Here is a 287539-nt window from a genome sequence, read left to right on the forward strand (position 1 = left end):
TGATGTAGCCATATGAATCTGTCATGTGCTGTAATAGTGATAGTGGTCGACCGGATCCGGAGTGATCCCATGTTGTCCCCTGTGTCTGATAACGGTTCCAGTCTTGTAATGGTGCTTGGTGCTGCATGGAAAAAGCCTGGCAGAAGATGATTCTCCTGATTGCAGTGTTGGCTGATGGTGTTGTTGCGTTGGGCTTCCATTAGTCGTGGCATGTTTTTGCTGTTCACTCTGATAGCATGCAAATGAAAACCCAATGTTTTTATAGCCCAACAAGTGATGTTGTGTTGGTGTGTGATGGCGACAGGCTCTCACATGGTTCTGTTTTGGGGATTTTCCATCTTTTCTCCAAATTTCTTTCTACACAAATCAGTACCAATCCATGCAGAAATGACCAATTCCTTTTTAGTATTATTGTTGTATGGGTGTTGGCGATACTGTCAGATATTTACAATTTTACCTCTTTTGTGTTTCCATTTTTGCAGAGTGTATTAATTTATACATCATAATGAGATTCTCTCTCTCCTGATTACATGGCTGTAATTCCTTTAAACTTTGGCAATAGCTTCAAGTATGCTATGCCATTTTAATGTAAAATATATTCAAGCACTGCTGCATGCTCTATTGAAAGATCACCATTTGATCATGTTGAGAACATTTCTATCCTCATAAACATACATAGACCCTATATTGTGTGCTACATGTGTAGTTTATGTAAAACAGGATATACAGCTGTGGTTAAGTACACAGAACTTGTGACAGTACCTTGGACTGCACAGGGTCTGCTGCTCACGAAAACAAGCTTAGCGTCATCGTCACTACTCCACTGTGTTCCCACATCACCTGTGAATACTTATGGGTGCTTTGCAGTGTTGTGGTGAGAGTATGTGTGTATGCTGCTTTTAGCAATATTCCAGCAATATCAGGTGGGAGACACCAGAAATAGGCTTCATACATTGTACCCATGATGGGAATCTGACCCGGGTCTTCGGCGTGACGAACGAATGCTTTAACCAATAGGTTACCCCACTGTTCCTGCAGTGTTGTACTGATGCAGGCCTATGGCATTCAGGTAATGAAGGAGGCTGTGTATAACTGCCGGAAGTCAAATGTGCCCGACTCCGTGCATGAACTTTATACAAATCCTAATGTTGCTCGATATTGAACCAGTGTTTGGAGTAGATAGCTGGAGTACAGCACACGTTCCACCAGAAACATTGCCATGTAGTCGGAGTCTCACCGATCTGGCGAGGGGGGTACAGCAGTGGGATATGGTGGTGGTGCTCATACTACCCAAGTCACGAGGACGCAGTTAACATGTAATCATGAACAAAATGAGGGGTCCTCTTCATCTGCCAGTGGTCCCAGCACTGGGGAGGCCATATGTATTCACAGGTGATGAAGGAATGGCGATGGCTCGGCGTTGTTTCACATTGTTTTGTGGCAGTTTCTGTTTGCCCCAGCAATGTACTCTCACTTATCCTCTATCTATTGTGTTGTGTTACCTGTTTTTCTTCATGCTTCATCATGGGATGGATATGTATCGTGGAGTGACTGACCAATCAAAAGTGTTGTTGTGTTTTGCGTTATTTGGAAGGGCAGTGATGGGCCTACTTCAGTTGTTCTAGTTTAGCAAACCCTACCTGTTTGTGTGCTGGTTAGATGGGATAGGCTTATGGTAAGAATGGTGAAGTCATGAGACGTAATCTATGGCCCCTCACAAAAAGTATTATGGTTCTGGTTATTTAGTTTGGCCTGAAATGAAGATTTTTTCTTTCTTTTTTTTCTAGAAAAGCTCAATTGCATGACATTAACAATCTTCATGTTTTGTAGGAAATATGTACTTGCCCTTTTCGCTGCAATTCATAAAAGTTCAGTAAAGTGATGTCCGAACTGCACTCGACAAGCCTAAGAGGACTTACAATCTTTCACACACACAACCTGCACAGAAACAACACACATCGTGCTTCAAGTACTGTGTGCAAGTTCCTTTTTGGGAAAGCAGGTTAGAGTTACCTGCCCTTGGTTAAAAATCCGGACACGGGCAGAGACCAGAAACATAATACTCTTTGGTGGTGTGTGTGTAGTGTGTGTGTGTGTGTGTGTGTGTGTTATGACTATGGTACTATTAAGTCCAACATATCTGGATGTAATTCTTGTTGTGTAATAGAGAGAAGATTCTGTGTTTCAACAACTATTTGAATGTTTACATGTATTATCATTTTTTTTAATAAAGTATTTCTGTGATATTGCAATGTGACGTCTTGTGTGTTAATATTCATTTATTACAAGATTTTTTAAATAAGGTTAATTCTACAAAGTCTTGAGGAATGTAGTTCTAAGGGTTCTACAGTCACTGTTAATTGTTATTAGTTGTGAGGACATTAGCTTACTGATGTTTCCTTCAACTTTTGAAATCTATAGAAGTGGGCGTTTGTCTAGTAAAGTCACTCTTATCAACTGATCAAAGTGTTTGCTCATGCACTTATCCACTGGGTACCTTCAGCTTGACTGGTTCTGGGAGAATCTGTGTCATGTACATTTTGTACCTTCCCATAGTATACCAGTGGAAAAAAGTAACAATGCTTCATATAAAGTGGTATAAATATTATGATTTGGTCCTTTGTTGTCAAATTCATTAACAAAACCCATACCTGCTATTACAGGAGACAGAGCCACATGCCCTAAACGAGGGGTTGTTTTACAGATTAATTGACAATGTCAGTTTTGGGTGTGACCACCATATGCGTTGATACAGGTGACGCAGTGGCGGCCCATTGAAGACACAGAACTTGTTGTTTAAAAACAGTCCCAGGGGATGTTCCAAATGTCAACCAAAGATTGGCCCAACTGAGCTTGTGTTACTGCTGGTTCTGGTCCTGTCGTAGGCATTGTTCCATCACATCCCAGACATGTTCTGTGATGGAGAGATCAAGAGAAACAGACGGCTATGGCAGTACAGCAATGTTATGCTGCCATTAAAAGTCTGTTGCAACACGTGCAACATGTGGATGGACATTATCCTGTTGCGTTCTCCCATGACATCACACATGGATGACCAGCCCGTGGCAAGTCATGAGTGAGTGAGTGAGTTCGGTTTAACCCCGCTTTTAACAGTATTCCAGTTATATCACAGCGTGTCAGCTTAATGTGGGAGGAAAGCCCGAAGTGATGCAGGTCTCAGACGTTTACCACTTCGGTGAAACCCACGAGCACAGGTATGGTGCTGACAAACGTAGAAACATAATCGGGGCGAACCGGGATTCGAACCCACAATCATAGGTTTCTGGTGTGCCCAAGGGACGCAACTCTGCATAGCAAATTGCGGCGCCTTAGACGATTGGGCCACCCTTGCCCCCGTGGCAAGTCATGAGAGTTGCCCTGCTGTAGATAATGTCTTCAAAAATATGATACATGAATTACATTTGAACATTAAAATGTCTGGCACTCTTGTTTAGGGCCATTCCTGTTTACACAATACCCATGTGCAAGTTGTGAATCAAGACCTCAAAGACAAGATGTCTTGATGTATATGTATTGAAAGATGCATCACATAATTTCAGAATAAATTAATATTTATTGAACTTTAGATGAAGCAAATTTACTTTTTTCTGTTTTATACATGTTTAGAAATCATCTAATTTCCCACTTATGGTAACAGGTGATCAGATGGACACAATGGCTGTCTAGTGTGGATGGCAGTGTTTTACTATGTAGCTCACAAGCAGTTTTTACCTGCAGGAAAGACTGCCAAACCAAATGATTAGGAATTCTGGCCGGAGTGGTTGAGGACCTAGACGAGTCCACATGAAAATGTGAAATACATTTATTTTGAACTCTGATGTTGGAACGCATTCTGGTGATCAAGCGAGTGAGTGGATCTTGTTTTGTGCCCCAGGCCTACAACACAGCAGTCTATGGTAAAGTGAGCTTATGTTGTTTTCTGACACAGGTGTCAATATTACAGTGTCATCATATCATACTGTGGCCCCTGTTAAAATAGGTCTTCAGCAACCCATGCTTGCCGTAAGAGGCGACTAGGCTTGCCGTACGAGGCGACTAATGGGATCAGGTTGTCAGACTCGCCGAGTTGGTTGATGCATGTCATCATATCCCAATTGCGTGGATTGATGCTCATGATGGTTTGGTCCAGACTTGATTTTTTAAAGACCGCCATCATAAAGCTGAAATCATGCAGCGTTCAAACAACAAACAAACAAACAAACAAACAAACACATGCTCACAGGTTTCTGCTCTGGCCAAACCTAGCAGCTGTGATGTTGCAAAGATATTGCCAACTACAACATTGTTACACACTGTACTCTTGACAATCACAGAGTGACCTGTGTCCTCCCTGTTTAAGAACCCAGTCAACATGTGTTGCCCATGTCAATGAATTGTCCCTTCAGACATGAAATAAATATGATAAACAGAATCTAAAAATGATCACAGTTTAATTATCTTTTGGAAACATGGTAAAAGGCAGGAGATAAATACATGAAAAGAATGTTCTCTCACTTGGGGCAATCTCATTAAAATCAGAGACGCCTGGGGCGACCATTATCTTGTACAACGAAACCTTGTCCCCAAACCTTGTTAGTCCAGAAACCTTGTTAATCTGGAACCCTTGCCTTCATGGTTACTGTCCAAACATCTGTTCATTATCTAAAGGATAAAACTGTTTTCAGGATTTGTCAATATGGAAATTTGGGAATTTCTCAAAAAGGGAATTCCATTGTAACTTATGATGTCATATGTTACTTGATGGCTTCCAGTCTTTAGGAATCCATTGATGGCTTCCTTTAATCCAGGCAATTCGAAAAGGAACAGGACCTTGAGGATTAACAGGGTTTTGTCGCATACAATACTGATAGAAGGGACTGTAAAATCTCAATAAATGACTCAACAAATCACAGCAGTATAGGCCATGTCTTGTGTATGAATAGATATTAAATATCATTTTGATGATAAAAAGAGGAAACAGACTTTGACTGGAATGCCATATATGTTTAGCTTACCTTGTAATTTTGCTTTGTTTTACCACTAATCAATTGTCAGTCACTGAGAACTCTATACTGAGGTAGGGATACATAGCTACACGACTATTGACATACCGTATAGGTGGCAGCACCTCTAACAAACATGCAAGTACGGTTGTCAGAAATATTTGGTAACAGACAAGGAAATTCATCCACCATGGCAGCCATATTGGAAATGTTTTTTCTGCCACTACTCAACCATTTCTGAAAATATGTATCATGACACAGACACACAGTGTTTGGTACGGATAACGACTAATGGTTCTTTCTTGCATACTTACAGCTATGACCTTTAACCAGTTTGCCCACACGTTTATCAATTTTGTCTACAGAAGACATAATCTAATTTTGTTTTATCACAAGTCAACCATTGCCATATTCATCCCTGTGAAACCTGACGTGCAGGAAGTATTGGGTCTACTCAGTAGCATTTCTGTTGAGGTATGAAACTTGACAAAACATTGGCCTTTTACCCTGTTGTATCACTGAGGCTGTTGGACCCAAGCCTCTTATTCAGACCTGTTATAATACATATACATGTATACTCAGCATCATTATTGAAGGGTATGTAGGCGGTCAAACATGAGTGAGTGTGAGTGAGTTTTGGTTTGACACTGCTTTTAACAGTATTCCAGTTATATCACAGCCTATAATGTGGAAGGAAAGCCCAAAGTGATGCAGGTGTCAGACGTTTCCCACTTTGGTGGAACTCACGGGCACGGGTATGGTGCTGACAAACCTAGAAACATAATCGGGGCAAACCAGGATTTGAATCCACACTCATAGATTTCTGGCATGCCCAAGGGATACATCTCTGCACAGTGAATAGACTCTGCACAAATGGCCTTAGACGACTGGGCCAGACAAACATGAACATATACCAACAAGCCTCAATACATCTGAGTATGTTGACAATGTGATTAACATGTTGTTCATAAGGATGCTTTCATGAAACTGGAAATATGGACAATGACCTTTGAAAACAATGAAAAGTACATGATTGAAGGTGATGGAAAAAGCTACCCAAAACACAGGCCAGAACACAATCAGTGATTTAGCCCGTGCAGTGCTGTGCAATGCATGACAAATAACAGTCAATGTGGGTATAAAATGGTTCATTCAAGAACTGAACTGCTCTCTTGGAAGTTGAAAATGTGATCAATGATGAGGCCAAGTATACAATGTATTAATGCTGCCACCTCAGAACCTAGTTTTTTTCTGAAATCAAAACCATTATTCATTAAATTCTGGATAACATATTCTTGGTTGTCCTTCCCCGCCCGATTCTTCAACCAATGACAGTACACCTAATGTCTCCCTGGTCACTGTCAGTTGGCCAGGATGCCGCCATCGATAGGAAGCAGACTCCCGTTTATCATGGCAGCCTTGTCACTGAGCAGGAACAGCACGGCGTTGACGACATCCTCAATTTCTGCAACAACAAGACCGAGGAACATTGTGACCATTGCTGGAAGAAGGGAAGCAACTGATCGTATAACTATTGTTGAGGCGAAACAAATTGTATGAATATCATGTATTGGGAAAGTAGGCATTTTGCATACAATTTAAAAATCCATTTCCACTGATGCAGAGTGTGTGAACAAACTGGCGGAGAGCCAGAGGAGCGGAGTGCAGATCTCATGAAGTAGATCTCGCACAGTAGATTTCCCTGTGGATTTATTTGTCACACTAAACTGCAGTTGTTTAAATGAGGGTCTGAAGAGTTTAGTCAGGGCCTGCAGATTCTAAACTCTGATGGCACTTTGGCGATAGATTTTATTTCAAACACAGTGTGGTGGTGGAGCAGGGTGCACACGCCTCTAATGGACACCTTACATGTTAATTGCGTATTTGGCCAAGTCACTTTGTAACGTCAGTATAATGTGGACATACACTTTGTCAAATCCGTCTCTGGAATCATCAATGTACAGGTACAAAACCCTCCACCCTGCTTTTGTTGTTGACTGCCCAGTTAATGCAGGTCCACAAGTTCATTTGTCAGGTCGTGACTTTTCTTAACTCTCTTTAGACCCATGAAGATCCGGGGTAGAATAGGTCTTCAGCAACCCATGCTTGCCGTAAAAGGCGACTATGCTTGTCGTAAAAGGCGACTAACGGGATCGGGTGGTCAGGCTCGCTGACTTGGTTTATGCATGTCATCGTATCCCAATTGCGTGGATCGATGCTCATGATGTCAATCACTGGATTGTCTGGTCTAGACTCGATTATTTACAGACCGCCGTCATATAGCTGGAATATTGCTGAGTGCGGCGTTAAACAACAAACAAACAAACAAACAAATTATCTCTTTAGCTGAGAAAACACTAACAGTTCAGGGCCCAGTCATGTATCATGAGTAAGTCTAGGAGAATCAAGGAACGGAACCAAAATACAGACTGAGGGTGAAGGTCGTGTGAAAAGAGCTCACTCAAATCTAGACATTCCCTGGTTAATGTTTGTGTTTCTCTCATGATAACATGAGTAGCATGTTTCTGTAGCACGGGGTAAAGGAATTAATGGGCTGAATGGGTGAGTACACCACACGAACCAAGGTGGAAGGTGTACAAGAAAACTAATCACATACGGAACACATTAAATAAGGAGTTCACAAGCTGCACATTCATTATTTCAGAGAAACTTTTGTGCGTGTGACAATTAGATCTTGTAATTACCATAGTATGGTTACTCCTTCTAAGTGTGATTAGGTGAGGTGAAAAGTGGTGTAATGTTGTGTTCACATTCATTGCACTTCTATATATAGTGTGTGTACGTGTGCATGTGGGTGTGGGTGTGCATGTGGTTGTGAGTGTGGGTGGAGCTGCTTGTACTAGTCCGGACTAAAGCTGGTTTTATAGTGGAAGCCGACGGAGATACCATGTCACAGTTTAACATTGATACCCCACGCAGACACGTATACGGATTCCTAGCTCACCAGTCCTTTCATCCCTTTAATACCCAATGACAGGACAACAAGTACTGTAACGTCTTTTGGCAGGATGTGGCCGGGGATTGAACCACCAACCTTCTGCTCTCCGGGCAGCAACCCTATCCACTCAACCACAGGGGCCGTCCAAAGTATGAACCACCAACCACCAACCTTCTGCTCACCGGGCAGCAACCCTATCCACTCAACCACAGAGGCCGGCCAGAGTATGAACCACCAACCACCAACCTTCTGCTCTCCGGGCAGCAACCCTATCCACTCAACCACAGAGACCGTTCAAAGTATGACCCACCAACCACCAACCTTCTGCTCACCGGGCAGCAACCCTATCCACTCAACCACAGAGATCGTCCAAAGTATGGACCACCAACCACCAACCTTCTGCTCTCCGGGGGGCAACCCTATCCACTCAACCACAGAGGCCGTCCAAAGTATGAACCACCAACCACCAACCTTCTGCTCTCCGGGCAGCAACCCTATCCACTCAACCACAGAGGCGGTCCAAAGTACGAACCACCAACCACCAACCTTCTGCTCTCCGGGGGGCAACCCTATCCACTCAACCACAGAGGCCGTCCAAAGTATGGACCACCAACCACCAACCTTCTGCTGTCCGGGCAGCAACCCTATCCACTCAACCACAGATGCCGTCCAAAGTATGGACAGGGTCAAATGTCATAAGGAAGTCATGTAACATTCAGCACGTTGATGTCATGACTTCACTCCATGTCTGAGAGCTGATTTGATAATACAGGATGGCAACTAGTTTATCACATGATTATCTCAAATATGATGACTCAGGTAAATTCTGCATGAGAAAGAATCAAAATACCTTACAAAAGATCCATAACATGTAAAGATTAAAAAGCCATCCCCATTTTCAATCACATCAGTTTCAAAGAGTCCATGAAAAAGACACATGAAGACACACATCAGTTTGATTTTTGTTTGTGTGTGTGTTGTTTAACACCGTACTCAGCAATATTTCAGCTATATGACGGTGGTCTGTAAATAATCTAGTCTGGACAAGACAATCCAGTGATTGACATAATGAGCATCGATCCATGCAATTGGGATACTATGACACGCATAAACCAAGTCAGCGAGCCTGACCACCCAATCCTATTAGTCGCCTCTTACGGCAAGCATTCAGGTAGTCATCTTTTACAGCAAGCATGGGTTGCTGAAGACCTATTCTAACCCGGATCTTCACAGGTCCACATCACTCTGACCTTGACCATTTCAGATTTAATTCCCAAGATCCAATAGCTGATATCATCAAGATATTTCCCTCACAAGGTTCATAGGAGGACATTTCTACATGGCTTTTCGGTAAAAGAGTAAAATCTGTACCCTTCAAAATCTATACTTCCAAATACTAGGGTTTTACCTTGGCAATGTGGTATGTTTGTACTTACAGCATTACAACCATTGATGACCTAAACAAGGCTTCTACAAACTACAGCACTATAGTGAATAATTCTCATAGTACTAGTAAACTATACATCAAATCATTATATTGTCGTGATCTTTGGATCTCTCCTGTGCTGCCTGACTTAAGGTGGGAATCCATTTGTCTTCTTTCAGCCACACTTTTTTTTACCTTCTTTTCAGAGTTTTTCCAGTAAAATAACTTTTGGTAGGTGAAAAAAAAGAACGCCTCATGTGTCTACCCATCACCTGTGTTTGTTCACTTTGTGACTTGGACGTGAACACTCACCTTTCTCAGACACCTCATGTGTCTACCCATCACCTGTGTTTGTTCACTTTGTGACTTGGATGTGCACACTGACCTTTCTCAGACACCTCATGTGTCTACCCATCACCTGTATTTTCTTCAGCCTATGTGCGTGCTTGCGTGCGTGCGTGCGTGCGTGCGTGCGTGCGTGCATGTTATCCCTGTTCACCCCCCATTATGTTTCTAGGTCTGTCAGCACCATACCCATACTCATGGGTTGCACCAAAGTGAAACGTCTCAGACCTGCATCTCTTCTGGCTTTCCTCCCACATAAAGTTGACACACTGATGTAACATGAGGACTGCTTGTTGTTAAACCCACCTCACTCACTCTACCTATCACATGTTAGTGTTCTCGTTGTTACATGTATATAGTGTGTCTCCTGGCTCCGCCTTCACTCGTTCACATCACAACCATGAGTCCGTGTCAAGCAGCCACTCAAGGAGAAAATGCCATGTTCCACACAACCACTGACAGTGAATCTTATGACACTGAAGATTAGCCTGAGGCGTTCTGTCAGATTACAAAACAGGGACAAGTTTTGCCATGTTGTGGAAGCAAGAGAGGATCACAGCTTGCGGAGGCTAGACGCTGGGAATCAATAGGGAACAACGATGTCACAACACTGATGTCACAAAACCGATGTTCAACACCGATATTAACCCCAAATAAGGAAATGAGGGGCACGCAGATGATCCTGTCTAACAGTGATGGCATGCAAAATTGCTGTCACTACTTTCTATTGATGTTTGTAACTCTTCACGCTCTGCTGCTCTGGGCAATCAGGTCCCAGCGAAACATGCTTATTACAGACAGACTGACTGCTGGACAAGGTGATCACATTACCAGGCTCTAGAGAAGCACTTTCTACTGACTGACGATTTTCATACATTCAGTGTCTTCACATTTCTGTTTTGTGTAAACATAGATCATTTATTAAAAAATCGGATGGAATACATGTATAGGAAAACCCCTGAGGACGAAATAAAATGTATGAAGTAGGTTTGTTTGAATTATGAAACTTGACAATTTACTCAAACAATTTTATTTGTTAATCCCAGTTATGAAATACGATGAAATAGTGTATAACCTAGGGAGGAAATATGACAAGGACAGAACCCATTGTTTTCCTGTTTAGTCAAGCCACCCAAAATAAACCAAAACAGAAATCCTTTTTTGTTTCGTTAAAGCAATTACGTCAATAATTCAAGAGTTTTTTTTGCTCTATATTTCTTATTTTACATGATACCACTTGACATTTTGATCAAGAAAACCCACAAAACAAGAAATTAATTTGACCTTATTCGTAAAAAAATACCTGTCAAAATAAATAAATATATATATATAAACCTGCTACAGCAACCAACAGTTGAATCAGTACTACATGTACATAGTGGGTACAATGTGTGAAGCCCATTTCTGGTGTTCCCTGCGTTAATATTGCAGGAATATTGCTAAAAACAGTGTTACAAACATACTCACTCACTCACTAAAATATGCATTGTACATTCATAACTTCATAAACATATTATGCTGTATGTTCAGAGCAACAGTAAATAACAACAGCATGTACAAAATGTAATTGACAGATATAGAACATAAACATTACACAAAATACACTCTCCCTTTGTTGGAAACAGATTAACAGTACACATTGTAGCCAGTGTTGTTTGTTAAGATTCAGTTTGCAAAAAAATCCCGGAATGCAGATAACAAGCATCCGCAGTCATGAGTCACGAGACCAGACTGTTGTGACGTTGTCAGTGTGGCGCCATCCACTACAGAATACCTATCTGCCATGTTTGTTTGATGCTGTGAACACAGCAGCATACGACAGCGTGACTATTTTTACCATAAGGCGATGAAGCTCAAAATAAGCAGAACAAATGACTCCGCTTCAATTTGTACGATGTAATATTATTAAACCTCAAAATTAAATATCAAAGCGATTCATGAACATGAAAAACTGGACATCAACGTGGAACTATTCCTCGAAAATAGAAGTTCCATAACTGCGTGCGGCAACCTCATCAGTGACATCCTTCAGAGCCACATGTTGTATTTTGTATTACATTTGGAGACAACTAGAAATACTTATGATAGCGTCTGTTTCATGTCGTTGTGTGTGGGGCAAGCCCCTATACCCCTTTTCTTTTACAAGGCAGCTAAAAATGGCGGCAAAACAAAATTAGAAACCGTTACCAAGGAACTCATAGCTAAATAATAAATATATTATACTACTTTATCATACAAATATGATGGAAAATATCCAGTATTGCTGTATTCTAGTTGAAACGTATATGGTTCAAACCAGCTATTCTTTTTCATTTTAAAAATGGAAAACCCATCTTTGTTGAAAAACTGAAACCCCATAACGCTCAAAGACACGGAGATCATTGACGAACATTGGGTGTACATTGTTTGAGACAGCATGATGTTGAAGTCAGTAGTGGCGATGAGGATGCTTCTGGTACAATCAGCTACTACGGTTACTAGTTAGACAGTACAGTCTGACCTTGCTACACATGATGGATCACATTCCTCAAATAGTTAGATGAATTTATTTCTGACTTAAAAATCACCAAGTTACATAGTGCGAAGTTAAGTGTCTGTAAACAGCTTTCCAGGATGTGAGGTCAGGGCATGGAGCTCTGGACTGAAAGGGCCCCGCAATATTTACAACAAGATCAAACTACTTTATCTGTGAGTGGGTGGATGTACTGTCAACACATGAAAACAGTTTTGTACCATGATATGCATGAAACTCCACACAGACCAACTGGGACTAATGACTTGGGGGATCACTGGCTTAATGCGATAAGGAAATGGTGCTGAATTACTCCCAAGTTAGCTATAGACAAGCACAAATATTTCCGAAAGTGTTCATCAGTCGCTTACACCAGTAAAGACTTTAGAACCATTCCCATACAGGACAGACATGTGAAAGACGACGTGTTTGTTACGATGGTAAATGTTCTCTAGGCATGAAGGTGACCCAGTGAAATTACTGGCGTGTTGTGATTCCTAGGAGGGAGAGGAATGCAGTGTTAGGTATACAGTAACAATCAAGTAGCCCCTATTGGCAGATGACAAGAGCTGATGTGGAATCTGGGTACAGAGACACCAGTAGATGGCAAGAGCAGATGTGTATCATGGTAGACACATCAGTAGACAGAAAGGGGAATCTTGGACCAAAGACACCATCAAACAGAAAAAACAGACATGAAAGCTGGGTAAAGAGACACCAGCAGATGGAACAGAGACACCAGCAGATAGAAGAGACACCAGCAGATAGAAGAGACACCAGCAGATGTCACAGAGACTCCAGCAGATGGAACAGAGACACCAGCAGGTGGAAAGAATAGATGTAGACACCAGCAGATGGAAAGAGCAGACATAGACACCAGCAGATGAAAGAGCAGACATAGACACCAGCAGATGGAAAGAATAGATGTAGACACCAGCAGATGGAAAGAATAGATGTAGACACCAGCAGATGAAAGAGCAGACATAGACACCAGCAGATGGAAAGAGCAGACATAGACACCAGCAGATGGAAAGAGCAGACATAGACACCAGCAGATGGAAAGAATAGATGTAGACACCAGCAGATGGAACAGAGACACCAGCAGGTGGAAAGAATAGATGTAGACACCAGCAGATGGAAAGAGCAGACATAGACACCAGCAGATGAAAGAGCAGACATAGACACCAGCAGATGGAAAGAATAGATGTAGACACCAGCAGATGGAAAGAATAGATGTAGACACCAGCAGATGAAAGAGCAGACAGAGACACCAGCAGATGGAAAGAGCAGACATAGACACCAGCAGATGGAAAGAGCAGACATAGACACCAGCAGATGGAAAGAATAGATGTAGACACCAGCAGATGGAACAGAGACACCAGCAGATGGAAAGAATAGATGTAGACACCAGCAGATGAAAGAGCAGACATAGACACCAGCAGATGGAAAGAGCAGACATAGACACCAGCAGATGGAAAGAGCAGACATAGACACCAGCAGATGGAAAGAATAGATGTAGACACCAGCAGATGGAAAGAATAGATGTAGACACCAGCAGATGAAAGAGCAGACATAGACACCAGCAGATGGAAAGAATAGATGTAGACACCAGCAGATGGAAAGAATAGATGTAGACACCAGCAGATGGAAAGAATAGATGTAGACACCAGCAGATGGAAAGAATAGATGTAGACACCAGCAGATGAAAAAGCAGACATAGACACCAGCAGATGGAAAGAATAGACATAGACACCAGCAGATGGAAAGAATAGATGTAGACACCAGCAGATGAAAAGAGCAGACAGAGACACCAGCAGATGAAAGAGCAGACATAGACACCAGCAGATGAAAAGAGCAGACATAGACACCACCAGATGGAAAGAATAGATGTAGACACCAGCAGATGGAAAGAATAGATGTAGACACCAGCAGATGGAAAGAATAGATGTAGACACCAGCAGATGGAAAGAGCAGACATAGACACCAGCAGATGAAAGAGCAGACAGAGACACCAGCAGATGAAAGAGCAGACAGAGACACCAGCAGATGGAAAGAATAGATGTAGACACCAGCAGATGGAAAGAATAGATGTAGACACCAGCAGATGAAAGAGCAGACATAGACACCAGCAGATGGAAAGATTAGATGTAGACACCAGCAGATGAAAAGAATAGATGTAGACACCAGCAGATGAAAGAGCAGACATAGACACCAGCAGATGGAAAGAATAGATATAGACACCAGCAGATGAAAGAGCAGACATAGACACCAGCAGATGGAAAGAATAGATGTAGACACCAGCAGATGGAAAGAATAGATGTAGACACCAGCAGATGAAAGAGCAGACATAGACACCAGCAGATGGAAAGAATAGATGTAGACACCAGCAGATGGAAAGAATAGATGTAGACACCAGCAGATGAAAGAGCAGACAGAGACACCAGCAGATGGAAAGAGCAGACATAGACACCAGCAGATGGAAAGAATAGATGTAACACCAGCAGATGGAAAGAATAGATGTAGACACCAGCAGATGAAAGAACAGACAGAGACACCAGCAGATGGTACAGAGACACCAGCAGATGGTACAGAGATACCAGCAGATGGTACAGAGACACCAGCAGATGGTACAGAGACACCAGCAGATGTCACAGAGACACCAGCAGCTGGTACAGAGACACCAGCAGATGGTACAGAGACACCAGCAGATGGTACAGAGACACCAGCAGATGGTACAGAGACACCAGCAGATGGAAAGAGCAGACAGAGACACCAGCAGCTGGTACAGAGACACCAGCAGATGGTACAGAGACAGTATTTTGTTAACTTACTCTTTTACTTTTCTTTACAGAACAGCCCTCAATGTAAGTTCTGTTTATCTGTACTGACAGAACATTATGTTATCCATAACAAGGCTACATCTCTTCTTTCAGAGAATGTTTCTCGTTATCTTAGGTTTGACATAATCTACTGTGAAAGGCTGTTTTTTCTCTAAAGTGTTGCAGCTAAATGCAGCAATATTGCATGTATGGCACATCTGGAAAGTGCCATGTGTCCCAGGGGCCTGTTCCACAAAATGCTTTCAGCGCTGTCATAACGTCCATTAGAAAACGTACAACTCTGCTTTATTGCATATAGCGATGTTTTGATGTAGATTCTTCCACCGTTATCAAGCTGGAGTGACAACAACCAAGTGAACGTCCTTACTTCAACACAGACTTATGACACTTCTAGCACTTGTGAAACATGGCCCTGGTCTAACATGCACCACTGCAACAGTTGGACAAAAATAGATTTGCCCTAGTCATATTTCCACATTAAACTGACGGAATGTGACGGAAAGCCACCAGAGCCTGACTCTCCCAATCATTTGTTCTTCATTGTTTGATGGATAATAACTTCTTTATTGTTTGGAACAACCCTTCAGGGCCCACTTGCACAAATCGATCTTAGCGCTAAGACTATTGTAAGCCTATGTTAAAGTATGGGAGTTACGATCATCTTAGCGCTAAGATCGCTTTGTGCAAGTGGGCCCAGGGCTATTTCTAGTCCCTTCATATCAAACAAAAAAGAAGTTGTTGTCCATAGAATTGTCTTGTCTTAATGATCTTCCAACTTCTAATTGCCTATATAAGATATCAATGTGATAAATCGCAAAGAGCAATGAAGCATGGTTTATTTCACAATAAAACGTTGTTCTATCATGACATCATTTCTGGAGAATAAAATATATGCTCAAAACTTGATGACATCGTATATTTTACGGCATTATTTTAGTGAGGGAAGTGTCTAGTGAGTTGCTCCCCATGGATGCAGCTGGACAGCATGGTATTGGGAGAAAAGGTACAGATAATCAACTTGAGGATTGTGAGAATATGTGGGAAATACCAAGCTTAAACCACCTGTGGACTTGTCCGACATTGCTGAGAATTCTATTCAGGGAGTCATCATTATTTAAATTAAGGTAACTATTTTTAAAGCTTGCTCATTTTACTAACAACCTTAAAGAGGCTTATCATAATGTTGATCTCTCATATAAGAAATAAACAACTTGTGGTCATTGTTTATCGCACAATAAATCACTACAGGGAGAATAAATACAAGGGGCAGTATATTCTCCCTGCAGTGTTTTATAGTACGATAAACAAAATCCATAAGTCGTTTATTTCTTAAATTAAAGACTATTCATTGTAATTGTCTCTGTGTTCAGCCATAGCTAAAAATTACTGAATATGTAAACGCTGAAAGATAATTATTTGCCATTTGAAGTCATTATCATGTCAGCACTATAGTTTTTACTGTTACATACACATGTAAAATTGTTCGAAAAATATTCTAATCCTGATAAACAAACTGCATCAAAACTGCATCACACTTGTTTGCTCCTTCACAACAAATCATAACTTTGCATCAATCTCACATAAATCTAATCAATGTAGATTTCTTAAAAGTAAAAAAATACTTGTTTTTTATTCTCAATGTGTTAAATCTACTTTCAGGGCATCTACAACCCCAGTTTTATCAGATGTCATAAGATGTTTGTTTGTTTGTTGTTTAATGCCACACTCAGCAATATTCCAGCTATATGAAAGCAGTCTGTAAATAATCAAGTCTGGACCAGACAATGCAGTGATTGACATCATAAGCATCGATCTACAGGTTTTCGGATACAATGACATGCATCAACCAAGTGAGCGAGCCTGACCACCCGATCCCGTTAGTCAGCTCTTACGAGCATAGTTGCCTGTTATGGCAAGCTGAAGACCTATTCTATGCCGGATCTTCACGGGTGTCCCATAATGCATCCTTTAGGCACACAAATCGTGAAAGGACACAAATAATTTAAACTGTGAGACACAAGAAAGTATGACTATTTGAATCATTAAACTTATCAAAGTTGTATGTCACATATAACTGACATTTGTTTTTTCTGGTAAAAAATATACTCTGACTTACTTCAAGTTAATATTAGAATCCCCATCTATAACAGGCTTAAGGTTCCCTGAGCATGAGCAATGACACCACACAAACAGACCCTTGGAAATTAGGGGTCACGTCAGAACGACCTTTCATCCGACCAATCAGTACGTCGCTTACCAGATTATGAAAGTGACAGTCGGAATGTGATTTCTAGTCATGCAATCTCGAAAACTTTAACATGGTGAATTCCGAACGATAGTTACGGGTTTAAAGAGTGAATCCTTATAATCTAGACCATCTATTGGCCATTCCAGAATGTTTTTTTGTTCAGGTTTCAAATTTGTAATCGAGAATTTGTCAAAATATGTTTCGAAGCGTAGTTACCAATTTGAAATTTATGCCGTAAAGCACGAGAAAGCTGCCTTCTGATTGGTCATTCCATTGGTCGGTCAAAGTTTGCGCATGGTCGGCCTGACATGACCCGTAATGGGATGTCCTCAGATCTTTGTTTAGCGGAAGCGAGAACAAAGACCTGATTTTAATGAGATTGGGAAATTAAGGGAAGAACTATCAGTGCCGCACATCGCAGCCTTGGACCCTCATATTCAGGCCTGGCACCCCCAAATATATTTTTGAATGTCCTTTACACTTGAAACTAGACAGACCCAGGTTAACCCCTGGGGTTCATTATATCTGGTGTAGTACACGGTTACACAGACAAGGGCAGGTAACTCTGAAATGCACAGAATTACGTCTTTAAAGATAATCTAAATGACTGCTGGTATAAAGCAGTAAAAGAAATGGGCTGAACACACACCTATACAAGACACGTCAAGCTCATTAAAGACACTGACTTCCAGTTTCCTGTACTCTGTTTACCTTAATTAACAAGTTGAGGGGTGCGCCAGCTCCACTCCTTCGTCTTACCTGCCCATCCGGTTACCAACCCAACTTGGCATGTTCTCAGTGTTATTTTGAGAGCTTTAATATCTGCTTCTAGCATCAATTCAACATGAATAAAGCATTAGAAGGACAGGATTAATTTTCCCATTTTCTGATTAAAGGTATGAACTTCATGGCAGTAGTGCCAAAGACAGAGCTAATCTTTAGATGTGGATAAAATGTTAATTGCATGTGTGTCAGCCATTGGAGATTGTGTTTTGGGTTGTATATGTTTGTGAAGGAAATGGGTTTAAGAGGGATGGGGTTTTAATGGGGTTGGGTGAGAGGGGTTGTAGAGGACATGGAATACAGGAGAATGTCAGAGCTATAGATAAGCTTTTGGTTATTTGGGTATTTTACCCTGGGGTTTAATTTTGATTGGGTATCCACAAGTTTAAGAGGGTATTCAGATTGTATTTACACACATGTTACTTTACACCTGTTTCGTTTCGTAACAATCTGTGTACATTATTTAAAACTATGTGCATAGTAGTATACCCGTCTGTGTCTGCATGCGTCTCCCTCTCTGGGAAGCCATTTTTGTTTACCAAACCTAGCATTGTAAGAAAGACCCTATTGTTTTAATTACCAATCAGCGACTAATTAAGATACAACACGTACATTGACTCGGCACAACGTGTTTTTCAGTTGGCATCTATCAGTATGTTTGTTGCAGAAGCTTTTCCGAATGTAACTGTGGGTAAGTGAATTTGGCGATCAGCTGATACACAATCATTTTATCTAATAGTTTTCATATACTCATTAATTTTATTTCAATAATGTATTTATAGTTTTTTGTTGCGTGATTGATACACTAGGATTTGACTTGTCTGCACATTTCAGTTTATTTAATGCATATATTACACAAATACGCAGCTTATCTCGAGCTCTGGAATGTTAAACAGTACTGAAGGCATTTCCCCTCTCTTAAGGTTCGTCTTTGATTTAAAGCTGTCATTTTCACCAGGAAATGAAAGTATTACCTTTGTTCCAGCTGAAATATAATTCCTATGATCCATTTAATAATTAGTTTGGGGGGGGGGGGGGGGGAGGTAGGGTGTGTGTGTGTTTTTTATAGGGACAAATGATTTGTTTAGTCAGGCCCTCAGGACATTATGTATATTTCTGAAAGGAAGAGGAAAATAAGTTTTTTTAACTACAATACATTTTCTCAGGACATTTAGGGAACAAATTATTTGATTTCCTAAAAAACTGAGACCATTATTTTATGGAACAAATTATTTTTTGGAAACATTAAGGATGAAGAGGTTCACAACCAATAATAAAGTGTTGGTTGGCTTACATAAGACCTGAGGTGGGAGGGGGGGATAGGTGAAAAAGTACGACGGAGGACTGATAGGCCTGAGAAGTTACTTTTCTACCTATCCCCGAAGGATTTACTGCTTTCACAAGAACTCCTTCCAGGTTGTAAACCGACTAATAAACTGACATCTTCTTACACTGATGCTTACACTGAGGCTCACATTGAAGCACTTGTACTTGATACCTATACCCTTGTTGAAAATGGGATCATCGAACACTTATCAATACACCAGCACTTGCAGCAGAGGCACTGCACATGTACCAAATGGTGGGCATCACCCGCTGTCAGGAACCATGTGCTCAGCAACTGCAACCTCATCACCTGCCCCGCTGGCTCAGTTGGAAAACACTGGTTGCAGGTTTGATTTACAACATGGAATGTCTATGTGAAAAAATCGTGACTATTAACAAGTCCAAAATTAATTCACAAAGCACTGGTCTTATTCATGATTCAAGGTATAACCATAGGTCCTCCTTGAAAGAAGTAAAACTGCAGGGGTAGTCACTGTAGCTATTTTGTAGCTATATCACTGCAGGGGTTGTCACTGTAGCTACACTGTAGCTATATCACTGCGGGGATTGTCACTGTAGCTACACTGTAGCTATATCACTGCAGGGGTTGTCACTGTAGCTACATTGTAGCTATATCATTGCAAGGGTTGTCACTGTAGCTACATTGTAGCTATAGCATTGCAGGGATTGTCAATGTTGCGACATTGTAGCTATATCACAGCAGGAGTTGTCACTGTAGCTACACCTTAGCTATATCACTGCAGGGATTGTCACTGTAGCTACATTGTAGATATATCACTGCAGGGGTTGTCACTGTAGCTACATTGTAGCTATATCACTGCAGGGATTGTTACTGTAGCTACACTGTAGCTATATCACTGCAGGGATTGTCACTGTAGCTACACTGTAACTATATCACTGCAGGGATTGTTACTGTAGCTACATTGTAGCTATATCACTGCAGGGATTGTTACTGTAGCTACACTGTAGCTATAGCACTGCAGGGCTTGTCACTGTAGCTACACTGTAGCTATATCACTGCAGGGATTGTTACTGTAGCTACATTGTAGCTATATCACTGCAGGGATTGTCACTGTAGCTACATTGTAGCTATATCACTGCAGGGGTTGTTACTGTAGCTACACCTTAGCTATATCACTGCAGGGATTGTCACTGTAGCTACATTGTAGATATATCACTGCAGGGGTTGTCACTGTTGCTACATTGTAGCTATATCACTGCAGGGATTGTTACTGTAGCTACACTGTAGCTATATGACTGCAGGGATTGTCACTGTAGCTACACTGTAGCTATATGACTGCAGGGATTGTTACTGTAGCTACATTGTAGCTATATCACTGCAGTGATTGTTACTGTAGCTACACTGTAGCTATATCACTGCAGGGGTTGTCACTGTAGCTACATTGTAGCTATATCACTGCAGGGATTGTTACTGTAGCTACACTGTAGCTATATCACTGCAGGGGTTGTAACTGTAGCTACACTGTAGCTATATCACTGCAGGGATTGTTACTGTAGCTACATTGTAGCTATATCACTGCAGGGATTGTTACTGTAGCTACACTGTAGCTATATCACTGCAGGGATTGTTACTGTAGCTACATTGTAGCTATAGCATTGCAGGGGTTGTCATTGTAGCTAATTGTAGCTATAGCATTGCAGGGTTGTCACTGTAGCTTCACTGTAGCTATATCACTGCAGGGATTGTAACTGTTACTACCGCCTTGCTGGCATGACTGTTGTTAAATTGACTCACTGAACAGGTACTGAACATGTGCTAGCATGGATAGTGTTTTTGAATTCTGAAAAATGACCGTTTCTTACCTACGAATTTGCCAAGTGGTATCCTTGCCAACATAGGCCCAGACTTTTTTGGGTCACTCCAGGCATACTTGCCCATGTCTGTCATGACGACAGTTGGGTTCACTGCGTTCACACGGACCTGAAATATCAGGAGAAGAAGAAAAGATTTCATGAACAATTCAGCAATTATTTTCTTTCACTAATTCCAGATCAGACTTGTGCTCAAAACTTTACAGCTGAAATTCATAATGCCATAGCGAAGGATTAAGCTTCCATTCTATGGCAGTTCACAGACTAATACCTTCAGTGCAGCAGGTTTTTCACTTTCATATAATATGACAGAAACTCAATACGTTGATGCTCAAAACATGTGAAGGTGTAATTAAAAAACATGAGTATTTTCTTTCCCCAACCATGTAATTTGTGTCTTGGTGCTGTGACATCATGTTTCATGGTGTCTATCGGCTGAGAGGACAAAATCAATATAAAATTTCCCTGTAACCTCTGTCATCCCATTTTCCATAGAGATTGCGTTTAAAAAAGATAGCTGTGGTTTTAGCTTCATAAATATTCTTGCGTATTAAATTACTTCAACGCAGAATTTTGTGTGACTATTTCTTCACTACAAGATTAATATCACGTTGATTCAGTGCATGGATACACACAATGCTAAGGATAAAACACGACTCCAAGGTTTTTCTTAAACATGTAAAATGGCATTGATCGGAAAACCCCAAGGGATGTAGGCCTGAGCACTTTTCCCGAGCCCAAGGTTTTACATTTTCAACCCTAAGTGTGCAAGAGAAAAGACCATGTGCAGCACACACACAACTGAAGTCACTATGTGAGGTTGCAGGTTTGATTCACGTCATCGAATTTCCACGTAAAAAAATAATTGCGACTCTTAACCAATCAAAATTCAACATTATATTTCTATCAAAAGTCCAGTTTATAAAACTTCCATTGTAAAATCGAATCAAATGTAAAATGTAAAACCTCTTGAAAGTGGTACCTCTCACAAGGTTACAATGAGCTACAAGAGGCAATAGTGGCAGTAGGTTTATAACAACACACCTCAGTGAGTGGCTACACACATATTGGTGGCTCATGGTTAAATACATACTTTTACACATAATGCCTGATCACTTTCAGTCCTAATTTATGAAATTCCTAGGGCATCGGGCCCAGATTTATGGCAAATGTCAGTTACTAACCCCAAATTGGAGGATGAATTTCATAATTCATGGCCATGTTTTAGTTTTCTAAATGTGACATAATACTTAGTGTTTCACTTATTGCACTGAATGCAATGCTAAAATACCTATGAAATTTAGAACAAAGTTTAAAACAAATATTTTATCCTGGATGTGCCTGCCATGGGAACTTAACTGAAAATACTAGACACATCGTGGCATTCTGTCTGGCCATATGCCACAATGCTTGAGCCCCGAATACAGTCATTAGAATTGTCTCCTGTGACAAGGCAAAGTAACCTACGATTACATGATTGTGACTTTTTTGTTAATCACATGGCTACTTGTTTCATCTTCCTAGAGCCATCTCCCGGACATGATGTTAAAACAAACGGCTAACGTTTAGGAATTTGAAATAAGCACACATTTAGTCGAACACAGTATTTATTCTTTCTGTTATGACATTAAGTGACCCCTAATATGTGCATCTCTCTGAAATAAATTTCATACAATTTCCGAATTATCAATCATCTCTGTGATGGACTCAACTGCTAATTCAATTCAATTTGGAAGACTTCTTGGACCGACTTATTGGTCCTACCAGATCCATACCTAAACTCACATCTTCACGACCAAACAACAAAGATCACAGCAAACGTAAAAATCCTTTATCAAATTTATCTAATTACTAATATTGTAACATCCCACTAAAAGTTTCTCTTATGTTGACCCGGTTCTCTGCTAACCATCAATACAGCCGCGATCTATGATTGAAAATATCATCCAAACCTACTTCCATGTACTGCAGCCTAACAAAACATGGCTGCGACGCTCGCGATAGCACGCAACCACGAGCTTCCACTCTCAAAGATAATAGCCATAATCACAAGTTCTTACACACAGACTTTGTCTACATCACAGAGTTGCCTCCAACACATACCCAGGCCTGTCTGTAGATGGGTTTCAAATATTACCAGGGTTTTTTAATATATCTTGCAATGTTATGTGGACTGTTCTTCATAAGTCTCATTTAGTGAGCTTGATCTTTTATGGTGAAATGTGATGAAATATTGACCACTGGCTTGTTCATAGACGATGACTAGGAAGAAGAAAAAATACACCCAATTAATCAACTCCAGAATTGGAATCAATATATGTTCCACTCAAACAATTCGCAGAGATAACATCAAAGTTTTCATTTGTTAGCGAATCACTTCGTTTGCTCTTGTCTAATGCAAGAAATTAATAAAAATGTTACATCTTAGCTTACTTTTTTGGTATGCTCTTCAACTTTCATTAACTATCTCTATAATTTCATAAATGCGTTGAAGCAAACAAATATATTTATTGAGTTGTAAATCCAACCGAAACAGTAATATTGACTGCCAAAATCATTTACAACACAGCAAGACTGACAGCCACAATCATTTCCAACACATCAAGATTGACAGCCACAATCAAGTCCAAAACAGCAAGACTGACAGCCACAATCATTTCCAACACAGCAAGATTGACAGCCACAATCATTTTCAACACATCAAGATTGACAGCCACAATCAAGTCCAAAACAGCAAGACTGACAGCCACAATCATTTCCAACACAGCAAGATTGACAGCCACGATCATTTACAACAGAGCAAGATTGACAGCCACAATCATTTCCAACACAGCAAGATTGACAGGCACAATCATTTCCAAAACAGCAAGATTGACAGGCACAATCATTTTGAAAACAGCATGATTGACAGCCACAATCATTTTGAAAAAAGCAAGATTGACGACCACAATCATTTCGAAAAAGGGAGATTGATGACCACAATCATTTCGAAAACAGCAAGATTGACAACGACAATCATTTCGAAAACAGCAAGATTGACAACCACAATCAAGTCCAGCACAGCAAGATTGACAGCCTCACAAAATTAAACACAATGATGAAGTCCAGTTAGCTTGCAATACGTCCAAACAGCAATGATCAAAATAAAAGTGAAGAATGAGTCATAACAGCCAGATGGAGAACAGTAAATATATTTCTAGCAGCAACAGAAAACAGCAATACTCAAGTTATGTTGGCAGTAAGATCAAAGTTCCAGTTTGACAGTGACCAATCCGAATGAACAAAGAAGCTTTGAATGAGTGATACAAACAAGAAGATTGAGAGCATCATCCAGTCTAAACAATGAGTGAGTGGGTTCTGTTAATGTCAGTCACACCATGCCATGTCAAATTACAGTGGGAGAAGGCTAATGAAGCATGACATCAAGATGTCCATACTCACAAGTCACCATACTTGTGTGGGTTTTTAGTAACTTTTTACAAGACTGTAACTGGTCAGCAACAATGCTAGAACAACAACAACAATGGGTTTGACTAGGCAGCGCTTCCTGGGAGAAGTCCCATTCGCTGTCTGGGCTGCGTGTAGAGGGGGCAAAAGGCCCTGAGGTGATGATGAGCCTAAGCAGCCTGACTGCGACAGGATCACAATAAAACCTCTTCGCTGCATTTTTTACATTAATCTAAATAATAATAATAATAATAATAATAATAATATGATAATAATAATAATAATTAAAGCTGCAAGCAGCAATGGCGGGCTCCAAGTAACACTGTGCCCAAACGTCCATGTTCGAATCCTCAAAGGGTTTCCTTGAACCAACTCCGTCAAATGTAGGCACCACTTGCAGGGTATTGTCGCAAGGAAATTGGTGTGTGCCAGAGCGTCCAGGTCTGTTCTAAAACCATTCCCGATCTCGAACATGTTCGAATCCATAAAGGGTTTGCATGTACCAACTCTGTCAAAAGATGTCACCGGAAATCGCCGCTACGAAATTGCCGTGTTCCAGGGGTGTCCAAAGTATTGATCAAATATTACCACCAAGCGGTGTTACTTTTAGCATACAACCAATAACAATAAATGAGATGCATATGGCACACTAACTTCATGTAAACTTGCAATAGTTTCTGTGGAGAACCTTACAAGATATGATCTTCAAAGCAAAATTTCGTTGAAAAATATGATCAAAATCAAAATTCGATACGACCGTAACTAAAAAAGATATCCAAAATCGGCTATTAAAATTTGATGCGTTATGTATGGAGACAATTATCAGAAAGTTTGAAAGCATTTCATGCAGTGGACTCAAAGTTGTTTGCATTTGAAGACAGGTACCCTAAAAACTCTGTAAAAACCTTGAATCCAATATGGCTGCCAAACCATGTGACCAATGACCAAAGTCAAAGAACAAAAAATGTCAAGCAGCTTAAGCAGCAGATACATGCTAGGTTTCAACGTAATCGGATAAGCGGTTGTGGAGCAATAGGGCGAAATACATCTTCAAAATATTCTCTTCTTTTAGTTATCTGCCCTTGGCCTTTGGGCCTACGGCCTTGGGATTTGGGCGGGCACCAGTACCCACCGGTCCACATACACACACAAAATGTGAACATAATCGAGCCAGTGGTTATTTTTGTAGCTCTGGTACAAAAATCGGCGGAATAATAATAATATTAAATCAAACGCTAACACTGGGACTCTTCAGCCTTTCGGCTTGGTGACTCTTTAACAGGCCGTAACTTCTTTGTCAGTTGGGCTCAAGTCAAATGGATTATCGTTCTGCGTTCCTCCGGGCCCCGGGTTCCTGTCGCATTGTTGAGATAAAGTGCTAAAACCTGTTTCCCACCTCGTTCATATATTCGAATCCTCAAAGGGTTTACCTGTACCAGCGCCGTCAAATGTAAAGAACCTCTTGTGAGACATCACCACTACTACATTGACCTGGGTGTCCCAGGATGTTTAAACCAATTTCCAACTTCGACCATGTTCGAATCCTCAAATGGTTTGGTTGTACCAATGCCATCAAATGTAATGAACCACTTGCATGACATCCACATGTGTCCCAGTGTGTTCTTAACCCATGTTTGACTTCGACCATGTTCGAATCCCAAAATGGTTTGGTTGTACCAACGCCATCAAATGTAATAAACCGCTTGTGAGACATCACCATACGTGTCCCAGTGTGTTCTTAACCCATGTTTGACTTCGACCATGTTCGAATCCGCATATGGTTTGGTTGTACCAATGCCATCAAATGTAATGAACCGCTTGTGAGACATCACCACACGAGTCCTAGTGTGTTCTTAACCCATGTTTGACCTCGACCATGTTCGAATCCCCAAATGGTTTGGTTGTACCAACGCCATCAAATGTAATGAACCGCTTGTGAGACATCACCACATGTGTCCCAGTGTGTTCTTAACCCATGTTTGACTTCGACCATGTTCGAATCCGCATATAGTTTGCTTGTACCAACTCCGTCAAAAGATAGTCACGGTTTGCAGGACATTGCCGCTACCAAATTTACGAGTGCCACAGTTTCCCAGAGTGCACTAAACCAATTTCCGACCTCGACCATATCCTAATCCGCAAATGGTTTGCTTTAAACAACGCTGTCAAAAATAAGGTACCGTAGCAATTGGCAATTGAGAAATGAAGAATCAAGTCTGAAGCGAGTCGGACCACCCGATTCGATTAGTCGCCTCCTGTGACAAGCATAGTTGCCTCTTGAGACAAGCATAGGTTGAAAAAGGCCAATTCTAACTCTGGTCGTCAAGGGTAGTACACATAATATTGAACAAGGCTGTGGAGAACGCGAGGGTATCTGCAAAGCCAGTGAATGGGGGTTTATAGTAGATTTATGAGGCGCTTCCTTCAGTATTTGTACTCAAGTCTGATTTTTTTACTTAAATCGAATAATACCACACCAAGCAGTGGTGCTTTCAGTATGCAACCCAGGACCAAATGAGCTGCATATAGTCTCAAAGTTTCATGCAAACTTTCAATAGTTTCTGTCAAGAACCTTACAAGCTATGATCTTAAAAGTAAAATTTCGGTGAAAAAAATGATCAAAATCAAAATCAAATATGGCCGCAACTACAAAAGATATCGAAAAATGGCTATGCTAATTTGTTGTGTTCTGTATGGAGACAATTCTCAGAAAGTTTGAAATCATTTCATGCAGTGGATTCAGAGGAGATAGTATTTGAAGACAGGTGCCCAAAAAACCCTGGCAAAACCTTGAATCCAATATGGCTGCCAAACCACGTGATCAATGACCAAAGTCAAAGAACAAAAATTATCAAGCAACTGAAGCAGTAGATACATGCAAGGTTTGAAAGTAAACGGACAAACGGTTGTGGAGCAACAGGGCAAAATATATCGTCAAAAAATACTTGTTTTTCAGTTATCTGCCCTTGGCCTTTGGGCCTACGGCCTTGGCTTTCTGGCGGGCACTAGTACCCAATGGTCTACAAACACACACAAAATTTGAACAAAATCGAGCTAGTGGTTATTTTGCTAGGGCAGGTACAAAAATCGGCGGAATAATAAATAATAATAATAATAAATAATAATAATAATAATAATAATAATAATAATAAATCGAACGATTACAATAGGGCTCTACAGCCTTTCGGCTTGGAGCCCTAATAATAATCCAGGTAAGCTTCAGGTGAGGTCCAGGTAAGCTACAGGTATGGTCCAGGTAAGCTACAGGTGTGGTCCAGGTAAGCTGCTGGTGAGGTATAGGTAAGCTACAGGCGTCGTCCCAGTGGGCTACAGGTGAGGTATGTGTAAGCTACAGGTGTGGTCCAGGTAAGCTGCAGGTGTGCTACAGGTAAGCTACAGGTGTCGTCCCAGTAAGCTACAGGTGAGGTATGTGTAAGCTACAGGTGTGGTCTATGTAAGCTACAGTAGTGGTACAGGTAAGCTACAGATGTGGTACAGGTAAGCTACAGATGAGGTACAGGTAAGCTACAGGTGTGGTCCATGTAAGCTACATGTGTGGTCCAGGTGTGGTACAGGTAAGCTACAGGTGTGGTCCTGCCAGGTAAGCTACAGGAATGGTAAGGTAAGCTACAGGTGTGGTACAGGTAAGCTACAGGTGTGGTCCTGCCAGGTAAGCTATAGGAATGGTAAGGTAAGCTACAGGTGTGGTACAGGTAAGCTACAGGTGTGGTCCTGCCAGGTGAGCTCCAGGTGTGGTACAGGTAAGCTCCAGGTGTGGTACAGGTAAGCTACAGGTGTGGTACAGGTAAGCTACAGGTGTGGTCTAGGTAATCCAGAGGTGTGGTACAGGTAAGCTACAGATGAGCTACAGGTGTGTTCCAGCCAGGTAAGCTATAGGTGAGCTATAGGTGTGGTACAGGTAGGCTACAGGTGTGGTACAGGTAAGCTACAGGTGTGGTCTAGCCAGGTAAGCTGCAGGTGAGCTACAGGTGTGGTCCAGGTAAGCTACAGGTGTGGTACAGGTAAGCTACAGGCATGGTCCCGCTGAGATATGAATGGAATCCATCACAGCAGTATGTTCTAGCTGTACCAGCTTTCACCATAAGCTACTGACACTCAGTGCAGATGAGGGAACTCTCTGGGTATACTGACCCAACAACATTCCGACAGAGCTCCCGCTCTCCATCAATTAACATCTGAGCATTTCTAATCCAATAAATTCTTTTTCATTGATAAACCATGAACTGTATAGAGAGCGCTGAATGAGATGTAATCATGGCGAGGAGCTGTGATCGCATCCACTTGGAGTCTGACAGAAGAGAGGTCACAATCACGGATCAAATCACAGCCCAGATTCAGATGAATTTGACAAGGGGCTGATTGAAATCATTAATAAACTCTATCCCTAAATCAGCCCCCTATAGCAACTGCAGCTCAAATTTCGCAACATTGGCCAAAATTAGTTAAATAATTTGTGGCATTCAAATTGCACTTCGGTCCACAGGCAAATGTAGTTCCAATGAAAAATGATTTAACCATTTGATGTTTTTGAAAGTGTTATCTAATTTCCCAGTTGATCTGGCCTTCTGTTGATCAATAGTTCAAATGGACGACACAGACATTCTTCAGACATGATGGTCATCTCAAGTAAGGGTCATCTTTGTAACTCCAGCCATGACAAACAGCCTAGGGTTGGGTTTATTTATAGAGAATTAAACCAAAAATTCTTTTTAGGGTGAGCCAGTACAAGAAATACAAACCAAGTAAAAAGTAATTACCAAGATATTGTTAATCTGTTTGCACTAAAAACTTTCAATTTTAAAATACAAACATTTCAGAAGTTCATCTCACAGCCTCTTTACATTGGTACAATGTTGAGAGCCCGACTGACAGAGTGTGATGGGTTTAATGCTGCTTTAAACAGAATTTCAGTTATATTCAGCGTGTCAGCTTAATGTGGAGGGAAGCACACAGTGATGCAGACCTCTGCCATCTTAAACAAACTAATGAGCACATGATGTTTTGTTTGTTTGTTTGTTTGTTGTTTAACGCCGCACTCAGCAATATTCCAGCTATATATGACCTCTGTAAATAAACAAGTCTGGACCAGATAATCCAGTGATTGACATCGTGAGCATTAGTCTACAGAATTGGGATACAATGCCATGCATCAAGCAAGTCAGCGAGCCTGACCACCTGATCCCATTAGTCGCCTCTGACGCCAAATGTAGTCGCCTTTTATGGCAAGCATGGGTTTGTGAAGACCTAGTTTACCCCGGATCTTCACGGGTATGTAAGGTAATGCGTAAAGTAATGTGTAAGGTGAAGGTAACCAGAACTTCATGGGTAATGAGCGCATGTAATATGGTGATAGACCAAGGTTCATATGGGAGCCAAATCTGGGATTAAAACCTATGATATACAGAGATATGCAGATCCTACCATTGCCAAGGGATGCAACTCTTCAACTCTCTTGTATAATTATCTCACAGAGTGAGTGAGGGCATTGGTTTTTACTCAGCTTGTAGCAATACTCCAGGGATGGCATGGTGGAAATGGGCTTGTATATATGTGGGGAATCAAATTCGGGCCTTCAGTGCTATGAGCGAACACTTTAACCACTTGGCTATCCTCCCACTACCTCACACAGACATCTCACAACTCTTGGCAAACTTTGCATGATCCCAGAAGTAAAGAGAAACTGTAAACAGCCCCCATAAAAATATTTTCAAAATACATCTTCATGAATACCTTGAAAACTACAAAACAACACCCTGAATCTATCAAACCAATGTCTATTTGATCATTTGGAAAAATTCAAAATGGGCAAATGAGCCAAATGGACAGGGACATCCTCAAACACACAATTTAATTATCCTCATGTGGTATTGACAGTTTATCCTTCGCACTGACATTTACACACAGCGTGACACGTTACAGCTGATGACAGGTGTCCATCAATGAATATTCCACTGAGATTTACGCAACGGCTGCCATGCTTATAGGCATGCTGCCAAGGGTTTACCTAATTAGATTAGGTACGCATCTCTCAAGGCAATGAAATGGACAGCCTACGACAAAAATATATATTTTTAACGTTACTCATAATTAAATATTTTGGTTGAGTGAGATTCCCCATTGGCAGACTGCACTTCATCTTGATGAGTGTGTGAGGTCAGTGATGCGTTGTACAGAAGACAGGACCTTTGAAACTCAAATACAAAAAACTTGAGGCTGTTCTGATAAGACCTCAGACAAGAAGAACATGTGCCATTTCCCCCCTATTCGTGGCACTGCCTATATATATATAATGCTGGCTGTACAAACAGGGATCATGGCCGGCACTAGCATAAGTGCTTACATCACACTATTTATCTCTGAGCCCTGTAACCGATCTCTATTTTTTCTTGACGTACCTGTTAGTTTGGTGAAGCAATAATAAATTGTCTACATGTATGATATATAAGATACATAAGGGATAAAGCATGTCAGCAACATGTATGGAGTTGATTGAGTTCTAAGTGTACACAAGTGAAATCTTATGTGGACATCACATGCAGGCAGGATTACTTTTGGTATCCGATGGTCATTCAGCTGGGGCGTCGGTAACACTCTGCATCTGTACTCTACTCCTGACAGACACAGCTACTTTTCTTAAAACACTAGCAATGCCTCTTAAAACTGTATTATCAACACGTTTTACGTGATTATGTGAAGGCAGTGTGTTGTTGCAGTTGCCTGTGATCTAGCACATAACTGGTGAACAAATCCGTTTGATAAAGAGGGTACAGGCTCTCACTGTTGTATTGTATCTGTGCCAGCATCGTTGCATTATAAAGGTTCAGAGCATCACTAAGAAACAAAGTATTTGGTCCAAATCATCATAGCATTCATCACTATGTCTACTTATAACCTTGCGAACAATTGAGACAGGACCAGACGATCCAGTGATTGATATTAAGATGCCATTGGGGTATGATGACGCACAATCATCCAAGTCGCCCAATCACCAGACCACCCAATGCATTAAATCGCCTCTTACGGCCGGCGCAGGTTACTGGGGAACTGTGACGAATATTGGGATGAATATTGAAGTGAAAGCACAACCACATTACCCCAATACACTTTAGAAAACAAAAATTATCAGGTAGTATTCAGTGCTATCTATCAACCCTTCTAGGTGTTCAGGTGGTGGGTTAGCCTAGTGGTAAAACTGGGGTGAAGACCAATCAACCAAATCACTGAGCCTTACAACCCACAGGTAGCTGGGGATTGATTCTAACTCGGAGTGTCGACATCAAGCTGGAACAATGAGTCACTTCACGAACTTAAATAACAGTTAATTAGCATCTTGCTAAAATCCGTCAAGTAAGTAAGGGGAATCTATGAAAACAGTAAAAGTCAAAAAGTCAGTTTAAAAAAACATTTTCATTAGACCGCAATCAGAATAGAAAGCAGGAACCTTTTGCCATCTGCTATTCTTCATTGAGCAAAGCGGACGGGTTTGAGATAAATCATATGAAATCTTTCATGTCATAATATGGATTTCTGAAGTCTTGAATGTTGAACAGATAAAAGCCATCGGATGCCACTATGAAAAAAGTCTGTGATCACATGACACAATCTCTTCCCATGATGCATGTGGCACTCATTCTGATTACATCGTAACATCCACATTGGAAATCAATAAGACGGAAGCTACATCACCTAGCGTGTTCCCATGTCTAAATCACTGCTACCTTCACTCTTTATGGCTCAACTCCGCAATAACATGTCAATATACTCCTTTATCACACACTGGATTAAAATCTTTCTTCTTATTTACATTTTTCTTGAGTAATTACATATTAGCTGTAAAATGGAATAAATCTTCCATTTAAATTCCCCTGAATTCCACCTTTCATTTGACCACATCTCTTATATTCCACCTTCATTGGACCACATCTCCTATATAACACTCCTTATTTGACCACATCTCCAATATTCAACCTTTCATTGGACCACATCTCTTATATTCCACCTTTCAAGACACCACATCTCCTATACCCCATCTTTCATTACACCACATCTTCCATATTCCACCTCTCATTACATCACATATCCTATACTCCATCTTTCATTACACCACATCTCCTAAATGCCACCTTTCATTGGACCACATCTATAGTCCATCCACCTTTCATTTGACCACATCTCCTATATTCAACCTCTCATTACATCACATCTCCTACACTCCACCTTTCATTAGACCATATCTACACTCAACCTTTCATTAGACCATATCTATACTCCACCTTTCATTGGACCACATCTCCAATATTCCACCTTTTGTTGGACCACATCTCCTATACTTCCCCCTTTATTAGACCATATCTACACTCAACCTTTCATTGGACCACATCTATATTTCCCTTTTCATTAGACAACATATCCTATATTCCACCTTTCATTGGACCTCATCTCCTATATTCCACCTTTCATTGGACCTCATCTCCTATACTCCATCTTTCATTGGACCACATCTCCAATATTCCACCTTTCATTACAACACATCTCCTATATTCCACCTTTCATCAAACCACATCTCCTATAAGCCACCTTTCATTGGACCTCATCTCCTATACTCCACCTTTCATGACACCACATCTCCTATATTCCACCTTTCATTACAACACATCTCCTATATTCCACCTTTCATGACACCACATCTCCTGTACTCCACCTTTCATTGGACCTCATCTCCTATACTGCACCTTTCATGACACCACATCTCCTATATTCCACCTTTCATCAAACCACATCTCCTATAAGCCACCTTTCATTGGACCTCATCTCCTATACTCCACCTTTCATGACACCACATCTCCTATATTCCACCTTTCATGACACCACATCTCCTATATTCCATCTTTCATTACCACACATCTCCTATATTCCATCTTTCATTACCACACATCTCCTATACTCCACCTTTCATTACAACACATCTCCTATATTCCACCTTTCATTACCACACATCTCCTATATTCCACCTTTCATGACACCACATCTCCTGTACTCCACCTTTCATTGGACCTCATCTCCTATACTGCACCTTTCATGACACCACATCTCCTATATTCCACCTTTCATTACAACACATCTCCTATAAGCCATCTTTCATTGGACCTCATCTCCTAAACTTCACCTTTCATGACACCACATCTCCTATACTCCACCTTTCATGACACCACATCTCCTATATTCCACTTTTCATGACACCACATCTCCTATACTCCACCTTTCATGACACCACATCTCCTATACTCCACCTTTCATGACACCACATCTCCTCTACTCCACCTTTCATCAAACCACATCTCCTATACTCCACCTTTCATGACACTACATCTCCTATATTCCACCTTTCATGACACCACATCTCCTATATTCCACTTTTCATGACACCACATCTCCTATACTCCACCTTTCATGACACCACATCTCCTAAACTTCACCTTTCATGACACCACATCTCCTATACTCCACCTTTCATGACACCACATCTCCTATATTCCACCTTTCATGACACCACATCTCCTATACTCCACCTTTCATTGGACTACACCTGTACTCCATATTTCATTACACCACATCTCCTATATTCTGCCTGTCAATGGACCACATCTCCTATATTTCACCTTTTATTGGACCTCATCTCCTATATTCCACCTTTCATTGGACCTCATCTCCTGTACTCCTGCTTTCATTGGACCATATCTATACTCCACCTTTCATTGGACCACATCTCCAATATTCCACCTTTCATTGGACCACATCTCATATACTCCACCTTCCATTGGACCACATCTATACTCCACCTTTCATGACACCACATCTACTCTCCACCTTTCATTGGACCACATCTATACTCCCTCTTTCATGAAACCACATCTACACTCCACCTTTCATTGGACCACATCTATACTCCACCTTTCATTGGACCACATCTCCAATATTCCACCTTTCGTTGGACCACATCTCATATACTCCACCTTTCATTGGACCACATCTATACTCCACCTTTCATGACACCACATCTATACTCCACCTTTCATTGGACCACATCTATACTTCACCTTTCATGACACCACATCTACACTCCACCTTTCATGACACCACATCTATACTCCACCTTTCATGACACCACATCTATACTCCACCTTTCATGACACCACATCTACACTCCACCTTTCATGACACCACATCTATACTTCACCTTTCATGACACCACAGCTATACTCCACCTTTCATTGGACCACATCTATACTTCACCTTTCATGACACCACATCTACACTCCACCTTTCATGACACCACATCTATACTCCACCTTTCATTGGACCACATCTATACTTCACCTTTCATGACACCACATCTACACTCCACCTTTCATGACACCACATCTATACTCCACCTTTCATTGGACCACATCTATACTTCACCTTTCATGACACCACATCTACACTCCACCTTTCATGACACCACATCTACACTCCACCTTTCATTGGACCACATCTATACTTCACCTTTCATTGGACCACATCTATACTTCACCTTTCATGACACCACATCTACACTCCACCTTTCATGACACCACATCTACACTCCACCTTTCATTGGACCACATCTATACTTCACCTTTCATGACACCACATCTACACTCCACCTTTCATGACACCACATCTATACTCCACCTTTCATGACACCACATCTATACTCCACCTTTCATGACACCACATCTACACTCCACCTTTCATGACACCACATCTATACTTCACCTTTCATGACACCACAGCTATACTCCACCTTTCATTGGACCACATCTATACTTCACCTTTCATGACACCACATCTACACTCCACCTTTCATGACACCACATCTATACTCCACCTTTCATTGGACCACATCTATACTTCACCTTTCATGACACCACATCTACACTCCACCTTTCATGACACCACATCTATACTCCACCTTTCATTGGACCACATCTATACTTCACCTTTCATGACACCACATCTACACTCCACCTTTCATGACACCACATCTACACTCCACCTTTCATTGGACCACATCTATACTTCACCTTTCATTGGACCACATCTATACTTCACCTTTCATGACACCACATCTACACTCCACCTTTCATGACACCACATCTACACTCCACCTTTCATTGGACCACATCTATACTTCACCTTTCATGACACCACATCTTTACTCCACCTTTCATGACACCACATCTATACTCCACCTTTCATTGGACCACATCTATACTTCACCTTTCATGACACCACATCTATACTCCACCTTTCATTGGACCACATCTACACTCCACCTTTCATTGGACCACATCTACACTCCACCTTTCATGACACCACATCTATACTCCACCTTTCATTGGACCACATCTATACTTCACCTTTCATGACACCACATCTATACTCCACCTTTCATGACACCACATCTATACTTCACCTTTCATGACACCACATCTATACTCCACCTTTCATGACACCACATCTACACTCCACCTTTCATTGGACCACATCTATACTTCAACTTTCATGACACCACATCTATACTCCACCTTTCATGACACAACATCTATACTTCACCTTTCATGACACCACATCTATACTTCACCTTTCATGACACCACATCTACACTCCACCTTTCATTGGACCACATCTATACTTCACCTTTCATGACACCAAATCTATACTCCACCTTTCATGACACCACATCTATACTCCACCTTTCATTGGACCACATCTATACTTCACCTTTCATGACACCACATCTATACTCCACCTTTCATTGGACCACATCTACACTCCACCTTTCATGACACCACATCTATACTCCACTTTTCATGACACCACATCTATACTCTACCTTTCATGATACCTCATCTCCTATAAGCCACCTTTCATTGGATCACATCTATACTCCATCTTTTATTGGACCACATCCCCTATACACTGCCTTTCACTGGACCAGATTTCCCTTATTCCACCTATCATTGGTTACTCCGCCTTTCATTAGACCATATCTATACCACTACTTTAATGTGTACATTCCATCTCGTCAAAGTCTGGCTGTCCCAACATCACTAGACAGAGCCCAGTGTTGGCAATCAATGTCACTGAATTGTCTAGATGTGGCTATTTCAGTGAACGTTTTTCACACATATTGAAAAATGACAGGCAACCTTTGACCCAACCCCTATTGGTTTTAAGAAATATTGCCTTGTTCAAATACTAGATATAAACAATTCCTCTTTGAACTGGCTGTATTGGGTTTGTTTTCCAACACTGCCTCGAGCAATACAAACACAACAGCTGGTGTTACACACCCCTACAGCATTTCATGGAGGGAATCAGCAGACTCAAATCACAGGGAGGCCTGGCAATCGTAGGTAATCTACTGATAATTTTAACTTTGTAAAGCTAACAAAAAAATCTTTACAGCATCAAGCGTTTACACCTATGTAAAAATTCTCAGTCCAATCATAGCGGCGAGGGTAATGGAGAGACTTTGATGTTAGAACTCTATTACGGGATTATTTCGAAAATGAGTTTTTCCGGGTCCCAATGTTGCTGATGGCAACTGCAGCTGCCGTAACACGAGGATGATGTGTGTAATCTCCGACTTCAACACGCAGGGGACATCGTCAACTGTATAGTTGTCAAGATGTGCTGTGCGACTCTGGTATGGATTACCTGATTTGTACAGCAGGGATATAAGACATTGGCTCGACTCCCCATAACCTAACCAGCAGTTGCTTAATATCAATGGAATTGATCATACAAGTTTTTAACATTAACTTTTTACCATCTTGAGGTGAATGAACAGACGCAATTTCGAACTATTCATCTGCACCAACCTATTCCCCCCACCACAGATAATCGGCTGTTCCATGTAGTAAGGGTGAGTCTATGTTCGAGGAGAAGAAGGGGTGTTGTTGTGTGTCTCAGTCAGGCAGTAGTGTGCGGACCGGCAGTATGGTGGAATGCCATGCTGTTGCATAGGCCCTCACTGTATCTGCGTGCAGGTAAGATAATCCTTATTGGTCAGTTTAACACTAACAACATAGAGTCTAAAGATTATATAATGGGACTGGGAAGGCATTATATTGCTATACACCAAAACTGACCAGTTGACGTTTACACAATGTTTACTGTGAGATTGTGAGTTCATATTTCTGTGCATATTGGGAACTCTGAGGTATTATTTTTATCACAACTGCCTTTGTGATTTCATGTATGGCATCTCCAGCTGTGTGGTCATATCAGTACATTCTTACAAACTTTGATCCATATAGGTAAATGGAAGTTTTATTTTCATCAAATCTCTTACAGAACAACATTTTCCTTATCAATTTTGAAACTATAACATTTGTGATTTCTTTCATCATTTGAGAAACTTAAGAACTTGCTTATCACCAGAATTATTGGACCACAGTGAATTGTTTGTACATCAACTGGTTGGGTACACTCAGTATCAGGTGACTTGAGTAGGGCTCAGAGAATTTCACCTTTAATTTGCGATCACAGATTTCCTTTACAGGCAATGTGGGTGTGGCAAACTATTGACTAGGAAGTCGTCAGCATCTAGACATGGTGCTTTCCCTTTCTCTTAGCGATCCCAACATTAATGATCAAAATAATTTACCCGTCATCATTTTCACGGACACAATGCTAAAGGATGTGGATTACTAATGGAAACTCTTTAAATCAATTTGGTAATTTTTAACAAAATAGTGATTGAGTGAGTGAGTGAGTGAGTGAGTGGGTGAGTCAAAGATAATTTTTTTTTCTAAAATATCACTTTGACGTTTTTTTATTTAATTCCCAAAAATTAGATTTTAAGATTTGAAAGATTCAACAGTTCAAATGTTTGAACACGCTTTTATCATTTCTATCCTATTCAATAGCGGCATGGAGGAGAGTCGCTCTGTTATCCTAGTACAGGTTATGTAACAAATATATTGATAGATTCTAGCAGGTAGGCAGCCTGAAGGTCTCAGCTTGACAACAAGCAGATTCAATATATACCACCACCAAGCAGACAAAGACTGTCAGTTAATATAAAACTTTCAAATCCTTTAGTCAATAATTCAATGCACTTGGTGTGGTTTATGCATTGTGTGCTTATGAAATAATCTTTCAAGCCATTAGCATTTCATCGGTGTCAGTTCAGACTGCCTTTATGTTGTCCACCTGGATCAATTCTTAAGACGTGTCATTTTATTTTCCTTAAACCATAAGGTTTAATTACAAAAAAGATTGTGGCATAAGTTTCAATTTGAGATCATCTATGTCGTGTCCCTGGATCAATTCGTAAATGTGCCATCTTATTTCCCCCAAATCGTAAGGGTTTAATTACTGAAATATTTGCGGCATGTATTACAGTTTGGACCACCAACAAAAACTGTTTCTATCAAGGGAATGCATCTCCTACAGTTCCATACAGGTCTGCATAGCTGGCATGTGTTTTGACAGACACTAATTCCTCCCTATTATTCAATATAGTTACGTTCCCTACCCCAACTCTCACATCCTGCCATGCAGTGCATGTTTAACAGGGGAGAATGTTTACCAGATATCTGGGAGCACTTGTCTGTGCCAATAGGAAACTAGGCCCACAAACACTCCTGTTACACGCAGCAGGCTCTCACTGATGATGGGTGCTTCGAAACTAAGAAGGTAGATAGAAATAAATTTAAAAAAATAGATTTAAAAAAATCAACAAAATGAAGGCATTATCAGGTTACTGGAATCAAATATATATAACAAATACATAATATATACATCTATATATATATATATATATATATAGATGTATTATTTGATTGTTTGTCAAGAATAATCAGTTCCACATGGAACAAATATTGCCTGTGTTAATTTATCATGGAAATATTTTCACAGCAAAAATTGTTCCATGGGAATAATTCCCCAAGACAAAAATACTACAAAGCAACAATTTGACAACAGGAACAGATACTCTTTGACTACAGGAATAGATACTCTTTGACAACAGGAACAGATACTCTTTGACAACAGGAACAGATACTCTTTGACCACAGGAACAGATACTCTTTGACAACAGGAACAGATACTCTTTGACAACAGGAACAGATACTCTTTGACTACAGGAACAGATACTCTTTGACAACAGGAACAGATACTCTTTGACCACAGGAACAGATACTCTTTGACAACAGGAACAGATACTCTTTGACAACAGGAACAGATACTCTTTGACAACAGGAACAGATACTCTTTGCAACAGGAACAGATACTCTTTGACAACAGGAACAGATACTCTTTGACAACAGGAACAGATACTCTTTGACTACAGGAACAGATACTCTTTGACAACAAAAACAGATACTCTTTGACCACAGGAACAGATACTCTTTGACCACAGGAACAGATACTCTTTGACATCAGGAACAGATACTCTTTGACAACAGGAACAGATACTCTTTGACAACAGGAACAGATACTCTTTGACAAAAGGAACAGATACTCTTTGACAACAGGAACAGATACTCTTTGACAACAGGAACAGATACTCTTTGACAACAGGAACAGATACTCTTTGACCACAGGAACAGATACTCTTTGACAACAGGAACAGATACTCTTTGCAAAAGGAACAGATACTCTTTGACTACAGGAACAGATACTCTTTAGCTACAGGAACAGATACTCTTTGACCACAGGAACAGATACTCTTTGACTACAGGAACAGATACTCTTTGACTACAGGAACAGATACTCTTTGACTACAGGAACAGATACTCTTTAGCTGTATCATGCAAACCATTCTGACTCCCATGACATACGTATAGAACATCGTGTATGGTGGACATGGTGTACAGGCAAGAATCATACAGTTGTGGATGTGACCCCAGTACTCCTAGAAGTCTGCCCTGTGGGGATTCTGGGTTGGAATCGGTCCCCAGCAACCTATGCTGAGGCAACTTAATGGATCAGATGGTCAGGCTTGGTGACTTGATTGTGTGTTATTGTACCCTGATGGCTTGGATCGTTGTTCATAATAACAATCACTGGATTATATGGTCCAGATTTGATTACAGTAAACTATGGTTCTAACAAACTCAAAGGGTCTACTAATTCTAGATCGTTATAACCATAGTTCGTTCAAGCATTTCGACTGTCAGATTATCAGAATTGTTTGCCCCGTACATTGTTTTATTATTGTTAATTGAGGGTGCAATTGAAGACAAGGTGTTAGTACTTAATCAAGTTAATCACTTTCCTTCAATTGTTATTGCCACTTTGAACAGCTGTCATGTGACCGTGGATGTTTTAATAGGCTGGTTGGTGATATGTGAGCAGCTCAGAGACTAACGGTTAATCATAAACATTGTCCTTGACAGGGTACACGCTGGACCAAAGAGTGACTTCGCTAGAGCCATTATTTTGTTATAAACATGTTCGTTATATCCATATCCATCTACATGATAAAAATAAGGTAAATGGCCGAGATAAAAACATCAGTTTGTTGTAACCAACAGTTCGTTGTAAGCGTGTTCATTATAAGTGTAGTTTACGGTATTCACAAGCCAAAGTAATAATCTTACAATATTGCTGTGTTATTTATTTAACCAACAACCAAAACATGATAGCCGTGTCTGACTTCAGGAACAGGTAAGGCTTAAAGCTCAGTTTAAAATCATCCATGTATTAAGTTAACACTAAAACCTACTGAAAATTATGCCAAAAGTTTTGTGCGTAGTCATAGGCAAGTGGGATGAGAAGCTGACTACTGACACAAGGTGCCATGTGTACCCAAATGTCTGCTGGGAGTGGAAATGTCTACCCATACACACAGGAAACCAGGATAGTGCATGTGACCCACTGCTTCAGGGTTAGTCCAAGACATTTTTCAGTTTTACAATGACACATAAAATATTACCTACAGAACCAGCTTCATTTCAGACATATAGTTGCAGAAAATGTTTTCACTGGAATATATTGGGAAATGGACGCGAAATGCCCAGGGTATTGTTGTGATACAGGAATGATTTGCCAAGATCCATACAAGAGGACGAGACTTATTTTTGCATCTCTAATGGATTTTCATATCAAGTCTATAGCTTTGCTTCAAATGAAGCTGACATTAATGGAATACAAAGAAATCAAATTGTCGGTATTTGGAAAGTCTGGAATATCAGATGACAATGTTATTGTCTTGAAGAATTACTGGACAATCTTGTTCCATTGTAAGGCTAACAGATGTGATAATGCTTGGCATACACCCATACAGCAAGTCTGTCAAACAAATACACATATATACAATACAGCCCACACAATTCTATAAAATACTCTGCAAAAAAAAAATGCATATGTATATTTTACATATTTTACATATCGATTGTTCAAAATTGGCACACATCATTGTCATTGACCCAGGTTCCATATGGCACACATGAAAGAGTAGATTTTCAAGGTGAAGGTCATCTATTCTCCATATCTTGTAGAGCCACCATTAGAGCCTAAAATTGACTAGCATTGTTGTCCCATGGAAGCAATCATATCCCGAATTGTGGCCTAGGGAATGTTCACCCATTCTGCTTGTCGGAGGTTCTGTGGTTGTTGCTGACTTGCTCGCAGTCATTGTTTCAGTGCATCCTATAAATGTTTGACTGTGTATAAATCTGGAGACCTAGAGGGCCATGGCAGGACCTGGATGTTGTTATTCCTGAAAAAGGCTGTTGTTAGTTCTACCATTTGAAATCGGGTGTTGTCTGGTTGGAAAATGACATTCGCTTGTTGTATAATGGGAAGAACATGTGGCCGAAGAATCTTATCAGTTAAATTCCCCAGAACTTGCACCAAGTCTGTTCTACCAGCGTAGGAGATTGCCGCCCACATCATCACACTACCACCACAAATCACTCCACTTCCTGTATGCTGTTTCACGCATAATGTTCCCCCGTGACGCCTGTAAACACAATGTCTACCATCCACACGGTGAAGCATAAAACGTGAGTCGTCACTAGACCAAACTTGTCTCCATTGCAGTTGTGACCATACTCTGTGACCTTGATTCTGCCAAAATGACACCTAGAACTGGTCGTCTCGCACAATACCCACAGCGTGTAATAGGTTCCTCATTCTCTGGGCTGATATCCTACGCAATCCTGATATTGCTGTTGTTGTAAAGATGGCTGTCGAGGTACTTTTATGTAAGTGAGGTAGCCATGACTCTGTGCTGTGCTCTGGTAGTGATATGTGGTCGACCGTATGTGGGAAGGTCATGTGTTGTACCATGTGCCATAATGGTTTCAGTTTTGTATTTTCGGTGCTTGGTGCTACGTGGAAAAACCCAGTGTTGGGCTTCTGTCAGTAATGACATGTTTTCGCTGTTCACTTGCTTTAAGCTTGTGGTGGCATGCATATGCAAACACAACGCTTATATAGCCCAAAAACTGATGTTGCACATGCATGTCATGTTGTTGTGTTTTGGCGCCAGGCTCTCACCATGGCTTATATAGAATTTTTCTCTTAAGGCCAGATGCGCATGTCCGCTCGTTGGTAATTTTGTAAAATTATCATTTCAACTGAACTTGCTGGAATGGTAAAAGAAAACCACTTCATATTAAACATGTACCTAACATTATACCAAAGTTAGTTAATTTTCATCTAAATTACCTCCGGTCAACATTAATCACTTTTTCTCCCTCCTGTGTCTTCTGTATTGATCTCAAATGCAAAAGTTAAAAGATAATTGATCAGTCCTTGGAGAAAACAAAAATATTATTAAACAAAAAGCTTCTTAACAAAACCAACATCCCTGTATGTCATGTAACCAGAAACAATATCCACCAAAGTCTTTGTTAGGCATTTAGAAGTTGGGAGAACATGAATACATGCAACTTTTTATGAGCCTCGTACTTCTTGCTCCTTCATCAGGTGAATGCTTAGTGAGTTTATAAAGTTAATATACATATAAATCATGATCTGTTTACACAAGGTGAGATGAATGTTCAAACATGACAATATGACAAAGGCCAATGATGAAAATTATATGTTTTTCTATTTCCACTTAACAATCAGAAAAAAAACATAAATGAAAATAATCCGATAATATTGTGTCTTTAAGCAATATGACTGTGTGTGACTACTACACACTCCTGTAGCTGAGCTACATGCCAATATGACTGTGTGTGACTACTACACACTCCTGTAGCTGAGCTACATGCCAATATGACTGTGTGTGACTACTACACACTCCTGTAGCTGAGCTACATGCCAATATGACTGTGTGTGACTACTACACACCCCTGTAGCCGAGCTACATGCCAATATGACTGTGTGTGACTACTACACATCCCTGTAGTCAAGCTACATGCCAATATGACTGTGTGTGACTACTACACACCCCTGTAGTCGAGCTACATGCCAATATGACTGTGTGTGACTACTACACACCCCTGTAGCCGAGCTACATGCCAATATGACTGTGTGTGACTACTACACACCCCTGTAGCCAAGCTACATGCCAATATGACTGTGTGTGACTACTACACACCCCTGTAGTCGAGCTACATGCCAATATGACTGTGTGTGACTACTACACACCCCTGTAGCCAAGCTACATGCCAATATGACTGTATGTGACTGCGACACACCCCTGTAGCCGAGCTACATGCCAATATGACTGAGTGTGACTACTACACACTCCTGTAGCTGAGCTACATGCCAATATGACTGTGTGACTGCTACACACCCCTGTAGTCAAGCTACATGCCAATATGACTGTGTGTGACTACTACACACCCCTGTAGCCGAGCTACATGCCAATATGACTGTGTGTGACTACTACACACCCCTGTCAAGCTACATGCCAATATGACTGTGTGTGACTACTACACACCCCTGTAGCCGAGCTACATGCCAATATGACTGTGTGTGACTACTACACACCCCTGTAGCCGAGCTACATGCCAATATGACTGTGTGTGACTACTATACACCCCTGTAGCCGAGCTACATGCTTGTTAAGCGACCACCTGATTCCCACACGGAGGTTCATTACAGAAGGCGATGCTGCCAATCTTGGGGAGATCTAAGCCTCCAGACACGCAGTGATTATTCTCCCTCCACTCAGATAGTCAATTGTCGTACAATACTAGCAGGGATTTCTGGGTGTCAGCTGGCCTTCAACAACTACACAAGGAACCTGGTGAATGTTCGTAGTTTAGATCCTAGATTCAAAGATACCAGATATAATATACTTTCAGTACAGCAGATTCATAAGGTGCCTCCAAGAACAACTTCAGTACTAGGAATGGTTCTTGTTTATTGGATTCTGTGGTTAGGGAGAAGTCCCATCCAATTCTTTTAAATGATATATAATGTATATATTTATTTTTCTAATGAGAATACAAACAGTTCTTTTGTATTCTTAAGGCAAACAGTGTAAAGGATTGAATATTTAAAACACAAAGTCTACATCGAAGTGAATACTATTTCTGTGTGTTTGCAGTTCTGTTCCAGTAAAACAAACACAGGAATTAATTCAACTACAGCTTTTGGATTGGTTATTTTATATCTTCCAACTGCAAAGTTCCAAGTTATTAACAGTAGTTGAGTTGAAATGTCTAGTGAGTGAGTGAGTAGTTTTATGCCGCTTTTAGCAATATTCCAGCAATATCACTGCAGGGGACACCAGAAATGGGCTTCACACATTGTGCACATGTCAGGAATCAACCCGGGTTTTCTGCGTGACAAGCGAACACTTTAACCACTAGGCTACCCGACCGCCCCTGAAAAGTCTAATTCACTGGTGCAACACAATAATATAATATAATAATATAATGTAATATTTTGAAAACTTAATATCAAACAAGTGAACATAAACCATATACCAATCAAACTGACAAAGACGAATCTCGGTCATCTCTAAATACAGTACAAATCTCAGTAATGAAACTAAATCAATGACAATATATTTCCGAGCATTATTGAAAACATACTTGAAACTTAAGTTACTAATTATGCCATGACAGGCACAGTGCTTCAAATTGATTTGAATGTATGTGGGTCAGGTGATCTATTGTCTGTGGACCAGGGCTCCCATACTGGATCCAAGTGTTGAATTTAGACCACATGATGATCATAGTGCTGATGTAAGACCATAGTGCCGATATAAGTCCATAGTGCCAACATAAGACCGTAGTGCCAACATAAGACCATAGTGCCAACATAAGACCGTAGTGCCAACATAAGACCATAGTGCCAATATAAGACCGTAGTACCAACATAAGACCATAGTGCCGATATAAGAGTATAATGCCGAAACATAGGACCATAGTGCAAAATATAAGATCATAGTGCTAATATTAGACCATAGTGCCAACATAAGACCATAGTGCCAACATAAGACCGTAGTACCAACATAAGACCATAGTGCCAACATAAGACCGTAGTACCAACATAAGACCATAGTGCCGATATAAGAGTATAATGCTGAAACATAGGACCATTGTGCCAATATAAGATCAGAGTGCTAATATTAGACCATAGTGCTAATATAAGACCATAGTGCTAATATTAGACAATAGTACTAGTATTAGACCATAGTGCTAATATTAGACCATAGTGCCAATACAAGACCATAGTGCTAATATAAGACCACAGTGTTAATATAAGACCATAGTGCCAATATAAGACCATAGAGCTAATATAAGACCATAGAGCTAATATAAGACCATAGTGCCGATATACTACCATAGAGCCAATATAAGACCATAGTGCCAATATACGACCATAGTGTTAATATAAGACCATAGTGCCGATATACGACCATAGTGTTAATATAAGACCATAGTGCCGATATAAGACCATAATGCTAATATTAGACCATAGTGCTAATATTAGACCATAGTACTAGTATTAGACCATAGTGCGGACATAAGACCACAGTGCCAATATAAGACCACAGTGAGTGAGTTAAAGTTTAACGTCACATCGGCAACATTTATATAAGACCATAGAGCTAATATAAGACCATAGTGCTGATATTAGACCATAGTGTTAATATAAGACCATAGTGCGGACATAAGACCACAGTGCCAATATAAGACCATAGTGCTAATATAAGACCATAGTGCTGCTATTAGACCATAGTGCTAATATAAGACCATAGTGCCAATATAAGACCATAGTGCTAATATAAGACCATAGTGCCGATATACGACCATAGTGTTAATATAAGACCATAGTGCCGGTATAAGACCATAATGCTAATATCAGACCATAGTGCTTATATTAGACCATAGTACTAGTATTAGACCATAGTGCGGACATAAGACCACAGTGCCAATATAAGACCATAGTGAGTGAGTTAAAGTTTAACGTCACATCGGCAATATTTATATAAGACCATAGAGCTAATATAAGACCATAGTGCTGCTATTAGACCATAGAGCTAATATAAGACCATAGTGCCAATATAAGACCATAGTGCTAATATAAGACCATAGTGCCGATATACGACCATAGTGTTAATATAAGACCATAGTGCCGATATAAGACCATAATGCTAATATTAGACCATAGTGCTTATATTAGACCATAGTACTAGTATTAGACCATAGTGCGGACATAAGACCACAGTGCCAATATAAGACCATAGTGAGTGAGTTAAAGTTTAACGTCACATCGGCAATATTTATATAAGACCATAGAGCTAATATAAGACCATAGTGCTGATATTAGACCATAGTGTTAATATAAGACCTTAGTGCGGACATAAGACCACAGTGCCAATATACGACCATAGTGCTAATATAAGACCATAGTGCTAATATTAGACAATAGTACTAGTATTAGACCATAGTGCCAATATTAGACCATTGTGCTAATATTAGACCATAGTGCCAATATAAGACCATAGTGCTAATATAAGACCACAGTGTTAATATAAGACCGTAGTGCCGATATAAGACCATAGAGCTGATATAAGACCATAGAGCCAATATAAGACCATAGTGCCAATATATGACCATATTGTTAATATAAGACCATAGTGCCGATATACGACCATAGTGTTAATATAAGACCATAGTGCCGATATACGACCATAATGCTAATATTAGACCATAGTGCTAATATTAGACAATAGTACTAGTATTAGACCATAGTGCGGACATAAGACCACAGTGCCAATATAAGACCATAGTGAGTGAGTTAAAGTTTAACGTCACATCGGCAATATTTATATAAGACCATAGAGCTAATATAAGACCATAGTGCTGATATTAGACCATAGTGTTAATATAAGACCATAGTGCGGACATAAGACCACAGTGCCAATATAAGACCATAGTGCTAATATAAGACCATAGTGCTGCTATTAGACCATAGTGCTAATATAAGACCATAGTGCTAATATAAGACCATAGTGCCGATATAAGACCATAGTGCTAATATTGTACAATTGCGCTGATATTAGACCATATATTTCTGATCAGGATTCTACTGGGTTGATAAAGCTGCATAAAAATCAATCAAGTTTTGAAGAGTTCTAAAGAGGAAAGTGTAACTCAAAACCGGCCTCCACAATATTTCCTCTCCCTGCATTTCACTGCACCGGGTAGCCGACCTCACCCTTCCAGGAATGTGAGGAACCAGCTCCCTCCTACCTCTCATCAGTAACAGGAATACAGGACGTTTTTATATCTCCCTTTATTTAGCTGCCCTGCATCCTGGGATGCTGACTAGTGTGTCTGGGAGAAAGCTGCAGCCAACTGCTGTTGCCAACAGAGAACCAGGATTCATTACAATACTTGCTGTGCTGGTGATGACTGGCGGTATTCTAGGGCAGAATTATAGGGTCCTTAACAATACTTGGTCTGTTGGTGATCACTTGGGGTATTTGGGGGCAGAATTATAGGGTCCCTAACAATACTTGGTCTGTTGGTGATCACTTGGGGTATTTGGGGCAGAATTATAGGGCCTTAACAATACTTGGTCTGTTGGTGATCACTTGGGGTATTCTTGGGCAGAATTATAGGGTCCTTAACAATACTTGGTCTGTTGGTGATCATTTTGGGTATTTGGGGGCAGAATTATAGGGTCCCTAACAATACTAGTTACTGATCACTGGGGATATTCTAGGGCACAATATGTCCCCAATACTGATGACAGACCAAAACAGCTCATGCTAAACTTGATTCTGAGATTCAAACCCAGATTCAAAGCAGATCCTGTCAATTAAGGGAGGCAACTAAAGAAGATATATATATATTTATGTATGAATATGATCCTAAACTTTTCTGCTCAGTATTGTTCACTTCTCACAGTTTAAGCTCATGTCAACATTTAGCACAGATTGCCCAAGAGTGCTTTTATAGGTGACATTATTGCAATTGACAAGTCCTGTTTATAATTTCACTACCTTAGCCCCTTCTGAATGCTCATTCTGAGTTAAGTCAAATCACAAAATATTTTCACCCAAATGTTGACAGACTCAAAGGAAGTGATCAATCATGCATTGATATTATTTTAATCCCAGTTAGAACTACAGAAAAAATATAGGTTTCAGTCAGGTTGGCGAGAATGTCCATAATAAAGTTTATCACTGGGAAGAGATTCTTGTATGTCACCGGTCATGAGACAGGATTTACAGCCAGAGGGTATGTGTGTTGCTTCCTCTTCCACACAAATGCTCCCGAAATCTCATGGCACAAAACAGGAGAAGGGAGAGGGCCCCGAGGCTCATTCCGACTGTGACAGTGAATGTTTCAACCCGGTCTCCCACATGCTTTAGGCTAGTCGGTAATCATAGTGATTGCGTGAAACCCTGCATTTATACTGCCACCACTGCCGTCACGATTAGAGTACAAGGTTATTTCCATGCCATTTAATGCTGCAGCCTGTCAGGGTTGTCGGTGTGTTTGGGTCCTGATGTGGCAAACTCCAGGCTCTGAAACACTGCCTAGTGTCACTAAGAGCGTCAGCAGGTGACGTGGAGGAATGGGATGATGATGGTGTAACTGCAGGAGGCTGTTACAGGGACGCTAAACTTCATACAAACATCCTTTCAAGTAACACAAACTCAAAACAGGCATGGCATATTTCCTGGAAATCTAGTATTATGTTTGACAGAACCATTTTAAAACTATTTAATGAAAGTTGAAACTAAATAATATTGACGGCTGCAAAGTAACTGTAAATTATGACATCAGGGTCACTGTCAAGGTCATCCAGAAGACGCAGAAACTTGTCAAAAATTGAATTAAGTATTTGATAAACAACTCATTATTTTCCAGCATTCAGTCTCCTACTATACCAAATTTGGCCTATACATAATGTCTATCAGATTTGACCTTGACTTTCCTGACAGATAATCTACAAACCAAATTTGATGCAATGCATTATATTTGACCAGAGTAACAGGATTTCATTGCCTGTCTGCAAAGAAGAACTTAAACAGCTTATGAACAAATGGCTAAGGTGACTTAGAAAATTAGGGATGAAAAATTCTTTCATTTCCTGCATGGGAACCTTCAAATATTCAGCCATTAGACCTGGGACCTTTACATAGTCAGCCATCAGGCCTGGAACCTTCACACAGTCAGCCATCAGGCCCAGAACCTTCACATAGTCAGCAATCAGGCCCAGAACCTTCACATAGTCAGCCATCAGGCCTGGAACCTTCAAATATTCAGCCATTAGGCCTGGGACCTTTACATAGTCAGCCATCAGGCCCAGAACCTTCACATAGTCAGCCATCAGGCCCAGAACCTTCACATAGTCAGCCATCAGGCCCAGAACCTTCACATAGTCAGCCATCAGGCCTGGAACCTTCAAATATTCAGCAATTAGACCTGGGACCTTTACATAATCAGCCATCAGGCCTGGAACCTTTACATAGTCAGCCATCAGGCCCAGAACCTTCACATAGTCAGCCATCAGGCCTGGAAGCTTCAAATATTCATCCATCAGGCCTGGAACCTTTACATAGTCAGCCATCAGGCCCAGAACCTTCTCACAGTCAGCCATCAGGCCTGGAAGCTTCAAATATTCAGCCATCAGGCCTGGAACCTTTACATAGTCAGCCATCAGGCCCAGAACCTTCACACAGTCAGCCATCAGGCCTGGAACCTTCACACAGTCAGCCATCAGGCCTAGAACGTTCACATAGTCAGCCATCAGGCCCAGAACCTTCACATAGTCAGCAATCAGGCCTGGAACCTTCACATAGTCAGCCATCAGGCCTAGAACGTTCACATAGTCAGCCATCAGGCCCAGAACGTTCACATAGTCAGCCATCAGGCCCAGAACCTTCACATAGTCAGCCATCAGGCCCAGAACCTTCACACAGTCAGCAATCAGGCCTGGAACCTTCAAATAGTCAGCCAACAGGCCTGGTATCCACAAATAGTCAACCAACAGGCCTGGTATCCACAAAAAGTCAACCAACAGGCTTGATATCTACAAATAGTCAACCAACAGGCCAAGAACCATCAAATAGTCAGCATCAGCTCTGGTATCTTTAAATAGTCAACCAACAGGCCTGGTATCTTTAAATAGTCAACCAACAGGTCTGGTATCTACAAATAGTCAACAACCAGACCTGGAACCTTCACACAGTCAGCCATCAGGCAATCTGCCCATATTCATTGTCTTTGATGGGATGAGATGAAAAACATTTGCATTTTGGAATTGAGACTTTAATCAGTTTCAAACTTGATTGAAAATGAGAGCCAGTAATATACCTAAAACAGACATAGTATAGATTGCAAAAACAATCACTCTTATTAAAATAGGCTGTCATCATTTTCTTGCTGATGTCCGATTGCATAACAATTTAACGCCTGCAATTGAAATGAAGGGTTGTTTGAACATAATGGTATTGTTTGAGCTAATAATGCTGCATTCATATCATAAAGAGTAGTACTGCACCAACTTTGGAGGTATAATTGACACATAGATCAACTTTTACTTCGCGGAATAAAAATTTGCTTAGTATGGAGTCTAACCTCGCTGGTTTCACCTGTGTTCAGCGCTCATTCTCAATGCTCTGCGTGAAGCAGGGCCTAGCGGAGGATCGAAGAATGAGAAGCTGTATATCATAACAAAGGATATACAATGAAGAGTTAAAGCCAAACTGATGTGTGTTAGTTGCTGGTTTATGCATCCACAACTTGAAAGGGTGAAGCTATGGGCCAAGATGATATTATGCACAGTCAAAACCTACATAGTAGCCTTCAGAGAATTCAGGTAAATGAACAAGTGATAACAAAATTGGTCAATAAAAATGTGAAATTTGCAATAAATTATAACTGGACATGATGATTTACCGTTCTGTAATTGAAAAGCAGGAGTTGTTTTATATGCAGAAAAAAAGATGACCAGGTGTATTTTCTCAAAAACTAAGCCGGAATAGCAATCGGCATTGTCTACCAATCTAGACACTCAGTAACATAACTTCAAAGAATTTTTATGCAGTGATTGGATCAATTGTATCTGAAGCTATTATTTTATCAGAAATAATATATTCCAGCATTATTTTAGTTGCAGCTTTTACTATATATATATATGTATAATAATAACCATAGGCGTAGCACTTTGGAACAACTGATTGCTATTTCCGGATAGCTTTTACACATGGAACAATTTGATCTGTCATCGTTGAGGCCTCAAATGAATGATATCATAATTACAACCGTTATATGTATAAGTCATATGTATAACATCAGGTAGTTACCTTGTTCGTGGAGTGTATCTGCAGATATCCACGTAAAGGAACTGTATCCCATACATCTGAAGCTGTGCACAGAAACTTGTCAGATGTCACATGTCTTTGTAGCAATCTAATATTGTAAGATATATAGAGCGTTTCAGGATATTATAACCTGTGTTTGTCTCTCAGCTGATCACGTATGTTTGTTTAGGTGTTTCACATGGATTTCAAGTCTCACTGGTCCATGGTTCTTTAAAAATATTCATAGAGTTAGAAAACAATGAGTAACCAATGAATGTATTATTGGTTATTCCTTTGAAGTAAGTATGTTGTTTTCACATCAGCACTCCAAGCCTAGATATGGGTGTATTCCATCTGCTTTAGTAAACCTATATACATGTATATATAAATATATACTTTTGACAAATCCACTGTGCAAGATAATAGTGATTAATCAATCAACATATTATCAGTTTATCCTTTGATTGATGTTTTTTGCAACTCTTTATATGCCTAGGGGATAAAAATTGATAAATGTGACCCTGACAGATCAGGATTATTGTATACTTGTTGAAAACTTCAAATGTATAAGACAAATCACATACCAATAGGCATGCTTCAATTTACAAACATTTTCAAACTGAGACTATCCAGTAACAGTCTGAAGACAAGAACTGTTGCTGCAATGCAACCTGACTGAGCTGTTTGCGATGAGCCCGCGAAGATGCTCTCAGGCATAGAGTCTGGTGAAATGGGCAGAAGAAACCCCAGTTAACATTAGGGAAAAGGCAATTATTAAACATCTCTCCAAAACCTTCTTCACCAGGTCACCGTGACATAGAGACAGAGAGATGTATAGAACTACCGCACTGACAAATGGGTAGCAGACACGAATAGTCCCTTTGCAGTTTTCTTCATGACTTAAACATTTTATACTCTGCTGCTCCCAATAAACTCTGGCGATGAACTCACACACAAGTCTGTCATTATTGACTGTGACCAATGTGACTGTCCCCAGCATCTGCAGCACATCCAATATCACCTGAATATCTTTTCAGTAACATTTTAAGAGGATAGGTTCCTCATTGATTATTATTCATAAGGTTTTGAGTTCACTAAATATCGGGAATTGAAAATAAAAGTTAGACACTCCTGATTAGTTGGAAAGGAGAGAAGAAATTGTGTCCCAAGTTGGTTATTAACACATTTACGTCATATTGAAATCTTGAAGAAGCTGGTAGCAATGAATAAATATCTGGGCAGAGAAACATAAAGATTCACAGTATTATCATACACACAATTTAAGTATGGTAAGGCCCCTGCAAGCAATGCATATATATGTGATCTGATGAGCTACAACAATATATTTAGTGCTCAAGATCAAAGGTCAATTATTAGTTGTAGGGAAGGTAGATTTAAAAAAAATTACACTTACAAAGATAAATGACTTTCATTCACAAAAATATAACGCAATTTTCTTGAAAATCTAGTGCATGCAGGGATTGTAAGATTTCACCAAAATCACAAGATTACAAAAAATAATAAATTATTTATTATTGCAAACATAAGATACATGTTTCTTGAAAACTTACCATTATGTGATTTTCTGATTCAATGACTTTAAATCCTTTGAATTAGTTGTAAGGGTATAGCATTACAAACAAATTTCCTGCTTACATTAAGAAAGGTGAGATATAACCAACACTGCCTTAAGGTCTTGAACTCAATCTTCCCACCTAAACATGCATAGTGTTAGATAAGAAGGAACAGCAGAAGTCGGCTGGTCATTGATTTGGGGGAAACTGCAGTCGCAGGGAGGGCTACAGGGAATGTTCCATTACATTTAAATAATGCATTTCATGGTAATCTCTTGATGCTGTGATGGCCTAGTGCTTGACAGAACAGGATTGAAGTCACTGCCAGACTTTAGATACACAGCCTTGTTGAGAAGGTTGAGTGTTGATGGCCTAGTGCTTGACAGAACAGGATTGAAGTCACCACGAGACTTTAGATACACAGCCTTGTTGAGAAGGTTGATTGTTGATGGCCTAGTGCTTGACAGAACAGGATTGAAGTCACTGCCAGACTTTAGATACACAGCCTTGTTGAGAAGGTTGAGTGTTGATGGCCTAGTGCTTGACAGAACAGGATTGAAGTCACCACAAGACTTTAGATACACAGCCTTATTGAGAAGGTTGAGTGTTGATGGCCTAGTGCTTGACAGATAGGATTGAAGTCACCACGAGACTTTAGATACACAGCCTTATTGAGAAGGTTGAGTGTTGATGGCCTAGTGCTTGACAGAACAGGATTGAAGTCACCGCGAGACATTAGATACATAGCCTTATTGAGAAGGTTGAGTGTTGATGGCCTAGTGCTTGACAGAACAGGATTGAAGTCACCACGAGACTTTAGATACACAGCCTTGTTGAGAAGGTTGAGTGTTGATGGCCTAGTGCTTGACAGAACAGGACTGAAGTCACCACGAGACTTTAGATACACAGCCTTGTTGAGAAGGTTGAGTGTTGATGGCCTAGTGCTTGACAGAACAGGATTGAAGTCGTCGCGAGACTTTAGATACACAGCCTTATTGAGAAAGTTGAGTGTTGATGGCCTAGTGCTTGACAGAACAGGATTGAAGTCACCACGAGACTTTAGATACACAGCCTTGTTGAGAAGGTTGAGTGTTGATGGCCTAGTGCTTGACAGAACAGGATTGAAGTCGTCGCGAGACTTTAGATACACAGCCTTGTTGAGAAAGTTGAGTGTTGATGGCCTAGTGCTTGACAGAACACAATTGAAGTCACTGCCAGACTTAAGATACACAGCCTTGTTGAGAAGGTTGACTGTTAAATATGAAAATAATACTTTTTTTATCAATGCCACTATTATGAGTATTTTAGTCATATCACGGCACATCCCCTTAATGTGGGAAGGATACATGCTTCTTGTTACCGGTATATTGTGTCCCTGGTTGGTGAGAGACAAGACCACCAACTAGCATCATTATCAGGCTAAAATCTTGGATTTGAACCAACAGAACCTGGCGTTGCAAAGGGGCCAAACTGTTAACAACTTCTTTTGTCACTGGACCACCTCATGTTGACTTTTGAGACATGAAGGTGGAGAGAGTGAGTGAGTGAGTGTGAAAGGTTTGAACCTGTGTTGATCAACACTGCAGCATTTACAGCATCAGGCTCAAACAACTGGCATCATCAATTGCACTTGTAGCAGGTCCTGGAGTCATTCCACAATTGACATCCTTACCTTGTCAGCTTGCTGATGAGTTTATTGTATACTGAACCAAATTAAAAACTTCACAATCCTAAAATTTTAACATTTTGACCAGTTATCATTGTGGGCCCTTATTGTGTATTTAAACAGTAATGGCCACGTATTATCTTCAGATAACACCCGTTTTTGTGCAGGTGAATCGATCAAAATCATGTGCACAGCACTATAGTGGCAAAAGTGTTTTTTCACGTGCAACTGGTCACGTGGCCATAATACTGGACATGTTTTCAGCCATACTTGTTAGCAGTCATTAACAAAAAAAGAAAAACACAAGAAAACAAAAGTCTTTACGGCCATTTGTCATGCCATGCCTTTCAAATGTGCAACGTGAACATGCCATTGGCATGTTTAAGACGGGAACGTCTGAAGCTGAAGTCGCAAGGACGATGGGTTGTAGTCGACGGACTGTTTATGATTTACAGACACGTCTACAGCTAATGGGTACCACCGCTGATTGCCCTCGGCCAGGTCGACCACATGTGATGTCACATGCAGAGGATCGTCAGATTGCCTTGTGTCACCTCCGTAACTGATTTTTGACGGCTACATCAACCCGAAATGAACTGTTTAGGGGTAGACTGAGTGCGCAAACTGCCATACACGACGGCCATACTGCGGGCCGATTCTGACTCAATTACTCAGACGTCAATGTCAATTGTGGGCACAGCGACACTTACAACGGACTCAAGTCGTCTTCAGTGATGAATCCCGATTTAATCTTCGATTTGCTGATGGTAGGGCGAGGGTGTGGAGGCGCCGTCATGAACGTTACGCCCAGTGTTGTGCACAGGAAGTTGACAGATTTCGAGGTGGAAGTGTCATGGTGTGGGGTGCTTTCTGTGGCAATGCATGTTCCAGGCTTCTTGTCATCTGTGGCAACCTCAACCCTGCTGCTTACTGCGACCAGGTACTGGCACCAGCACTTCTGCCTTTTATGGCAGCACATGGACCCGGTTTGATCTTCCAACATGACAATGCCAGACCCCACACAACAATTTTGACAAGGAATTTCCTTCAGAATGCGGGAATAAACGTCATGGACTTGCCGTCAAGGTCTCCCGACCTCAATCCCATTGAACATGTCTGGGATGCTCTTGGCAGAAGTCTGCACACTCTCCAGAACCAACCACAGAATTTGCAAGATCTTGGCACCCATTTGCAGCAACAATGGCGTCAAATTCCCAATCATGTGTTCACAAGCATCACAAGGTCCATGCGGAGGCGCACGCACATGGTGGCCATACAACGCTACTGAACTTGTGTGCCATCAGATTCTCATGCTTTGGACTTTTGATTTAAACTGTTGATGTTATTACCGAATACCGTAGGTGCTTGGAACAAATTATGGTTACCACCGTTAATTAAAATCCTTCTTTGGACATTAATGATTAAAGATGACCTTCTCTGATACATTTGTCCGTTGTATATCATATATGGGATTACTTTTAAATATGTGAAGTATTTAATTTGACTCAGTATATTTTGTCATATGAACAAGGTGTCCGACCTCGGATCTGAAGGTCCATGGTCCGAATCCATCATGGGATATTTCTGTTGTATTTTTCTGTTAGAACAGTATTTCTTAGTGTTTACTTCAGACACTGTGACATATCATAACTTATCCATGCTACTGCTCTCAAGTACAAGGAACTTCAAACCGTCCATTTTTTCACTTATTTTAAGCAAACTGCAGGGACTAAAATAGTATTTGAAATTGCCACATCAATGCCATGTCCCATCATTTGCACATCAACTGTTGTGAGATACTGACATAATGCGTGTAATATCCCCTATGATACCTAGATCAAATACATCACCATCAAATAACCATTTCTGGTGCCTTTCATTTGTAGCCACCACCATCCATGAGTGTATACTTTCTTTTGCCTGTCAGTATATATTCGATGAGTTATTAGATCTTTGATTACAAGGCAAAATTCATCTCAAAGGGTGAAGAAAAATATTATTCATATGAATTTTCTCTAATCCAATCTTTTTTAAAATCTGTCTGCAGCCAGTATGTTCTCAAATTAAAACATTACTTAAAATAGCATGCTAAGGGCGCTACTCTTTACTTGTTGAAAAAATCAGAAGTATTTTAAATAACGTATGAACCAATTCCTACATTGGTGAAATCTCCACATGCAGTCGAGATATTAACTGATGCCCGAAGGATGTTACCTTGACCTTGGCCCACAGAGCCTCATTTCCATATCATGCAGTGGTTCACCATAAAAATCTCATAACATACTGCCAACGTTTTAGTATTTCTATTTCTGGTCAACATTTTCCTTCATGTTCTCTTTGTTGTGCTTGTCAAAAATCCATTTGTGCACTTAATTAATGTCTCAGAAAAACCATTCATCATAAAGCAGTCCAATAATTCAATACTAAACGTACTTCATACGTCACACAGGGCATTAATGGCAGAGCAGTAGATCAGAGGTTTCCAAAACAATTCTGTCAGATATCAACTATTAATTTATCATATTTACTTTGCTTGTCAGATCCTTGCAACTGCTGTCATAAGTAATGAATTATTTCCTTATTCTTATTTCTTCAGAGAGTTTTATTTTGAATCTGCATTTAACTAAAAACAAGATATATTTCTGTTACAAAATGACAAGACAACTAACCAAGATTGACAATGTATTGATTGTATTTTCTTTGAGTAGATCTAAGCATCTCATCAATTGACATGAGGAAGTAAACTGTTGAAATGTGGTAAACATGGATCAGAAGCTAAAAGAAATATTACAAGGGAAGAGGTAACGATGAACATATGACTGCAGTGATTCAATATTTGTGTTTAAACTACTGTAACTGCAGTAAACTACGGGACTACAGAGTTTAGTTTGTTATAACCGTAGTTCATTACAAGCATATATACAGGATATTTGCAGCAAATGCCCAGGACCAATATCAGTATGTATATCCATCTATCAATCAGTTATAAGCGTGTTCGATATAAACATAGTTGACTGTACCTTCAAATACTTATGATAGGTAATACAATAAGCCGAGCACTTTAATATAAATCTATAATCTATTCCCTTAAACAACACAGTTGGTTTTCAGGCCCCCATTTATTTGGAACTATTTGGCCATGTTAGCATCCATGTCCTGCACCATGACTGTGGAATATATTTAATTCATGAGAAAAATAATAATCTATAAACGTATACAAAAGCAAGTCTAGCCAGCTCTAACTAGCTCTATTCCACAAATCAGCATAGGGGAGATTATTTTTTTTATTTTTTGAGTCAAGAAAGGTATTGTGTAATATAAGATTTCCTAGTCTAGATGTTAGTCTAGCAACCATAGCACACCCAGTTATACAGACTAGGCAACAACTGTAACACTGAAGTAACAGTGGACATACTGACCCCTTTAACATGGACGGTATGATAGAGATATGGGAGTTGATGAACTACAGTCTATTGTGTGCCCCTGAACAAACTTGGACAGCTTTTTAATCAGTATTGAGATGCTTTACTGTGAAACTCAGTAACAGCTTTTTCCCCACACATTTCAGGCAAGGCTGGCAACGAATGCAGGTGAATAAGTTTGAGGGTGTTGCAAAACTGAATTTCCCCAGAACCAACCTGCTTGGGGATTAATGCCAGTTAATTACAAACAAACACATACAAAGTCCAGGAAATTAGGAAACTTCAGTGCATACATACTCCAAACAAACTGCACGAGAAGATCCTGCATAACAAGCTTTTCATGGTTATATGTTTATATTTTCACCAAGAACCTATGTTTTTTTTGTAACAAAAATGGCATATGTTTGGGTACTTAGTTTAAAAAAATATAATATAATCTATTTAAACACGTTAAATAGTGCCGAGTTGCAGGTAGGCTCAGCTCATGGGTGCTATTGCCTTTTCATTGCCCCCATCAATGGATCAGTACATGTGTACTCTAGTTTCATTATCACCTGGGGATCATACAACCAAGGTGAGGTGAAATTGGGTTTTATTGTCGCGTCCAAGATTATTGCACTTATATAGCATCGTGCATGCATGTGTGTGTGTGTGTTTGTGTGGCTGCTTGTACTATTCCAGACTGATGCCGATTTAGAGTGCTAGCTCACTGAGAAACCATGCCGCAGTTTAACATGAATACCCCACTCAGACATAGCATACTGACTCCGAGCCAACCAGTCCTTGTTTTCGTCCCTTAAATGCCGAGCACCAGACAAGGTAACAACAAGTAGCATCTTTTAACATCTTTTGGTATGAAGCAACCATACTCTTGTTTCATTATCAGCTGGGGACAACACAACCAAAGCTGCCTGTTGGGTGCTAAAGGTTACCAGCCACATTACCAGCTCATCCTACCGGGTACCCATTCACTGCTAGGTGAACAGACACACATTCTCAATGAAGTCACTTGCCTAAGTAGACATGTGCTACATGTGCTTCAGTGTTGGGTAGGACCGAAGCCCTAGAAACTCTCAGGAGCCAAGCTGCGGAACACAGTCACCCATCCAACAACTCTCCGCTATCAATGTTGCTAAATTTGCCTAATTTGTGACCTGTTCGAACATGCTTGATTTTACAAATATGACAAACATATTTACATTGTTTGACACAATGCTAACTACTAAGAATATCCAGGAGCTTATTCTTTTTGTTTGTTTGTTGTTTAACGTCCCACTAAGCAATAGGGGCGGTCGGGTAGCCTAGTGGTTAAAGCGTTCGCTTGTCCCGCCGAAGACCCGGGTTCGATTCCCGACATGGGTACAATGTGTGAAGCCCATTTCTGGTGTCCCCCGCCGTGATATTGATGGAATATTGCTAAAAGCGGCGTAAAACCATACTCACTCACTCACTAAGCAATATTCCAGCTACATGATGGCGGACTGTAAATAATCGAGTCTGTACCAGACATCCAGTGATTGACCTCATGAGCATTGATCTACACAATTGGGATACGATGACATGTATCATTAACCAAGTCAGCTAGCCTGATCACCTGATCCCGTGAGTCACCTCTTAGGACAAGCATAGTCGCCTTTTATGGCAAGCTTGGGTTGCTGAAGACCCGGATCTTCACTGGTGGAGCCGATTCTACTAATATGTAGCCTCAATTGCTCTACTGGCAATGACCGTCGAGGAGGTGGCCAATCTCAAGTGTCTATGATGTATACAAAGTAGTCGGTTTACATACACATGCATCGCTATTCCCCCACCTTGATTCCCACGGGTACAAATGACATGGTCGGTGTGGAAGGAGAGAGATTTAGTGACTACTATGTAGTTATCACCTGTTATTATCTTAACTTAATTGGTGGCCTCTGTAGGCCTCCAAGGTAGATATAATTTGGTTTTGTTTGTTTGTTGTTTAACGCCGCACTCAGCAATATTCCAGCTATATGACGGCAGTCTGTAAATAGCTGAGTCTGGACCAGACAACCAAGGATCCATCCACGCAATTGGGATCAATGACATGCATAAACCAAGTCAGCGAGCCTGACCACCCAATCATGTTAGTCGCCTCTTACGACAAGCATAGTCACCTTTCACGGCAAGTACGGGTTGCTGAAGACCTATTCTACCTATTCTACCTATTCTACCCCGGATCTTCAGGATCTATAAAAACGATCATGTTTCGATTTCACCAATAATATGACTGACATACTACCAAAAAAAAGTAAGAGAACGCCCCAATTCTTTCACATTACTATAGTTAATATGAAAGAATCTGCTGTTCTTTAACTTCTTTTGAGTGGTGTGTCTTACATTACTCAGATCATGGACCTTTAGCGGGCACTTTAAGTGTCATCAAAGAAGAAATTAATATGCCTTACTTATCAGTTAGCACTGACACAGATCTCATGTAATAGCACTATGGAATCCTAGGATGTAGAGTATCAGTGTTGTCGGTATTAGCATTGACACAGATCTTATGTAATATCTCTATGGAATCCTAGGACATAGAGTATCAGTGTTGTCAGTATTAGCACTGACACAGATCTTATGTAATAACTCTATGGAATCATGGGATATAGAGTATCAGTGTTGTGGGTATTAGCACTGACATAGATCTTATGTAATAACTGTATGGAATCCTAGGATATAGAGTATCAGTGTTGTCGGTATTAGCACTGTAATAACTGTATGGAATCCTAGGACATAGAGTATCAGTGTTGTCAGTATTAGCATTGACACAGATCTTATGTAATAACTCTGTGGAATCCTAGGATATAGAGTATCAGTGTTGTCAGTATTAGCACTGACACAGATCTTATGTAATAGCTCTATGGAATCCTAAGATATAGAGTATCAGTGTTGTCAGTATTAGTACTGACACAGATCTTATGTAATAACTCTGTGGAATCCTAGGAGAAAGAGTATCAGTGTTGTCGGTATTAGCACTGACACAGATCTTATGTAATAGCTCTATGGAATCCTAGGATATAGAGTATCAGTGTTGTCAGTATTAGCACTGACACAGATCTTATGTAATAACTCTATGGAATCCTAGGAGAAAGAGTATCAGTGTTGTTGGTATTAGCACTGACACAGATCTTATGTAATAGCTCTATGGAATTCTAGGACATAGAGTATCAGTGTTGTTGGTATAGTCACTCCCACAGGTATAGATATAAATACTCACAGACCAAAGAAATGCATATACCATGCATGTTGGTTAATATATGAAGAATTACTCATATTCAAGAGATTTTAGATTGGTCAAGCACCAATGAACATACAGGTATGTTGTGTGAACCAACGCTTATGAACGCATCACATGTGACGTGAGAGATCCATGACTTGAGATGCACCATTTGTCTCAAGCAGGATTAGTGTGTAAAGTTTGGAAATCACGTGCATCATATCGTGAGAATAGAGATACTCTGTAGCAACAATTTACAGTTAGTTTTGGCACTAAGTGCTACACATCCGAAACATCTCTTCTTAACGTACATACTTCTCTATATGAATCAATGGTTCGTGTTTCTTTTGATGGTGAGTATATATCTTTCAAGTGTGCAACATGATGCCAAACAGATGTGTCGGAGTGTCCATTGGAATTTGAGTGTGCCAATCAGACAAAAATACCTTTTATCCACCTCCGTACCTCATGAATGTTATTTCACAGTGAGCTATACAGTAAACGGCTGCAATTGAGAAAATTTGACCTTTTTCTTTTAATTTCAGTTGATAATACCCTTTTCATTTCTGAATCCTCAGATTTTCATATTGATCATATTTTGCCTGAAGTGTGTTTGTGTGCCAAGTTCCATGGGTTTGGCAATGATATCTGGACGGATGCATATTTATCACTGGCTTCATATAATAAACATCATCAGGCGGTATATTTGTAAAAAGAAATATGATTCCTAAGAGTGCTCTTCAGGCACTGGGACTTATTGTAACAATGCCATTATGGTTTTAAATGGGCCATTATGTTTTCATCTGTGTCATTATGGTTTTAACTGTATCGTTCGCACTCCATTATGAGGAATTTTCCTGTTTTGTATCTGAGTCCTGAGGTGAGGATAACAGTCATAGAAAACATGCTTCATTTTTGTTTGGTAACTGAGGGTTCTCAGTTGGACAGACAGTAACTTTTGCATTTACATCTCATTTGAACATGCTAACTAACTTCATCAACAGTATCCCATTAGCGCAGTTCTCAGTCAGTGATGTGAGTTCTCTGAACGAGCTTGCAATCTTTCCTTTCACTAAATATATTTTCAAACTTCATAGTATGGACATAGAAAGACACCAAATGTCTTAAGATAAAATATCATAGTGTACATAACATTCAAAAGTTTTCCGCATTATTAATCATGAAAATCCAAAAACATCATTGAAAATGGTAAAAAACGTCTTAACAAAATAATATGTTGATGAAAGTGTTCAGCTGACAAAACAAGGGATTATGATGTCAGAAAAAAGATATGCAAAACAAATATGACAACATGTAAAGAAAATGTTCAATCTGCTCATCCCATCACAGACAGCCATGTCCAGAAAACACGGTGTGTTACGTCCATGGCGATATGGCCGGTACATTCACACAGCTTAGTGCATAACTTGTTTTGAAACCTTCTAAGCTCATAAAATGATCATAAATCAAGCAGTAATGCCACTGGAGAAAGGGTGAGACTCGGTCGGGGTCTTAGACATCAAAGAATCTGGGTCAGTGTGTCTATGTACACTCTGAGAGAAAACAACACCATTTAATATTTTTCTAGTGGCACCTACCTTCCTGAAAGTCTGGCATTACCATCAGATCAGGGTTTGTCTCAACAGTTTTTATGTGGCGGAGGAAGTGTAAGATCCTGTTTGTTTTCCTGAATTATTTATTTTATGAGAGATGTTTTTTTCGTTATCCTCTAGAGTTCTTTCAATGTGATTTGATAAGTAGAAACAAAACAGAGTGTGTGAGCAAGTCCATGATTTTGTTGCTGAACATTTTGTTAGCCAATAATTATGTATCAGCCACTGAATAGCTTACAGGTACTTTGTGAGGTTTATGCTGCATTGAACAGAACAGAGTTTTGTACTAGTTGTGTTCTACACTGCATTGAACAGAACAGAGTTTTGTACTAGTTGTGTTCTACACTGCATTGAACAGAACAGAGTTTTGTACTATTTTAAAATAGTTACATTCTGTTTATGGCTAGGCTCCTTTTTTGTGTAAAATAATGTAATCCATATAACCAAATATCAAGATAACTATCAAGGGCTTGAGTTAGTGAGGGAGTTGTGTCTTATACTGCTTTGGCTTAATGTGGGAGGAAAGCCGATGAGGTACATGCACAGTCATCGAGTGCAAGGATAACCGTAACTACCAACCTCTAGCATAGAATTACAATAGACGCAGGGCTAAGATAGTTTTATGCAAGTGGCCCTGGTCTTAGACGTTTAGTGAAGACAAAAAGCATGACAAACCAATGACCATTATTGGGGAATATCAGGGATTTGAACACACAACCATAGGATCATGCCCGAGGATGGACCTTGGCACAGCTAACTGCATGTCTTAAACGGCTGTTTCCATCTGCTATCACTCAAGTGTGAACTTAATGTCATTGCATTAATTACATTTTCAATTAACTTTAATCTTTTTTCAATTTAGTCAGTCAGAGCAAATCTAACTTCTTGTTAAATCACTAATAAGATCTCGTCAAATGACATTGTAGAAGCTGGTGTGTCAATCTGACATCTGGGCAATGTTTGGTCAAGAAATAGTCTTTGAGTCTTGCTCCAGGAATAAAATGTGACAGACAGTACCCATGCCTATATATCCCCCTCCCACTTAGTGGCGCTGGGGGATAACAAAGACTGTCTTGTTTTCTTGTTTGCTGTTAACGTCACACTCAGCAATATTCTTGCTATATGACGGCCATGTACACGATGACATAATCAACCAAGTGACTGAGTCTGCCTACTTCTAACCTCTAACTACCAGCACTTTCTGGACAAAGGTACTAGCGCCTGTACTAAAGCTGCATTGAAAGAATAACGAAGCTGTATTCCATGCCCACCCTGTTTTCACTGATAACATCACTGAGTACCTGTTGGATACAGAGTCATAATGCCTATGATGTAACAGTGAGTGACAATAGAGGGAGATGGAAACTGTAGTCACAGGCGATGACGATGCCTATGATTATGCCTGTCACTACGTTTTACATCTCCCACTATTGTCACTCACTGTTATGTCATAGGCATAATGATGTCACAAATGCTGCTGTTGTGTGTCGCCTATGACGACATTAGAGTTTTCATTATACCTGAAGAACCGTTGAGAAACATGATATTTCACCACCCCTTGAACTTGCAACTTAAAAAGTAGTTTCATGTTTGCAAATCTTGAGAAAAGTATCAAAAAATATTTAGGGTCATGAAAATTCTTTATCATACCTTTAGATATGGTTACATACAAAATTAACTTTATCAAAAAATATTCTTGAAAACTACTAGATAGCTGTTGGAAGCGAAAGAATACACGATCGTCAAGTAACAAAAATGACTCTTTGCGAAATGAACAGACTCGATTAACGAGTTAAATGAGAAATTTACAGTTCATAACGAAACATTTTTGACAGCATAACAAACGGCAAGAAGTGATTGTAACTCCATAAATGACCATCTGTGATTATTTTGCCTTGTCAATGTGGAACTAATGTAAAAGACACTTCAACAGTTTGTGTATGGGTTAGACACTTATGATAAAGAGAGACAGTTTGAAGGGAGGTATGACAATAGCCCGTGCAGTTCCATCAAAGAGTTATGTTCACTGCAGTGAAATCTCAAGTGTTATTTTCACTGCAGTGAAATCTCAAGTGTTATTTTCACTGTAGTGAAATATCAAGTGTTATGTTCACTGCAGTGAAATATCAAGTGTTATGTTCGCTGCAGTGAAATATCAAGTGTTATGTTCGCTGCAGTGATTATCAAGTGTTATGTTCGCTGCAGTGAAATATCAAGTGTTATGTTCACTGCAGTGAAATATCAAGTGTTATGTTCACTGCAGTGAAATATCAAGTGTTATGTTCACTGCAGTGAAATATCAAGTGTTATGTTCACTGTAGTGAAATCTCAAGTGTTATGTTCACAGCAGTGAAATATCAAGTGTTATGTTCACTGCAGTGAAATATCAAGTGTTATGTTCACTGCAGTGAAATATCAAGCGTTATGTTCACTGCAGTGAAATATCAAGTGTTATGTTTATTGCAATGAAAATATAACTTCAGAAAACTCAGTCTTTTTTTACGCTGATGTATATATTCGTTTATGACTGATATGACTTCTCCCTGAAGATAGAGCTGAAACATATCACATAGCCTTCCAAGTCATCAAACCAGACTTCCAGGTAATAAACAATATCAGTAACAGCAAGGTTTCTAGATATCTGAAGTCTGGATATGTAGGTTCTGTGATAGGAACTCTAAGAGAAACACGCCACCACACATTGCACAATGTAATCCGGAACACTTCCCCTGACAACTACTGCTGTCTATGAGGAGGTTTGAGCTGTCTCTGAAGACAGATGGAGCAAGCGCTCACGCCATCTGTTGAACCAGGAACTACAAACTCCTCACAGCACACTTCCTGTAAGCTCCATTCACTCAACACCACTTCAAGACAGCGCTCGACATACCAAAGAACTGTTTGGTTTGCTCAACATTTCTGATTGTTTGTGTGTTTGTTGTTTAACGCCGCACTCAGCATTATTCCAGCTTTATGACGGCGGTCTGTAAATAATTGAGTCTCAACCAGACAATCCAGTGATTGATATCAGGAGCATTGATCCACACAACTGGGATACGATGATGTGCATCCACCAAGTCAGCTAGCCTGACCACCCGATCCCATTAGTCGCCTCTTACGACAACCACGTATTCAGCAACCCATGCTTGCCGTAAAAGGCTCTTGCCTTTTACGGCAAGCATGGGTTGCTGAATACGTATTCTACCCCAAATCTTCACAGGTCTCAACATTTCTGAACTGGATTAGTATCATACTACATAGATATCATAAAGATATTTCCACACCAATACATCTGTAATCTGTTTATAGTTGAAGTTTTTACAAACCTATGTTCCATCAATATCTTGAGGAAATAGGATGCATCTTGTTAAGTCAAATACAGTTTCACATGTTGTGTCTACCAGGTTTGTTCAATTCTGAATTTTAAGATGTCAAGGGTGATAGTGCTTTTATACTCCATATACCCTTGACTTCAGAAATACCAAAGGTCGTGTGGAGTAAATGAGTTGGATAACGTCGGAATCAGTATATTGGTAAAAAGGGGCACCAGTGACTCAGGTGGATGGGTTCTGTCGTAAATTGTAAATTACTGAATTTGGAATGGCCCCCTAAAAGTGGAGAAAAAAAATAATTAGGCTTAAGAGAAACCCGATGAAAACATGTGCTTAGACAAAATAAAAGAAATGTAAGACAACCCTTTGGTGGCGAGGGGGAATGATGGAGAGAAAACATCAAAGAAACATTTGCCGATTTCCTGCCATTTTGAGACTATTTCAGGAATGGCTTGTGGCATTCTTTGTAAATTGGTACTCAAGTCCTTAACCAATGACAAGGGTCCTAGGAGTCACATGACAACACTGTAACACTTTACAACCAATAGGGGTGATGTGTGTTACCACTCGTTGTTTGTAATAAGGAATGACTAACAAAGTCTAGCACTCTGTATAAAAGGTTTGCATATGCCATAAAGTTGCATGTCTGGTTCGGCAACAACCACAAAAAAAAATTAAATAAGTTTATCTACTTAATACTGCTTTGTAAGTAGATTATTAAAACCTGCAGCTAGTATATGCTCATGTCCTGTCTGTGACTTCATAAAGACCAGATAGCCTGAATCTTTGACTTCACCAAGATCACATTATCAAAAACTCCTAGTAGTAACCATGTCATTTCTAAGATTTCACCAAGATCATATTATCAAAAACTCCAAGTAGTAACCATGTCCTTTCTAAGATTTCACCAAGATCATATTATCAAAAACTCCAAGTAGTAACCATGTCCTTTCTATGACTTCACCAAGATCATATTATCAAAAACTCCAAGTAGTAACCATGTCCTTTCTAAGACTTCACCAAGATCATATGATCAAAAACTCCCAGTAGTAACCATGTCCTTTCTAAGACTTCACCAAGATCATATTATCAAAAACTCCAAGTAGTAACCATGTCCTTTCTAAGACTTCACCAAGATCATATTATCAAAAACTCCTAGTAGTAACCATGTCCTTTCTAAGATTTCACCAAGATCATATTATCAAAAACTCCAACTAGTAACCATGTCCTTTCTAAGATTTCACCAAGATCATATTATCAAAAACTCCAACTAGTAACCATGTCCTTTCTAAGACTTCACCAAGATCATATTATCAAAAACTCCAACTAGTAACCATGTCCTTTCTAAGATTTCACCAAGATCATATTATCAAAAACTCCCAGTAGTAACCATGTCCTTTCTAAGATTTCACCAAGATCATATTATCAAAAACTCCAAGTAGTAACCATGTCCTTTCTAAGATTTCACCAAGATCATATTATCAAAAACTCCAAGTAGTAACCATGTCCTTTCTAAGATTTCACCAAGATCATATTATCAAAAACTCCAAGTAGTAACCATGTCCTTTCTATGACTTCACCAAGATCATATTATCAAAAACTCCAAGTAGTAACCATCTCCTTTCTAAGATTTCACCAAGATCACATTATCAAAAACTCCTAGTAGTAACCATGTCCTTTCTATGACTTCACCAAGATCATATTATCAAAAACTCCAAGTAGTAACCATGCCATTTCTATGACTTCACCAAGATCACATTATCAAAAACTCCAAGTAGTAACCATGTCCTTTCTATGACTTCACCAAGATCATATTATCAAAAACTCCAAGTAGTAACCATGTCCTTTCTAAGATTTCACCAAGATCATATTATCAAAAACTTCAAGTAGTAACCATGTCCTTTCTATGACTTCATCAAGATCATATTATCAAAAACTTCAAGTAGTAACCATGTCCTTTCTATGACTTCATCAAGATCATATTATCAAAAACTTCAAGTAGTAACCATGTCCTTTCTATGACTTCACCAAGATCATATTATCAAAAACTCCAACTAGTAACCATGTCCTTTCTATGACTTCACCAAGATCATATTATCAAAAACTCCCAACTAGTAAGATTGTAGGCAAACTTTTGATAATATCATCATGGTGAAATCTAAGAAAAGATTTCACCATGATAATATTTTCAAAACTTTCAACTAGTAACCATGTCCTTACTAAGATTTCACCATGACCACATTGCCCGTATCTCAAACCATGTCCCCCAAGATTGGTCCAGCAGGATGAACCCTGATTATTTCATCTCGTCACATCAATGTCTTTATCAAGCTGATGAGATTCAGTTTAGGAGTACTGCCACTGGCTCCTCGATCGGTGCAGGGGATCCTTCAGCCAGGCTAAACCAATGGATCAATGATAATTACAGGAATTAAATACGTGTTTCGGGTGATCATTTCATTACAGGGTCGGGGAAGAATCTGTCTATTACCCTCTCCCAGCTTGTCTTCACAGTCTCTATACGCACGTATTTACCACATTTACCGGTCAATATAAGCACGTATTTACCAAGAACATATTCCTGTGATTGCTTAGGGAGAATCAATTACGGGATGGAACTGCCGGGAATACAACAATCACCTATGGTGCCGATCGACCAGGGATTGTTTATGTGGACTTGAACTGCAAGAACCTTTTGAACTCTGGTGTCTTTATCCATAACATCGGTAACAAGCTACGGTTCCTGAATTAAATGGGCTAAGCATTTACACTCAGCTGAGAGAAAACTTAGTTAAATACAAATCCTGACACCTTTGGACATCCTCAGAGTGAAGAGAAGGACAGGCCTCACATCACCTCACACTGATTCTACAATTAGGCTTAATGCTGCGTAGCCACCCGGCTCTGTTCCACAAAGTGATCTTCCACAGTATTAAGTCATATGTCAATTGTTTTAGCACTAAAATCATGTTGTGGAAAGAGGGCCTGTTTTGGACTTGGGTGTTTATGATATAGTTAGAATCATTATGTGACAATGGAGTCAGCTTTTAGCAGAGATTTGTTTTCATTATGGAAAGTTTTTTGCCGCTATTATTTACAGGAGGTATTGCAATGCTCATCAAATTTAGATGCTTGGGTTATAGTCACCTGGCTACTGGATAGGTCAACCCCAAGTTTAACAAAAATAGGACCAATAATAGCAATTAAAAAAAAAAAAAAGAAACAAAAAAAAAAAAACAAAAAAAATTCTACTACTACTACTACTACTACTACTACTACTACTACTACATTCATGTATTTATACCGAACAATTCATCAAATAAATATGCTCTGTGCGCTCTAGCAACTGTAAGATTGTTGAAACGGAAATGTCTTAAGCTGGGGTTTGAGAGAAGGAATAGTGAGACCAGATCTCACATTTTTCAGCAGATAGTTCCACAGCCTCTGCAGCATATGAGGGTCCTTGTGTCAGTGAAAAGCTAGTACAATGGTTTGATAAAAAAACATGATCATGGGTTCGAATCTCGGTTTTCCCCCGATTAGATTTCCAGGGTTGTCAGCACCATACACACGCTCGTGGGTTTCACCAAACAGGAAACAATCTAAGATTTGCATCACTTATTATTTCTAAGGAACAATATGAAGAGAACTATATACTAAACATGCCACAGCTATTGGAAGAATTGATCCACTTACGTGTCCCATGTCGGAGACATTAAGAACATCAGGTATCAGCAGACCTTGTCAATATGACCTCGCATTCAGAGACATTGTGAAGCTATTATTTCCAAGTCTTTCAAGTCAACTTGCTGGGTAGGTCATGACTGACCAGAATATATATTGTCATTTCATATCAAACTAACCATTTTCATTAACAACACAGCCACTTGCAGAGAAGGATGCTGCGTCCCTACTTCTTGTCCAAACAAGATTACTGACACAAGAACTACTTAAATTGACAAAATCACCAATAAAGTCTCAGCTCTATAGACCTTGAATTATTTTTTTTTCTAAATCAAATGGCGGTCTTCTAGCACCAGTCTTCTATCTACAATTTTTGATGGCTTGAACAAACTTGAAGCATGTGATGGCTAGGAACACTCAGGACAAGTTTCAGATGAATTCATCAAGCGGTTCTGACACTGACAGATGACCTCACACGCCAAAAACTCCAGTGGGTCTTCGTAAAGTACTAACAAATTTATCTCGACCCTTAATGAGTTCTAATTTCTGATAGCTATGATCTGAACCAATGCTTACTCTACATAAGTAGTTAAGGGGAAATGTGGTTAAACTGTGCAAACGTTCCCGTTCAAGCTTAATTTTCTGTCCAGTGAGTTATAATTTATAAACATTCCTCCTCCATATAAAACAGAAAATGTCAACATAAAATATAAGACAAATTTCGCAACACAATAATATCTCTGTTCTCCAGCTGTAACAGAAACCTGTTTGATATTGTTCATGCAGATTGTAGTTCGAACTTTGTTGAAACTTGAAATAATATTTCCTCTCTGCTACCAAACTTTTCTTTGTATTTGGTTGGTAGGGTAATAAAACTGGCTTCTTAAAAAACTGATATTGGCTAATAAAAAAAGATCTCAGTAGCTCAGCTAACTCAACACAATCAAGTACGACTGCTCGCCACGACACTCCTAGCGTAACTTAATACCCACGAGGCAGGTGCTGCGTCCGTCTCTATTCCAGCATCTACAGCAATGTCAAAACAAACAAGTTGGCTAAATAGAACATATGGTCTTAAAACCAACTTTTCTCACAAATGTTTGTTGCAAGTTTCAAATACAAACATAATACAATGAGTAGTGCATTTTTTACAATACAGTAAACTATGATTATAACGAACAAACTTATAACAACTGTCGGATTAACAAAGTGTTTTTTTTTGTCCAGGCCATTTACTGTGTATATGCTCTGTTTATGTTTATAACAAACTAAAATTAGTGGTCCCTTTGAGTTCGTTATAACCGTAGTTTACTGTATTGTTTTCAACCAAAATGTTTTTTCTTGCTTAAAAGAAAAAAGTTTGATTAACAATAGAATCATTATCTGGTACGTAGATCTCATCATCCCGAGGCAGATTGACTCCAAGTAATTGTATAAAATTAATCTTATTCACATCTAGTCTCTGAAATGAAATCTCTGCACTTGTACACAGCAGACGTAATTCAAAATTATCATATCGTTTTTTTGGTTGATCAAAATCAGTAAATGCTCTATCACGTGACTGGATGTCTGTCCATCATTTGATTGGCTGGTTCGTTTGTATGCCCCTGTTACATGGCAGGAGTACTGCTTTGATCTACTGTGGTGTCAGGCAACAAATGTACACCATATATTTTGAGGACCAGAAAAAGAGATTCTGTAGAAAGGGGTCTGCTTATGTATGGCTTACACTTTCAGAAAACTCTTTTTCTGTTGGTTAAAAAAACTACATCTCATTGCTTCATTTGAATGAACAACCCAATAACAAACTGTGACAATGAAAATTTAAAATTTGCAATGAAACATCACTTAATACACGATGATTTACCATTTCAATTGTATTTCTTGTTATGCTAGGCATTGTTTTATATGCAGGGATAAAGATTACCTGTGTATTGTCTCGTGAACTAAGCTGGAAACAACAATCAGATGTACTTGTTTAGGCAAATTGTGTGCGTGGCAGGTGCTATTGCAAACACCTGGTGTCATCACTTATTTTCAGTGAACCATTTATACAATTTTCTATGCTATTTTACCTATAACACCCAATGGAATCTGTTTTGGTGTTGACAGTGTAAATTTCATGAGTTGTAAGGAACGTTTTATCGTTGTGTTTACCAATTCCACCTATATCACAGATGTGCCAGTAAATAATCAAGTCTTGGCCAGATAAACAAATATCAACCATTATTGTGATATGATATGCAATCAACAAGTCACATCCAGTCATGTAGCCTCTTATGGACATGCAAAAGAGTGCCAGGGATATATTTATAGCTGGGTCGACAAGGCGATGACAATTTGTTCCAGCATGGGAATCAAACTGGGGTCTTCAATAAGATCAGCAAACACTGGACCACAGGGCTAAAATATTTCCTGAAGTGACTTTATGAAGGTCCTACGATTATATTTGCCAGTTGTACATAAATTTATGAATCATGGGAGTGTAACAGTTGAGATAAAACACGCAAACAATATTCTGCAAATGAATCATCACAATCCAGTTGTTTATCCCCCGTGCATCGTCTACATGTTTTGCTGCGTGTTACGTCTGCGTCTCCTCAATCACAGGACCCCCTGCGGACTCCTGCATTCCGAACATAAACACCAAACTTCACTCACACTTTGACAAATATCACACCTTTTTTCAACCATTTGTAATCAGAAGCAGCATGTGCTCAATCATCGCTGTCTCATACATTACTTACTTTTTACCTCAAAAATTCAAGAAACCAAAAAACAGAACTATCCGCCAGACAGCATAAATGAATCACGAGATTGACTAATGTAGCATCGGGGCGCACAATCTGATGGAGATGTGGAGCTGGATGAGGAAGTGGCTTCATCTGCCACTTGCTCGAAGCAGCGTCTGCACTTCCGCCAGATGCAGAGGACTACACGTCAGGGTCCCACAAACACTGGCTGTTTACTGTAAACAAGCAGACGCACTGCAGGTGCATAATATGTCAGAAAGCACAACACAGACGTGGTTGAATATAGCTGGGACAAGAAGTCTCACTGTAAGCATCAGTGACTGCCATTCCATTGAAACTGGCCAGACAGAGGAAGGATTAGCCATGGAATCACTGAATATCGGTATAATTATACAGATTTATTCATGTCATTATATAGAAAAGACAGTTGATTGGCTCAATAAATGTCAGGATTTGCATGATTTGTTTGTGAAGTCTTTTAGGCTGTCTGGTAGACTGACATTTATCCTGACCGACTTTTCAAATGTTGAGCCCTGTTCCACACACAGCTGTTTGTTTATTTGTTGTTTAACGCATCACTCAGCAATATTCCAGCTATATGACTGTATTCTGTAAATAATCGAGTCTGGACCAGACAATCCAGTGATTGATATGATGAGCATCAATCCGAGCAACTGGGATAAGATGACATGCATCAACCAAGTCAGCGAGCCTGACCACCGAATCCAATTAGTCGCCTTACGACAAGCATAGTCGCCTTTTGCGACAAGCATGGGTTCCTGAAGACCTATTCTACCCCGGATCTTCACGGGTCCTACACACAACTGTAACATAGGGGTATGACAGTAGTTGCACTGAGCTGTTTTTGTGGGGCAGGGGCCTGAAGTATCCATACATTGCTGATGCCATCATCGGTTATTACTCTTGGGCCTATGGTCATCAGAACATGAAGTAGAGTAAATCCTGGTTACTTATCTTGACTCAAGCTACACCAGAAACACAGCATGAGCTTGTTTCACCACCTCATCTTATCCTTTCCTAAGAATCCTTTTAAAAACATGTTAATCCGGACAGACCAGTTTCAGTTGAAAACATCCGCATACACAGGTTCTTTCTTAGATGTTTGTAGATTATTTGTATATGTTAGTTGTCCAGAAAGTAGTGTTTCTCAGACAAGCAAGGCTAATGGGAGTTCAGTGTATTGTGTCTCCAACTGGTGACTGTCCACGAGATGGACCAGACATTATGGCTAATATTGAATCAATGATCTATGGGTAATATCACTCAATATACTGGTAAGCACCAAATGTTTCACGCAACTGACATTGATCTATAGAAAGAACGACAGGGCTCTATTACCACAAAACAAACATGGTCTCACTTCAAATGGGATGTCTGTGCAGTTTGAGGACCTAGTTCATTATGTTCTCTAACGCCGCTCTGTTCATCCCTTCTCATACTCGGCAAGGTTTCATTTCTGTGGACGAAATCAAAGTGTCGTGAAATTACCGTGGCACTCCCCAGATAGTATCACATCTGTGCTGGCAGCACGAGGGTCAGTTTAGACATCACGCCAGACAAAGGGCAGTGAAAGTGATAATGCTTTGGCAAGTATCTAACGTTGCTTCAGACTGAGTTGTCGAGATACTCGTTCCATTTAAAGGTTTTCTTCAATTACTACCAGGACAACTTCTGTAGGTTATTTATTTTTGGAACCCTCCTATTAAATATTAGGATTGATGGCTCAGAAACAGTTGGAAATGAGTCAGAAGTAAAAATGTTGTTATATTTCGGTTCACATTGCTGTGCAACTGATTTTTTCACTCCATACACAGCAAGCTTTAACATACAGCTTTCTTCTTTGGCACAACTTCATTAAATGTTGTGTCAAGTTTAGGTAAACTAAAGTCAAGCTGTCTCGGTACAATCTTCAATGAAGACTTGTTCACAACAATTTTATCCAAAGCCAATATATGACATTTTGGAGCAGCCCAAAGATACGTACTGATTTGCCAGTTTACTTCTTCATTTATAGTGGCAGCTGTGTGCAGGAGCAGACGTCATCATTCAAAGGGCTGTAACTCTTAGTTCCTTGTTTTTGTCTTTATCTGTACTTTTCGAATATTTCCAGTATAATTTCTTTTAGGAAGATAAGAATACACAAATTATATATACAAAGGTATTTTCATAGGCTCAGATAATAAGATCATGTCGTCTCTCAAATCTGACATGACAAGAAACATGGCACTATTTTTCAACATTATTAAATTGTATCATGATATATCAGTCTTGATAAAATCACATCTTTTAACTGATACATTACCTTCCTGTGTGAAAACCTGATGTCTCCATAGACGTAACACCATGTGAACCCTAATCAAGCTTGGAGTCAGTTTTGTAAAATGATTTGGCTGAATGTCTTTACAACCATGATTATGAAATTTGATTATAACAAAACTAACAAAACACACAGAACACACCTTCTGGATGTAGATGCCATGACAGGATCTATCATATCCCCACAACAATATAAAGGTGCCACCTTTATCATTTCCACCCGGAACAGGCCGATAAACTTTGTTTTTGAGATACAGAAATTAGATATTCTGGTCTGTATGTTTCACTCCATGTATCGAGAATTAGAAGCCGTGAGACTGATTTGTGAGTTCCTCTGACACAACCTCCTATTGAGGTGTTGTCAGAACTTCATGCAGAAAGGTAAAGTCTGTTAGTATATAGTTGTGATTTTTGAAAGCAAAATGATAAATTTTCATTGGTTACTGTAAATCTTGAAATTAACGTGCGCATGAATTAAATGTGAAAAATGTGAGTGGTCTTTGTTCGCATTAATGAAATATCGCATTTGTCTCCAAAATGACTACATGTATATCAATAAATTCTCTTCCATATGTGTATCACTTCTAAATACCATATCGATATCTAGATTTATATCGATAACAAGCACATAGCAATGTCATTTAAAGAATAGGAATTACACGATAGGCATCTTGTGAGTTATCACTGCTGGGGTCAAGACTTCTACCCACTCGTGTCAAACTAGGCATTATTGACCACTCCAATCAGTGAACAGTTGTTGGTTAATTATTTTATTGCCTTTGAACTTCCTTAATGCCAGTCAGCAGAATAAACGTATTGTTTTTAGGAAAACGCTGTTTATTGTTATTACACAAGTGTTTTACTCTGTGCTAATAAGCGGTTCTATTTGTTTGTTTGATTGGATTAAGGTAAAGATATGTATCATTCCACTGGGGATGGGGTGGGAGGAGTAGCATTGATTTTGAGTCGCATTTTTGGCTAGGGGCAGCAGTCGTATTAATTTGGAAACACATTTATTTCAAGATTTACGGTATTGGTTTGATGGCTTGGTAACAAGATCCATAAAGAATGCTTTAACACTTTCTTAAAAAGACACTCTCATTTGTAAGAAGCATGACATGATCCAAGTAACAGGAAAAACCGTCTTTTGTGCGCTTTTATTTAAAAATAACATGGCCAATTAAACTTGGCATACTAATTAAATCAGGAGAGCTGAATTAGTTTGTCTACTTGAAAGTGCCTATCAGACACTTGTCACTGAGTCATGTGACTGAACCTTCAAAATTAATAGAGAACACCAGGCTACTCATATGGTCCAAAGGCCAGAACAACTTCATTGTGAGGCCAGTCATCCAGAAACCTTTCACATTTCCTGCATTTTCTTTGAAACCACGAGCCCAATCAAGCTGGAAGTCTTCACTGGTGGGAACAAGTTTGTTCACTTCCTCTCCAACTTTAGAAAATTTGGATCTCTATGGCAACCACATTGATAAGGCTAATTGGGACTATTGGTTCTCCATTTGTGCAGATAATTTCATGAAATTTGACATGTTCCTCATATGTGGCAGGTTTCAAAAAGAAAGTTTTTCCCCTGAATGATTGTACCAGATTGTATTTATTGTGAACAAAAGTCCAAGGGACTATTTCTTTAAATCACAGCGCTGAGGTTATGAATAATTCACAGCAAAATATTTAATACTTTGTTGAAATGAAAACTACACAATAAAGATAAAAAAACAATCCTAGCATTTCATAATCTACATATCTGAGTTCCCAACAATGAGAATAAGGTTGACTAATAGGCATAGGACTAAGATGAACAATTGTGGTTTGAAAGTACAACATTGTCGTGAAGGCATCAGGCCATGACTTACCCATACTTATGATACTGAATGAAAATGAATATGGAATCACTTAGCAACATCCAGGATTCTTGTTGTTGACATGTGTCACAGAGTTACCTCTCTTGTCTTCCAGCCATGACTTTCTCTTTCTGAGTTATCCCCCTTATCTTACTGCACTCCGTTTAGCTACATGCAACTATGAGAGCTATCGTCCCTTGTTTTTCCACCCTTATGTTGGATAGATGCCATTTTCAAGTCTTTCTGCCCTCCTGTTGCCTGTCAGAGTTATTCCCAAATCTTCCAGCCCTCCTGTCAGTCATATGTCTCTTTCAGAGTTATCCATCTTGCCATGCAGCCCTCTTGTTGGTCATATGTGTCTATCAGTGTTATTCCCCTTGTCTTCTAGCCGTCCTGTTGGCAATGTCTCTATCAGAGTTATCCCCTTTGCCTTGCATCTCTCATTTTTGACATGTCTTTATCAGAGTTATTCCCCTTATATTCCAGGCTTGATATTTCTATCAGAGTTATCACCCTTGTCTTCCAGCCTTCCTGTTGACCATATTTCTATCAGAGTTATCCCCCTTGTCTTCCAGCCGTTCTGTTGGCCATGTCTCTCTCAGAGTAATCCCCTTTCTGTTCCTGCTGCAGTGATAGCCATGTCTTTATAAGAATTATCCCCCTTGTGTTCCAGCCGTCCTGTTGGTCATGTCTCTATTAGAGTTATCCTCCATGTGTCCAGCCGTCCTGTTGGCCATATGTCTCTCTCAGAGTTATCCCCCTTGTGTTCCAGCCGTCCTGTTGGCCATATGTCTCTCTCAGAGTTATCCCCCTTGTGTTCCAGCCGTCCTGTTGGCCATATGTGTGGTGGTGCTGTTCAACTTCCACATCCTCAGCTCATCCAGCAATGCCACCTCAGAATCCAATGACCCTCTGAACTCTGGCCTGGTCCCGATCATCAACCAGCTGAACGGCGTCCCGCTCCAGCGCCGCCTGACAAATGTGCAGGAGAACCTCGCCTTCATTCCCAGGAACATCCACCTCCTGGACCTGAAGCAGAGCCTGGTGGTGCCAGACTTCAAATGTGTGTTGTCTCAGACTGATCCCAGCTTCCCAATCTGTGTGTATCCCCCTGAGCAGGACAAGTTCATCTCCGGGGCGCTGCTGCACAGTGGTGTGTGGGAGCCCTACATCACCAAGGTCTTCAAGAAGGCTCTGCAGAAACACCCCAATGCTGTGGTACTGGATGTGGGGGCAAACATAGGTGAGTGAGTGAGTGAGTGAGTGAGTGAGTGAGAGTGAATCCGGGATTCATACCCATACTATCACTACTTAATATAGTACTATCACTACTTAATATAGTAAGTTTATTAAAAGACACCTACATATATATATTCTCAAAAACATATTACTATTATTACATCCTCCATGGGAGAAAGGTTTCATTACAATAATTCTGTAAATCAAACTATTTGTCATAATACAATTTCATGGTAAGGTGAATTGAAATCCTTCTAGGGCCTAAACGGCGGCTTGGGTTGTATATTCCTCAGGAGCTGATAGTGTAATTCCAGTTCAGATTGCTGTAAGCCGTGAGCTGCGGTGGGGTCCTACAGTCAAGAGATGACCCTACAGTGCGGCTCTCGGCTCGACTGATCTGTGAATCCCAGGATCCACTGATACATAGTAAATACCATGTTGTGTGCTTTTATTAATATTTATCATATAAATCAGTAATGCTTTGTTCCTCCCAGGTTACTACAGTTTCCTGGCTGCGAAGATGGGCCACATGGTGGTTGCGATTGAACCAGCTGAGGAGAACGTGTGGCGGTTTCACAAAGGCGCCCAACTTGGTCGCCTCACTGATGTCATCTACCTGCTTCAAAACGCCATGTCTGACAAACATCAAAACATCACACTGATCACCAACAAGGACAATCAGGGTGGAATCCGAGTCACTGAGGGCGCTGATCAAGGGGAGACAATTGGCACAGTTACCATGGACGACCTCCTGTATTTAATGAGACCGGCAGAAGTTATCATAAAAATTGACATCGGTAATCTCTCTGAATTATGCTCGCTTTGCCTTGTTTTAATTATATTGATGTTGGTCTTTTTGATTTACAAAATCATAAACCATTTTTTACATGCCAAGTAATCATCTAGCTCTCACCTAGTGTAACAACTAATCTCCTGATTCATTACTCAGTCACCTATCCTCAAGTTCATAAACTTTCTGACCTAAACCTAAGTGGTGACATAGAGGGGTTGGAGTACGTCCCCAGCAACCTATGCTAGGCGGAATAAGGTGACCAAATAGATCGGGTGCTCAGACTCGGTGGCTTGATTGACCAGTGTCATCCTACCCCGAAGGTGTACAAAATTACCCTACTTTTAGCATTTTGCAGGCCCAGGCAGAGAAAACAAAGAATAGAATGTGATAATAGTTCTTGTTGTGATTAGCTTAGATCTGATAAGATCTGAGGCCAAGAGACCAATTTGAGCCAGATCCATCACTTGGGTCTTACAAAAATAGAAAAACATAATAAGTTACCTCCTTTTAAACTCTTCATAAAAAAGAGGTATTCTATACTTTCAGAGGGCTATGAGTGCAAAGCGATGGCCAAGTCTGCCCAACTGTTCCAGCAGGTTCATGTGCCTTACATCTTCATGGAATGGCAGCAGATGTTCAAACGACGCATGTCCGAAACTGCCTGCCCACCATACGCCATGCAACAGCTCACGGACATGCTCACACAGCGGGGGTACAGTGCACACGAAGTTCGGACAGGCATCACGATGAGTCCAGAGGAGAGCACAATCAGGTGGAGAGTTGGAGACATCTACTGGAGACATCAGACACAACCACTGCTGTTCCCGCCACTTTGAGGAGCAGCCATATTGGAGCGTCTGCTCCTGTCTGATTCTTGATGGTCACCAAGGGGCACTGTTGGTGTTTTGAGGTTTAGAGCTGGGTCCTTGGATGTCAAGTCCACTGATTTGTATTCAGAGGTTATTGCTGGACCTATGGTTCTTTGATTTGAGAGAAGATCAAACAGAACGAAAGTTGTATTGACCTCCCACAGGTGGCTATAATGGCCTGTGCTGACAGCTTCATAACAGCTATTTGCATGAATGAGGAAACGTAATGTTCAAATTTCTAAGCTTGAACAGGTGCACAGAACAATCGTATGGAGGCCTTTTGATTTAGCAATCTGATTTACAGATTATTTACACCCAAATCACAAAGCACCGTTAGTGTTGTCAGACAAAATGAGATTAACATGAAATATTGAAAACATAAAAAAATATTCTTGGTCAGCATGATCATATGAAATCTTTCTTTTTTTTTTAAATAAACATTTTGGGTAAATACCATTTCGTTTAACCCACTTTGAACGTGCTAAATTTTTAATCATTACTGAAATAAGTTAATTTAGTCCTCTCAAAATTTGGAATTTATTTTTGGATTATTTACCATGTTACCAAACTGGCAAGTGTAATACTTCAACATAGAAGCAATATTTCATTATACAGTACATATATATAGGCATGCATGTGATATGTGTAAACACCAATGTACATGAAGTACCATCTGAGAAGAAGCATCTCTTTGCACATATGCTTGGATACTTTGTCTCGTATGAGAATTCCATTTGACAAAACAAATTACATGCCTTCATCAATTTAGTTAGCACAAATGTATTTTTGACTCATAAACACTGCTCCAGCTTCAGCTGTCAGAGATGCTGATCATGGTAGGCGTGTACTTCTGGATTTCCTAGGGTAGTTTTTTTTCAAGTGATCATAAACACTTGACAATATTTATTTTTTAAATCATCAGCATACTGGATAAGATTGTTACTGCTTCATGGGATCTTTAACTGATATAAGTGAATGTAACAACTTTTTGATTAAGATTGGTTTAGTACCATTTTTATATTGTTGTTAATATAATTATATTTTGTGCAACCTATAAATCATTTTACATTATGGTTTAAAATATAAAATAGTAAGGGGCTCAGAGAATGTCTTAATTTTCAAACTGATATTGATGAAATATAGATTTGCCAATGCATTGTTGACTTGCTTGGGTATTTTTTTACTTTCTGGATATCACAAACTCGTGCAGTGAAGCCACAGCTGATACAGCATGCATTTGTGCTCATGCTCTCAATCATTGGTTTGTCTGAGCCAGGTTTGATCATCTGTACAGTCTGCTGGGATAAGTATGTAATATTTCTGGATAATATAAAAATCATTCACTAATCCACTTGAAATAATTGTCTTTGTAACAACATGAAAATAAAGTTTTAATAAAGTTTTAAAGTGGATATTTTCAGTTTGACCATGTTGACATACCTATCCTGTTTCTTGTACAGACGGCATTAGTTTCCAGGAATAGCTTCCTGTGAGATCTGTACGACGTATTGCTGTCACCTGACCATACAAATTGATTATCATGTTTATGGATCTGCAAATTCCGAAGTTTGCGAAAGTTTGAAAAAATATTTTCCTATTTATTTCTTATTTCATTATTTAGCTTCTTGGCATGACAGAAAATCCATAAACTGATCTGGGTTTTTGAAGACATGTCTAGCACTGGAATTTTTCTCCTTGGTTATTGTGACATATTTGTTGTATGGACTGGTAATTTGAAGAGAGACATTATCACTCATGAATGAAGCAATATATTTCATGTTCTTTATTCTGCATGTTGGCCCTTGTGTCCAATAATAAATAAAACATTAAATATCCCCAGTCACAAGAAGGACTGATTGAACGTAAAAGTGAAAAGGTAAATTCTAATTTGCAGATAAAAGATTCCATTTTTCTTTCACCTTCTAAAACCTATTATTTCATGAACAAACATTTGTCACTGCAAATACTATTATTCAGAAATGACTCCTTGGAACAAAAGTGTTAGTTTTAGTTTACATTTGCAACCTTGAGCCCGGAAGCCTGACAATGGTTTCTTCCACATCCCGGAAACATTGCTTGAACAGAACATTATAACCAACAAAATAATGTATTTTTTTTCAAATGACTCCTCCTTTAGCATGTTTAAATCACAAGATATTTTTCTTGGGAACCTTTTCACAATATTTTAACAATTTGTGTAACTGCCACGTTTCTGATGTATGGACTGGTAATATGAAGAGAGACATTATCACTCATGAATGAAGCAATATATTTCATGTTCTTTATTCTGCATGTAGGCCCTTGATAAATAATACATCATATATCCCCAGTCACGAGAAGGACTGATTGAACGTAAAACAGCAAGAACACAAATTATCCTGGAATGACAAAGGGAATACTTTTCTTGTATGAACTTATGATTAGGGCTGGCACGAGTAAAAATTTACCATCTGGGTACCCACCCCCATAGTACCCGAGTTACCCGTCCCAGCCATACTTATGATAACAGCTACCTTGTAAAAAAGAAGGAAATCTAACGTGTGTTATAAATAGACAATGCCTTTCAGAAAGTGGTCAAATGTAACGTATATTGGGATTACACTTTGTTAGTGAAACTGGTACACATTCCCGCAATGTTTTGGGTTGAGTCCCACGAGGGCCACAAAGTCAGCAACCTTTACTAAGAAAGTGTAATGACAAATAAAACATGTTACATTTGACCATCTGCCACGACTGTCTTTTCAAGCTTTCGGCCATGGGTTTAGTGCTAATTTACACATATCCGAGGGGTGCACAAAGTATGTGATCTAGACTACCAGTTGTCGGTCTTCCATGTTGTGACTGTTGTGACTGCTGAGTCTGTATGTTGGCAATTAGGTGCCTCACTCTGAGAGTGTGGGGTCAAATCACGGATATATAAACTCTGACCACTTTCTAAAAGGTATTGTCTATTCAAAGAATGAAATCATTCTCATTTTACATCTACAAATATCAAATATGAACCAGCTTCATGCTTTATTGATTTAAATCAGCCTTTTCAATATTCAGATTATGTGAAGAAAATCAAAATTTCCACACAACTCCAGTGACATGATGCACCACACTTACCTCCCTTACCCATGACAGGATAAGCTTGTCATTCTGCCCCAGATTTGCCGCATTATGACCCATGGTCTGTCAATAATATTACTGAAGCGATAATGAATATTTATGTGTTGTTTCACTATTATATGTCTGTTTATACTCCCAATTGGTAAGGGTATATTCTGCCCTGCAATATTATCAACAGAGAGCTCTATGTTAAACGCACAATGTAGTTAAATGCATATCTTGAGTTGATATCATATTCTACATGACAGTTGTCCTGGCTCATGAATCCTTAGCAGCCAATTCCTCATAAAATGAGGAAGGTCAAAGATTTACTTTTTCTTTCACCTTCTAAAATCTCTGAGGAAAACAAAATTTCAGATACTTTGGATTTCTTTCTTTGACGATTATGACAAATAGCCTTGTGAAATTTCATGTAAGGTACTTCATGAACAAACATTTGTCACTGCAAATACTATTATTCAGAAAAGACACCTGGAACAAATGTGTTAGTTTTACTTTACATTTGCAACCTTGAGCCCGGAAGCCTGACAATGGTTTCTTCCACATCCCAGAAACAAGCTTCAACAGAACATTATAACCAACAAAATAATTTATTTTTTCTCAAACGACTCCTCCTTTGTGTCACAAGATATTTTTCTTGGGATTCTTATGTACCTTCCCTAAGTTTTGCAAACTTCAAAACCTAAGTGACGTCTTTGATTGAAAATATGCTGATGCTGAATATGTGCTGAACACATGCTGAACGCATGCTGACTGCATGATGAACACATGATGAACACATGATGAACAAATATTTGTTTGTATTCTGGCTTAAGCCTTTTAATTCAAGGTTATTTAGAAAATATTTTTTATTTAGGCATCATCTTGCATACTGACAGCCCACAATGTAGAATAAGTTGTCATCTCACAGTACCAGTTGTACACAAGCAGTATATTGCCTGCATGTGTGCAATAGTTAAGTGCCTTAGTAATCCATCTTTCTTTTTTTGCAGTTTGTCGTTTATGCGTTACCTCTTTGTTTCTCAGTTTATAACTTTGTGTTGTTTAAGTTGGTTAGAACTCAGTTTGCATTGTGAAACAATTGTTTTCTTGTCAAGTTCTATATACTGACTAGTTTGTTACGATTTGTAAATTAGATCCAATATGTGTACAGTTTATCAGTAAATTCATGATTAAAAAATCTAAATTTGTCATTGTTGTCATTTGATGATTGAGTCGGGATCGTCCGACTCTGAAGCAATATATCACCTCGTTCATCTGGTTCTTCTTCAAGTATATATAGGGAGAAGAGACGTCATATCAGTCATATATAGAGGATATTATATGAGTGTTCATGTCATACTATGTTTACCACACTCGTGCCTAAATTCCGGTATTTCCCAGAGTGAGAGGCACGAGTGTTGTAAACATAGTATGACATGAACATGAATTTAATGTTCTATTTATTACCAAAGATGTCTACAGACAGAGACAAATTTTAGTGTTAGCCTATAAGGACAGCAAGATGCAGAGAAAGCACAATTTGTCGAATGACGTCAGCTATAACGTCTTTTCTTGTGTGACGTCTTTCCAACATCACGTCACAATAAGATTCGAATGACATCACAATGCCATCCGGGTAACGGAAACAATACACTGTTGTCTTGTGACATGTTATGACCCTAGGGCACATATGATTTTTATGCCCTCGTAGTATCACCAGTATACTGCAATACGTTTTTCAAATGATATGCATTGCAAAAAATTTTCTGTGTTCCAGAATATTGGGGAAAACAAATTCAACAATTTTCATTAATATTTGTATTGATCATAAGATCAACATAACATAATGTATCCCTTGGTGATTTATGATTTATGATACATGTTCGTATAGTCTATAACACAATATACAAACATCATATCATAACAGCATGTATTGACACAAAACCATATGTCAAACCTACACCACATTGATTATGCCTGTAGATGCCATCAGAAAAAAGTGTTTCGAATTAATCTTCATTTACTGTAAAATACCTTTTAATATTTGTTTGTTTGTTTGTTGTTTAACACTGCATTCAGCAATATTAGAAATAGGGGCTCTTATTAGAATATAATTTTGATGAAAGAGTTGAAAGATCGTAAATTTTGTGGTTATGCTGACAGCCTGAAATGATACAAAAGAAAATTCGGTACGTTTATACACGACAGATATATGTTTCCAGAATTTAATTGCCCGTATAAGGGTGCATATAACCCACGAGTGCTTATTATACAAGAATAAATAAGTCTTGTGTACATTGATCTATCAGGAGGGTGCTAATTGGGATTGTTCACTAACTAATATTAGCAAATATCTCCGTGGGTGCTTCTTAGAGAGGGCGCATATTACGCCGAATCTGGTATGATGTAAAGTTTGGTCAAAGAAACCCTTAGAAATAATTTTGGTTTTGCACATGTCTTGCATCCAATAATATGTCCAATATACAGTCATATGTGTTCAATTATACAGAATACCGAGAGTCCCCATGTGTTTGAATAACATCTGGAATATACTTATGATATATGGGGAAAATATATGTGAATCATTACGCAACGAGTTGACAATTCTTTTAACTATGCCCGTTTGTGCTCAGACGGAATCCAGTCACAAAAATGTCCACGAGTGGGTCACGAGTCGCTACTCGGCACAGAATAACATGAGCTTGTCACGAATGACTCTGAGTGATACCGCGAGCTCCTCAGCAAACATTGAACTGCATGGATGACACTCACTGCCACAAGTACTCACCTTCTTTGGTCCCAGTTCCAGGGCCATCACCTTGGTGAGCATGTCAACAGCACCTTTAGATGAGCAGTACACAGTATGGTTCTGCAGTGCCACCTGGGATGCCACGCTCGACACATTGACAATTGCACCTCCCTTGCCACTGTCTACCATTCCCTTAGCAAACACCTGAAATTATCAACCACAATTACACTGAAAACTATCCTGGGACAGTCAAAATAGGATGTTTACTCTGTTACACCAAGTCTCTGCATAAAGATCTGATAAACCTTGACCGTCCAATCTCACTGAAGGAGGGGTGGGTTCTGAAGCCAATCAGATGTCAGCTTTCTAAATTCGAATCAGCTGCTTTTCCTTACCAGCACGTTTGGAAAGTTTAATACAGAAAACCACCTCAGCTTCAATAGCATACCTTCAAGGGAGTAGGTGCCGTGACACTCAGAAACAAGAAAGGGTACAAAATATCCACAACGTAACAGTGTGGCCTTTATTATTTGCATTCAGAACTGTTTGTTTTCAAAATACAGCAATCAGTTATGCTACCCTAAAATGCTTTGTCCAATTGTACCACGAGTCTAGAAGTAAAAAAGGTGATTGGCTGATTCAAAGGTTAACCTGACACAACCTCCTATGGAGGGTTGATCAGATCAAATTGGAGTAAAAGATCTGATTGGATAAGGATTCTGCTCGGACAATATCGTTGAATGGTGCTAGAATCACACATAATGAAGTAAACATGGTTTCATGGAACTTCAGTAAGACAGAAGATTCTTAAGTCAAAAGAATACAAAGAATACAAAAAGATCCAAATCATTTCCCAACAACAAACTGTTGTAAAGCTAAATTGTTTGATAGGCATTACTTAGAAGTTGATGGATGACAAGATAGACACAATTTTTTATGGATAACAACTTCTTTAATACTGTAAAAGGCGACGTTTCGGTATAGATCCTTATACCGTTGTCCTTGCTTGACAACGGTATAAGGATCTATACCGAAACGTCGCCTTTTACAGTATTAAAGAAGTTGTTATCCATAAAAAATTGTGTCTATCTTGTTGTAAAGCTATTAGCATTTCACAAATACTATAAGAGATAACACAAAGGTAAGTAGACAAAAGCAGTAATCATGGTAACTGATCTAAAAACAGCAACATAAAACATTTAATTCCTTGGCTGGAATATTATGAGTTCTGCTCTGGAAATCAAATTTATTATCTAGATATTAGTTTAGGTCATCTTTTTCTTACAGAAATGGAAAATAGTTTATGAAATTGTTTTTGTTAGTACTCTTTGAAAATAACACTTATTCAGTTTGGATATTGGTATGTTTCATCTTCTTTCAAACAGATAAGTCCCAGATTGCTAAAATAAACATTTTCAAATGAGATGTTTGCAAGTTATTGTGGTGTCTGCAAACCTTGAATTTAATCAAGACAACTTGGTAAGACCCAACAATTATCCAGTTGTACAGTGACCACTAATTTTAGTGCTAGGCACATACACAGCCTAGATACAGCAAATGGACGGGAGCCAAAGACAGTTTGTAATATCAGTCAGTTCGGTATAAGCGTGTTCGTTATAAACATAGTTTACTGTACATGTGAAAGTGTAACAGTTGCCTTGGAATGAATGGTGCAACCATGTTTAATAACCCCAAAGGCGACCTTGATATATATGCCATTAAAGATTTTTGTGGTAGAATTTGTAAAGAACCATGCAAATATAAATCTCATGACCTTGACCTTTGATCTCATAGCATGTGACAAAACTATTCCCTCAGTCAATGTCATATAATTCCATTGTAGGATATCCACTTATGTCAGTGATCTTTGTACCATATTCAAAAGAATGCATTGTATTACTGCAAGGGTGACCTTGACCTTTGAAATAAAGGTGATACGATAGAATTAAAGAAACACATACAAGTAAAGGTTCCATGACTGTAGAGGAAACCATGTCCCAGAAACTGACAATGATATATCCATGTTTACAAAAACCTGAACTCTGATCTTGACCTTTGATTAATCTTTACCAAATCTGGGCCAATCCTAGAGAAGGTATATATCAAGATTATATACTTTTTGAGGAACTGTAATGTCAAACATTTTCGCGGTTATTTTGTACCTTGACATCTGACCTTTTCTTGAACATTGGCCGAAAGAACTTCGAAAGGGCAATTCGAAAGAAATCCATGGAAGAATAATACCTAATGTCAACAATCTTTGTGTCATAGTTTTTAGAAAAATCACTTGGTCAATTTCCAACAAGACCTAAATCAGTCCCGTTTCACAGGGAAGCTAATAACAACAGACACCACTTTCATGTTAAAGGTTTCTATGCCAGAAACCAAAAGATAATACATATTACATGTTTCATCTTATTGATTATTTAACATCATATAAAGCTGTTGCAGTATGCAACATTTTGCTGTGGACATATTGAAAATCAGATTTAAACCTCCTTTAAACTGACCTATCATAATTGACTGGAATATGCAAACCAAGTTTCAGCTTAATTGGTCCAGCAGTTTCTCGGGAGATGTTCAAAACCTGTCACCACCGCTGACGGACAAACAGGCTGGTATATCAGGTCAGCAAAACGGTACATTTGCAAGAATGTCACTAGTCTTGCTGCTCTAATAACCACTGCCACAAACAAAGTAATATATACAAATTGCAAGTGACTCGTGGCATTTGATTGGCTAACCAAGCATAAACTGAAAGAATTACTGGGGCAGATCACACCGAGTGGCAGTCTACCTTGTCCTGATTGGCTGATAATAGGGTGGGTGGAGTGCATTATTGGAATGAATGATGTCACAGAGTTTGTATCGTCTACAGCTTTTTGTTAATGAATAAATACACATTTGGGAATTTATCATTGTTCACATGTTTACTAATAATAAGCGTATAGTTGACAAAGTCATCTATATCCCCCGCCCATTTTAACACGTTATGGTCCCAAACCAGGTAACTGACCCAACATTTCTCTTAGTCCATGTCAAAATAACTGCAATGGAAATTCTAAAATAAACATTTCTAAAATTCCTTAATATCAAATGGCACTAGTTCAGTATGCGCTTTATATATAGACATGCAATGTTTGGCAAGGAAATATTTAACAGTTTATTTGTTATACTCCCTAAGTAAACAATCCTATATTAAAACTTAAATCCAACTTGTTGGCATGGAAACATAAACAATAAAAATTTATAAAAGTGCTATATATCAAAAGGCACCAGTTCAGTATGTGCCTGGTAGACATGCAAAGTTTTGTAAGAAAGTATTTAACGGTAGATCCTAAGTCCAACTTATTGCCATGGAAACGTGAAAAATAAAAATTTCTAAAATTCCTAAATAGCAAGAGGCACCAGTCCAGTATGTGTCTGGTAAACATGCAAAGTTTTTGTTGGAAAGTATTGAATGGTTTATGACTTATGCTCCGGAAACAAACTCTACCCTATAGAACCTAAGTCCAACTTGTTGCAATGGAAACGTAAAAAATGAAAATTTATAAAATTCCTAAATAGCTAAAGGCACCAGTTCAGTATGTGCCTAGTAGACATGCAAAGTTTTGTAAGAAAGTATTTAACAGTTTTTGAGTTATGCTCCGGAAACGAACAGCACCCTTATAGAACCTCTAAGTCCAACTTGTTGCCATGGAAACATAAAAAATAAAAATTTATAAAATTCCTAAATAGCAAAAGGCACCAGTTCAGCATGAGTCTGATAGACATGCAAAGTTTCGTAGAGAAATATCTAACGGTTTCTGAGTTATGCTCCTGAAACAATTTCAGGACGCACACATGCACACACACACACGCACGCACACACGGGCGGAACCCATTTCTATATCCCCCACCACCTTCGTTGGGGCAGGGGATAATAACTGACTCAAGTATGCTTTTGTGTTTACATGTTTTAAGATTATACTTCCATAAACGCAAAAATTACTGAAGTCAATACATAAATATATTTGATCCATCAAGAACTATGTAGGAACACCTACCTGGGATACATTGATGACTGACTTGATGTTGACATCATACACACTAGAACAGAAGGCCAGCATTCATATACATTGACATGACAAACACAAGTAACACGTCCAGCATGGGCAAACTTAAGAAATAAACAACTTGTGGTAATTGTTTATTGTACATTAAAACACAGCAGAGAGAATAAACCATGAGGGGCGCACACAGAGTGGTTTATTCTCCTGGTTGTGTGTTTTGGTACAATGACCACGGGTCGTTCGTTTCTTATATGAGATATCACCATTTTGCCCCACCTCTTTTATAATGTTAATAATATGTAAAAGCTTTTACAAAATATTGACCTGTATCTAAATATTGATGACTCCCTTGGATACAATCCGATCTCATCAATGTCGGACAATTCTTTTTTATGAACAAGGGGTTAAGTTTGATATTTCCTGGATATTCTCAAAATTTTCATGTCGATTATCTGTACATGATCTCCCATTATCAATCGTCATATCTCTCCCACTTTTGAAAGAGATCGTTCAGCCATTGCGTTCATCTGCATTGCCCAGCTACATCTATGGGGAACAACTCACTAGACACTTCCCTCTAAAAAATAACGTCGTCCAATTAAGACATCATCAAGTTGCGAGCGCATGTTCGAATCTCCAGAAATGACGTCATGATTCTTCATTGTTCTTTGTAATCGCGTAGCTATCATTCTAAGCTTTTTAAGATTGTTCTAAGCTGATGTCAGAGAGTAGGAAGTATGGTGAGGCTATTTTATGTGCCGTGAAAGTTGATGCTTGTGTATAGTTAAATTAGTACAGAAGAATGGAACATTGACAACTTTGAAACATATTGATTGTTGGTCACTTTGTTAATCTCTGTAATGGAGTGAATGAAAATTTATCTTCACATCAGCAATATTGCAGCCATAAAGTGAGTCTGTCATGGAGTACTGTAGCTCATTCTGTGAGTATGTAAACATACTGAAAACTGATACAAGAAGATAAAGGTTGTCTGAATGTTGATGATGAGAAGTAAGATGAACAATTATCTGTATTGAACAAATGAAACTTAAGGGAACACAATATATTCTAATTGCATGGGAAGGATCACAAAACATTTGACTGGGATAAACCTCTTATTTCATGACACAACAAGGAAATTACTTCATATATGCAAATGTAAAAATAAAATTTTAATCTCAGGCAGAATATACACAGATACAAATAAAAAAACACTTGGAGTAACTTTAACCTTTTGCAAGCACCCTCAGCTCCAACAAGCCTCTTCAGGCTGTACATTAAAACAAATAATGCATTGCTGTGTTTGTCATGCTTGGAGCTATAAGCCAGAAGGGAAGGGTCAAAGCAAGTTATCTCCATCTTCCCGAGGCAAGAGAGTTAACTGACTATAAAAGTCCAGTTACCACCCTTGCCGAACTAGGCTGGTATTATGGAGTTACATTTTGGCTGGGCTAACGAGTCTATGCATAGTCCAATCAAAATCGCTCACTGAAATCGAAATCTGGTTTGTAAAATGTCCTGCAGATTTCTGTCGATTGCAGGATTTGCAAAGCATGTGCACCGCCAACTCGTTGTCAACAGATATTTTCCAAGTCTTTTTATGTTTTTAATCAAGGTGCTCACGTGATTTGATGCACTTCGCTATGTAAGACCTGTTTTATCACAATATAGATCTTGATTATCAATCAGATCGTTTTGACTGGGCGCCACAATTTTGTTTGAAACAAATGCAAGTGATACGAGAGGTGGAATCTGATTGGTCCATAGGAGAGGCTTAGAAGGAACATAACTCGTAATAACCACTGGTGGCGCTACGGTCGAGCCCAGGAATTCCAGCCTAGTATGGCATGGGTGGAAACTGGACTTTTATAGTCAGCTAACTCCCTTGCCTCGGGAAGATGGTTATCTCAAGTTTATGACTATTTCATTATTAAGGCAACAAGTTGTTGGAATGTAGACTTACAAGTCACAATCATCCTTGGTGACCTCAAAGAAGGGCCCAGTTCTAGAAACACCTGCATTGTTGACAAGGAGATCCACATGCCCAACAGTCTCCAAGATCTTCCTCGACCCATCCCAGTCGCTCAGGTCAGCCTGGACTGTTTGTATACTTGGAACCTGCAGATGTTTACACATGTGATGTTGTATGTGAAATGGCAAATATCATTACATGTGTGAGAACCTGCAAATATCACAACATTTGTCATGTTTCTAAGAACAGGAAAGTATCATTACTGTAAATATTAAATGTCATTAGATAATTAAGGATCTTCAAATATAAATTTTCTAAAATCAAATATTTTACGAGTGCTTCATTCAGATAATTCTGTAGAAATGCAGTTGCAAATGAATGTGAGAGGCACAGGACACGTACACCAGCTGCAGTTGGACATAATGACCTTGACAAGGAAACCATGTTATAAATGTAAACACAACAACTGCATATTTTGTAGGAGAAATATATAATCATGTACTGTTTATTGCAAACTTGCAAAAACATGTAACCACTAGTAATGACAAAAGTGATTGTGCCATCCGCAGTACATAAGATCCCCTGCACACATTTGGCAGTTTATCTATTTATCCATGAGAGCAACAATCTTAACACATTTAAATAGTTACACTTTCCTCACGCTGGATAATCATGAGTACCAAGTGTTAGAAAAAATCGCAGACCATTCCACAGAAGGTTTTATGGCTAGTGATAAGGTAATTCTTAACAATTACTTGCAGTGGTTGGTAATAAGGCGGTAGGAAATTATTATTACTACAATTTAGTTATTTTTATCTATTTATCAAACAGTGTTTGAATACTAATAAATGTACTTTCATTCGCGTAATATTGTTCTTGAGGTTAATGAAATCCCCAGTATGTTAGCCTGCTACAACGTGATGAGCATACCTCCTTCTTTAGGCTGTCTAGATCCTCTTGAGTACGGGAAACAGCCACAGTATCAGCTCCGCATCTCACCAGGGCTTTGGCAATATCCCGTCCAATTCCTGTGAGAGATAAAGTATATCAAAACTGTTAAAAATGCCTTAGGCATGTCAGGGGTATTCCTAAAACTGCGACAAAAATAGCAAAAGCATTAAAAACAACATTGAACTGATGACATAAAGAACATACATTTTAACTCACCATAAAATTACTGCAATGAATGATTTTGTAAACATTACTTTATTTAGGTACAAAATTACTTCTTGGTTTGACTATGTGCAATGTAAAATTGTAATTTAATTTTGTCCCTATTCTTTAGCCCTAAATAAAATGTAACCAGTAATGGAAGGTTATGACAAAACGTATATATATCATCTTGTTTTCTTATAAATTAAATTGATGGGTTGTAATTAATTTGTTTTGTTTTGCATTTTTTCCTCTTCTTTTCCTCAATATTTCTTTTGATTCTCCAATGTCTAAATTTTCATATATCCATAATTGCTAAACTGTTAAAAATTAAATACATTTAAATAATGTGTTTCTAGATCATGTCACTGAGATTAGACACTGACAGCGGCCGCTTTACAGATAACATAACCTCTCCACATAACCTCTATCCTACTAACCTATTTAATAATGCCTTCCGCCCCGGCCCAGTGAAAATTTCAATTTTATTACAAAAGAAACACTGTCAATCAAAAACATATGAATTTCCCGGAGTTGCAATGAAATATGAATCGAATGAAAAAAATTACCTTTGCCAGCCCCTGTTACAAGAGCTCGTTTACCGTTAAAACTGATCTCCATAGCTGATTTCAGATACTTTTATCTCAACTCTTGTATGATTTGAGGAAGAAAAGTATCAGAATGATATTAGGGGGACGAAAATTGTATTTAATTTGTGGGAGGTAACGATTGTAAAATGATAGAAGTTTTTTTATCACCACATTAGTTCCAGATTTAATAAACTATATTAAGTGCTTCTTTGTTAATTAAAAATATGTCTATTTACATGATTGTTTTGGAACTGAAGTGGCAGTCAGTTCTCAAAAATGGACTAATCTTAACAGCTTTGAGGAAAGTATTATACAGCAGGTAGCGCCGCCTACCTGAAAACAAGTTCTCGGTCATGACGACGCAACCAACAAATGCTTGACTGTATAACTTAAGTTGATAGAACTTCATTTCGTAGTATTTTAAAAGGAAAACGTTTAACTGGGACATCTGTAAGTAGAAGATCAACATATATTACTCTGACGACTTCCACAGAACCAAAAATCAATATTTGGAATCACAGTTAGGAATGCTGAAACCGGTAGTAAAACTTGAGCTTTGCAATATTGTTTTTAGTCTTGGCTAATATTGATTAACATATAAGACATTTGCAGAACGGTTACATTTCGCTGTCCAGTTAGATAGCTTCGAACATAAATTGACCTTTCAATACATAGGTCAATTGGCACATTGAACGAGTGTGCTGATCAGCTGTTGGTGACTGAAGTGTCCATACAATACCGTCCCATCACCTGTTTCCGTGGGAACCGTAGCTATCTTCATGGTATTTTGATATCTCACACTATAAACACTTTACAGAGCCATTTTCGAGGATTTATTATAAACGAATGTAAAAGTTCCAGTTTCAGTGATCTAATATCAGTTAGTGTATCAATGTAAATTTAAGTGATGACCGGGATAATCTAGACCTGCTGAGAATCCGACCCAAAGTCTGCAACAAATGTCAGTTAACATTCCCAAATTGGACAGAAATATGTCCAACTCATAATGTTCGACTGATATGATCACTTAGTATAGGTGACCTTTATTACCCAACAACTCATGGTATGTGCTGTTTGTCTTGTTTTACATTGTTTACATCTTTGCATTGAATGCAATAGGCCAATTAAAAATATCTTGAGTTTCAGAAAATAAGAATTTAAGAAGAAACCCATATTTTAAACACGTAATTATGGGGCACATAGTTTGATATCCTAGAAAAATCCATTGATGATTGAACAGGTGAATATTTTAGCATCATATTTCTTAACACAGAAACTGATTATAAGGGGATGTGCCCAGATTATGATAATAAACATGATAAATAATTGTTTTTTCAGTTCGTTCCTGTCCATGATAATGATACACAACAAAAGTTACATTGCTATGATTATGATAACTATTTACTGCAATCACTGACATTAGTAGTTGGTAATGTTTGTTGTGAGAAGCATGATCTGTTGTAGTTTGATCATGATATGATATTAACAATAACATCAATACCAACAGATTCAATAGACATCCCTTATATGGCTGAGACACTGCCGATGTGATGTTAGCATTAACTCACTCACTCAATATGCATGATGTTATACTTATAGACATGAATTGTGAAGTCGATAATGAAGGATTAACTAAATGAATACTGTGAATGTTCCATGTATTAGAGTAGTACAAGTAGCACAAATTAAAACACAATGAGAAGACACTAGTCATTAGCAGTACAGTTGTTTTACTAGGATCATAATTACCAGCACAGATTATATTAAATCCCAACACAACTGGGTTTTGATATTGTGCAATCCCACTCTATCCATGTAATAATAGATTCCTTAATCAGTGTTCGAAATTCAGCATGAAAGTCAAGTTTCATAGGGAAAGATCTCAAGGACCCAACTACGTGTATTATTTTTAACACTGATAATAATGATAATAAGTGTGGTTACATAGTGTTTATGTTTGTTATATTTTAGAGCTCTAATAATGCCAGTTCCTTTCACAATATTTCTGTTGTCTTTTTCAGATGTAAAAGATGGCTGTTCTGAATTACCTGTACCCTAGTCCACTGCGAGATGCGCTGATGTTTTTATTTGACTTGGCATGGCACCAACTTCACACTCTTGCATTTGTCACATTCACAAGTTCCTTGTTTATCCCTGAAAACTAACATATGTTGTTTTAGAATCAGCACTGAACTAATGTCTGAAGTAGTGCCTTTCAGTGTTAGTAGCTATACTGATCTTGCTACAAATCTGTCGTCAGCGTTGATGTTTCTCTTTGAGTTTGCTTGGAGGATTCGTTTTCGCTTACCTAGTTTGATCACAGTCACCTTCCTTGCACTTGACATCAGGGTTAGAGTTGAAATTGAACTACAGAACATGCCATAATATGTAGGGTGTTGCCACAGCCGAACATTCAAGATGAGTCGTGGTGTTAGAGACCTAAGAGACCTTATTTGTGTGTCCCGTTTGACGGTCCGTGAGAGCGATGAGGAGATTATTAGTGATGAAGAACTGAACAACTTTGATTCTTTATCAATCAGCAGCGATAGTGGATCTGATAACAAACATGGCCTGACTAATTCTCAAGGACTCATTCAGGGTGGCATTTCACCTGATTCAGGTTTCGTGACAAATGGTTCACCATCGGAAGTTGTGGTCACAGCTAACGTAGAAACTCAAATTTCAAAATCCCAGAAAAGGGCAGCAAAGAGGAGACGTAAAAAGAAGGAATTAGAGACTTTTCCCTCTCGCCATGACCTCCCCAAACCACCACCCCTTCCTCCAGTGCAAGGTGGTTCGGAAGACTTCTCGCAGGATTCAGTGCAGCCTGACTCTGAATCAAGCAGAGTTGGAAATTCATCTGCCCAAATGAAATCAAGAGCATACAAGAAAAGTGGTAACTATGACGATATGTTGTGCTACATGGACGCTACACTTGTGTCGGGTTGGCTTACTCAGGCCAATGATGCAGTCGGAGCCCTTTGCAAGTTTTGTCACGCAGGCGACAATTATGTTCAGTTTGCTCACTTTTGGCTCAGCAGCTTTTCAGATGTGCAAAAGCATGAAATATTTGAAATGGAGTATGAAATTCTCATTGAAGAGATGAGTTTAGCATTTTCCGTTGGTAGGGAACAGAGGAAAGTGCTGAGATCAGACATTACAAATCTTGCCTCAGCTCTTTTGGTTGAATACCCCTCAAAGTTGATGAGTTCCAAGGGCAATCATTTATTCCTGGATTACCTTGATATTCTGTCATCTGAGAAGAGAGAGCAGTACAAGAACCTGTTGTCCAATGTTCGTTGTTCCACCAAGAACAGACAGTATGCCCAGTGGTTGCTGGCCACAAGGTCGTTTGCCCTTGTCAGTATGTGGAGTGCAATAACAAACTTTTACCAGAACTTGACAGGGATTGGGAACCATTCCGGGCTGCCCCTGCCGTCCAGTGTCTCATGTCTTGATGCAAGCTACCAGAGGATGTATCAGGCAGTTAGGTATGTGATGCAGTTTACTCTGTCAGGGTACGTAATTGGATTGTGGAGCACCACTACCCATTCAATGTGTACTGGTGTGGAAGATTGGTGAATATTTGATTCTCTTTGTCATGTTTATTATAACAGCTTACAGAAAAAATTGTGCTATTGTCAGTGATATTAACATGATTTTGCTTTGGCTAAATATGATTAAAGAGGGGGACCAAATTTTAGGATGATCGAGTGGTGACAAGCTTATTACTCACTCACATATACCATGTACACTGTGTCAATGTACCTGGATTGTTGCTCATGGTATCGACCATTGGTTTGCCTGTATAAACTTGAATTTTAACTGGCTGCTATTTAAAATATTCATTCACTAAACCATGCTTATGCACTTGGGAATGTCAGTAGTATAACCATATGAACATTATTGACCAACTGTAGACAATGTTGGTTAGATTTCTAGTGCAGTGTTAACTGAGTAAGTAATGTTCACTCTGTACCTGGTGTTTTATCGTGCATATTGTGTATTGTTTGGCATGATTAGACATGTTAAATATTGTCGCATTCTTGTAGCATACTAGTAGCAATGTTCTGCTTGTTGCTTCTTTCAGATTGGGGTATGTGGATGTACTGCACTACCTGCTCGTAGGAGGCCATGTCAAGCCACATCACCTTGATTCCCACCAGAGAAGTCTCATCTTCACTGCTGTCATGCACAACCAGGAAAAAGTTCTGCACTACTTATTGACAAGGGTGGGTTAAAGTTGAAAGTGTATTTCTTGAAGATATGTAAACATAGTAAGTTATAAATAATGATATGTGTTGAGAGAATTATGTCGTGGCCTTGGTGTAATAGTTTTAATATTATCATGATTATGCCAGTTGTTTACATGTTGAAGTAATAATGATAATCAATGATAGATGAGATGGTAATGTGGCTGTTAACCTTCTAGCGCCTCACAGGCAGCTTGGGTTGTATACTCCCCAGGGAGCTGAGAATGAAAATCGAGTGCTCACTGATCCATTGACCCGGGTAATAATAGTGTAGTGCTATGAGCATCCACTCGGTGAATGGAATCTGGCGCATTATAAATGCACTTATTATTATTATTATAATGAGTTGGTTATATTTATAACCATGAGGACAGCTCTGAATCAGAGGAGAGTTGTCTAAGTTGCCATGGTTTGTCGTGCAGTGTTATGTCCATTAGTTCTGACAAGATCAGCTGACCATAGGTGCCAGTACAAGAATGACCCCCAGTTATGACCCGTGGTTGGTCATCAGCTGAGTTAATGGTTCAACCCAACTCTGCCCAAGGATGTAAATGTCTTTGACCTGTGTTCCATTAGGCTTTACTCACTCATAAGGAACCCCTCCGTGATTTAATTGTTGGAGCTTCTGTCCGGAAAGTGGAAGGTCGGCGGTTCAATGCCAGTCACATCATTCCAAAAAAATTGTACTTGGTTTTACCCTGGTTGACCATTGGCATTAAGGGAATGAAACATGGACTGGTTGGCTCAGAGTCAGTATACTGTGTCTGAGTGGGGTATCCATGTTGAACTGCAGCATGGTATCTCAGTCGGCTAACTCTATAAAACTGGTGTTAATCTAGACAAGAACAAGCACACGTGCAAGCACATCGCTATGTAAATGCAATAACCTTGAATGTGACATAAACCCCATATTCACCATGTTCACCTAACACATGACATGCATAAGCTTACATGGCCTATGACAAGCGAAATACTTCTCAATGCCCAAACCACTCACTAAACATGATAAAGTAACCATGCAGATGCATTGTGTATTTGAAAAACAGAAACATACCTTCACATGATTACGTTTCCTTCTCCTTCATTCCATGGCGTTACTATATAATCTGGAATGCAATTTTAAACCCTATTTCACCTCACCTCACCTTTGTTCCATTGACCAAGTGTTTAATGCATGTTTTCATTCTCATAACAGTGTTCCTGTTAACCAATAATTACCAGTTTTTGACCGGTATAATTAGGCTTGGGTCGGTAATTGTTGTGACTGTCAGTCCCTGTAGACCGGCAAATAAGGTATCTTGTAAATCTCTCTTGTTGAACAAAACATTGTCGATAGTAAAAAGAGTGTATGTTTGAGGTCAGCTTGTCTGTTATCATCAGGGTTTACCGTTGGCAAGGAAATAATATATCGCATTGCTTCGAGATTAAATATGTTTTTGTAGTGACTTAGTCTTGAATCAAAGTGAAATATTCCGAAAAAAAAGAGAAAATAGTGATTGAACTTTGTGTGAATAACGTGTAGATCTAAATAAGTTTCTTCAGAAGTGATGTCACTGAATTTGTCAGCCATTAAACTACACTGCATTGAAATTGATGTTGAAAGAATTAAAACCAGGTAATTTTCATACCATTTTTATTTGTTCAAAGTTGGGACTGACAAAAGTTGGGTGGGACTGGTAATTTTGATAGTTGCCAGGCAAGCAGGAACATCTGATCATGTCATGAGATTGAGAGGTTCACTTCACTGACTGTCTACAGTACACTATACCCATGCTGCATTTTACACAGAGGCATCCACGATGTTATGAATGATGGTTTTTAATATGGTTATTGTTATCAGAGACCATACTTATCACTGCTAGTGTCTATGAATAGGATGATATATGTTGCAGGTTCATCCAGCAATAAACCCGAACCAGCCGGCTGACACAGGGAACACCCCTCTCCATGCTGCTGCCAACAGCGGCAATCTCAGTCTGGTGGTGGAGCTCCTCAAGTGTCCCTACGTTCAAGTCAGTGCTGCCAACCCACAGTGTGAACAGGCTACTCCACTACACCTTGCTGTCATGCATGGTAAGCATGTTTTCACATCCCTGCCCCGCATGGTTACAGAGCTTTAGTGGTGACTCATCGATCCAGTGTACATTATCAGGACTGATTTTCTAATTAACAGCTGAATCGATCATTTTGTAATGCAGCAGTACAATTTGTGGAATTTCGTTTTCTTTTCAGCTCAACTGGTCATTAGTTTTCTGTATAATTTAAGACAGTCTAACCTTATCAACTTGTCAGAATTGGTACTGGTATTTCCTCCAACATTAATGTGCTGCCATCAAGTGGGCATATATACGGCATTTGTATAGGTTTTGTTGTGACTTCATAAAGAGGCCTGTTGTAATTCAATCAAATTTATTTCTCTAAGCATGCTAGGATTTGGTTTATTGACAGATTGACACAATGACATTCATATAGTACAAGTTAAATTGATTTAGATATGTTTTGTATGGATATTAAAGCATGTGTCATTTGACATGTTGAAACGTGATGATAATGTATCTATTGTATCGCCTGGTATGTAAGTGTATCAAATCACAAAGTAAATGGGATGTTCTAATAGTTGTGAGGTATGCACCATATGAGTGTTTCATGTTGATGGTAATATCATGGTAACACTGATCTCCCCTCAGGTCATGAGAAGGTGGTAGAGGTGCTTGTGGAGGCCAAGGCTGACCTCGATGCCAAGATGGGGGACCTCACGCCATCAGACATTGCGCGAGACTTTGGGAAGCAAGACCTCCAGGAGCTACTGACAAGCTAGTATTGACTATAGTGTAGTTGCAGGGAAACTACTATGCTAGTATACTACTCCCTGAGAAATACTAGGGAAATGGCAGTAGTCTGAAATTAAATGTATGATTTGTACTGCTGTGTATGGAAATATTTTTGGGATATTAATTTTATATTTTTATGATATAGAGTTATAAATATAGACCAGATGACTCGATCAAACTCACTTATGTGACCATAAGTGAATTATTAACTGTATCTCACACTTTGGGATGTGAATACAAATGCGCCATTGGTGTCATGAAATAGTATATATTTTAACCTTTTAGCCAAAAGTTATCCTGAAAAGTTGTATGTTAACTTTCATTCCAGACGGAAGAGTATTTGATAACTACATAACCTCTCCTTGGGTTCATCATTTTTAACATGAAATCAGTAATGTTTGCATTCCATTGAAGATTTTATGTTGTATTAAATAGGAAATCAGTGCCAAGGAAAATGATTTCCTAAATAAGTAAAACAATATTTGTGATGCAAAACCAAGTTAGGCAACTGTGTTGGGGTGCTAGTGAGTCATGCTACTGTACATTTACTGAAGGCTTAGAATGATATGAATCTTCCTGTTGTCAGTCAGGACCTTCTTGTGTTGGATCATGCATCCACTCTGAGACTGTTATGTGCATATTTATCAGACATACATGTCTTTCACTGGAAATACAAAACATTTGTGTGATTCATCTAATGTGATTTGCTTCCTTCTCCCTCTTAAATTGTTTTATTTAACAATCTTAGATATGAAGATTGGTAACTGAATCAATTTATTCGTCACATTTTAAATGAAAATATGTTATTTTAGTTGATTGTAGCAAATGCTTTTGTTCAGCTGCCTGCCATTAATTAGTTTAAGTCAGCTGCCAAATCTATTTACTGGGATGATGTTCTAGGATGTTTGTGTCTACTTCATTTGATGCTACTCAAAAGAAGGTAAGTAACGCCTGACGCTTTCATATTACTTTGGGTTTGTTTTAAGCATATTTTATTGACATATATGGTCAACGGGATTGGGCAAAAGTTATCCAACTTATTACTATGGGTGATCTGTTATGGCATGATTACTGATTATAGTAATATGAATGAATCAGGGTTTCTTTAACTACTTTTGAGAAGTATATTTACCATGTTTACTGTGGTGTAATAATTGAATTAATTTTTTTCTTCTAGATGTGCATTAGGAAGAAAGGAAGATAACCCCCTTGCAATAGTACAATTGTCATACTATTTAACCCCATGTCATTATGAAATATGACCTCCCGATTCTTTCATATTACTATAGTTAATCTATCATGGTAGGAAAGAATGGGTGGTCTTTGACTTCTTTTGACTAGTATGAAATAGGATTAACATGGAGAGGATGGTTTGATTAGCTTGTTTGTGAAGTCGGTAGATGTTTGTGTCCATGTTTCAGTGGCTTTGAGAAATAACCCTGTAAGCATGGTAAGAATAGACGTTATTTGAGAAACAGGGAGACAACTCTGTACTGACTACAGATTGTAGCTGTAGATTGGTCCAAGGTGAAAAGCTAAATCCACGGTTTGTAGCTGTACAACTTAGGCATTCTTGCTAAGAGAACTGAATCTCATGCTGTTGCTGTGTTAGTCCTAGATTTTGCCATGGTTGTGAAAAATTAAATATGTCTATATATTTAGCTTAGTCATTTGGATCACATAAATTTTGTGATACTTCAGTGCTGTGTGTTTAGCAGGCAAAAATGGATGCAGTGTCCTGATACAATATAAATACTGTTAGATGTAGTAATTATCTATCAGACACTGCTGTGGTAGAAGACAAATTATCATTGTAGATTTACTGGTAATAATGGTCTTACCAGGTATTCTGAATTCTGCCTGCAGTGGTTGGTCCATTCATAAAGAATTGGCCGTGTGGTGTTACAGAAATGAAGGCAAATGCTCTCCATGTTAATGTTTATTTGTTATAATTGTACTGTCCATGTTACTGATATAAGTACATGAAATTCATCAATCTGAAAGACTGTATTGTTGCCAGTCAAGTATTCTCAGAAAGGTGACATGGTTAAGATTTTAAATTTTCTTTGTGTTGTTAACTGTATGATAATAAACTTGCTCAATTTTATTTTTAATGGTGACCTCTGACATTCTCTGTGTGTACAGTAATTTATTCTTCATGTGACTCATGTATATAACATGTACATTCTGAAAGGTTATTTATGTGAGACTTGTCTGAAATATTGTTGATACAGTTTTGAATAAGGAATCTATTTTTTTATGAACCCACATTCTTTTGAATGGAGTGCAAAGTTGGAGTTAAATCATTAAACGGAAAAGACAATATTTTTACATGTTCACCATATCATATGATGTACAGATAATGTTTACCTAGAAGAACATTCATCACTACATGGCTGCAATATTGCCCAATCTGTGTAAAGTTTAAATTCGCTCCCTTCAAGATCATTATATGATAGCCATTCTTCATGAGCATGTTCCAGTCACACAGTGTACTCCTGTAGGGAAGCTGGGTTAGAACTGGTCCCCAAGAACTGATACTGGACCTAAGAGGCGACTCAATGGCCAGGATGGTCCTGGTACCCTGATGGAATAGATTGTTGCTTACAATATCAATCAGTGGATTATCTGATCCTGATTTGATTACAGGCTGTGGTCATATAGCTGGAATATTGCTGAGTGCAACGTTAAGAAACAGACAAGCTGCAACACAGACAGAGTGTATATATGCATCCCTGTCACATAATGTCTTTTATTTGTACTGTGTCCTTGGGGATATTGGCTTGGTTATGGTCAGTCCTGGAACCTGGAGAGGATTTAACCTCACCTCACTGGAAACACTTCAGAGTGGTAGTTATGTTTGTGAAGTGTGTTTCTGTTTGATTGCACAACCTTCCTTCATCATGAGGCAACAATACTTGTCCAAACTGTAAATGTCAAATGACACAAGTGTCACTAGTCAAACTCATCCCAACTTATGTTATATTAACTGAACATACTTTTCACTGGTGGAACCAGAGGTGGTGTTGGTGGTCATGTATATATATTCGCTTTAAAATCCATGTAAAACCTGCTGTATATTTGTGTTCCTGCAGAATCCCTGCAATATTTCACTGTCAATCTGCCTGTCTTCTCTCTGAAGTCACCATCCTTGTGTTCACCAAGGAGCAGTAGTTAGTTATGTCTTGTTATGCATTGCTGTGTACGTGATTCCCAACATTTCAGCATTATTTGTTTATGATTTCAATAATTTCAACAGTGTTGCCAAAATTTGAAGGTGGATAACATAAGCACACATATCCACATAAAGATGTGATCATCTGGGAGAAATTATTATCTTGGCTCATTTTGCCACTTGTGCAGTGTCTGTTATTTTACTGAAACATCGATTTTAAGAAATAAATAATTTCACATCTATTTGAATTCTTCATTTGTTGGAGACGACAGGACACTGACAAGACTGGATCCCACAGTTCTTGATTCTGCTTGTTTACATCCTCCATTCTATTACAGTAAGACTGCCACCGTGGTCTAGTGGATAGAGCGTCTGCCGGGAGAGGGGAAAGTCGGAGGTTCAATCCCTGGCACTATCAAAGTGGCATTAGTCTGGACTATACTACTCAGAGTTTGCTGAGGATCACCAAGGATTTGTTGAAATAACCAAAGGGTATATTGTTTGAAGACATTATCAATGAACAAAAGTTTGTTGTCTTGTGCCACACAATGGCAACAAACAACATGTGACTAATAATCAGTCCGATCACCCATCAACATGAGTATCTCACCAAAACAGAAAAGTAAAAATATCATGAAAACAAATTCATTGTAAAACAAAAACAACTCAGTAGCATGTATGGGATCCACTTGATGCCAGCACAGCCTGGAACCTTCGTAGCATGCTGTGGATGGTTGCCAAAGGAAGACTGAACCACTCTTCAGGAAGAGCATTGCCGAGTTACTGTAGCGTTACCAGAAGGGCAGGGTGTCAAGAGGGGGAGAGCTGCAGCATCTACATGTGTTCGATAGGGTTGAGGTCTCAGCTGGCCACTCCATGCAGACAATGGTCTCCCGCTCAAAGTGGGCATCAACGACCCTGGCACAATGAGGTCGTGCGTTGTCGTGCATAAGGATGAAGTCCGTTCCGATTGCAGGGACATACGATCTCACGTTCACATTCAGAATGTCATTTCTGTAGCGCCCACCTGTCATCGTGCCCGCTGTCGGACATGGAGATTGCTTTTTCCAGTTCTACTGATCCCACCCCAAATCATGAATGAGTTATTTTCGCAAACGTTGGTATCCTGAAATCTTTCTCCTGGGCCTATGAACTATATATTATTCATCAAATTCAAAATGTCACTCTTCCTATACGCATTTTCTGTTTCTCTCTTATTCTCAAAAATACATATTTCGAAAACAAGTATATAGTGAATTTATCTATCAATATGCAGCACATGATCTTTGCTACTGTGCAGGGACTCGGAGAGAACAAGGGGGTTCTACAACAGATCACAGGCGTTCAGCAAGAGAACACGTGTTGTCCAAAATAGAACCTTCGTGTTCTGTGGCAGAACACGTGGACGCGTCCAGTGTCCAATATTAGAACCCATAGTTTGAGAGTGTAGTGAAGAATGACAGTAGATGTTATGACGTCAACGAACTTGAAGGCCGATAGGGGTAAGATGGTAAATTACAAAGTTGACATTTGTTTGTCAGTAGTGCTAAATACCGTCACTAATACACACACACCCTCCCCCGAGAATTCTTTTTGATAATTTGGACCTCTCCCTTTCCAAAAACAAAAATAAAAAAATAAATTTGGGGGCACCAGTGGACCCGTCGTCTAAGGCGTCGCGATTCGCTGTGCAGAGTTGCGCCCCTTGGGCTCGCCAGAAAACTATGACTGTGGGTTCGAATCCCGGTTCGCCCCGATTATGTTTTTAGGTTTGTCAGCACCATACCCGTTTCACTGAAGTGGTAAACGTCTGAGACCGATTTGAGAGAGTCTGTCCCACTCTTTCTGCAACGCCTTGTCAAGTTGAGCCTATGGCCTATGACGTTGACTCACACGCCTCCCTATCATATGTCTCAGGCGTGTTCACTGGTGGAAGGTCTGGGCTCATTGCTGGCCATGGCTTTCTGTGCATGTTGTGCTGCTGGGGGTGAGCATTGCCGATTCGTGCAAGGTGACCACGGGAGTTGTCCCGAAAGAGAAAACGTCGACCCACTCGCCTTGCAAACGGGACAACAAAGGGTGTAAGTATATTGTCCCGACAGTACTGTCCAGTGACCCTTCCTTGTACAATATGGGGTGGGTTTCGGTCGGTCATAGTAATGCCATCCCACACCAAATCCAATCCACCGCCAAGTCTGTCATGAGGTCTCAGGTTGACATTGACAGACACGACCACGCCTATCAAGAAAGTGTAAAGTGAATCGGGACTCGTCTGAAAACATGACACGTGGCCAGCGACGACGACCCCAGTTTCGACGTTGTCTACACCATTGACGTCTGTTGGCAATGTGACGGTTTGTAAGTGGCAGCACAACACGTGGCCGTAGAGCATGGCGATGAGCTGCATGTAGACGATTTCTAATCGTCTTACCCGTAACTACATTTACAGCAATTTGATTCGTCTTTTGGGCTAAATTTCGTAGAGCCTCGTCGATCCTGTACTCTTATCGTTGACCTTGGACGCCCTGAACGGGGTCGATCGTCAAGTTTTAGGTTTGTTGGGACCTGTTCCATAGTCGGCAAATCACAGTCTGTGATACATTGAACGTATTTGCCACTGCATGCTGACTTCTGACAGTTTCAAGCATGCCAATCGCCCGTAGACGCTCGCTACGCTTGCAAACGCCGCTTACTGTCACATGCTGTCGTACGCTAATATTTGTATCGTTTAACGAGGGACCCGGCATGTGTCATCGATCAACTATACACAGGCCACTGTGATATAGCAGTACTATTGCTGACTGGCGTAAAACAACATTCACTCACTTCTCACCCAGCAATCATATCATCAGATAACTGGACAACATAGATTATGCACACCAATGGACCAGCATTATGACGGCGGCCTCTGTATAACAGCCCGGACCAGATCTAGACAAACCAGTGATTTAAATTATAGGCAACTTCACATGCCGTTGGGGTGCGATGACACGCGATCAACCGAGTTACCGTCCGATCCATAAGTCGCCTCTTACAAGCATAGGTTGCTGGGGAGCTGTTCTAATCGGGTCTTTAGAAAGACACTGCTATGTAGTACAAGAGTTGTACATCTACATCATTCTGTGTGTGTAAACCTCTGTCCATTCTCCCAATTCAATTGTAACCGCTGTCGTAAAACTAACGGTTTGTGTACATACTATCACGGACTTGTATATAGGTCCGTGATACTATCTACAGCCACATATCAACTCATTTAAACATAAAGATGTCCCACTTCCCATCAGATATGTAATAAAACTGCGTTGTACATTTCATCCGACCGTTTTCACCCACGCTCTTGATAGTTATAAATGGACCATAATATAACTCTGAGCCTTAAACCCCATTCTGCAGATACGCATCAGTGCAGCAGTGGTTGGATACGATCTCTTTGGTGCAGCATCCCATATAACGCTGGGTGATGCAACACTCCCGCGCCATATTACAGAAAACGAAAACAAAGCAATTACACTAGTTTCGGCCATAATAACATCTGACAACTTCCCATCCTGAGGGCTAGACACGGACCGACATAACCGCCCATGCGATGATGGTTATGAGTGATTTCAGCGTAAAACATCGATAAGGGACAGGTAACTCTTCATCCTTGTCTTTGAACTGCCCGGATGATTGCTCGATGCCCCTTTCAAGTTAAACCATGGATCCCAAGATTCGCGTTTATTGTGCGTTAGTGGCCCGGAGCAAATCTCTGTGACCATAATGTTGTATTACTCCATGCGATTGTTACGAGTGCGTTTTAGAAGTTTTTCTCCGTCTCTAATTTTTTTTCATTACAGTATGTGTATTTTGGTAAAGATGAATCAGAGAACACGCATGGCGCCAGACCAACCAGTTATATTACAGATATTTTCGTCCAGAAAGTATTTATGTATGACTTTATGGAAGTATGTTGTACGATAATTTGGTTGTCAAATATCGTCAAGATTACATCGCATCTTAAAGAATAATTCACATACAAAAACGAGAACCATAAAGAAGATATGTACAGATTGGAAATTCTGCGCAATATTTTTCATTTACTTTTATGAAAGGTAATCGTAATTTCATACGCTTAACTGATACAATCATTGAATCAAAGAATACTTTATTCAGGGCAATGCGTATTAAATTCGCTTATCCCGACGTCAGTAGAAAAACAAAGAATTGATTGGCTGAGACTATTCACGTGATACGTCTCGGGCTACGATGAATCACGCGAGATTTCTGTCGGACGTGCTAGTAAGCAGTCTAAATAGGCCTCGTGCTTGGCGTCAGACAGAATCAATATAACCCATCTCAGCTTTTTATCAATGTCTATTCTGATTGATAAAATCCAAGAAATGTTTATTTTGCTCAATAAAATGTATTTTCTGATCCAGATAAACCTCGGCAATTAACCCTGTGTCAGTGTATTTGCATTCTGACCTCCACGCTGATTTTACTGCCGTCAGATCGTAATATCTGGAGCAACAGGGTTTTCACGATGGAATTTCACCCTCGAAAGAAGGACTGCGATTGCATTCAAAAACAGAAATGTATACCAGTTACTAAGGACTGACTTCTTAAAAGCAAAAGAATGTCCACTTTGATGCCTGAAAATTTGATATGACATTTATCTAAAACCACGCATTGCAATGTCCTACAAGTGACTTGCTCTGATCTTCAGTAAATAAATTGATGGAAAATATGTGGACAGTCCTAGTGTTTAATATGTGAAATTAACAAAGCTTTATCTGATTTATTGCTAATCGGAGTTTTAGAACAGCTTTGCACAGGACGATATTGATACTCTCGGAGTTTTTGCGAAAGTTTATTTGGCGCCGACGTGTATTCACGGAACGTAGGGTTCAAATGACTATGTCATCAGCTTGGTGTGATCAAATTCCAGTAGAAATAGCCCTACTGCCTTCATCTCCGTGAATATATTTTGTTCGCAGACGTCAGCAGATATTAATGGATTTCTATCCCTTATTTATGGATAATTCCTCATGCCAAACAACTTGTCATAACTGTCTATATTATGTAGTTCAATGGTCACATATCCAAGGCCGAACCTATGCATGGAAGATGCTGAAAACATTGTGTACATGATTACACTGGAACTATTCGGTAGTAGCAGGTCAACCTTCGTGGGAGGTAACTGCGTCGACATTGAAAGGATGTGAAACACTTTTTGCGGATATTTTCTCTGTGATTTGAATGTTGCATATATTGAAGGTTACGTGACTTTTGTTGAAACAGAAGCCGACTTAAGGTTAAACCATTCAAGGCCCCTGTAAAGCTTTAAAAAAGTTTCCAAATTTGACGCATCAGTGAAAAAAATGATGTCCGATGCAATTCCCTGTTTTGACTTGTACCCTGTGCGCCCGTGTTTTTTCAGGTGAGCAATTGACTTGCCTTTGCATGTGTTTGAGACTGGTGCCACTGTGAGGCAGGATGCGCTCACCTTTTCGCGAATACCTGGTATCATCACTATTTGATAGTTATTCATAAACACATGCTCATGATAAAGTCGGAATCGTACAATCGACTCTGCTTAATGCAGAGATTTCTATTGGATATGGAATGGGTTTTGTCGCTTTATTTACTTGATTATCACTAACCGCAAATTTTGGAAAGAAAAGAGGATAGCCTTATTGAACTTACTGGGGTCAAAGTTGACATGACCACTTGCTATAATTACGATAACACAAACAGCCACACACGACTGAACTAATCTCTACTTTCTAATATGCCAATTTAACAAACTCCAAGTAATTCCTCGTCAGTGTTTGCAAAATCCTGCAACATAGGATGGAAATAAGTACGCCAGGGTCTCTGGTTACTACAAAACGTTATCTTCATCTTTCTAGATCAACACGCAAATCCCCACCGTCTCCTCATGCAGTGGCTGGTGCGGTGCAGTGCAGTGTGTTATTTGAGTGTGAAGGCGCTGCTTTATTTCCAGTCTACGAGGAAAGTGGTTAGGAAGACACAACAACACATCTTGCACCGACTGACGCCCTCTGCTTTCAACACTGTCTGGGGTATTTAAAGTGCAACTTATGCATTCAAAGGTTTTGTGTGCCAAGTAGAGTGTATGTGCTCTTTTAAAGATATGCATTTGAGATATTATATTCGAAAAGTAATACTTATTTTGGTATGTCATTTTATGTATTTGTGTTGCGATTCAAATTCAAAATAAGATGACAGGAACGAGTGACGAGGGTTTGACGCAGTATTCTAGTTTTAAACGTTTGCGGTTGTCTATTTAATGATAGTCTCACACCACTCACTCATATTTCACTACATACTTAAAGATCTACATCTCACTGTGATGAAGTAAATCGACAAAGCATTAAGACAAAATTGTTATGGATGAGCAACTTCTTTATTACAATTAGGCGACGTTTCGGTGTAAATTCTAACACCGTTATCAAGCAAATGATGTACAAACTAGGTATGAGCATGATATATATGCATAACAATATCATAACTACCTAATCAATCAGTGTACATCAACCTTATGTGTTATATACACATCTATCTATTGTTAGAATCTACACCGAAACGTCGCCCAATTGTGATAAAGAAGTTGCTTATCAATAACAATTTTGTCTTAGTTACCATTCCAACTTCTAAATGCCACTCAAAGAAGACATGGCATTGGTTTGCTGTTGTAACACAATAGATACTTGGCCGTCTCGATATTGAGAAATAATTACTTCTTGGTTGCAGCGGGACAGGGACGGACAAGGTCCCCCTTTCAGAGATTACTCAGCGTATCAATGTCTCCATTTAAGAATTGACTTTAATATTGTTTGCGTTTATGTAGATGTAAACGTAAAATCCCGGTGTTCATACTGCATGTGCGGATACAGCTTTTTTGAAAATGTGTGTGTGTGTGTGTGTGTGTGTGTGTGTGTGTGTGTGTGTGTGTGTCCCCCACCCCCACCCCCTCTGTATCCGCCCATGTACTGTGTTCAGAAAATTTGTAATAAAACGTGCAAACATACTGAAGGCAGAATTTAACACGGTAAGTGATCGAATATATAACATAAAGTCAGTGTTTATTACCAGTAGTTTTGTTATACGCTGTAGGGAAGATTGTAAGTGGCAGGGAATTGACTGTGGCGCTCGTACAATACCAAGCTGCATTTGTGACCTTGACAGCTAATAAATTAGAGTGACCTCCCTTAGTTCCCGGAATAAAGAGGTCCGATATGAGAGAGAGAGAGAGAGAGAGAGAGAGAGAGAGAGAGAGAGAGAGAGAGAGAGAGAGAGAGAGAGAGAGAGAGAGAGAGAGAGAGAGAGAGAGAGATTCCTTGATTGAAGAACGGAACATGTGCCTAACCCTAGACATTCAATCTGTGACAAGTGCACTGACTTGTGTAATAGGGCTTGTATGTTAGTGCTGCTGTTTGACCCATCGTCTTATATGACAGTAAACTAAATCCTGTGTTTCAATAAAAATTGTTAATTGGTCATTGATTATGTGTGGTTACTTACAAATCATTAACTAACCACACACGTTTCTTCTGCACGTACCCTCTTCTGGATTAAGCTTTGCGTTTCAATATGGGAATCAACACGTAACAATAGTATGAATTTGCCGTCGGATGACACACAATAAACCATTGTCAATGGTTCTCACGGCAAGATTGTGGCACCGGAAGCAATAGTGTCCCAAATTTCAAGTGAGTCGTTGGAGTAGTCAACGGAAATCATGTAAACTTAAACACGCGGGTGACATCACAATAGTTATTGCAGCGATATCTCCTATAGAGGCCAGTTTGGGATGATATTCCATGTGTTCGTGAAATATCATGTTTCTCTCGTCGAGTGACGGGTGAAAGAAGATATTTTCAGGAGTTGAAATAAGTCCTCTTCCGCCGTCACACGATGAGAGAAACATGTTATTTCACGAGACACGTGACATATACTGTCTATTAAATACGTTTTGTGTAAAACCTTGAAACTTAAATTCCCCCTAACTAAGAATCAATAACTCCATGTTCCATGTTTCAGAGGGAGCTGTTTCAACAGGACAACGCAGCACCGCACACAGCTCGTGTCATTGTAGATTATCTTCATAATGCCAACATCAACGCCTTGCCTTGATTGCTGCCCGGGGCGGTCACACGAGATACTGAGTGGCCTTATGTAACATGATAACGAACAGTATTCAATGCCTTTGTACAACGACAACATGTGACTATCGAGCTCCAAAATTTCATATTTGTATATATGATATCAAATTAAAAAAAATCGACTTTATTAGGATCAACAAATTTACTTAACATCTACCTGTGCGTTTCTTCTTTTGAAGAAGGTATGTCCGTATCATTTTGTTTTCAATCTGGTTTCTCGTGGTTTCCTGTCGTGGAACAAGTAGAATTATTGCTCCAATGTTTACTTCGTAGGTTTTAGGTCCGTAGTTATGCGCTTGCAAATACCTTGAAAAAGGGATCACTTGACCCGACCTACCCAGCCCCAGTCTTGGCTAAACTCAAACTCCGTAAATCCGAGTACAATACGATATGGTGGTATTCAATGTTCCTAGAATGTTGAGTACAAAACGATATGGCGTTATCTAATATTCTTAGAATGTTGAGTACAATACGATATGGCGTTATTCAATATTCCTTGAATGTTGAGTACAAAACGATAGGGTGACATTCAAAGTTCCTCGAATGTTGAGTACAATACGATATGGTGGTATTCAATGTTCCTAGAATGTTGAGTACAAAACGATATGGCGTTATCCAATATTCTTAGAATGTTGAGTACAATACGATATGGGGGTATTCAATATTCCTTGAATGTTGAGTACAACACGATACAGCGTTGTTCAATATTATTAGAATGTTGAGTACAAAACGATATGGCGTTATCCAATATTCTTAGAATGTTGAGTACAATACGATATGGGGGTATTCAATATTCCTTGAATGTTGAGTACAACACGATACAGCGTTGTTCAATATTATTAGAATGTTGAGTACAAAACGATATGGCATTATTCAATATTCCTTGAATGTTGAGTACAATACGATAGGGTGGCATTCAAAGTTCCTCGAATGTTGAGTACAATACGATATGGTGGTATTCAATATTCCTAGAATGTTGAGTACAAAACGATATGGCGTTATCCAATATTCTTAGAATGTTGAGTACAATACGATATGGCGGTATTCAATATTCCTTGAATGTTGAGCACAACACGATACAGCGTTGTTCAATAGTATTAGAATGTTGAGTACAAAACGATATGGCGTTATTCAATATTCCTTGAATGTTGAGTACAATACGATATGGCGGTATTCATTATTCCTAGAATGTTGAGTACAATGCGATATGGCGGTATTCAATAGTATTAGAATGTTGAGTACAAAACGATATGGCGTTATCCAATATTCTTAGAATGTTGAGTACAATACGATATGGGGGTATTCAATATTCCTTGAATGTTGAGTACAACACGATACAGCGTTGTTCAATATTATTAGAATGTTGAGTACAAAACGATATGGCGTTATCCAATATTCCTTGAATGTTGAGTACAATACGATATGGCGGTATTCATTATTCCTAGAATGTTGAGTACAATGCGATATGGCGGTATTCAATAGTATTAGAATGTTGAGTACAAAACGATATGGCGTTATCCAATATTCTTAGAATGTTGAGTACAATACGATATGGGGGTATTCAATATTCCTTGAATGTTGAGTACAACACGATACAGCGTTATTCAATATTTTTAGAATGCTGAGTACAAGACGATATGGTGGTATTCAAGGTCCCTAGAATGTTGAGTATGATACAATATGGCGTTATTCAATATTCCTAGAATGTTGAGTACAATACGATATAGCGGTATTCAATATTCCTGCATTGAGCACAATACCAAATACGATATGACGTTAGTCACTACCATGTTGAGTACAATACGTCATGTCGTTGTTCAATATTTATGACGACAGTCAATAATATATAGGCGTTATCAGATTATGTTCTCAGGTGACGTTTCCTTTTAGTTTGACGTTTCAAACGTTTCATTCATTTTGTTTTTGGAAATGATGATGGGAAATGGATAAAACCAACTCGATCTCACACTTACAGCTTACCCGTCCTTCGTCAATAAACGTCGGGACAGGCTATGCCACATGCTTATTATATAGTCGGAATCGTCAAATAGATCTGTTTTTAGCAGATATTCTTATGATTGTGGAGAGGGTTTTCTTGTTTTTGTCCAAATAATCCATCATTTCCTTGCTTCTTCTTTTTTATGCTCTAAGTTTGATGTACCCAGACAGCTTGCGTACGGAAGAGTGAGAGAGTTTGGTTTTACACCGCTTTTATCAATATTCCAGAAATATCATGGCGGGGGACACCAGAAATGGGCTTCACACATTGTACCCAATGTCGGGAATCGAACCTCGGTCTTCGGCGTGACGAACAAACGCTTTATCCACCCTTTATCCGACCGTCCCGCGTAGTGTAGAAGAGAGCTGAAGGTCGGTGGTACGATCCCCTGCCCGCGTCGTAACCAAAGACGCTAAAAGATGGTACTTGTTGGTAATCGTGTTGGACATTATGGGGTTAAAACAAGGACTGGTCAGATCGGAGTATACTGTTTCTGAGTAGGGTATCCATTTTAACTTGCGGCATCGTATCTCAGCAATATCACTACAAAAACGTCAAAGCAAAGTAACGCTAACACACACACACGCGCGCGCACGGACGTCGCACGTTTGATGAAATTGTAATGTGACTGTCAACCTTCTAGCACCCCACAGGCAAGTTAGGGAGTATACAAGGTAATAATTTAGCGGTTTGAGCATGCTTTAGGGTGTTGATTTTGTGCAGTTTAAACATGCTCGTCCAAGTTTTGGACACTTTGTAACTAGTGCAATGGGTCTTTAAGTATATGGCGAGTGACTCAGGCCACAGGGTCGGATAGGGGAGTCGTGACATGCAGCAGCAAGCAGTCTAGTCTCAGGACCAAAAACAACCTTTTAAAGGTTTAAGCATGTCTGAGGTATTTTTGTCAAGGGCTCCAGGGTTGTCTGGGTTGGGTCACTCCGCCATGACAGACACTCTTGAAGCACCGGTCACGTCCCTCCGGAACTTGATGCTAAGGCTGAATCTGTCACGTGGGGCCGTGCCACCCGCTCCCGACGTAGACGTACTGGTGTAGACTCAGAGGTGAACATGCTGTGATAATGAGGCAGATCGAAGTGGGGGAAATAGCGTCAGACGACTTCAGCTACTGTTGGACACAAACAGCTGAGATTAATAGAGAGCAGTACGTCCTGACCTCCCTTTACGATAGATTATGGCATTGTTAAGCTTAATCGGGTTATATTTATTCGTTCGTCTTGAGCTGACTATGGAATCGCCAGTTTGTCTTCTGCTTCTTTTCTATCTCTACCCTACACTTTTAGGATGAGTGAGTATGGTTTGACTCCGCTTTTATCAATATTCAACCAATATCACGTCGGGAGACACGTCTTCGGCGTGACGAGTGACCGCTTTAACCAAGAGGCTAATCCAACGCACCTCGCTGTTAGAAGGTCGGTTATAGAAAGCAAATAGTGGATAAAGCGTCGCTCGTCACGCAAAATACGAAGGTTCGATTCCCTGCTTGGTTACATTGTATTCTTGGAGTCACCAGCCGTGCTTTTCCCAAAGTTGCGAAAGGCTACTCATTCACTCACATATTTGACGAGCAAAATGAAATGAATGTCAAGGACACAGTTATTATTAAAGACAGAAAGATGAATTAAACATACAATTAAAACAACCTAGAACAGATCGAAATCACACAATCAAACCAAATTGTTCCCAGCTACAAGTAAGGACAACAAACTACAGCCACCCAATCAGTCACGCCAAGCCGAGCCACGAGAACAGATAAGCAGTCCCTTTAACATATTTTCACGATGTAGTTTGTCTTCAAAATCTCCCCTAGTTTTACATTAATTCATTCGCCAGTGTTTCAAAGCAATCATCAGTTTAAGCCTTCATATGTCGTATCAAGTCGGAGATAGGCAGTAGTTTCTCGGACGTCGTATGAAGATAGTTTCTCAGGCGGAATGGATGACCGGATCTCACATCACAAATTGCCGCTGACCCAGCCTCCCCCTTGATCCAGCACCGTCGATGTACAGTCGTGGGGTGAATGACACTCGCTGACATTCAGGACATCATGGTCTCGTGACGATCTGGTCATCTCCTGTACTTTTCAGCCTCTCAGCGTCCCGTGAAACATCCTTGTATACTATCACGGATCGATTTGTTTAGTTAATTTGGATAATACATTTCTAGATTTGATCTAATATGAAAGGTTCGAAATTAATGAATCTCTTTCGGCGGATAATCCAGACATAATTAGAGTTCCAAATCTATGGGATAAAGTTCCCGGTGCCTGAAAAGACGCACACTTAGACATTGTTTTAAAAATAGCGTTATGAAGCGTATAATACACAAACTTTTGGACAACCACATTGGACAAACAATCCGATGATGATGACTATATGAAAAGAGGTAATGCACAGTATGATTCACAAATAAACCTGGGATTCAAAAGTGGAAGATCGTATTATTAAGCTCAATGAAAGGAAGGGGCAAGCTTGTTATTATCTGCGTCGTGAAGAAAGGCGGATCAAAGTATTCTTCTCGTTAGCACACATAAGTGGCAAAAGGCGCCCACAACCTATTAACTAGTGTACCACTGGCCCACTAGAAACAAATACGTTTCTGTCCCTACAATGATTCCACAGATGTCTGGTGATAGAGCTGCTGATGTTCCTTGTCAACGATCAACGTAATGCACTTCAACTGTTGGCGCTATAATCAGACTGACGTTATAACTAATGTTGTGTTTTGAAGACAGAAGTAATTGTCTGGTTTGGCGTTATAATCAGGATGTGTTATAACTAGAGGGGCGTTATAAAGAGTGTAGGGTAATAACCAGGGTGGTGTTATAACTAGTGTGACGTTATAACCAGGTTGGTGTTATTCTTAATGTGACGTTATAACCAGGTTGGTGTTATACCAAGTGTGACGTTATAACCAGGTTGGTGTTATACCAAGTGTGACGTTATAACCAGGTTGGTGTTATATCTAGTGTGACGTTATAGCCAGGTTGATGGTTTAAAGAGTGTGACGTTATAACCCGATTGGTGTTATAACTAGTGTGGCGTTATAACCAGGTTGGTGTTATACCTAGTGTGGCGTTATAACCAGGTTGACGTTATAACTAGTGTGGCATTATAACCAGGTTGTTGTTTTACCTAGTGTGGCGTTATAACCAGGTTGGTGTTTCACCTAGTGTGGCTTTTAATCAGGTTGGTGTTATTCCTAATGTGACATTATTACCAGGTTGGTGTTTTACCTTGTGTGACGTTATAACCAGGTTGGTGTTATAACTAGTGTGGCGTTATAACCAGGTTGGTGTTATGACTAGTGTGGCGTTATAACCAGGTTGGTGTTTTACCTAGTGTGGCGTTATAACCAGGTTGGTGTTATAACTAGTGTGGCATTATAACCAGGCTGGTGTTTTACCTAGTGTGGCGTTATAACCATGTTGGTGTTATAACTAGTTTGGCGTTATAACCAGGTTGGTGTTTTACCTAGTGTGGCGTTATAACCAGGTTGGTGTTATAACTAGTGTGGCGTTATAACCAGGATGGTGTTATAACTAGTGTGGCGTCATAATCAGTGTGCCGTTGTAACTAACTTGGTGTTATAATCAGTGTTATGTTTTAACCTGCATAAAGATAATGCTATTTTCTCATCTCCATTACGCCAAGGTGTGCCATTAACTGTTAGAACGACTGTGACGTTGTATATTCTGTGGCATTATGATCAGATTGCAATTATATCATGTGTTAGGTTATAACTAGTGTGGTGTTATAATCAGTGCTATGTGGCGTTATGATTAGTGTGGTACTATAACAAGTAAGGCGCTAAACCTCTGTGATGGTATAACAAATATTATGTTATAACTTGTGTGGCAGATTAATCAGTTTCGCTTTATAATCAGTAAGGTATTTTAATGAGAGTGACGTTGCCAATATGTCGAAACTGGTGTGGCTTTATAATGGCTTTATAACTACGATGGCATCGTAACTGTGTGATGTTTAACTAGTGTAGCGTTATAACCAGTATGCGTTATAACTACTGCGCCAAAATCAGTGTGATTTAATCATGTCTATTGCGCCATAATGAGGGTGGCGTTATATCTAATAGGATGTTATAATCAGTCTGGTGTTCTAAATAGTATTGTGTTATAATCCCTGTGATGTAAAAGTCGGTGTATGAGTTATTTTGAGAATCACATAGATGTGATTTCTTTCACAGTATAAACATACTGTGAGAAAACCCGTTTTGGTCACTTTTGGTTGTATAGCAAGTGTGGGGTGAGGCCATTATTTAAGGGGGATAAGTTGCAGCCTCCTCACGGAACTAATTACAAAGTCTCGATTTTGACTCAGCATGTCTAGTCTAGTCTATGGAGCACAGTCCCCCTTTAAAGGTTATATTGTAATTGCCCATTCTGCTTAGTGCTGAAGTTCGATGAAAACGTTTTCTGCTGACATGAGCTGTACCACGCTAAAATATATGTCAAGGACGTTTATAAAGATAGGTCTTGTCTAAAGTAAACTTGCGAGAGTTGTATTAAGTTGGTTTTCAGAGCATATGTTATTATTATTCCTCTAGTTTGGCTGCTAACTGTCTGGCATGCAGTATGGTAGTTCACCACGCTGACTATGCCGGCCAAGCTGTCTCAGATCCGTGACAGAACTGGTACATCTCACACGATGGCCACTTGGAGATCCGTGACAGAACTGGTACACCTCACACGTTGGCCACTTGGTGATCCGTGACAGAACTGGTACACCTCACACGTTGGCCACTTGGAGATCCGTGACAGAGCTGGCACATCTCACACGTTGGCCACTTGGAGATCCGTGACAGAGCTGGTACATCTCACACGTTGGCCACTTGGAGATCCGTGACAGAACTGGTACACCTCACACGTTGGCCACTTGGAGATCCGTGACAGAGCTGGTACACCTCACACGTTGGCCACTTGGAGATCCGTGACAGAGCTGGTACACCTCACACGTTGGCCACTTTGACGTTGCAGTACACTGCATCAATGTTTTCTTGTAAATGAATAGAAGAGGTTGCACAAGGCTTATCACCATAGAACAACATTTTCAGTAATCATTTCAGTCTGATACATTTCTCTGTACAACACATATAGTTATAGATAGAGTTCCCGAGGTGCATATTTAAATAATGGTTAGGGACGGTAGGGACCGACATTTTCCTATTCAAGCGGGACCTTTTTGTAAAACCAGATGACAAAATAATTTTGCAGCGTGTTCATTTTAATAAAAAAATATCTTAGGTCGATCCAGTATTGTTGTTTTACATGAACATGACATTGAAGGTCAGACCCGACAAACAAGAACCATGTCTCTCAAAGGTATGCAATGAGTGATCGTTAATGATATTGTTTGTTTGTTGTTTAAAGCCGCACTCAGCAATATTCCAGTTATATGACCGTGGTCTGTAAATGATGGGATGTGGACCAGACAATCCAGTGATTGAGATCATGAACATCGATCCACGCAATTGTGATACAATGACATGCATCAACTCAGTCAGCGAGCCTGACCACCCGATCCCGTTCTTCGCCTTTTACGACAAGCATGGGTTGCTGAATATCTATTCTACCCTGGGGAACGGTTCAATATAGCTAATGTTAACACAAGTAGGTCACATTTAAGAAGCACCATATTTACGGAAAGTAAACCAAAGAACCATAAAAGATAAAATAAACGTTTGTTATTCAAACTTGTGCATTTACACATGACGACCTTGCTAACTTTTGGAATTCAAATTCTTTATTCTTTCAATACGACGTCGTCGATATAGCTTCCAGTACATAATATGGCCCTTGCTTTATAAATGTACTTTTACGAAAACAAAGTTGGAACCCTGACTTCATTGATACTACAGCTTGTAAATGGCACTTAAAGATTGTGTACATCAGAAAATGAACAATATATCGGATAGCTATTATCAGGAACCTTAGCGGCAATCAGAAACAGGCTTGTAGATCCACTAAATCTATGGCTCGAGCTATTTACCCATTTGAGGGACCCTCTCCTTCCCCAGAACACTAACAGTCCCTCGCCCCTTCGTCTAATTGGCCGCGGGAGATTCGATCGGTCATCTGTAATGGTTGAGTTCTTGTGAATACCTTCTCTAGATAACCATTCAGTGTGTTGGCTACGCTAGCGAGTTACAACATCGCAACGGCCCAGGGACTGGGGAGTACTGACGGGAGACTGCAGCAACTTCACTCTCCAAAGTGGGTTTTCATTTTCTGAGAGATGGTGCCAACACGTTCCATGTTTATTGATGTGTTTATTTTCTTTAAATAATTCTTCCAAGATGTAACGACTTAACATATCTTTGCACCATGGGTTTGGCGAAACCTGATATTTTTTTATACATATGAATGTAGACTTTTTACCCTTTTCCGGATCTGTTTTCGCGATTTGTCAAGCAGTAGATTAGATGTTAAAGCTACTGTTTTGGCGGAAGTCTTGAAACCTGGACTCTGTGATGACGGTGTGTTGTTTCGTACGACGCTCAGTGCATATTGTTGTATCTTCAGGAACACAGCTAACATGCGGTTGACGTATGCGTTCACCGGCGTTGTTGTCGCCCATCTACTGATGACGTTGCTGACGGTGGTTGCGGCCCAAGGAACGAGGGGCGGACGGAGGAGACAGACAGCAGTGGTAGGATATATGTTTGATAATTCCCCATGTTTTTTCTTGCAGTTGCATGACACGTACCTCACACACTGCCCAAATAGGTAGTAGAAGGTAGCCAAGAGGTTTGATACTTAAGAAATTACTTCGGAAGTAGTGGTAACTTATGTTGGGTTTTGCGAAATGATGTTAAAGGTCCCATCCATGATAACCGCTATATCCTGACTTAACGTACGAAATAGATTACTTTTCATATAGGAAAAGTGAATATTAGATCCATTTTATTCTGAATGTGTCAAATATGTTTTATTTTAACAGCAGTTTCCTTTGGCTATGGCTATTGTATATTTTGAAGAAACTTCCAAACACCTCATAACCAATGACTTATCATTAAACTGCTCTTGAAAGACTCATCTCTTTGGTGTCACTTACTCCCTTTATAACCGAACCTGGAAAAAACCTGCTAAATAAAAAGTACACGTGAATGAATATTTGTGGAAATCTGTTAAATGTGCCAATTTCGCACTAAGATCGGCATAATGACAGTGTCAAAGGTTCAGTTACACTATGGTTACAGAGCGTTCAGTTACACTACGGTTACAGAGCGTTCAGTTACACTATGGTTACAGAGCGTTCAGTTACGCTATGGTTACAGAGCGTTCAGTTACGCTATGGTTACAGAGCGTTCGGTTACGCTATGGTTACAGAGCGTTCAGTTACACTATGGTTACAGAGCGTTCAGTTATGCTATGGTTACAGAGCGTTCAGTTACACTATGATTACAGAGCGTTCAGTTACACTATGGTTACAGAGCGTTCAGTTACACTATGGTTACAGAGCGTTCAGTTACACTATGGTTACAGAGCATTCAGTTACGCTATGGTTACAGAGCGTTCAGTTACACTATGGTTACAGAGCGTTCAGTTACACTATGATTACAGAGCGTTCAGTTACACTATGGTTACAGAGCGTTCAGTTACACTATGGTTACAGAGCGTGCAGTTACACTATGGTTACAGAGCGTTCAATTACACTATGGTTACAGAGCGTGCAGTTACACTATGGTTACAGAGCGTTCAGTTACACTATGGTTACAGAGCGTGCAGTTACACTATGGTTACAGAGCGTTCAGTTACACTATGGTTACAGAGCGTGCAGTTACACTATGGTTACAGAGCGTGCAGTTACACTATGGTTACAGAGCGTTCAATTACACTATGGTTACAGAGCGTTCAGTTACACTATGGTTACAGAGCGTTCAGTTACACTACGGTTACAGAGCGTTCAGTTACACTACGGTTACAGAGCGTTCAGTTACACTATGGTTACAGAGCGTTCAGTTACGCTATGGTTACAGAGCGTTCAGTTACGCTATGGTTACAGAGCGTTCGGTTACGCTATGATTACAGAGCGTTCAGTTACACTATGGTTACAGAGCGTGCAGTTACACTATGGTTACAGAGCGTTCAATTACACTATGGTTACAGAGCGTTCAGTTACACTGTGGTTACAGAGCGTTCAGTTACACTATGGTTACAGAACGTTCAGATACACTATGGTTACAGGGCGTTCAGTTACACTATGGTTACAGAGCGTTCAGTTACACTATGATTACAGAGCGTTCAGTTACACTATGGTTACAGAGCGTTCAGTTACACTATGGTTACAGAGCGTTCAGTTACACTATGGTTACAGAGCGTTCAGTTACATTATGGTTACAGAGCGTTCAATTACACTATGGTTACAGAGCGTTCAGTTATGCTATGGTTACAGAGCGTTCAGTTACACTATGGTTACAGAGCGTATAGTTACGCTATGGTTACTGAGCGTTCAGTTACACTATGGTTACAGAGCGTGCAGTTACGCTATGGTTACAGAGCGTTCAGTTACACTATGGTTACAGAGCGTTCAGTTACACTATGGTTACAGAGCGTTCAGTTATGCTATGGTTACAGAGCGTTCAGTTACGCTATGGTTACAGAGCGTTCAGTTACAGAGCCTGTATGTTATTTATCCTGGCGTTCTGTGGCGTGGCAGGGACGGCAGGGGTAGCGTAGATTAAGCGTACTCTCATCACACCGTATAACCCGTGCAGTTACTGCAGCCTAATTACCTCACCTAATACTCTGATATGTTGGTGCAGTGGTAGGCTTGCAAAAGCCTATAAGGCAATAATTATTAGTTTTAAATCATAAATTATGTAAATAATAAGAACAAGTCCCTATGAGAGACTGGAGTCCTTTACCTAGACTTGCCTATTAGGAAAATAGAATTACTACACATTCCCAGACTTTCCTTTCAGTACAGCCTTAGAGCTAGTGCAGTGGTACCGGGCCTAAATCAGTTCACTTGGGATGTTGAAGTTTATCAAGGGCATTCAGATTACACTCTAACAAAATTATACTTTATCGTTAACGATCAACGATAGTATAACGACCAACACACCTACACTGTTATGACATGGCCTATATAGTTACGGTTCCGTCACATACATACATACATACATACATACATACATACATACATAGAAACATAGTGTTGATTGTGCACGCTTGTACTTATATATATTATGTCAATGATGCGTTGTTGATAATGATGTATTTATGTGTTTGTGATGTATCAGATCAATTGTCAACAAACGATCCTCATATGCCAAGGGTTAATACTGTATTTGGTCATGAATACCGGTGCCTCTGTTTCAGGCTCCCATATACCACGTTTCATGTGTGTACAGTATGCATATATGTCATTACTAACATGCTTATATTTTGGTATTGGTTCATTATGGTATTGGGGAAAGTTCTTCTCGACCGCCTCCCAGGTGTAGTGGGTAGAGCGTCTGTCCGAAGAGCGAAATGTCTGGTGTTCGATACCCGGCTGCGTCAATACCACAAGACGTTAAAACGATGGTACTTGTTGTTACCCTGCCTGGCGTTCGACATTAAGGGTCTAAAACAAGGACTGGTCGGCTTTGAGTCAGTATGCTGTGTCTGAGTGGGGTATTCATGTTTAACTGCGGCATGGTATCTCAGTGGGCTAGCACTAATAAACGGCATCAGTCCGGACTTGTACAAGTAGCCACACGCCCAACCACTCAGACAGACATGTCGCTGCATGCATGAGTGCAAGCATCTTGAACGCGACATTAAACCCCATTTCATATCTCATCATCCTTTCCGTATCATTACTGCTGCACTTGCTTCTGTGATGCGTGCGGGGCGGTCGGGTAGCCTAGTGGTTCAAGCGTTCGCTCGTCACGCCGAAGACCCGGTTTCAATGCCCCATGTTGGGCACATTGTGTGAAGCCCATTTCTGGTGTCCCCCGCCGTGATATTGCTGGAATATTGCTAAAAGCGGCGTAAAACCATACTCACTCACTCACTCTGTGATGCGTGCACGCCTTCGGGGACTCGCATGCTTGCTTGGCTCTGAGGTGGAGCATCCGTGTACCGTCCATGCATTGGGGTCTGGACATCGTGACGCTATTACACAGGAAATGCTACTAGTTGTGAAAGCGCTGCATGCATTTGAAGCATGACAGCCGACTCTGCGATAGATAGGCGAGAACCCTTGCTTCTTTGTTGGAATGGAATGGGTAACATTTCTACAACCGATTGGGGCTCGCTTTATACATTATCCGTTGTACATGTATAGGTTCTTGCATGAGATTCGGACGTAGGTTGTCGCGTCGTCTGAGACGCAGGTAATAAGAAGTAGTAAACGTAGTAGTAGTAGTAGTAGTAGTAGTATTATTATTAGTAGTAGTAACAGTTGTAGTAGTAGTAGTAGTAGTAGTAGTAGTAGTAGTAATAGTAGTAGTAGTAGAAGTAGTAGTAGAAGTAGTAGCAGTAAGTAGTAGTAGTAGTAGTAGTAGTAGTAGTAGTAAAACATGCAGTAAACGTATTAGTAGTAAAGTTACTAATGAAAGTATAATAAGTATTATTATTAGTATTATTATTATTTACAGATTAAAATAAAAAATGCAGCAAAGAGGGTTTGGGTGATCCTGGCACAGTCAGGCTGGTTAGGCTCATCATCAGCTCAGGGCCCTTGCCCCCGCTACACGCAGCCCAGACAGCGAATGGGACTTTTCTCAGGGAGCGCTGCCTAGTCAAACCCACCCAGAACTTTTCGGAGAATGTGATGACTCCCCAACACTGCAGCCTTCTGCATTACCCAGATTGTCAGAAGTGCTGTAACCTGGTAGCAAACCCGGGTACTCTCCCAATGTCAGTCAACAGATTGGGAGGTACCAAACCTAAGGCACCGAGAACAATGGGGAGTCGGACGACTTGGTACTTGGGATGCAAGCGTGACATGTGACTGGACTCTCGACCTATGAAATAATCGTCTATTATGTGAACTACACGCTAAACATTGTGATCATTAGCAAATATCTATACATGTTTATTCCTTTGATATCTTATAATCATAACAAACATGTTTTGTGCTATTCACAATGTGGTGTCTCCCTAGGCAAGTGACTTTGTTCGAAATGTGCCTCTGTTCCCCCAGCAGTGAGTGGGTACCCGGTAGGATGAGGAGGTAATGTGGCTGTTAACCTTCTAGCGCCTCACAGACAGCTTGGGTTGTATACTCCCCAGGGAGCTGAGAATGATAATCGAGTGCTCACTGATCCATTGACCGGGGTAATAATAGTGTAGCGCTATGAGCATCCAGTTGGTTAATGGAATCTGGCGCACATATTATTATTATTATTAATAATAATAATGATATGTATTATCAAATTTATATATATAGGTTACATTTCATGGCATTAGTAAGGAAATCACTTAAAGTCTTGACCCACATACTCTGACCCACTTGATTCATATGCGACCCTGAATGCTGCTCCATATGAAATTGGCTGAAAGTGTATGCCGCCACGTTGTTCTAACAATACGCGGAGGGATCGGTCGGTAGGTTCACAATGAAATCATGCAATATCACCACCCTTTCGCTTTCGGGGGTATTCTTTTGATTACGGAATAAGCCGAGTGGTCCGAATGATTTCTTTTGTCAAGCCTCCATTATTACGGAAACCTCACCGGTCCAGGCATAGAAACACGCCAGTCAATCAATCCTTCACCACTTTACCCAATCACGTACATAGTTTGCAAATCCGTAAAACTAATCATCCGAAATCCAAAAATCAAAGTTTATTTTCCTACTGACCAAACGTAAATCTAATAATGCAACGTGTTAACTGAGGACATGTTTCTCTGATGTTTCTATGTGCATGCATAGTTATGACGAACCTATCTTTCTTGTTGATGACCACGTGTCCCTGGAAGTGATGCCACGGCGATGTATCGATCTATAGAGGGGGATTCAGTTATATGGGTCAGGACCCAGTCAGGCTCACTTCAACGTGGTTGAACGCATAGGCGGCTAAGACCGCGTTGTTAGCTGGGCAGAATTGCATCCCTTGGCTGATCCGCCGATGGTCAGTTCGAATCCCAGATTATAATTAAGATTATGATTCCTTTTTTTTCTTTCTTTTAATTATTTTTCATTCAGTTCATAGGTGCATAGCATTGTGTTCATTGTCATCGTATCATATAAGACGTCAAAATACATGGTAAATATCATGAGAATAGTGTACAGCATGTCGCATGACAGTAGGTTCGTATACCGATGTATGTTGTAATAATTGTAAGATATATCGATTACCTTAAGTCAATCAATCTGCTGTATGATTTTCTCTTTTAAACTCCACTTTTTTTTAAAAGACATTCTTGTTCTGTTTCTTCTTGCAAGAAACAAATCGACATTATGACTGTTTTTCTGTAAATTTCTATACGATTTAAAACATGGATTTATTCCTTTTAATATTTGTTATGTAATGTGTCTTTTTGCTGATATCAGTATAACAAATATCAAATAATATATCTTGTTTTGTAATAATAACATGTCCGAAAATAACATTTATAAAGGCATTTAATTCGTCCCAGAATTCTTTCGCATAACAACATTCTAAATATGGGTGAGCAAAAGTTTTCATTGCCTGAATTGCAAAATGAATGCATCTTTAATAATTTTTAGTTAAGTAAGTTTGTGTAGGAATTTGAATTGAAATTCTTATAGTTTTTTTTATCTATTGTATATTTTCTATATTGTAAAAATACATGTTTCCTGATCGCCTCAGTGGTCCAGTGGTAGAGCGTCCGCCCGGAGAGCGAAAGGTTCGGGGTTCGATCACCGGCCGCGTCATACCGGTAAAAGACGTCAAAAGATGGCACTTGTTGTTACCATGCCTGGCGCTCGGCAATAAGGGGATAAAGTAGGACTGGCTGGCTTGGAGTCAGTATACTGTGTCTGAGTGGGGTATTCGTGTTAAACTGCGGCATGGTATCTCAGTGGGCTAGCACTATTAATCGGCATCAGTTGAGCACTAGTACAAGCACCTGACACCCACGTACATGCACGTCGCTATATAAGTGCAGTAACCTTGGACGTGACGTGACGTTAAACACCATAAAGTTGTCATAAAATATCCTTGAACCTTTGCTTGTTGTAAGTAAATCATGCCATAGATGAGAAATGTTTAATTCCATTGTATTTAGATTTTTAGTATCATGCACAAGATATTTCAATGGCTTAGGGATGTTTAAGAGCAAACGGTTATAGTCTAATAAGTTATCTTTTATGCCATACATTGCTTTTAGCTCAGGAAATGGAGTAGAGCCGTTTGAGTCACATAAATCTTTTACATGACAAATACCCCTTGTATACCAATCTCTGATTGTATAATCTGGAAATTTACTTTTATGATTATACCACAATGGTTGCATCAAAATTTCATTAATAGTTTTTTCGTTTATTATGTACTTTTTATATATTTGTTACAATCGTCTTATGTGTCTTTCCTAAATAGGTTAGTGATATTTAAGTGTTTTTGAATATTAGCACCCAAACGGAAAATATCTTTTTAGGTGAAAGCCTAAAATACATTTTGGTTTAGAAACATATAGTTTAATACCCTATAACTTAGGTGAGTAAATAAACATTGTGATATCAACCATTCTAAGGCCATATTCTCTAACTAGGTTTATTCTTTTTTTATGTTTCTTTCTTTCCATTTCATATAAAATTGAAAAAGACATATTGTTTAATTATTTCCCTGTTGGTGGATTATGTGAAAGCAGTTAATATATGAACTATAGTTGACAAAGCCAAGATTTATTTTCCCTATTAATATCAAGTTACGTTTCCGCCAGTTTGAAAGGACTCGTTTCCAGCCTTTTTCTAGCGTTGATAACCCAAAGTGTTTTTTCAAATCAGCGTTTTGTTTAATTCCAGTTCATCGAAATCTGCGTTATGTCATTCCATTGTCAAATCAGAACAGAGGGGTGGGAGGGTCTCTTCAATCTCCATGGTGGAGACTGGTGGGGACTGCTTCCTCCTTGGCGGCCTGACTTTCTTCACCAGGCGAGGTGCAGAAGGGGCCGGGGCCGGGGCCGGGGTCGGGGCCGGGGGTGTTTTCTCTTTTGGTGGCTTGGACTTGGCCGGGGCCTTGCCCAGAGGCCTCTTCTTCTGGTTTAGGTCGTATTTATTTATCTAGTTATTCTGAAAGATTGTTATTTAAACATTTTAAACAATCTAAATATTCATCGTCAATATCGTTTATCGACTTATATACGTTTTCGCAAACGTTTTTCTGTTGTTTTAATGTTAAAGAACCATCTGTTATTTCTTCACCTTTATCAGTAATAATAGTATTGATAAGTTTTTTATTATATTTTTTTAAGTGGCAGAATTAGTTAGTTGGTTTCTCTCCTTCGGTGTACCACTGTATTCTGTTACGGATTTGAATTCCTTTAAATTCTTTTTCTTTAATTTTTTCGAACTCAGATTTTTTCGACAGATTTTCGTTTGGATAACAATGTTTCGATAACGTTTTGAAAGTCGTTTCTTACTTGTCCTTCTTATTCTGATATATCAGTTTCTATTTCTTAATATTTTTTATCATCTAAGTTTTTCAACTTTGTAGAATATGATATATTATTTATGAAAGTAACAGGAAAAACTGTCTCCAAGAATAGTGAATCAGTAATTGTAAGATTTAAATTTTCGTCAGAGATATTTTTCATACCTTCATTATCATATTTACGATCTGCGTATTCACGCTTAGTTTCGTCTAAAATGTTTATCACCATTTCTGTATATTCATTTTCTCGTATAAATGACGTATTGAACTTCCAATACCCTCTCCCCTTTTCTTTATTTTGTTGATTTGATAGCATCAATGTAATGGCGGAATGATCAGTCTTTGGTAAGATTGAAGATTAAGTGTGACTAAAAAGATCTTCACTCACCAGGGAAACGTCAAGTCTAGCTTGTTGACGAGGGCTGTTTTCCACCAAGTAAATGTATTGTTGTTCAGTATTAGTTCTCTCCATGCATCTATTACATTAATGATTCAATTATATCTGAGACTAATTTTCTTGATTTAAGACTATTATTATTTTTATAGTTTTCCAAGTCTATTGAAGGATCAAGTACAAAGTTCCAATCTCCACATATTACTAAATAACCCATATCATCAAGTTTTTTTCAAATAATGTTTTGTAAAATAAAATGATTCTTGGTCTGTCATGACGAAATCCGTGTTTGTAGATTTCAGCAGATGTTCACGTATGTGTGTTACTTCGGTTTTCCTCCTAAGTTAAACTGACAAGACGTGATGGTACTCCAATACTGTTGAAAATGGACGTGAACCCAACTCACACTCTCACACAATCATTCAACATGGACGCTCTGCACGCTACCCCATGCGGACGTAGGGAACATAATAACACCGCTTCAAACAGTGGTACAGCTACATCACGGCGATATCGTCTTCATGATCAGAAAGAGAGCGGAAGGTCGCGTCATACCAAAATACGTTAAAAGATTGTACTTGTTGTTACCCTGTCTGGTACTCGGCATAAAGGGGCTAAAGAAGGACTGGTCGGCTCGAAGTCAATATACTGTGTCTGAGTATGGTATTCATGTTAAACTGCGGCATGGTGTCTCAGTGGGCTAGCACTATGAAATCGATGTTGCACACGTCGCTATATAAGAGCAACAATCTTGAACGCGACATTAAACCCCATTTCACCTCACTATGTTCACTGAACATAGTAATATTGTATGTTAAATGTGTTCAACTGAGATCAAGTACATATCACTATGCAGCTAAATCTACTTAGCCTATTTTGTATACTATATTCCGTCTTTAACAGCAACCCAGGGCTCTAAGATATGGATTTAAAGCTAATAATATTTCAACACAACATATGTCAGAGACCTTGTAGTTACGTCAAGTCCCTGAAAGTTCATAATGTACGTAAATTCCTACGCTTGTAGAAAAAATGACAAGGTCATCCACAACGTAAGAGCTAAAACGTTTGAAGCTCAGACAACACCTTCTTATCCACCAGGAAAGATGCCCACCTCAAACTAGACAATATATTACCGTCTAGGGAGCCAGTCATGGTCCAACGTCTGTGCATAATCTGGCGTCAGAAGTCGAACGAGAGTACTAAAGTAGTCTTGCCATTACGACGCCTCTAAGCGTTGTTTGTACACACTTAAAAACGGACTCTTTTAGCACTTCAAACGAGTGTTAAACATTTACATGCTGTGACTCCAGGAGCTCATCTACATGGCACCTCTGGTCTCAAACAACATATGTGTCATCTAGAAGATGCTAATAGAACAGAAAACTTTGTAGACAGACCCCACCCGCTCTCCAATCCCGCCAATGTTTTCGTGACGGGAAACTGAGACGATATATCCAGCGACGGTAAAACCATCATTACATAATAAAGGCTATTCTCGTGGATCAACTGCCGATGTCTCGCCAAGATAAACATCGGTTTAAATTGCGTCCCGTGCTGTGAGGTATGCTTCTGCGTGATAAATTCCAAGGTTTGTTTATGCCTACCAAGAACTGTTGGATTGGGCCTCAAACTGAACCCCAGATAAGATTAGCAACATTTCTGAATGGGCGACTCAAACTGTTTCAGTGGTGTGGTGGAGTGATGTGGTGTACCGACTATTTGTATTTAAAGTGTAGGATGCTGACAGTTGGACCTCACGTAGCAAGTGTGCCTGTGAGGGCTGAGATGACGCGCGTGGGTCGATGATATACTCGTTGTGTGGTCCGGTGGTGTGTTTGGTGTCTTGTAGTGTGGTCCGGTGGTGTGTTGGGGTGTCTTGTAGTGTGGTCCGGTGGTGTGTTGGGGTGTCTTGTAGTGTGGTCCGGTAGTGTGTTGGGTGTCTTGTAGTGTGGTCCGGTGGTGTGTTGGGGTGTCTTGTAGTGTGGTCCGGTAGTGTGTTGGGTGTCTTGTAGTGTGGTCCGGTGGTGTGTTGGGGTGTCTTGTAGTGTGGTCCGGTAGTGTGTTGGGTGTCTTGTAGTGTGGTCCGGTGGTGTGTTGGGGTGTCTTGTAGTGTGGTCCGGTGGTGTGTTGGGTGTCTTGTAGTGTGGTCCGGTGGTGTGTTGGGTGTCTTGTTGTGTGGTCCGGTGGTGTGTTGGGATGTTTTGTAGTGTGGTCCGGTGGTGTGTTGGAGTGTCTTGTAGTGTGGTCCGGTGGTGTGGTGTAAGATGTCTTGTAGTGTGGTCCGGTGGTGTGTTGGGATGTCTTGTAGTGTGGTCTGGTGGTGTGTTGGGGTGTCTTGTAGTGTGGTCCGGTGGTGTGGTGTAAGATGGTCCGGTCGTGTGGTGAGGGGTGGTCCGGTAATCCGGTGTGAAGAGGTCCTGTCGTGTGATGTGAGGTGGTCCGATCGTGTGGCGTGAGGTGGTCCGGTCGTGTGGTGTGGGTGGTCCGGTGATGCGGTGCGAGGTGGTTCTGTCGTGTGGTGTGAGGTGGTCCTGTCGTGTGGTGTGAGGTGCTCCTGTCGTGTGGTGTGAAGTGGTCCGATCGTGTAGTGTGAGGTGCTCCTGTCATGTGGTGTGAGGTGCTCCTGTCATGTGGTGTGAGGTGGTCCTGTCATGTGGTGTGAGGTGCTCCTGTCATGTGGTGTGAGGTGGTCCGGTCGTGTGGTGTGAGGTGCTCCTGTCATGTGGTGTGAGGTGCTCCTGTCATGTGGTGTGAGGTGCTCCTGTCATGTGGTGTGAGGTGCTCCTGTCATGTGGTGTGAGGTGGTCCTGTCATGTGGTGTGAGGTGCTCCTGTCATGTGGTGTGAGGTGCTCCTGTCGTGTGGTGTGAGGTGCTCCTGTCGTGTGGTGTGAGGTGCTCCTGTCATGTGGTGTGAGGTGCTCCTGTCATGTGGTGTGAGGTGGTCCGGTCATGTGGTGTGAGGTGCTCCTGTCGTGTGGTGTGAGGTGCTCCTGTCATGTGGTGTGAGGTGGTCCTGTCATGTGGTGTGAGGTGCTCCTGTCGTGTGGTGTGAGGTGCTCCTGTCGTGTGGTGTGAAGTGGTCTGATCATGTGGTGTGAGGTGCTCCTGTCATGTGGTGTGAGGTGCTCCTGTCATGTGGTGTGAGGTGGTCCTGTCATGTGGTGTGAGGTGCTCCTGTCGTGTGGTGTGAGGTGCTCCTGTCGTGTGGTGTGAGGTGCTCCTGTCATGTAGTGTGATGTGGTTCTGTCGTGTGGTGTGAGGTGCTCCTGTCATGTGGTGTGAGGTGGTCCTGTCATGTGGTGTGAGGTGCTCCTGTCGTGTGGTGTGAAGTGGTCTGATCATGTGGTGTGAGGTGCTCCTGTCATGTGGTGTGAGGTGCTCCTGTCATGTGGTGTGAGGTGGTCCTGTCATGTGGTGTGAGGTGCTCCTGTCGTGTGGTGTGAGGTGCTCCTGTCGTGTGGTGTGAGGTGCTCCTGTCATGTGGTGTGAGGTGCTCCTGTCATGTGGTGTGAGGTGCTCCTGTCGTGTGGTGTGAGGTGCTCCTGTCATGTGGTGTGAGGTGGTCCTGTCATGTGGTGTGAGGTGCTCCTGTCGTGTGGTGTGAGGTGGTCCTGTCATGTGGCGTGAGGTGGTCCTGTCGTGTGGTGTGAGGTGCTCCTGTCGTGTGGTGTGAGGTGCTCCTGTCGTGTGGTGTGAAGTGGTCTGATCATGTGGTGTGAGGTGCTCCTGTCATGTGGTGTGAAGTGGTCTGATCATGTGGTGTGAGGTGGTCCTGTCATGTGGTGTGAGGTGGTCTGATCGTGTGGTGTGAGGTGGTCTGATCGTGTGGCGTGAGGTGGTCCTGTCGTGTGGTGTGAGGTGGTCTGATCGTGTGGTGTGAGGTGGTCTGATCGTGTGGTGTGAGGTGGTCTGATCGTGTGGTGTGAGGTGGTCTGATCGTGTGGCGTGAGGTGGTCCTGTCGTGTGGTGTGAGGTGGTCCGATCGTGTGGCGTGAGGTGGTCCTGTCGTGTGGTGTGAGGTGGTCCTGTCATGTGGTGTGAGGTGCTCCTGTCGTGTGGTGTGAGGTGGTCCTGTCATGTGGTGTGAGGTGCTCCTGTCATGTGGTGTGAGGTGGTCCTGTCGTGTGGTGTGAGGTGGTCCGATCGTGTGGCGTGAGGTGGTCCTGTCGTGTGGTGTGAGGTGCTCCTGTCATGTGGTGTGAGGTGCTCCTGTCGTGTGGTGTGAGGTGGTCTGATCGTGTGGTGTGAGGTGGTCTGATCGTGTGGTGTGAGGTGGTCCGATCGTATGGTGTGAGGTGGTCCTGTCGTGTGGTGTGAGGTGGTCCTGTCGTGTGGTGTGAGGTGGTCCTGTCGTGTGGTGTGAGGTGGTCTGATCGTGTGGTGTGAGGTGGTCTGATCGTGTGGTGTGAGGTGGTTCTGTCGTGTGGTGTGAGGTGGTCCTGTCGTGTGGTGTGAGGTGGTCCTGTCATGTGGTGTGAGGTGGTCCTGTCATGTGGTGTGAGGTGGTCCTGTCATGTGGTGTGAGGTGGTCCTGTCGTGTGGTGTGAGGTGCTCCTGTCGTGTGGTGTGAGGTGCTCCTGTCGTGTGGTGTGAGGTGGTCCTGTCGTGTGGTGTGAGGTGCTCCTGTCATGTGGTGTGAGGTGGTCCTGTCGTGTGGTGTGAGGTGGTCCTGTCGTGTGGTGTGAGGTGGTCCGGTCGTGTGGTGTGAGGTGCTCCTGTCGTGTGGTGTGAGGTGCTCCTGTCGTGTGGTGTGAGGTGGTCCTGTCGTGTGGTGTGAGGTGCTCCTGTCGTGTGGTGTGAGGTGGTCCTGTCGTGTGGTGTGAGGTGGTCCGATCGTGTGGTGTGAGGTGGTCCGATCGTGTGGCGTGAGGTGATCCGGTCGTGTGGTGTGGGGAAGGCGTGGTCGGGTTGTGCATTGTGATGCTGTGTGAGTGTGGCGTAATGCTGTGTGAGTGTAGCGTGATGCTGTGTGAGTGTGGCGTGATGCTGTGTGAGTGTAGCGTGATGCTGTGTGAGTGTGGCGTGATGCTGTGTGAGTGTGGCGTGATGCTGTGTGAGTGTAGCGTGATGCTGTGTGAGTGTAGCGTGATGCTGTGTGAGTGTGGCGTGATGCTTTGTGAGTGTGGCGTGACGTGGTATGGTATTTGGGTCTGGCTGGGACTCACTCACTCACTCACTAGTGGTGTTTGGGTGTGGGGTGTTGTGTTCGGTTGTGTGGTATGGTGAGGGTTTATCATGTTAATTTGCTTGACTGTAATTGTGTTTTTCCTCATGCTATGTTATATGGAAGCCGGACAAGGCACAGTCTATGCACAGTCCAATCAAAATCACGCAACGAAATCAACATCCGGTTCGTAAACTGCCGTGCAGACTTCGGTCGATTGAAGAATTTGCAAAGCATGTGTACCGTCAACCTAGCATCAATGTAATATATTTTCCAATTGTTTTCATGTTTTTAATCAAGGTGCTCGCGCGAATTGATGCACTTCGCGAAGAAAGACCCGTTATATTACAACATAGATCTTGATTATCGATAAGATCGCCCTCTCTGGGCGACGCCATTTTGTTCGAAGCAAATGCAAGTGATAACAGAGGTGGAAGGACATAGAACATAGAGGGACACTGGCGGCGCTACTATCGAGCCCAGAAATTCCGGGTGGAAAACTGGACTTTGCCTCGGGAAGATAGTTCTCACTATTCACTTGACATTAATGGAGTATCAGGTTCTGTGTGGTTTCCAGCATTTGTGTGTCTGGCAGCGAGATCTCATCTCATCTTATTGACATCTTTCTATCAAGCAAAGCAGGAGACACAATATAATTCATTGATTTGCATTTAAGCACTTAAAATGTAATCTTATGATAACACGTCAACTTTTTTTAATATATATATGTGAACTGAAATGCCTGCAAGTACCTGACTAAGCACGGACTGTTAAGCGCAGTGTTCGCGCATAGCGCGCAGTCTGCATCCGGGCTATACAGGGACTGTACTCGGACTGTACTCGGACAGTTAATTCCAATGAATTTCTATCTTACTTAGGGATGCCTTTGGGGGCCTATGTCTACTGCAATATTACAATATCGAGACATTATTTTACACATTCATGGATGCATCCTGACGACTGAAATGAATCGGCATGGGATTAAATCGTGAAATGCTGCACGTCGATGCATCTCGCTTCTTTACAAATCGTGAAATGCTGCACGTCGATGCATCACGCTTCTTTACAAATCGTGAAATGCTGCACGTCGATGCATCTCGCTTCTTTACAAATCGTGAAATGCTGCACGTCGATGCATCTCGCTTCTTTACAAATCGTGAAATGCTGCACGTCGATGCATCTCGCTTTACAAATCGTGAAATGCTGCACGTCGATGCATCTCGCTTCTTTACAAATCAAGTAATCGTTTCACAATATCTCAGCATGCCACATTGCAGTACATCGCTCGTGTAGTCGGAATGATGCATGGAGAACGCTATTGGCGAAGCCTGTCGCCATTTCAGGAAGACTCCCGCGATCGGCGCTTCATTCCCCCAGAACCAGTCAGTCATACCTGAGCATGCATCCAGTCACTATTGGTGTTGCAGGGGCACTTCACCGGCTTTACACCACTCCCACCCGCACCGGAAGAGGTGAATTGTCATGTTGCAATCAGATTGGTGAGTACTATTACAAAATATCCAACTATTTGAAAGAGAGACGCAGCACCACATTCCCTGAAAAGTCTTCAAATAAATAAAGTCTTGTTAAATCCTTGTTAAGTCTTGTTAAATTATCCTTAAGAGTTTACTTTTATTGCAAAATATCCCACAGTGTATTCAACTTTAAGGAAACATCCTGAGGAAGTCTCTATCACAAGATTGTACAATAGCCTATAATTCGAATTATTTCCCCCAAAGTCATGACACTTTCAGTTTATGCTGTTTAAGCTGTTTGATCTGTTACTATATAGTACAATAAACCTAATCATTTGTATATCGGAAATGACACATGACATAGTTTATTGTAGTCTTCACGTTTCAGACCGAGTACGTTGGAGGACGTTGTATTCAACTGGGGACAAGGAACGTGTGCCAGTCCAGCACGGTGCTAGATCCCTTCAGCAGCGAGTGTCACAACAGCAACAGACGGAATAGAAACCGCCAGGCACGAAGAAGGGGGAGACACAGCAGCCGCCGAAGACGGAATCAGACGGCGAGGTCACGAAGACTCTCGGAAGCAGGAATTGTAAAGAGTCCCAATGTTACATTCCTTACTAAATTATGTTCAACGGAATTTAAATGTATTGGTTGTTGTTTGACATCGGACTCAGCAATATTCCAGCAGTATGACGGTTACCTGAAACTACCTGAGTCTGGACCAGACAATCCAGTGATCGATATCAAGGCCCACGTAGTCGGGTACGATGACACGCAATCAACAAAGTCACAGAGGTGACCATCCAATCCACATATTGACATCGCTCAGTTTTAACCCTGAATCGCCATGGGAAGTTGACATAACAATCAAAACGGGAAACAGGTGCTTGTAGTGTTGAAACTATGTAACCCATAGGTACTTGCAAATAAAGCAATGAGAGCAAAGCAGGAATATGTAACTCTAGGATTTATGGAAACGAGGCCTGTTTGCTCAATGTACACACAACCACATGATATGAAGTTATATGCTTGCTTCGAATCGGCATATATAACTACATGCTTCAGGATAAAAGTAGATGCCTGTATAGACTGTGTATATATAACTATATGCTTCAGGATAAAACTAGATGTTTGTATAGAATGTGTATATATAACTTCATGCTTCAGGATAAAACTAGATGCCTGTATAGAATGTGTATATATAACTACATGCTTCAGGATAAAACTAAATGCCTGTATAGAATGTGCATATATAACTACATGCTTCAGGATAAAACTAAATGCTTGTATAGAATGTGTATATATAACTACATGCTTCAGGATAAAACTAAATGCTTATAAAGAATGTGTATATATAACAACATGCTTCAGGATAAAACTAAATGCTTGTATAGAATGTGTATATATAACTATATGCTTCAGGATAAAACTAGATGTTTGTATAGAATGTGTATATATAACTACATGCTTCAGGATAAAACTAAATGCTTATATAGAATGTGTATATATAACTACATGCTTCAGGATAAAACTAGATGCTTGTATAGAATGTGTATATATAACTATATGCTTCAGGATAAAACTAAATGCTTATATAGAATGTGTATATATAACTACATGCTTCAGGATAAAACTAGATGCTTGTATAGAATGTGTATATATGACTACATGCTTCAGGATAAAACTAGATGCCTGTATAGGACGTGTATATATAACTACATGCTTCAGGATAAAACTAGATGCTTGTATAGAATGTGTATATATAACTACATGCTTCAGGATAAAACTAAATGCTTTCTTCGAATGTTCATATATAACAACATGCTTCAGAATAAAACTAGATGCCTGTATAGAATGTGTATATATAACTACATGCTTCAGGATAAAACTAGATGCTTATATGGAATGTCTATATATGACTACATGCTTCAGGATGAAACTAGATGCTTGTATAGAATGTGTATATATAACTACATGCTTCAGGATAAAACTAGATGCCTGTATAGAATGTGTATATATAACTACATGCTTCAGGATAAAACTAGATGCTTATATGGAATGTGTATATATAACTATAAGCTTCAGGATAAAACTAGATGCTTGTATAGAATGTGTATATATAACTACATGCTTCAGGATAAAACTAGATGCTTATATGGAATGTGTATATATGACTACATGCTTCAGGATAAAACTAGATGCTTGTATGGAATGTGTATATATAACTACATGCTTCAGGATAAAACTAGATGCTTATATGGAATGTGTATATATGACTACATGCTTCAGGATAAAACTAGATGCGTGTATAGAATGTGTATATATAACTACATGCTTCAGGATAAAACTAGATGCTTATATGGAATGTGTATATATGACTACATGCTTCAGGATAAAACTAGATGCTTGTATGGAATGTGTATATATAACTAGATGCTTCAGGATAAAACTAGATGCTTGTATTGAATGTGTATATATAACTACATGCTTCAGGATAATACTAGATGCTTGTATAGAATGTGTATACATAACTACATGCTTCAGGATGAAACTAGATGCTTATATAGAATGTGTATATATAACTACATGCTTCGGAATATAACTAGATGCTTGTATAGAATGTGTGTATATAACTACATGCTTCAGGATAAAACTAGATGCTTGTATAGAATGTGTGTATATAACTACATGCTTCAGGATAAAACTAGATGCTTGTATAGAACGTGTATATATAACTACATGCTTCAGGATAAAAGTAGATACCCGTATAGAATGTGTATATATAACTACATGCTTCAGGATAACACTAGATGCCTGTATAGAATGTGTATATATAACTACATGCTTCAGGATAAAACTAAATGCTTATAAAGAATGTGTATATATAACAACATGCTTCAGGATAAAACTAGATGCTTTCTTCGAATGTGCATATATAACCACGTGCTTCAGGATAAAACTAGATGCTTATATAGAATGTGTATATATAACTACATGCTTCAGGATAACACTAGATGCTTGTCTAGAATGTGTATATATAACTACATGCTTCAGGATAAAACTAGATGCTTGTATAGAATGTGTATATATAACTACATGCTTCGGGATAAAACTGGATGGTTTCTTCGAATGTGCATATATAACTTCATGCTTCAGGATAAACCTAGATGCTTGTATAGAATATGGATATATAACTACATGTTTCAGAATAAACCGAGATGCTTGTATAGAATGTGTATATATAACTACATGCTTCAGGATGAAACTAGATGCTTATATAGAATGTCTATATATAACTACATGCTTCGGGATAAAACTAGATGCTTGTATAGAATGTGTATATATAACTACATGCTTCAGGATAAAACTAGATGCTTATATAGAATGTATATATAACGAGAAGCTTCCTGACGAGATGATATGCTTGTTTCAAATGTGCATATATATATCAACGTGCTTGTATAGAATATGGATATCTAACTACATGTTTCAGAATAAACCGAGATGCTTGTATAGAATATGGATATATAACTACATGCTTCAGGATGAAACTAGATGCTTATATAGAATGTGTATATATAACTACATGCTTCGGGATAAAACTAGATGCTTGTATAGAATGTGCATATATGACTCCATGCTTCAGGATAAAACTAGATGCTTATATAGAATGTATATATAACGAGAAGCTTCTGGACGAGATGATATGCTTGTTTCAAATGTGCATATATATATCAACGTGCTTCAGGATGCTTGAAAATATATGTATATAAAACAACATGGTTAAAGATGAGATGGGATGCTTGTATAGAATATGCAAACATAAGAACATGGTTCAAATCGAGATGAGATACTTGTGTAGAATGTGCATGGGTAAAGTCGAGCTGATATGGTTGCATAGAATATGGATATATAACAACTTGGTTAAAGATTAAATGAGATGCTTGTATAGAATGTGCACATATGACCACATTTTTGAAGAAGAGATGAGATGTTTGTATGAAATGTGCAATGATAAAGAGCTGATATGGTTGCATCGAATATGGATATATAACAACTTGGTTGAAGATTAAATGAGATGATTGTATAGAATGTGCACATATAACCACATGCTTCAGGATAAACTAGATGCTTGAAAAAGATGCATGGGTTAAGATGAGGTGAGATGCTAGTATAGAATGTGCATATATAAACTCATGGGTTAAGACGAGGTGCGATGGTAGTACAGAATGTGCATATATAACCACGTGGGTTAAGATGAAGAGCTAGTATAGAAGGTGCATATATAACCACATGGGTTAAGATGAGGTAAGATGCTAGTATAGAATGTGCATATATAACCACATGGGTTAAGACGAGGTGCGATGCTAGTATAGAATGTGCATATATAAACTCATGGGTTAAGATGAGGTGAGATGCTAGTATAGAATGTGCATATATAAACTCATGGGTTAAGACGAAGTGCGATGCTAGTATAGAAGGTGCATATATAACCACGTGGGTTAAGATAAGGTGAGATGCTAGTATAGAATGTGCACATATAACCACATGGGTTAAGATGAGGTGAGATGCTAGTATAGAATGTGCATATATAACCACACGGGCTAAGATGAGGTAAGATGCTAGTATAGAATGTGCATATATAACCACATGGGTTAAGGTGAGGTAAGATGCTAGTATAGAATGTGCATATATAACCACATGGGTTAGGATGAGGTGAGATGCTAGTATAGAATGTGCATATATAACCACATGGGCTAAGATGAGGTAAGATGCTAGTATAGAATGTGCATATATAACCACACGGGTTAAGGTGAGATGCTAGTATAGAATGTGCATATATAACCACATGGGTTAAGGTGAGATGCTAGTATAGAATGTGCATATATAACCACATGGGTTAAGGTGAGATGCTAGTATAGAATGTGCATATATAACCACATGGGTTAAGGTGAGATGCTAGTATAGAATGTGCATATATAACCACATGGGTTAAGGTGAGATGCTAGTATAGAATGTGCATATATAACCACATGGGTTAAGGTGAGGTAAGATGCTAGTATAGAATGTGCATATATAACCACATGGGTTAGGATGAGGTGAGATGCTAGTATAGAATGTGCATATATAACCACATGGCTAAGATGAGGTAAGATGCTAGTATAGAATGTGCATATATAACCACATGGGTTAAGGTGAGATGCTAGTATAGAATGTGCATATATAACCACATGGGCTAAGATGAGGTAAGATGCTAGTATAGAATGTGCATATATAACCACATGGGTTAAGGTGAGATGCTAGTATAGAATGTGCATATATAACCACATGGGTTAAGGTGAGATGCTAGTATAGAATGTGCATATATAACCACATGGGTTAAGGTGAGATGCTAGTATAGAATGTGCATATATAACCACATGGGTTAAGGTGAGATGCTAGTATAGAATGTGCATATATAACCACATGGGTTAAGGTGAGATGCTAGTATAGAATGTGCATATATAACCACATGGGTTAAGGTGAGATGCTAGTATAGAATGTGCATATATAACCACATGGGTTAAGGTGAGATGCTAGTATAGAATGTGCATATATAACCACATGGGTTAAGGTGAGATGCTAGTATAGAATGTGCATATATAACCACATGGGTTAAGGTGAGATGCTAGTATAGAATGTGCATATATAACCACATGGGTTAAGGTGAGATGCTAGTATAGAATGTGCATATATAACCACATGGGTTAAGGTGAGATGCTAGTATAGAATGTGCATATATAACAACATGGGTTAAGATGAGGTGAGATGCTTGTATAGAATATGCATATGCAGGACAACATGGCTAAAGGTGAAATGAGATGCTTGTATAGCTGTAATCATAAGACAAGCTGCTTGCATTGGCTTTTGTTGATTTTGGACTATAATGACTGCATATGAGGAACAGATGCGTGTGAGGCTTGGACCAGAATACAAGCATGCATGTTGTGTTAAAGTGTAGGCAGTACAAATGGGCAGAGCAAGGTTCAATCTTTTATCCGATGCATCTACGGGTATTACAGTTAACTATTCCTCCATTTCAACAGGAAATGTCAATTAATGCTTGTATGGCTTTCTTAAATTCAGTGTTCTTAGTTCATGTAAACTACGCTCTACATTTGGTTTACGTATTTGAGACTCAACAAATAAGAAAACAAATCCTGCATGTTCCTGAATTTAAAATTTGAAAACTGAATTAATGCTTTAAACTAAAGTGTCAATCTCAGGGGAAAATAGTTTCGACAAATGTCCCACAACACTAGTATTTCAAAGTTCAGGAACCACCAACAGTTTGAGTCTTCAATACGAACACCATCTCATCCACAGGAACGTTTTGCAGAACATGGACTTGGAAGATCATGATGTAAATTTCACATCACACTGCTACCAACCTGTCATATCATCATTAGTGACTTCTCTATTGTCGACAATGACAAAGTTTCCTCAGTTATTCAAATATGGTGAAAAATATTGCGAACAGTCTGCGACCAAATGGGATGACATATTTCAAATAATTATTAAAGATATTGTATCGTATGCAAAAAAATATCAAAAAGAGAAGATGAATCTGTTGAATGTATTTAAGTCAGTGTGTAGAGTTAAGTCAGTGAGTAGAGTAAAGTCAGTGTGTGTGATTTTGTCATTGGAAGAATGCACAATTTCAAACTGAAAAGGGGGAAACAGAATTGGAACAAACCCATTCTGTCCCAGCCAGCTGTCATCACAAGTCTTGCTGCCCCATATGAACAGTTTGTAGTTGTTCCCACTGACAAGGCTTCAGGTAACATAACCATTGTATGTACACATCACTACATAAATTGTTTGATCAGTAATATGGCTTGGCTCTAAAGCCTGAAGATATGCCCGTTCCTCTTGTGTACTGAATTTCTCAAAATGAAGAATTTGCTTAAATATTGCAATCTCAGAAAAAGTTCCATTCGGTCCCAGAGGTAAAAAATCATTCCTTGACCCATGGAACGTTTGTCACTCAACTGGACATCTGTGTCCAAATTCTGAATAGGGCATTTAGACAAAAAGTAGGCATCCCAATGGGTACCCATTGTGTTCCCCTTCTTGCTGATCCGATTCTTTAAGGATATGCAAAATCAAACAAGGGAATTTGGCGAAGAAGTTTAAGTTAAGCTTCAGGTATATTGATAATGTGATATCATTTAGTAATGGCCAAACAGCCAATTCCCTTCCACTGATCCACCTGATTTAGAAAAAAAAGATAACAGTGACACCGCCGCATGTGTTTCATAATGAGATCTATGCAAAAAGACTATCCACAATACTGCATGACAAGAGGGATGACTTCAAATTTCCAATTTTCAACTTTACCCTTTAAATCGAGCAATAATTCCAGCAGCTCCAGCTTTTGGTGTCTACATTTCACAACTTTTGAAGTACAATCGAGCATATATTTTTCTAGATTTCAAACCGCTTCATACGACTCTTGTTCAGAAGTTGTTTGATCAAGGTTACAACATGGTCAATACCTCAGAAATGCTCTCCAAACGTTTTGTGGTAGACATGTGGAGGACACGTCCAAATTTGACACATCAGTTCCAGAAATGATGTCCGATGTAATTCCCTAATTTGACTTATGTTTTTTTCAGGTGAACAATTGACTTGCGTTTGTATGTCTTGGTGACGGGTGCCATATAATTTGGATATGTCAAGTATGACTAGATTACAGAATTTAACTCAACAGACAAATGAAATGTTAGAATAACCAGATCCCAAGCCATGTGCCAGATTCAGCGTTGGCAACTAGACCATGTCATGTTTCCGGAAGTGGGCTCCAGAGCATGTTTCTGTCATTGCAGGGACCATACCGAGATTTGGCCACTCTCCTAGGAAACAACAACCTTGAGGACTTGAGCAGCTTCACACCGTCACCACCTGCCTTGGAGGATGTGGAGTGCCATGTAGAAATTAGAAGGGTGAGACTACCACATTCTCTCGTATGCATGTTTATCTTTAACAGAATTTTTCCCAAAACGATAACAGAGTCTTGTAGAAGTTGGGTTAGCTGGGGCGAGAACCAGCTTAGGGCCTTGTCAAGTGTCAGTTACTGTTTGACGGCTAATTCCTGTTGTTTTTCTTTGTCGTCTAATCGCAACAACGAGCAATTTCTGTCTCACTCAAACTGTTTTTAAAAAATATTACTCAACAGACAGAACAAGTTGGCGGACGGTGTATTCAGTTAGGGGCCAACAGCATCCACGCGTGTCAGGCTGGCGCCCATCTGGACCCTTTCAGCCACGACTGCGAGAGACAAAATGGCGGAAACCGGAACCGCAATAGAAACAGAGGTCACAGTGTGAGACGGCCGTTCAGGGGACGGTCCGCTGGAAGCGCGAGCCGTAACCCGCATGCTTGAAGGTCAAGGTCACAATGACGTAGAAGGTGTGAAAATGACATAGTTGAAGCGGATGTTAATATTGACCATGCGCAGTGTGCAGTTGTATACATTACTACACTATTGTGTTTTGGTGTAATGTAAATTTGGATATCAGTGCTGTGTTGTTTCTGTCTTCCTAACTGAGAAATTACTTTGCCATTATTCAGGTGCAGTCATTGTATTTAGCCATTTTCTAAAACAAACAAAAAACCCTTGTTAATACAAATGTAGTAATCATTAGAAAATTGGTAAATGGCTTTAGCTATATCAAATTTATTTTAGACTATGAATGTGTATATTTTGAAATACGTCTCCTTCCTGTTATAAGGATATTGTTTGTTATTTGTAACCGTTTTTTACCCAACGTGTTGTGGCAATTATGGCCTGGTTTAACACAGGATGTTGTGGCCTATGTATACATGTACCTAGAATATCCATGTCAGTGTATTAACCTTACCTCTTTTGATACAAACATTGGCAATTAAATGTATTTTCCCAACACTTCTCTAGTGAATTATTAGGATTTGTTGTGCCATACGTATTGGGATAGGTAGATGGTTCAAATATTTATGAGTTTATGTTAACTTAGAGTTAGAATATGTTACATCTGTTCCTTGTATATGTATAACCAAACACAAGTCTGAGGTCACTCTGTATGACAGTACTGGTAGACATCATACAATCAATCTTCAATTAATAGCTAAGTATCAAAAGGTGGTTGGCTGGACGTTTATTTTTCGGAGAAAGCAAGGAGGGCTTTAATATGTTAGAGTTTGGGTCAAACTGTTTAGAGTGCTAGCATATCACAACCCATTGCCCGTTGCACCCATGCCGTGTGTGGATACAGCTGCATAACTCGAAGACTGTGTCAGGTTCAAGGTGAACAGATTGACGCCTGGTGTCACTCTAAGGATTCACTGTAGATTAAGATAGCATATAAAAATGTGGAACTATGAGGACACAACATCGATCGTGACTGACAACATTCTGGGAAGCTAGAGTATACTAAGCACCAAAAGAGACTTTTAAAATTTTGTTTTATAACACAACATTGATAGTGACTGATTACTTTAGGACAATGTCCGAAACCTCCATGAGATCTGATTGGTTCACGTGATCTTGATAAAATACCTTTTTCATACCTCCATGTCAGAATGATGAGATCTGATTGGTTCACGTGATTTTGATAAAATACTTTATCAAACCTCCATGTCAGAATGATGAGATCTGATTGTTTCACGTGATCTTGATAAAATACTATGTATCCTGCCTGGGATGAAAATACATTTCTGAGCGGGAGAATAAATCCCTTACACCCCACCACGAAGCAGACAGGCTGCACGTAGATTTCTGAGCGGGGTAATAAATCCCTTGTACCCCGCTTCAAAGTATAAAGCCTCACGTTTTCTCCAAGTCGATGAAAGTCATACAAAGGACAACTTAATCTCAACTAAATCGAACAGCTGTTTTCTAACAATTTTGAATGTGTTTTAATTCTTTTACAGAGACATATTAAAACATGTCGGTAAGCTAAAATCGTTGCAGCAGTAACACTCGTGATGCATAGGTTTTAATGCGTCCCTCACTATCAATGTTATGTTATACTACAACGTATCCTAATGTGTTCAGTCACTATCAATGCTGTGTTATATCATGAGTTGTAGCAGTATCACGAGGGGTACATGTGATTTTATGCGTCCCGTGTTAGGTTTTATACCACGAGCCGGATTAGGACAATCTGTCGTATAACACAACATTGATAGTGACTACACACATTAGGACAATCTATAGTATTAGATAGCATGGTGACGATATACATCAAGAAGAGCTTTAACACAGCATTGATAGTGACAACAAACAGGTGATGCACGCTGTTTACACTTTCCACACGTTGACAGTCTCTAGCAAAGTATGACCTGTCTTTATGTTCAGCTTAAACTCCTTTGTTTCGGCTTCATGGCGCATTACTGCTTATGGCCCATGTCCAATACAAGATTACAATATGATTACATTTATGTTCCGATGAAGTATTGCTGACGTTGCATTGTGTATCCATGTTTCCTGCAGGTGCGGTTCATGCTCAAGGTGGTATATGATAGAGGTGAAGATCCTGCGGCTTTGCTTCGCATGGCATTGTCTCACGCAGTGTCCTAACACTGTAACCTGGTGTTCCCTATTTTCGCGTTATTTATGGTAAACAGATATGGGAAGTGTACTCGTTGACAATATTTTGGCTGCGTATTGATACAAAACCTTTCTAAGACTGTCAAATAATAAGGTTTATATTTATGATGTACATAAGCTCTTTTTAATGGCTAGTGTTTAATGTAAGTAATGGCTATTTTGTTAACTAAATAATGGCTAATTTGTGAAGTAAGTAATTTTCTTAATTAAGTTAATGCTTATTTGTTGTGTAAGAAATAGGTAACTATTGAATTAAACTATGACCAATTTGTAAATTAAGTAATTGCTAGTTTGATAACTAAGTAATGGCTAGTTTGTGAAGTAGGGTAACCAAGTTCTTACGCTATTAACCCAAACCTCTTATATGTGGTGGTCAGATGATTGAGGGGCGGGTGGGTGTGTGGGTGTCATATCGCTGATATGCATAAACAAGCTGATGAACGAGTCATAATAAAAAAAACACTTTATTTTTGGGGCAGATAAGATTATCGTAGGTGCTTGTTTCCCTTGTCCCGCAGGTATTCCATGCATATTAACGTTAAAACTGACATGATGCCACACAAAATGCCCCTCCAAGGAAAAATGATTTCGCAGACTTTCTGATTTGCAAATTCAACAATGGCTTTTGCTGTTCGCCAGATGGGTGATGTAAAAAGGTGCAACTTCGGAATGGAACATAACCGGAACAGAATGTTGTATGCAATAAGTAACAATAGCTTTGGGGTCGGGTCGATTTTGTAAGTCGGTCCGTGATGAAAAACAATACTGTTTTTATGTGGCCATATTAGAAATAGAATATGCCAGCGATCTTCCTTCTCTTTCTACGACTTAAATTACAGCAGTCAATCATGAACGAGGCGTGTTGGTAGCTTGTAGAATAGCACTATCACTGAGGGACGGCTCACAGCAATGCATCGTGACGGGGCACTACACCAGCCAGTAACTGGCAAGTCAATGTAATAGCGTTGGGATACAGTAGGTAGGCTGGAGTATATGGGCGCTGTCCCCCTGTACGATGTACGGAGCTACCATGCATAAGTTAATGTTCGAGTTTTATCTTGTTGAACGATGTTGTTTGAGTACTTGAAATTCATGTTTTATATAATCCGTGTAGAATACATGCTGTCTACTTCAATGTTTCAAGCAATGTAATAAATATAGTACTAATTAAGCTATGATGTGGAGTTTTATGTGTCAGCATTGCATTATGCTTAAGGGTTTGGGACCCGTTTCACAAAGCTATCGTAGAGCTATCGCATAACCTACACTTAAACATAGACCAACAACTCGTTGCACTACGATCGCTTTGTGAACCGGACCCCAGGTACCTATTTTCAGGGTATTTGTTTTAATTAGTGTCTTGTGTGGAACTGAGACGTTCTCTCTTTGTGTTAAGTACAACGTGGTCTAAGATCATAAGGGGCGGTCGGGTAGCCTCGTGGTAAAAACGTTTGCTCGTAACGCCGAAGACCCGGGTTCGATTCCCGACATGGGTACAATGTGTGAAGCCGATTTCTGGTGTCCCCCGCCGTGATATTGATGGAATATTGCTAAAAGCGGCGTAAAACCATTCTAACTCACTCACTCAAGATCACAAAACGTAGTTCCGTAGATGAGGAACTTAAAGCGCAAAATCATTTCAATAACCATAAGAAGAGCAGGGTCCTTGGTACGATTCCGCCCGCATATGACATCATTTTGGTCCCCGAAGCCTCGAATTTGGAAAGTTCCCCCACATGTCTTCCATACATTTTACTGGGGCCTTATAAATTCTAACCCTGATCAATTGAGCAAGAGTCGTATGACGCTCTTTGAAATGTTTGTAGAAAGAGCATGCTCGAGTGTACCTCAAACGTTGTGAACTGTAGACACCAAGGCTGGAGCTGCTGGAATATTGCCTGACATGAAGGGAAGCTGACTATTGGAAAAGTGATGTTTCTATGACTTGAGCCATACACGTTGGGAATGCCAATGTACCAGAGCTTAGTGCCCATTAGGAGAGAATTTTTGTGGAGAGAAAGTTGTGCTGACCATTGACATTGCGGACAAGAAGATCCGCAGCATCAGTCATCCTTCTTCTTCACCCGTTTCCTTCCGCCCCCATGGTCAAGTGGTAGAGTGAATGCCCGGCGAGCGGAAGGTCCGGGGTTCGATCCCCGGCCGCGTCATACCAAAAGACATTAAAAGATGGTTATTGTTGTTACCTGTCTTCCGCTCGGCATTCAGGGGCTAAAACAAGGACTGGTCGGATCGGAGTCAGTATACTGTGTCTGAGTGGGGTATTCATGTTAAACTGCGACATGGTATCTCAGTGAGCTAGCACTATAAATCGGCATCAGTCCGGACTGGTGCGAGCAGCCACACACACCTACACCCACCCACACCAATTCAACACGTGCATGCATGTCGCTATATTAGTGCAATAATCTTGGACCCGACGTTAAACCCCTTTTCAAATTCACTCTTTCCGTAACTATTCGGGTTGTCCCGGAATGATACGAGTTGTCACGAACACAACGCCCCATCAATGACAACGGACTCCGACTGAGTGAAGCGTACAGAAAATATCTGACAGCGTTGAACTAACTGATTCTAAGGAAATCGGGAGTAGGTTTTGGGTGATACACATATGGAACTCGTTTATCTGTCGACTTTATACTAGAAATGGGTTGACAGCAAGACAGAATATCCAATATGGTTTGAGGAGGAGGGCTGTGAAGATGAAGCATTTGCTTAGGATACAGTTTTCAATATTTTATGTCCGCTTCACTAACTGTGTCCACACCACGCATTCCAGTACACAACAGTTTCGTCCTTGGACGCTCCGGGGTGATCACATAGGTGTATTGTCCGATATGGAGGGGTGAAGTGCTGAGGTTTAACGTCACGTAGCGACGTGCATCCAAACTAACGTTCATTTGCGTGTGGTACCCCGCGGGACGCAGCTCTGCACAGCGAATTGCGACTGGGACACCCGTGGCCACCAATAGAAAGGCATGAAACTGGCTATACCCAATTCCGCACAGAGACCGCGGAACCAGACTATATCAGTGAAATGCTTGGCAGTCAGCGTGGGACCAGTGAAGACCGCAGAGTGTGCATGTATCGTTATTTACTTATAGGTTGTATCGTTAGGACATGTGTCTGCGCGGCTGCTCAATTGAGGATTGAATGTTGTTTTGTATTACAGCTATATCATGGCGTCTGTAAACAAATCGAGTGTCGATCTGTCCAAACCATACCACGAGCAACGATTGACGTCGTCGGTTTAGATGACACGCATTTAGCTAGGTTCTACCTTGACGTGTAGAGAACGTTATTTTAGTTTTATAATTTGTTTGTTTGACGTTTAGAGCGGCACTCAGCAATATTTCAGCTGTAGGATTACTGCGATATGTAAATAATCGAGTCTGGACCACACAACCCAGTGATTGACATCATGCGCATTGATCTACGCAATGGAGATACGATGACAAGCATCACACAAGCTGGCGTACCTGACCGCCCAATCCCGTAAGTCGTCTCTCAAGACAAGCACGGGATGCTGGAGATCATTTCTCACCCGGATCTTCACGGGGATCAGTTATATAACAGCGTGCCAGCTTCACTTGGCAGGAATCCCAGAGACAATATCCACTTTGGCCAACCTTGGAGCACAGATGCAGTGTTGCTTAGCGTTCACAGAACACAGATGACGACGTCTAACGGACACAACTCAATTGCGCATGACACGACTGGGTCACCACTGCCCTATTTGTGACTTTGTATGACAATATACATTATCAACCAAATGAATTATTTACTCATATACTTTTATAATTTATTTACAGATCAATATTCATCATGTCATTTACATCAATTTACATCTAATATTTACCAAACAATTACAGACATGGTACCGGATCAGACCAACAATCCACACATTCAGACAAACACAACTTACAGCATTTTTGTTTGTTATTACGCCACATGCAGCAATATTCCCGATCTACGACGGCGGTGTGTAATAATCGAGCCTGGGTAAGGATAGGATATATAGATAAACAACTTCTTTATTACAATTAGGAGCGACGTTTTGGTGTAGGTTCTAACACCGTTATCAAGCAAGTGTAAGAACCTACACTATAACGTCGCTCCTAATTGTAAAAAAAGAAGTTGTTCATCCATATATCTTATCCTTACTTGGTACTCCAACTCCCTCAAAGAAGTTAATCGAGTCTGGACTAGACAATCCAGTGATTGACATCACGAGCAGTAATTGGGATACGATGACGATGACGTGAATCACCCAAGACAGCGAGCCTGACCACCCGATCCCGTTAGTCATTTTTGTTTGTTTGTTTGTTGTTTAACGCCGCACTCAGCAATATTCCAGCGGTCTGTAAATAATCGAGTCTGGATCAGACAATCCAGTGATTGACATCATGAGCATCGATCAACTCTATTGGGATACGATGATCTGCAACCAATTCGTCAACAAATTCTGCGAGCCTGACCACCCGATCCCGTTTGTCGCCCTTTACGATAAGCATGGGTTGATGAAGACCTATTCTAACCCGGATTTTCACGGGTAGGCTTCTTATTTTTAAATATGATAGGAAAGAAGAGAATTGCAGTTTCATTTTGTAAATAGTAGTGTGCATTTCACTGTAATCGAAGGCAAGGTGTGTTTACTTTCGGTTTATAGATCATCAGCCAGTGTACAACTATATTAACATCACATTTAATTCAGCATGGACAGCACTGTCCATGAACAAACTTTATATATATATATATATATATATATATATATATATATATATATATATATATATATATATTTACCGAAAATTTACCATACATATATATTTACCGAAAATTTACCATACATGTTGGTTGATATATGAAGAATTACTCATATCCAAGAGATTTTAGGTTGGTTCGATGCACAAACGAACATACTGTTATGTTGTGTGAACTGACGCTTATGAACGCATCACATGGGACGTCATAGATCCATGACTCGAGATGCACCATTTTTCTCGCGCAGGATTAGCGTCTAAAGTTTGGAAATCACGTGCGGCACATCGTGATAAGAATAAAGACATTGTGGTAACACTTGACTCATTGTTAATTTTGTAACATTGGAAACATCTATTCTTAACGTACATACTTCTCTATATGTTTCTATGGTTCGCATTTCTTTTGGCGGTGAGCATATATTCATCAAAGGGCATAAATTGTAAGTTCTTCACCATATTTGCCATATACCTATCTGACATTCCCCATTGAAATACATATTGTATGTGTAAATATGTAACAATATACTCATTAGTTAAATATTAGAACTTCATTGTAAACACACCTGGGGAGAATATAGACACTATTAATAAATAGACGGTACATGATCCTTCCTACTCGCCTGAAATTATCACTTTAATGCTGTCAAATACTTCAGTTCAACTTGAGAGTTCCCTTCGTTCATTGGGGTTATTATTTTTCATGATATATTGGAAATCTGCGTCCCAAATGTTCTGAATCTCACCTTCCTGTTTGGATGAAACACTGCTTGAGGATGACTGGTCATAAGTCATTTGTTTGATTTGTAAAATTCCGTTTTATTTCCATTTTTGATGGTTTATGTCAACCTCATGTATGCATTTCGAGTTACTAGGCCCTAGCAACCTATGCTGGTCGTAAGAGGTGGCTCAATGCATTGGATGGTCAGACTTGATGTGATGACTTGGTTGTAGTGGATGTCCGTACCAGGACGGCGCAATCTTTGTTCACAATATAGATCACAGGATTGTCTGGTCTGGACTTGACTATCTTCTTGACACACACGCACGCACGCACGCACGCACGCACGCACGCACGCACGCGCACGCACGCACGCACGCACGCACGCGCGCGCGCACGCACACACACACACACACACACACACACACACACACACACACACACACACACACACAAGCACGCGCGCGCGCGCGCGCATAAACGCACACTTATGTGAGAGTGAGTGGAGTGAGTACGCCGGTTGTAGCATTATTCCAGGAATATAACTGCGGGTTACACCAAAACTGTGAGTAGTTGTGTACCTCTGTATGGAACCCCTCAGGATTATGGAACCACTCAGGATTATGGAACCAAGATGGCGGCACATCCTCTGTGACGTCACTTCCGGTCACGTGACCTGCGCAGTGCATGATGGGACCCTGCGCGTGCGCCTCCAAGATGGCGTCGCTTCCGTTTCCGGTGGCGTGCGCCTCCAAGAGGGCGTCGCTTCCGTGTCCGGTGGCGTGCGCTTCCAAGAGGGCGTCGCTTCCGTGTCCGGAGGCGCGCGCCTCCAAGAGGGCGTCGCTTCCGTGTCCGGGGGGTGCGCGCCTCCAAGAGGGTGGCGCTTCCGTGTCCGGTGGCGCGCGCCTCCAGGGGTGGCGGTGGTGGAGGGAGGGAGGGAGGGTGGTGGTGGTGGTGAAGGGAGGGAGGGAGGGAGGAAAGGAGGAGGAGGAGGAGACGGGTTCATGGTGTGGGTGGGTGAGTGGGAGGGTCGTCAAAGCAAAGGAGGAAAGTTGTCTTTCGGGAGAGATGGGTGGCCCTGAAAAGGGCCGTTGGAAAACAAACTGGAAACTGGAAACTGGAAACGACAGGAAACGTCAGGAACACTGGAACACTGGAAAAACTGCAAACGATGGGACACTGGTAAAAAACAGTGGGGTAGCATGGCCCCATGCGTTAGTCACTTTGTTCAGATGATCTCTCTTCTTCATCCTCTACTTCCATCTCATCCTCGGACTGAAGGTGTCGTCGGCGCTTTGAAGCGTGCTTTCTTGAGAGGCTTCTGGCCCGTTTTCTTTTCTCTACAAGAGGTGTGATGTCTGCCCGGAGTTGTGCGAGGCATTCTTTTAGGTCGAGGACATCGACGTGCACGTCTTCGATGAGATGAACCACTTGTGTCACGGGTGTCACGGGTGTCACGGGTGCCACGGGTGTCACGGGTGTCGACGTGGACGGTGTTGCTGACGTTTTCTTTCGACTGGGTTCTGGGCAATCTGCAGCGAAATGACCCAGGGCTTGACAGTTGTAACAGTGGTCCAGGCGATGGGAAGTCTTCTTTCGACTGGGTTCTGGGCAATCTGCAGCGAAATGACCCATGGCTTCACAGTTGTAACAGGGACCCAGGTTCCGATTCTCCTGCTTCTCTTGACTGTTCATCTTCGGACAGACATAGTGACGGTGACCTTGAGTGCTACACTCGAGGCATGTCACTTCAGGGCAGTACAGGTAACTGTGACTGTCGGTCTGGCACTTCATACAACTGTATCGAGCTGGCATGATGGGTTTCATAGAATGCAGTGTGTGTGTGTGTGAGTGGCTTCGCTCTTGTTTTGTTTTTTATAGGAGAGTCACTGACACCCACCCTCCTGATTGGTTCCCCAGGCCGCTACCCCGATTGGTTCGTTTCGGGGCCTGGTCTGCACCTCGGTTTTCCAAAACGGACCGACCCCTGTGTTTCTTTTCCATACGAAATGGATTTTACCATGGGAGAGAAAGCACAACCCCGGTTCGACCATTCAGAGTCCCGCATGACCCGAGCACGGTCTCTGATTGGTCGACAACCCAGGCTTCGGATTGGTCCGATTTCGATCCGTTTTTTTTTTTTTTAATCGGGGTGTGCATTTCGATCCTGTTTTGTTTTTCTTCATCCTACAGACCACAGAACACGACTATGAGTTTTTAAAAAATTTAATCCCCTCGCTCACATGAACCAACACCACAAAACAAAAAGTCACAGGATGAGGGGGCCGTCCCTGTGACTTTTGTGAACACTGGGGGGTATGAACGTCTGTACACTTTGAAAAAAGAAACGTTGTCACTTGGGGTGAACAAGACACTCGACTCTTCTCTTCCGTGCTTCTTGGGACACCAAACGTCTGTATTTTTCGTTCACTTCTCCATCAGGACAAAACACACACAAGTATTCGCAGGGCACTTTGGCGTGCTTCAGATGTTCTTTCCAGGGTTGGTCTGTGGCTTCCCATTGGCGGAGTGCCACACCGCAGCAATAACAGGTCACACAGTCACCTTGTCCTGGATAGAAATAGCCAGCCATGGCCATGTCATACGGGGTCTGGGTCATCTGTTGAGGCCACGTTTTAAAAGATCTCAGACGTTCTTGAAATGAATCATAGTGAGGATGAGAAGGATGACACAGGGTGTAAGAAGGAAAAGGTCCCTCCAGAATGTCACTGAGTCGCCACGTGTCGTCCCTAAAGAGGGAACGTTTTCTCGCTTCTTGTTCTCTCGCCTTTTCAGACACCCACTCGGAATCGGTGACGACATCTCGGGAGGATGACATGGCATTCATAGAACGTCTTTGCTCCATGATGACGGTGACTTCACTGAAAGAAGGTCTGAGGGTTCGCCTGCTTTTATGAAACTCTCCACCCTACTCCCTTCCACGGAAGGTCATGACCTTAGCTTCCACCTCCTCCACCTCATCACGTGACGTCATCCTGTGTTTGGGTTGACGGACACACGGCATGATCCGTGACATGATCCATGACATGACATGGTACACGGAGAAGGGGTGTGGGGATCGATGCGTACTGGAATGACCGACACCAGGCAGCTGATCTTTCAAGCATGGCCTTTCTCTTTTATCTATTTTTATTTTAATTTTACACTTGGGTGTGCACTGACATGACAGATGCACAGACAGACAGACAGACAGACGGACGGACAGACAACGTCAACGACATCTCAACTCAACCTCTACCCTCGGTTCGGCACTCTATTGGAGTTGAGATCAATCAAGACACAAAGAGTCAGTTCAATCAATCACTGTTTAATCATGAAAAAACCAATCACAACCAGATACAATGGAAATACGAAAAGTCAATGGAGGAGGGAGTGCTTTGCATGTCCCTACAACAACCACAACCACAACAACAACAATAACGCGACAACGTTTTCCTCTTCCATCTTCAAGCCCATAAGAGGTGGTCCTCCCTCAACCCTGTGAGAGGTCCATCCGTTCAACACGTACAGTCTATGGTCTCCCTGAAACAGACATGACACATCACTTGATCACGGTTGCAGCTTACGTGTTGACAAGTTCTTCGAGTGAAGAGGAGGATCACCATAAGATGTGATCCTCAGCAGATGTGATAGGCATGTCATCATGTGTCATTATGCGGTCATAGGTCAACATACTACAAGTACAGTCTATGAGCTCCAGACCACAGGTATGACACATCACTTGCCCGCTGTTGCAACTGATGTATCTTAACATGTTGTTGTGTCGGCAAATATGACATCCGCGTTGTAGGGGAGTGAGTTGAGCTTCTCCATAAGGATCCAGGTCAACGTCGTTGTCATCAACATCATCATCATCTTCATCATCGTCGCAAACCAGGGGCGTACCTGAGGAGTAGACATGAACATCTTCCAGGGATGCTGGTGACCAAGAAGCCTCAAGCAGCTTCCTCATCTTTGAACGTATCTGTTCGCACATCAGGTTGTCGCCCTTCGCACGTAACTTGGCGTACGCGTCGTCGGTCTTCATCTTTAAACACAGCAAGTCGTACACTTCACCCCACAGTTCAGCAGTCATGTCACCGTTCCCATCTCCACTGCTTCCTTGGCCACTCATGTCGCTTCGTGTCTTGTCATTCAACCGTTTCGACATGATGTTGTCCGGATGTTCTGTTCGTTGTTGTTTCTTTCCAAGTCTTCACGGAGGTGCGTCAACACTTGATGGTACTCTCTCCAAACACGTGTTTCTTCCAGATAAAACGCCAACAACCAACACAACGTGAGGAACATCAATCAGAGGGGGACGATGTGGTTGCTTGGTCCGTTCAGTGAAAAGTGATGACCGGAGAGCATCGGGCGTATTAAAAGCCACGGAGGTCCTGCTTTCTGATTGGTCCGTTCCGGTGTCTGGTCTGAGTCTCCATTTTTCCAAACTGGACCGACCCTTGTGTTTCTTTTCCATAGGGTTAGGCTTGTAGCGTGAGAGAGAAAGCACAACCTCGGTTCGACCAATCAGAGCCCACCATGGCTCGAGCACGGTCTCTGATTGGTCGACAACCCAGGCTTCGGATTGGTCCGATTTCGATCCGTTTTTTTTTTTTCTGTCGGGGTTCATGTCGATTCAGTTTCGATCCCCTTGTCATGCAAAAAATTATAGAAAGTCGTCTCTGTACCCAAAGGGGAGCGTGTCTACAGGTAGGCCTGTGGTGTCGTCGTAGACCACACGTCGCTTGTCGTACACGGTACGATAGTCTTTTCGGGTGGGACGGGTCACGAGTGCGTTTTCGTGCCGAGGTCCTTTTCGAATGATCTGATGAGGGTAATCCAAACTGATTTTCTCCTCCTCTTTCCCAGACCGTTGTCCCAGTATCAGTCCTTTCATGGTGTCAAAGTTGAGATGGCGTTGGTTTCGGTAATTCAAAGTGAACCCTCGCACTTTGCAGGTCGTGCGCGTTCCATCGGGTCTGGGGTTCATTAACTCATAGCCATAGTTTTTGGGACCTCCTGACACAAACGTCTTGATGGTGTTTCCGTCCAGTTCATCCGTAAACTCACCCAACGAATGACCCAGCTCTGGATTCGCGTCGTGGGGTCGATGAATGTAAATGACGCTGTCCGTGTCAAAGTACAAGACCCTGCGGCCCACCAGGGCAAGGGTCTCGTACAGCTTGAGACGTGCTTGGGCGGTGACCCAAGCAGCGATGGCGACATTGAAATGAGAATGAGGGGTTTGGAATTCTTTCTGCTGGGTATAGGTCACTTCCACCATGTGTTCGTTGACAACGGTCACATCCTCGATGGTATTGCGGTCATCCCTCCACAAGGCAAAGTACTGTGCAGGATCGTTCATATAGACGTTCTGACTGTAGTCTACCCGTTGCCCAAACTTGCCCCAGAGCGAATTCAGTTGCATCTTGGCAATCGTGCGGCGTCCTGGATTTTTTTCGATGCGGTCCTTGTCCAACCGAATGCCTTCTTTGTCGTAGATCTCCTGGATGTAAGCGTCGTGATCCGTACATCCTTCGGGGTATCCGCTGGCTTCGAGCTTCTCCTTGAAATGTCGATCGATGTAAGTGTCAAAGAGTCCCACTTGCTGGGTGTCGGGGTCATGCTGTGCAAAGGTGTCAAAATGCCAAACGTCGTAGATCTGAAGCACCCGGTAGTCATACTTCTTCACGGCTTCCTGGAGTTCTACGGTGGCGTACGTCCCCACCCATGACCTCTCTTCGTCCGTGTGCTCGCAGGGGGAGTCTGACCGGGTATCGGCACACGTACGACACAAAGGACAGAGCAGTTTGCCACCCGATCTGTAAGGCAGTAGCGGATGATAGAGTCGTTTCGGGGGTAGGACACGGCATTGGATCAGGCCTTTCAGTTCAAACAACGTGTCCACAGGGGGTTGATGGAGAAGGGTCGGGTGTCCCGTGGGAAACGCTCCGGTCTTACAAATGTAGGGATAAAGGGAACAAATATCGATGTACTTGATGGTTTCACCTTCTTGGGCTTCGTAGCATAATCGCGTGGCATTGGTGCGTCCTCCATAGAAGGCGTCGCGAGGGTTGAGCGGTCCGGGGACGTGACGACAGTGGGGTCCCTGCAAGAAAGCACGTAGAGCGGAGTCCTCCCGTTGCATTTTCGTAAATTCGTGCTCCCACAGGGCGACGACCCGTTTCACCTCAGGGTGTTGACTCAAGAGACTCAAGCGGTAGTGGGTGTCATTGTAACGGGCTCCCAACGACGTGCCCAGGACGGGATGTGGTTCTCCACGTCGGGTCTTGTGACAGGTCTTGCACCCATGCCAGAAACAGCCCAGGAATTCGTAGACGGTGCCTGTCGCTGGATCGTACCCATCCACGCTGTACCGATGTTGGCCCTCTCCACAGGTGAACTCTTTTTCACCACCATTCCTGGCGTGCTGGAGGTGCAGATGGGGGTCCCTTTCCATCAGAGAGTGGAGCCAGTGCATACAGGCCTGGGAATAGTTTCTCTTGGGTTGGTAGCCTTGAGGTGGAAGAATGGCGATGGTATTGGGTTTCAGGTCGTGTTTTCGGAAGGATTTCATGGTGAACGCAGCAGCTGTCATCACTTCCACAAAGGGATCCATGCCCACCGAGTGGATGGCGTTCTGTCGGAAGTCGGCGCATCCCCGTCTCAAAATGTCCACATCGCTCTGGCAGTAAGCTAAAAGTTCTTCTTGTAAGTCGAACAAGGTTCCTTCTTGCACTTTTTGGGTATGCCACTGGAGGAAGGCTGAGCGTTCCGCGGGAGACATGCCATCGGGATCGTACGTGACGGCTGGTGGATAGGGACCTCTGTAGGTTTGGTTGACTCTCGTATTGAAAAAGTGTGGAAAGTACCCTTTCTTCGTTTCTTTCAGCCCAAAGCTCTTGGGAAAAGCTTTCAGGGGGTAAGGGATGAAATTTAAGCTGTCTTCGAAACACAGCCGTCCCAGGGTCATCTGCAAAATTTGTTGGCCATGTCGAATCTTGGTGGGGAGTGTCACCAGGAGGGGGGACAGGCCCTTCAGGATTAAGTGTAAATCATAGGATCGTGCATTGTGGGCCATCACATAAATGCGATCCTCCTTCGGGACTGTATGACAGGAGGTGTTCTTGTTCTTTGTATTCTTCACTTCCATGACCTCTTCCACCTCCTCCACCTCTTCCGTCTCCTCCGCCTCCTGCTGGGGTGATGCATGCCGTTGACGTTTGGTAGCGTCCTTTCTTGAGGGGGTGCCATCCCGTTTTCTTTTTTTCCCCAGGGGGGCTGTTGTGCCCTTGCGTGTGCTGTCCTCCTCTTCCTCCGGGTTGGGCTTCTTCTTGGGTATTTCACACAACGTGGTCAACCACACACACACATCATGTCGCGTGGTGGGCCCTCGAAACACGATCTCACGGCTGGGACCATACCCTTCTTCTCTCCATGGACAGTGTTCGCACAAGTTCTTGCTCACTTCACTGATGCATCGTCCACATCCTAGTTGCACCACGCACAAATTTGGAATGTGTTCCCCCTTGTCTTGCATGCATTCAAAATCGTAGAAGACGTATTGGACGTCGTCTCGTACGTGATGTTGTTCCTCTTCCCCCTCCTTCTCCGTTTCCTCTCCCACCTCCCCCTCCCCCTCCCCCTCCCCCTCCTCCTCCTCCTCCACCTCGTTTTCTTCACGGAGAGGCGTCATGTAACAGCGATGGTCTGGGGTCATGGGTTCTCGGCACACCAAGCAGGGATGTTCTTCGTCGAAGCACTCGTGGTGAACCATGGGGGTCTCCAAGACGCGGACCAGCTGAAAACAGTTCGGACACCTGTGAATCGATTGACAGGCGCTGGGTTTTCCCTCTGACGGTGACTGGAGATGTCGGGTGTAACACGTTGGATTGGGGAACCAACCTTGACATGTCAAGCAAGGGATCCCGAGCTCTTCCTGGGGTCCGCAATAGCTAGAGTAGAAGCAGCGGTGACAGCGGTATTCCTTGGTGCAGGGATGTTTTTCGGGATGGTCGTAACGTTTGTCGCAGCGTTCGCAGTAATGGACAGACCCGTAAAAAGCGGACATGGAAGTGATGACATCGTAGTGCTGATCATGATGGTATAGATGCAGCACCGTGGCGTGGGGTGGAGCCTCATCACACTTGTACAACAGTCTCTGACCCACCTCTTGACTGTAGACTTTCAGTTGATAATGCAGGAGGGTCAAGGCCCGTCCCACGCGTGCGAGGTCGTCCAGCCCCCGACAGGGACCTTCAGGCAGGCCAAGGCGTCGAAACAAGGCCCGTGCCCGTAGGCCTTGAACGTCGACGCGATTCGTTCTCGTCAGTCTCACTAACTGGGCTTTCCATGCTGGGGTCAGAGGATGGGGTTTGTGGGCATAATGCTGTGCCACCACCAGGGCCCGTGCCAAACAGGATTGATCTTCGTTCTTGATCCGTACGATGCACCTTTTGCGTGTTAAAAAAGCTTCGAGTCCAATCACGTTTTTCAGCCGGGGAGCACCACTGCCCGATCCTAGCCTGTCGGGATCTGCGACGTGTACTAAAGTCACATCCATGGTGGCATCGATGTTCAGGTCTTTGTTGGACTGTTGGACTTTTTCCACGGCCTGCAAAATATCTGGCCCATGGAGATCTTCAAAACGTCGAAAGGGAATCCGTATGGGGGTGTTCAAAGCGGGATGATCGATACCTAGACCAATACGATCTCCCTTCTGACCTGACATCTGTTCATAAAAGTCATCGATCACCCTGTCAAATAAAGCTGGCAGTTCCATGGGGACGCGTTCCGGTGGTACGGTGTCCAAGTAGTCTGGGTTGAAAGTCAAACGATAGGTATGATTAGCAGTTCTTAACCGTCTGGAGCGGGTGGTATCTTTCCTCTCCAAACGATAGGGCGTACTTTGGTTGCTCGTCATGATAGCGATGTGTGTCTGATGAACGCCTGTACTCTAAGAGGGTCTGAACGTCTGATGGATGGACAACCCTTCCCCAAAACAGGATCGAAATCGGACCAATCCGAAGCCTGGATTGTCGACCAATCAGAAGACAGCCTCGACCAATCAGAACACAGCACCCGACCCGAGTTGTGCTTTCTCTCCCATGGTAAAATCCATTTCCTATGGAAAAGAAACACAGGGGTCGGTCCGTTTTGGAAAACCGAGGTGCAGGCCAGGCCCCGAAACGAACCAATCGGTGCGTTGCGTTTTGGACCAACCAGGAAGCAGCCCATTTCGATCCGGTTCTCCCCCATAAAACAAGAGTGGATTCGAATGGGTCAGTGTCACTTGTAAAATTGATGTGATAAAATCAAGAATGGCTGAAACAAAGAAGAGTGGTACGACGACGACGACGCGTGGCGAAGATGTGGGAATGGATGGTACAGATACTCGTGGATGTTGGAGTAAGAGTCATGCCGAGGAGGCGGTGTCACTGCTCAGTCAAACGCCATCGCACTATTATCTACGCTTTGAAAGAAGGCTCGCTTCGTTTGAGACGTGGCCCACGCAAATGTATCAGACTGCTGAAGAGATGGCTCATGCGGGCTTTGTCTACACTCAGGGTGCCGATGGTGTGTGCTGTTTCCAATGTGGTGTGCGGCTGAGACAATGGGCACCCCACGACAATCCTTGGGCGGCACATCACAAGTGGTCCCCAGACTGCGATTACCTCAAGCTAACCGGGCTGGTGAAACACCAGAAGCAACTACAACTACACTATCTCTGCGAAGAGAAACAGAGGTACACGAATGACGTAGCAGAGCCGGCTGCCTAGGAGGACGACGTTTCCCGTGTCCTGCGTTCCCGTTCAAGTTCCCGTTCCAGTTCCCCGTTCAAGTTCCCGTTCCAGTTCCCCGTTCAAGTTCCCGTTTGTCTACTGCTGTTGTTGTGGATGGTTCAGTCTGTTTCCGCTTCCTGTTTCCAACAAACTTTTCTTTTTTTTTTTGGACCCTACAAGTGGTGCCACGGTGGGCACCCTGATGACATACCCAGATGGTATACCCAGATGACAGCAAGTACCCCTTCGACGATCCTTGTCTTGTCAATAAGATTGGACATGATGATTCTTCTTGGACAGCAGCAGAAAAGTTTTCTTCTTTCCCAAAACGGCCCTTTTCAGGGCCACCCATCTCACCCAAAAGACAACTTTCTACCTTTGCTTTGCCAAACAATGACAATCCAAAACAAAGAACCCACACCCTCCCCTAGGCCTCTTGGAGGCACACGTCTAAAAAATAAAATAAATAGATATAAATATAAATATATCAATAGAGACACGTGGTACACCACGTGTGCATGGAGACACGAGTCAAACATCACGTGTGCATGAAAACACGTGTTGCAGTACGTCTGTCGACTTACACGGGTGTCAACACCTCGGTATCCTTAAATAATAATCATAATAATAATAATTTGAAGACACACACACACAGGACACCACGTTTTGCCTGACCACACGCTATTCTATGCATCAACGTCAACGTCTGTTTGAAGACATACCCACACACACACACATACCCACACACACACGCACACATGACATTCCGATTGGCATGGGAGTGACACACACGTACATCACGTACGCATTCCCACGTTCATGTCTACCGATGAAGGTCCACCTTCCTTTAGCATTCAGACGACCGTCTACCTCAAAAAAAATACCAAGACTACCCAAGAAGAAAAAAACCGGATCGAAAACGGACCAATCCGAAGCCTGGGTTGTCGACCAATCAGAAGCGGCGCTCGGACCAGGTGGGGCTCTGATTGGCCGAACCGGGGTTGTGCTTTCTCTCCCATGGTAAAATCCATTTCCTATGGAAAAGAAACACAGGGGTCGGTCCGTTTTGGAAAACCGAGGTGCTGACCAGGTCCCGGAACGAACCAATCGGAGCTGCGGCCTGGCGAACCAACCAGGAGGGTGGATGTCAGTACCTCTCCTATAAAACAACAGTGGATTCGAATGGATCAGTGTCACTTGTAAAATTGATTCGAAAAATCAAGAATGTCTGAAAACTGGGATCTGGAGCTAGCCTCAGTGGTGCACCCTTTGCCACTGTGCAAAGGGTGTCGGTCGGAGTTGGAGAAGAAAGAAGCAGTACCGCCATTGCCATTGCCTCCACCATGGCAATGCGGTACATGCCAAGGGGGTCTGCCTGTGTACGCCCTTGGCACAAGGGCACGGGATGGAACATTTCAATGTGTGTACTGTAAGACCATCCTCAAGGACACCTACGTGCGTCGGTTAACGCACACCGGTAGGTGTCCTGTCAGACGTCAAATGAAAGTCCACCCGTGCCTTTGCACCATGGCGTGCACATGCATGTAAATATCAAAACGGCCCTTTTCAGGGCCACCCATCTCTCCCGAAAGACAACTTTCCTCCTTTGCTTTGACGACCCTCCCACTCACCCACCCACACCATGAACCCGTCTCCTCCTCCTCCTCCTTTCCTCCCTCCCTCCCTCCCTTCACCACCACCACCACCCTCCCTCCCTCCCTCCACCACCGCCACCCCTGGAGGCGCGCGCCACCGGACACGGAAGCGCCACCCTCTTGGAGGCGCGCGCCCCCCCGGACACGGAAGCGACGCCCCTTTGGAGGCGCGCGCCTCCGGACACGGAAGCGACGCCCTCTTGGAAGCGCACGCCACCGGACACGGAAGCGACGCCCTCTTGGAGGCGCACGCCACCGGAAACGGAAGCGACGCCATCTTGGAGGTGCACGCGCAGGGTCCCATCATGCACTGCGCAGGTCACGTGACCGGAAGTGACGTCACAGAGGATGTGCCGCCATCTTGGTTCCATAATCCTGAGTGGTTCCATAATCCTGAGGGGTTCCATACAGAGGTACACAACTACTACTGTGCTTTACATGTAGGTACTGTACGAATTTGGAAATACAAACATGATGTTCGGTGTGATGAAGGGATGGTGTAACCACACAGCTACCCCACCGCTCCAACACATTTGCCATTATTACTAGACACGCCCATATACCATTGGGAGGAGTGATGTCCTAACTAGTATTTCCGCTTTGAGTGAGTGAGTGGATGAAAACCACAGCCCGCAATGTGACAGTACGGCCGCATCCAGGACCCACAGACAAACCAGAGGCAATAGCAGGTATTAACCACCTTATTCACAAGTGCCATGTGGTACCTATTCTGAATCGGAATCCCCGCGACGACATTAAACGTGTTAATAGTAAAAATGGAAAAACCGTCATGAGTGTAAGCATTAGGCATGTCGGTTCCATTCCACATTGTGTAACTGTCCGAATGTCTTGTAAAGGGTTGTCTTCGAGGTTCTCCCTGACATTTGAATACCTAAAATTAGGGCGTGACCTGAATGTACCGCTCAAGGCGCCAGCGAAATATGTCTCCGAAGTACGTGTTGTATCTGAGAAATTACATTGCGATAAATATCCGTTTGTTTTGTTACACACAACGCATGGAATGAATGTTCGACAAGTACCTTCAGCTGTCTAAAAGTGAAGTGGTTTTCAAAGAATAAAAAAATATTGATTGGTAACGGCGACGGTAAACATTCCGCTGACTGTACTGTGCTATAAAGTCATGATGTTAATATGCATTTGTGAACAAAGGATATCTGTGTTTGCCTTCGAAGGAAAGTCCAGCTTACCTTGTGTGGACAAATAGTAATAGTCCCGTTCAGAATGTAGTACACAATTTATTAACTGAGGGAGAGAGGTCAAGATGAAATAGCATGAGAGAGATTAGTGTGAGGTGGCAAGATAGGCAGAGAGACACAGTGAGAGGCGATGGGAGGCAGAGAAATAGCGAGAGGCGGTGAGAGGCAGAGAGACACAGTGAGAGGCGATGGGAGGCAGAGAAATAGCGAGAGGCGGTGAGAGGCAGAGAGAGACACAGTGAGAGGCGGTGAGAGGCAGAGAAATAGCGAGAAGCGGTGAGAGGCAGAGAGACACAGTGAGAGGCGGTGAGGCAGAGAGACACAGTGAGAGGCGGTGAGAGGCAGAGAGACACAGTGAGAGGCGGTGAGAGGCAGAGAAATAGCGAGAGGCGGTGAGAGGCAGAGAGACATAGTGAGAGGCGGTGAGAGGCAGAGAAATAGCGAGAGGCGGTGAGAGGCAGAGAAATAGCGAGAATCGGTGAGAGGCAGAGAGACACAGTGAGAGGCGGTGAGAGGCAGAGAAATTGTGAGAAGCGGTGAGAGGCAGAGAGACATAGTAAGAGGCGGTGAGAGGCAGAGAAATAGCGAGAGGCGGTGAGAGGCAGAGAGACACAGTGAGAGGCGGTGAGAGGCAGAGAAATAGCGAGAGGCGGTGAGAGGCAGAGAGACACAGTGAGAGGCGGTGAGAGGCAGAGAAATAGCGAGAGGCGGTGAGAGGCAGAGAGAGACACAGTGAGAGGCGGTGAGAGGCAGAGAAATAGCGAGAGGCGGTGAGAGGCAGAGAGAGACACAGTGAGAGGCGGTGAGAAGCAGAGAAATAGCGAGAGGCGGTGAGAGGCAGAGAGACACAGTGAGAGGTGGTGAGAGGCAGAGAAATAGCGAGAGGCGATGAGAGGCAGAGACACAGTGAGAGGCGATGAGAGGCAGAGAGACACAGTGAGAGGCGGTGAGAGGCAGAGAAATAGCGAGAGGCGGTGAGAGGCAGAGACACAGTGAGAGGCGGTGAGAGGCAGAGAGACACAGTGAGAGGCGGTGAGAGGCAGAGAAATAGCGAGAGGCGGTGAGAGGCAGAGAGACACAGTGAGAGGCGGTGAGAGGCAGAGAAATAGCGAGAGGCGGTGAGAGGCAGAGAGACACAGTGAGAGGCGATGGGAGGCAGGGAAATATCGAGAGGCGGTGAGAGGCAGAGAAATAGCGAGAGGCGGTGAGAGGCAGAGAGATACACAGTTAGAGGCGGTGAGAGGCAGAGAGACATTGTGTGAGGCGATGGGAGGCAGAGAAATAGCGAGAGGCGGTGAGAGGCAGAGAGACACAGCGAGAGGCGGTGAGAGGCAGAGAGACATGGTGTGAGGCGGCCAGAGAGGCAAAGGGAGGGACACAGTGTGATGCAATGAGAGAAAGAGAGTCAGTGAGAGGCAATTAGAGGCAGAGAGACAAAGTGTGAGGCGGTGTGAGGCAGACAGACTCAGTGTGAGGCGGTGAGAGGCAGAGACACAGTGTGAGGCGGTGAGAGGGAGAGAAATTGTGAGAAGCGGTGAGAGGCAGAGAGACATAGTAAGAGGCGACGGGAGGCAGAAAAATAGCGAGAAGCGGTGTGAGGCAGACAAACTCAGTGTGAGGCGGTGAGAGGCAGAGATAGACACAGTATGAGGCGGTGAGAGGCAGAGACACAGTGTGAGTGACACCACGTGGTCGGGGAACATGCACAGATGACACGTGGTTAGCAGCAGATTCATGTATGTGACTGGAAACTATGTCAATGTCTTGGCTGTATTGTTTTATTAATATCGTCAGTATGTAGGTTTGTCTATTGACGGAGTTCGTGTTGAATCTCGGATATAAATTGCTAACACAACTACAGGTAAATATGACCAACGGTTAAGAATTGGTCTTCAGTAACCCATGCTTGCCGTAAAAGGCGACTATGCTTGTCGTAAGGGGCGACTAACGGGATCAGGTGGTCAGGCTCACTGACTTGGTTGATGCATGTCATCGTATCCCAGTTGCGTGGATCGATGCTCATGATATCAGTCATTGGATTGTCTGGTCCAGACTCGATTATTTACAGACCGCCGTAATATAGCTGGAATATTGCTGAGTGCGGCTTTAAACAACAAACAAACAAACAAACAAACAAACAAACATGTAAATATAAAACATTTACGACAGAGAAAGAGTAGTCTGGTTATTCCCACATGTCACTCTTCTGTGACACATTCTGTATATTCTGTCATATTTACCGTATTGAAGTCAAATAGGACTGCAGCGGCATCACCCCTTCCATGATTATACATATATAACGTCAACTCCAGAATAACCAGTGTCGATTATCTACCGGAACAGATTCCATTCGGCGTGAAATACAAAATAGCGGTAACAATTATATGAATGGATTACTGAAAATCAGGTGTTCGCATGACGTAATATGATAATGCAATGTTGTATTTGTCGCCTTCCTCTTTGTTCGGTCTGATCCTGTATAAAAGTAACAATACCCACTAAATTCTACAGCTTGGCGGTATTGTGTTTTCTTCTTGTATTTTTTCGAACCAAATTATGTTAGGTTGTTTCAAAGCACTTAATTGGTATTAAAAGCAACATAGATAATTGTCCATTATATGCACTGAAGGTTGTGGAACCGATTGTTGAATTTTAGTAGAATGAGCGTTGTAGAGTAATAAATATTTTCATCACTGTTTCAGTTCAATTGATCTAAGTGCTCTATGGTTGCCTAGTGACGCATTAAAGGGGGACTAGACGAGGGGAAATGTAGTAGTTTGATTCAAGTCGTTCAAACACTACTTTGGTTATCTAGTCCAATTATGTGATGTCTAGCAGTTAATAATGACATTATTAACTAGAGACAATGTCCTATTTTAAAACAGGAACTAATGACTTAGTCCATATCTAGACTGAATTGGATTCAACACTGTAGAGTACAGTGCTCCTTTAACGATTTTTTAATTTGAAGGGATAGATTTGAATACGTTCGTCGGTGACATTGTGTCATTGTTTCCAAACATGCCACTGGTGAAACATCATGTGGTATAAAAAGTAAATAATGCGTTCATTGACATTTTAAAATGTTTAATCGTTCAGTTAAAAGTTTTAATGTTTAAACGTCATTTGTTTAGATAACGAGCTGTTTTTATCTATCACCTTCCAGTACACTTGTATTAACCCAGTTCGTCCGTCACGGCGAGGTGCAAATGAGAAGGTATCTATAGAAGCAGTCTTGGGTTTAGACGTAGTGGCTCTCTCTGCCTCTCACCGCCTCACAACGCGTCTCTCTCCCTCTCATCGCCTCATATTGTGTCGGTGTGAGGCAGAGAGAGACAAAGTGTGAGGCGGTGAGAGGCAGAGACAAAGTGTGAGGCGGCGAGAGAGGCAGAGAGACAGAGTGTGAGGCGGAGAGAGGTAGAGAGAGACTCGGTGTTTGGCGGCGAGAGAGGTAGAGACACAGAATGTGAGGCGGAGAGAGGTAGAGAGAGACTCGGTGTTTGGCGGCGAGAGAGGCAGAGAGAGAGAGACAGTGTGAGGCGGTGAGAGGTAGAGAGAGACTCGGTGTTTGGCGGCGAGAGAGGCAGAGAGAGACAGTGTGAGGCGGTGAGAGGCAGAGAGACACAGTGTGAGGCAGCGAGACGCGGAGAGACACAGTATGACACGATGAGGGGCACAGAGACATATTGTGAGGCGGTGAGGGGCACAGAGACACAGAATGTGAGGCGGAGAGAGGTAGAGAGAGACTCGGTGTGAGGCGGTGAGAGGCAGAGAGACAGAATGTGAGGCGGAGAGAGGTAGAGACACAGAATGTGAGGCGGAGAGAGGTAGAGAGAGACTTGGTGTGAGGCGGTGAGAGGCAGAGAGACAGAATGTGAGGCGGAGAGAGGTAGAGAGAGACTCGGTGTTTTGCGGCGAGAGAGGCAGAGAGAGAGAGACAGTGTGAGGCGGAGAGAGGTAGAGAGAGACTCGGTGTTTGGCGGCGAGAGAGGCAGAGAGAGAGAGACAGTGTGAGGCGGAGAGAGGTAGAGAGAGACTCGGTGTTTGGCGGCGAGAGAGGCAGAGAGAGAGAGAGACAGTGTGAGGCGGTGAGAGGTAGAGAGAGACTCGGTGTTTGGCGGCGAGAGAGGCAGAGAGACACAGTGTGAGGCAGCGAGACGCGGAGAGACACAGTGTGAGGCAGCGAGACGCGGAGAGACACAGTATGACGCGATGAGGGGCACAGAGACATATTGTGAGGCGGTGAGGGGCACAGAGAGAAACAGTGTGAGGCGATGAGGGGCACAGAGACACAATGTGAGGTGGCGAGAGAGGCAGAGAGACACACAGTGAGGTGGCGAGAGGCAGAGAGACACAATGTGAGGTGGCGAGAGAGGCAGAGAGACACACTGTGAGGCAGCGAGAGGCAGAGAGACACAATGTGAGGTGGCGAGAGGCAGAGAGACACACTGTGAGGTGGCGAGAGAGGCAGAGAGACAGAGTGTGAGGTGGCGAGAGAGGCAGAGAGACACAGTGTGAGGTGGCGAGAGAGGCAGAGAGACACACAGTGAGGTGGCGAGAGGCAGAGAGACACAATGTGAGGTGGCGAGAGAGGCAGAGAGACACACTGTGAGGCAGCGAGAGGCAGAGAGACACAATGTGAGGTGGCGAGAGAGGCAGAGAGACACACTGTGAGGTGGCGAGAGAGGCAGAGAGACACAGTGTGAGGCGGCGAGAGAGGCAGAGAGACACAATGTGAGGTGGCGAGAGAGGCAGAGAGACACAGTGTGAGGCGGTGAGAGGCAGAGAGACAGAGTGTGAGGTGGCGAGAGAGGCAGAGAGAGACAGTGTGAGGCGGTGAGAGGCAGAGAGACACAGTGTGAGGCAGCGAGACGCAGAGAGACACAGTGTGAGGCGGTGAGGGGCACAGAGACACAATGTGAGGCGGTGAGGGGCACAGAGAGACACAGTATGAGGCAGTGAGAGGCAGAGAGACAAAGTGTGATGCAGTGAGAAGCAGAGAGACACATTGTGAGGCAGCGAGAGGCAGAAAGGGACACGGCGTGAGGCAGTGAGAGGCAGAGATAGACAAAGTGTGAGGCGGCGAGAGGTAGAGAGAGACACGGCGTGGGGTGACGGGAGAAAGATCCTGTTTAGGGTCTAGTTTGCGGCCAGTCGAGGCAGGGTGAAGCCGTACATGCCAGTAGCGTGGCGAGAGGCAGAGAGAGAGAGAGGGGGAAGAACAGCGTGAGGCAGAGAGAGAGGGGGAGGAACAGTATGCATCAGGGAAATCATGTACAGGATACTGGGGACACTTGCAGTCGTGCTTAGTCTGGAACTACTTGGCTTCTCCGTTGGTAAGTACACGATACACTTAAACAAAACTGCCTGGTGTACACAGAGTTTTATGTCGAGTGTTATGAACAGGATACATGCTGTAACATTTGTAAACTGTGTCAGTTGTTTTAGTTTAAAACTATTTAGTTGTCGTTTTTATTAACTTTGGGGGAACAATTGTGGCGACAAATAAGTTTGAGATGTATGGTTTTGTATTAAGCGAAAGGGTCATTTTCGACTTTTAACTGAATTCATCTAACATATTTGGCGTCTAGCGCTTGAATGACATGGACTGGTATGTCACATGTCTGGTTAGTACGCTGTGTTCAGTGTATGGTGTATGTGTGGCTGCTGATCACTGATGAGAATCCCTTGTTCCACCTCCACTGTACAGGTGTACAGTACAACTGTACATAACAGTTTCTCCAGGCTCTGCTCATGTGTAACGGTAACATGCATTCAATGAATTGTAAGTTGAGTGAGTTGGTATAAACGGTTTGGATAGGTATTTACGTTACACTATAGCGTGTCAACTAAATATGGGAAGAAAATATAAAAGTGACGCAGGCCACAAAAAATCACCGGATCCTTGGGACTAAGGGATGTAACTCTTCACATTGACGAGGATTGTTGCTCATGCTGTCAGTCATGTGTTTATCTTATCCTAAGTCCTTTAATTAAAGGTCGACATGTCTCCATCTGTACGTGATGTCCAAATGCGTTACATATAGTAATATTTAAATGTAAACTTAATGAAACATGAACTTCAACTGTTGGCATTTTGTGAATACATAGCATCTCCGAACACGGTATATTCTACACAACAAATTAACATATATACAACACTGGTTTTCGTGTAACTGGTAACAATGTATAGATTAGCTTTACTGATAATTCCATTGGAAAACCGTTACATTTCTAAGAACCTTAACTTTATAGATAGATATTTGTTTATTCGGTATTTAGAAGAAGATCTACTATCATGCCAGTTTTGGCTATACGTGTCCGGTAACCTTTGATAACTGTAACCTATTAAGCAGAACTTGCAAGCGTACTTGAAAAATATAATTATAACACATTTGTAAAATTGATAAAATTTGTCATCGCACCGTGACCCGGGTTCTAACCTTCAACCTGAGAACCCGGATGACTGGACAACCACCTCCAGTGACTCATGATGGTATTATTGTAACGAGGCGGCCCAGTGTAGGTGATAACATCAGTGGGTATACACGCATGCACACGGACACTGCTGGTTGTATGTTAAAACCTCATTAAGAAACACTGCTCAATGTGATCGGTCTCTCAAGTGCAAAACACGGTGTCACTTGTCTCCCCTGGTTCAAGGCCATATATCGTCTGGGCTTAAGTTGTCCGCTTTGGATTCAAATACACGTTTGACACCGATAATATTGTTGGTCCTACTGTAGTGTATTATGTTTTACTGTTGAGGGACATGGAGAAAAAACCCTGCTGTATTGCTTGGAACGGAATGTGAGCTGGATAGATAAACACGGTGCGTGTGCCCTTGCATGTCTGTTTTAATACTTAAACAACAACAAAACCAACATCAACAACAAACAACAACAGTAATAATTATAAGAAAATACACATGTATATTACGCTGTACTCATGCCCTAAAAACACGTTCACAGCTATATAGTATATTATGGCATGGTGTGGGGGCACGGGTGGCCCAGTCGTCTAAGGCGCAGCGATTCGCTGTGCAGAGTTGCGTCCCTTGGGCACGCCAGAAACCTATGATTGTGGGTTCGAATCCCGGTTCGCCCCGATTAAATTTCTAGGTTTGTCAGCACCATACCCGTGCTCGTGGGTTTCACCGAAGTGGTAAACGTCTGAGACCTGCATCACTTCGGGCTTTCCTCCCACATTAAGCTGACACGCCGCGATATAACTGGAATACTGTTAAAAGCGGCGTTAAGCCATACTCACTCACTCACTATTGCATGGTGTGGTGTAATGTGGTGTGGAGTGTTTTTCGTGTGTGTGTCGTGGCGTGTCGTGGCGTGGCGTGGCGTGGCGTTGTGGTGAGTGCGGTATGGTATGGTATGGTATGGTATGGTATGGTATGGCTTGAATCTTTGGTTATGGGCGTTTGGGTACATAATGGTTTAATCAAAAGAAATCACCATGTACGTCCATTGCACGATTCCGACTATATCATAAACACGTGTTTATGAATAACTATCAAAATAATGTTGAATCCAGGTGTTCGAGAAAAGGTAAACGTATCCTGCCCCGTCGGTGGCACTCGTCACAACACACGCAAAGGCAAGTCAATTGTTCACCTGAAAAAAACGCAGGGGAATATTCTGTACAAGTCAAACTAGGAATTTGCAGCGAAAATCAATTTGCTCACTGAAGCGTCAAATTTGGAAATGTCCTCCACATGTCTATCATAAAACGTTCTGAAAGAGACATCGAGGCCTTGCATATTGTAACCCTGGTCAAACAACGATTTTAGCCAGTGACATATGACGTTCTTTGAAATGTTTGTAGAAAGAGCGCGCCGCCTTTCACGATGTTGCTGATGGATCTTAACGTTGGAAAGTTGAAGTCATCCCACTTGTCATACAGACTTGTGGGTATTTCACGTTACTCTGAATCTTTCTGCACAAATCTAAATATGAAACAGTTGAGACAGTTCCACCGGTCTCTTTTATTTCTAACTTATTTCAATACTTAAGCTTAAGTGAAATTTCTTGGCCAGATTTCCCTGTTTTGATTTTGTCAATCCGAGCAGGATATGCATACATTTGCACAAATACTCCGATCAGAAAGGAGGGGAGGACATTTGGTGCCCATGGTAATGAATACATCTGTCAGACATGAAGATAGCATCGATGTGGCCATATTTGGAAAAAAAACCAGTTCGTCACTTAGATGTTTTATTTGGCGACCGGAACCTATACCTACATGATAATTAGCACCCCATCATGTGACCCAGAAACACCGACCCTATGTTTTCCCCCACACATAGTCTAGCAGGACTCTACCCACAAACACAGGGCACTCTTCCCAGTCTAGTCTGACGCTTCAGGCCTACAATTAATTTGTATTTGAGTTAAAATTAAGTAAGTGAAATTTCCAAACCGAATGTATCTTTGAATGAAAACTAAAATCATTGATATAAAAATAACGTCAATTTTAATTTGACACGATTTGAATTAATTTTTTGACAAAGCGTTAATGGATAAATAATACATTAATTTGAGAAACCCTATACTTACGACAATTTGTTTTCCCATAATCAAAAGAAATCTCTGTTAAAAGCAGCGTCTATTGGACGATTCCGACTAAACGCTTGTAACGAGGCCTGACGCATCATGCTACCCCGACCTGTGGCATTCTGGAATCTGGAAGGGAACGCAACATTGGTAAGACGCGCAGATAAACAGTGTTTGAAGATCATTACCCTTCACCGACCTGTTTAACACTGTAAAGTCCACAGGCAAAGTTGACATTCCTGTGCTTGATGTAAATGTCCGATTAGCGTCTCCTTGCCACTACGTCTGAACCCAAGACTGCTTCTATAGATACCTTCTCATTTGCACCTCGCCGTGACGGACGAACTGGGTTAATACAAGTGTACTGGAAGGTGATAGATAAAAACAGCTCGTTATCTAAACAAATGACGTTTAAACATTAAGCCTTTTAACTGAACGATTAAACATTTTAAAATGTCAATGAACGTATTATTTACCTTTTATACCACATGATGTTTCACCAGTGGCATGTTTGGAAACAATGACAATGTCACCGACGAACGTATTCAAATCTATCCCTTCAAATTAAAAAATCGTAAAAGGGGCACTGTACTCTACAGTGTTGAATCCACTTCAGTCTAGATATGGACTAAGTAATTAGTTCCTGTTTGAAAATAAGACATTGTCTCTAGTTAATAATGTCATCATTAACTGCTAGACATCACATAATTGGACTAGATAACCAAAGTAGTGTTTGAACGACTTGAATCAAACTACTACATTTCCCCTTGCCTAGTCCCCCTTTAATGCGTCACTGGGCAACCATAGAGCCCTCAGATCAATCGAACTGAAACAGTGAAGAAAATACTAATTACTCTACAACGAAATTTACCCATTCTACGAAAATTCAACAATCGGTCCCACAAACTTTAGTGCTTATAATGGACATTAATAATTATCTATGTTGCTTTTAATACCAATTAAGTGCTTTGAAACAACGTAAAATAATTTGGTTCGAAAAAAAAACAAGAAGAAAACACAATACCGCCAAGCTGTAGAATTCAGTGGTTATTGTTACTTTTATACTGGATCAGACCGAAACAAAGAGGAAAACGACAAATACAACATTGCATAATCATATTACGTTATGCGAACACCTGATTTTCAGTAATCCATTCATGTAATTGTTACCACTATTTTGTATTTCACGCCGAATGGAATCTGTTTCGGTAGATAATCGAGACTGGTTATTTTCTGGAGTTGACTTTACATATGTATAATTATGGAAGGGGACATGTGGAAATGTGGAAACTAGACTGCTCTTTCTCTGTCGTTGACGTTTTATATTTACATGTTTGTTTACTTGTTTGATTGTTGTTCAACGCCGCACTCATCAATATTCCAGCTATATGACGGCGGTCTGTAAATAATTGAGTCTGGACCAGACAATCCAGTGATTGATATCATGAGCATCGATCCACGCAATTGGGATAAGATGACATGCATGAACCAAGTCAGTGAGCCTGACCACCTGATCCCGTTAGTCGCCTATTACGAGAAGCCTGGGTTGCTGAAGACCAATTCTTAACCGTGGGTCATATTTACCTGTAGTTGTGTTAGCAATTTATATCCGAGATTCAACACGTACTCCGTCGATAGACAAACCAACATACTGACGATATTAATCAGAAAATACAGCCAAGACATTGACATAGTTTCCAGTCACATACATGAGCATAATTTGCTGCTAACCACGTGTCATCTGTGCATGTTCCCCGACCACGTGATCTCATTAATGAAGATCGTTTATCGGCATGGATAAGTAATGCAGGCCTCCAAGCCGAAGAGGGCTAACACCTTCGTAGATTTGTTCTTTGATAACTTGTAATTAATTTTGATTTTGAAGATAAGGCTGATTCTAAAGTAAATAAAACTTCAACTCAGATTTTTATGTGAGCTTGTAAGACCTCCCTCAGAGCAGCAAATGAAGCTAAACAATGTTTCAATCATCATCCTGTATAGTTATTATAGATTATGTTGGGCTCTAGAATAAACCTAGGACTCTTTTCGTTTTGGGAATCATGTGTACATTCACGAGTTTATCCATGAGACTTAATCCTGATACATCATGTTTGAATATAGAAGTGAATGGATTCAAGAAGTTATTTCCTTTGCTACATTAGCTTATTTCTCATTTGGTTTTGGGAGGACATTCCTCATGTGACCGAAAATAAATTGAAATGACCCCAGCTGACCCCGACTGGCCAAGTGTTGACGGACATGCAAGGTTGATGTTCGTGCTTAGTGTGAGACTGCCCGCCCAGTTGGGGAGGCTGCTCGGACACACGACACAGTGGAGCATGTGAAGATGCTATAGATTACTTTGTCTCTAGGGTTATTAGAAATGAGTGTTTTCAATGGCAAAATGTTTTATGTCGGAAATTTGTTTTATGAAAAAGACCATGATGTACACCAAAATAAAAACAAATATAAACAATCAGTTCACATTTTTATAATGCGGTCCTGAAATTTATCATTGTTAACACTTGTATAACTTTGTAACTTATTTAGATACTGCCTCCCCCCAAACAAAAAACCAAACAAAAAAACCAACAAAAAACCCCAAATAAAACAAAACAACAACCCACAAAAAAACAACCCCAAAAACCCCAAACAAACAAAGTCCTGAGATGCATTGTACTTTTCATTTTGTTCATGCTGTAAGTACATATACAAGCACTGATATGCATCGAAAAGTTCATTTTGTAAATGATATAACTGCATATACACACTGAAGTATGTGTGATATTCGAAAAGTGATAATTATTAGTGCGTCTTCTCGGTCCGTCTGATAAGTTAAATAAGCGATTAAATGAGTCGCGTTAGCATTGGCTCGATGTATACAGGGAACAGTAAAATATATATTTCGGCAAATGAATGAACGAATAAACAAATAAATTAACATATAATAAAAAAAATGAAAAAAAAGGAAAAAAATATTTTGGAGATTCAATTAGGGAGGTGTCAATCAAGAAACCTCTGTCATGTTTCCCAGAGTAAAGGTCAAAGCAGTACACATCCCTCGTCATGATACATAGCTGTACACAGCCCAGCCTCGTAACCAGTCCTGGCGTTATACTGATACACTTGACCGGCCCCTGAGTCAACACCTGACTCAGGTAGGTAGCCGGCTCACACTACACTCAGACTGACCACCAGGTAAACTTGCCCACCTGTGTGAAACACACTCTTTGATGTGTTTTTATATACAGGTGTGAGCCTCGCCATGAGGGTTGGGGGTCGTAATGCTTGCATTGTTTTTTTATTCCGGGCGGGGTTTAGCAAATTCTTGATATCTGTAGCGCGTGGCCCTGATCTTCAGAAACACATCAATCGTTTGTGTCTGTAAAGTGATATCGCTTATAGCTCAGAAGGCCATCCCCAACTCGAATATCTTACAACAGAATGGTTGTGTTATACTAGCTTAGAGATACACAACCCGTTGCCCGTGTGTTTGATGTTTCAGACCTGTAGAACATATAACCTCATTTGGTGTAGGACATATAGACCAACGAGATCACATGACCTCATTTGGTGTAGGGTATACTGACCGACGTGATCACATGACCTTATTTCGTGTATGATATGTAGATCGACGTGATCATGTGACCTCATTTGGTGTAGGGCATATAGACCGACGTGATCACATGACCTCATTTGGTGTAGGGCATATAGATCGACGTGATCACGTGACCTCATTTGGTGTAGGGCATATAGACCGACGTGTTCACATGACCTCATTTGGTGTAAGGCATATAGACCGACGTGTTCACATGACCTCATTTGGTGTAGGGTATACAGACCGATGTGATCACATGACCTCATTCCGTGTAGGATATATAGACCGACGTGATCACATGACCTCATTTGGTATAGTGTATACAGACCGACGTGATCACATGACCTCATTTGGTGTGGGATATATAGACCAACACTACCCATGACCTCCCTTTGGTATAGAGCATCCATACCGATGACTTTCATTTAGCAAAATTCCTGAAGAACAACGCAACCAAACTGATTCCGCCTTTCTCCATTGTGAACACAAGAGAGCACCAGAGAGCAATCAGTCTCGATCGTCCGAAGAAACAGATTCCACTCGCGCAAAACAGCAATGAAAACCACACGAATGGATCGCCGAAAAACCTGCGAAAACACACCCCCCATTACCATTACATTCGGCATAGGGAAGGCAGAACCACACAATCCGAGATACATATATTTAGCATTGAAGGGATGGATAAGCCAAACAGTGAATGTGTTGTTTTGTTTTCAAAGTAAAACCATCCCATGTCGGAGAGCCATTTGTAATCGGTGTATGTGCCCAGTGGTGTAAAGGTCAAATAGGTAGCCTAGTGGTCGAAGCGTTAGCTCGTCACGACGTAAACTCGAGTTTGATTTCACGGATTTATTTTGCTTGAATATTAAACTCCCTCATTCAAACTTTTCAGCTGTCCGTTGTTAATGGAATAATGCAATACAGTAAATATGGCCCCCATATGTTGAATTGTCACATGTTCTATTTCGCCCTATTTAATGACCTGATAATGTCACTCTAAACCGATACTGGCTCCTGGTGCCATACACGTGTCTGTGTTTCAATATACGTACATGGCCAAACAGGAAATGCACAGTGAACTGTGTGACAGCCTGCGCCATGACATGTGTCACGCCCATAGACGATAATATTATGTCTTGAGCTGTCACGTGCATCTCACGTCTCTTTCTGTCGATATTTTTATGGCTATCTACTACTTAAATATAACCTGTGACAAATCTAGTTATTTTACTGTCCATCGTTGACAGGTTGTTTATTTAGTCTAAATATATGTATTATTAATGTACTTCTCGTTACGATAAGGCTGAAATAATGCCGATGTGACGTTAAATCTTAACTCACTCACTCACTCACTCACCCAGAAAGAATCCAGGCTATCGAGAATAGGGGGGGTGGGGGGGGGGGGGGGGGTCATCTCATCCCAACAGTGTAGATAGTAGTTCTTGCTTTTAATATTTGTCTCGTTTAGACTGAAACATTTACAAACTTGCCTGATGTATATTGTATGAAATAACCAAAATTGACTCATTCTTATAACTAACTGAATACCCAGTTTGTTAATATTTGTTTGTGAATGCATACCTACAGGAAATACATACACTGGTGAGTGATGGCAATATGACAACTATTGGGGAAATTGTTCACCGTTCCAATAAGGGGACTTATCGTAAGTCTAAGTGACTGAGTGAGTATGGTTTTACGCCGCTTTTAGCAAATTCCAGAAATATCAAGGCGGGGGACACCTGAAATGGGCTTCACACATTGTACCCAAGTGTGTGTACAAACATGAAATGCAAGTCATTACTGAAATGGAACGCAGACAGCCTACACCTACAGCCAGGGCACCCCGAGACACAGTGCAGGTCAGTGGAGTGGGTGATGACACGTATGCGGGAATCTAGACACCAAAGACTAAATACCATTAAGACTAGTAAACGACAGTAACCTACACAAACTAAACAAATCATTAGTCGATAGTGTGTGTGTCCTGTCCGCCATGCCCAATGCCCGAGGGCACGAGTGTTGACCGGTCGGTACCGATGTCAGCTGAACGTAACGCCTATGTCTGGACGTTAAACTTCGAGAATGTCCGGGATCTGTATCCATTCGGATTCCCTCGTCCCATTACGCCGCTCATTGGTTCGCCGAGTTGTTCTGCGGACTTTGTCGCCGAAATTGCATTCAAATGGGCACATTCCAACTTTAGAATTAAATAAGACTGATCAAAAAGACTGGTTTGGCAATAAGTAATCAACGACGCCTTTATGACTTCTTTAATAGGAGTACTAAGTAAGGATACAAATTTATGGATGAACAACTTCTTTATTACAATTAAGAGCGACGTTTCGGTGTAGGTAAAACCGTTATAAAGCAAGTGATGTTCAGAGTAAGGTTGATAACGGTGTTAGAATCTACACCGAAACGTCGCTCTTAATTGTAATAAAGAAGTTGTTCATCCATAAATTCTAATTGTTACTTAACGCCTATATGACGTTTAACGTGTGTTGTGACATGCACGCAGCACACACGAACGCTTATTACAGAATAACCTAGCAACTACAGCCATTAGCAACCCCGAATGGTGAAATGGTGCCCGAATCTGACACAAGGGACAATTTTATACTCCAACTTAAATGCTATACATTGTCAATTTACGACACAAAATGAAGAAACATGTTTGAAATTTCAATCTTCCAAAGGAACTTTGGTTTAGTCAACATATTGTACTAATAAGGTAACAAGAGATGAGTCATCGTGTCGGTATCAACAACTGGTCTCACAGCTACTATTGACCAATTGGATTTTAGCATAGGCATGCGTGCGTACGTCCGTGCGTGCGTGCGTGCGTGCGTGCGTGCGTGTGTGTGTGTGTGTGAGAGAGAGAGATACACTAATGTACATAAAACAATTACCCTCTCCCCTTATGCTAGGAATATGTTTGGATGATAGGAGTTTTATCACACGTATCTCCAAATAAAACAAGGCTTTTTCGTGACACTCCCCTAAAAAATGTGTATCTTTTTATGACCCACCCCTAGAGCCTGTCATATTTTTTGTGACCCTCCCCTGTTCCTCCCTGACCCTCCACTACCCTATAATAAATGACTGGTCCCTTATATGTTTGATTTTTAATGACGTTTACATTCTGACAAAGTTAAGACACCCTCGAATATACCCCGTGCTTTAAGTTAATATACTCAACAACAAAAGTTCCTGTGACACCAATATTTTAGTGTATTTTATTGTCCATGTTAAAACGTGACCTTTAAGAACATGTGGATAGTAAGTGAGCGAGTAAGTAACATAACAACAATGTCAGTTTTACCCGGGGCTGTTTGCTTATGAACAGTGAATCGGGAAAAAAGTATTAGCTGGATTACACATGGACCAATAATTCCACTGTACAAAGACTTCAGAAAACTTTCTGACAAGAGAACTGGGGGGTTTATACCCTCAGGCAAATACACCACTTCGATCGTCAACGAAATGTTTACTCTTAGATGTCGATGTTATTGTGTGTCCGGCGATTGGTCAACGTCAGGATCTTTGGAAAGAAACCCAAAACACATTGACGTGTACAAAGATGACACCTGTATTAGGTGAGCTAAGGTTTAAGTTTCAGCACCACGTGACTCCATAAACTAATTTACCCCGCTGTTCTCAGGAAAACCTTTTTTACAAACGTTCTCAATCATTTTATCAAATACTTATCAAGTCCTCCATTTTATTTTGTGATTTGCCCACATATTTACACACATGCGCAATATAACACTCGGCACACAGGTCACGTGAGACAATTAGACTGGGGGCCGCTGTAGTGGCAGCGTGGTGTTGACGTAACTACAGTAACAGCGCTGATACAATGGAGGGTTGAACTGAAGCTGTCATGACTGGGTTGGAGATGTTGGTGTAAAAAACTGACCTTTGTCTCTCAACCTGGCCCTTAACATAATAAAACAGAAACATTGCAGAGTGCTTATTCATCAATACAGGATGTGCTTCGTCAGCATATTTGCCACCGAAGACATTCTCAATATCCACTGTAATAACAGGTGATGTGTTTCATTTTTAATCAAAGAGAAATAATTTCTTATCCTCTTTCACCGTACATTGTGAACACCTACATGCATGGCTACCAACTGTACGTCGCCCGGTAGACATTGTTTGATCCTCCCAGTACACCATGACATTAATTGATCATCACAGTATGCCGACATGTTCCGTACGGGTAAGGCTTCCCTCCCACTGTCCGACATGTTCCGTACGGGTAAGGCTTCCCTCCCACTGTCCGACATGTTCCGTACGGGTAAGGCTTCCCTCCCACTGTCCGACATGTTCCGTACGGGTAAGGCTTCCCTCCCACTGTCCGACATGTTCCGTACGGGTAAGGCTTCCCTCCCCCTGTCCGACATGTTCCGTACGGGTAAGGCTTCCCTCCCACTGTCCGACATGTTCCGTACGGGTAAGGCTTCCCTCCCACTGTCCGACATGTTCCGTACGGGTAAGGCTTCCTTCCCCACTGTCCGACATGTTCCGTACGGGTAAGGCTTCCCTCCCCACTGTCCGACATGTTCCGTACGGGTAAGGCTTCCCTCCCACTGTCCGACATGTTCCGTACGGGTAAGGCTTCCCTCCCCACTGTCCGACATGTTCCGTACGGGTAAGGCTTCCCTCCCCACTGTCCGACATGTTCCGTACGGGTAAGGCTTCCCTCCCCACTGTCCGACATGTTCCGTACGGGTAAGGCTTCCCTCCCCACTGTCCGACATGTTCCGTACGGGTAAGGCTTCCCTCCCCCTGTCCGACATGTCCCGTACGGGTAAGGCTTCCCTCCCCACTGTCCGACATGTTCCGTACGGGTAAGGCTTCCCTCCCCACTGTCCGACATGTTCCGTACGGGTAAGGCTTCCCTCCCACTGTCCGACATGTTCCGTACGCTTGAGGGTCTCTCGATTAAGGCTCGGTGCCACATTATTTTCTCGGAGACATCTTAATTTAGAGATGCACACCCGCCCACTCTTAACATAGCTATCTTAGCAGTATGGCGATCATAATGCCCATCTTTCAACATATACCTACAACAGGCGCACCCTTGCAATGACTTCGTGAAACGGGACCTGTGTATAGATCAACTGACTGACAGTGACTTGACATGGACAGACAAACCAGGTAACTCGTGACAAGTTGCATCACCTTGCAATCGCACTGTTACCGGAATCCTGTCTGTCTGTCTTCCCAGTCAAACCCAAACCGACCACCACCGACAGGTACACGCGAGGCATGACGACGTAACTGTCGTACACGATGGCGTGACAGAGGTAAAACTAGTTCTACACGAATCAAGGAAAAAGCAACATTCTATACATACACTGCGGGGATCTTTGTCGCCATCAGCATGGCATGCCCTACCGGTCATTGGCACAAACTATTTTATAAAATGGGATTCCATAGTAGACGCACACTCTTCTGAAACTCGTCATTTAGAATTGCAAATTTCTTACAAATATGAAACGTGAAGATGAAACGCTTTAACCACTAGGCTACCCGACCGGTAGGGAGTAAGACAGTGAGATATATAAACATGTTGCCCTATCAATAATTGAGTAGAATGAAAACAGTATCTTTACCAATAATATAAATATTATTCAATGAATTATAAAAATATTTCGACTATTCGACACAATCTCTTTTATATACGTTTGAATTGCTGGGTAATTTCGATTATTTGACTGAATGTGGATGGTACAATGTTGGACCGGTGCGTGGTACATTAGGGTGTGGTGTAAACTGTCTGGGACGGGCACAACCCTAGTGTCTCACACAGACCCCGAACAAAAATATCAAAAACCTCCAAAGACAATGTTCTATACGTCAGCAAGTCTAGATTTTATTCACTTTCAGGCCCGTGAAGGTCCGGCGTAGAGTAGGTCTTCAGCTACCCATGCTTGCCGTAAAAGGCGATTATGCTTGTCATAAGAGGCGACTAACGGGATCGGGTGGTCAGGCTCGCTGATGTCAATCCCTGGATTATCTGGTCCAGATTCGATTATTTACAAACCGCCGTCATATAGCTGGAATATTGCTGAGAGCGGCGTTAAGCAACAAACAAACAAACAAACAAACAAACACTTTCAGTTTCTCACATTAGAGGGGTTTCCGATTGTAGGTTCCCGGATTTCAGTTTCGGCTTATATGTGAATATCAATGTCCCTAAGGCAATGTTTTCTTCATTAAGCTATAACTGTATATTCACACAGGGTGAGTACGAGCACGATCATACTTGGCATTATTCTAGTGTGAAAACTCCTGAGAGATCTTGTTAGCCTTAGAACAAGACACGGAACTTGAAAGAAACGCACACATGATAAGCAATAGTGAATTGTCATTACCTATTCTGTTTATTTCTTTACAGGGCAGGAACTGCAGAAATGGCCAGGGGAACTATTCCGGCCACAGGTTAGTACTGTCCATATTAGCGAACTTAAATTACCAGTGTAAATGTTCAATGTGCAGGCATTGGTGTTCACAAACCAAGGAATATCAAATTTTGCGAAGTGAATGAATTATCGCGCGAGTCGAAGTCACCAGAATAAGCCAGGGTTGTGGCCCAAGGAGCAGAATAGGTCCCCAGTACTATGGTGGCCGAGAGGGGACTTCATCTAAAAGTCGACAAAGCCATAACACAATAAAGCGATATTGTTGCGCATGATATTGTTGCCGCTTTCTCGCAGCCGTAATTGAAGTTGATAATGCGATGTCCCCAATCGGCCACCATACCGTATGAACTGGGAACCAGATGGTTACAATGGATGTCCCAGTATCATACTTAATGGAGGGGACTTAATGAATCAAGTGGTCAGGCCCCGTTACTTGGTTGATTCCTTGTCATCGTCATCGTTCATGCTATCAACCACTGGTTTGTTATTTCGCTGATTTACGGATGAAATATTTCTGACAGTAGCGTAAACAACATGCAGCTACTGTGAGCCAGAACGACTACCATAACCATGTTGTTCCTAGTGGCCGTGTGACATCAGAGCAGACGTTACAAACTCGTCTGAATAGCAGACGACATGTCCGCCATTTTAATTTCAGGAAAGTTTCATTCATGAGTAACGTTTGATGTTTCTCTTTGCTGTGTTGCAGGACCAGTGCAACCGGGGATGTACATGCGCAGATCTCAAGGGAGTGCGAGTGAGTACAGGTGGCGTGGGGCCAGGTGCGGGGAACATGTCTGCCTGTTGGGGGGGACCTGACCCTTGTGGTATGTACGCTGGGCTACAAACATATGGATGACGTACGGCGCACACAAACCTGTTTCACAACGGTTTTGTCTGGTTATTTGTTTGATGTAAAAGTGTAATAGATGTGTATTTAGGGATGGGAATGTTAAAGCATACAAGGTCGTTCCCAGCCACCCACATCAGACTTCATACAATACTGTAAACCGTTTGCTTAGGTCATAGTATCGTGGCCCAGGTGTGGCCCAGAGGTCTACGGTTCAGAGTTGCAATCCTCAGCCGTACAAGGATCCGATTCGTCCCGATTATGATCCTTAGCATCATGCTTATTCAACAGCCCGATGAACATCCGGGGTAGAATAGGTCTTTAGCAACCCGTGCTTGTCATAAAAGGCGACTATGCTTGTCGTAAGAGGCGACTAACGGGATCGGGTGGTCAGGCTCGTTTACTTGGTTGATGCATGTCATCCTATCCCAATCAGTGGATTGTCTGGTCCATCATAAAGCTGGAATATTGCTGATTGCGGCGTTAAACAACAATCAAACAACCAACCAACCAACCAAACAAAACTTATTCACTAAGGGAGGTAACGTCTACTGCATGAAAGCGGCGTTAAACCCAAGTCACTCACTCAATCACAACTAAGACTATCGTGTTTTTATCTGCTGGAAGTAAAGAGATCGATATTATCTAGGGTTCATTATGAATCAGGGTCGTGGGTCGCAATGCAGTGTTATTTAACTAGCTGAGCCTCCACTGTGTGTTGCGTGTTCAGGCAAAGTTTAAACTGTGTATTTTGCCGGTCTGAGTAACCTGATTGATTCAACCCTGATACGACTACAAGTTGTTCTGTGTTGAAACAATAACTGTTGGGGGTCATTAAAATTGTATTTTCATTTTTACATGACTGATGGGCTGTGTGTGTAACATTTCATTTGTTGACCATTCACTAAGCTGAAGAAGAGAATTCATTATGTTAACATGTTTCCTATGTGAGATCTAGGCCTCCCAGCAGCATGTGAACAATTGACACCATAATCTATTTATCTCTCATTTGAAATATATCCTATTTCAGTTAAGAAAAAAATCAGCTTCTTATTGTTTGTCCGTGCAGCTGTAATGCAGTTAAGATCCATTGTATACCTCAAACACCCAACACCTTCACACCCATGTAGACATCAAGTAAGACTCAATGATATACACGACTACACTCCCACACAAGGAGCTTTTGTTGAGACGTTTTCAAAGCAGGGGGCACCGTCTACATACACGTATACTTACAGTATCACATTTGCCACATCGAAACCATGATAATGCTTTTTGTTTGATCCTTTGTATTGTTTTACAAGAACCTTCAAGGATATTTGTGGAAAGTTATCATCACATCAGAGACGCACCTTGCAGGGTCAGAGACTGAAACCATTTCCATAATCTTACGAGTCCATTATACGATTCCGACTTTTTCATAAGCACCTGCTTGTGAATCAACACCAAATAGTGATGACACCAGGTGTTCGCTAAAAGGTGAGCCTGAAGAAAGGGAACATATGGTCCAAATCAAAATGGGGAATTGCATCGGATGGGTTGGGGGCGGGTTTTAATTATTTTGTACATTGTAAAATTGTGACTTGTGTGTGTGTGGGGGGGGGGGGGGGGGGGGTTGGGGGGGGGGAGTTGGGGGGGGGGAGGGAGTTGGGGTGGGAGGGAGGGGGGTGGGTGGGTCAGAGACTGAAACCATTTCCATAATCTTACGAGTCCATTATACGATTCCGACTTTTTCATAAGCACCTGCTTGTGAATCAACACCAAATAGTGATGACACCAGGTGTTCGCTAAAAGGTGAGCCTGAAGAAAGGGAACATATGGTCCAAATCAAAATGGGGAATTGCATCGGATGGGTTGGGGGCGGGTTTTAATTATTTTGTACATTGTAAAATTGTGACTTGGGGGGGGGGGGGGGGGGGGGTTGGGGGGGGGGAGTTGGGGGGGGGGAGGGGGGGAAGTTGGGGGAGGGAGTTGGGGGGGGAGGGGGGGGGGGGGTCAGAGACTGAAACCATTTCCATAATCTTACGAGTCCATTATACGATTCCGACTTTTTCATAAGCACCTGCTTGTGAATCAACACCAAATAGTGATGACACCAGGTGTTCGCTAAAAGGTGAGCCTGAAGAAAGGGAACATATGGTCCAAATCAAAATGGGGAATTGCATCGGATGGGTTGGGGGCGGGTTTTAATTATTTTGTACATTGTAAAATTGTGACTTGTGTGTGTGTGGGGGGGGGGGGGGGGGGGGGGGGGGGGGGGGGGGTTTGGGGGGGGGGAGTTGGGGGGGGGGGAGGGAGTTGGGGTGGGAGGGAGGGGGGTGGGTGGGTCAGAGACTGAAACCATTTCCATAATCTTACGAGTCCATTATACGATTCCGACTTTTTCATAAGCACCTGCTTGTGAATCAACACCAAATAGTGATGACACCAGGTGTTCGCTAAAAGGTGAGCCTGAAGAAAGGGAACATATGGTCCAAATCAAAATGGGGAATTGCATCGGATGGGTTGGGGGCGGGTTTTAATTATTTTGTACATTGTAAAATTGTGACTTGGGGGGGGGGGGGGGGGGGGGGAGTTGGGGGGGGGGGAGGGGGGGAAGTTGGGGGAGGGAGTTGGGGGGGGAGGGGGGGGGGGGGTCAGAGACTGAAACCATTTCCATAATCTTACGAGTCCATTATACGATTCCGACTTTTTCATAAGCACCTGCTTGTGAATCAACACCAAATAGTGATGACACCAGGTGTTCGCTAAAAGGTGAGCCTGAAGAAAGGGAACATATGGTCCAAATCAAAATGGGGAATTGCATCGGACATCAGTTTTGTGACTGCGTCTAATGTCTACCATAAAACTGTTTGAAACATTTACTGAGGCCTTGAATGTTGTAACCCTGACAAAAAACTCTTGAGCTAGAGACTTTGAAATGTTAGTGGGAAAGCTCCATTGTACATAAAAAAATTAGGCTCGAGTTGATGAAATATTGCTGGATATCAAGGGAAAGTTGTGAGTATTGGAAAGTTTAGGTCACCCCTCTTGATTAATTGTGGATAGTAAAACACACACGTCACATCTGCGTTGTTTCCACCACATTATCTTCCTAAACACTGGTGACAACTTGGTTTCTGGTTTTGGTTATAACCAAAATTGTATTTCCAGGCAACGTCAACAATGTAGATGTGTTATGACAACACAACGAGTATGAGTCTTTCGCTTAAGTTCAAGAAAATGATTCGGGCGTCGGGTGCTTGCGTCATAAGCCCTTCTGACAAGAAACGGTAATACGCATGTCGGAAGTACACCCGGGTTTCACACTGACATCGTCCCTGGGCTGAACATTCACACAAAATACAATGTGGAAGTACGGCATACATTTCTTTCCCGTCTTTTCTTAAGAGACATCTGTTTATGCTGAGTTAACAAAACAGCTTTGTTCTTGGGAATATCAACAAATCGGCATGGTGGTTGCCAACAAGACGACATGATGACGCAATATCAGCGCACGTGCATCAACAGACGACCTTCTTGCACAAGAGAAACAATGCAGGTGCTCATTAGTGCATGCCGGCATAGTCTCTTATTGGCTGCGACATTCATACCGTTTGTGCTTCTTTTATGTTCTTGGGTAAATTCGACTTGATAGTGCAACACATAACCTAATTGATAGTGCAACACATTGCATATTTGATAGAGCAACACATTGCCCACTTGACAGTGCTAACACCTTTAAACTCTTGTGTGAATCAAATAGATGTTGATGGTGGATAGGTTTAATGATGGCATGGCGGCTATAGTGAACATTCCCATGATGTACAACGTTAAACGTTATGATGAAGACATGCTATTGTTCTTACAGCTGACACTGAGCCAGGAAGACACTAGCCATTCTGAATCTGTATTTTAAACAAGTAGAACTGACGCAATCAATATTATGGATAAATTATATATCCACCATAACCTGGATTAAGTCGGAGAAATAACACTAATGTGTTGATTCCGGAAATAGAATCGACTAGCCCCTTTTGGGGGGAGCTCGTTGATTCTACTTCCGGAATTATAAGATTGCCACGATTTCTCCATTACTTACCATACGACAAACGCATAAAGGAAGAATAAACACCGATGTTAAGAATAGCAGCGCAATCGTGTGCTTAATGTGAGTTAATTTGGTTTGCGCCGCTTTTAGCAGCACTCAAGCCTTTTGACTGTTGGGTTTGGCCAGAATCCGCTGGTCGTGGGCTCGGATCTTAGATTCCCCCAACTTCCAGTCCATGGTCTGTTGGTACCATGCCGGCTCGGGGCTTTCACCAAAGTAGTTGGTTTGTTGGTTGGTTGGTTTATCTGTTGTTTATAGTCGCACTCAGCAAATCTCCAGCTATGTGACCAGACAATCCAGTGAAATTCTGTTCAACGTGGGTTCAGACCCAACTCCCTCACTCACTCGATGTTTATTTCCATTTTGTTTGTTGTGTAACGCCGCACTCAGCAATATTCCTGTCTGAAAATAATCGAGTCTGGATCAGACAATCCAGCGATTGATACACTGAGGTCCGAACAACACAATTGGGATACGATGACATAGATCAATCAGCGAGCTTGATCACTGTAGACTCACAGGACAAGTATAGTCGCCTCTTACGACAGTCATGGGTTACTGAAGACCTATTCTACTCCGAATCTTCACTGGCGGTGTGGGGCGGTCGGGTAGCCTAGTGGTTAAAGCGTTCGCTCGTCACGCCGAAGACCAGGGTTCGATTCCCGACATGGGTACAATGTGTGAAGCCCATTTCTGGTGTCCCCCGCCGTGATATTGCTGGAATATTGCTAAAAGCGGCGTAAAACCAAACCCACTCACTCACTGGCGGTGTATTTCCTAGCTGTACAGATCCCTCGTCGCACGGTATTACCAAGTTTAAAGTAAGTTGTTGACTCTCCGTGATAGTCCGACGATTACCACAAGAGATTGGCAGGGCGATTTCTCTCTGTTATTTCAGAATATGGATAACAATCTCAAGTTACCATATATCACCCCGATCTCTGAACACAAGGCTTGATACCACCTACATGGCGTCAAATTTATAACCTAACCTCATTCATCCGGATATCAGGATTGCTGCACGTGCTGGAAGTACATCTGCTGCAGGGATGCAGTTCTCGAGACATTTGTGCTCCACGTGGCGGTGATATTACATTTGCTCCACTCAGAGGATGTTGGGGAAATTGAACGCGGATGTTTATTCTGATTCTAAGTGATGTGCTCGTAAAATTGTAGCCCAGTTTAATTGTGTATCGTTAAAAGCAATTCAGATAAACACGCTTATATAACATAACCAGGTTTACTTACCAAAGGCATCCAAGGAATAGCAAGTCTGAAGCCCAACAGATATGGGTGAGGGCGTACACAGCAAACTTAGCCCTGAGGTGATCGTAAGTCCCATACCTAACATAACACAGACTTACGACAGTCATAGCGCTAGGCTTGTTTTGTAAAACGGCACCAAGGTCCACATTTAAAGATCTGTTTTAAGATTTGTATTTTTTTAACGAGACAAAATATACTGAACCAAATGAAAAACTTCACAATCCTAAAATTTTAACATTCTGACCAGTTATCATTGTGGGCCCTTATTGTGTATTTAAACAGTAATGGCATCGTATTGTCTTCAGATAACACCCGTTTTTGTGCAGGTGAATCGATCAAAATCATGTGCACAGCACTATAGTGGCAAAAGTGTTTTTTCACGTGCAACTGGTCACGTGGCCATGATACCGCACGTGTTTTCAGCCATACTTGTTAGCAGTCATTAACCAAAAAAGAAAAACACAAGAAAACAAAAGTCTTTACGGCCATTTGTCATGCCACGCCTTTCAAATGTGCAACGTGAACGTGCCATCGGCATGTTTCAGACGGGAACGTCTGTAGCTGAAGTCGCAAGGACGATGGGTTGTAGTCGACGGACTGTTTACGATTTACAGACGCGTCTACAGCAACGGGTACCACCGCTGATCGCCCTCGGCCAGGTCGACCACGTGTGACGTCACATGCAGAGGATCGTCAGATTGTCTTACGTCACTTCCGAAACCGATTTTTGACGGCTACATCAACCAGAAATGAACTGTTTAGGGGTAGACTGAGTGCGCAAACTGTTCGAAACCGTCTGAGAACTGCTCACCTTCAAGCACGACGGTCATACTGCGAGCCGATTCTGACTCAATTACACAGACGTCAACGTCAATTGTGGGCACAGCGACACTTACGATGGACTCAGAGGAATTGGAATCAAGTTGTCTTCAGTGATGAATCCCGATCTTCGATTTGCTGATGGTAGGGCGAGGGTGTGGAGGCGCCGTCATGAACGCTACGCCCAGTGTTGTGTACAGGAAGTTGACAGATTTCGAGGCGGAAGTGTCATGGTGTGGGGTGCTTTATGTGGCAATGCACGTTCCAGGCTTCTTGTCATCCGTGGCAACCTCAACGCTGCTGCTCACCGCGACCAGGTACTGGCACCAAAAGTTCTGCCTTTTATGGCAGCACATGGACCAGGTTAGATCTTCCAACACGACAATGCCAGACCCCACACAGCAATTTTGACAAGGAATTTCCTTCAGAATGCGGGAGTCAACGTCATGGACTGGCCGTCAAGGTCTCTCGATCTCAATCCCATCGAAAACGTCTCGGATGCTCTTGGCAGAAGTCTGCGTACTCTCCAGAACCAACCACAGAATTTGCAAGATCTTGGCACCATTTTGCAGCAACAATGGCGTCGTCTTCCCAATCATGTGTTCACAAGCATGACAAGGGCGTTGTGTGGCAGTTGTCACCGCACATGGTGGCCATACACACTACTGAACTTGTGTGCCATCAGATTCTCGTGCTTGGGACTTATGATTTAAACTATTGATGTTATTACCGAATACCGTAGGTGTTTGGAACAAATTATGGTTACCACCGTTAATTAAAATCCTTCTTTGGACATTAATTATTAAAACTTAACTTCTCTGATACATTTGTCCGTTGTATATCATACATGAGATTACTTTTAAAAATGTGAAGTTTTTAATTTGACTCAGTATATATCTTAATTTAACAAGTAACGTGATAATTGCTGAATGCAATTCGCTGTAGATTCTTTATACCTTTTAAATTAAGCATATGTATCTTTAAATATTAAATACTGACAGTGTTGTTTTGGTAGACATACAGTTTACTCCGGATATGACGACCTTGAAGGGTCCGTAGAAATCAGTTCGTTATAACGAGAGTCCACTACTCACGTTAAAAGTATAGCACTACATTTCGCACGAAATTAATCACTGGTTTGTCTGGCACAGTCTCGATTATTTACAGCCCGCCGTCATATAGCTTGAGTTTTGCTTTGTGTGATGTTAAACAAGAAACAAAACGTTTTCATGATAGTAAAAGGGTTACATTCTCAAATGTTGCTATAGCCAACTGTTCTTCCTCCTTGACTTCGTCACACGTCTGTACAGTGGCACCTCGTTAATCCGGACGGTAGCGTTTCAAGTCAAATCGTCCGGATTAATACATTTCCGGTTAAACGAGTGAAAAGTGCGGAGTTACTGTTAAATGTTGTTGTACCCACAAGGTCGTGAGGAAATCGTGGTTTCAGGACAGACGGGGTCCGGACTGTTGAGGTTTCACTGCATATAATTCCAATATGAAATGTTGTCTAGATGCGTGTGTTCTAGCACTTCATCCCGCTAACCCAGGTTCATCAGTCCTCCGTGCGCATCTAGAAACATCGGAACATGTTACGCGAACCTGTTTACATTGATGCCAACAAGTTTATTTTCCGTATTAAGTTGAAAAAGATATTACTCAACACGTGTTGTACAGATCTGTTAACTCTATATGCATTAACAGACCCGTGAAAATCCGGGGTAGAATAGGTCTTCAGCAACTATGCTTGTCGTAAGGGGCGACTAACGGGATCGGGTGGTCGGGCTCGTTGATGCATGTAATCGTATCCCAATCGCTTGGATCGATGCTCAAGCTGTCAATCACTGGATTGTCTGGTCTAGACTCGAGCGGCGTTAAACAACAATCAAACATTAACATCTCACACATATTCAACGCGTCGGCTTTTCTGCTGATACTGTTATGGACAAGTGAACTAAATTCATATGACCACCGGGGCGGTCGGGTAGCATCAATATCGGATCATTACATCTGAAAGTCTTGTTTAAAGAGGGGGAGGTCGGGTAGCCTAGTGGTTAAAGCGTTCGCTCGTCACGCCGAAGACCAGGGTTCGAATCCAGACATGGGTACAATGTGTGAAGCCCATTTCTGGTGTCCCCCGCCGTGATATTGCTGGAATATTGCTAAAAGCGGCGTAAAACCAAAATCACTCACTCACTCATATGACCACCAATGCATTGTCTCTCAGTCTGCTGGTTTCCCCAGTCCGACCGTCCACCTGTCCAAAAAATGACCCTGGCATCTCAATTCGAGAATGACTAAGTTATTATTAAACTGAGCATGCTACTCTGGTCGTGCCTGAAACTATCACTCTAGCGACTCATAGTCTGTGTCACAGTCCCTGAACCATATTATTTTCTCCTCCACCCAACCCTTACTATCATGCTATAGTCCTTGATTGGGCAAGTCTAGATTTTCCAAAGTTCTGAAACTACCATCTGGGGCTCCTTTTCAATCTAAATGTAGCTGCTTGTTTCTATCAAAAAATATGTTTTAGTCTAATAGAGTCTGTATTTTCGATGTTTTCAAGTGCTCCGTATCTGTCCCAGCTAAACCATGTCACTAAAGAGACCCTGTGATCCGGTATGTGATATTAGTCTAACCTATTATATATGCAGTGTCGACCCTTGATACTAAAATTTGGCTTTAACTTCAACGGGAAAACTTCTGGCGACGATAATCGACCCAGTGGCAAAACAATTAAGAATTCCGTTCGAATAATGACATCTGCTCCTGTTACCCGCCTTTTAATGACAGAAAGAACAATATTGGTAATCAATTATATTCATTAGGCATGACGAACCGAATGTCGAATCCTGTTATGAAAACGTGAAACACGCTCGCAAATGCTCGCACATGCGCGAATGGAAACGCACGCGAACGTGCAAAGTGATAAACGCTAGACCTGCATCAATTCGGACTTTCCTAACACATCAAGCTGACACGCCGTGATATAACTGGAATACTGTTCAAAGCGGCGTTACCCAACTCACTCACTCACCCAAATGGCTTCTCCTAGTACGGACATCCTAGTATACAGGAATCTGTGCACAATAATGAGAACAAACTGCTCTCCTGATGTCACTCTCTGTTTCATATGAAAGGTTCTCTACAGAGAGGATATTGATACTATCTTATAGTGAGTGAGTGAGTTGGGTTTAACGCCGCTTTTAACAGTATTCCAGATATTGCGACTTGTCAGCTTAATGAGGGAGGAAAGCCCGAAGTGATGCAGTTCTCAGACGTTTACCACTTCGGTGAAACCCACGAGCACGGGTATGGTGATGACAAACCTAGAAACATAATCGGGGCGAACCGGGATTCGAACCCACAATCATAGGTTTACTATCTTATAAATGAGCAAACTAATTCATCATTTGGGTAAATAAGTATATTAAGATATTAGATCCAACAATAATGTGATTTTCGTATACAGTGTTTTAAAGACAAGATTACTTGTTTTCAAAGACTAGATGTTATTGGTATGTTTACCGGACTCTTCTTTTAGTTTCTTATGATCAGTGAAATGTTTTTTGTCGCTGTTATTTATGTTAATGTCCACGAAGGAGCAATATTTCCCAAATGTATTCATGTTAGATAAGCGCGTAATCCGCAGTTCATATGACCAACGTTTGAAACAAACCGCCCTGTGATATCTTCAGGAGTTCCTTGTGATGGGCTATATACTATAAACTCTTGTAAGGTATCTCCTGTAAGCTGTCTCTATGTAGCATCTTCCACCTGGCAAAACGGAAACATATCTACCGGGACACGAAATACGTACATTAGGAATGAATGAATTGCTGAATTGTATTCATTATTGTACCGTAACTAATATTACATGTCAGTTTTACATCAAACATCAGTTAGCCTCTTAAATGCATTAAAATGAGATTTTTTTTCCAAAATGAGACCTTGTTATATCAGAGATAGATATCAGGTGAGGTGAATTTGGGTTTAACGTCGCGTCCAAGATTATTGCACTTATATAGCGACGTGCATGCACGTGTGTGTGTGGCTGCTTGTACTAGTCCGGACTACTGCCAATTTATAGTGCTAGCTCACTGAGATAGCTAGACTAACATATAGTCTCTGAAATGAACATATCATACAGAAAATAAAAATCTGATAGCATGCCACAGTTTAACATGAATACCCCACTCAGACACAGTATACTGACCCCGAGCCGACCAGTGCTTGTTTTAGCCCCTTAAGGCCGAGCGCCAGAGGGTAACAACAAGTACTATCTTTTGACGTCTTTTGGTATGACGCCGGCCGGGGATCGAACTCCCGTCTTTCCGCTCTCCGGGCGGTCGAGAGACCACGGACATGAAGAACTGGCTTCTGAATGAACATTAACAAATACTGCCTCGCTAATAACTAGCGTAATATATACTTCTCATTAAGGAAATGTCATGTTAAGAAGGGCGGTACAGACGGGCGGAAAAAAAGGGGACTGGGGGTCGGGGATGGGGGTGTCTGATCGGAGAGACGCTGGTTATCGTAAGCTGATCTTTATTAATTATATCTGACAGATAAGAAAAAGGAAATTAGTCATTAAATATCATCATGTCATTCCTTGTCCAGAGTCCGGATGTGTATGTCTCATATAATCAAACATACGATGGATGTTTAAAGCAGTACCCATGTCAAAAATATTCCTTGTTTGCTTTAACCGTTTCAAAACTTACAGGGATTTGATCTTTAAACAAGTGTGTGAGTATGGTTTTACGCCGCTTTTACTAATATTCCAGCAACATCACAGCGGGGGACACCAGAAAAATTGGCTCAACACATTGTACTCATGTCGGGAATCGAACCCGGGTCTTTGGCGTGACGAGCGAACGCTTTAACCACTAGGCTACCCGATCGCCCCCTCTTTAAACAAGACTTTCAGATGTAATGATCCGATACGTTTTGAGGACATTGATGCTAAACGTGCAGTTTCAAACGTTAAGGTAAAAGTCTAGGAGCCAAATGGTTCGTGTGTCAGCTCGTCACTGATAGGAATGGGTTCGATTCCTTACAGCTGAGCCACTTGTGACCACTTTACTATCATTCGTTGCATGATGAGGCCTGGTGAAATCATGTCACTTCTAGTTAATTCTTCTTCTTGGCTGAAAATGAAAATATCGACATCAGTGTCAACCTTTCAATGGTCAGAGATAACTCTCCCACGGGCACCAGTGACCACGCTCCTTCGTCTATGACATGCTCATTGGTATTCTGTCCACGCTGTCGTCGTTTACCGCCAACACGTTAACACAGTGCCTAATGTGGAACGGATATAGGAGGTTATTAAAGGCAATAGACAACAACATGGGCTAGCCTTGTAACAAATTGAAAAATAACACAGAAAATGACCCTGTGCTTGTGGGCAGTGTGCTCTGCTGTGTTCCCAAACACCCGGGGTGGAGGGCGGCTATTCGGCTTAACGCTGAACAATGGCAGGGACAAATACATGACAGAGATGGGTCTTCTGTGTCAATACACGGGAGGTTTGTTTGTGTGAGGGGACGTGTCCCAAACGTATGTTCCTTGGCCTCTGTCCCAGCTTGATGGCTTCGACTCGCCATCCAGGTATCCACATTCATGTGTCCATATGTGGGATTTATTTCTTTTAACTATTTATCAGCATGGATATAAACTGCCGGGGAAAAGAAAGAATACACTTAAAAAATGGATTTGACGAAAAAGTACAAAATATCTCTATAGTTACAAGGTTGAAAACTGTCATTGAAACAATGCAAACTTGACACCGATGTCAAATACATCACCATCAAATAGCAACATTTCTGTTTCATTTTTATCCACCATTAAACATTTGAGCATGGGAGCATACTTTCTTTTACCCAGGCGTTCGCACGCACGCACGAATCATCGTTACAAAGGGATCCATGTCTTCATACATGGCGGGATCGCCTCCGTTGTCTAGTGGTAGAGCGTCCACCCGGAGAGCGGAAGGTCCGGGGTTCGATCCCCGGCCGCGTCATACCCAAAGACGTTAAAAGATGGTACTTGTTGTTACCCTGTCTGGCGCTAGGCATTAAGGGGCTAAAACAAGGACTGGTCGGCTCGGAGTCAGTATACTGTGTCTGAATGGGGTATTCATGTTAAACTGTGGCATGGTATGTCAGTGAGCTAGCACTATAAATCGGCATCAGTCCGGACTAGTACAAGCAGCCACACACACACACACACACACACACACACACACACACACACACACACACGTGCATGCACGTCGCTATATAAGTGCAATAATCTTGGACGCGACGTTAAACCCCATTTCACCTCACCTTACCTTCATTCATGGCGGTGATTTGTATTTTTCTCTTCAGAGATAAGTCTTGTTCTGACCTTCACCATCTGATCTGGCTTTGTGTAATCTAATTCGGTATCATTTATGGAGAAGCTGGTTGATGTCGTTCTTGTTCGACTTTGTCTATATGGATCAAGGATGTCCTGCCATTTTTCGCCCATCACTCATCATTTCCTTAATTCGTGTGCATGTATTTCAGGTAGTCATAGGGTAAAGAAATGTGAGTGAGTGAGTGAGTTCTGCTTCATGCCGCATCAGAAATCTTGAAGCTACGATGCCGAATAGACATTTTTTGTATGAACGACACATACCTACTGTGACCCTTTAGGGGGAGTGTTCAGTGCACGATGCTAATAAATGCTTCAAAGTTTCGGCTGCAGACTAAACAGGACACAGCTAGTAATTAATTTTTATACCTTATAATGACATTTGTTTACGTTACAGTTTTATACGTCATAACGACATTTTTATGCGAGATCTGTTCTATGTTTCAGGGAATGACAGGCGCCAAGGGTGAGCCTGGAGAGAATGGGATGCGTGGCTACCCCGGAGTGGAAGGTCCTGGGGGTCTGAAGGGCCAGAAGGGGGAGCGGGGATTCCTGGGCACTGAAGGGGAGAAGGGGGACATGGTACGTAGCGGCCGCCTCATCTCACATCGAGACATCCATCTCCCACACATTGACTGTGCACAACTCCGGTTAGCTTAACAAGAAAATACTACCCTTTGGAGTTTCCCTGTTAGAATAGACCCCTAGCACGTCATCCTGGTAAACTGATGAGGATCGGGTAGTTACAATGTAAGACCTGGCTGGTGGTGTGTCATCTTACCCGATGGCGTGGATCGTTTGCCACACAACAACTCAGCCCCGTGTACGCTGGGACGGAGCTGGCGTATTGCTGACGGCAGAGTAAACACTGCAGTGTTGCTCATTACGGAAACCCATTAGGGCCATGCCACTTTTCTATTATCTTGAAAATTCGAGATACTTAGTTGAAAACAACAGAAACTAAGTTCAAAATTGAGGATATTATTTTGCAAATTCACGTTATTATGTTGATGTTCAAGATTAACAGAATTTAGCAAATAAACTTCCCCAAGGTTCACATTCTGCTTTGAACTGAGACTGTTGCCAGATAATAACTTGGATTTTCAGGAAAAGAACTTCAATTTTCAAGATAGCACCTTCTATTTTGTAATGGGTTGCCTTATTAGATAAAGAGAGGATCCATGAATATCCGGGGTAGAATAGGTCTTCAGCAACCCATGCTTGCCGTAAAAGGCGGCTATGCTTGTCGTAAGGGGCGACTAACGGGATCGGATGGTCAGGCTTGCTGACTTGGTTGATGCATGTCATCATATTCCAATTCTAATCGATGCTCATGATGTCAATCACTGACTTGTCTGGTCTTGACTCAATTATTTACAGACCGCCTTCATATAACTGGAATATTGCCGAGTGCGACGTTAAACAACAAACAAACAAACACTAACATTAGCTATAACACACTGCATAGCTTTGAGGGACATGGTTCTGGTTTGTTGGGTCTGACCTTCAATGCCATGTCCAGTATCGATAAAACAACAATACGGGACCGACGTACAGATATTTTATATCAAAATGAACATGCCGGCATTAACAAACAAAACAAAACAAAACAAAACAAAACAAAACAAACAAACAAAGATAAAGGGAGCGCAGAATGCCATTCCTGAGTCTTTTAATGTCTGTGTTAATGCATGTATATAACGGTCTTGTGTACGTCCATCGTTTGTTCAATCCAGGCTGCACCGTTATAGCCGTCAGTACCCGCTTGTGTGTCCATGACGACCGTGACTGATGAAACAGCATTACTGCACTGATTTCTTTCGTTGTAGGGCAGTCGCGGCATGCCTGGAGTGCCGGGGACTACAGGGCAACCGGTGAGTTATCGCCCTTGTGTGAAGGTTATTTTCACAAAGATATATTCGTCTCGTTTATGATTGAGGTTTTCCGCTATTCCTCTAACTTTCTGTTTTTCACATTTTATGTTTATACAGTTTCTTACCGCTTCCGATGCAGGGAAAGGTACATACCGGTATATATCGTATCCATTTTATTTCCGCACGACAGGGTCGAGCCGGTGGGAGAGGCGCGATCGGCCACCCGGGACCAATGGGAGACGTGGGTCCCCATGGGCCGAAGGGGGACAAGGGGTTGGCTGGTTTTGATGGCGTCATGGGACCAAGGGGCTTTAGAGTGAGTAGAGAGACGCGGTGAAATCATTGGACTTGGTTGAATTGGACTGAAATCAGAGTAAATGAAATGTCCTCTTTCATTTTGGTTATAATGAACAAAGTTAATTTTATAGGATTATTATATGGTTGATTATGGCGATACTAACAAATAGTAATAGCAATAACGATGACGACGACGATGATAACGACGACGATGGTGATAAATGAATGAGTATGATTTTACGCCGTTATAAGCAATATTCCAGCAATATCACGACGGTGGACACCGGAAAATGGGCTTCCCAAATTGTACCCATGTTGGGAATTGAACCCGGATCTTCAGCGTTAGGAGGCGACGCTTTAACCACTTGGCTAATCCATCGCCCCGATGATGATGATGATGATGATGATGATGATGATGATGATGATGATGATGATGTTATTATGAGTCTGATGTGCCATTCCCTCGTTTCAGGGTCCGGTGGGAGTACCTGGGATGCCAGGCAAGAATGGTAAAACGGTAAGTAGTCTGCGGACACCCGGCATGGTGTAAGAGGGGGTGCGGGGTGTGCTGTTGATTATTGTTGAATGCAAACTTCAGTCTTAACGTTTTAATTGTTTCAGGGAGAGACTGGTCCCCCAGGAGAGGAGGGCATGCGCGGACTTCCTGGATGTGACGGACTGCACGTGAGTAACACGTTGTTAACCTAATCAGCCCGATACGACAGCCTAAATAGCTAAAGAGCTACGACCAAGACGTTTTGTGAATAAAAGCGAAAAGCAAAGACGACTGGTACAATTCCGGCCATATCATGCAAATGCGTCCTTGAATCACCATCAAATAGTGATGACACCAGGTTTTCGCGAAGAGGTGAGCGTATCCTGTCCCACCTGTGGCACCCGTCACAAACACATGCAAAAGCACCAAACTTTGTTAGTTATGTAGTTCATAAAGTATCGAGTCATGTAACATAGCTTATCAAGTCTCTCTATGCATCTCAACGCACCGACTAATTATTCTGTTATTAACAGTCACGAAGCGACTTTACGTTACCTAACAATAAGCATTCATGTATTGACTTTATAATCACGTTATAACAATAAATATTCATGCATGAACTTTACGTTACCTAACAATGTAAAAGTCATATGTCAACTTTACGTTACCTAGCACTGAACAGTCATATGTCGACTTAAAGTTACCTAGCACTGAAAGTCATATGTCGACTTTACGCTACCTAGCACTGAACAGTCATATGTCGACTTTACGTTACCTAGCACTTAACAGTCATATGTCGACTTTACGTTACCTAGCACTGAACAGTCATATATCGACTTTACATTACCTAGCACTGAACAGTCATATGTCGACTTTACATTACCTAACACTGAACAGTCATATGTCGACTTTATGTTACCAAGCACTGAACAGCCATATGTCGACTTTACGTTACCTAACACTGAACAGTCATATGTCGACTTTACGTTACCTAGCACTGAACAGTCATATGTCAACTTTACGTTACCTAGCACCGAACAGTCATATGTCGACTTTACGTTACCTAGCACTGAACAGTCATATGCCGACTTTACGTTACCTAGCATTGAAGTCATATGCTGACTTTTCGTTACCTAGCACTGAATAGTCACATGTCGACTTTACTTTACCTAGCACTGAACAGTCATATGTCGACTTTATGACACCCAGATATATGAATATTCATGGATTGAATCTACGTTATTCAGCAACAGCGACTTTTATGTCGACTTTACGATTCTCCGGGAAAATCAGTCATATATTGGATATCATTATTCAACTATAAGCAGTCACGTGTCGAATCACTTTCCTTGGCCCACACAAACACCTCTCCCTTGAGTCACACCTATAGAAGCTATTACATCCATGTTTCACGTTACACATACAGCACCCTTACCGCCACATGTATGTCGGGGGATAAGACAAGGCTGTGTTTACACACTGGCGTACACGCAGCACGTGGTGCACGGGAGACTGCTTACTGATTCCACTCGGGGGAATATGCAACCCACATTGCCATAGGTCGGGTAAGCTATCGAGGTGAAACTACCCTGTGGGTCAGATCAGACGTTATAATGGTAATATTTGTGTTTCAGGGAGTCAGTGGGGAGCCAGGGTCACCTGGTGTTCCAGGATCTATGGTGAGAGGCTGTCGGGTCCACTCGGCTTTTTCCGTTGACTACGTTGGGCAGCATTGGAATAGTGATATTGTATTTTTTAACTGAAACACGTGTACCGCTAGATTCCGCCGCTTGAAGTTCGTAATGGACGTTTTTAGGAAAAAAATAGATGTTTAACGGAAATTATGTAGTTTAATTTGATTTGGAAAGAAAAAAGTTAACAGTAACACTATTGATATGAATATGTAGGTTCACGATTGGCGTTATGTCACATGTTTGTCTCGGGCACGAACTTGTTTAAATATCGACTGTGTTGTCTAAGATGACTTTTATATGGGTTCGAAACCAGCCGATTGCGGGGAGAGGTTTGAATAAACTGATAACTGCTCATCACACTGCAGCTCGGTTAACGATAGCTGTTAACAGTGCCAATATAAGCAGAGGTACACGTACAGTCGCATGTCAAAAAGGAGCTTCATCAAGAACGAAGGTAAGACTGCTCTATACAATGTTTGTGTTTTGGATTCCCGTAAAACCTTCACGGAATCGTGTCTGTTACATTCTCTACTCTTCCATTGCAGGGTCCGAGGGGTCCTCCGGGTGTTAGTGTGCCGGTACGTCTGTCTTGTTCAGCTTTATGTGTATGTCTTTCAAACACGCAGTATACATGACTCCAAAGTCGTTATTGCAAATATTTGGGGGATTTAAGTTTATCTCGAGATTTTATTGGCTAAATGGGGTTATATCGTTCCTTCTCTGTGGGGATTCTTGACAAGAAATGTCTCCAGGACAAAATACTTGTTGAAGAAAGTTGGGAATAGGATGGTCACAAAGACCGCCACATAAGGTCACGTATACTGGACTGGAGACCGCCATCGAGGGGAGATAACTCTTGAACGGATTAATTGAGCGTCACCGTAACTCTGGCGTTGGGGGTTGATGCTCAGACTATCAACCACTGGTGTGTCTGGACCAGGCTCGGTTATTTACGTGCCGTCGTGATATAACAAATATTGGTGACTGTGACTTAAAACAATTACAATTGGAGATTCAACATATACACATCGTCTTTTGTGTGTTGGAATCGCGACTTGAATACTGCATGTCCCTATATTTGAAGCAGGGTAGTGTGGATGAAGTGTTATTTAACTCAAACAGCTTCAAATCCTATACAATCTGCACCTCTTTAGGTGTCATGTCGTTTCTAGGTTCGTCTATACCTGATTATGTTCAATATGTCTTGACCAGCTAGGACTCGCAGTAATTCCTTTGACTCCTTTTGTTGTCAACCTTCATCTCTCTCGACAATGCAAATTTTATTTTTCTCATAAAAATGAGAGACAAGTTCTTCACATTACCGTCAAGGATTGGACGTTTCCCAATCTCATGTTCGCTCCGATTGTTTCAAGGTTTGTCAGCACCATAACCATGCTCGTGGGTTTCACCGAAGTGGTAAGCGTGTGAGACCTGCATCACTTCGGGATTTCCTCCCACATCAACCTGCCACGCCGTGATAAAACTGGAATAATGTTCCAAACGGCGTTAAACCCAACTAACCCACTTACTCACTAGGTCCCAATCTAATTAAAATCAGGTATTTTACACCGATTTGAGCCTTCCCTGTGTGAAGCGTAGTAAAATATCCGTCTTTGCATGAGATAGGAAAGTGGTCACCACGTCTGTACTCCAGACCCACACGGTCAGTCTCCTCGTGTTTAACGAAATATTGAATTGCAGGGTATCCGAGGTCCCCCGGGCCTGCCCGGCCTCCCAGCGAACCACACCCTAGACGGAGCACCTGCCCTCGTCAATATGATTACGAAGATTGCCAAAGGCCTGAAAGGTGAAAAAGTAAGACACAGATCTCAGACAATTTTGCGTCAATTATCTTGTCCAATAGATATGTTTGCGATAGTAAGTTTTAAAAACACAACAGTGACATGGTTGTGTAATATAATATTTACCTGAATATCTTCGATGTAATCTTACACGTTTTGAAAATCATTTGGATTTCGTTATCTTTAATATCTGAGTGTTTCGACATCTGAAGAATGTGTGAAGCCCATTTCTGGCATTCCCCGCCGGAATTCTAGTTTTGCCAAAAGCGGCGTAAAACCACACTCATACTCTCTGGGTTTTCAGAAAAAACGAAACTAGACAATCTCAACTGAACACACACGTTCATTACAATCACGTCATCTTGTGATGATGGTTATCTGTTTCCGATTTGTTGCCATTGATTTGGAAATATTCAAAATTGTTTTCTTTTTTCGTCATCGATGGAATTTCCATTTTCAATATCTTCAACGAACACAATGTTTGCATCTTTACCAATCACTTCCTGGTAATTAATATTTCCCAAATGCCTTTATTACATCTTCTCGAGACAAAACGCAAAACACTAAAAAATTATTTTATTGTCAGTTAACGCCCCTGACTCGGGAAGATGGTGATTAATGCCCGTGAACTACTTCTCAGTGCCAACCAAAGTAACTGAAGCGCTAGTAAAATCGTAACCTAATCACGTGCGTTTTGTCTGTTACAGGGAGAGCGGGGACTGAGAGGTGAGAGATGTTGGTGGGAGGGGGTACGAGTGCGTCAACAAGCTACTGGCTACCTACAGCTAGATGCAGATAGATTAAAATGTAGTGAAACAACGTTACCGGCTCAAAAGTCAAATTTACTGATCATGGAAGCATGGTTTAGAGTAATGTCCCTTTAATCACATATCGGAATGATGGGTTTTAAGGCTAACGGAACCCGGACTGACGATGTTTCACTCCATACAGATATGAATTGGTCTCAAAAGCATTATTGCGCCATAAGAATCAAATGTAAACATTCTATGCAACAATATTTTATACATACAAATCCACAAGACTAAATCTGATGTAAATGAAAACCATATCATCACATATGAACTAACTATTGAGGAATAAGATTACACTTTGTAATATATATGGACCTCATAGTGATGACCCAGTGTTCTATAATACCTTTTATATTAACTAATAAGTGTTACGTCTCCTGTGTACTATAAATTGTCCATTTGCCTTAGACAGGGTGACCCAATATTACGGGGTCCATATCTTTTCATCATTTTTTCATAAACATCCCCAAATATAACTACTTTTATTTCTCTTCATCAACCATTAAAACTTCCAATACGTTTATTTGACTTCATTTCATTCAATAAGGCTTCCAGATCTTAAACGAAAATTAGCTTGGGGCGGATCTTCTTTTTCAAAAAATGGTACCGACCTCCAAGCTTGATTCAAAATAATATGGATGTATATATGTATACTATAGACAGACCCGTAACAAGGGGAATAACTCTTGTAGCACTACCGATCGCTCAGTGGCTCTGACGAGTCTCTCGGTGGCTTCTGTTCAACCTTAAAGATGGACATTGCTATGCTGCCTATTTCTGTTTCCATGTTTAACTGAGACATTGTTTATTAGAGTAATCATGTCTGCTAATTGTTATACAGAGTTGCATTTGGGTAAATTGACGAATAAGGTGATGCTTGTGTTTCATGTATTGGAACCAAACTGGTTACAGGTCAGCCAAATGGTCACACCCAAGTCCCCCATTTTATCCATACTACGACCGCTATACTTCACTACCAGCATCCCAGTAGCTTCAGGACCTCGTTCGTAGCGCCACGACTGTCATAAGTCAGTCTTACAATATAGGTATAACTAACGGTCTGTATATTTGTAAGGCTGAAAAAAGCTTATAATGTCCATCGTCGTATGGAGAGAGAGATGTATTAACGTGGGACTCTCTACTTTACAGGGCCGTACGGATTCCCAGGGTTCCGCTTCCCAGCAGTAAAAGGGTCCAGAGTAGGTAAACCTCACGTTCTATATATGTACCTGGGCAGCTGTCGTAGAGATGCATGGGTAATTAGGAACCCACGTACATGGGTGTATTCATTAGTTTTTTTGGTGTTTTATACACTGATTTCTTTTAATCTCGTTATCCGTTTCAAACCTAAACGCAAACTGAAATCTATTCATTCGTTCGTTAGTTTGTTCGTCTTTCTTTCGGAACGTTGTGGTAGCCTATTGATTAGAGCATTAGCTCGCAAGTTCGATGACCAGGGTTCGATTCCCCACATGGGAAAATTGTGTGAAGCGCATTTCTTGCGTCCTCCGCCTTGATATTGCTGGAATATTGCTAAAAGCAGCGTAATACCATTATCGATCACTCACTCACCCACTTCATTCCTTCATTCGTTATGGTGATCTGCAGGGTCTCCCCGGGCCACGTGGGTACGCAGGGAAAGACGGCCTCCCTGGGCCCCCGGGCTCTCCAGGCATACCCGGGAAACCAGGGGGGTCTGGCCCTGTAAGGGGCTTACTCGGACCCCGGGGAGAGAAAGGGTCTATAGGCACTCCAGGACGTGACGGTCTCCCCGGGCTACATGGCCCTAAAGGCAGCCTTGGGGTCGGGCTCCCTGGCAGTAAAGGTTCAAAGGGAGAGGAAGGGATGGTCGGTATGCCAGGACGCTCGGGTCGGGATTGTCCACCAGGGGCGGAGCTACCAGGGCTCCCAGGGATGCCAGGACCCCCCGGGCCACGAGGGCTGTCAGTTAAAGGCGAAAAGGGCTATCACGGAACAATTGGGCCGTCAGGTAACACACAGAATGGTTGCAAACAGTTCACTCAGTTTCTTTTATGTTTAGTTCAGGCTATAACAAGTTGATTGCTTAAGAAGGAGACAGTATGCATGTCAACTGTATTGTAGAACAACGTTTCATCGGATGAGAGGGCCAAGTAGGGAGAATAATACAACGAACAGATCACTTAAATCAATGACCCTAAGCACTACACTCCATTTGGCTCCAAATGATAACAATGAATTGCAAAATAACTCAAAATCGGGAATAGTCTATTAAATGTCACTGCTGTACGCGACAATGGATACCCTGTACTAACACTATCTGCTGTTTGTTATTTTTATTCCCATTACTGGAAAAAGTTGTTTCAGAAACTAGCATGTTGTGATGTGTACTTTTCAAAGGGGACAAGAAACGTTGTGTTCCTCATAATAAAGAAGTTGACATCCATAAGCTCTCGCCGCGATTCGCTGTGCAGAGTTACGTCCCTTGGGCACGCCAGAAACCTATGATTGTGGGTTCGAATCCCGGTTCACCCCGATTATGTTTCTAGGTTTGTCAGCACCATACCCGTGCTCGTGGGTTTCACCGAAGTGGTAAACGTCTGAGACCTGCATCACTTCGGGCTTTCCTCCTACATTAAGCTGACACGCCGTGATATAACTGGAATACTGTTAAAAGCGGCGTTAAACCCAACTCACTCACTCACTCACTCACTCTCTCTATTATGTGTATCAAAGACACATTCAAAGACTTGAAATTGCTTGCTTGTTCAGATTAACTCTTTTCCTAATGCTGATGTAACATGGCGTATCCAATAACTGTGTCGTCTTCCGTCTCCTGATTCACTACTAAAGCGAAAATGATGCATGGAAGATATTAAAAAGTACCATTTTGGCATAACATAATCTAAACGAGTGTTCTGTGCATAGGAAAGCGAGGCCGGAAGGGTGTGGCCGGGAAACCGGGACCTGTTGGTGAAAAAGGGGAACGCGGGTATTCCGGTCCCCCAGGTCCCCCGGGAGGAGCGGTCACGGAGGCAGGAACTGTAGTAGGGCCCATTGGGCAGAAGGGGGAACAAGGGGAGGGCGTGAGAGGTCAAACAGGTCCTAGAGGATTCCCGGGGGTGAGTGGCGAGCCTGGGAGGGACGGGCTACCCGGTCTGGACGGTGAGGATGGACTGCCGGGATCCCCCGGAACTCCTGGAGAGGGAATTCCGGGTATGCGAGGTAGGTAGTTGATCTGTCTCAGTGAAGAGTTATCTCCCTTACTCGATTCGTTAACGATCGCCTCTTTCACGTCTACGTCTAAGCACGGACCTATATACAAGTCCGTGGTCTAAGTTATACAATTCTATATCGAGCAACATCTATATAAGGGACACGACAGTCGCCAGATTTTGTTGTGTCATTATTATATTGTGAAATCCGGTTCTGACATGACTTCCTTTCAATGCTGTATGAGATGGCATGTATTGGGACGAGTCGAGTGACTTCTCCCCTTTCTGTAACCTTGAACAAATAGTTCAAAGCTTTATTCGTAACATTTGACAGTATTATTCCGTACATTTGTCCATTATTTCAACCGATGTACTTTCTGACTGACTGGCCGCCGATGTAGTTCGGCTTGTCCCGTAAAGACACGAGTCTTTATGAATGACGGTTGATTCGGCTTTTTGCTGTATTGAATTGTGAGTTAATTATAGCATTGTGTGAGCCTTACCTTGTACTATCACTGGAAGATACCGGAACTAACGGACCCAGTATTGTGACCAATGCGTGGCAAAGGTTCTGTTTCAAACCTCATATTTCCAATTATCAATTACTGAATAGAATACAAAACAGAAATCTCACCAACGATAGTTTATTCACATGCCACAATACCTCGATATTCGATAATTTACGCCGACCACGTGGAAAAGAAAACAAATGGCCGCTCTTCACAGAGAGTAAGGACATAATATAAATGCTTGATTTCAGGCCCGAAGGGGATGTCTGGGACTCCAGGGGTGCCGGGGGAGATGGGGTTCCCGGGAGAGAAGGGGGAAAGCGGAATTGCGGGACCCCCGGGTCGGCCTGGCCCACAAGGCCTGCAAGGTCAAGGTCTCCCCGGGCTAGACGGTCTCAATGGCGTTAAGGGGAGCAAGGGGACGCCGGGTAGGGAGGGTTACCCTGGAGAACCGGGCGCCCCGGGGGAGAGAGGAGTGAAGGGGGAGTCGGGTTTATCCTCTGATGGGATCAAGGGCGAGAAGGGAGCCCCTGGTGAAGGTCTGAACGGGAGGGACGGGGTGGAGGGACGACCTGGAGTCAAGGGGGAGAAGGGAGCTGCTGGTCTGCCCGGAGAGCCAGGGAGGGACGGGGAACCAGGGAGACCCGCATCAGATGCTGACAGTATACCAGGGATCAAAGGTCAGTGAGTAACGCTGAATATTTTGATGTATGTACGGAAGCCTTGTTTGGCCATTTGTTTTTCTAAATATTTTTCAACACACTAAGTTGAAATTTCAAAAGATACTGACTTGAAATTTCAAGATACATAACAAGTTGAAATTTCAATATCATTATCTTGAAGTTTCAACATAGAACCTTGAAATTTCAACTTAACATCTTGAAATTTCAAGAAGAAAACCCAAAAGACACTAATGGCCCTAAAAGGCTTCCGTATGTATGTACATATCACAATAGTAATCTCGACAGGAGAGGAATACGTTTGTTGTGTTGTAGTGAATTCTGGGTAAGGTCCTCGGTTCCTCACCCTGTCGTAAATGGAGGCTAACGAGGATCGTATAAATTGTAATCTGGATTGTTGTATGTCATCATGCTTCATGGGTCGCTACTCAACCACTGGTTTGCTGGCCCGGACTCGAGTATAATCCTCCCGTACAGTAAATTACGTTTATAACGAACATGCTTATAACGAACTGACGGAAATACCGAATTTACCTTTTTGTCCCGACTATTTGCTGTTGTTACGCTGTATATATGCATATAACGAACTACGGCTAAAATGAACTAAAATTAGTGACCCTTTGAGGTCGTTATAACCGTAACTGAGTTCGTTATAACCGTAGTTTACTGTATTAAGCTGAGACACCGTGATATAACTGGAATATATACTGTCAAAAGCGGCTTCCAATCTTACTCACTGACATCGCAACGACAGGGGTGACCTGGTGTAGATGAGTCCTATAAGTAAAGGTGATGGTGCGCGGTTTATAGTTTTTCATAAGTTTCTTGATTCATTCGGCAAAACTTTAGATAGTCGATTCTGACGTATACTCGTTTACCCTGGATCTTAAAACTTTCGAAACTGAGCGCTAGCGTTTAAAACATGGCATTAACTGACTGAATAATGCCCAACAATGTCCTCACATCTGTGGAGTGAGATATGACGCTGTAGAAGTGGAACGGTCCAAGCCTAAGCATGCTCAGTGATCGTCCCTATATAAATAAATTGCAAGTGATTTCATGTCATGTTATGTTTGCGTTTATACTTCCATGATCCGAAACAAATAGGCCACGTCCACAAGCGGACTACCATTTCCTTGGTGCCGTTGTACAGAACAACCTCTAGCTCTACGAGTGTCGTAATCCTGTGTTCGCTTTGTGCAACGGCGCCCAGATTGACAATTGGGCCTGGCGTGGGCTGTTGCATTGTTGCGCTGAACGATGTTATTCATTTCGTATTGTTGTCTACATGTTTGAGTGTTACTAATTAAATAAGGTGTTTGAGACGTTATAACTGTTGCCTTATTTATTGATAAGAATTTACTTGAATTTTTTGCGCGTTTATGGAGTATAACGTAAAAACCGGTTTGCACACTTTTAGTAATTCGCCACGGCTCCACACAGATTGGCACATCAGTTTTAACGTTTAAGCCTCCACAAGCGCAAATGAATATTAAAATCAATTCTTAATTGAATGGTGTTTATCAATTATATGTCTTCAGGTGAAAGGGGCTTAACTGGGCTGGACGGCGAGAGGGGTTACCCTGGATCAGACGGTCCCCAGGGACCACCAGGGGTTCCTGGGGAGAAGGGGGAACAAGGTCTGCAGGGTCTACCAGGGCTTGACGGTCTAGATGGACAGATCGGCCTTTCTGGGGCTAATGGTCTTAACGGCGAGCCCGGGGCCCCGGGGTGGGATGGGGACAAGGGCGAGGCAGGGGAACCAGGACCCCGGGGCTACCCAGGGGAGATGGGAATGCCGGGAGAACAGGGGTATGGAGTGGAGGGACCTAGAGGACAGAAGGGGGAGCCCGGAGAAGTCGCCAGCGGGTTGCAGGGGGAGAGGGGCGAACCAGGCCCTCTGGGTCAGACTGGATTGCCAGGCCTCCGGGGCCTGCCTGGGGGTGACGGCCAGAAAGGAGAGCGGGGACAGCCCGGCTTTGGGATGAAAGGCTTCAAAGGTAGATCGGGTATATGACTGTCCTTAATACATACAACTCAAAAGGAGTAAGAGAACAGCCGATTCTGTCATGCTATATGCACATAGTGATCTGAAGGAATCAGGTTTTCTTGGATGACCGATTAACTACAGCAGGATGAACCGAGTAGTATTTAAACATATGAAAGCAAGTATGAACAATTTTTATCCATATCAAAGATGAGATGTGAGATTGTAGATCTGTAAAATTCGTCTATACATTTACATAATTTTCGAAATGCGCCAACCTTTTAAAAATTGTGAGGAAAGTGTTCATATGAATGGGAATTAGTCTTGGCGCTTTTCTTGCATTTTATCGTCATGTGACCGTACAACAACACTAAATGTTTATGGTGTCACGAACAATGACCTACGGTATGCGTGTTCTGTAGTGTATCAATTCCATGCAGGCGACAAGGGCATGGTCGGGATGGGCAGGCCCGGCCCCCGGGGGGAGAGAGGTGACCCTGGAATTAAGGGTGAAGTCGGCCCAGAAGGACCCTCGGGACCAGCCGGGTTTGGAGAACAGGGAGAGAAGGGTGAGGCAGGGGTCGGGATTCCGGGACTCACGGGATCCAAGGGGGAGCGGGGAGAAGGCCTGCCGGGATCCAGAGGAACACCAGGTAGGAAGGAGCTATCACTTTTTATATATCTGGTTTCTATGAAATCGAAGAAGAATATTGTCGCTCTTCCAAAAACAAGCAACATTTGTCGAACTTTTTTTTTTTGTAACGCAACAATGTCCCTTTTAAGGTTCCGTAGGCTTCGTATGGATGTTTGGCTCCAGCTTTTATTTGACAATTTTACGAAACGGTTAAACTTCAATCTTTTCTTTCATAAGAATTTACTGATCATAGTGGAATTTAAATAAATAGATTATTAAGTTAATTTAAAAAAAATGGCTTGTAGTTTTTTTTCGATTCATTGCCAGACAGATATACAACATGAACCCTTAGGACTGAGGTGCTTAGCATCCATATTTCCTTGCTCTGTACACAAAGTCATGTATATATTTTTTTCACGCTGTGTCCATAAAACATCCATCAACAAGATGTATAAACATCCTCATCCACATATTCCCAGGTCTAGCCGGACCCTCTGCGTACATCTACGTCCGTCACAGCCAGGGTCAGCGCACCCCACCCTGCGTGTCCTGGCACCCCTCACTGTGGACCGGGTACAGCATCCTCCACACCGAGGATGAGGGGCGGGCTCACTCACAGGATCTCGGTACGGCACTGGCCTTATACAGCTTTCATGCGTTTCTTGTATTTCTTTTGTTGTTTAACGCCGCACTCAGCATAATTCCAGCTATGTCTGTGACGGCCGTCTACTAAATAATCGAGTCTGGACCAGATAATCTAGTGATTGACACCATGAGCATCGATCCACGCAATTGGGATTGCTGAAGACGGGAGTCTGTCATACAATCTAATTGTATATCGATATAGTTTTTAATTTGAAGTTTACACGATATCGGCTTTTCAATTGGACGAGAGGTCGGTCACATGACCGCGAAATTGACGCTCATAAGTGTATGAACGACACAATTTGCGTTCAATCATAAGTGTATTTAAGACACACAAACAACAATGAGGCAAATGAGAATCTCATCTGGATGGAGAGAAACTTCAGTACACTGCTGACCATTTCCAGTTCTCGTTGTCCAGCCGATCTCAGCCTTTGAGAACATACCCAGATGGTTGTTTTCATGCGTTATTATCTCCCCTTTTCTGCATTCCCCAATCTTTATGCATTGTTGCAGTTGTATGTACATGCGTAGAGGCGAAAATTAACTTTTTCAGTGACATAGATGGCACAAACCACTGGCTTGCTGCCCCCCCCCCCCCCCCCCCCCTCTCTCTCCCCCCCCCCCCCCCTCTCTTTCTTTCTCTTTCTAATGAGTATTCGTAAATCTGTAGATAAAGGCGGAGGCCATCTTGAAAATAAGCGGCATGTGCGCGCAGATCCCACATCTCGGGGAGTTCTGTGACGGCGTGTCAGCGTGTCAGCGTGTTGCGGGTGTAAAGCCCGAAGCGATGACGGTCATAAACGTTGCACCGGTATGATACTGACAAACCAAGCAATATAATCAGATCTGGGATTACAAACCCACGATCATGATTCTAACATGTCGAGGGGACACACCTGAATAGTAAACTACCGCGCCCGAGACGCCTGGACCCCCCGTGCCCCTCTTCTGTAGAGATCCTGCTCTTACATACATAAAGCATGTGTTCATTGCAGGTCTGGGTGGTTCCTGTGTCAGCCGATTCAGTCCAATGCCCATCCTCTTTTGCAACATCCATAACGTCTGCAACTACGCCAGCCGCACAGCTACCAGCTACTGGCTGTCCACAGGGGAGGTAATCCCCATGATGCCTGTAGAGGGCGCTGCAATGCTGACGTATATCAGCCGATGTACAGTTTGCCAGGCCCCCGCGCCAGTCATAGCAGTTCACAGTCAGACGCCCCAGAACCCCGACTGCCCCCAGGACTGGGAGGAACTGTGGACTGGGTACAGCTTTGTCATGGTAAGACGTCTTCAACGCTGCATCTGCTACAATTATCGACACATAGTGCATGAGTGAGTGAGTTGTTTTATCGCCGCTTTGAACAGTATTTCTGTTATTGTTGACCCGGAGGTTTTACCATTTGAAACACTTGCATGATGACATACCACAGATCATAATTGTGGTTTTGCTGGGATTCGAACCATTTTTGTTAACGAGGATGTGGTGCTTGTGACGTGTGACATAGTAGACAAGAGAAATTGACATGAAAATAATTAAACCTGCATTTAGTTCAACGACCAAGGTTCTATAAAAATAAGATTAGCTTGGTGCAATGAAGCCCGGAAAAAACCCCAAAATCAACCATTGGGAAATGTGTTTTTGGGCATCGAAAATTTTATTGAATGCTGCATTTAGCATAAGATCGTGAAAGTAAGTTGTCCAACTAGTAGTATAGCAGAATTTAAGTCTTGGTTCCCTGACGGCGAGGAGCGTAGCTTTACTTCAACCACTGGTCTGTCTGGCACATTTAGCAACAGTGACCTAGCGTGAATATTGCTCACGGGTATTCACACTTAATCACCAGCTCTTTTCGTGTTTCAAACATTTGTAACATCAACAATAATAGTTTGGGGCTGTAAATTCATGACGAGATTTACCATAAACTATTTGTTCCGTACAGCATGCCGTTGGATCAATGAGCGGAGGACAACCACTAGCAAGTCCGGGAAGCTGTTTGGAGTCTTTTTCAACAAACCCATTTATAGAATGCACAAGCTCCGGACAGTGCCACTACTTCTCCGACAAATTTAGCTTCTGGTTGGCCACAGTACCGGACAGAAATAACTTCACCCCTGCTCAGGAGACTTTAAAAGCCGGACAACATCTCTCTCGTATCAGTCGATGTAAAGTCTGCATGCTGACTGTGCCGGTATGAGAATCTATAATACCTTGGCTTTGAAGTAAGCGAGGTTGTTACATTGCAGGCAAAGATAAAGAGGGGAAAATAGGTATATTGAGACTGTACATGGACTTTGCGTCCATAACCATATCTGCAATTCTCATAGTCTCAGCTGGTGCTAACCTTTGTTATCGGGTATTTTTAAGTTGTTTTCTTTCAAATAGAACATGTGTTGTCTTAAGAATATGAAAGTGTTCTTTAACGTCTTTTGAGTAGAATATATTAACGACGGACGCTTGCTCTGTTTGACTAAAACGACGTATTTGTACAAGACGATGACCCAGCCTGTGTGTATCTCATATTCATAGTGTGACATGACCGTCCTGTAACCAGTAAGGGATTATTCCTGACAGACATTCACTCCGACAACACGGACAAAACCTGTGCAGAGATGTGTGTAGCCTTCCAACAATCCATTTTCACAGTACTCTGAATTGGGCATAAACTGTAATGTTTGCGAGAAGTGTGAGCAGGAGTGAGAAGCTTCTCGTCACCTCCATCACGAGACAGTGAACACTCGTGAAGACCTTTGGGATATGCATTGCGTTTGACCACATGCCCTAACGGTCATCCAAACACTGGATGCTGTCAACGGAACAACAAGCCTAACCTCCAGACTTTTGGAAAGTCTCCTTTTCTGCCAAAACAGCTGAACAATATGAGAATATTGTGTCCATGAATTCAGAAGGATGTTCTCATATTTTAACATTTTCAATAACAATAATTTGTTTATCGAATCAGCATAATATTTTGTTCGGAAGCAACTTGGTACATGTATTCAAGGCTACTCCTATGACATGTTATGCTTGAGATGAATCCCACGGAAGAATAGCTACATCTGTCATGCAACTGTCAATGATGCATGCATCGTCGCTTTAAGACCACGTGAGGCGGCACTGTGTCACTGTGTGGCCCGGCATGGAGTGAGTGAAAGAACAATATTCCAAGTCCCGGCGTGTCAGCTTGACGTGGGAGGAAAGCCCGCTATGACGCAGGTATTATCACCCAGGGGACAAAAACACGAGAACGGCTATAGTGCTGACAGGCTGTGAATCATAATCGGGGCAAACCGGGATTCGAAACCACGATCATAGGTTACTGGTATGCCCAAGGAACGCAACTCTGCACACCGAATTGCGGCGACTCAGCGACTGCTCCAACTCCTCCACCATCGTCTTGCCCCCGCACGGCGTGAAACGTGTTTCAAGTAAGGTCAACTGGACATTGGCTAGATAAGTCCGCGGTATGAACGACATAGTGTTCAACGTTGTCGAGCTAACAGAATGTATGGTATCCTGTCTTATGGGGTTATAATGTGTATATTTATATTCTTCTTTGTATATAACTGCAGTAGTTATTATTCACGACTTGTATTTAGGTTTATGAATCGTGACATATATATGTTAAATTTGAAAGGGTTTAGTACCCATGTCTACTAAAATACATCGGCATCTATTATTCATTACATATAGCGTTTTATTTACACACGCAAAAACACAGTAATGGTTCATCAAATGCGAAATAAACAATGCGTATTTACATGATTGTGTTATTCATCAAGATCATCCAAGAACGTGTTTTTGCTAATAACCTTATATACTCCCAAGGTATACTGATCAGTGCAATATGAATACACACTGGTCTGTTGAACGGGGTAATATACTACACAAAACAAGTTCAGGATCACCCGATTCTTTCAGATTAACTTAAGAGATATGAAAGAATCGGGTGATCCCTTACATGTTTTGAGTAGTATTTGTCATACGTGTGCACATTCTATATACCCAGGGCTCGCATTTCGGTAAACCTACAGGAATCTCTGGATCCACTCCCTTGGTTCTCGCGATCTCAATTACCTGCCCTTGATTTTCATGAGCCAATTTGATTTCCTACGCTACTCAGTCTAACGGACCAATCAGAATGCGAGTTACAGTGTTTGTTTGGCGATATCAACAACATGGCGGCCAGTCTCATTGATTACGGGTTTAAGAGTAATTCAACATTGAAAAATTGTCTGACACGCAAAAGAAAGCCCTCAAAAACCTTTTTGATGGAAAGGATGTCTTCATGAACATTAAAACTGGCGGTGGTAAGTCCCCTTGCTACCAAGCATTCACAGTGATATGCGGAGAGTTGGATTCTGAGAACAAGGTGTTGGTAATTTCTTCGTAAATTTCTGTTATTTCGGAAAAGGGTCAGTAATACACAAGCCTTATATATTCTGCCTTGTACATTGGGAAATACAAAGATGATGACGAGTGCAAAAGCCGTGGCCATTTCCTTTTTCCTCATCTCGACGTGTGATTGGTCGGTAAAATGTTAATGAAAATCAAGGGCGGGTAATTTAAGATCGCGAGTACCACGGGAATAGATCTAGGGATTAGTGTAGGTTTTCCGAAATGCGAACCCTAGAGATATAGACAGTGGCGTGTGTATTATTATTATGTCGTCATAACGTGGTTTGGTTGTATATGTATTTACCATTATAGTGATGTCCCATTGACTGAACCCAATGCTTCAATGCCAAAGTTCGTCTACCTAGACTATACATCAAGGCTACCCTCGTTTATCCAGTGTGTTATATCTCCTTTGTATCATGATACATACCCTTGACCCAGTGTGTTATATCTCCATTGTATCATGATACATACCCTTGACCCAGTGTGTTATATCTCCATTGTATCATGATACATACCCTTGACCCAGTGTGTTATATCTCCATTGTATCATGATAGATACCCTTGACCCAGTGTGTTATATCTCCATTGTATCATGATACATACCCTTGACCCAGTGTGTTATATCTCCATTGTATCATGATACATACCCTTGACCCAGTGTGTTATATCTCCATTGTATCATGATAGATACCCTTGACCCAGTGTGTTATATCTCCATTGTATCATGATACATACCCTTGACCAATTCGCCCCCATAGCTTCTTTTTAGAAGTGACGTCACCAGCCCCGTCTCTCCTCTCGACTTTCGCTCGCTCACGAGTGTAATTTGATTGGTCGGCTATTTCGAATCGTGCTCAAACGAAACGATAACATCAACTGGTTCTTGGATAATTTTCATCATAGAATAGACATACGATACAATTGATAACAGAGGATTTGTTAAGGCAGTGTGTGTGACTCAAAACTGTCACGTGACAGGTATAACTAAATGAGTGTTATTTGTATAAAAAAACAAATATTTCAAATACTCATAACTCCGGTCAATTTGATAAACCAGCTTTACTCATATTATTTATGGCATATTACCAACTATTTTAATGTTCATTTCCAAATATTAAATTTTCTCACAATCACACCGAAGTGGAGGGGGCTCTTCGAGTTTTTTACTTCTTCTTGGTATCACTGATAACATCTTGTAAAACATGGAGAATATCACTCGATTGAAAAAGCTACTTCACTAAGTTTAGTAATAAATTAAAAATAAAATAACATATGTCTTTACTTGTAAAATAACATTGTTATGTCACCGATTGAACTAGAAGTTGGTATAAAATGTCGACTTTGCTTTTTCTTTAAGATAGAAAAACACTTACTTCATTAAAATGAAAGTACGCGATAGATATTAACGCAGGGTACTTCGCGGACTACCATGCTATGATCGACTTCAACACATATATAACCGGCCCGTGAAGATCCGGGGTAGAATATGTCTTCAGCAACCCATGCTTGCCGTAAAAGGCGATTATGCTTGTCGTAAGAGGCAACTAACGGGATCTGGTGGTCAGGCTCGCTGACTTGGTTGATGCATGTCATCGATCCCAATTGCGTGGATCGATGCTCATGTTGTCACTGGATTGTCTGGTCCAGACTCGATTACTTACCGACCGCCGTCATACAGCTGGAATGTTGCTGAGTGCGGCGTTAAACAAAAATAACACACAAAACATATAACCGCTAACAGACACACACCAGTCACGTGGTTTGTTGGTAAGCGTACAACCCTCTCTCGGGTGTAATATTTGAGATTATTTATCTCACACGTGACCTCATCTCACAGAGCCCCCTCAAGTGTTGATATTTTTGGTGCTAGTAAATATTGAATTGAAATAAAATAATTTTATATATCGTCTTTGTGTTTGTGTGTTTGTATAAATAATTTCATCATGTAAAGTATACATATAAGTTAAATAATAAACATTGGATGTATTTTTCAGACACGGATTCAGCCTTTTCAAAATCGGATCACACGCTAACACACATGTCCGTTTGGAAGTCGGGCTGTTTCCATGTCATTAAATGAGATTAAATAGTAATAGTGGTGAAATACCATTACCCTTATACATACGCGATCACATACAAAATGTACAAATGTTTAGTATCTTGAAAAAGGGGGAGCCGTGAATCCCCTGGTGAGTTTTCACTTTTGAGTGAGTGAGTGAGTGAGTGAGTGAGTGAGTGAGTTGGGTTTAACGCCGCTTTTAACAGTATTACAGCTATATCACGGCGTGTCTGCTTAATGTGGGAGGAAAGCCTGAAGTGATGCAGGTCTCAGACGTTTACCACTTCGGTGAAACCCACGAGCACGGGTATGGTGCTGACAAACCTAGAAACATAATCGGGGCGAACCGAGATTCGAACCCACAATCATAGGTTTCTGGCGTGCCCAAGGGACGCAACTCTGCACAGCGAATCGCGGCGCCTTAGACGACTGGGCCACCCGTGCCCCCAACTTTTGAGTGAGTTGGGTTTAACGCCGCCTTGAACAATATTTCACTAAAGAAATAAAACAATGTGACCCGCATCATCACGTTGGCCTTCACTCCTATACTGACCTTACGTGATGTGATGTAAACCAACTCACTCACTCACTGACCGCCCCATGGTCTAGTGGACACAGCATCTGCCCAGCGAGCAGATGGTCTGTGGTTCGATCCCCGGCCGCGTCATACCAAAATACGTTAAACGATGGTACTTGTCATCCTGCATTAAGTAGTCGGCTCGGAGTCGTATATGTTCTGTCTGAGTGGGGTATCCATGTTAAATTGCGGTATGCTATATCAGTGGGCTAGCACTATAAAACCGGAGTGAGTTCACACATGCGACGAGACGTTAAAGCCCACCTCGCCTCGCCCCACAAGGCCGTGTTCCCCACGGACCTCAATTGGTGAAAGTCGTGTTCTATTTGAGATGAAAAGGGATTGCAATCACTATATAATCTATTCCCCACACTGTACTTCGGATGTAATACATGGCAGAAACGACCCGAGTGACTGCGTTGCCTGCCTAATACAGAAAATACTGAACATAATATAAAAGTTTAATTGTTCTACAATATACACAACCATATCCACTGACACACTGAAATAATAACATACACTCGAATATACACATGGATTTGACACTTAAAGGCGTACTCCGGCATGAATGTATCACAGTCTGTACACAGCCACTCAGAAACAGACAGGCAGCGTGTACAGGGACATACCGTCTTGTGTAGGCAATGCATTTAGAACAATATGCAATGCACTTATATATTGAACGATAGGCAATGTGCCAATATATTGAACAATAGGCAAAGAACAACATATTGAACAATAGGCAATGTGCCAACATATTGAACAATATGCAATGTGCCAACATATTGAACAATATGCAATGTGCCAACATATTGAACAATAGGTAATGTGCCAACATATTGAATAATATGTAATGTACTAACATATTGAACAATAGGCAAAGTGCCAACATATTGAACAATAGGCAATGTGCCAACATATTGAACAATATGCAATGTACCAACATATTGAACAATATGCAATGTGCCAACATATTTAACAATATGCAATGTGCCAACATATTGAACAATATGCAATGTGCCAACATATTGAACGATAGGTAATGTGCCAACATATTGAATAATATGTAATGTGCCAACATATTAAACAATAGGCAATGTGCCAACATATTGAACGATAGGTAATGTGCCAACATATTGAATAATATGTAATGTGCCAACATATTAAACAATAGGCAATGTGCCAACATATTGAACAATATGCAATGTGCCAACATACTGAACAATATGCAATATGCCAACATATTAAACAATAGGCAATGTGCCAACATATTGAACAATATGCAAAGTGCCAACATATTGAACAATAGGCAATGTGCAAATATTGAACAATAGGCAATGTGCCAATATACTGAACAATAGGCAATGCACTGATATATTAAACAAAAGGCAATGTGCCACCATAATGAACAACAGGCAATATGCCAATATATTGAACAATAGGCAATGTGCCAACATATTGAACAATATGCAATGTACCAACATATTGAACAATATGCAATGTGCCAACATATTGAACAATAGGTAATGTGCCAACATATTGAATAATATGTAATGTACTAACATATTGAACAATAGGCAAAGTGCCAACATATTGAACAATAGGCAATGTGCCAACATATTAAACAATATGCAATGTACCAACATATTGAACAATATGCAATGTGCCAACATATTGAACAATATGCAATATGCCAACATATTGAACAATAGGCAATGTGCCAACATATTGAACAATATGCAAAGTGCCAACATATTGAACAATAGGCAATGTGCAAATATTGAACAATAGGCAATGTGCCAATATACTGAACAATAGGCAATGCACTGATATATTAAACAAAAGGCAATGTGCCACCATAATGAACAACAGGCAATATGCCAATATATTGAACAACAGGCAATGCACTTATATATTGAACAAAATACATAGCGCCAACATATTGAACAATGTGCAATGTACTCATATATTTAACAATAGGCAATGCGCCAACATATTGAACAATATGTAATGTACCAATACATTGAACAATAGGTAATGTACTTATATATTTAACAATAAGCAATGCTTCAACATATTGAACAATATGTAATGTACCAATACAATGGACAATAGGTAATGTACCAATATATTGAACAATAGGTAATGTGCCAACATATTGAACAATATATAATAGGCCAACATATTGAACAATAGGCAATGCTCCAACATATTGAACAATAGGCAATGTCCATGTACACTGAACAATATGAAATGCAATGCACCAATGTACTAAAACAAGGCAATGCACCGATATCTACCAATAATGAACAAAACGGAAAGTAACAATATTACGCTTCTCCATACAAGACATTAAGAAAGCTTGCGAAATATACCCTCCTCTTTCGAACCAATAGTTGCCAAGTTGAATCAGGTTTGATCTGCTCATTGGGGTTCCATCGCATGCAGTTTCAATTAAAGATAACAGCTTATGAGGATGTAAATACTGATTGCAAATTAAACACAATGTATGTACATCCAACAAATGTTGACGATAGGACACTACACTGCGTTGACAATGTAGAAACCTGTATTAACTCAACTCCAGTGAACAAAGTCACGGCGGCGTCACAACATAAATACACGCTAATCACACAATGGATGAGTTTATTTCAATAAATAACACATTGATGAAAATGAAAAAAGTTGTAAATGTCCACGGACCACTATGACACGTATCACTCTGAACCCTGAGCATATTTGACCAGTGATAGTTTTTAACTTTAGGGAGTCCCGCTGGCCTTCTGTCTCTTCGAGTCTTAAAGGAGGTGATATATGCCGAACAAAACAAATTAGGGATCATGAATATTTTTGGGTGAAATATTTTACGAAATTGTTCACTACAAAAAATATCCTCCAAATACAACGTTCCCTCGCTTTTATTGTTCAATATATGTTTTGTGGTAGAGCTTGGCTTGAGATGCAGCTTATGTTGGTGCACATAGGACCTTGTATATCCTAGCTGTTTACACCTGGAAAAAAGAATTTCAACATATCGTTTCCTGCATTTCTTGCATTGCATATAGGTGAGGCAGTTTTGATTTAGTGGTCTTGCAGTTGAATCTCATCCACATGGCCCTTTGCGCAAAACTCACGCCAATGTGTACAGCATTATTTTATCAAAATATAAGCGACAAAACCATTTCCAAAATCATAAGAAAATCCATTATCCATTTTCAAGTACTCTGTTACATTCTGATTATATCATAAGCAATTTTGATTATTTGTTTTTTGTTCAATAAATATTTCTGTAAATATTCGAGTCTGGAACATACACTCCAGGGGTTAACATCATGAACATCGATCTCCGTAATTTGGAAAACGATGACATGCATCAACCAAGTCAGCGAGCCGGACCACCCGATCCCGTTAGTCGCCTCTTGTGACAAGCATAGGTTGCTGAAGACCTATTCTACCCCGGATCTTCACAGGTCGAATAAACTTGTGAGCAATTATCAAATGGTGATACTAATGTATAACGATGTTGTAGTAGCAAAGTCTTAAACATGTATGACAAAGACTTATTAACTATAAATAATATAGCATATGTAACGACGTAAGGATATATATTTAGTTTTACCGAACTGTAACATAATCAAAGAAAAGGAACAGTGTAGATCGATGTTCATGATGTCAATCACTTGATTGTCTGGTCCAGACTTGACTACCGCCGTCACATAACTGGATTAATACGGTGTTAAACAACAAAGAATCAGCTGTCATTGTGAAGCCGCTGCCCTCTTTACGAGTAAGTGAGTGAATGAGTTGGGTTTAACGCCGCTTTTAACAGTTATATGACGGAGGAAAGCCCGAAGTGATGGTGCTGACAAACCTAGAAACATAATCGGGGCGAACCGGGATACGAACCCACAATCATAGGTTTCTGGAGTGCTCAAGGGACGCAACTCTGCACAGCGAATCGCGGCGCCTTAGATGACGCCACCCGTACCCCATCCCCCAATTTACGAGGAGCATTTACCCACCTGTACACAGGAAAGTTTTAATGGATGGAACGAGGCTGGATAACTGATCGTCACTGGACACGTACAACGTCTGGTTTGGGCTACTGGCTACACCTGCCATCTCCGAGGGGGACACAGCGTCGCTGAAGCCCACCGTTATGACGTTAATGCCGCTGTCCTTGACAGTCGTAGATGAAGCCAACGTCGCAGCAGGGTCGTCCGTAACGCTGTCAACTATGAAAATAACATGTCTCTCAACTCCAGCTCTCCAATTACCAGATAACAGGGTTTGGAGTTTGAGGAAAGCCTCCGATCCGTTTGTCCCCGCAAACTCTGCCGAAAAGTTGTCAATAGCAGAGTCTAGCAAGGCTTGGCTAGCTTCAAAGTTGGACAACAGTCTCGCGGTATCGCTAAACATAAGAAGAGCGATCCGGATGTCACCTTGGTTGACCAGCGCGTTGACATCCTTGATGAACCGGACGACACCAGGTGAGTACGTAACTCCTGTTCTGTCCTGCTGGGTTCGCTTAAGACTGTCCGAATCGTCCACCATAAGTACTACGTCAGCTGATGCCATGACACAAGGATCTGAAATTTGTAATAGTTTTGATCTGTAAACCATAATAACACAGACACATAAGAGCTTGTCTCAACACGTCTTCGGCGTGACGAGCGAACGCTTTATCCACTAGGCTACCCGACCGACCGCTCCAAAGAGCCATCGTAGCGCTAGGACTGTCGTTAGTCTGTGTTAAAGAATGGGAGTTACGATCGTCCTGGAGCATGACCACTTTGTGGATGGCCGTGGTTCACGCTGATTATGCCTGCAGGGTGGTCAGAACCCGTGCAGTTGGGTTTCACCAAAGGGGTAAAAGTCTAACACCTGCATCCCTTCGGAATTGCCTCCCACAGTAGGCTGACACACCGTGATAGAACTGGAATACTGTGGCGTTAAACCCAACCCACTCACTCATTCCTCTAGTTTACAGCTACAAGAGAGGGGTGATGTAGTGAGTGAGTGAGAGTAAATGACTGAGTTGGGTTTAACCCCGCTGAACACAGTATTCCAGTTATATCACGGCGTGTCAGCCTACGGTGGGAGGAAACTCCGAAGGGACGCAGGTGTCAGACTTTAACCACTTTTGTGAAACCGCCAAGCACCGCTATGGTACTGAGAAACCGTTAATCATAAACAGGGCGAATCTGGAATTCGAACCCTGGATCAACTGATCCTTACACGACTATTGATAATTTGGAGACATAAACATGAAGAAAACATAGGTTCTGTAGCTATAAAAGTGGTTTCCAGACAGTGGTATACATTTTGAAACGAAACATTTTGAGACTGAATATTTAGATCTATTCGAATAGATGCCTTGACTGGATTTGAAATCACGAATGTTCGCGTTTGCTACAACCATACGGTTTTCATTCGACTGCAACAATGAATACTACGTTCACAATGAGAAAATATTCGGTTTGTACTTACCTAAAACTATTGCGGCAGAATCAGACAATGAACCGCTTAGTCCTCCATTCATAGCCTCCCCTGCTTCGGTCGTGAAGGCGGTGACGTCAGTCGTGAAGTCGGTGAAGCCAGTCGTGAAGTCGGTGACGTCAGTTGTGAAGTCGCTGACGCCAGTGGTGAAGTCGGTGACGTCAGTCGTGACGTCGGTGACGTCAGTCGTGAAGGCAGTGACGTCAGTTGTGACTTCAACGATGCCCGTCACAGCTGGATCCGCAACAGTCGTAGCATCCTCGCCTGCATCGGTCGTGAAGGCGGTGATGTCAGTTGTGAAGGCAGTGACGTCAGTTGTAAAGGCAGTGATATCAGTCGTGACGTCGGTGACATCAGTCGTGACGTCGGTCACGTCAGTCGTGAAGGCAGTAACATCAGTTGTGACTTCAACGATGCCCGTCACAGCTGGATCCGCCACAGTCGTAGCACCCTCGCCTGTGTCGGTCGTGAAGGCAGTGACGTCAGTCGTGAAGGCGGTGACGTCAGTGACATCAGTTGTGAAGTCGGTGACGTCAGTCGTGAAGTCGGTGACGTCAGTGGTGAAGGCAGTGACGTCAGTTGTGAAAGCAGTGACATCAGTTGTGACTTCAACGATGCCCGTCACAGCTGGATCTGCAACAGTCGTAGCATCCTCGCCTGCGTCGGTCGTGAAGGCAGTGACGTCAGTGGTGAAGTCGGTGACGTCAGTGGTGAAGTCAGTGACGTCAGTGGTGAAGTCAGTGACGTCAGTGGTGAAGGCAGTGACGTCAGTTGTGAAAGCAGTGACATCAGTTGTGACTTCAACGATGCCCGTCACAGCTGGATCCGCAACAGTCGTAGCATCCTCGCCTGCGTCGGTCGTGAAGGCAGTGACGTCAGTGGTGAAGTCGGTGACGTCAGTGGTGAAGTCGGTGACGTCAGTCGTGAAGTCGGTGACGTCAGTCGTGAAGGCAGTGACGTCGGTTGTGAAGGCAGTGACGTCAGTTGTGACTTCAACGATGCCCGTCACAGCTGGATCTGCAACAGTCGTAGCATCCTCGCCTGCATCGGTCGTGAAGGCAGTGACGTCAGTCGTGAAGGCGGTGACGTCAGTGGTGAAGTCGGTGACGTCAGTTGTGAAGTCGGTGACGTCAGTCGTGAAGGCAGTGACGTCAGTTGTGAAGGCAGTGACGTCAGTTGTGACATCAACGATGCCCGTCACAGCTGGATCTGCAACAGTCGTAGCATCCTCGCCTGCGTCGGTCGTGAAGGCAGTGACGTCAGTGGTGAAGGCTGTGACGTCAGTGGTGAAGTCGGTGACGTCAGTTGTGAAGTCGGTGACGTCAGTCGTGACGTCGGTGACGTCAGTCGTGAAGGCAGTGACGTCAGTTGTGACTTCAACGATGCCCGTCACAGCTGGATCCGCAACAGTCGTAGCATCCTCCCCCGCGTCGGTCGTGAAGGCAGTGACGTCAGTCGTGAAGGCGGTGACGTCAGTGGTGAAGTCGGTGACGTCAGTGGTGAAGTCGGTGACGTCAGTCGTGACGTCGGTCACGTCAGTCGTGAAGGCAGTGACATCAGTTGTGACTTCAACGATGCCCGTCACAGCTGGATCCGCAACAGTCGTAGCATCCTCGCCTGCGTCGGTCGTGAAGTCGGTGACGTCAGTCGTGAAGGCAGTGACATCAGTCGTGAAGTCGGTGACGTCAGTCGTGAAGTCGGTGACGTCAGTCGTGACGTCGGTGACGTCAGTCGTGAAGGCAGTGACGTCAGTTGTGACTTCAACGATGCCTGTCACAGCTGGATCCGCAACAGTCGTAGCATCCTCGCCTGCGTCGGTCGTGAAGTCGGTGACGTCGGTCGTGATGGCGGGGACGTCAGTCGTGAAGGCAGTGACGTCAGTCGTGAAGGCGGTGACGTCAGTGAAGTCGGTGACGTCAGTCGTGAAGGCAGTGACGTCAGTTGTGAAGGCAGTGACGTCAGTTGTGACTTCAACGATGCCCGTCACAGCTGGATCTGCAACAGTCGTAGCATCCTCGCCTGCATCGGTCGTGAAGGCGTTGACGTCAGTCGTGAAGGCTGTGACGTCAGTCGTGAAGGCAGTGACGTCAGTTGTGACTTCAACGATGCCCGTCACAACTGGATCCGTAACAGTCGTAACATCCTCGCCTGCGTCGGTTGTGAAGGCGGTGACGTCAGTTGGGACTGTCGTTGTATCCACAGAATCTGAAGTCAAGAACGAAGTCACACAATGGGCATAAATACATGCTCGTCTACGGTTGACGACAATGATAAAGTCGACGTAACCTGTCGAAAACTTTCTCTCTCTCACTTACTCCAATCACCCACCCATCCATTCACTCAATCTAATTTAGGTTTAAATCAAAGTTACGTACCTGGACAGAGAGTCGATACTAAACCAGATATTGTATTGACAAGGTCATTTGTATTCGGCGAAACGAAAACGAGACTGCTGTCTGCCGTTATAAGGTTGAGTTCCGGTACAGGAATCTGCCCCATGAAGCTGGCACCGACCATCTTTATTCCGGCAGCACGTGCTGTCGTTGCCTCGGCTATGGTCGTGGTCGGATTGGAAGAAATGGCGTTTGTAACGATGATCACAACTCTGAAACGTAAACAGTCATGGTGAGAACACAGCGGTCTGTGAACAATAATTATTTATCAAAATAGAATGGAGATATAACACACTAACACTTTCGGTTGGACAACAGACAATACAAAATGATGAACAATTATAAAACCGCATCGGCGTCAAGAATAGTTAGTCAAAGCGTCAAGAATAGTTATAGTCCTTGGTCCCAATATGTTTTTGGTACCACATTAATGTGTTTAACAGGATTTTATGATTTCTATTAGTCTCGATGCATAAACAGATTCCAGTGGAGGTCAAAGCAAAACAGTGATGAAAAACATATGAATGGATAACTAAAATGATGGCACCAGGTGTTCGGAAAAGGGACAGCGTGTCCTGCCTGCCGATAGCAACCGCCACTTTAAAAAATGGTAAGTGTTTGTTGCCTAACGCCTCACCCAACACTACTCCTGCCGTACGTAGAAGGCATGTAAATAATCGGGTATGGACCAGACAATCCAGTCAAGAGTATCCTGAGCAGTGACCAAGGCAGTTGTGTTACAACGCCATGTTGTACAACACCCAATGCGGTTAGCAAGTGGGTAAATGCTTACTTCTGAGCTTGGGGTCTCGCGGCTGTGAACTGTGCGGTGACGTCCTGTATTCCCAAGAAGGTGTTGAGCCCCTGCCACTGAGGGCTGATGCTGCTGATGGCGGTTTGTAACGCCGCGAGGTGGTCGCTAAAGGTGATGAGTTGTCGAACGGTGTTGCTGACCTGTGTGATGCCTACTCGGGTGGCCCCGAGACTGACTGTATTGATGAATGTCGTGAGGAAGGACTGGATGCCTGAAGGGAAGACAACGCTGGACCCTTCTATGGCTTTCGTAGCCTCAGAGTCGTCAAGAAGGATGATTATGTCGTTCTGGGAACAACCTGGGACAAAGAAAAACTTGAAATGATTACCGATATACAACGATACGTTTTATAACGGATCACTCAATAATACTAAAATACCAACCCAGCTGCATTATTTTGTCATTTCTTGATTTCAAAATGTGGACAGGAGTCATTCTTTCCTTTTTCTTAGCTGTTGACAGATTTCAAATATAGGAAGGAAAGGACCGCTTCATTCAAAGTATCAACCCAAGCAGGATGGTTTTTTTTGTCTTTCAAACCCAAACGACCAAATTCTAATTATTATATATTGTATCTTTTTAAGACCATCTGCTCCCTTATTTCGAAAAGAAATATACGTAACCAAGAAATATAAAAGATCTTAATTTCATATGCTGGCAAGGCTGAATTCACACTGGTCTCAACAGACAATAATTTGTATTAAAACTGAACATGTTTCAAGACTAATATCACGAACACCTACCACGTGAAGCACCATCTGGGGTTAGCACAGCATTGGTTCAGGGTACAGTGGGTGAGTGAGTAGGGATTTTACGCCGCTTTTAGCAATATTCCAGCAACATAACGGCGGAGGACACCAGAAATGAGCTTCACACATTGTACCCATGTCAGGAATCGAACCCGGATCTTCGGCGTGATGAGCGAACGCTTTAACCACTAGGCTACCTGACCGCACGGATTCAGGGTACAGAGTACAGAGTATTTGAAATGGCTGTGTTTAACACTACCGGTACAGCTGTATAATTTCATGAATTCATGACACTTTTTATGGGTAGCAGCTTCTTTTATTCTTTGAACGACGTTTCAGAGCTACTTCTTGCTGGTAAAGCTGTATTATTTTACACATGAACGTTTTCAGATCTGCTGTACCGAATATCATTGCAGTGACAGTGAATGAACAGACTACATACCTGCTGGCGTCGGTTGTGAGGCGGCTATTGCTGAAATAACAATAACAAGTCTATTTAACTATCAGAGTTACGACAATCGTAGCTACGATCGATTTTTGAAACGAGGCCCACGTCTTGAATTGCCAATTTCATTGATTTCATTGTCCTTAAGTTGAGATCAAGAAAATCAAGTCTTTGTTCAACTACGGGAGCTACGACAATCGTAGCTACGGTCAATATTTGAACCGAGGTCCATGTTTTTTTATTGCCAGTTTTTTTTTTTATCATTGTCCTTAAGTTGTGATCAAGAAAATCAAGTCTATGTTCAACTACGGGAGCTACGACAATCGTAGCTACGATCAATTTGTGAAATGGACCCATGTCATGTATTGCCAGGTTGTAATCATTATCAATACATTCTAATATATACTCTTAAAAAAGAAATAAATGCAAAGCCAGATTTGTGTGAGGTAGAAAAATACATTTATACGAGGAAACGTACAAGGTATTGAGCCAACATGTTGTGGAGAGAACACTTGGTGACTTTAGTCATCTCAGTTATCGGTACATAGGAAAAGTCCAATCTTGGCATGTTGTTGAACTGTCACTATTCGATTGTCGCAGATTCCAGCCAATCAAAACCCCTGCACCGTTGAAAGTGCTGCTGCACGGGAAATACGTGCAGCTCTGTGACACTTTTGTTAATGCACTGGGTGCGTTTTTCTGACTAATCGTTTGCATGTCCTTGTTGTGATCATTTTGATCCGGGCAATTTGTCACTGACACTATAACACATTAAACCTCTTCATTTTGCACCTCTTGGTCCGCTAATTTTGCTTTTTGAAGAGTATATATAAGGCAGCATTTGTGGATGCAGCGAGCTAGATTCTTCTATGACAATCGTTGTTTACATATGGACGACTAGACAGAACCTTGAATTTGAATAAAAAATAATAATAAAACAGTAACAATAAATAAAAAGAATGGATAACAATATACTTACAAGTACAGACAGCTGTGTTTATAGATGCAAAGATAGTACTTAAGTCTGAAGCTGAAGGGGAAACGAAAACGAGGCTAGTGTTTCCTGTAATGGCGTTAAGTTCCGGTACGGGCACGTCTCCCAAAAAACTGACACCAAATATTTCTATTCCAGCTGCTCGTGCGGTAGATGCCTCGGCGATTGTCAGTGTTGGGTTGGAGGAAACACCATTGGTCACGATGACGAGAATCCTGAAACGCAGAATGAATTGCGCTTTACAAAATACACATCAAGCACAAAACACTATCCTGCCATCACATACAAAATGTCAAACTTCCATATAAACATGACACACAGTACAGCCAAATTAGAAGTGGGCTCACAACATTGTAACCGAAATACCCTGTGAATTGAGTGTTGGAACACTGTTTTGGACCCCAAAGGTCTGGGGGTCGCGCCCCATCTGAAGCACTATGAAATCATGAAATTACCAATTGTGTCACGATGCAAATCAAATGAAAGCTCTCTTCAGAAGCTCTGCAAAAATGTATAATTTGCCAAATATATAACAAAACAAAGCATCGAATGTATTTAATTAAATGAATAAAATAAAGCAGAAAAATTAATTAAACTTAACAGAACATTAACTTTTCAATATTTAGAAGTTGAATTTATAAAAAAAAGCTCAACACAAAAATACAAGAAGAAAAGATCACTGCAGAGTACTGAATTTTATCATGAGGCACTATACATGTAGAAATTACTTGAAACTAAATTGGACGTTGTTTTTCGTTTACTAATAAAATAAAGGAAAGGTATATTTGAATTTAATTGTGAGAGAGTAAATTTAAATCTACCATAACACAAAATCGTTTGTAATGAATATCATTACAAAATCTAAATATTGCTCATTATCAAATGTAGAAATCTTAGACAATACATATATGTAAGATATTGGCATTAAATATTTTTGGGAAAAAAGAAATTGAAGAATGGGGGGTGGGGGCTGGTGTGGTGTAGCCTAGTGGTTGCAGTGTCCGCCCGTATGGGCTGAATGCCTGGTTCGATACACCTCATGGGTATGATGTGTGAAGCCCATTTCAAGTGTCCCCCGCCGTGATATTGCTGGGATATTACTAAAAGTGGCACAAAATTATACCCACTCACTCATTAAACCATAATGCATGTCATCGTATCCCAATTGCGTGGATCGATGTTCATGACATCAGTCTCTGGATTGCCTGGTCCAGACTCTATTATGTACAGACCGCCGTCAAATAGCCGGAATATTGCAGAGTGCGCGTTAAACAACAAACAAACAAGCAAACAAACAAACATTGAGCCATAAGAATAATTAAGAGCAAATCTGAATCCAAGAAACGCACGCTTAACACACATACTATGATACTGTGTAACTGTGTGAAAACTACATTGACGGAATGTTTTAAATGACATACTTGGGTACTCCTGCTCGGGCATCAGCAAACTGACTGACAACATTCTGTATACCCGTGAATGTGTTCAGGGATTGCCACTGAGGGGTGATGCCGTTGATGGCGGCCTGTAACGCGGCAAGGTTGTCGCTGAAGACGATCTGTCGTCGAGCAGAGCTGCTGATGAGGGTTATGCCGACGCGGACGTTGCCGAGACTGACCGTACTGACCACCTGTTGCAGGAAGGTGGCTATCCCAGATGCGTACACTACGCTTGACCCTTCCAGTAACTTGGTAGCCTCGGAATCGTCCACAAGGAAAATGATGTCACCTTGGCCAGAACATTCTAAGGACAGAGAGATGGAAAATTAGTTTGTTTGTTTGTTTGTTGTATAACGCCACACTCAGCAATATTCAAGCTATGTGCGGCGGTGTGTAAATATTCGAGTCTTGAACAGACAGTGATTTACATTATGAGCATCGATCTACACATTTGGGATACGATAACATACATCAACCAAGTCAGCGAGCCTGAGCACACGATCCCGTTAGTCGCATGTTAGGACGAGTAAGGGTTGCTGAAGAACAGTTCTAACCCGGGTCTTGAAAATTAGTTGAAACTTACCTCTCAATACATACTTACCATACTGAGTGAGTGAGTGAGTGAGTGAGTGAGTGAGTGAGTTAGTGAGTGAGAGTGCATTTCGGATACGTTACGTATTGCCATTATTTTGGAGGGAAGCCCCCAAGTGACGCAGGTCTAAGGCATTTACCGGACCTTGATGGACCTATTAGCACGCGCTTGGTGCTGACAAACCAGATATCATAATCTGAGATTCAAACCTGCGACGAGCACAACAAAGGGACAGCAAACGGCGCCACCTTGTTCCACGGGGCTATTTTCGTCCCTCATCACACGAAGAAGGCTTGTATAAAAGTACGAGGCCGTACATCCACAGCTATATCGTACTCTATAATCTCAGGAATTAAGTTATCAGTTGCCCTTCCGTAAAAGCATTATACGTCATAACAGACTAAAAGTGCCTAGTCTCAGAAACATGACGCACCGTTGGCCCACGCCATATCCGTCCACGACACCGTCACAAGCAGAAGGCATATCACGTGACACCATCTCCTAGTGCCTGCTGAGGATGTTTCCATGGTGACTGCACAGCTGAAACATGACATGATTCCATGAATTAACGTTTCCTTGTTTGGCCATGAACACCAGGTGTCCCATCTATACACTCAGTGCTCAAAGATCAAATTCACATTGGGAATATATCCTAGTCTCGTCGACATCTCGCTTTTAACCAAGCGTGTGTGAAGTGGGGTAGCCTAGTGGTTTAAGCGTTCGCTCGTCACATCAAAGACCCGGTTTCAATGCCCCATGTTGGGTACAATGTGTGAAGCCCATTTCTGGTGTCCCCCGCAGTAATATTGCTGGAATATTGCTAAAAGTGGCGTAAAACAATACTCACACACCAAGCGTGCAACACATCGTACGCAGTACTAGACCCTTCTCTCCAGGCTACAGCCTCGTTCTCTTTGTGACTTTTACTGGAGCAGTTTATACTCGAAATAATCTATAGTTAACCAATGGCAGTTTGGTAATGAACTTATTTAGACAGTTTAAACAAAAGAAACTACTTCTGTCTCTTTGATACGCTTCTCTCAGTACAACAAACAAAGCAAGCAGAAGTGTGAACGTAAAGGGAATGTCACAAGTATGACGTCACTTCCGGCAAGGTATTCACTGGGGAGCAAATGACGATATTAACTTCCATGGCCAGGGATATACAGCCAAATGGAGATGGTGGGTTTGTTGCATATTTATGGTGTTCTTAGAATAATGCTATTCTTCATTGATTTTAGTAAATATCACCAAGTGCGCTCATGGTGGCACTATTGTTGTAGTCAGAAATATGTACAGTAAGATAAGTGTGGTGGTGTGAGAAGGTCAAGTACAATGTTTTACAGATTACAAACACAGGAGTATTGGATTTTGACGAAAACTTCGAAACGTAACGCCAAGTATTTGAACATTTTATATTTACATTTTTACATATTAGTTTCGAACATATATACCACTTAAAAGAGGTAACAAAAACACTCAATTCTTTCATATGCCATGACAGAGTAACTATAGTAATATGAATGAAGCGGGTGTTCTTTAACTTCTTTTGAGTAGCATATTTCATGGACGTCAGTCTTGAACTTACTCCTCTCACATCACAATGGTCGCGCTAAAGGATCAAAGCATCTCCGACAGGGCACAGTAAATACCTTCAATGCATTCACTTCGTTTGTAAAGCAAGTGTAACATGTCACAGGATTGATATAACCACTGTTATTTATACATAGGCATCCTTAGTCATATGGGTTTAAACAAGGGACACCTTTTCTCGAACAACTGGTGCCATTACTATTTGATACTGATTCATAAACACATGCTTATGATATAGTCGGAATCGTACAGTCGACTCTGCTTTTTCAGATATTTCTTATGATAATGGAACGAATTTTAAATACTGACATTATTTATTGCACGAGTGTCTCAAATGTCCCACGTCAGATGAAGCGCACTCTGTTATCCATAAAATAAAATAATTGACTGGAAAGAAAATAACTGTTGTGTATAAAACAAGCCGAGTTTAATATGCGCCCAGTTGTGCTTTTTTATATTCCTTGTTGGGTAAAAAAATAAAAATAGTTTTCCTCCCGCAACACATTTGTTTTCAATAAAAAATAAAAATAATTTGTTTTTTTGAGAAAATGTTTTCGAGAAACACTCTTTTATGCTGTCTTCTCGATTATATAGTGCCTGTGGTGACAAATCGTTCGTGCAGATTGCCTTTTCGGTATGAAAATTATGACATAAATCTTGTTGAATATGAATATGATCCCTGTTTTATTGTACATACATACATGGTTATCATACTTCTCTCGATAACTGACAAGAAGCGACCAGTCGGATTAATTTATAATGTAAGATTCCAGTGTCACTTCAAAAGTTGCCGGCAAAAAGTATATAAAAAGTACATATTTCTTTTTTTTGGAAAACATCAAACATGTTCTTACATTTGCCATGCGATCCAAACTAAAACCGAATTCCACAGAACAGACTCCGTTAGGAAACACTGCAGTTGAAAACCGGAATTCACTTTAGGCAAAGTTGATACAGCTATGATCTTGTTCTGGTGTATACATGACATATTGACCTACCTGGTCGATGTTAGATCCGACTCCTTATCCTGGACAGTGGTCAGTTTGTCTGCGCGACCCCACAAGTGGCCCCTAACCTCATGCCCTGCACGTGCCCCGGGCAAGCCACGCAGACCAATAAAAGTGATGAGATCATTGCGGTGGTCCACTTGCAAGTACCGATAGATAACGGGTATTACGTTCGATCAAGCGATCAATGTTGCGAGTTAATGAAGCTGAAATTTGAATATGATAAGGTGTTAGCTAGATTTGTAAAATTCTATGCCCTCAAGACTATAGGGCCGTAGGTTAAGACCTACCTCAGCGAAGTACTTAATTCCTAGAAGGAAATCTGATTGAGGTGAGGTGAGGTAAAATGGGGTGTTACGTCGCGTTCAATTGTTTGTTTGTTGTTTAACGGCGCAATCAGCAATAGTCCAACTATATGACGGCGGTCTGTAAATAATCGAGTCTGGCCCAGACAATCCAGTGATTGACATCATGAGCATCGATCCATGCAATTGGGATCCGATGACATGCATCAATCAAGTCAACGAGCCCGACCACCTGATCCTGTTAGTCGCCTCTTACGATCTAACCAACCCAACAAAATCAAACCGATTACTATTTAGAGCATTTTTCAACAAACGTGTTCAACCATCACTCCAACCCTGTTCACGAGTATTGTATTACCAACCATTTCTCTGGCAGTGATTTCTGGCTTCCTTAACTCATGAACACGTTGGGAACATTTTTTTGTTCATGGCGTAAAAATCAAATATTTCATGTTTTTACACGAGACAAAGCGATAAGGCTCAGAGAGCGGATATTTCTGTTTGTGTCTTGTTTAATGCCACTCAGCTACATGAATACGGTCTGGAAATGGTTGAGTCTGAATCAGAGAAAATAGGCATCTTGCTCTATTTGCTTTTGGTTTGAGAAAGTTACATGGGGATGAGTAATAGTTGGAAAGATGTCTACATTTCCTTAAAAAGAAACGTTATCTTTGTCAAATGGTATGCGTTCATATGAAATACTTAAATAATTATGAAACTATTTTTTAAAACATTCCTACCAGTAAATGATTGCACCAAACCTGTTCGTGTTATTCGGCACAAGAGGGAGCCACGCTGTCCTAGACTGGTTTACCTGCTCTAAAGCGCTTGCGCTCCTCGCCTGCAGCCGCCGGGAGACTAAGGGCAGGGTACAAGTCGAGTTCTATCGACCTATTTCTCCATACAGCATTACGCTTCGGTAAAAGGTTGACCTCTTTCGGTGTAGCGGTTCTATCTGTCGAGAAGGACTGGGACAGGCCTACAGCATAGAACTATGCGAGAAACGTTGATCCAGATCCATATCCCTTTATATTCAACGTAACATCGAATGGTTATCCTTATATATCAACAAAAGTTCAAATAAAAGATACCGAGAAACTTGCATGTGGCGTGTTGATTCATTTTCTACCGTTTCCGGGTCACGGGAGCATGCAAGGTCAAACGGATTAAAAAATACGCCAATTATATCGTGAAAATCACTTTGTTATTTCATATTAGTGGTGATCACTGATAATATGTAGTGATTTGTGTTTATTCTGTATGTGACAGGCGAAATATTTAAAAATTAACTGTAATTGTTTTGTTACGAAAGATTATCAGCAGACTACCCATGTCTGTGACATAGCATCCGGGGACCTTTGCACTTAGTGAAATATTGCTGTCAGAATTCACGATCTTTATTTTCTTTATTTTTCTCTCGTCATATTAAACGGAAAGTGACAAATGAATCATTCTTCGATTAAGAAGAACGTCAACTTTCGCCAAGGCATTTTTATGAAGGCAATGTAAACTTTGTTGACATTAAAATCGCAATAAGTTATGCCGAGGTCGGGCAAAGCGCGCCATGATTGATTTTCGAACGTCTGCTAGCATCATCACACGGTATTTGTATTTTCGTATATCTGAATATTCAACCAAAACATTTGACATTAGGATTGGTGAATATTTATGTGTCATTAATTGTTTCCTGCAAATTTTATAACGTGACACGTTGTTCGTATTTCTGTAACTGACATGATGACCTCGAAAAATAAGGTTTTATTCTGTCTATCGTTTGGATAATAGATTTACTGATAGGATTCATAATTCACCAATATTTACCAATAAAAAACTTCGATATGATTGTTGAAATCAATTTGCACAAATCTAACAAATTAAAAGGGTTCGTAATATGAAACGTAAACCACCTTCAATAACGTAATTCATGAAAGTTCACGAACTTTCTCAAATATCACGCCCTGATATCAAGGAAATACGGTTCCAATCGACATTTAACCTTACTCCCTGTCACCCACACTCAGTGATAACCTAGTATTGTGATCATTATTATGTAAGTGAGTGAGTGAATCGGGTTTAACGCCGCTTTAAACATTATTCAAGTTATATCACAGCGTGTCAGCTTAATTTGGGAGGAAAGCTCGAAATGATGCAGAACTCAGACGTTTACCACTTCGGTGAAACCCATAAGCACGGGTATGGTGCTGACAAACCTAGAAACATAATCGGGGCGAACCGAGATTCGAACCCACAATCATAGGTTTCTGGCGTGCCCAAGGGACGCAACTCTGTACAGCGAATAGCGGCGCCTTAGACGACTGGGCCACCCGTGCCCCCCATTATTATGAAACCTATACTGACAATTAAGCTGTCTATATTATGTTCAAAAGTTATGATTGGCTTTTCCAATCAATACCTGTTTACGTTTACATGGTTAGTCAAGCAAAGATGACAGATACCACCGAAGTCCTTCAACTAGTAGGTGCCTGTATTAAGATATTAAGGACCCATCTCGACCCACTAGATGTTATAAACTGCGGGAAAAAGAAAATGTACACTTGAAAATTCCCATTTCACTCTGCTCATTACAGTACTGTGAAGTAGCGACCCCCATGTCCCGTGATACGTCATGTGCAAGTGATCTTTTGTGAGATACTCATTAATAGAAGAATAAGAATAAGAATAAGAGTTATTAAACATAAACACCCACAGGGGGCAGAGTACAACACATGAACATGGTCAGTTATAATGAAACGGATACAAAATGGATTACAAATAGTGCTATGATTAAAGTCGAGAGAAATGCAAATTTTCTTTGCATGAACATTTTGTAAATGAAATAGGAGATAATTTTTGCAAAAGGCGCTGGTGGATTTAGTAGTATTTTCAGTGATATTGGGTGCACAGCTAGAGAGGGCATTGCAACAGGAAGTGTTCCTCGTCTTCTATTTCATTAATATTACAGAAGGTACATATTCTTTCTGCTGCTGGAGTGTTAAAGTATCTTCCTCTCTCAATATGAAGGTCGTGAGCACTGAGTCTTAGCCTTGTAACTGCTTTGCGGTGTTCTAATGCGGTGGTTACTTTCAGATTTGGTTGTATTCCGAATTTGTCACCTATTTTCCGGAGGGTACGGGTGGCCCAGTCGTCTAAGGCTGTGCTGAGTTGCGTCCCTGGGGCACGCCAGAAACCCATGATTGTGGGTTTGAAACCCGGTTCGCTCCGATTATGTTTCTAGGTTTGTCAGCACCATACCCGTGCTCGTGGGTTTCACTGAAGTGGTAAACTTCTGGGACCTGCATCACTTTCGGGCTTTCCTCCCACATTTAGCTAACACGCCGTGAAATAACTGGAATAATGGTAACAACGGCGTTTAACCCAACCCACTCACTCCTATTTTCCCCTAGGTGTCTGAGCTAATGTGGTTTAGTGGATGGGGCTTGGTCAGTTTCACTGAGGTATATGGACGTGAACTTTCCATGCACAGTTTCCTCAAATTTCCAGAAGAGATGTTATTGTGAGCCAGATCAGGGAAAGGATCATTGAGTAGAGTACTAGAAGTCCATGAGTTCAATTTGTTATCTTCATAGAAGGCAGCAGTGAGTAATCTGTCATTTTTCACATCTAATAGCCGACGGGAATAGTTGTAATTGATATCATATAGTTGATATGATGCATGTTATATCGCCTATGATACCCATATCAAATACATCATCATCGAATAATCATTTCTTCTTTGTTTCATTTTCAGCCACAATCAAGATTGGGTGTATACTTTCTTTTGTCCGGCAGTGTATTTCAAGAAGTAAGTGAGTGAGGGAGTATGGTTTTACGTCGCTTTTAGCAATATTCCAGCAATATCACGGCGGGGGACACCAGAAATGGGCTTCACACATTGTACCCATGTCGGGAATCGAACCCGGGTCTTCGGCGTGACGAGCGAACGCTTTAAAAAAAATAACCACTAAGCTACCCGACCGCCCATCAAGAAGTAAGTAAAGCTTTCAGAAATCATTATTAATGTTATATCAGTATGCAAGTGAAATAGAATATGGTATTTTGTACACTTCCGTGTTTTTGATTAATAACACCGTTAAGCATAAATATGTAAAAATAAACCCAATAAATTTTAGTGGTTTTCCGGATATTTCAAATACTTGACAAAAGGAAGACGTTTTACACAAGCTGTTTTACGAAGGAAATATAAATTATGTTAAGTCTGGTGAACTATTACATCTAGGGACACTAGGGTAGCTCAAAGATACATTATCTCTAAAAGACAGATAAAAGATGTATTAATTCATATTTCTGTATTTTGCTAGAAGTGCAAGAGATACAATGAGACAGGCTAGTTGTCAGTTTGACGAACATTAACATATGAAAAATATGTCAAATATTTCTTAAATTAAATTTGACATTTCCGATAACCCCAAACTAAACCTCGTCGTACCTCGACCTTTTCAGTGAAGGCCTGATATTACCATTGAACCTGAGTTATCACTCACTAAAATGATACAGCCAACTCGAAAAGAGAAACATACCAACCTAGGTAGACTTGCACAGGTCTCTAAGGCAATAATTATTAGTTTAAATCATAAGTTCTAGATTGTGTAAATAATAAGAACAAGTTGTCCCTATAAGTGACTGGAGTCCTTATCTAGACTTGCCTATAAGGAGAATAGAATTACTACACATTCATGGACTTTTCTATCAGTACAGCCTTGGAACAAGGCTATTGTCAATTTTACTATGATAGATGTACTGATACCATTCGTAAACGTAGCTCCAATTTGCGTCCGATTCGAATAACCTGACGACCCTGTCAAATTACACTATGGACTTTTATTTCAGTACAGCCTAGAAGCAAGGCTATAAACTAGGTTTTAGACGTTAATCTAATTCATTATGTGTGTGTGGTGCATTGAACGCACATCTTAGACTTTAAATAAGGGGTTTTGTTTGTATTCGTTAATTTTCTATTGTTGCTAGGAGTAACTGGGGCAAGGAGTACTGTTTGATCTCTTCTATAGAGATAGTGTTGTCTCTCGTCTACCCCATCCTCGAGTATCCAGGGAATTATATCTCCAATGTATTATGGTAAATATCCCCGACCCGTTCTCCACCATGGGGTCGTTTTGATTGAAGTTCGAATGACACGACTCTAAAAATAGCTTAACTAAGTTACATGATTGAAACACGCTTGTTTGTTTGTTGTTTAACGCTGCACTCAGCAATATTCCAGCAATATGACGGCGGTCTGTAAAGTTTCGAGTCTGGTCCAGGCAATCCAGTGATTGACATCCTGAGCAACGATCCATGCAGTTGGGATCGATGACATGCATCAACTAAGTCAGCGGGCCTGACCATCCGATCTCGTTAGTCGGCTCTTACGACAAACATAGTCGCCTTTTACGGCAAACATGGGTTCCTGAAGACATGTTCTACCGCGGATCGTCACGGGTCGATTGAAACCCGTGGTGGCACCAGTACTGACTCTCCTTGTTCCGTACCGTGTCAACTACAAACGAGAACACCTGGTTGTATGAGAACACCTGGTTGTATGAGAACACCTGGTTGTATGAGAACACCTGGTAATATGAAAACACCTTTCCCCTTCTTGATGTGTGCAGAAAATATCTAATATAATCTGTCTCCCAGACCCTAGAGAATAACATTAAATAATTCCAAGTCCATTGGGATTTTCTTTATGATTTTTGTAGATACTCCATATATTTTCAATTAAGATAACTTTATTTCTTGAACTAAATGTTAGTCTAGAAAACATCTTTTCCAGCTAATGATTATCAAGGGTTCGATCTAGTCCTGCTCCATGACTATGGAATTTATATTTTTAAGGTATTTCTTTTCTTAATAGTTTGGATCAAAGTCTAGTATGCTTGATTCCACATATATTTTAAACCGCAAAAGAGGAAAGGTTCTTTCAAAGAAAAAAATGAGCAATTATTTTAAAGAAATGTTTTCATTGACTAAGTGGTAGTCTAGGCCCGATTGCTTAAGGCCGCAACTTTTTGTGGTAGATCTATTCCGAATTCACGTTCAGATAATATATTTTTTTCCAAAAGCCTCTGAGAGATAGAAATCTGTGCTGCGTTAGTGATAAGTGTGATGGACATGTTGACGTCACCTCCCAAACGTAGCTATGGTGACGAATGGGTCCAGGGTACTTATCATAATAGAATGGAGATATGATATACTCGATAATCGAGACTGGTGTGCCCGGGACAGCTGTCCTTCATCTACCCCACGCAGCCTTATCTCTCCGCGTCACTGGTGATTACCGCCCCCTAACAAACATCACCGGAGGCCTATTGCGTCATAATTTCTTGGTCATCTCATGGACATCCACTGGCCACCATATCAACTTACAGTAATCATCGCGAATAACTGAGAAGTTGTTGATGCTCCCTAACAATAATGCTTTGGGTACATTTTTGACTATTTTTTTTGAAAAACTAATCATCATCAATTTTAAAGAAAATACTGAGGAAACTGTTTTTTACTGTTTTATCTTACATTTATATATTTCTTAAGTTGGAAAGAACATGTAAAAATAATATTATACGTTTGCATATACACTCTTCAAAAAAAAAGAAACGCAAAGGTAGATTTTTAGTAAATTTATTGTACCTAATAAAGTCGATATATTTTATTTAATAAGGCATTGAAATATGTTCATTGTCGTGTCACATAAGGCCACAAGGTGGCGCTGATCTCAATATCTCGTGTGACCACACCGGGCAGCAACCACGGCCCTGCATCTCCTCGGCGCTGACTGAATAAGTGTACGAATACTGTCCTGCGGAATTCTGCGCCATTCTGCTTGTAACGCGTTGGCCAGTAGTGGGAGTGTCTGCGGCGTGTTCTGACGTTGACGTACCTGTCGACCGAGTTCATCCCAGAGTTGTTCGATTGGGTGGAGATCTGGAGATCTCGACGGCCAGGACAGGAAGTTGATGTTGGCATTATGAAGATAGTCTACCTTGACACGCGCTGTGTGCAGTGGAGCGTTCATCGCTAAACCACACTCGTCTCCAGTTTCAAGGTTGGTATGGCACCAACGCAAGCACGTCGATGGGTCTGTTGCAAAACAGGGACGATAACTGGTCTTCTGGGTCGGATTCCAGCCTTTGCGAAGATGGTTCCTGACAGTCTGGTCTGATATCCTCCTCAAACCAGGGATGCGTCCTGCAGTCTCCGTAGCTGTGGCATTGCGATGACGTATGTGGAACAGTCGAATGTAGCGATCCTGTGCAGGGATGGTAACTCTTGTCGGCCGGTTCTCCGACGGTCTGCAGCGGAATTGAACTGTGTGTATCGGTCACAAAGGCGGCAAATGGTGCTCTGGTGGACGTTGGAGTGGCGTGCAACAGAAGACTGCGGCCCCTCTTTAGATACGTCCTTTGGCGATGTTCCGATCGGCAGCGCTGGGTCTCGGCATTTTCGAACTTGGAAAATGTTGACATTTGAATGACAAATTATTGGCTTATGCCTGCCTTTTTATAGCCACTACCACGAGTTACAAATGCCATAACTTGCACGTGCATTTTGCTTCACTGTTTTCCTCCATGACAGTGTGAAAACAATGCCGTTTAAGTTGATGCAAATCCACAATGGCTGCGTTTTGACGCAAAATTTGTCGAATATCAGGCAACCAACATTTTCCAATAACATATATCCAATTTATATACCGGATTTCTTGTGTAGACAGGTTCAATGAACTACATACTACCTGTGCGTTTCTTTTTTTGATTGGGTGAGTGAGTTGGGTTTAACGCCGATTTTAACAGTATTCCCGTTATATCGCGTCGTGTCAGCTTAATGTGGGAGGAAAGCCCGAAGTGATGCAGGTCCCAGACGTTCACCACTTCGGTGAAACCCACGAGCATGGGTATGGCGCTGACAAACCTAGAAACATTATCGGGGCGAACCGGGATTCAAACCCACAATCGTAGGTTTCTGGCGTGCCCAAGGGACGCAACTCTGCACAGCGAATAGCGGCGCCCTAAACGACTGGGCCACCCGGGCCCTCTCTCTTTTTGAAGTGTATATATATATATATATAAATCTTTTACAAAACAAAGCTTGCAAATATTTCCTTGGCATCACTAAACGCTATTCTAATATAGCTTCGAACAGAGATGTCGGTTTTATGTCACCAGTTGTTGAACAACATATACATGTTTAGAGCCTCCACGTAAAGCTGAGTGATGATACTGATACCCGTATTGCGGTTTGAGCAAGAGCCCCAACATGTCCCAAAACAATAAACATACGTGGTAAAATAGAACTGTAATTAACTGCGTTGCCCGGCTACATCTTTGAGGAACTATTCACCAGACAGTCCCCTCTCAAAAATAACGTCGTCATATAGTTGCGAGCGCATTTTCGAATCTCCAGAAAAGACGTCATCGTGGTAGAACAATGTATTATGGTGAAATAAACCACGCTTCGTTCAAGATGATGGCTTTATCATCCAAAACTGGCTCCCAGAGGAGATATCGCTTGGGTTATAGAGCAAGCGATATCTACATTGTCAGAGTTTCCCACTTTCATCAACGAGTGTTCATGTATATGATATCAAAAGACACGAGCATCGTTGATGTCATTCGAATCTCATTGTGACGTAAGGACGCAATGACGTAACATTAGAAACAACGTCAAAGCTGAAGATTGTGACGTCATTGGACAAATTGTGGTTTTGTAGGACAGCGGTAGTGATCAGGGTACCGTTGTACAAAGCGATCTTAGCGCTAAGGTGACCGTAACGCCCATACCTAACACAGACTTACGACAGTAGTAGCTCTGAGGTTGTTTTGTACAACTGCACCCAGTTATGTAAAAGGGAGCTCAAAAGCATTAAGAAATAATTAGGAGATAAACATATGTAGAGCTAGGTTACCTGTAGATTTAAAGGCGCTAAATTTGATTTGGAACCGAACGTGCAGCGTGAGGTTTCAAATGTTAAATTTAGCGCTGTATATGCTCAAACAGTATGTTACTGTAATACTTCACTCGACCATATGCCAGGTATTGAAAGCATATAACCACGGCCAATGGGCAGCTAATATGAGATGGTGGGCACGCCTAAAGAAAACTAAGCAAGCTTGCAAAGTTTTCGTTCTACAACGCGCGTCACTATTATGACGTCACATCGCGCATTGTGAGGTAAAAGACGTGACGTCACAGTCGTATACAGAGAAGCTCCAAATTCTAAGCTCTCTGTTGTCCTCAAAACGTAAAATACACTCTCTTTGAAGATTTCTTTCGTGTTTTCTGCACGGAATGTATTGCCACACATCATTTGAATATAGCAGTAACCGCAACTTTGCATTTTGTAACCTATTATTGTACATATAATTATTCAAATATGCCTGCCGACAATGACTGAAAAAAGTAGCTTCCGCGGTGATGCGGCCGTCAAACAAGCTGTTTCAATCAGAGGGAGTTTATTGTGATTTAATAGCCTCTGATTGACCAATCAGAAACGAGAAATTTCCAAATTCATTGTAGAGAGGGTAATAAAGAAATGACTACACTCACATGTGTGTCACACAATGATAGCACTTACAAAACGAGTGTCAGAATTTCCCGAGCGAGATTATACCTGATATACATGAATTATGCTTTATTCATAACTTTTCATGTTTTCATTTTGGCCGACTTACGATGAAAATGGTGGATGTTATTAGTGTCAAGAATATATAAAAAATAATATTTTCAAATCATATTCTATTGTATCTCGTTTATATTCATAGTTACACAAGAACACTGACGAGGTATAAATATATGTCCAATTCATATTCACAAAATGGCGAAGAGTGTAACGAGAGATAAGATACCTACTTCACCGATGGTACACGCTTCTAATGTGTATGTGAATATATATTACGCTTGCACCTAGCTGTGATAAGGGATAACAGAACAGCCTGCTTCGAAAGACTAATATAACAAGCCATAACAAGGCCTCGCCCTTTTCGAAGCTCATCACTCTTTCTCGGGGAGACTGCAGTGCATTGACAGTGTTTTGGTGACAGGGACAGAAAGCTGGATGATCTTATGTTTCGTTTCCTGACGTCAGTTCTTGAAACGTATTTAGCAAGCTGCCTCGCTATAACGCTCGCGTAGTTTGGGAAAGCATTGGCCCTCTTTCTTCCTGGGTTTAAATGTTTAAACATGTCATAAAAAAACTACACAACAATTTTAGTGTGAAATATACAATTATTTACTTCAGCCAAGTCATGATGAGCTGTGCACTAAACTAAGCTATTATTACATTTTTCCTGTCTATAACACATAACCATTGTCATTAATTGTTCCTTCTATCGCCCGGTTGCTAGGAAACACATCCGTGATGGGAAACATGCTTAGGATGGGAGGGTCGTATATAGTAGCTGCAAATATACGCTGAACTTTGATGTAAGCAGTGTCGGAGAGTCGGGAGCAAGTCTCGTGGTCTGAAGCAGTGGATTTTGCTGTGTTTACCTGCCACATTTTTTCCTTGAAAGAAGCAACCCAAGCTGGATGGCAGCAAATATTTAACAGCTAGTAGCTAGTCCGGCCAAAACGTCAGTCTCCTCAATACAAGGACCATTATTTGACATATTCAACTATCAAGTGTGTTATATTGATGTTAACTTGACTTGTCACGTTTGGCTGGATTTTCAAACACGCCGCCTCAGAGCACGTGCTTGACGTCACAAATATCGATCGTCTGCTTTCCTGGAGGCCTGTCGTCTGCTCGCTCTAGCGTCGCGCGGGACATACGCTACAGGCAGGTAAAACAAAATGTCCGACTATAAAACACTGAAGGAGAGACAACTGCGGATTGGGGGTTTGTATGAAGACGACGATTTCCCCGCTGATGCGAGATCGCTGTACTATAAGGGGGAGGGATCGCCGTACGTCCAGTGGAAGAGACCGAAGGTAAGTATTTTGTCAGCCACCGGGAAACAATGAGTATGATTCAGTGAAAGTCTATTGTTTCATACAGACACGGAAGTTATTCGCATAATCTGACTAACACTAACATCTCTATATATCTACCCTGTACACAATACGGATTCCTTCCTACAACTTAAACAGTGAACATTCTCTAAAAATAGGTGCATCAATATATTCATCCATACTATTATCAAGTTATTGATTTTGTACCTTAATTACTCTAAATATCAATGCACAAGATGATGTTTTCTCCATAACGTGACAGCAGAGACCATATAATAGACTATTATATGGTCTCTGGTGACAGTCAGTGTTTAAATTTATTAACACTCTATTTCTAAAACTTCTGAGACTTGAATCGTTAATCAAATTTACGGACGGGTCAGCACATTCCTAGCCTTGACATGGGACACTATTATTACTTCTGCTTGCATGCATTGTGATGCGTTGTGTAAACAGTCCAACTTTAAAGTGTGGTGTTGAAAGCCTGCAATCACCGATGACTCAGGCCCCAACGCAAAAGCGTACACTTTCGGACGTGGGGTTCCTAAACATTTTATTTCCTTGTAGTAATTTGATATGCATTTAGAATTTCATCTAACTTGTTAACTCATTTATAAAACGACATTTAACGTATATCTGATGTACCGTGGGTTATGGGGCCTATGATACATACCATAGCAGATAATTATCTTGCTGCATTGATCATGAAATTGTAGCTAAGCTGAAAAAGATAAACTGCAAAGTCATTGTTATGTTTGATTAGAAATAGTCGGTGGTGAATGACATTAATTTGGGCATGAACCTGTATTATGTATGCATACTCTAATTATGGTTGATATACAGAAATAGTCCATCGTCGTATACCATAATAACGTCTACATGGTAGTGCATATACGCTATAGGCTTATGGCTATATCGGGAACGTATACAATGTGAAACAGGCTAAAACCGTGTATAGCTACTCCATGACGACAATACAGTCATGCCGTTACTCTGCAAACATTTCAAGGAAACTCATTACCTATAATTTATTGTAAGCAGGAAAGTATAATTGTCTTCACACGCAATTGCATCTAGGAGTTGACAGCAATTAAATGTAAACAAGGGAAAAGGATTTTGTTGTGAACAGTTGAAGGGCGATCTGGCCTGCAGTATCAGATATCGTGCACAAAGTGTGAGAAACAGAAATTCCGACGCACTGACTGGAAGGAGGATACGAGACAGGCGTAGAAACTGGGTGTTGTTGTTGACCTGTAGCTTGACCTGAGTTCCGTCGCCCCAGGTACACACTGAGGGATCATCAGATTACCTGTGATGTCATATATTACCTGCGCATGTTATTATCTTAAGTAATAATCTCTGTATGACCCTTTCTTGGGAAATAACGCGATAGGCAGAGAGAAAGGGAGAGCCGACTATGCTTGTCGTAAGAGGCGACTTACTGGATCGGGTGGATCGCTTGTCCAGACTCGATTATTTAAAGACCGCCGTCATGTAACTTGAATATTGCTGAGTGCGGCGTTTAACAACAACCAACATATCCCAGGATATGTCATGTTGTCATGATACTCCTACCTTCGAAGTCCAAGGCATAATTCTCTCTCAGCTAGCAAATACTTCATTCCCATAAACCCCTTTGCTCTTTCTACGCTTACCATAAACCCCTTTGCTCTTTCTACGCTTACCCAATCAGCAGCCCTGTAGATAATGCCGGCTTTGTACCATACGCCTATCATCTTCCGTACGACTATCTGACGTATAAAACAGCATTACAGTACGTCACAACATGGTACTGCGTCACATGTTCGACAACATCGATAGAAGTGTAATACACAAGTGCACGCGATTATTTATTTCTAAATATGTCGGTCAATTAATTTGAATTATTAGAATTTTGACATTCTGTACGAGGCAGCTTTGTCACCTGAACTTAAGCCACACCCTGTATCCTGCGCAGTTGCAGCTGTCGCCTCGTCAGCTGAACTCGGTGACCCCAGGGCACAGCTGGGAATAATACCATATATGCTGTATGGCTTACTCGGCGAGTTACACAGCCGTGCTCTTTTCCCTTTTTATAGCAAGAAAACGTGTCCCGTTGCCTGGAATTGTTTAACGCGAAAAGATACCACCTTTCTACAACTTTAGGGAGTAGGTTGGAGAGGATTTAAATACAGTGGACGCTGTCTTTATACACCACCCACACGCACAATGCACCAAAGGCAACCCACACAAACTCTCGTTTCGGTTCAGAGTCCACCGTTATTAAAAAGTAGTGATTTTACCCGAACACTTTTATTTTAGCAAACCTGCCCATTCAATCAATAGCGATCGTTTGAAAATTAGGCAATACTGATAGTCTCCTCCTTATAATATTATGTATATGTATATGACCCGTGAAGATCCGGGGTAGAATAGGTCTTCAGCAACCCATGCTTGTTGTAAGAGGCGAATGCATGTCATCGATCCCGATTGCGTGGATCGATGCTCATGATATCAATCGCTGGATTGTCTGGTTCAGACTCGATTATTTATAGACCGCCGTCATATAGCTGGAATATTGCTGAGTGCGGCGTTAAACAACAAACAAAAGCAAGGCGACTAACAGGATCGGATGGTCAGGCTCACTGATTTGTTTGATGCATGTCATTGTATCCCAGTTGTATGGATTGACGCTCATGATGTCAATCACTGGATTGTCTGGACCAGACTCGATTATTTACAGGCTGCCGTCATATAGCTGGAATATTGGTGGAGTGCGGCGTTAAACAACAAACAAACAAGTATGTATGGCTGGTAGTGGACGTAATGAGATTTTCACTGTTCATAGCTCGTGTTGTGAGTCAGCTAGGTTTGGATGTTATCAAAGTTACAAGCTAGAATCACTGTCCTAATCGGACAAGCTGTGTAGGATAATATTCAGGTGTTCATATGAAACACATTATAGATCTATCCATCATAGCATTCTTAAATAATGTACAATGTATTCCGTTTAACGTGGGAACATCACTGACCCGTGAAGCTCGTAATATTCCCTAAAAGCTAATAGGTAATTATCGTCGACAACTACCTTTATATTCAAAGTTTTACTACACCTTAACTGCAGTGATTTGTCACGTTTGACAACAATACAGCCTCACTGGGTCAACCCGTACACATGCCATCTCGAGCAGCAACTACATGTATGTACAGGTAGGTATTGTAGTATGGTCAATATACACAGGGGAGGGATGCACACGTTGAAGAATGTGCGTCATTGTTATGGAAAATACGTAGAGATAAACTCTAAAATCGTAACTGTTTCATTTCCAGGAATACACCGAATGTATCTTCTTATTTCAGTCAATGTATGCGAGAGGATACAATTACAGTAAATAGCCCTGTGTACAAGGACGCCCTTGCAGTGAATGAGTAATAAATTTACTATACATTTCTGACTACACCAATGACTCATATAATACAGACACAAATAAACCTTTTAAAACGTGATTCAAATTCGATTTGCATGGAGGTAATAAATCATTTAATCGCATTTGGATGATAACTATATATCTAAATGTGCAACACTAACACATACATTTTTTCATGATTTCATATAAACAAGTTCTACGTCACTTAGGTGTAACAAAACTCGTTTCATTTGTTTAATTCTTGTAGTATTTTAAGCAAATATGAGTGAGTGTGATTTTACGCCGCATTTTGCAATATTTTAGCAATATCAGGACGAAAATGGGTCGCACACATTTCACCCATGTGGAATCGAACCCGCGCTTTTTGGGTGACGAGCGAAAACATTAACCACTAGGCTATCCCACCGCCCCAAATCCAAATTTTCATGAGAACATGACGTCATTTCTTGGCTCCTCAGTTTGCACTGTATCGACACCAAACACTAAAGTGAAGCCTAGCCTTAACATAGCGCTTGTACAAGAAACATATTCTCGAGCAAAAGAAATGAAGCATTAAGAAACCTGACAGACACTTTTGGCGTTCAATCCGTAATCTGCAGGTTTGTTCACAGTGTCAGTTCATTTCTCTGAAAAACCAACAACGGTGGTACACAGGGACAGGACGTCGATCTTTCTGAAGCGTTGTTTTTACACAACAGCCGATAATCCCCCAGCTTACTCTGCTATACTCGCCTTATTCCACGAGAGAAGTTTCTCCTCTAGTGACCAACTGCGAGAGTAGGTTTTCTTCCCGGGAATACCCCTGCCTTCTGGCTTCAAACGACCGAGGCATTTTTTTTGTAATCTAGGCTGACATACATTTACATAGATTAAGACACGCACGCATACTTACATAAATACACACCCATAATTTACATACATACATCTATTTAATGGTACATACAGCCATACATGCCATGCACACATACAGCCATGTTATCACACGTACATACTGAATAGGTAGAAAGCGGGTGGATGGATCTGTTGGCTTAATCACTGACCCATCAAGAGTGGCAGTCAGCATGTATGTAAAACAAGGATGCAAATTGTCGCCCACATTGTTTTCCATATACATTAATGACCTCGTCACTGAAGTTAATGCGTTAAAATGTGGTATTGAAATTGATGAATCTACTATCTCAATATTGTAATATGCTGATGACATTGCCTTGCTTACCGCGGATGAGAACTCTCTCCGGGAAATGTTACATGTTCTAAATAATTGGTGTAAAATTTTTTTTTTAAACATAAATTCAGAGAAAACAAAAATAGTTCATTTTAGGAATATATCTGTAATCAAATCTGAGCGGGTTTTCTTCTGCGGTGAACATGTTGTTCAGTATGCTTGTACTTATAAGTATCTGGGATTGATTTTTAATGAGCATCTTGATAATTATGCATAAAACAGTAAAAGAACTATGTATATCAGCTAGTAGAGCTCTTGCTGCTTTGTACACAACATATATTCAGGCTGGTGGCATGTCTTATGATGTCTTTGACAAGCTTTACAAAGCTCTTGTTGAGCCTGTATTGTTTTATGCAGCTGGTATTTGGGGTTTAAGTACATAAAAAGAGATTGAAGTGGTTCAAAATAAAGCCTGTCGACTATTTGTAGGAGTAAAAAAGAATGCATCTGTTATTGTTATGAGAGGTGATATAGGATGGGCCTGTGTGAAGGTCACACAACTTACTGAATGTTGTCAGTTATATTTTAGACCATATATAATGTATTCGCGCATCCCCTATGTTGTTCACAAATTGTCTTCTAAGAAATTACAGTCCTGGCATAAAAGATTTTGCAAGGTTTTAACTCATTTTAATGTGGACTTCTTATTGAGATCGTGTTTGACTATGAAACAATGCATCGCTCATGTTAGAAATGTTCTCACTTCTGATGATAACGATAAATGTCTTGCCGCTGTTTGGGATGACAGAATTAAACCAAACGGGTATAAATTACGAACTTATAGAACTTGTAAATGTTTTCAGGATGTCGATTTTTATGTCAAGAATGTAAAGTTCAAGGATCATAGAAGGATTTTAGCCTCTTTTAGATGCGGTAATCTTCCACTGCATATTGAGACCGTCCGATACTCCGAGCCTCCCACTCCTTTATATCAAAGAATATGTAAATATTGTATATACTCCCACTTATATTGAAGATGAATGCCATTTCTTAATCGAATGTAACTTTTATGATGACTTACGTTTTGATCTTTTACAAGAAGCTTTTGCTATTAACAGTGATTTTTTAAATTTAGGCAGCTCAGACAAATTGATTTTTATTATGCAAGAGGAATCACTGCAACACATTTGAGCTAAATGTCTATATTATATGTTTAAAAGAAGACAAAACTATAAAAGTTAATTATCATTATCATTATTACTACAATTCTTATTGTTACTTTAAAAACGTTAAACACCACTTTTATTTTTATTAGTATAGTACATATATAATATTTTATCTATTTATTTTATTATTATTATTATTATTATTATTATTATTATTTCACAATGGATACACTTGTATTATAATGTGTCTCATAAGCCTAATAAGGCTGGATGTACAAGCTTTTGTTCTGAAATCACACTATGCCATGACGGCTGGTGCGTGTGACACAAAAGTGGCCATTTCTCTCTCTCTGTATCAAATCTGCATAACCAGTGAGATTGTGATAACTGTCACACCTGACTTATGTATCTGAATGGCAGGTCTGAAAACAAGGGGTGAACCATTACACAGTAACTCGGGGTAACGAGTGCTATAGAATCAAAGTACCGCCGTGCTACCTGTATACGGTACATATATGTTACGATGATGTGTCATTCCTTAATCAGTACTTAAAAGTAAACACATGATAACAATAATTACGACAGAGAGATAGATAAACGCAGGTTGGGTTAGTATTATTTCCTTGGTTAATTATTTAGTTGATTTGTTAAACACTTTTTCATGATGAAAGAAGTGATGGTGCAGAAAAAGACAAGCATTTAACACTATAACCGTGATGCAATTGCGTTACTCAATACAATCCACAAAGAACAATATATAGGGCGCTTTTTACTATCTCTTCCTTACTTGATATCAGTAATTCATATATGGATACCAAAGAAAGAATTTATGTCACAAATTTGATTTGATTATATTATGCAATGTTTACTGAATTCGATTTGTAGATATCAATAACTGAATTTATTATACCAAATAATGTACTTTATCATTTAAAAAATCGAATATGGTATAGTATCTATAGCCTCCGTCCCATTTGACCATTTTTTAATAGTTCGTACAGATAGCTACAGTATCGTAACATATACATATATAGATATTTAGATGATGTCTCTGCATATAAGTAAGGGCAAGCTTCTTCCCTTTTAATCAGTTTTCCTCCTGGCTCTGAATGTGGAATACAGGCTTTAGGGTTACGTATATATCTTGTTAACGCGTTGCACACGGGTGTCACACGCATGGCGGACGGGTTCCACACGAGTGTCCAACGGGGTGCATACGGGTTGCGTATCGCGGTGCGTATCGCGGTGCGTAACGCGGTGCCCATGCGTGTAAGGGGAATGAACTTCGAGGCAGTAGTGTATGTATGTGTGAGTGCGTGAGTATGGTTTTATGCGGCTTTTAGCAATATTCCAGCAATATCACGGCGGGGGACACCGGAAATGGGCTTCACACATTGTACCCATGTCGGGAATCGAACCCGGGTCTTCGGCGTGACGAACGAACGCTTTAACCATCAGGCTACCCGACCGCCCCCTATGTATGTGTACCTTCTTACATAAAGAAAGGCCAAATTAAGTACCGAAGTAAAACACCAAAATATAGTTTTTGCATAACCAAATAACAAGCGGAGAACGTTTCGGGAAGTCTAGTGAATCGAGTATTATATATCCTTTTGACGATAACGGTGTAATGTAACGGTGCGGGGGTTGTTTTATACAATAACGGTATCAGTGTCATCAGAACTTACACACGGAGTAGTTCTACAGGATATCTACATGACTTGGGGGCAGGGTAATGGTACGTGTCACAAGGCATTACTTGGGGCAATCCAGATGTTTAAAGTAATTACTCGACCGTGACTGCAGACAGACGTGGGTGTTGTATCGTGACGGCGGTCTGCTGGATCACGTGTTTCAGTGCGGATACACTGACCTTCATCTATTATGTATGGTATTTACGTCCTTATAAACGTCCGTGTAAATGTCACTTGTAGGTTTCAGATTGTGAATAGTGGCATAGGTGATTTTTATTATTTCATTAACATTAAAACATGCAGGCAAGTGAGATGGGACTGTTACGCCGCTCTACATGGTATTTTATAGCTGTCGGAGAAAGATCGCAAGTGTTTGCTTGCTTGCTTGTTTGATGTTTAACTCCACACTCTGCAATTTTACAGCTATATGGCGGCGGTCTGTAAATATTCGAGTCTGCTTGCCGTAAAAGGCGACTAAGCTTGTCGTAAGAGGCGACTGACGGGATCGGGTGTTCGGGCTCGCTGACTTGGTTGATGCATGTCATCGTATTCCAATTGCGTGGATCGGTGCTCATGATGTCAATCACTGGATTGTCTGATCCAAACTCGATTATTTACAGACCGCTGTCATATAGCTGGAACGTTGCTGAGTGCGGCGTTAAACAACAAACAAACAAGTAAGGATAAGAATTTATGGATGAACAACTTCTTATTACAATTAAGAGCATCCGTAAATTCTTATCCTTACTTAGTACTCCAACTTCTAAATGCCTATCAAAGAAGTTAAACAAACAAACAAGTTCAGCGCGTAAGAAATCTCGTTCAAGTATACAAGGGGAATAATGTTTCTTCTGTTTCAGGAAATCACCAAGGATGCCAAGTTTATCGTCCACGGAGCCAAGTACTATGACATGCAGCAGGGGGAACTCGGTATGTGAACGCTGAATGCCTGTTATCAGCATGCATGAGGGTCACCAACAGATGAGTAACGTAACAAATCGGTAGCCTCGGGCTAGCGTGAATGTCTAAGGTTGAATGCACAGCATCTATGCCGTTTCCTCCCACCAACAAGACATAGCTACCATAGCATGACACACCTAATGCATTAATGCGTGCATCAATGACTTCTATATGTATACATGAAGTAAAAGAGTAAAAGTAGCTGTTCGAAAGTGATGATTACAATGAAATTATGAATGCACGGTAACAACGTCATTGACACGCAAGGCATGATAGTTATATACTGAAAGATGTATAAGGCAGTTCTCTATAACCGAACCGGTAATAGTAGTCACTGGTTTTAGAAATCTTCACGAATATTGGCTACAGTGTATAACCTGAAACTTAAACATTGTTCAAGCCCCAATTCATCCCGGCGGTATCGTAGTAGTGAAATCGTTCAGATTAGCAGTTTCTAGATTAATGTATTGTTACGGCGTAATGTCCATAACCTATTCCGCTCAAAAGAAGTTAAAGAAGATCCAGTTCTTCTGCACTACCATAGTTAATCTCTCATGGCAAAACGTGACAGAATAACAATAACAATATGAAAGAATCGGGTGTTCCTTAACTTCCTTTGAGTGGTATACAAGTGGACTTCCTTCGTCGTCCAGAAAGCGGGATAGGAAGTTGTGCGTCAGCCTTGCTGTGCAATGTACGAATATCAGAATAAATACGTTTTAGATCAATTATATTCATTGACGACACCTGTCACAATTAATTCGTGGGTACACTTCTAAATTGATGTTGTGGATAGTGTCGATATTGGATGTGAACAAGTAAGGTGCAACACATTCTGTTGCCGTGACGAGCTTTAGACATGAATTCTTTCGTAAAAGGCTTATGTCCATTGTGTAATGCGCTTGATAACTACGGTAATTAGGTGGGATTTCAGCAGTAGTCCCGGAACGTCAAACGGACTTCAGTGTGCCCATGTGGGGAATCGAACCCTATTTCCCAATACTCGCGAACGCTCTAACAACCGGCCTACCCCACCGGCCCTGATCACTGTGAACATCTACTGCTAACCACAAACGATTCTTTGAACTTCTCTTGGTCCTGTGACTTTCATGTTGATATGCAGATAGTGTGATCGGGTATTTATCACATGACACTGCTGCAACAGTATTGCTTCAATTTATGACATTTATACCAGACCACTGCCTTTTTAAATATTGTATAAGAAAAAAACCAGAGCAGTGAGCGAACGAACATCCTCTGATAATCTCCTTCCCTGTTTTATTTGTATGGCCTTGAGTTCTTGTTCAAAGGTCTGGCTAGCAGTTGCCATGCGGAAAGAATAGCCAGGAACTAAACATACGATCTCGTGTTTCTTAGATCATGAATGAATAATAAAAAAAATCCTATCTGAAGTGGAAATATCTCCAAATATATTTTGAAGGTCGCACTAAATACATTTATCTACATAACCATATGCATGTGTGAATGCGCTGTTCGTAACACTTTCAACACCGTCTACCTTCTGTTTAATATAAAAGCATCGTGGAGAAGAGGTAAGTTTTTTTTCCAAACTCGTAACATTTACAGTAACACTTCCTTAGCTGTGACACTTGACTTGTAAAAACATTCCACTTCTTTGATACAGCCCCTTGTTAAATCTCGCCTTTCAATCAGGACAGCGCTCATACCAATTATCTCCTCTTGACACTTTCTCCCAACAGGGGTGTTTACCTTGGTTAAATAACGGCTGAAACGTTGGTAGTAATGATGCCCACATGGGTCTAATTTGATCAAGTTTATTTGTTTGTATTTATTTGTTAATCAAACTTGATCCATTATTATTATTCTTGGCAAGGGATATGAATTATTTCCTTTGAAATACATGAATCTGGCATTCTGGGCATGTGCAGTGACCGCCCACACGTCGCATTGTACATAGATAAAGGCTGTACAGAGGTTGGTTCTACCTCAAGGTTAGGTCAACATCAGCTGTCACGTCTCGGGTTTACAGCAGCCATGTATCTTAGCAGGCATTGTATTATATACACGTGACCACAGAAGAGTAGATCTGTCATTGCACACGCTGAAGGAACTTCTGTACAAAACGTCTCACAAAGTGCGGGGACAAGGGTACATTCTTGAATTCACTGCACACGAATTCAGTTGAAAAAAAGGGAAGAGTCAATCTTGAGCAGGTATCAAAGATTGAGCTATATATAAAGTCGGTACATATCGGAACAGAGCATTCCCTCATTCGATCTTCTTTCCTTCCTTCCTTCCTTCTTAACTTAGGATAAAGATCTCTGTTAAATAAAAAGCTGATATAATTTTTGAACACAGTATTTAGCTTTACAAATCTAATCAGCTGGCAGACATTTACAACGGCTTAACCCGCGGCCTACAGTAGTGACATACGATAGAATATGAAGAACAAATGAGTGGTTGCGGTAACCGTGCTAGCGACGTTATTATTAATTGAAGCAGTTATTCAGTGAATGATGGAATGAACTTGGTGAAGATGCAGACATGAAGTCACGTGTCTAAGTAAAGGTGAAAAAGCTAGCCACGTGTTCAGGTAAATAAATATGAAGACAAAGTCACCTGTCCGGGTAGAGGTGCAAAAGCTTGTCACGTGTTGAGATAAAGACAATGTCATGTAGTCAGAAGTCTGAGCGAAGTAGGACCATGAAGTCACATGTGCAGACATGTAGGTATAACATGGAATTCAAGATGACCTTGACCAAGTAAAGATGCCGATGTAAAGCCACATGCGCATGTTGAGGTGCAAAGGCTAATCCTAAACGTGTTGACATAAAGTCCTATAATTTCTATTTGAAGTTCGAGTCACATGTGCAGGTAAAGGTGCAATCTTGGAGGCATGGGCCTAATTAATGACAAAAAAACTCTGACACAGGGAAACTTCTATACAATACTTGTCACAAATTGCAGAGATATTCTAGGTAAAGGTGTTATTTTATTGCCATAGGCCAAAGTATGATAGGAAAACAAGACACATGTCCAGGTGAAGGCGCAGTTTTGTAGCCATGGGCCTAAGTAATCGCAAAAGACTAGTCACATGGACAGGTAAAGGTCGAACTGTCCGTATGTAGTCCACATTGCCATGTTTAGTTGAGTTGACACGGTGTAACGGTATCATGTTTGCAATGTACAGACCGGTCACCTGTCACGGGGTGTCAAAATTGACGTATCCATGGTAACAGACCACCAAGCCAACCAATGTGAACATCAGATTCCTCTCTTGTAATTATCCGGTACTTTGTTTGGATGTCAGCTTTGAAGTAGTTTGTCTCAGGGATATATCCTTGATGTGTCTGTTAAATCATTGCAAGACTACACAGGCGTAGACTGTCATGAAATATATATCTGTCAGTGTTATTCATGTACATATATCTGTCTCCGTGACAACACTGATAGTGTGCTTGGACGATGTAACAATGCACTTAATGTAACAGTTGGGACAGTTGGCGAATTTCGTCGTATATCTAATTGAAATATTTTAATTTCACCAAACAGCTGTACATTCCATTAAACTTCACTGTCCACCCATCACTGTATATAAACTTGTCCAGCTGTTTCTATGTAAAATCGCATCTTAATGAAGAAACTATTCAAATCTTATAACATAGTAATGGATATACATTCAAGTAAATAATCTGGTTGCCATTATAACTCTGATTTCCTGTAAATCCTGGCGCTCGGCAATAAATGGCTGATACAAGGGCTGGCCGGCTCGGAGTCAGTATACTGTGTCTGAGTGGGGTATTCATGTTAAACTGCGGCATGGTATCTCAGTGTGGTAGCATTAAAATCGGTCTAGTACAAACAGCCATACACACGTTGCTATATAAATGAAATAATCTTGGACGCGACGTTAAACCCCATGTCACCTCACCTCACCTCCTGTAAATCTTCGACATGCTATGGACGTGACCCGGAGAGTAATAAAGTTCTGTTCTGTTTTGCCAATCCCAGTGAAACACGATCGTCTTTTACACTATTCATAATTTGCGTATACCGTTTATGCAAACTCTTTGTTTAATATATAAACACACCCTTTTGGGTCATAGATGAAATGGAAACTAACATCCCGGTCTTGGATCAAAACAGGTAGTATTTCTGTTAACAGACGTTTCTGTCTTCTCCAGGTAACTGCTGGTTTGTGGCGGCAGCTGTTTCTCTGGCCTGTCACAACCAGAAACTGTTCAACAGAATCGTGCGCACTGACCAGGACTTTGACAGGGACTACGCAGGTAGGCATGTCTGGTACAATGAGTGCCTGTTTGTGTTCAATGGTGAACATATTACCCCAGAACCAGATATTTGTGACTCACCACACCCATCCTCGACTATCCAATGTATTATATCTCAATTGTACTATGATAAATGCACTAACACTATTCGCAAACGTAGCTTCGTTTTGCTTCCGATTCGAATAACCTGACGACCCTGTCAAATTTCACCATGAGCTAGGTTTGTTTGTTTGTTTGTTGTTTAAAGCGACACTTAGCAATATTCCAGCTATATGGGGGCGGTCTGTAAATAATCGAGTCGATTGACATCATGAGCATCGATCGACGCAATTTGGATCGATGACATGCATAAACCAAGTCAGTGAGTCTGACCACCCGATCCGGTGAGTCCCCTTTTTATACGACAAGCAAGGTCACCTTTCACGGTAATCATGGGTTGCTGAAGACCTATTCTAACCCGGATCTTCACGGGTTACCAATGAGCTATGTACATTCTGTGGATTAACGAAGACATGGTAGCGAATGGGTCCAGAATATTTATGGTAATAGAATTGAAATAATACACTGGATAATCGAGGATGTCCATCATGATTTATTGATTATTAGTCACTGCCGTTGTCAAGGACTTGACCGAGTCCTGACCATCAGGACTTATTAATATTTCTCACTAGTGCACGGGGGTAATTAGACTTTCTTAACTTTCCAAACGCTACATGTGAATCGCAGCGAATTTGTCCAGTAATGCTGAGCAAATTTCAACCAAACTGTTTGAAGTCTACGGCTGAAAGACCTCGTGGGAAATACCGTTACCACTATGTCTTCTCTGTTTACTTTCATTAGATAATTCTCAGGGTTCAAAATTCCCTGTGTAACATTACCAGTTGCATGTTTAAAGAGCAATGACACGGGTAAAATAACACAATGTCATATAAATACTATTTTCTCACAAAAATACTCAATGATCTTGTTTATTTTATGAAGCCGACTTAAGTGGAGAAATATAACTCACACCTACGCTTAACGCACACGATGATTCATTCAGTAAACCTGGAGATTCAGAAATTCAAAAGGGTGTTATCAATCTCTCTGAGAAAGGGGGTGGACTTTTTGAATTACAACTTCTTCTTATCTGGCTCATGTGCCGAAATGATTATAAGTATTACAGCAAAACAGCTAATATTTTGTAAGTTTTTAACAGTATTCATTGAGACATCGTTATTTAAATAATGACTGACATAATGCACTTACGATATTATTAATCAGCTACTGACATAAATGGTGTGATAGATTCCGGAAGTATGTCATGGTACATAGCTGGAGAAGCATACATTTTACAAACTGACCATGTATATAAAAACTTAATTACCAATTACGTGATTAACGTGGACACAACAAGGCGACCCAACACTGGACATATGAAGTGTTGGGCAATAGAAAGTATACACTTGAAAATTCACACTGCTCATGACTCTACTGTGAAATAACGACCCCCGTGTTCCGTGATACGTCATGTACACGTGACCTGTTCTGAGTGAGTGAGTGAGTGAGTGTGGTTTTACGCCGCTTTCAGCAATATTCCAGCAATATCACGGTGGAGGACACCAGAAATGGGCTTCACACATTGTACCCATGTCGGGAATAGAAGCCGGGTCTTCGGCGTGACGAGCTAACACTTTAACCACTAGGCTACTCGACCGTGTTTGGAGACACTCATTGATATGATGCATGTAACATTGTCAATGATTCATCACCATCGAACAACCTTTTCTTGTCTGTTTCATTTAGCCACTATCAAACATGGGTGTTGACTTTCTTTTGCCCGACAGTTTAGTTATGTGCATGCGTAAAATTAAAGTGCATTGCAACATTCATGATCAGTTGCCCGCCAACAATTTGTGCGACACGGGTATAATCCTAAATCAGATGAAAGTAAAAATATCAAAGCGGCAGGGTCCCATCCTAATTCGTCTGTCGGCCCTTTGTGATGCTATTACTATAGACACTAAAATATGTAGAGTATATTTTATGATCTATTAACACAATTGTTGGTAACATGATGTGTTTGTGCGAGTTGTTTGTCTCCATTTGCCTCGTTAAAGGGCCGCACTCGGTCTACCGTGTTTACAGCTACAGACTGTTATGTTTTAGTGTTTTTACTAAGGTGCTTACCTACTTGATTAATCACACGCACACACGCACATACGCACAGCTTTGGACTTTTGTATGTTATATATATATATATATACACACACACACACACACACACACACACACACACACATATATATATGGAAGTACCTTGCACACACATATATATACGGAAGTACCTTGCAACCCAACTTGACGATCTTGCCCTTAAATACAGCAGACGCGACGTTACATTGCAACTCACTCACTAACAATTTGATACGTCTGCTAATTTTAAACATGGTCCACTTATCGTCTTTTCCTCATCATATTGTCACAAATCTTCTTATTGTTGCCAGGGATATTCCGGTTCTATTTCTGGCAGTACGGCGAGTGGCAGGAAGTCGTCATTGATGATCGTCTGCCCACAAGGAGCGGCGATCTTATCTATTGCAGCAATCAGAAGGAACCAAATGAATTTTGGTGCCCGCTCCTTGAGAAGGCTTATGCTAAGTAGGTCATATCAACGGGGATTTGTTCTGATCAGCATCAACGTCGGGATATTGATGAATCGTTTATAAGAAATAATAACACCATGCATGACCGTTGTCATGACAATATGACCACAGAAATGGATTCTAATTGTTCTATTTGTCCTGTGTACGGTCCGTGCACGACTTCCGGTGCGGAATATACCAAGGTGCACCAATGTTAAACTATGTCAGTGTTAGACTATGGGAGATATGGTCTTAGCGATAATATCGCCTTGTGGAACGGGACTTCGGCTGGCTGTGTGGCTTGGTGCACTGACACCACTTGTTTACTCGATACAGACTCCATTGTTACACGTAGACCTTAAACTGCTGGTATGTTGCTGACAGCGGAGGATAACAACAGTCACTAGTGCCTTGTCTTTTGTTTGATGTTACAATGTAAGTTGTAGAGGGTACATGGGGTTTCATGTATCCCGCGTTAGCTTTTATGCCACGACCCGGTCGAGTGGTATAAGACCTAACGAGGGACGCCTAAAACCCCATTGACCCGAGTGATCCTGCTTCAACTTATGATAACTTTATCAATAGGGATTACGGGCTAGGGGCTTAAGATGTTGCGTGTTTTGCAGTAAAGTGTACAGTAAACTTCAGTTTTTGACATCTTTTCAAGGTAATCTAATGTTTCATGATACTGTTCCTAAGTGTGTATTGTTACGACTGGCTCTATTTTGTTTGATTCTTGTTTAATGCCGCACTCCAGCAATATTCCAGCTATATGACAGCGGTCTGTAAATAATCGAGTTTGGACCAGACAATCCAGTGATTGACATCATGAGCATCGATCTACGCAATTGGGATTCTATGACATGCATTAACCAAATCAGTGAGTCTGACCACCCAATCCCGTTACTTGCATAGTTACAAGCATAGTCCCCTTTTACGGCAAGCCTGTGTTGCTGAAGACCTATTCTACCCCGGATTTTCACGGGCCCCGACTAGCTCTAACAAACAGGGCATCCACCTCTCTATTTAATCTCTTCACAAAAAGTGGGCCTGTGGTGTGGCTTAGTGGGTACGGCGTTGACTCGAAGGCCGGCTATTCTGGTTCGATTCTGTATATGGAAACACTATGTGAAGCCCATGTTGTGTCCTCCTGCCTTGATATGGCTGGAATGGCGGCGTAAAGCCCTGGGCCCCGTTCCACAAAGCGATCTTAGAGCTAAGTTGATCGTAACTCCCATACTTTAACATAGACTTACGACTGTTAAAGCGCTAAGATCGCTTTGTGGAACAGTGTCCAGCTCACTCACTCACTCAATCTCTCATATTCTCCACAGGCTGTATGGCAGTTACGAGGCCATTGACGGGGGCCGGATCCACGATGCCCTGGTGGACATGACGGGTGGTATATCGGAGCTGATCGACCTCACTGAAACCCACCCTCCCCGGGACGCTCTGGCACAAGCCCTGCAGGATTGCAGCAACATGAACACCTTGATTGGAGGGGCCATATTTGTAGGTAACACCAAGCCATGCTCTCTTAAGCGATTTTTGTATTACTTGGTTTTCGTATCCGTTGACCCAAGTTTGTATTGGTTCTCTTATTTGTGTTAATATGTTCATAATTTTCCCTTCTGTTTGAAATTCTTTGTCCTGCTCTTGTTTTCATTTTTGTTTCGACAGTTATAGGAAACTTTTGTATATCCGTAACACCAAGTACTATTAAGGTCATGTATTGTTAAGGGCGGTCGGGTAGCCTGGTGGTTAAGGCGTTCGCTCGTCACGCCGAAGACTCGTGTTCGATTCCCAACATGTGTACAATGTGTGAAGCCCATTTCTGGTTTACCCCGCCGTGATATTGATGGAACATTGCCGAAAGCGGCGTAAAACCACATTCAGATTATCAACATGACCTCCAGTATTCCCAAATTCCTCCGATGTGTCGCAAGTTTCAGGAATTCGTATACTGCTCAACGTTCACGAAGGATACAGGCCAGATCTAATATTGCAAGAGACAATGAGACAGTGCTCTGTGAATGAATAATACATCTACACAGATATTAGAGAATACAAATGTCTGCAAAATACCCCAGGCAAGGTTACACTCAGATTTTCAGAGCAAGCTCCGCAAGATCTGTAAACATGCATGTTCTCTTCATTCAGCCAATATCCCTGGCAGTAGTATATGAAACAGGTCACTATGACTGTTCTTAACCAATGCTTTATATACTATTTTCTCATTAATGGCCTTTATGTTGAGAGAATTATAATGAAGTTCGTGTGTCACCTTTTGATTCTTACATCCCATGCCCTGTAAAGCAGGTAAATTAAATGTTAAGATAGAGAGGATATTTCATATGTCTCGTGTGTGTGTGTGTGTGGGGTGGGGGTGGGGGTGGGGGGGTGGGGTGGGGGGGGGGGGTTGAAGTATGTTCACTGCAATGAAAATATCACTCGTCTCAACTTCAGAAAACTCAGTCTTTCACACTGAAGTATATAATAAACTAATTACGCTATCATTTCATGGGGTATTTATACCTGATTTTTTTTTATCTCGTCTGCTTTATTAAGATAACGTTGCAGCTTGTTTGATGTCAATATGTCAAACATTTATTAATTTGGTTCTGAAAACTTGAGTGTGAATATCCCAAATGTCTCGTCGTATTTTATCACTTGACTATATTACATTTCAGAGAAAAATTAATTCTTTCCGTCGTGAGACCCGACGTGACAACGGCTTGTATGAAGGCCACGCCTACAGCTTCACTGACCTAGTCACAGTAAGTCAAAACCGGTCACGACATTGTGTCAGAATATCGTAGTCCACCAGATGATGGGATGAGAACAGTTGCACTTCATTGTTAACGCTAGTCCCTCAAAGGTTTGGCTAAACTGCCGGGGAAAAGAAAGAATATAATTTCTTTTGCCTGGCAGTTTATATCAGGCTTCGACCCGTGAAGACCCGGGTAGAATAGGTCTTCAGCGACACATGCTCGCCGTTAAAGGTGACTTTGCTTCTGGTAAAAGGCGACTAACGGGATCGGGTGGTCAGGCTCACTGACTTGGTTGACGCATGTCATCGTATCCCAGTTTCGTATATCGATGCTCATGATATCAGTTACTGGATTGTCTGATCCAGACGCAATTATTTACAGACCACCGTCATAAAGCTGGAATATTGTTGAATGCGGCGTTAAACAACAAACAAACCTAGCTCATAGTGAAATTTGACAGGGTCGTCAGGATATTCGAATCGGACGCAAAGCGAAGCTATGTTTGCGAATGATATCAGTGTATCTATCATAGTAGAATTGAGTGCGGCGTTAAACAACCAACAAACAAATATAAGGTTTCAGCGATACAGAACAACATATACGATGCACGAGGGTTTTGCCACCCTTGATACATCTGCACTGGGGTTCATACAAACCATTGGCAAACTGTACATCGAAATTGTAGGAAAATAGTGACTGATTTTTTTTAACCGAGGGCATTGACTACAGAGAGTATCAGCTTATCGCATATGATACACACAATCCCCTGTCCTGTCTCATGTCAGTATGTTCTGATTTCACAGGTGGAAGTGCAGGGGAAGGAGGTGTTGTTGTTGCGCCTGCGGAATCCTTGGGGTAAGGGCGAGTGGAACGGTGCATGGTCGGACGGGTAAGTCAATCTGCGTCAATATTGGGATGGGTGAATATAAACGTTATACACCACATCGGCAATGTTTCAGTCATCTAGTCCGTCAATAACAGAGACATATATATACCCGTAACTTTGCAAACATGCCAGGACAGAGGGTTTAGGAGGTTATAGGTGAGTGTGTGTATTTTCGAATAATAGATCCTTGTAGTAAGGCAATATGTAAATATGTTACTACATTTGTAATTCAAACTCTGAAACTTATATTCCACATCATTGTTATACGTGTCATACATGTATGTGTACTGCGAAATGCAATCCAAACTGTCTGCATTTCAGCGACCTGAACTGGAAACTGATGAGTGCCAGAAACAGGTCGAAGATCGATTACCACAAGAAGGCAGACGGGGAGTTCTGGTCAGTGCACAGTGTTTCCATAAAATACCCGACCTTCTCATTAAAACAGAAAGGGAACTAAAGAGGAGTACCTCCATGTATAGGATGCTTTCCTCTCGAATACGAGCATCTTCCCGAGGCAAGGGAGTTAACTGACTATAAAAGTCCAGTTTCCACCCTTGCCGAACTAAAGTACTCACGGAAATGAAAAAAACCCTGTTTTTTCGATCTCAGATTTTAAATGAATGCAGTTAATATACAAAATATATAAATATTCAAACAACACAATTAGTACCAATTGGGCCTTGGCACAAATACAGCGTATCAAAGGTTTTTATGTCTTTTTACACGTAAAAGTGTGTAAAAATATGAACAAAACAGACTATTGTGAAACTGAGCATAACCATGTGTTAGTAGATCAAGGTGAATGTCCATGACCTATGACACCTTGACGACATGTGAAAACAGGTGCTTGAAACCCACGTGCATGTGATTTGTCAGTGGTTAGTGATTTGTTAGTGGCATTGTGGGATAGTGAATCATCGTCAAATTATCAGAACGTAAAAGTAACATATTCCCCTCTCAAACAACTTACATGTCATTATTATTATGTACATAAACATAGCTGTTATTTTTATTGTTGTTTTGATAACCTTTTTCCTGGCTAATTTGCATAATGCCTATAGCCTGTTTCTGCCATGTCAATTATTTGAATGTTGAATGTGCCTACAAATTACCTCCTGTAAAGTACATTTTGTATTGAGCACTGAGATAAAACTAGCAAATCCAGACTAGTACTTTTCCAGTTGTTTTATTATTTCGTATTTACATCTACGTAATGCTTTGTGTCGATTTTTAAATCCAGCAAAACAGTTTTTTTTCCATTGCCATGAGTACTTTTTTAGGCTGGAATTTCTGGGCTCTATCGTAGCGCCAAGATTGGTTATTACGATGTCCATTCTATGTCCCTCCTATTGACAAATCAGGTTCTACCTCTCATATCACTTGCATTTGCTTCAAACAAAATGGCGGCGCCCAGTCAAGACGATCTGACCGATAATCAAGATATGTATTGTAATAAAACGGGTCTTACCTCGCGAAGTACATCAAATCAGGTGAACACCTTGATTAAAAACATGATTTGGAAAACATCTGTCGACGCCCAGTTGACGGTACACTTTTTTTCTAATCCTGCAGTAGACCGAAATCTCCACGTTAAAATCCATCTTGTTTACGAACCGGATGTCGATTTAGTTACGCAATTTTGATTGGAATATGCATAAACTCGTTAGTCCAGCCAAAATATAACTCCATAATTGCAGCCAAGTTCAGCAAGGGTGAAAACTGGACTTTTACAGTCAGTTAAATCCCTTGCCTCGGGAAGATGGAAGACAAGCAGACACCTGCGTCTTGAACAGTGCGGCATCCAGATACGTGCATAGCTATGATTACAGACTGTGGGAAGCTGTCTGCTTGGTATTGCTCATGCAGATCACTGTGCAGCTTATTCGCGTACTTTGACAGCCGTGTCTACTTGTATTAGGTGGGTACCCTCCTATGTACAGGACCGTACCCGGGGTACATCCCTTTAGTACCGTCTTTATACAAACACGTACCTACACTGAATCCCATATTTCATGAGTGCAGATTATTAAATCGAGTCTCAGAATGAAACATGTGAAAGGATGGGATATTCGACAAACAGAATTCAGAGTGAAGACAATTACGAATAAGGCAAATATGGGGAAGTAAGTCCTCTGCAACACTGCTCTTTTTATTATCAGGATCAGTATTGAAGATTTCCTGAAGAACTTTGACGAAATCGAGATGTGCCACCTTTACCCTGACGCCCTGACCCAGGAGATCGCAGTGGACACGGTGAGACCTCTCTGGGCATTATAAAGGACCTGCAATAATTGTTTGTTTGTTTAATGTTTAACGTCGCACTCACGAATATCCCAGCTATATGGTGTCGATCTGTAAATAATCTAGTCTGGACCAAACAATCCAGTGAAAGTCGCCTATTACGAAAAGCATGGACTAACAATAATATATTTGTGTGTGTGTGTGTGTGTGTGTGTGTGTGTGTGTGTGTGTGTGTGTGTGTGTGTGTGAATTCAAGAACAAAGCATGGCCTAATGTTTTTATAGCGGCCCTAACAAAACCACGCTCCTTTCTTTGTTACAGAAGAAGAAGCAGTGGGAGGTGAAGGAGTTTCACGGCGCCTGGATCCGAGGCGTCACCGCTGGTGGGCCCATGCGCAGCTTCACGTCAAGTGAGGATTCTTACAATGCAGTGCACAACATACAACTTCAAAAACACTCTTTTCGTAGTCTGTTCAAATTAAAACCTAAAACAAAATGGAAGTGACAAATTTAAGAACCTAATGGACTCCATTCCTTATGGAGCTGAGGCCCATTACTTTTAAGGAATGGAGAGCTACGAGGATATTACCCTACGTAAAACACATCCGTACTTTTTACACTTTGATAAAACATTCTCTTGTGCAAATATTTGAAAAACAAACCAGAACACTTTGAAGACTTTCTCTGCCGTTGTTGCACGTGCACCTAGCTCCGCCGCGAGCTGAGTTTTTCAATGCATGGTTCAGGGCTCTTCATAATTTCCTAGGGCCCTGAACTTGTATTGTATCAATCGCTTGCACATCGTAAATGCATGCTGACGGGGATTTCAGCAAATGTCCTTGAACTAGGATATAAACTAACGGGCAAACGAAACGCCACCAAACAATTTTCTGGTCTAAACAAAACAGACGCAAAATGTAGTAACAGTTGATGTTTTATTTATTATTCAAAAACGGTAGTGAAAATGACCATATCAAAAAGATGTACTTAACGTTCTGCAGACACGTTTATCGTGCTGTGTGCACTCTCCAGTATTCGAACACACCCGCAGAATCGGTGTCGATCTCTTTTAAAGTCCCGTGCGACACACATGGCTCAGTATCGGATGTGACCCCCTCCAGCAACGATGCAGGCCCTAACACGACGTCGAACTGAGTACACGAGTCTCCTGACGTCCCGATTAGGGATCCTACGCCGTTCTTCATACAGGGCAACTTCCAAGGCATCCCTCGTCAATGGCGGCTGTTTCCGAATCCTGCGCCAAAAGGGGGGTCCCAGAAGTGCTCTATGGGCGACAAGTGCGGTGATCTGGTTGGCCACTGTCATACGGTCACGTTGTTGGCGTTCAGAAAGTCGCTAGTGACTCGAGCTGTGTGAGGGGTGGCATTTCCCTGATGAAACAGTCATGTCGTTGCAGGAAAGGCAGTACCATAGGCCGCAAAATCTCATCAATGTAACGACGTGGTGAGATTTCAGTCATGATGACCAGATCTGTCTTCTGGTCCCCGCAGATGCCGTCCCAGACCACGACCCTATAACTTCCATAAGGCTCCCCTTCTTGGACGCAAAAACGTGCCGTCCGTTCACCACGTCGTCGGTAGATTCTCGAAACCGCCCATCAGGTTTAAAGAGCTGAAACCTACTCTCGCCGCTGAAGTGCACTCCTCGCCAATTTCTCTGCTGCCACTGCTGTACAGTCCTGGTCCATCTCAGTCCGTGACGTCGGTGTAGAAACGTTAACGTCATGCCCTTGAAAGGTCGATAGAAGACCATACAGGCGGAGTCGTCTTGCAACGGTCCTTCTGCTAACTGCATGTCCAAGGCTGTTTGCGGATCATGACGTCACAGTGAGGCATCTGGACCATAGGTGAAGCACCCGTAAATGCCGGTCTTCCTGTGGGGTCGTGAGCTTGTATCTTCCACTCCTCGGCCTATCTGCAGTACTGCCTGCTTGCCTATGACGTGTGCACTTTTTGCATTTTTTAGTGATTAAATTCACTTTTCTCGCGAAAAGCACGTGCACAGGGAATAGGTACGTTGCATTCCAGCTATGTGTTCCCAACTATTTTCGTGTTGTCTGGCAAAATATGAATAGGGGCCCTGCTGTAACACAAGATTGTTCACATATTTAAGGAGTATGCAAATATTTGAAAATATAAAATAGTTAATTTCACACCTGTGATGTGTCGCCGTAACCGAGGTCGACAATTAGACGTCCTAAATCACACGATACAGGTTCGAATCTCGCTGGCGATGCAAATTTTCCGACAAATTTGAATTCATTCACTTGTTTATATATAAAATAGTAGTACTGTCTATTTCAAGTGTAAATTAATTGAAATGTTGGTTCAAGATAATGTATAATTGACAAACAACTCCTTTCCTGAAAAATACACGATAGAATGACGTCACAGATATACATATCCCGGTACAGAACAAGTTCTAGGAGGATACAATAATTTCTCCATGTCACTGCGAGATGTGAACCCTTTCAAAGTCACAGATTTTTATCCCAATGTATACGTCGACAGTACCTACCAGTCTATGGTTTCAAATGGCCGTAATTCCTGTAATTACATTGATCTGTAGTGGCGTGTGTTCCTGCTACTTCTGCTATAGTTATTTATGTGAGAGTGTGTCAAGAGATCCGAGTGTAAATATTTCTGAGTAATTAGAGGAAGCCATCGAGTGATGACCAAAGACCGGTTGAACTGATGTAACACGTGATTTAAATACGGCATAGTGGTATTTCTTTTCTGCACCATACACCTATGTTGTAACTATCTCTTAAGTGTAGAAAAACGCAATGAATTAGAACGATAACGTAAGCCTCGTTTGGGGATTAAGCAGCGCTAGAAATGAACGCTCAGTGGCTTCCTCTAAGGTTGTATCTGTTTGCAGGGTTGTTCTGGAAGAACCCCCAGTACAAGCTGAAGCTGGACAAGAAGGACACCAAGGCCAGCGTCGTCATATCCCTCATGGAGGTCGACAACAAACTGCTCAGGGACGTGACTGACGTCGCTATAGGATTTGTCATTTTCAAGGTACGATACATCTCCCGTAATGAAGTCGTGATTCACCCTGTAGTGAAAGTGACAGATAATATAATATTAACACTAGTTGCTTTTGTAAAGATTTAACCGTAAGTGAATGTTGTTTTAGGTCGTATCAGCTTTCGTACAGCTATTCAATGTCCACGTCATTTCCAACATCATTTGAATATGCTTTGCTATTTTTTATCAAAACTTTTCTACACACTTCAAAATGTGTTTAGATCCGAAACCAAATCTAAACACGTTCCTTCTCTCTTAATTCAAACGCACTTAGGGGTGGTGGGTTAGCCTAGTGGTTAAAACGGTCGCTCGTCACGCCGAAGACCCGGGTTCGATTCCCCACATTGGTACAATGTGTGAAGCCCGTTTCTGGTGTCCCCCGCCGTGATATTGCTGGAATATTGCTAAAAGCGGCGTAAAACTATACTCACTCACTCAAACACATTTAGAGACCTTAACTATCCTAAACTAAAAGGAAAATGTGTCTATGTATTAAACTTAGTGGTGTAAAAGGAAAAAGACCAATAGAGGCTTTGTTAGAACAATATTTTCATTGGAGAGCATCAACACCAAGGGTTGTTTACAGATGTCATTTCAAATTAGTACATCTGGCAATCTCAATGAGTCTGGCTGCTGTATTATTCAAAATATAATGAAATCCAGTATCTTATGTGTTCAAAATATTTGAAATGAAAGATATAATTAACATAGTGTTAAATGAAAGATCACAGTTTTAGACTTTAAAAAGCTGTCACACAAATATAAATATATCTCTCATAACCTGTACATGATGAGGTTTCCTCATGTCTTCACGAAATTGATTTTGCGATTGATACAACAGTAGATCTGCTGTAACCATTCCTACTTCCACTTCCCGCTGACCCGCGAGAGAAAGCTAATGATATGTTCATTGAGATATTGAAAGTTGATATGCCAGCCCATTTCATGTGTCTGCTTTCTGGATGTGTAAATACATTTGTTCCGTTTTGGACGGGACATTCCTAACGCATTTTGAGCAAACGTGCCTCTCATGTATTTAATACCTAACCACATTTTGATCAACACGTGTCTGGCATGTGCTTAGTACCTGGTGGTCATAGCTGGCTATGCATACTAATAACTAAAGTATATTTCACGAGGAATGGTCCTAAGAAACATATACATTGATACGGAATGAATTATACAAGTCATAGTTTAAAGTCGTTTTTTACATGTACAGACATACTAACTAACACTTGAAGATTGGGTTAGTGAATTAAAATCTTTGGCAACTGAAAAGTTCATTTACCCTTTCTCTGTGTCTTTTCAACCTTTTACAACCTTTTTCAACCTTTTTTCGCTTCTGTTTTCACCGTCTGAAAGAGAGGCTAGGATCAGCGGTATTGCGCCAAGACGTTTGTTTGACCTCGAGATGTCTAGATGGTTATTTAATTTGTGTAAACATTCAACCCTTAGGTGTCCGGTTTTTGGTCTTCCCGTATGACCTGACTCAAACTTCGGAAACATGTTAAATATGATTGTCCCAAGTCGTTTTTGGTCTTCCCGTATGACCTGACTCAAACTTCGGAAACATTTTAAATATGATTGTCCCAAGTCGTTTTTGGTCTTCCCGTATGACCTGACTCAAACTTCGGAAACATGTTAAATATGATTGTCCAAAATCACTACAAGGTGGTCACAGATAACAACCGACATGCCTTTATTTGCAAGCGAGCTACACCTCTACAGAGGCGTGTCCCTTCATGACACCGAATGCCTATATCGCACCATGACTCATCGCACTCCATATCCACGTGGGTGTGAGTTGAACATTACCACGGGCATGGGTTTTACTTATTTAAAATGATATCCGGCCCATGGTGTACTGGCAGCGCCGCTGACATAACCCCTTGATGTGGTGCGCCACCTGGCGGCAAACACTAACCTACAGGGCTACATCCCGGTCAGGTGTAATGTAACCCGTATAGTTGACATATGCGTGGATGAAGATTTCCCTGCTTCTATTCAGAACATAGTTAAAAACGACCAAAATAAAGATATCGCTGCCGGGGAAGTAAGACATTTTGTACCTAACGCCCGCGCGCACGCGTGTGTGTTTATGGTCCATCCTTCATGTCTGCTAAATGTATAGTTTTACGCAGATGGAATGGCCTAGACATGATGCAGATGTGACAGATGGGGGGCGGGGGGGACTCATGAAACACGTCTACAAACCTGTAGAATGCGTGCATAAATGGAACCTATTAATAAATTTTATGTAACCTATTTTACCTTTTCAGAGGTAATTGCAGTCAACTGGGGACGCGTGTAATACTGGTGTGGAGGGCGATTGCGTTAGGTGAACTATTTAGGATGGTTAGATCCATATTTTAACAACGTTTTACTTTGGAGTACAATTTAACAAGGGCAACGTCAGATGTGTGTGCGACCGCCTTCGTGGTCTAGTGGTAGAGCGTCCGCCCGGAAAGCGGAAAGTCCGGGGTTCGACCCAGGCCGCGTCATACCAAAAGACGTTAAAAGATGGTTCTTGTTGTTACCCTGTCTGGCGCTCGGCATTAAGTGGCTAATACAAGGCCTTGTCGGTTCGGAGTCAGTTTACTGTGTCTGAGTGGGGTATTCATGTTAAACTGCGGCATGGTATCTCGGTGTGCTAGCAGACAATCCAGTAATCATCGATTCACGCAACTGGGATACGATGGCATGCATCAACAAAGTCCGCGAGTCTGACCATCCGATCCCGTTAGTCGCCTCTTACACAAGCGTAGTCGCCTTTTACGGCAAGCATATTCTACCCCGGATCTTCACGGGTAGAACACCCATATGTTGACAGGCTACTCAGTCATAAGGAAAGTGTTACACATTTTCCAATATTGTCTCCATAATCATTCGCACATTCTGTCTAATTAAATTCCTATTACACCTATTGTATCCCAGCCGGTCGTTGCTCCAACTGACAAGGCCTTACATGACCTAACCATTATATGTAAGTAGCGCAATATATATATATATATTGTTTGATCAAAGAACTTGGTATTATTGACATACCAAATACAACCAAGGCAGGTTTTATTTATATTAACAAAATGTATTTGAGACATGCAGAAAAAATACCAAGTGGATTTTCAAAAACAAAGTATTTTTTCTATCCAGAAAAGAACCAATTCTCTCAGGACATTTGATTTTTCGACTATCCACCACTATCCCACACAACAAACAAGGAAACGCTTCATTCCATGGGGCATTCGTCACAAAATTTGGTGACCATAGATATGCTTACATCTCCATCTACAAAGATTCAGAACAATTTGTCATGAGTGAAGTCTTGGAATTTATTTACCAAACAACATGTGAAATTGTGGACTTCCTAATTGATAACATCTATGGGACATATGGGGATAGGACGCGCTGAGGCAAGAAGTAGGCATCCCAATGGTCACCAATGGCGGTCCTCTCCTTGCTGTTGTGTTTCTTTATGTATATGAACAAGAATGTCTGCTCGGGTAGGCCAAATCACAGCAACTGGATTTGGCCAAAGAAGTTTAACTTAAGCTTCAGGTATGTCGATGACTTGTGACTAAATAGCCAATTCCCTCACGCTGACTAGCCCACCTAAACTGGATGTAAAAGAGACCAGTGAACACGCCTAACATGTTACACATTTAGATCTTTGCATGAAAGTTCAGACTGATAAAATATTAACAAGACAGTATGACAAGAAGGATTTTTCAATATTAGTCATTTTCCCCATTATGTTGTGAAATATTCCAGCAGCTCCAGCTTTTAGTGTCTACATTTCACAACTTTTGAGGTACAAAGATTTCAAAGAGGGTCAAACGACTTCGGATCAAAAGTCGTTTGATCAGGGTTGCAGCTTTCATTTCTTCAGTAAACCTTTCAAAATGTGGCGGGTGCTACGGGTCAGGCAAGACATGCTTACGAACACCTGTGTCACCACTATTTGATAGTGATTCATGAAAATAAAGCGATGAAAACCTTTCAACAGAAATCTCTGCAGAAAGCAGATGAACACATGCTCATGATATAGTCGGAACCGTACAATCGATTGCTATTGGTGTCATCGCTGATTTTCAGTGATCCATTCTATAATGTTCACCACAATTTTGCCTTTTACACCCAATGGAATCGGCGAAGACCAAAATGAAATCGGATCCCTATTTTGACCCCGTGTTCCCGTGTTTGTTTAAGTGATTTGCAGTTGCATGTGTTTGTGACGGGGGCCACCGGTGGAGCAGGATGCGAATACCTGGTATCATCCCTTGGTATTGATTCATAAACACAGTCATGTTAATGATATAGTCTGAATCGCATAATTGACTCTGCTTTTAACATATTTTTGTAATGATTATGGAAACTGTCGCGTTAATAATGTTAAGATAAACAAACAGTTGCTCTTAAGAACGAAACAAACTTGAAAATAAGGTTATCTTCTTCTTTAAATTCCAACTTTGAAACATTCAGAATTAAGGAGAACTTGTACAAAACAATTTGTAGAGGAAAGCGTGCTCAGTCATAAGTCTCTTGGCCCTGTTTTTTCCTTTGGCAGCCATTTTGAAACCAATTTCTCCCACTACTACAGTTGGTGATGGATGCGTGTGTAATTCATATTACAGCGAGTTTGTGTTATGTAAAAACGTAGTTTTAATTAAATGTACATGCAACTTCAATATGCACGTACTAATATTCAATTTACCTGTGGAAATATTTCAACTATTCGGGTGAGACCACGGTCCGTGTCTCCGTCTTTTTTATCTAGCGCGATGTAAAGAGCAAGAAAATCGTAGTTTTATGATTAATTATTGAAATATCTCATTAAGTTGTTATTGTATACTTAAACAACGTGTTGTTGGGGGTGGGGTGGGGGATAAAGATCTGTGAACTTTTCCTTTTCGATTAGAATGTATAGCTTTACGACAATTTCACTGTGGCTTGACTCTTTTCGCTAATAAATGACGTTGATATACTCTCATTTCATCGCTTAGATACAAATGTAACGCTTTCTCGGGTGTCAGCAAGTCCAATGTAGTACCAAAATCAACATTATAAAAAAATGAGGTTGACAGAATCACCTAATATGAACAGATACAAGCCAGACATTTGTTGAGTGAGTGAGTATGGTCTTACGCCGCTTTTAGCAATATTCCAGCAATATCACGCATCCAGCTTCACACATTGTACCTATGTCGGGAATCGAACCCGGGTCTTTGACATGACGAGCTAACGCTTTAACCACGAGGCTAACCGACCGCCCCCAGACATTAGGACATTCGTTATATAATATATGTATTTTTTTACTATATTCTGTTGAATACAACGTATTCCCTCGACACGCCAAACATATCAAATAACCTCCTCTGTTTAACGTCTTTTTAACAGTGAGATATATTTGGTATTACTATGTTATGTATTATCCGTGTAACTGATACATAAGTATTCCGTCAGTTGCCAGAGACAGTGATAGGCAGATAGGTATGTATATACGATCAATACGTTTTTAAAAAAAATAAAATTGAAACTGGAATAATCTAACATGCCAAACATCTGACTTCTGGCGTAATCGGTCTATGATACTGCAGACTGCTAAACGGCTGTTTGAATTTTAAGCTGCAAGAAGGGAGACAACCAAACCGGCTATCTGGTCAGAACTTCTACGAGTACACCCCGCGGTTGGAGGAGACGTCAGGCAAATTCTGGCCTTACCGTGAGAGGACCATGCGGTTTGAGCTGGAGCCTGGAACGTACGTCATCGTCCCGACTACCTTTAAGGCATCTAGTGAAGCCAAGTTCTATCTCCGCATCATGGCGGAAGTTGCGCCGAACGCTAGGTGAGCCTTTGAAAACTTCATTACTTTGAGTACTGACATATTTTAAAAATACAATGTAATTTAGTATAATTATATATGCATATAAATATAGCATTATTCAAATGAAGTTATGTTCGATGTTGTATTGATATAGATAGCTACATATCGTGATTAGCGATCATGGTAAACATAATACGTCAACAATGATCAGTCGTTACGGGTAAAATCTCTGTTTCAGTCCCATAGAAGAGCCTACTGGTCCAATTGGCGTGAGTATTCGAAGTGTTCGAATTGATTAATGTTTGCAGTTTTCCTCACTGAGTAAATGTGGTAGTCGTATTCATTAAATAGGTGTGAGAATTTAACACGTTGCATATACTAAGAAATAAACAAGCAGGTGCTTTGAATGCTAAACAAATGCCCCGCAGTATGTAACCCTTACTGAAACTTTTAATCACTTGAACAATCAACTGATCTCGAACAGTGAATGTTGTCAGCAGTAATGATTCACCCAGCTAGTGTGCGGCATCTAGGACATACACTGATACCCTCCAAATAGTAATATGCCCCATTTGTCACACCCTAATTGTTAAAGTGGACTGTGTCTAGGCCCATCCCTGCTACCTATAGTATCCTACTCAAAAGAAGTTGAGAAACACCTAATTCTTTCATATTAATGTAGTTATTTTGTAGTTAATTCGAGTGTTCTTTAATATCTTTTGAGTAGTATATATGGACTTCTCCAGCTATTTGTTAACACTTGACACGGCAAGTATAGGACATTATTATTTGATTGTCGGAGAAGCTGTTATTGTTAGGTTAACATAGTTTAGTGACAGATTGTGTTACACATATAGCTTAGTTCGTAATACACATAACACCATAAATAATAACATAGCTCTGATATAGTCATTCAGCACAAACAATTGCTACATTTTGTTGTAAATGTAAAAAGTCAACGCCAGAGAATAATCAGTGTCGATTATCTACCGAAACAGATGCCATTGGGGGTAAAAGGCAGAATAGAGGCGAAATATGAATGGATCACTGAAAGGATAACACCAGGTATTCACGAAAAGAGTTAGCATGTCCTGTTCTACTATATAGTTTTGATATTACAATCATAACACAGCAGTGACAGTTCAAGTGAAAACATTGAAATGAATAAGTAAGTCTCTCTTTGCAAACATCTCCCGAGAATCTTAGTCTGCCTTTTAAAAGGTGTCAGGTACGTTATGACAAGATGTAGACCTGTTATGATCGGGGACGTTGGTAAATGTCCTTTCATACATTAAACATTTGGAGATTGTAGCATGTTTTTATGTTGGGCGACAGGATGACCACGATCTGACGACAGACGCACTGGAAACGTCCTTCAAGAAAAACGCCGGATCAGACGGGAAAGTGGATGCAGTTTCACTGAGGAACATCTTTAGTGACACAAAAAAAGAAGGTAAGCAAAGACAAAAGAACTACATTATGTTTGTTTTTTGTTTAACGCCGCACTCAGCAATATTCCAGCTATATGACATCAGTCTGTAAATAATCGAGTCTGGACCAGACAATCCAGTGATTGACATCATGAGCATCGATCCACACAGTTGGGATACGATGACATGCATCAACCAACTGAGCGAGCTGACCGCTCGACCCCATTAGTTGCAACTTACGCCAAGCATAGTCTCTTTTACGGCAAGCATGGGTTGCTGAAGACCTATCCTACATTAACTACATTAAGGATGCTGTTGTTACAAGAAATTCAGTTATCATTTACACAGTACAACTTAATGTCAGACTTCTTGTTGTATTGCAGAGTATGGAGCCAGTGACGGCTACAGCCTCGAGACATGTCGCTGCCTCGTCGCTTTGCACGATGTATCCTTGTGAACCAACTCGAACGAAACTTGTCTGTGACGTTTGTTGGATGTTGGTATTTTAATGTGACATCAACGATAACATTTTAATATGCTGGTTCGCCTCTGTTCCTAACTAATATTGTGTAACTTTGTTTGATAGGCATTACTTAGAAGTTGACAGATGACAAAATTGAGATAATTTATGGATAACAACTTCTTTAATTACTGACAACGGTATAAGGATCTATACCGAAACGTCGCCTTTACCGTAAAGAAAGAAGTTGTTATCCATAAATTATCTCAGCTTTTTAATCTTGTGTAGCACCGAGTAATGATGGAAGTGGAGTAAAAAGTAACTGCCACAGTAAATACACACACTATTCACTGTGTTCCGATTGATGCTATTAAGTATGTGATGCTTCTTTTTACATTAACGGATTTTTTTTATAATGATTTGTGTGAAACTAAATGTAATGTCGAATCAAACATATTTAGATTAGTTTCCAGATATATTTCGCTGCAAGACAACAAATCCATCGCAGAAACTAATGCTTTAGAAATGAAACAACATTTGCTCGTTTACTTTAAATTTATCAAAACATGAGGCAAGTACTTTGTAATAGGCATTGTAGACGTCACTCAACGTTGATCACTGTGGACCAAATAATGCTCCTCAGAAATGGCTCCAAATGTGGTGGATATTTGTTACCATGGCATTTTGTATAATTATGTAGTTTCAGTTACTTAATTCCATTATTTGGGACAAATGAGAATTTGTTGGGAATGTCTGCATTTAAACATTATTTAACTGTAAGTGCACCAACTTACGCAACAAAGGAACTTATCTTTCAGTCGTTGTTCCTAATCTCAGTCTCCTCTGTTTGCTACAACGACCAACGCACAAATGCTATTTTTTACCCTCATAGCCGAGGCCTTACGATAGTGTGTGTGTGTGTGCGTGCGTGCGTGCGTGCGTGCGTGCAGATTGAACGATCGGTTTTCCTTAACATGGAACTCAGGTTCCAATTGAAGGGTTGTTAGACCTTACGAAAGTGAAAAAAGCCTGGGACACTGTCAAATTATGGACGGTAAGTTGATATGTATACATTTGTATGATATTTAAGTATTGAAAACCCCTTAATTCGAAGTCCTGCGGCCCATCGAAATTGTAAGCAGTGTTCCAATGTTCGAGGCAAGCAGTTTGCCGATAATTGACCATAGCTGCAGATAAGAATTCTGATTTAGCATAACGCTGCATCGTCCAACGTGGAGTAAAGTTTCGGTCACTAAAAACAATGTACTGTATCTGTTGTCTTAAATGTATTTTAGAACATAGTTTATATAATTCAACTGTATCAAACTATCAAGTGGCAATATTCTCCGAATTATGGACTATGTAATACATGTAAGTAACTATTATCAAGGCCCCTTGAAGATCCAGGTGTTCAGCAGCCCATGCCTGTCGTAATAGGCGACTAACGGTATCTGGTGGTCAGGCTGGCCATTGTATCCTAAGTGCGTAGGTCGGTACTCATTAATCAATCACTGGATTGTCGGGGCCAGACTCGATTATTTACAGTCCGCTGTCATAAAGCTGGAATATTGTTGTGTGCGGCGTTAAACAACAAACAAAAATAATTATCAGGCAGGTTTTTGAGGCATGTATGACCAATTAAAAATCAAACCGTTATAGCAATTCATTTAAATGCTGATTGGAAGCCATTAAGTTTGATGAAGATATTGTAATTTCTATTTCAGAGAGCCTTTAAGTCCTTTGATTTGGATAGCACAAAGTCAATAGACTCCTATGAATTGGGAGAACTTTACAAGAAAGTTGGTATGTTGCCATCTTAAACCCTTTTTGTTTTGCATCTTGAGTAAGTGCTGAACATGAATATTCAAATTCTGCCCTTATTAAGTGAACAAAAATGTTTTCCTCACTAAATTAGTTTGCATTTGCCTCAGATTCTGTTACTACCTTTCTTACTATAGTATTGTCCTTCTGGCGTTTACTGTTGAGTCCCTGATCTGTTTCTGTTGGATGTTCATTTGTCTTGTTTGACATTATTTAGTGTTCGATTCTGGGGCTATTGGGTATCATACACAATAAACCCAGAATCGAACACTAAATAATGTATAATATAGTTGTATAATTGAAATAATGCCATGCACCCTTATATAGCATATGTATTGTCTTTTAGTGTTTCGTCTTTCTTCTGTCGTTATCTGATTATCTTTTAAATATTGGATATTTGGCCTATTGTGCTTAAACAATGGCTCGCATTTCGCCTAGCTAATCATCCCTGTGACGATTGTGTATCTTGATCTATTGTGGTCGGTCAGTAGTCTAACGGAGATACTTCCGTGTCCCCAGGCTTCGCTGTGCGGTCTGAGGTGCTGAAGGCGGTGGTGCGGAGATACGGAGGGCGTGATGGCGTCATCAAGGAGGATGACTTCATCCAGAGCCTCTGTAAAATCATGACACTATACTGTGAGTTGCGTGCTATACACTATCGTTTAGGACTCCTGAAGAGCCGGGTCTTTATGCTGGTATTTATATTAGATATTTACCATGCACAAAAACATGTGCATTACTCAGATCACATTGGCTTAAACCTACCCACTTGGGTTTGCCCACTTGGTCTGCAGTGACTGCCTGAAGCCTGGCCATTTATTAACACAGCAGTGAAGCATAGCTTATGTCCGTAATTATTGTCATGACTCGTGCTTGTCGTAAGAGGCCCACTAACAGGATCGAGTGGTCAGGCTCGCTGACTTGGTGATGCATGTCATCGAATCTCAATTGCATAGGCCTATGCTCGTAAGCGAATCACAATATTGTCTGGTCCAGACTCGATTATTTATAGACTGGCGTCATATAGTTGGAACATAACAAAGGAAGAATGTATCATGTATATATTGACACTTTACCTGTGATTTCTTTGCTATACATGATCAATAATACTATGGGACTATACTGTGAGTGGCATGATCAAGTATTACTGTTTTTCTCTTAAATATAATGTGAGAGAATATGCTTAAACAGTAAATATGACTTTAAAACTCTAGTTAACGATAACCTTTTTTTCTGCATATATGTGCTTGTCTTTAATCAACGCTATAAATCAAACTGAATATAGACATACAGAGGTTGGTGCAATTTTGAAACACTTGACATTTTGTGTCATATATTTTCAGATACCTTCAAGGCAAATGCGTACGATCAGAAAGTGACAATGGACTTAAACCAGGTACTTTGAGATTACCACAGAATGAACAGACACCATTAGCCTTGTCTATATGTATTATTTCCATTAACATTAGGGTGTTCATTGCCCTTAACCTTGTAACCCAAATTATAAAACTCATAATAGTGTTTCGTATCGCTGCTAAAAACAAAAATATTATTCAAAATTAAAGGCCACGTGGCCCAGAGAACAACAGACATTATAAATTATATGTAGCTACTGATGTTTTCCATGTGTCTTGATTTCTTCATTTCAGTGGCTGAAGTGCACACTGTACACCTAGCTTCAACCTCTGGCAGTTCTCACTCGGGTACTAACGGCGTCAAGATGTGCTATGTGACTTTTAGATGCATAGTGTGTGTTCTCTTGTTAATTACATATTTCATAATTCATTTCATTTTCATTTCACTAGTGTGAATAACAACATTAATTCTGCTAGATTTTCTCAGTATTTCTTCCATCTAAATGATGTGTTTTATTCTTGCTAGCAATATATCACCCTTGTATTCCGTTCCTAATACAGGAGCCATAGTTGTGTCTATTAACGGTGTTATGATCAACAGGAAAGATCCACTGGCCTCATTGTCTAACATTGCTGAACATGAACTAAACTTTTTTTTATTTCTGATCATTGATGTAATTGGAAATCACTAAATACTGTAAAACAAGTATGGCTTTATAAAATAAATATTTTTTCACGCTTCCAAACGATAGGTCCATACTAATTGCCATGTAGTAACTAATTACATTAAATATTGCAGTTTTAGAGACGTGCACAAATAACAAAATCTAGACCTTAACTGGAAATATTCACTGCACCGTGGCGCCCAAATGGATTACCATGCACACATTTTGTCTCTGGGCGCATAGCCACTATATCCTATAACCATTCCAGGTGTTTTTGTTTGTCCGGTGAAGCAATGTGATCACATCCAGCATACATCTCCTTATATGCCGAGACCCTGCATGATCTGATTTCAGAGTATCAATGATACATGCTTCATTTAAATGCATATCAGTATGAGTGTGTTCAAGTGTGTGGTTTCACTATATGCCATTATATATGTCACTTTTTATCCTTGCTTATAAACTCAACGATATAGTACTATTGAATAATAATGAATAATACATTGGATTACTTTAATCTACGTTATATATAGATCGTCCATCTTTTTGGCCCTGCATAATATCATCATGTTTTTGTTCAGCAGCAAGTATATTTTCCTGAGACGTGTATAAAGCATTAAACGGTTTCACAAGTTATTGAACCTCAAATTAACGAACAAATGTAACTTGCTGCAACAACATATGCACAAAGAATATTGTATATTCGTGTGTTTACAGAAAGTCGTGCAGTAACAGTAGTGATGTTATATATCTAGTGTCGTGTCAGAAGCTGTAGTTTGAGTTAATACAGTATTGACTTACGTCGCGTCGAAAGAGATAAAGACGTTGAAATCCAAGTCACCTCGGTCTTCAAAAATCGTGATATTTTTTGTTTTGTATATAAGTTTTGAAAAATGATCCTGTATTTTCTAAACAAGATAAAATATATTTTCTTCAAAACGCCTACTGGGTTATATTTTCCTCGATATGCCGGAACGTATACAACTAATGCTTTTTTACATATATGGTTTAATGTTTTTACAATCGGTATGATGACATGCTGCCTTTGATGTTTGTAGGGAGGTATGATGGTACTACACTCTCAGTGTGGTGATGTGTTCTTTCAGGTTTGGGCGATCTGCCACCATTTGTAATATATGACCATGACATAACCAGTTCATAATGATCAAAGGGTTCATTTTTAAAGCGGTATGTACTAGTGTATGTACAGATAAGCTGACTTCATCTAATGGAAAGGCCCGTGTTCGAAACCACACATGGGTACAATGTGTGAAGCCCATTTGTGGTGTCACCCGCCGTGATTTTGCTGGAATAAAAGCAGCGTAAAGCCATACTCACTCATTCACTCACTCGTCAAACGGTCTGCGCCGGCTACATGGAAACACCACGCATTACTAGGACATCCGTCATACTACTCGTGCTCAAAAGTTGCTTGATCAAGGTTACAACATTCCGGGCCTCGATAAAGCTTTCTAAAAATTTATACTGAACAAGTGGGGGACATATCCACAGTGAAAAAAATGATGTCCCATGCAGTTCCGGGTGTTCACGGGGATTTCTATTCCTATATTTTTAGAGGTGGTTGGGTATATTATCTGTAAACTGAAATTCAAAACTATTACTGACCCATTCGGCGCTCTGTTTTAGAAATGACTCAACGACTACACCACGCGAACTGGCAAATCACAAGATGAAAACCTCCTGGCCCAGAATGTTTTATCCGCGAATTCATAAATTTTCGTCCGTGTCCAGAAAGCCGTTCTTTTGAAGAAAACGTTTCTTTGCTGAAAGAGACCACATAGTGTGTTTTTTAAAACGAAATGACGATTTTCCGTCAAATCAGAGGTCAGTACATAGTCAGAACTTGATCCCCAATCTCGTCCCGATACAGGTCCAATATAGTTTGGAGTGGTGGTCGTTCATGGCGATTGTAGACGAGATCTGAAAAAAAGCAATGATCTTACAGATAGATAATAACAGACACTTGGAGAGGCAAGCGGTCAAAAGCGCCAGGTGCTGAGATCGTATCCTGCTCGTGACCCGGTTGTTTTTTTTCCATGGGACCAGCAATGTTTACAGGTCACTACCCCTAGTGTACAGTACATACATCCTGTGCACTCAGAAGAACCCACTCGTCCGATGGTAGATAACCAGATGATTGAAACACGAATACCTACAGACACCCGAAACACAAGTGTCAAAACTTGTGGTGTCACCCTGGGCAAGTGACACAGTTCAAATGAGCCTCTGTTCACCCAGCAGAGAATTGGTAGCCGATATGTAGCGCCCTCAGGCAACTTGAGTTATATACTCATCAGGGAGTTGGGAATGATAACTGGAATGCAAACGGTTCCACTGGCCGGGGAACAAATGAAACCACATTTGAGCAGATACTAGTACCTGGATACCTGCGGTATCGAAGTCGACTGGCCTGAAAAGTGAAACAGAAGGCTTTCTGTTTGCTGCACAGGACCAGTCACTTCCCACTCGATTTTGCATCAAAATGTAAATATGAAACGTAGATTACGCAATGAATGTAATGAGACTGTCCTGCACATTGTCAGTGGATGCCCAGCTTTGGCACAATGATGGTGTAGCTCGATCATTTTATTACCGTCTTCGCCATGCTTGTGGTTATGGCACAGAGGTCCATCCATGGTACGACCCGGAATATGTAGAAGGCGTCATGGAAAATGATAAATACAAAATTCTTTGGAATAGGCCCGTTTTGAGCCTCAGACATATCCAGGCCAACAAACCTGATCTTCTCCTTGGCAAGATTCAAGATTCTCCATTGTTCTGGGTGTCTTAGGTTAGGTACCTCCCAATGTGTTGACTGACATTGGAAGAGTACTCGGGTTTGTTACCACGAACAATGCCCTTCTGACAATCTTGGTAATGCAGAAGGCTGCAGTGTTTGGGAGTCTTTACATTCTCCGAAAAGTTCTGGGTGGGTTCGCCTAGGCAGCGCTTCCTGAGAGAAGCCCCGTTCGCTGTCTGGGCTGCGTGTAGATGGGGCAAGGTCCTTGGGCTGATGATGAGCCTAACCAGCCTGACTGTGCCAGGATCACCCAAACCCTCTTTGCTGCATTTTTTATTTTAATCTGTAAATAATAATAAGACAAATAATAATAATAATATCTTACAAGGTGTGCAAATACACACACTCATCTACCTGTGTGCGACAAAACAACATGATACAGTAATCAGACTACAAACTGATGGGTGAATTAATAAATATCGTCAAAGTCATCGTTTTTTTTTTCTAAATCAAAGCCTTTTTTAAATAGTTATATGGTTACTATGCAAAGTAAAGACGTATGAAATAGCTGGACAGGAACTAACGAGGAGAGTGGGTTGTGCTGGTGTCAGCCGGGGTTCGTTACTGGTTCGAACTCTGGCTGTGTGGGTATAGTGGAAATAGGTTTGTTTGACATTATTGTCGGTGTTGAAGTATATTTCTGTAGATATTTTTCTGGACCTAATGTTGAATATGTACACATGTGTGGCAGACTTGATACTCGAAGGAGGGTCACGACTGGTGTCTTAGCACACTTTACCATTGAATGGAACACACAAGTATAAGGTCAACACAGGGTTTAAGATTTCTTTAAAATATGATACTTACTACCCAACACTGGTGTCTGTGGAACACAATAATAGAGAGTAGACAGTGGCGTCTTTTGAACCATATACTACAGAGTCTGCGTGAATTTGTGTTTAAGGAACACTGATTCGTTTGCAACAAAAGTTTCGGACCGACAGTGGAATCTTTGCAACTATTGTCTTAAAAATCATGTGATAAGTTTGTCGACATCGACATCGCCCAGTCAGCAGTTGCACGTCACTTGAACGTACACCACAGCACCACATCTCGTTTATCGGCTCTGAATATCCACCTGGATTCAACCCAAGATCACCCGTGAAGTGGTAGACCAAGAGTCACCACCCCTGATACATCCGGGTCTTTCCAACCTTCGTCATCGACATTCTACTGCCACCGAGACTGCAGGCCGTGCCTGGTTTGAGGATGGTATTGGACCAAACAATCAGGAATCGTCTGTGAGAGGTTGGAATTAGACGCAGAAGGCCGGCATCAGTCGCTGTATTGAGTGAGTGAGTGAGTATAGTTTTACGCAGCTTTTAACAATATTCCAGCAATATCACGGCGCGGACACCAGAAATGGGCTTTACACATTGTACCCGTGTCGGGAATCGAACCCGGGTCTTCGGCGTGACGAGCTAATGCTTTAACAGCTAGGCTACCCGACCGCCCCTGTCCTTGTATTGAGACGTTTTCATCGACGACAACGTATGCAATGGGGCAACACCGTACAGGCAAGACTCTGAGAAACCGGCGGCGAGTCTGGTTCAGTGATGAATCAGGATTTCTTCTCCAACGCCGAGATGGAAGACGTTAAACGTCGAAATTAACACATAGGTCGTGTCAATGTTGACTTCCTTCATAATTCAAACGTCATTCCCTTGCCATCCAGATCTCCTGATCTTTCAACATGACAAGGCTACACCACACACACCTCGTGTCACTGTTGACTTCCTTCAAACGTCAATGGCCTTTCTGATCTCCGGATCTGAACCCGATAGAGCATCTGTGGGTTGAACTCGATAGACGTGTGCATCAACGTCAACATACACCACAAACACTTACACAACTGGCCAACGCGTTGTAGGAACAATGGAGGAGAATTTCGCAGAACAGAATCCGTAGATTCGTGAAATTATCTCCTTTCCCCCCGTCAGTCGGTGAGCGAAACATGATATTTCACTCGACACATCAAATATCCTCTATGGATTCGCAATCTTGGTCTCCTTGGCGCAATCGCTTAACCCGTTCCCGTTACGTCACTTCCCGCGAGATTCCATCACTTCTTGGTAGTTTACGTCAAAATGGCGGCGCATCCGGTCACGTGGCCAGACGTGGCGCCATCTTGTCGTGATAGGGCGTCTTTTTCCAAGATGATTACTCTTCCGGTTCCGGTGTATCCAAGAACAGAACCGGAGGTACTGCCATCTTGGAAAAATGGGCCAGGGAGACGGGGTACACTACTGTAACATGAGGATAGAAGATGTACTATTTCACCTTCAATTGATATAAAGAATCACTCGCGCGAATTCATATACGAGATATCATAACGTGGGCCACCGGTATTTTTCATATCTCTTGGCATATATAATATTCGTTTCGGACACTTGGTCTTTGTCATGAGTCTGTATAAATTGGGGAAACTGCCGTCCTTGAACCCTGAAAACCTTATCCTCGATCGATTATCCAGCATGTACAGCGATCTAAGATACGTTGTATGTAGTATCGACAATGCGACGTACACATTTCCAACTGTGCTGTTGGTCGTTTGTTCCTCGGTTGTATGGGACTGCGTGGGCATGAATTTACACCGATTTTGACAACATTCCACCAACTTCACGGCAGGGAACATCAAACATGGGATGCACACACGCATGTACGAAGGGGATCAAACCTGGGGGCTTTCAGCATGACGGGCGAACGCTTTAACCACTAGGCTACCTTCATCCCGAGTTCGCTGTAATTATAGACGCACAACAGCTAAAAAGGCCATGAGCGCGGTCTGTGTTTATTGGTTTGATTCCATTGGTTGACGGGCCTTCAACAAAACAAGGCTAACTGACCCGGAGGAGGGATTGTACAGGTGTATTGAACTGCAAGAGGTAATCTCATTAAAATCATAAAGTTCTCGCTACCGCTGAACAAATGAGATTGGCTTGTTGGGAAACAGACATTCGGGGGTATTTAATTTTTCATACGTGAAATGACAATCACCAAGTTGGTGAATAAATAAGAAAACATACAAGTTTATGGCTAACCACTGGTTTACTGCATTTAGCAACGTTT

The 287539-nt window shown here is 41.4% G+C and overlaps 9 protein-coding genes across 10 annotated transcripts; 5 read left to right on the forward strand and 4 right to left on the reverse strand.

The window, feature by feature from the left end:
• Window positions 1-6109: 6109 nt before the first annotated feature.
• Window positions 6110-94593, reverse strand: LOC139469576 (L-xylulose reductase-like). The gene is made up of 7 exons (XM_071251775.1): window positions 94509-94593; window positions 93718-93815; window positions 92779-92933; window positions 90810-90852; window positions 86803-86967; window positions 21288-21405; window positions 6110-6468 (listed from the first exon to the last, which is right to left on the reverse strand). Exons 1-7 carry the CDS (start codon window positions 94558-94560, stop codon window positions 6365-6367), a joined length of 735 nt encoding a protein of 244 aa, XP_071107876.1. The 5' UTR covers window positions 94561-94593; the 3' UTR covers window positions 6110-6364.
• Window positions 37774-83039, forward strand: LOC139469575 (uncharacterized). The gene is made up of 4 exons (XM_071251774.1): window positions 37774-37840; window positions 78844-79263; window positions 79754-80056; window positions 80599-83039. Exons 1-4 carry the CDS (start codon window positions 37804-37806, stop codon window positions 80886-80888), a joined length of 1050 nt encoding a protein of 349 aa, XP_071107875.1. The 5' UTR covers window positions 37774-37803; the 3' UTR covers window positions 80889-83039.
• A 267-nt stretch (window positions 94594-94860) lies between the features above and the next one.
• On the forward strand, window positions 94861-105014 carry LOC139469578 (uncharacterized). The gene is made up of 5 exons (XM_071251777.1): window positions 94861-94979; window positions 96551-98020; window positions 98620-98761; window positions 100675-100855; window positions 101470-105014. The coding sequence occupies exons 2-5, from the start codon at window positions 96948-96950 to the stop codon at window positions 101598-101600; spliced, it is 1527 nt and encodes a 508-aa protein (XP_071107878.1). The 5' UTR covers window positions 94861-94979; window positions 96551-96947; the 3' UTR covers window positions 101601-105014.
• Window positions 105015-121035: 16021 nt separating this feature from the next.
• LOC139469579 (uncharacterized) lies at window positions 121036-148361 on the forward strand. Of its 2 annotated transcripts, XM_071251779.1 has the most exons (6): window positions 121036-121202; window positions 121512-121638; window positions 136531-136602; window positions 136967-137170; window positions 144450-144566; window positions 144800-148361. In XM_071251779.1, exons 2-6 carry the CDS (start codon window positions 121525-121527, stop codon window positions 145004-145006), a joined length of 714 nt encoding a protein of 237 aa, XP_071107880.1. In that variant the 5' UTR covers window positions 121036-121202; window positions 121512-121524; the 3' UTR covers window positions 145007-148361. The 2 variants fall into 2 exon arrangements, with proteins under 2 accessions (XP_071107880.1, XP_071107879.1); XM_071251778.1 differs by lacking the exon at window positions 121036-121202 and having other exon boundaries at window positions 121425-121638.
• Window positions 148362-153925: 5564 nt separating this feature from the next.
• On the reverse strand, window positions 153926-154537 carry LOC139468310 (uncharacterized). The gene has a single exon (XM_071250198.1). The coding sequence runs from the start codon at window positions 154535-154537 to the stop codon at window positions 153926-153928; it is 612 nt and encodes a 203-aa protein (XP_071106299.1).
• A 2842-nt stretch (window positions 154538-157379) lies between these two features.
• Window positions 157380-161636, reverse strand: LOC139469339 (uncharacterized). Its single transcript, XM_071251480.1, has 3 exons — window positions 159315-161636; window positions 157989-159143; window positions 157380-157778 (listed from the first exon to the last, which is right to left on the reverse strand). The coding sequence occupies exons 1-3, from the start codon at window positions 161634-161636 to the stop codon at window positions 157380-157382; spliced, it is 3876 nt and encodes a 1291-aa protein (XP_071107581.1).
• A 37604-nt stretch (window positions 161637-199240) lies between these two features.
• LOC139468631 (collagen alpha-2(IV) chain-like) lies at window positions 199241-214377 on the forward strand. The gene is made up of 17 exons (XM_071250753.1): window positions 199241-199273; window positions 199464-199589; window positions 200043-200087; window positions 200192-200254; window positions 201701-201745; window positions 202306-202338; window positions 203462-203575; window positions 204270-204288; window positions 205524-205573; window positions 205983-206364; window positions 207282-207578; window positions 208329-208757; window positions 210299-210757; window positions 211185-211397; window positions 211858-212004; window positions 213022-213308; window positions 213970-214377. The coding sequence occupies exons 1-17, from the start codon at window positions 199241-199243 to the stop codon at window positions 214222-214224; spliced, it is 2997 nt and encodes a 998-aa protein (XP_071106854.1). The 3' UTR covers window positions 214225-214377.
• Window positions 214378-223078: 8701 nt separating this feature from the next.
• LOC139469369 (mucin-22-like) lies at window positions 223079-232516 on the reverse strand. The gene is made up of 9 exons (XM_071251521.1): window positions 232423-232516; window positions 231380-231701; window positions 229944-230173; window positions 228962-228991; window positions 227750-228068; window positions 226939-227168; window positions 225221-226768; window positions 224555-225019; window positions 223079-223653 (listed from the first exon to the last, which is right to left on the reverse strand). The coding sequence occupies exons 1-9, from the start codon at window positions 232514-232516 to the stop codon at window positions 223079-223081; spliced, it is 3813 nt and encodes a 1270-aa protein (XP_071107622.1).
• A 12811-nt stretch (window positions 232517-245327) lies between these two features.
• LOC139468632 (calpain-B-like) lies at window positions 245328-282539 on the forward strand. The gene is made up of 20 exons (XM_071250754.1): window positions 245328-245835; window positions 254149-254218; window positions 258415-258519; window positions 261006-261159; window positions 262478-262655; window positions 263834-263920; window positions 264718-264803; window positions 265122-265199; window positions 266963-267056; window positions 267366-267453; window positions 269945-270087; window positions 275719-275939; window positions 276157-276187; window positions 277254-277371; window positions 277732-277793; window positions 278794-278862; window positions 279533-279611; window positions 280149-280265; window positions 280973-281025; window positions 281279-282539. Exons 1-20 carry the CDS (start codon window positions 245698-245700, stop codon window positions 281303-281305), a joined length of 1998 nt encoding a protein of 665 aa, XP_071106855.1. The 5' UTR covers window positions 245328-245697; the 3' UTR covers window positions 281306-282539.
• The last annotated feature ends 5000 nt before the right edge of the window (window positions 282540-287539 follow it).

Source organism: Haliotis cracherodii, unplaced genomic scaffold (genome assembly GCF_022045235.1).
Source record: "Haliotis cracherodii isolate W230 unplaced genomic scaffold, xgHalCrac1.p SCAF_2, whole genome shotgun sequence".
In the NCBI taxonomy this organism is placed as follows: Eukaryota; Metazoa; Mollusca; class Gastropoda; order Lepetellida; family Haliotidae; genus Haliotis; species Haliotis cracherodii.

What these genes read in the sequence shown, in the direction of transcription:
- LOC139469576 (XM_071251775.1), bottom strand. Translation starts at nt 94,560, where the DNA reads ATGGAGATCAGTTTTAACGGTAAACGAGCTCTTGTAACAGGGGCTGGC. An exon ending in TGTAACAGGGGCTGGCAAAG is followed by an intron (nt 93,816 to 94,508) that starts GTAATTTTTTTC and finishes TATCTCTCACAG; the next exon opens with GAATTGGACGGGATATTGCC. An exon ending in ACCAAGGATGATTGTGACTT is followed by an intron (nt 90,853 to 92,778) that starts GTAAGTCTACAT and finishes CTTCTGTTCTAG; the next exon opens with TGTGTATGATGTCAACATCA.
- LOC139469575 (XM_071251774.1), top strand. Translation starts at nt 37,804, where the DNA reads ATGCTGTTGCATAGGCCCTCACTGTATCTGCGTGCAG. An exon ending in GGATGTGGGGGCAAACATAG is followed by an intron (nt 79,264 to 79,753) that starts GTGAGTGAGTGA and finishes TGTTCCTCCCAG; the next exon opens with GTTACTACAGTTTCCTGGCT. An exon ending in TATCATAAAAATTGACATCG is followed by an intron (nt 80,057 to 80,598) that starts GTAATCTCTCTG and finishes CTATACTTTCAG; the next exon opens with AGGGCTATGAGTGCAAAGCG.
- LOC139468631 (XM_071250753.1), top strand. Translation starts at nt 199,241, where the DNA reads ATGCCTGGAGTGCCGGGGACTACAGGGCAACCG. An exon ending in GGGAATTCCGGGTATGCGAG is followed by an intron (nt 207,579 to 208,328) that starts GTAGGTAGTTGA and finishes GCTTGATTTCAG; the next exon opens with GCCCGAAGGGGATGTCTGGG. An exon ending in TGGGATGAAAGGCTTCAAAG is followed by an intron (nt 210,758 to 211,184) that starts GTAGATCGGGTA and finishes AATTCCATGCAG; the next exon opens with GCGACAAGGGCATGGTCGGG.
- LOC139469369 (XM_071251521.1), bottom strand. Translation starts at nt 232,516, where the DNA reads ATGGAAACATCCTCAGCAGGCACTAGGAGATGGTGTCACGTGATATGC. An exon ending in AAACACAGCTGTCTGTACTT is followed by an intron (nt 228,992 to 229,943) that starts GTAAGTATATTG and finishes TTGTTATTTCAG; the next exon opens with CAATAGCCGCCTCACAACCG. An exon ending in AGTATCGACTCTCTGTCCAG is followed by an intron (nt 226,769 to 226,938) that starts GTACGTAACTTT and finishes TCTTGACTTCAG; the next exon opens with ATTCTGTGGATACAACGACA.
- LOC139469339 (XM_071251480.1), bottom strand. Translation starts at nt 161,636, where the DNA reads ATGACGAGCAACCAAAGTACGCCCTATCGTTTGGAGAGGAAAGATACC. An exon ending in GCATGGATCCCTTTGTGGAA is followed by an intron (nt 159,144 to 159,314) that starts GTGATGACAGCT and finishes CTGCACCTCCAG; the next exon opens with CACGCCAGGAATGGTGGTGA. An exon ending in TCAACGAACACATGGTGGAA is followed by an intron (nt 157,779 to 157,988) that starts GTGACCTATACC and finishes TCGTTGGGTGAG; the next exon opens with TTTACGGATGAACTGGACGG.
- LOC139469578 (XM_071251777.1), top strand. Translation starts at nt 96,948, where the DNA reads ATGAGTCGTGGTGTTAGAGACCTAAGAGACCTTATTTGTGTGTCCCGT. An exon ending in AGGATGTATCAGGCAGTTAG is followed by an intron (nt 98,021 to 98,619) that starts GTATGTGATGCA and finishes TGCTTCTTTCAG; the next exon opens with ATTGGGGTATGTGGATGTAC. An exon ending in TGCACTACTTATTGACAAGG is followed by an intron (nt 98,762 to 100,674) that starts GTGGGTTAAAGT and finishes TATATGTTGCAG; the next exon opens with GTTCATCCAGCAATAAACCC.
- LOC139468632 (XM_071250754.1), top strand. Translation starts at nt 245,698, where the DNA reads ATGTCCGACTATAAAACACTGAAGGAGAGACAACTGCGGATTGGGGGT. An exon ending in CATGCAGCAGGGGGAACTCG is followed by an intron (nt 254,219 to 258,414) that starts GTATGTGAACGC and finishes TGTCTTCTCCAG; the next exon opens with GTAACTGCTGGTTTGTGGCG. An exon ending in TGATTGGAGGGGCCATATTT is followed by an intron (nt 262,656 to 263,833) that starts GTAGGTAACACC and finishes ATTACATTTCAG; the next exon opens with AGAAAAATTAATTCTTTCCG.
- LOC139469579 (XM_071251779.1), top strand. Translation starts at nt 121,525, where the DNA reads ATGCGGTTGACGTATGCGTTCACCGGCGTTGTTGTCGCCCATCTACTG. An exon ending in GGAGGAGACAGACAGCAGTG is followed by an intron (nt 121,639 to 136,530) that starts GTAGGATATATG and finishes TTGGTGTTGCAG; the next exon opens with GGGCACTTCACCGGCTTTAC. An exon ending in GACTCTCGGAAGCAGGAATT is followed by an intron (nt 137,171 to 144,449) that starts GTAAAGAGTCCC and finishes CTGTCATTGCAG; the next exon opens with GGACCATACCGAGATTTGGC.
- LOC139468310 (XM_071250198.1), bottom strand. Translation starts at nt 154,537, where the DNA reads ATGAAACCCATCATGCCAGCTCGATACAGTTGTATGAAGTGCCAGACC.